This window comes from Lithobates pipiens, unplaced genomic scaffold (assembly GCF_037356315.1).
Source record: "Lithobates pipiens isolate NorthernLeopardFrog02 unplaced genomic scaffold, aLitPip1_a1.2 Scaffold_8, whole genome shotgun sequence".
NCBI classification, from domain to species: domain Eukaryota; kingdom Metazoa; phylum Chordata; class Amphibia; order Anura; family Ranidae; genus Lithobates; species Lithobates pipiens.
Genome location: NW_027507903.1, coordinates 41,032,108 through 41,320,465, shown reverse-complemented (window position 1 = coordinate 41,320,465; position 288,358 = coordinate 41,032,108). Strand labels below are relative to the sequence as shown.

The 288,358-nt window shown below is 43.9% G+C and overlaps 1 protein-coding gene across 1 annotated transcript; it reads right to left on the bottom strand.

The window, feature by feature from the left end:
* Positions 1-68,931: 68,931 nt before the first annotated feature.
* RHCG (Rh family C glycoprotein) lies at positions 68,932-236,268 on the bottom strand. Its single transcript, XM_077472834.1, has 10 exons — positions 235,979-236,268; positions 162,178-162,364; positions 113,998-114,148; positions 103,226-103,373; positions 99,284-99,450; positions 95,396-95,533; positions 91,580-91,716; positions 88,545-88,669; positions 86,321-86,394; positions 68,932-73,629 (listed from the first exon to the last, which is right to left on the bottom strand). Exons 1-10 carry the CDS (start codon positions 236,163-236,165, stop codon positions 73,534-73,536), a joined length of 1,410 nt encoding a protein of 469 aa, XP_077328960.1. The 5' UTR covers positions 236,166-236,268; the 3' UTR covers positions 68,932-73,533.
* Positions 236,269-288,358: the final 52,090 nt, after the last annotated feature.

Sequence of the window (288,358 nt, the reverse complement as noted above, 5' to 3'; positions counted from 1 at the left end):
ATGCATTCTACACGTTGGGGGAGGGGGACCCAAGAATAGGAGGATCTGGGCTACGCTGTGCAAAACTACTGAAGAAAGCAGGTAAATGTTTTTTTTTTTTTTAAATGTTCCCTTTAATATCAATTTAACTGTTCGTTTAGGTCTAGGGGTCGTGGAAGTAAATTTTTTCACCAGATTCATGTCCCCAATTGTAGACCGGTCCCAACAGTGTCTTCTCCCCTATGCTCTGGCATCTAGGGTCCTGACATCATCAAGACCAATGCAGGGTCAAAAGTTTTGCATTTGATGTGAGGGCACCGAGGGACTGTCCACCACTAGGGCATAGGGGAGCACCATCTGCCATGGGAGCAGAGGATCGGGTAAACTAAACAAGCATTGTGTGAAGCCCCACTACAAGGAAAAATTTTCAGATTTGCCAGAGTTGTGCTTTAAACTCCATATTTAACATTTATGTAAACCCATTAAAAAAAATCTCATATAGGCTTTAATATTTAATATTAGTAAATCTGCAGATTTCATCAAAATAATCCCTAGTGATTCTGCCATGAACATGCTTTTGCAGGCTCTTCCTCTCATAGGATGCCAGCTCTTTAGCTCTGTGTGTTCCTGCACTATTACCCCTTCACACTGACTTTCAAATTAATCTATAAACTTTGTTTTTTTTGTTCTTAAGCCCATGGTGGGTGCTCAAAACTAAACACCAAAAGTCACCAAAAAACGTGGATGTGAACACAAAAAAAGTGCACTTAGGACATGTCTCTGGTCCACCTCGGAAAAATATAGGACCCTTCCCTGACCCCCCCACCCCCCCCACCCCCGGGAGCTAGACTCCAGACAGGGGTAAGGCACACTCAGGTCCACCTAGCCAAAAGGCCTGTTGGCCCCCTCTCCTCATGATAAGCTGGAGCCAGCCACCGAATTCTAGGTGAGGAGTTCTCCCGAAGAGAGACACACCGAGAAAGGGGAGGCAGAAACCTGATGGTCACGCATCCTCCACCTAGACATCAGGGTAGGCCTGAGGATCCAGACCCTCCATCTTGAGTGAAAAGGGAACACAAGAATAAGTGCACACATCTGAAGAGCAAAAAATAAGAAAAATAAAAAAAGGTTCCAGTGCACTTGCATTGGCTAGGCCTTGCCCCTGGTAACACAAATTGCCCCAGTCTTGTCCAAAAGACAAAGCTCATGAGACATAGTACTGAAAAAGCAAGGGTTTTGTGGCATAGTGCTCATTCACACAGTGGGGATCCAAACCAATAGTAGGGGGGGGGGCTTTTGACACCACAGGCTCTGTGTCTTCCCAGCTCATGGCCAGACCAAGCAGCACCATTCAAATCAGGAGGCCCTGGACCCCTTGGAACCCTCCATGCCAGGGAAATACTCCTGACCCACACCTTACGTAGTGCTCACTCAATTCAGTTTCCTTGCTCATTGGAAAGGCCCTTTAGGACCTTCAGGACATACCAGCAGAGATACTATATAGCCAGCCAATCCTACCACAAGTAAAGAACAAAATCCCGCTCAGGTGTGGCATGTAATGGATTAATCACAGAAAACTGTCCGCACACTGCAGTTGTAACCCAATAAAACTTACTTTATTCTTTAACCCCTTCTGGACCACCCCACAGAGATATACTGCGGCAGGGCGGCCCTCCTGCACAAAATCACATACCTGTAGGTGATTTTGTACATTGGGTCTAGGGCGCACGCAGGCCACCAATGACAGCGGGAGCCAATTAACGAGTCCAGTGGACCCAATGTTCTCCAGCACTCTGCAATCGTTCTCAGAAGAGGGAGAACTGCGGTCTGTAAACAAGGCAGACCACTGTTCTGTGAGAGGTAAAAAAAGGAGATCTTGTCAATTAGTGTCAGATTTGTCCACTGTGATGTCGCAGTCCCACTAAAAAATGCTGATTGGCGCCATTACTTATAAAAACTGTTAAAAAAATCCATAAATATATCCCTTAATTTGTTGATGCTATAACTTCGCAAACCAATCAATGTACGCTTATTGGGATTTTATTTACCAAAAACATGTAGTAGAATACATATTGGCCTAAATTGATGAATAAATTCGATATTTGACATTTTATTATTGGGAATATTTTATAGCATAAAGTAAAAAATATTGTATTTTTTTTTTCAAAATTGACAGTCTTTTTTTTGTTTATAGCGCTGTCAGAAACCATGAATCGGACCGAGACAGAAGTACAATTAAATCACACTTGTTTATTAAATAAAAATAAAAAGGTAAATAGAAAAAGCGTAGTCAAAGCATAGCCAGAGTCCATTATTCGGATAGAGTAGTCAGCCAGGCCAGAGTTCAATAACCAGATCGGGTAATCAGTCAAGCCAGAAGTCAGGGATTCACGTAGAGTAACAGCAAGCAGGATAAGGCGCCAGAAGGGATGTCAGAAAGCCAGTCGTTAAACAGAACTGCAGGAGATGGTTTCTTGTGATGTGTCCAAGGCGAAGGCAGAGGTGAAGTGAGCTGGACAGCTTTAAGTAGGCAGGTCAGACGAGCATCATCAGGAACAGCTGGTAACTGTGGAGAGAGATGAGAGCTGGCAATTAGCTGAAAGCTGAGCAGCCAGCCCAGAGAAGGAAGGGCTAAGCCAGCCCTGACAAGCGCAAAAAATAAAAACCGCAGAGGTGATCAAATACCACCAAAGAAAGAAATTTGTGTGAAAAAAAGAACATCGATTTTATTTGGGTACAGAATCCCACAACCGTGCAATAATCAGTTAAAGTAACGCAGTGCCATATCGCAAAAAAAAAAATGGCCTGGTCATGAAGAGGGTAAACCTTCCAGGGCTGAAAGGGTTAAACATGGGATAATAGCACAGGATAGGGTACAGTTGACATGTTTCATACATAGGAATGCTTAGTCATAAGTTATGACTAAGCACTCCTACGTGTGAAACACGTCGGTTGTGCGACCAGTTTCCTCCTCATTTGCATTCCTACCAAAACGGCCAGAATGAGGGCAGAGCACCCCTACGGTACACTGATAAGAACATATACCACAATTGATCTGAGACAATTTACAAGTGGCCATTCCAATCAGAGTCAGTCTCAACATACTGTACTGTGGCCACTAGATGGTGTTGGTGATCATAGGAAATTCCCGTATCAGACACGTTACAGGGTTTATTCACAATGGCTGTGTGAATGATTCACACAGCACATTATTATATATTGATCCCAAATTATCATTCAGTTTGTTATAACATATACTTTGCATTATAATACAACAGTTACATTTTCTAGAATATCATTCCACTCTTGTAGGTGTATTTATAATTATGATATCTATTAATCCTGACTTGGTAGAGGGTGGATGTTTATTTGTGACACTGACATAGGGTGGATGTTTGTCGATGGTTGTTATGTCTGAATGGGCTCAGGCAAATTCAAATAAAAGGCAACAACTGCTTGTTTCCTGTTACTGTTGTTTATTGGACTAGAAAGTGACATGACAATGTAATAGAAGGACAGCGGTTACTGGGTGGGATGTTCCAAGCCCGCTTTAGGTGTCACTTAAGAGTATGTGATCATTATAAGAGATGATGGCAATTTGAAGAGAACGAGGCATGGGTGGGAATGGTACAATAGGAGCACAAAAATAAACAGGAAGAGTGCTTTATTTAGTCAATTACCTCCTACAACAGCCTGTTATTAGTATGGCTGAACCTGTCTCAGAATAACTGCTGAAAATAATGCTTCAACATTCCCACGTTCTTCCTACCGTCTCTGAGTACTCATGTATACCAAAGCCGCGGGGAAACAGAAATGGGCGGCTAATGAAAAACTTGAATAAAGTTTAAAAACAAATTTACTGCGGTTTGCTGGAACTATTTAAACATCTTTAAGACCCCTTTCACACCACACCGCACCTTGCGTCGGCGGTAAAACACCGCTATTTTTAGCAGCGTTTTACCGCCGGATTTGCGGCGCATTTCGGCCGCTAGCGGGGCGCTTTTACCCCCGCTAGCGGCCGCGAAAGGGTTAAAACCGCCGGCAATACGCCGCAATAGCGCCGTTTTGCCGGCGGCATTACAGCGCTGCCCCATTGATTTCAATGGGCAGCAGCGGTGGAGGAGCGCTCCAAAGAAGCTGCTGGCAGGACTTTTTTCTGACGTCCTGCCAGCGCACCGCTGTAGTGTGAAAGCCCTCGGGGCTTTCACACTACACACAATGGTGCAGCTTCTTTAGGGCGTTTTGCAAGCGCTATTTCTAACGCTATAGCGCCTGCAAAACGCCCTGGTGTGAAAGGGGTCTAAGTTTTCATTTTGAAGAAAGGCACACTGACATGATGTGGGGTTGTCAAGTTTCTCTTAGTATTTATTTGGAATGTATCCAACCAATCCACCCACACCGATTAAGAGTTCAATAGTATTACAATCTTACCTCCACTCAGGGGCAGATCCGGGGGGGGCAATGGGGCAATTTCCCCCCCATAAAAAATATTACCGACTCAGAGTCTAACATTCAGAATCAGCAGCAGCTGCGCGGAGACCCTCTTGTTGCACTGTCGCTGGCCTGGCCTCTACTGCCTGCCACACTGGTTGCTATCACCTGCCTCCTTGCGTCTAGCAACCAGTGACGTCATGTCCGCGGAGGAGAGTGAGGCCCCAGCATTCAGAGAAGAGGAAGATTTTAAGCATTTGTTACCCTTAAAAAAATGGGTCCTGTCCCTTTAAAGCATGTTATACAGCATAGTGCTTATGCTGTGTAATTTGGCCCTTTCTATCACATGAAATACCTGACTGATCCTGCCTGGCTATGCCTTCCCCTCTGTAAACTGACCACGGTATGTCATGGCTGCTGAGCCCTGACACCGTGGTCAGTTTATGTGCCTCCGTCATCCGCAGCCCTCCTGTCCTCCTCTCTCTGTCCTCTCTCACCCTCCCGTCCCTGCCTGTCAGCTAGTGACAGTGCCTGCCCCCCCCCCCCCCCCCCTCCGCTGCTAGAAAAAACATTTACATCTTTATATTATCTGCACTGTCACCTAATCCTATGTCCCCTTGTGTGTGAGTTATAAAATAAAAAAATGCAGTATATACAGGCATACCCCACTTTTAAGTACACAATGGGGTTTATTTACTAAAGCTGAAAAGTGCAAAATCAGGCTCACTTCTGCACAGAAACCAATGAGCTTCCATGTTTTATTGCAAAAGCTTAATTGAACAAGCTGGGGTTAGGAGCTCATTGGTTTCTATGCAGAAGTGAGCCTGATTTTGTACTTTTCAGCTTTAGAAAATAAACCCCAATGTGTACTGAAAAGTAGGGTATGCCTGTACCTCATTTCAGAGAGCTGCTCAGCGCTCACGTGATGGCCGGCTCTCTCCTCCTCCCCTCCGAACTGATGTCAGTGGGGAAATCTCAGCCCTGCCCACTGCAGCTGTCAGATGGGGAGATGAGAGAACCCGCTGGTCTCTGAAATGAGGTACATACTGCATTTTTTTATAAATCACACACACAGGGGGGAAAATGATTAGGAGACAGCGCGAATAGCATAAAGATGATAGAGTGGCTTAACAACCACTTTTTTATTATTATTATTATTCACGATTTATATAGCACCAACAGTTTATGCAGCGCTTTACAATGTATAGGGGGGGCAACACTATTACAGTACAATACAAAAGGTACAGGAGGGCCCTGCTCGTAGAGCTTACATTCTAAAGGGAGGGGGTGGTGGTACAAAAGGTAATAGCTGCAGAGAATGAACGTCTTCCTCCTCTGTGCCTGGTGAATGTTGGCTCCACCCACCTCCTCCCTCCATCTTCTCCAGCATGGTGTGAGGGAAGGGAACTGTGCCAGCCAGCCTGTCAGGATAAGAGCAGAGGACGTCTGAATAGCTGCTTGTTGACCTGCATGCTGCACCTGCCTGAGATGAGGGTGAGACGGATCGCGGATGAATTAAAACATATGAGCATTATCAGCATATTCTTTATTTAGCTTACTCTTATTATTTTGTGAAATGGCTCTAATCAAGCCCTCTCTGACCTCCTTAGCTTTGGGTACTGTGGATAAATCTACTATTAAAATATCACTGTCAAAGCACTGAAATCGAAGTTCATCATCCATTGATTCCCATGGCCTCAAGCAGTGGCGGCCACTCCATTAGGGGCTCAGGGGCACTGCCCCCCTAATATAGGCGCCCAGCCTCTAATCTACATGCAGGGTGCCAGACGCATGTATTTAAATTTTTTGGTGTTTTTTTTTAATCATGTGATTAGAGCCTGAGGCTCTAATTGGCTTTAAAAAAGGGAGGGCTCGGGGTGCAGAGCACTGCGCCCTGAGCCCACCCAGTTGTGTGACAATAGAAAATTAATATTTGCGCTTGTCTTTCTGCTTCTCCTCCCGGCCAATCAGAAAGCGGGTCCTGAGACCCGATTGGCCAGGGTGTGGCCTTAGGACTCCCAGCCAATCGAACAAGCCGGAGCCGGTGCAGAGAGTGGGGAGCCATTGTGGGGAGTAGTGTGAGTACCTACCGAGGCCAGCCTGTGCATGGGAGTGGGGGTGGGAGGTGATGTCAGTATGTGCGAGTGAGAGGGGCAGGTTTGTTTGCTGCCCCCCCAAAATATTGAGCACCAGCCGCCATTGGCCTCAAGGAATATGAGCGTGAATTACTTTATTGCACCTGATCTGCAGCTTCAGAGGTTAGTGAAGGCTCATTTTAAAGCTTATATACAGCCACTTAAAAATAAGCAAATTCTTGAGTAGCTGAAGCCTGCCCAAGTTCTAAGTCAAACTTTGATGCCCCATACACACGAGTGAATTTTCCGTCGGAAAATTTTTTTTTGGTTTGATGGTTTTTCTGATGGAAATCTGCTCAAGCTTGGCTTGCATACACACGGTCACACAAAAGTTCTCTGAACTTTCAACCGTCAAGAACGTGGTGATGTACAACACTACGACGAGCCAAGAAAATGAAGTTCAATGCTACTGAGCATGCTTCAAATTGTTTCCGAGCATGCGTAGGAGTTTTGCGCGTTGGAATTTGTACAGACGATTGGAATTTCCGAGCCATATGGTCCACACCTCCCATAGTGCAATTATAGTCTATGACGACTTGCGGCTTCAGCACATCTTTCCCACGTTTGGTGTGGACCATGGCAGTGGAGGTATTGTGCACGGTACTCATGAGACACACGTCCTTCTTGTCCCGCCATCGCATTGCCATCATCTTACCCTTCTGCCAGGCAACCATTTCTCCGGTTTTTAGATTTTTCCTGGAGAACAGAGATGGCATGTCACGTCGATTAGGCCTAACAGTACCATACGCATCGGTCTTGTTTTTTAGCAAAACATCAAAAAGTTCCGGAGACGTATAGAAGTTGTCCATGGTGACACAATATCCCTGGTTCAGCAATGGCTCCAGCAGTGTGAGGACTGATGATGTGGCCATCCCATAGCCGCTGTACCTGGGGTTGAACTTCGTGCCTTTACCGGTGTAAATGACCGAATTCCAGATGTACCCGGTGGATGACTCGCAGAGCATGTAGGACTTTATGCCAAATCTCGCTCTTTTGGATGCAATAAATTGTATCCAGCTCAGGCGTCCCTTGTAGGCCATCGAGCTTTCATCCACGTAGACGTCCCTTTCTGGCACGTAGGTCCGTTGGAAATTGCTCACAATAATTTGCGATACCTCGAGGATTTCTTTGAGTTTGGGTGCAGGATGCGTGGCCTCATCAAACTCTTCATTGTTCGTGAAATGGAAATATTTCATGATGAGGGAAAAATGGTATTCGGACATCACGGTGCCAAAAAACGGAGTGGCCAGTAATTTATTGGTGGTCCAGTACCATTTCTGGATCGGTTTCCCCACCACCCCCTGAAGAATAATGAGTCCCAGGAACTGCCAGATGTCCTCTTTGGTCACTGGTTCCCACTTTCTGCTTCGGGAAAACCTAGCATGCAGCGTAGCGGATTGCTGTACCTGGTAGCGGTTTGCTCGCAGAGAATGGAACCAGGAAGTCAGGATGGCATGACCTCACCGGCGATCGCGCCGGCGATCACAGGGGAGGACACGGAGGACAGCGGAGAACATCGCTGGAGCGCCGGGAGAAGGTAAGATCTCCGCTCGCCGCTCTGCAATGTTACCCCGAGCGTGACTCGGGGTTACCGATAATACAAGAAAAAAACAAACCCGAGTCACGCTCAGGGATACCGCCAGGGAGGTTAAATGTGAGTTTTAATAACATTGATGTGTCTTTTAAATAAATAAATAAATATGGTTTTAAAGTGGAGCTTCACCTTCTCAATCAGCGTTGACTATTTTTATGCTGCTAGCATTGCTTAATAGATGGGAAAGTACATCATAGTTACTTGTTTTATACATTTTTTTTTTTTTTATATTTCTTCAATTTCTTCCTGCTTTCATGCCAAAAATGATGTCATACACACCTCACCCCACCATACCCTACCTATTAATGCTTTAGTTATAGTTACACTTAACCCTTGTTTTATGTATTCTTATCTAAAAAAAGGACCTTTTTTTGCTCTCAGTTTTCTCCAAATTCCTGTTTTTGTTAATGCTGTGATCTGACTTCACCGTATGTAGGAACATAGCCACCCTTTCATGATTGTGCAGCGCTACTATCGCAAGGACCGCTGGATTTTGGGTGCCCCTGTTCCTGCACAGCCAGGCAACACACATTTTTAACTCTCATTCAGAGACAAGGAAACAGTCAAAGAACTTATTTTGTTGTTTTATTGGGGAAAACAACTTGGATAGGGTATGGGTTTTATAGCCTCCACAATATTTAAGGGCTGATCCAGCCACCTTGCCAGGCCTTCTGCCTGGGGATTGGCCAGATTCCCTCAAGTATGCAGGTCAGGACCTCCTGGCCTCCACCCACTGGCTTCTAGAAACTCCTCCAAGCTTCTAGAGCTAGGGAGAGGATACCAGAGGCCTGCCTTTAATGCCCTCCAGCCTGACCTATAGTAACCCCAACCAATGAACCAGGCTACTGTGAGTGAAAAAAAAATAATTATCTACACTACTTGCACACTAGAGGGTGATATACTCAATTCTGAGATGGACCATGGGATGCGTAGTGCATACAGAGCACTGCACATGACCATAACTAACATACTATCAGGTAAATATAAAAGTTTTACCCAACTCAATCTCTATATTTTATATCCAGGAGCTGGAGTCGGTGCTCTGGCTGGAGTGTTCAACTCCCAAGGTAGTAAATATTGATGTAGCCGGTGACTCGAAATAGTATTGCCAAGAAAATTCTCATTGGCTACATGTATAAAAGCATGATACAAAAGATGCTTTTATAAACGTAGCCAATAAAGAATTTTCTTTGCATGAGAACTCTGAGGCCGCGTACACACGCGGGGACTGTTCGCCCAACTTTGTCCGTCAAACAGTTTCGGCAAACAGTCCGCTCAAAATTAGCATGGACAGACATGGCCACACACGACGAACGAACAGTTTGCTGAAACCGTGCGCGATGACGTGAACGGCACGTACGACGGGACGAAAAATACGACGTCCTATACACTGCATTATAACTTTCGGCGTGTAAATCCTTTCTGAGCATGCGCGGAACTTAGTTTGACGAACAAGCCTACACACGAGGGGACTGTTCGCTGAAACAAAGTTTCAGCGGACAGTTTTTCGGAATTTCCGAAAAACCTTGTTCAGCGGACTGTTCGCTGAAACTGTCCGCTGAAAGCCCACACACGAGCGGACTGTCCGCCGAAACACTGTTCAGCGGACAAAGTTGGGCAAACAGTCCCCGCGTGTGTACGCGGCCTGAGTCGCCGGCTTTAATCTCATTGTAACATACTTTCAGGTACCTGGTGAAGACTGTAAAGTGGTGGAGGCCTCTCTTGCACCTCCTTCCCAACATTCCTGAAGATAGAGACAGGGAGAGTGAAAGCATAGAGTGGCAGGAGTGCCAAATTAGCTGGCTGGTGATGTCCACTCTTTAAGTAGGCAAAGCTGGTAGTCTCAGCCCTGGAACAACACATGAACAGGAGCATAGGTCCACACTGTTTTTCTGGTGCTGGCAATCCGGTTTTCCTTACGCATACACTACTCGTTACAAACAGAAGTGAACAGGAAAAAAAGAAGTTTAGGAGTTCATGGAGGATAGAAGCAGAAAAAACACAGTTATGCCGTGTACACACAACCGAACTTTTCGAGGGACTAGGTCCGACGGACTTTCGGCGGAGTTCTGACGGAATTTCCGAATGAATAGACTTGGCCACACACAATCACACCAAAGTCTGACGGATTTGAACGTGATGACGTACGACCGGACTAGAATAAGGAAGTTCATAGCCAGTAGCCAATAGCTGCCCTCGCATCGGTTTTTGTCCATCAGACTAGCATACACACGAGCGGATTTCTTGGTAAGAACTGGGTCCGCCGAAGTTCCGGTGGAAAAATTTAAAACATGTTCTATTTCTAAAGTCCGCCAGATTTTTGGCAAGCAAAGGTCCGATGGAGCCCACACTCGTTCCGTCGGACCTTTGCTGTCAAAAAGTCTGGTCGTGTGTACGTGGCATAAGAAACAATAAAAAATAAATTAAAGGGCCATGTGTATGGGGAATAAGGATATCATTTAGCGTCACTTCAAAAGTAAGATCGTACAATGTCAAAACTAAATTAGTATTTTCAAATTTGTGCAAGAAATCTGTGGGCCAGATTCACAATAAAAATTTCTTGTGCAATGTAAACAACATGTACTTCATAAATAAAATCTACTGCTCACAGATAGCACCCCCTACCAAGTACAATTTTAGCTACTGCTACTCCACTGTTGTAGCATAATAAATCATGAGCGGATATCCCCAAAATCACCTCTGTCAATATAAGCCTACTCACAAGTCATACAACTTGTAATGCAGTGGCCTTTGACCGCTTTGATATTGCGTGACAACAGGAAGGATGACTTGTATAATATAAAAATGATGTGTGTACAGGGCTCAGAGAAATTGCTATGAATGCACCACCAGCTTTGCTTGGAGACTGTGTTTGACAATTGGTACTATGCACTGTAACACACTATGTAGTTTTGAGAAGTTCACAGTATACTTATATAATCTAAACTCATCAAACATATTCAGGGTTTTAAGAAGTAATTGTATCTACAGAAAAACAGATTTAGTTTTTTTTCTAGAGAATAAGTATACATTATTGGGAAGAGCTGACATTCATGCTCAATTGTTCATGTGTACTTGAGGTAAGTTCGCTCCAATTAAGGACTACTTGGTGGGTACTGAATTTTAACAAGGGATTCAACAATTTTGTGAAACACTGCCCCAGAATATCTGTACTAAATCAATACATGGGACTGTGCAGTACTCCCCCACAAACAAAACCTTTTATTTATCTTTGGATGGAGTAGGGAAGTCTTAGAACCACCTCTAAATTTATTCTGCTATGTCCATGCTTGGGAGATTTGCCATCAAGGAGAAGTGTTCCAGTGGGGCAATGTGTTGTGGTTCCAGCTGTCTAATAGAGAGATTCCTTCATTAAGGAAAAAAATATGATTATTGTACTTACTGTACTCCAGGACACAGATCTGATGATAATAAGCAATGTAGGGTTATTCAGGTGAAATAGACACTAGGCAATGCAAACTATAGGCCTGCCTCTTTAAGCGTATAATCCCTTGCACCTCGTCACACCCCACGCACCAAAAGGATTTTATGGTGTGTACATAAATCCTATTTTCTCTACCATAGAGTAATAAAGCTCAGATAGAAGTAAGCAACACAGGGATGTTCAAAAAGATGGGCAGACAGACCTAAAAGCACAGCTGAAAAAGCCCAACTGGAAAACCAAATCAAATAATAAACAAGAGCATTAAACAGCCAGTTGCAGAACTTTATGGCCAAAATATCAAAGTCAAAAACATCAGTCTTAAAAAATAAAAAATAAGACCAGGATGGAGCCTTGCAAACCTGTGACACACAAGCCCAAGAAGTACTCACTGCCATAGTGGAGTGGGCTTGAATGACACACAAGCCCAAGAAGTACTCACTGCCATAGTGGAGTGGGCTTGAATGAAAAAGGGGGCACTTATTGTCATAAATCATAAGCCTGCAGACAGGCCTGGACTGGGACAGAAATTTGGCCCTGGACTTCATCCAGACCGGCCCACTTACATTTTGAGTGTCCCATCAGCACCCCCCTTACATCAGAGTGTCCCATCTGCACCCCCTTACATCAGAGTGTCCCATCTGCACCCCCTTACATCAGAGTGTCACATCAGCAGCCCCTTTGCATCAGAGTGTCCCATCAGCAGCCCCCTTGCATCAGAGTGTCCCATCAGCCCCCCCTTACATCAGAGTGTCCCATCAGCAGCCCCCTTACATCAGAGTGTCCCACCAGCAGCCCCCTTACATCAGAGTGTCCCATGAGCAGCCCCCTTGCATCAGAGTGTCCCATGAGCAGCCCCCTTGCATCAGAGTTTCCCATGGGCAGCCCCCTTGCATCAGAGTGTCCCATGAGCAGCCCCCTTACATCAGAGTGTCCCATCAGCAGCCCCCTTACATCAGAGTGTCCCATCAGCAGCCCCCTTACATCAGAGTGTCCCATGAGCAGCCCCCTTGCATCAGAGTGTCCCATGAGCAGCCCCCTTGCATCAGAGTTTCCCATGGGCAGCCCCCTTGCATCAGAGTGTCCCATGAGCAGCCCCCTTACATCAGAGTGTCCCATCAGCAGCCCCCTTACATCAGAGTGTCCCATCAGCAGTCCCCTTGCATCAGAGTGGCCCACTGAGCCATCGGCCCACCGGGAAACTCCCTGTAGTCCCGGTGGCCAGTACATGCCTGCCTGCAGAACAGTATGCAAATCCACTTTGGAATAGTGGAACTGGAAGGCGAAGAACCGTTTTTAGGACCATCTGGAATAATTAACATGGATTCATTTGTCTAAAAGAAGCAGTGGCTTAAAGGTAAAGCCTAATGCCGCGTACACATGACCCGTTTTTCCATCAAAATAAACTCTGACAGTCTTTCCAACGGAGTTCCGACAAAGTTTCGCTGAAACGGACTTGACTACACACCATCACACCAAAGTCCGTTTGTTTAGAACGCGATGATTTACGATTGATTTAGAACATGTTTTGCTTCTAGGTCCATCAGAATTTTTGGACAAAAACTCAGATAAAGCCCACACACAATTGGAATATCCGATGAAATTATTCCGTTTGACTTTTTCTGCTGGAAAGTCCGACCACGTGTATATAGCATTACAGCCCTCACAATATCCAAATAAGGAAGATAAATCTCTTTAGGATGAACCAGAGTTGGACAAAAAGAAGGCAAGCTATTTTTTCATTAAGATGAAAGGCAGGTGGCATCTTGGGCAAAAGGGAAGCCCTTGGTCTCAAAACAACGTTGTCTTTGTGTAAAATCAAAAAACAGCTCCTTACAGGATAATGCAGATCATTTGGAAACTCGCCTAGCTGAAGTAATAGCCACAAAAAAAGCAACCATACAGGATAACAAAGTTAAAGGAATGTCCAGAAGAGGTTCAAAGAGAGAATAATTTAGTAACATTGACAAAACTAGGTTTAGATATGTCTGGAATGAAACCTGAACACCTTGAACATTCCCTTTAATGAAGGTACAAATTAAAGAATTGGTAGCAAGAGGACACTGAAAGAGAACAGACAAGGCAGATACTGTGTTGGTACTAACGGCTAAATGTTGCTCTTTCCCCAAGTAAAGAAATGAAAGAATATGGCCCACAGGAAAGGCACATGGGGAAACCCCCTATAGTTTCCCACCACTCGAAATAAACCTTCCACATTTGATGATAAATCTTGTGGAAAGAAGATTTAGGAATCCACAATGCATTTGTTTTTTAAAACCTGGGTTTCAACTGCAAAACGGCCAAGTCAGAGACCAAGAAGCAGGGTGGACAATTGGTTCCTGTGACCATCAACTAACAGGTCAGTGTACCACATTCTGCAAGGCCAATCTGGAACTCTTGAAAAGCAGACAAGGAAGCAGCATCAATCAAGCAAAGGCATAGCTAAGGGCATACTGATCTCATGGTGCTACCAACGCATCCACTGTATCCACTATTGGATCCTTTGCCTTGGAGAAAAATCTGTCCAGATTTTTGATGAACCAAGATGCTAGCAGATCCACGTGTCCTCCAACACAGACAGATCTCCTGAAACACTTCCTGATAAAGCCCATTCTCTCAGATCCAGATTGTCTGCTGAGGAAATTTGCGTGGCAATTTTCAACCACTGGAATGTGCACCATGGTGATCACTGAGACATGTAGTTCTGCCCAGGATAGGCCAGATTTCACTTCCATCATTGCAACACACTCCTGGTGCCACCCATATGGTTTATGTAAGCCAACACTGTGGCATTGTCTGACTGAATCTAAACTGGATGACCTGTTACAAAGGGAGTCCAATGAAATAAAGAGAGACAAATCACTAACAATTGCAGGATGTTGATGGACAGTTTGGATTCCTTTGGATACCAACAATCCTAAACAAACAGATGGGTCAGAATGCTACCCCAACCCAAAAGGCTGGCATCTGACAAGACATTTTTTCAGTGTAAGGGCATAAAAAAAGCTTGCCATCCAGCAAAGCAGGGGCAAAGTCATCATGAAAGAAACATCATGGTTTGACCATGCAGTCTGACCATCTTGTTTAAAGAGGGATTCCACTGGAAAAAAAATTATTAAAAGCCAGCAGCTATAAATACTACAGTTGCTGACTTTTAATAAATGGACACTCACCTGTCCCAGGGTCCAGCGATATTGGCAGCCGAGACCGATAGATCACCCGGCTCTCAGCTACTGCCGCCGCCATTCTCGGTGAGGGAATCAGGAAGTGAAGCGTTGCGGCTTCACTTCCCGGTTCCCTACTGCGCATGTGCGAGTCGCGCAGAGCAATGGGAATGGTCCGCGCTGTCTCTGGGACCTGTGTGTGTCCCAGCAGACAGTGCGTCGGGACAGGAAACAGCATAGACTCCCGTGGGAGTCTATGCCCGGAAGTGGGTGCAAATACCTGTCTTAGACAGGTATCTGCACCCCCCTGAAAGGTGCCAACTGTGGCACCGGAGGGGGGGAGGGTTCCATTGAGCAGAAGTTCCACTTTAGGGTGGAACCCCGCTGTAAGGTTGAAAAGTTGGAACTGTCCCATGTAGAGTTGGTCGAACGGTTCAGCCCAAGCATGACTTCGGGCTGAACATTGGCTGCACGCCCGTTCGACCTACACCTGAATTATCTGGGCATTCAACTGTTTGTTCTGTCCACCGAATGACCACAATGCACTGCGCTGCTGCACAGTGCATTGGAAGCACTGATTGGGTGAAGCAATGAAAGCTTTGCCCAATCAAGGCGCAGAGCACCCTGAGCACATGATTGGAGACCCAGAGCACATGATTGGAGAAAGTAATGATGACTCAATCCAATCATGGATCATTGCTCTTAGTACCTCCCCACACTATAAAAATATTCTTCCCATAGCGGCCATTTGTAGTGTGATATTGGCATGGAGAGAGATAGAACAGGGCTCTGTTCAGTGCTACTAGCGGGTTAGTGTGCTATAATGTGCTACTTTGATTCTATTGTCAGTGTAGAATATCAGCTTAGTGTGTATCTACTCTAGTGATAGTTCAGTGTGAGTGTAGTGTGACCATTCATTTTTACTTTAGTGTCCGGTTTCATGAGTGTAGGGTGACCATTCATTTTTACTTTAGAGTCAGTTTTTGTGGGTGTAGTGTGACCATTCATTTTTACTTTAGTGTCAGTTTAAATTGTCAGGGCAGGTTTCCTGCAGAATATATCAGTGCGTTTAGTGTGTATATCTAAAAGCTTCTGCGCTCTATGGAAAAATGGGAAGTAACTAGTGGAAAAAAGCAGCAATCACTAAATGAGTTTTCTCTCACTACTGGAAAATAAAATAAAGAATGTGATGCGCTAATTTCAAACCATGAAATGATCGTAGTAAGCCACAAATATGCAATTATACAATACTACAAAGTGCAACTGTGCATAAATTAGTCAAATGATGCTTCTGTGCATATATAAAAGTGATAGCTAGTGCATAAACCATAAGGTGACTCTATGTGCAAACAAACGCAAATTTGTCATATAGACCAAAATACATATATGAAGTGTGTACACTTATTGCAAAATGTATATAGTGAAGCAAAGACAAGTTAGGGGTATACGTTGAAGTGATAGCTAGTGCAAGGACCATAAAGTGACTAAATGTGCAAAAAACGCAAATTTGTCATACAAAACCTAAAAAACGAAAACATATAAAGAGTGGATATACTTAAAAAGTGTATAAAATGAAGCAAAACCAGGTACTAAAATAACAGAAAAATATAAAATGTTCAATTCAAGTGACCAGCGTGATTGAAGATAAAATGTCCCATACACAGTCAGATCATGCAATTCGGTAAATGCACTAGGTAAAACGTGCAGCGTGCTGGGCAATCAATCCATCCGTGATGATCCGTGCAATAGAGTGCAAATATTATGCAATTACCTCACTGCTGTGAGTAAACAGCAATATAAATGATGAACACCAGGATGATTGCAGAAAACGGCTGGGTAACACAATCTTTAGGAGACTTCTCTAACTTCCTCGTGAATGGCAGGTAAACTCAAAGGAATAGATTAAAAGAGACCGCCATAGTGTAGTATTTAAAACATCTAATTTTTATTAAACAAGTTTTAAAACTACTCACAAACGAAGCTGATATAAACACATCAGACAGACAGCATTAGAGTAAAACCGGATATGGACGTCACTTCCGGGTTCCTACGCGTTACGTCTTGGAGACTTCAACTGGGATGATCATCCCAGTTGAAGTCTCCAAGACGTAACGCGTAGGAACCCGGAAGTGACGTCCATATCCGGTTTTACTCTAATGCTGTCTGTCTGATGTGTTTATATCAGCTTCGTTTGTGAGTAGTTTTAAAACTTGTTTAATAAAAATTAGATGTTTTAAATACTACACTATGGCGGTCTCTTTTAATCTATTCCTTTGAGTTTACCTGCCATTCACGAGGAAGTTAGAGAAGTCTCCTAAAGATTGTGTTACCCAGCCGTTTTCTGCAATCATCCTGGTGTTCATCATTTATATTGCTGTTTACTCACAGCAGTGAGGTAATTGCATAATATTTGCACTCTATTGCACGGATCATCACGGATGGATTGATTGCCCAGCACGCTGCACGTTTTACCTAGTGCATTTACCGAATTGCATGATCTGACTGTGTATGGGACATTTTATCTTCAATCACGCTGGTCACTTGAATTGAACATTTTATATTTTTCTGTTATTTTAGTACCTGGTTTTGCTTCATTTTATACACTTTTTAAGTATATCCACTCTTTATATGTTTTCGTTTTTTAAGTTTTGTATGACAAATTTGCGTTTTTTGCACATTTAGTCACTTTATGGTCCTTGCACTAGCTATCACTTCAACGTATACCCCTAACTTGTCTTTGCTTCACTATATACATTTTGCAATAAGTGTACACACTTCATATATGTATTTTGGTCTATATGACAAATTTGCGTTTGTTTGCACATAGAGTCACCTTATGGTTTATGCACTAGCTATCACTTTTATATATGCACAGAAGCATCATTTGACTAATTTATGCACAGTTGCACTTTGTAGTATTGTATTATTGCATATTTGTGGCTTACTACGATCATTTCATGGTTTGAAATTAGCGCATCACATTCTTTATTTTATTATATCAGTGCGTTACTGTACATTTAATGCAGGATATATCAGTGTGTTACTGATCGCTTAACGCAGCACATATTAGTGCGTTACTGCACGTTTAACACAGTATATATCAGTGTGTTACTGTATGTTTAACGCAGTATATATCAGTGCGCTACTGTACGTTTAATGCAGTATATTTGAGTGCGTTACTGCAAGTTTAAGGCAGTATATATCAGTGTGTTACTGTATGTTTCACACAGTATATTTTTTGTGTGTTACTGCACGTTTTACGCAGTATATTTCAGTGCGTTAGTGCACATTTCCCACAGTATATTGCAGTGCGTCAGTGCATTTTTACTGCAGTATATTGTAGTGTGTCAGTGGTGTGTGTCTGTGTAGTGAATATCCAAGTTAAAGTGCACCAAACACCACTTTCTGTTGATTAAAGGGCATCCACATACACATTTACACATCTTTGTTACATTTTGTTAATAAGTGCCCCCCTCCATCATGTCTTGAAGGCCAGCAAGGAGAGGCAGATGTTCCCATGGCACTGTGAGGGGGCAAGCAGCGTGTGTGTCCACAGGCAAAGGTGGACTTGGTCTGTCCTTAGGCAGGGCATAATTTCCTCTGTTTAATGAAGTTGCCCATGCCATCCAGCCACAGCATGCAGAGGAGGTGGTGGACTGGTTTACTAAACCACCCTCATCCTCCTCATCCTCTGTCACCCAATCAGAGACTAGTGTGCAGTCCACTGCAGCTGCCAGAGTGGCTTATTCTGCCTCCTTGTTCACAAGTACTCCTGCCATAGCTCCAGCATCAAGCATGGTTGAGTCAGCTGAGTTATTTGAACACAGGGTCAGCCACTAGCTCCTTGATGATGCACAGCCATTACTTTATTCAGACCTTGGTTCTGAGGTTGAGGAAGGTAGGAACATGAGCCTACAGAGAGGGCAGAACACTGGTAAACAACAAATTGGCAGTCATGTTCCCCCAGCCGCAGCGTATTGCCAAGTTGTCTCCAGTGATAATGAGGATGGAGGGGTTGATGATGATGAGGTCACTGACACAACTTGGGTGCTGGATAGAGCAGGGCAGGAAACTGAGGTTTGAGGCACATCCCCAAAGCAGCAGCCATCATGGAAGTGTAGAGTGCAGCCACCCTGTTCCACCAGATTGTGGAGCTGTTATCTCCCAGCCCACTTCCCACAGCTCAGCTGTTTGGGCCTTTTTTTAACACATGTGCAGCCAATTCCACTGTTGCAATTTGCAAACTTTGCCTCAAGCACATCAAGAATGGCAAAAACACTAGCCATTTGGGTATCACATGCTTGACAAGACATTTGACATCCCCATCCCACTACTCAGCCTGTTGGCTAGAGCACCGGAAAGCCACACAAAAGGGATGCAATTCTGCTCCTCCTCACTCTTCACCTTTCCGGTCTACCTTGGCTATATCTCATGACCTCTTAGCAGCCTCCACTGACAGGGATGATGGTATAGCACAGGGTGTCCCGGGCCCTTGCAGCACATCTGCCAGTAGCACACTAGCAGCTGTAGACTATAGCAGGCAAATTTCTCTGCCCCATCTGCTGCAGTGAAAAAAATACAGTCACTGCCACCCACATGCCCAGCATCTAAATTCAAGCTTGTCAAAGCTGCTGCCTTTCCATCTGGTGGATTCTGCCCCTTCCATTAATTAGTAGAATGTGCTGTACCACAATGGAAGGTTCCCATTTACTCTTTCTTTTCATGTAAGGCTTTTCTAGCTCTCTACCTTCATGTGGAAGGCAATGTGACATCGTTGGGCAAGGCTGTCAGTTGCAAGTTCCACGTTACTGCTAATGGTCAGCAAGCATGCATGCATGGTCAGGGACGATATATTTTGTTCACAACACACTGGGTAACTCTGCTTGCAACACGGAAGGATGCAGAATGGGGCCCAGCACTGCAGCTTATTGTGCTGCCAAGTCTCCATGCAGCTAGGGCTGATGACGAGAAATTTGTCAGCTCTACCCCCTTCTCCTCCTCCATCCCCTCCTCTGCTGAATTGTCCTATGAACCACAAGTACCCCCTAAGCGTTCAAGAGGCTGTTCAATGAGTCAAGCTAAAAGGTGCCATGCAATGCTTCAGCTGGTGTGTCTAGGGGAGAGGAACCACCCCAGAGCAGAGATTCTTGCAGCTCTGCATGGGAAGGCCCAGAGGTGGTTCACGCCATGCCATCTGGAGCAAGGAATGGTGGTGTGAGATAATGGCACAAAACTTCCTGTCCGCCCTTAGACAGGGAAAGTTGACACATATGCCATGCCTGGCACATGTCCTCAATTTGGTGGTGCAGAATTTTTAAATAGGTACCCAGGGTTGAAAGATCTGTTGAAGCAGGCCAGAAGAGTCTGTAGCCATTTCAGGTAGTCATGCACAGCCACCTGCCCATAAACCGCCTGAATTGTGACATGCCCACCAGGTGGAACTCGTTTTTGGCAATGCTGCAGTGGCTGCACATGCAGCAGAGTGCTGTCAATGAGTACCTATGTGAGTATGGCACAATGATAGGCTCAGGCTGGCCGGCTTTTTTTCCCAAAGCCAATGACTGCTGATAAAGGATGCATGCACTGTACTGTCACCATTTGAAGAGGCCAAAAGGATGGTGAGCCGTGACAATGCATGCATCAGTGACACAATCCCTGTTGTGTTCCTATTGGAGCATTATGGACAGGGCACTCGAGGCAGAGCAGCAGGGGAAGAGGAGGACTTCCTTTCCTCTCAAGGCCCACTTTATGCAGACGCTATTCTTCCTATGCCACAGAACCCACAACAGGAGAGGGAGGAGAAGGATTCTGGCAGCTTTGGAGGCACTGAAGCAGAGCAAGACATGGGTAAACGCTCAACAGATGGTTTTCCATCCCCAGAACCCTTGGTAGTAGTACGTGGCTGGGAGGACGCAGCTCCAGATACTGTAATCCTCAGTGACCCAGGGGAGTCTGCTTCTTATGCCTCCACAAACTTGCGATGCATAGGGTCCCTCATTCTTCAAAGCCTGCAAAAGGACCTGAGAATACATGACATCAAGGAGGAGGATCCCTATTGCTTGGCAACCCTCCTTGACCACTGTTACAAGGGTTAAAGGGATTGTAAAGCTAATTTTTTTAAAGCAATATCTGATCTATATGCAGCATAGATCAGTAATATAGCTGTTATTTCTGCAGAAATGTTCACATTTCCTGTTATATGAATATGCTTTTTCTGAACTTCCACCTTTAGTGTATCTATGATCTCCTCAGCTTACGGTTTTTAGTGCGCGCTCCGTGCAGCAACGTCATGTCTTCAAACAAACAACCCCGCCCCCGGCAGCACACACACCTGAGCTCTTCAAGGCATTATGGACAGGACACTCGAAGCAGAGCAGCAGGGGAAGAGGAGGACATCCTTTCCTCTCAAGACCCACTTTATGCAGACATTATTCTTTCTACGCCACAGAACACACAACAGGAGAGGGAGGAGAAGGATTCTGGCAGCTTTGGAGGTACTGAAGATCCCTATTGATTGGCAACCCTCCTTGACCACTGTTACAAGGATTAAAGGGGTTGTAAAGCTGAATTTTTTTTATCAATATTATCAATATCTGATCTATATGCAGCATAGATCAGTAATATAGCTGTTATTTCTGCAGAAATTTTCAAATTTCCTGTTATATGCATATGCTTTTTCTGAACTTCCTCCTTTAGTGTAGCTATGATCTCCTCAGCTTACAGTTTTTAGAGTGCGCTCCGTGCAGCAACGTCATGTCTTCAAACGAACTACAATTCCCTTGATGCTTAGCGGTATCGCGCATGCACAGTGCCGCTTTTTCACTGTGTCAAAGAACGAGAACGAGCCTTGTTCTCATTCTCACCGCCCAGCAGCCACGCCCATTCCCATCTCCCCAGCACACCCGTACACTGAATATAGATAGATATAAGATATTTGTGAAAATGTCCATGGCTGAAGGGAAGGACTACAAATTGATAGTGGTGTTCACCTAATCCAAGCAAAGCAAATGTCCTAGAAAGATAGTAGTGTAAATGTGCATCCTTTATGAAGAAAGACGCTAAGAAGTCTCTGCAATGAAGGGAGGCAATAACTGAACAAATAGATTCCATTCCAAATTTTTGAGGTCCCATGAGAGTGTTCAGTACCTTTAAATCCAGAATGAGATAAAGGCCTCATTCTGGATTGGGGATTGGGAAGCTTGGGAATTGACTAGAAGCATTTTTTAATTTAATTTAATTTTTAATTTTAAATTTTGCCTTTAATGAATTACTAGAATGACTGTGACCCCTTAACTTGAATTAAAAAAAAATGTTTTTCTTTAGTATACTTTAGTATACTGTATACTGTATGTTCCCCAGGGCAGTGCCCAGACCTAAAAATAGGAGTAAGAGAAAAAACTTTTTTAGTATGTTCAGACTAATGAAGCCCAAGTTTAGAGACAGTGGTAGGTAAAGTAACAGTGGAAAACTCCATCTTTTACACCATGTTACATATTACACCCATATTTAGGAAAATGTGTCAGTCACTTCAAACCAGTAAGTGCAGGAAAAGTGGCAGGTGTGTGTGTGTGGGGCCTCACACAACATTAAGATTGGACTCACGCATGTGGGAAAAGAAATTAACTGCGTCATCAAGCAAAACGAAGGTGGGAAACAACAACGATGGAGAGCCACAGGGAAAAGACCTCAGCTGTAATGCTAATGGCTGTGGACAAATAAAACGAGCTGCTGCTACAGAGAAAGATCCCCAGCCACATTGTTCCTTGTGATTGATGTGACACAAGAACTTGTCAAAGTGTGTCTGTGTGTTTTTTTGTGAATGAGTAGGGGTACTATGTACCTCTTAATCATCCACATAGGGTAGGGACTGGTATCTGGGAACCCTCATTTTTAAAGTTGGCTTCCATATTTTTTTGGGAAGTCTAGTATCAATTTAAGTGTCAGTCACCATCTCTGATTCTTTGTTTTATTTTGAATACCTGGTTGACAGCTGAAAGGGCGAGTGGTGATGTGTCACTGGTTGTTGGGAAACTGGCGACTTCAGACTCTTGAACAACCAGCCTGAGTAGGAAGCCGTTGCATTTAATAGTGGTAGTAATACCACTACTAAATGTTGCACTTCCCACTGCATGCAGCTAGAGGTTCAGCTCGGCCAAACGCCTAATTAAGTTTGGGCATTTGCAGAACTCAGAACATGCAAAATACAGATGAAACATGGGCTCTGTCCATATCCAAAATCCCTAGTCCCCGGGACCCACCCAGCAAGTACAGGAGCTGCATGACAGTTTTGTGACTACTAGAAAAAGCTATTTTAGCATTTTCTTTGATGGATATAAAGGGGAACAATTTCCTATTGTGTGCCTTAGCAATAAACAAAGAGAATATTTTAAGATTTACATATACTCTAACTGTTATTTCATTTTCAGAAGCCATTTCACTTTGCTTGCTTCAGTTAAGAATCAGAAAAATGCAACTTTGAGACACACCAGAAAAGGAGAGGGACAGTAGAATCAAGCAAGAATATAAGCTTGCTTCTATGCCAATCAGACAGGGAAAAAAATTGCCAAAACAAGATGTCTGCTGTGAATGAGTAGATTCCGTCACACTCCAGCACTGTGCCACTCTAAAGCCCTACATGCAATCAGGAGCATTAATACCTTGCTTAGCAACATGACAAGCCAAAGGACTGCCATGAAAAGGAGGCTTTATGCTTGTCTGTGAGCGATTAATTGCTTGAGGCTGCAAATGGCCCCTCCTTTCTTTTTAAGGCATGTCACAGAGAAGAATGAAGTAGGACAGTCTGCTGATAGGATCTTGCCGGTATTCTATTTAATACTTTACAACAACTTTACTAAGGGACTGAGTCTTAGTGGTGGTGTTGTCATCACTATTGATATGCTTCCATTTAACTAGAATAAAGCAATGTATATTTGGTGTGTTAAGATTGATCTCCAGCTCTAAACCCCACAAACTGTAGTTGTAAGTTATTTCTGCAAGCAGAATCGAAAGCAATGTTTTCTGTTTATTCTATGTACTTATTTTTCTCATGAATTTCATTATTCTATATATCGAGAATGGGAACAACAGCTTCTATGATGCTTTAGTGACCCAATGACAATGAAGAATTTAAATGCTGGACCTCTTGGCTCATTTTCCACCAAAAACATATTTCCCAAAATGAAGGTATGAAATTTTGGGGTTTAAAAAAATATAAGAGGCACTGGAGAGGTAGCAATAAGATCAGAACATTAAGCCAAAGGGAATCCTGGTGGGTGTACGAATTAGGATCATTAGCACCCAGGGGCCTTAAAAAGTCGTTTAATTTAAATTGTTTTGTGGCCAACTTTTATTTCACTTAGTGACTCACACAGTGTTTAATATAATTTTTCAATAATATTCAGATACCTTCTAAATGAAAATTTTAAAATAATATGATTTTTATAACTATTTTTTATAACTATATTAAGGCACTTTCTATGCAAAGACCAATTATGGTAGAGGATTTTAGTTATATGATACCCAGGTCAGGATTCGCGATTATATACTGCTATAAATATAAATTTGAATTTGTTTTTATTGATACAATAGCGATACGATTCAGACCATGATTAATAAGGGATTTTAATATGTAGGGGGTTTTATTTATTTATTTATTATAATAGATGTTTAGCACAAGATTATTAGTATATATTTTAGTGATAATCAAGCATTTTGCAGAGAGAATTATATACAAATGGCCGTAAAAATAAATATTGAGATGGGCTATAGAAATATGGTGAGGGAAACCTCCTTGTGAGTATATGGCAGACTACAAGAAAATGGCCAAGGGTTGTATTGATGAAGGCTATAGGAATATGGCGGCGATAACATCCATAGGTTTATATGGCGGACTACAAGAAAATGGCCAAACATAAAGATGTTTTAAATGTGAGTGCATTTATGTTGTGCTGTAAGGTTTAATACATTTTAAAAAGGATAAAACACTGTTGCAAGGTATGATTGTTTTACATGGCATTGCTCTGATTTGGATTTGGAAGCAATATCGCTAAGGAAAGAAAAAAATCATCAAGAGGGGAACTTCAGAGGAATTACCTTTTACAAGGAACAATTATATAGGAATTAAGGTACAGGCCCACCCGGTGGAGGGAGCACAGTAACATAAGAAAAAGCACTGTCATGGAAGTTTGTGAAGAGATCAATCGATCAATTAATTTTGTCATTTTATTTTTATTAGAAGTGGACTGGCACATTGGTTTATAACACAATTGCACAAGGACACTATATGGACAATTGTTTATGAAGAGATCAATTGATCAATTTATTTGTAATTTTTATTTGTATTATAAGTGGATTGGCACGTTGGTTTATAACACATTTTCACAACGATCATTTACGGACAATTGTGCCAAATTACCAGTTTGATTTAATATAAGCCATTGTTGGTATTGGCATTATATGCGCATTATCACATATAGGATGATTGTATATATACATTAAGCGCTGTACTTATTTTAATTTAATTTTACTGTTTTTTTTCACATGATATAAGGAAGTGTGGGAAATGCAGGCAGCTACGTTGATTTAATTTTAGGGCAGCTCACAAGGTTTTATTCACATTTTTCCAGACTATTCATCAGCTTCCCAGCCACCATCTGGGCACACCTCCCCAGGGATTGACTAGGCTCTGATCAATATTCAGGCTGGCTATTAGAATCTTCCTGCCCTAAGCTTTGGAAGCTTCTCCCAACCTGTGAAACCCTGAACAGACCAGAGCAAACAATCACTGCTCCCTTGACTACAGAAGGAGCCAAAAACTAAATTTACCTAGCAGCCTAACTAGGAGGGTGCTATACTAGTTTTTGACATTCCATAGTTTTGTCTTTTTGTAATACTTTCATAGCATCACATGACAGACATTGCAGTTTTCACTTCTTAAAGTGGGGTCCCCCTAAAAAATTTTTTTTTAAAGTCAGCAGCTACAAATACTGCAGCTCCTGACTTTTAATAATCGGACACTTGCTTGTCCCAGGGTCCAGCGATGTGGGGGAACGAAGCGCCCCCCCTCGTTCCCCACTCTGCTCGCAGTGCTGGCATTCTTACTGTGGGCACCCAGCTGTGGCTTCACAGTTGGGCACCCACTGCGCATGCGCGAGCGGCGCCGGGCACGGTGATACGCCGCACAGTCATCTGGGACACGTGACAGGCCCCAGATGACTGTGCGGCGCGAGGGGAAATGGTGTCACCAGGCCGGGCAAGGAAGAAGGCAGACTACGAGGGACCCCCTAGCAACAGGCATTTAGAGGTGAGTAAAAAAAAATTATTTTTCCAATAATTTTTTATTTTTTATTTTTTTATGAATTTTCAGCAATTTTTTTTTTTTTTTGGTGGCAACACCACTTTAAATACTGTAGCACTGGTGGAGGACATCTGATCTATGGTAGATACATGTAATCTTAGAGGAAACCTGTACAAAGTGAATATGGAAGCTGCCCTTATTGACTTCCAGAAAAGTTTAACTGCTGCTGTACCTTATGCTGATGCAAAGGATTTGGTACTATTATGTCTGTATGCTTGTTTCAGGTCAGTAACCAAAAAAGTAATGAAGCCAGAGAAAGCAGTGTTTTTAGAAGAAGGTCAGGGATATCAAAGTTCCTATCTGTTTCATTACAAATTTCCTTTATTAAATAGAATGAGGTATTTTGCAGTAAGAGATTTTGCAACTACTTAGCGTATGCAGGACCGAACACTTTTTTTCTAGTTTTGGATAAGGCAAAGAAGGATTAGAATTCTTATTGGGTTTTTACTGCTTTTCGGAGCTGTAGTGGCAAACCATATTGAAGTCTATGGAAGATGATTGTATTGTTTAGGATAAATTGCACAATTTTGATATAAAATTCATGGTTATAAAAAATACCATTCATCCATTTTCATGCAGCTTAAATAGCAACATTAAAAATACACAAATCCTCTAAATCACATGCTTGGATATGCTTTAAAGCCTTATATGAAGTTATGGAACAGTAACCCTCCACCCCACACACATGCACCATCCCAAAGGCCACACGCCTTTCAGCATTAGGATTAGATTTGGTCAATACAATCATCCAGGATCATCTGCTGGTTTGGGGATCCATCATCCTGGGGTGGCACATCCCGCATTTTCCCCCCAATTTTTATACAGTATAACAAACAGCATAGTTTTCCCCTTGAAATTTCAACCAGCCCCTTATCCAGACATGTAGCCTGGGTGGCCAGAAAGGGGAGAGCAGTGAGTGTGTAGACTACCCTTCCTAAACCACCAGGCTACAGGCTGTTTAGCATTGGGACAGTACCTTGTAAGGAAGGGGGGGTGGTTAAGAACAAGGGCCAAATTCACACATCCTGTTACCTAAGGGGGATGTGGGGGTTTGTAGGGAGAGACAGAATATGGAAGATATCCACTTCTCCAAGGGAATGAGTGCAGAATACTTTAATACCCCTTTTCACTCATTCCCCAAAAACTTTGAAAAACAAATGAAGACATCCACACCGTAGAAAACTTCATTATTCTTAAAAAAAATAAAACCAGCATCAATCATGAGGACTCGCTGCCTGGCGATGCTGCCCCGCCACCACAACAACCCACTGCATGCCGATGCCACCCTGCTGCTACTTCTGTCACAAATCACATATCCCAAACCGGCTGCTGTTTGTGAACAAATCAGCTGGGGATGCTGGGTGAGGTCATTGACTAAACATGGAGAGACTAAAGAAGGGGTAGCCTGATTTGCATTTAACTGAGGCACTAATGTCCCCCTGTGTATGAAGAGGAACAAACGTTTATATTACCTTTACTATCATGTACACTATTTATATTGCAGTTTCTTGAGAACCTAATTATGCTCCATATTATGCACAGCTCATCTTAGTGCAGCCTGTTTGCCCTTTTGTTGAGATGTTTTGATTTGTTGGAGACTCTGCACATTGTATGCACTGGACTGTGAGACGTAGGTATGTCCTTCAAACCTGTCTCTCTTTACTGTGAGATTTACCATCAGCATAATTCCTGATTATAGATACTCTGTGTCTATTTTTTACCCTGACCTAGATTTTGCCGGATAACCTGGATTCCCAACCTGCCTAGTCTTTGGAATTATTCTGTCTTCTACCTACCCTTTGACCATGATGTTGCCTTACCACGCATCCAGTCTTCTGTTTCAATTCTACCTTCCTATATTACCTAATGCTGCCTAATGCCTAAGAAAGCCTCAAAAAACACTGGGCGTTTAGCCATAGTGCATGGGAATCCCATAGGTGAGGATTGGTGCAGGCGGAAGGCACAGATGCACTGTCTAGACCTGCTGTTGGCAGCCTATTAAATTCTATGAGATTCTGAAAGCTACTGCACTATATGTGGCTGGACGGTGCGCTGAGCGATACTGTTTAGGGCAGTATACCCCCTGGTACAAATGCCTTGAATGCACGGAGTCTGTGTTCTAGGCATTTTTCCCTGGGTGCATTGTGCTCTGAACATAAGTACCACTAGTTGTATTGTCCAGCCCCTTCCAGACACAGTAGCTATCAGCTTCACCTAGACTTTGACAGGTTGCTGTTAGCCGGCCTGGACAGTGTACTTTTTATTATTACAGGTACTTATTTAGCGCAATCAATTTATGCAGCGCTTTACATATATATTGTACAATTTACATCAGCTCCTGCCCTCAAGGATCTTACAATCTAAGATTCCTAACTCACATTTATACATTAACCTACCAGCATGTCTGTGGAGTGTGGGAGAAAACCAGAGTACCCAGAGGAAACCCACACAGGCACAGGGAGAACATGCAAACTCCAGGCAGATAATGCAATGGTTGGGATTCGAGCTGATGACCCTAACTTCTACCAGCTCTGTGCTTACATCAGTTCATCCTGTATCAGCAGTCACCAGAGGAGCTTGTATCTTGGCATTGTTAAAGCAGCATCTGGCAGGATTGTGCCCTACATCTGCAGATGAGACAACCATCTCTCACTGGTGGCATGGACAGTCCACCTATTCCATCACAAAACACATCCGAAACATCAGTATACACTTGTGTACGAAATAATAGCAGTATTAAAAAAAGTGAGTAAAGCTCAAAATCCTTTTATTTCCATACATGCAAATGCACTGGGAACACTGCGCGGTCTAGACCAAATCAAAATATGATGACATTTTTTTCTAATTTTTTATTAGTTTACAGAAAGTGAAGAAAAAGGAATATTAGGCTTTTCCAAAAAAATAGCAGTGTCTGCATTTTTCTTTACAAACTCAAACATATACTGTATAAACTGAAAAATTCTTGAAGATTTAGCTTTCCTGTGAATCACTGAACTAATATTTAGTTGTATAAGTACTGTTTCTAAAAACTGCTTCACATCTGTGTTGCATGGAGTCAACCAACTTCTGGCACCTGTGAACAGATATTTCAGCCCAGGACTATTGCACTACATTCCACAATTCCTCTGCATTTTTTGGTTTTACCCCAGAAACAGATTTTTTATTTTATTTCACATCACATGTTTTCTATTCGATTAAGGTCTGGGCATTGGGCTGGCAACTCCATGATACTGCTTGCCTTTTTGGTGTGTTTGGGGTTTTTGTCTTGTTGAAACACCCATTTCAAGGGCATTTCCTCTTTGGCATAAGGCAACATGACCTCTTCAATTATTTTGATGTATTCAAACTGATCCATGATCCCAGGTATGCGATAAATAGGCCCAACACCATAGTATGAGAAACATCCCCATATCATGATGCTCGTGCCACCATGCTTCACTGTCTTCACAGTGCACTATGGTTTAAGTTTAGTGTTTGGGGATTGTTTTACAAACTGTCTGCAGCCCCTAGACCCAAAAAGAACAATATTGCTTTTATCAGTCCACAAAATGTTGCGCCATTTCTCTTTAGGCCAGTCAGTGTGCTCTGCGGCAAATTGTAACCTCTTTAACACACAGACTTTGCGGGGGCTTCTTGCCGATAGCTTGGCTTCATATAAGCATCTTCTAATTGTTACAGTACTCACAGGTAACTTTATACCTTCTTTGGAGTTGATCAGTGGCTGAGTGTTTGCCATTTTGGCTATTCTTCAATCTATTTGAATGGTAGTTTTCCATTTTCTTACACGTCTTTCTGGTTTTGGTTGCCATTTGAAAGCATTTTTAGCTGAGCAACCTACCAGTTTCTGCATTTCTTTATATGTTTTCTCCTCTCCAATAACTTTTTAATCAAAGTATGCTGTTCTTCTGAACAATGTCAGGATCAGGGATGGATCCAGAGTCTAATCTCGGGAGGAACACTGACAAAATTTTCGCAGACAATTTGTCGGGGCAATGGCTTGTGTTGGTGCTTCAATCATCACGGCACCATGGTTTTATGGTGTCAGGTTGATTGAAGCACATTATTTCTATTATTACATTGTAGTGTATAATGAAATAATCAACTAACCATAATGCAGAATCAGTGGTTGCCACCATCGCCTGCCATCAGATAGGGATTCTCACTTGCCAGTGGCCAGTGACAGTGTTCCTGTTGTCCCAGAGTGAGGGCGGGCAATGAGAGATGATGGCATCTCTCTGCTGCCTGTGCCTGCATAGTAATGGCAGTCTTCTTTTAGATGCAGAAATGTGGTGATGCAGGGGGGTGGTGAGAGACAGTGGCATCTCCAGCATTCATATTTAGGGGGGGGCACATTGGGGGACAGGGAGAAAAGTAGGGGTGGACAGGGTGGATGCAGCATGGTTTAGGGGAGGACAGAGTGGGAGCAGCCAGGTGGAGGGAAGGACAGGGTGGATGCAGCCAGGTGGAGGGGAGGACAGGGTGGGAGCAGCCAGGTGGATGGGAGGACAGGGTGGATGCAGCCAGGTGGAGGGGAGGACAGGGTGGATGAAGCCAGGTGGAGGGGAGGACATGGTGGGAGCAGCCAGGTGGAGGGGAGGAAAGGGTGGGAGGCAACACAAGAAACAGGCAATTTGGCTCATGTCCTATGGGTTCAGTTCACACAAACATGTGCTAATAGGAAAAAAAAGGGTGAATTTCCCTGCACCACATTCTGATGTACTAATATGTTGCTGCTTGCCATGCATTGTAGCATTCTACCCATTTATGACAGCCTAACTTGTATATGTGGTAGCATGGAAAGTGGGCATTAATGTCCATGTGCTGCTGTGTTGTTTTGGGAGTGTACTCAATCAGCATTTTCAGAACTGGGATTGAGCTGTCACCAATAGCTCACGTTCAACTACCATTGATTGGGAACCAGTAGGATGGACTCCCAATGGTGTCATTGCTGAAAGTACAATAGCATGTACTATGTACCCCGAACTATAGATGATGCTGTAGTGATATACTTGATTCTGTGTGTTTATATATGCTTGTACAGTATATTCTGCATATATTCTGTGGCCCAGTCTCTGAAGAGAGGGGATCATGCTGCGCTTCAGTATGTCACAGTACATGTTGGCATTCATGGTTCCCTCAATGAACTGTAGATCCCCAGTGCCGGCAGCACTCATGCAGACCCAGACCAAGACACTCCCACTACCATGCTTGACTGTAGGCAAGACACATTTTGTACTCCTCACCTGGTTGCCGCCACACATGCTTGACATCATCTGAACCAAATACGTTTATCTTGGTCTCATCAGACCACAGGACCTGGTTCCAGTAATCCATGTCCTTAGTCTGCTTGTCTTCAGCAAACTGTATGCACACTTTCTTGTGCATCATCTTTAGAAGAGACTTCCTTCTTGGACGATAGCCACGCAGACCAATTTGATGCAGTGTGTGGCATATGGTCTGAGCACTGACAGGCTGACCCCCCACCCCTTCTACCTCTGTAGCGATGCTGGCAGCACTCATACGTTTATTTCCCAAATACAACCTCTGGGTATGATGCTGAGCATGTGCACTGAACTTCTTTGGTTGACCATGGCCTGTTCTGAGTGGAGCCTGTCCTGTTAAACCACTGTATGGTCTTGGCCACTGTGCTGCAGCTCAGTTAAAAGGTCTTGCCAATCTTCTTATAGCCTAGGTCATCTTTATGTAGAGAAACAATTCTCAGATCCTCAGAGAGTTCTTTGCCATGAGGGGCCATGTTGAACTTCCAGCGACCAGTATGAGAGAGTGAGAGCGATAACACTAAATTTAACACACCTGCTCCCCATTCACACCTGAGACCTTTAACACTAACGAGTCATGTGACACTGGGAATGGAAATCAGCTAACTGAGCCCAATTTGGACATTTTCACTTAGGGGTGTACTCACTTTTTTTGCCAGCGGTTTAGACAATAACCACTAGCCGAGCGGCTCACGCCGATATACGTTGGCAGAATGGCATGCCTGGGCAAAACAACATATGGGTACATTGTTTCCTTTAAGAGCTGCTAGAGGCGCGTGCCCACAGTGATGCAATAGCAGGCACAAGAGCCTGCACAGGGATTTGTGTGTGTAAACACACAAATCCATGTTCTGTCAGGAGAGAGGAGACATATCGTTTGTACCTACTAAGTAGGAACAACAATATGTCTCCTCTCCAAGTCAGTCCTATCCCCATACAGTTAGAACACATCCAGTGAACAAACATTTAACCCCTTGATCACCCGTAATGTTAACCCCTTCCCTACAAGTGACATTTACACAGTAATCAGTGCATTATTTTAGCTCCCAAAAATGTGTCAAAAGTGTCCGATCTGTTTGCCAAAATGTCGCAGTACCACTAAAAAAATCACAGATCACTGCCGTTACTAGTAATATATATATATATATATATATATATATATATATATATATATATATATATATATATAAATGCCATAAAAATGCCATAAATCTTTCCCATAGTTTGTAGAAGCTATATAACTTTTGCGCAAACCAATCAATATATGTTTATTGCGATATTTTTTTAACAAAAACATGTAGAAAAATATATATTGGCCTAAACTGATGAAGAAATTTATTTTTTAAAAACATTTTTGTGGATATTTATTATAACAAAAAGTAAAAGATATTGTATTTTTTTTTTTCAAAATTCTCGCTCTTTTTTTGTTTGTAGCGCAAAAAATTATAATATAATAATTTGTGTACAGAATTGCATGACCGCGTAATTGTCAGTTAAAGCGACGCAGTGCTAAATTGTAAAACGCGTTCTGGTCAGGAAGGGGGTAAAATCTTCATGGGGCTGAAGTGGTTAATGGCTGTGTGTTGAGTTATTTTGAGGGGACAGAAAATTTACACTGTTATACAAGCTGTACACTCACTACTTTACATTGTAGCAAAGTGTCATTTCTTCAGTGTTGTCACATGAAAAGATATAATAAAATATTAAAATATTTATAAAAATGTGAGGGGTGTAATCACTTTTGTGAGATATTATATATATATATATATATATATATATATATATATATATATATATATATATATATATATATATATATATATATATATATATATATAATATATATATATATATTCAATTTTTAGACCAATTATATTCATATACCATGAATAATATTATAGTTAAAATGCCAACTTTTGATACCTTTCTTATATCAAATGAAAGGATACATTCTCTCTGATGAAACATTCTAAATGTGTTGTACTTACTTGTACAAATGCAATCAAAGCATAGAAACTCCAGAATGTTCCAGTATTTCTTTTTTTGACATGTTGAATTTTAAGGAATCATTGTCTTGTTTCCTGCTAACTGAGATTTTACAGCCTATATCACCCCCTGCTGGTAAAAACTGCCTATTACATCGCTACATATAGCCACAGTGGCTTATTGAACATGTAAGGTTATGTAAAGCATTTGTAATAACATACATTTAGCATCTTACCATTGTACTGAGACAGAATAAATTAAAGAAAACTGATTCCACTATTAAACTGGACCCTGAAACACTCTAAAGCAACATGTTACTTTATCTAATGGGCATGTACTGCATGGTTTCCTAGGGGCTTCAATATAAAATAATAATAGTACCATTTGGGAAACACTGTTGATAGTCATAGGAAATTTTGAATCTTTATATACATAAAAAATAAGGCATATGCTAAAACAATGATTTGTTATTGCACCATAATGTGATCATAACAAAGGAAAAGTGAGGATAGCAGACTTTTAGCAGACTTTTGGTACCCAAACACTGCAACCATTTTTAGGAAAAAATATGAACAATTTTACTGGTATCACTTTAAAAAAAATAATACATCACCCAATTCAAAAGAGTATATACTGCATATTTCGTGCTTTCTAGTACAATTGTTATATAGCTGAATCGAATGCATCCATTCCTGTACCTCCTAGCATCCCATATATTTAACTTTATATTCACCATATAACAAATTGTTACATATGCTGTTGACTAGTTAGGTGGTGGACAAGAAATCTGTAGCTCTTATGCTGCCTGCGCACAATCGGAACATTCCGGCAACAAAATCCCATGGGATTTTTTTTCCAACGGATATTGCCTCAAACTTGTCTTGCATACACAGGGTCATACAATGTTGTCGGAAATTCCGAACGTCAAGAACGCAGTGACGTAGAACATGTACGACAAGCCAAGAAAATTGAAGTTCAATAGCCAGTGCGGTTCTTCTGCTTGATTCCGAGCATGCGTAGAACTTTGTGCTTCGGAATTGTGTACACACGATCGGAATTTCTGACAACACATTTTGTTGTCAGAAAATTTCAGATCCAGATCTCAAAATTTGTGTGTCGGAAATTCCGATGGAAAATGTCAGATGGAGCTACACACGGTCAGAATTTCCGACAAAGAGCTCCCATTGAACATTTTCCGTCGGAAAATCCGACCGCGTGTATGCGGCATTAGAGCAGGCATGCCATAGAATCCCTGTCAATACTCTGGCAGACCCCCTGTGGGGTATCTGCTCATGCGCAACATCTTGCAAATGGCTTCTTGAATGGTATGTCCTATCCCAGGAGCCAGGTTTGTCACACATGCATGGACGCATCACAGAATCTCTGCCAGGACTCAAAGGCGTAAATGCGCATGCGTGACATCTCGCAGATGGATTCTTGGTGCTACATCACACATCCCTGTAGCCAGTTTGCAAGATGTTGCACATGCACAGACACACCATAGGGGTCCCTGCCAGAGACCTGCCAGGGACCTGCAGCATATCTGCGCATGAAGGGTGGGCCATGTCACCTCTGCCTAGGCCCGAATAGGTCATTAAAGGAGTTGTAAACCCTCACAGTTTCTCACCTTAATGCATTCTATGCAATTAAGGTGAAAAAGCTTCTGTGCTGCAGCACCCCGCTGTCTCAGCCGCGGTCCTCATTGGCTTCTGCTGCTGTCAATCAAATCCAGTGACACGCGAGCCAGGGGGTTGGTCGGAGTCTTGCTGCCTGGGTCAATGGACGCAGCAGCAGGACTCGGGAGCGTGCCCGCACGAGTGCCCCGAGGGAAGGCGGCTCTCCGTGGGGGAACTCGAGAAGAGGAGGAGCCAGGAGCGCTGCGGGGGGGGCCCAGAAAAGAGGATCGGGGGCCACTCTGTGCAAAACCTTTGCACAGAGGAGGTAAGTATGACATGTTTATTTATATATATATATTTTTTTTTTAAACAAAGATTTTTTTTTATCACAATTACCTCCCCTTGCACAGAGGAGGCAAGTATGACATGTTTATTTATTTATTTATTTATTTAGTTTTAAACAAAGCTTTTTTAATCACAATTACCTTCCCTTGCACAGAGGAGGCAAGTATGACATGTTTATTTATTTTTTTATTTTTTTAAACAAAGCTTTTTTAATCACAATTACCTTCCCTTGCACAGAGGAGGTAAGTATGATGTTTATTTTTTTACATTTTTTTTTAAACAAAGCTTTTTTTAATTACAATTACCGCCGCTTGCACAGAGGAGGTAAGTATGACATGTTTATTTTTAAATTTTTTTAAACAAAGCTTTTTTAATCACAATTACCTCCACTCGCACAGAGGGGGTAAGTATGACATGTTTATTTATTTCATTATTTTTTTTAAACAAAGCTTTTTTTAATCACAATTACCTTCCCTTGCACAGAGGAGGTAAGTATGACATGTTTATTTTTTATTTTTTAAACAAAGCGTTTTTAATCACAATTACCGCCCCTTGCACAGAGGAGGTAAGTATGACATGTGTATTATTTATTTATTTTTAAAACAAAGCTTTAAAATCATTTCAAAAACAAAAATATAAAGAAAAAAAAGTTATTTTTTTCAATATTTTTTTTTACTAATTTGTAAGCCCTTGTACACACGGTTGGAGATTCTGACGGAATGTGTCCGATCGGACCGTTTTGTCGGATAATCCGACTGTGTGTGGTCTCCATTGGACTGTTTCCATCGGGGTATCCGACGGACCAAGTTTTCCAACTTGTCCGTAAAACTTTCCGACAAAATGCTCCGATCGGACATACTCCGATCATGTGTAGCCTACTCTGACGGACAAAGTGCCACGCATGCTCAGATCAAATTCCTAGACCAAAGCTATTAGCTACTAGCCTGAACGTAGTCCCGTCATACGGAAATAACGTCATCACGTTATGTACAATCAGATTTTCCAACAATTTTGTCCGACCGTGTGTATGCAACAGTTTCGGACAAAATCCGTCGGACAAAATCCAACGGATTTGGTTGTCAGAATGTCCGACCGTGTGTACAAGGGCTTAGAGCAGGGGTGGCCAACCAGACAAAGACCAAGAGCCACATTTTTTACCAAGTTACCGCAAAGAGCCACATCATACGCATGGGCACACATGAACATCACCCCATCCCTTCCTCATACACACATTCTTTTGCTCAGCTAGATTTATTGTAAATGTCACACACTGTTTTAACACTACAAAGACCACAGGCCAGTCATTTTCATCAAGTCAGTAATCTTCCTTTGAAAGTACATCCATGTGACTGAAGACAGCAGCTCATCGAATTTCCAAAATACAAATTGTCTTACAAACAGTGAACTGGTCAGAATAGCAATAAACAGTTAATGGGTCTTATAGCCTGAACTAGCAGTAAATTCTTCCAAAAAACATCACAGAAAGCATGCAGCACACATAGAGCGTTGCGTTTTCAAGCAGAAAATCGCACGATTTTGCGGCGTTTTTTACCGCCATTCGCGGCGTTTTTTACCGCAATTTTGTGCAGGGCAAAAGGTCACCAATGTTAAAAGACGAAAAACGCCCAAATCTGCTCAATTCGAGCGACAAAAAAGGGTCCGGAATTTGTTTGAGCGTCAGGCGTTCGGCTTCAGGCGACATGGAGTGGAGATGTGAACCATCTCCATTGAGAATAATACATTTTTTCTCCTCCAGCGTTTTGTAGCTTCAGGCTTCAAGCTACAAAACGCTCAGGTGTGAAATGGGGTCTAAGAGCCGCATGGAACCGGGCAAAGAGCCGCATGCGGCTCGGGAGCCATGGGTTGGCCACCCCTGGCTTAGAGAGAGGGGGTACGAGGCAAGGGTCAGATACTTACAAAATCAGTAACTTTTTGCTTATTGAATAAAAGAAAGAAAATCTAGAATTTTAAATATTAAATAAAATATTTAAATGACATATTCAGACATAAGTCTGAAAAGAGAAAACAAATTCAGCCATCATATCCAAGGGCTGATAAATATATATAAAGCATTATTCGTTTGGGGTTTACCAGCCCCTGCATTTATTTTCAGTTTTTTTTTAATTTTTATTCTTTTGATAAAAAGATTTTTGTTATCTCAAACAATTAACCTGACCAGAGTTCCCGGTCTTATTCATGGTTAAACTTTTGTGTGAACAAGAGAAGGTGCTGGAATGAGTGGGATGGTTTTAAATGGTGCCTTGTGATGCTGGGAATGGCCTTTCTGTGCCTGTCACTCAGCTCAGAAAAAAAACTTCTCGTCTCAATCAATGGAAGCGCTATGTCCTCCTTTAATCTCGCCGTCTTTTTTGTTCTGCCTAAATAAAAGGTTGTCTGCCACATTTTCCCATCCCGCTCATCACTGGCATTTTCTCCACCCCGCCTTAACCTCTAATGACCCATCTGGTGGGATTGGCACCTTCTAGCCAGAAGAGTGAGACACACTCAGTAATTAAAGTGAATTTCTTACCCACGTTTCGCTTTATAGACTAGAGTATTTCTTTAACGTAAAGAAAACTGAAGGTGCGTCTTTCTGGACTTAGACCGGTCTCTACAATAGTATTGTAAATATATAAATGTGGAACTATTCAATGTTCAGCTATTATGTTATAAAGAGTGGATGTCTGATTGGTGTATGTTTCATGAACAGCTGCTTCGAGAAACAGTAAAATGAGAGATGAGTATACCTAAAGCGATATTAAACCCCAAAACCAAAATGTTATATATTACAGCTTAACAATAATTTTCCAGTTATTGTGAAAGAATATATATATATTTTTTTAAATAACAAACATGTTATATTTACTTGCTCTGTGCAATGGTTTTGCACAGAGCAGCCCTGATCCTCCTCTTCTTGGGTCTCCCACCAGCACTCTTAGCCATAGCTCCCAACTGTCCCTGATTTTGCGGGACTGTCCCTGATTTTGCGGGACTGTCCCTGATTTCGAGGGACTGTCCCTGATTTGCAGCAATGGCCCTCAGTCCCTCTTCCCTCCTCATTTGTCCCTCATTTTGGTCTGATCTATAAAGTTGTATATAAAATGGACTTTTTAATCTTTCAAAAAGTGTTTCCCAGTGCTAAACCTTTCATCTAAAGTCTAAATTGCTGCATTTGTAAACTTTAAAAGCCAATATAAAGGAATAGTAGTGGTAAAAAAAAAGTCACTTGGGAATTTGGGGCAGCACGGTGGTGTAGTGGTTAGCATTCTCACCTCACAGTAAGAAGGGTCGCTGGTTCAAATCCGACATCATGACACTACCTGCCTGGAGTTTGCATGTTCTCCCTGTGCCTGTGTGGGTTTCCTCCAGATACACTGATTTCCTCCCACAATCCAAAGACATGCAGGCAGGTTAATTGGCCTCTGTCCAAAATTGGTCCTAGTATATGAATGGGGACCTTGGATTGTGGGGACCGACATGAGTGTGCAACATACAGGGGTTGGGACAATTGTAGACACTCACTCAGGTTGGACTGGTGTCTCTATTCAACCTTACTAACTATGAAACTATGAATTTTACCACTTAAGCACCGGACCATTTGGCTGGCCAAAGACCAGAGCACTTTTTGCGATTCGGCACTGCCTCGCTTTAACTGACAATTGCGCGGTCGTGTGACGTGGCTCCCAAAGAAAATTGACGTCTTTTTTTTCCCTCACAAATAGAGCTTTATTTTGGTGGTATTTTGATGACCTTTGCGGTTTTTATTTTTTGCTCTATAAACAAAAAAATAGCGACAATTTGGAAAAAAACGCATTCATTTTTACTTTTTGCTATAATAAATATCCCCCAAAAAATATATATAAAATATTTTTTTTTTCCTCAGATTAGGCCGATACGTATTCTTCTACATATTTTTTTGGTAAAAAAGAATCCCAATAAGCGTTTATTGATTGGTTTGCACAAAAGTTATAGCATTTACATAATAGGGGATAGTTTTATGCCATTTTTATTAGCAATTCTTTTTTTATTAGTAATGGCAGTGATCATCGTTTTTTATCGTGACTGCGACATTATGGCGGACAGATCGGACACTTTTGGCGCAATTTTGGGACTATTCACATTTATACAGCGATCAGTGAAATAAAAAATGCATTGATTACTGTGTAAATGTGACTGGCAGTGAAAGGGTTAACCACTAGGGGTCACTGTAGGGGTTAAGTGTGTCCTAGGTAGTAATTCTAACTGTGAGGGGGAGGGACTGTATGTGACACGTCACTGATCACCGCTCCCGATTACAGGGAGCCATGATCAGAGACAGTGTCACTAGGCAGAACGGGGAAATTATTGTTTACATCAGCATTTCTCCGTTCTTCCTCACTGTGAGACCATCTCGGGTATCCCTGCAGACATCGAGTCCACGGGACCCACACTCATGCTCACAAAGCTCCCGGCAGTCGCATGTGCCCGCAACCCGCCTCTTAAAGGGCAACGTACAGGTACGTGATTCTGCCCATACGTGGCCTTCTGCCGCAGTATATGTGCATGAGGCGGTCGGGAAGCAGTTAATTAAACTTTTTTGGGGTTAATTCTCCTTTAAGGGGGTGTGGCAGGGGGGCGTGTCCTATGCTTACATATATTTGCTAGTAGGTGTCCCTCATTCCCATCTCATTCCCATAGTAGCTCTTGGCTACTACCCCCTGCCAAGCCACTTTCTATAGAGGCACTTGTTCATGCTAGCTCCCAATCCGGCTCTGTGTATTCACAGACACACAGAGCACGGCTTGCCCTTGCCCCTCCTCCTCCTCTGCTCCCTCCTCACTGGCTGTGATTAACAGCAGCAGGAGTCAATGGCTCCTACTGCTGTATCTGAGCCAATGAGGAGGGAGAGAGCCTCTGCTCTCATGCACACCGCTGGATCGAGAATAGGCTCAGGTAAGTATAAATGGGAGCTGGAGGGGGAGCTGCATCCCGAAGTTTTTTTTACCTTAATGCAAATAATAAAAAAACACCTTAGAACCACTTGAGAAATATTAAAATCTAATGGGGATTTATTCATTTTCCTGAGCTTTTTTTCTTCTTAATTTATCGATCCTTAGATATGATGGCGGCATTGGTTTTCTTTTTCTTCAAGTCTGTTATTGTCTTAACTTTGTTTATTTAAAAGGCTATGCTGTCCAGCAACAATGGCAGTCAGAGGCTTACAATGGTTAGCTTGTAGGCAGGGGTGGGTTTCCCTTTTTTTTAAGGCTCCTCCTCTTGGTACTTGGTGGGTGGGGTCACTACCCTTTTATGATGGTGGTGGGTTGAATTCTAATGAAGGAAAGAAACAACCCTGAGCTCCATGACTAAGCCCTGTTGGGAGGAAGAAACACTCCAGGGAGCATGGCCTGGACTGAGCCAAGCAGTACTGTTGGGTCCTGATGGTGTGCGGCACTCAGGGTCATTTCCTGCTGCTTGCCTGCTTGCTGAAGTCATCCTTCCCAGCACAGACACCTGACCTATTGTTAGCAAGTCCCAAAGGCACTTTTGCCACTCTGCACTCCTGTGCCTCCTGTTTACACTATCTGGGCCCCGAGTCAGAGGTGTAAGCCCCTGTACACATGGTCGCACATTCTGCCAACCAAATCCGTTGGATTTTGTCCGACGGATTTTGTCCCACGGATTGTGTCCGAAACTGTTGCATACACACGGTCGGACCAAGTTGTCGGAAAATCTGATCGTTCAGAACGTGATGACGTTATTTCGTTACGACGGGACTACGTTCATGCTAGTAGCCAATAGCTTTGATGTAGGAATTTGATCTGAGCATGCGTGGCACTTGGTCAGATCAAAATGCTCTACACATGATCGGATTAGGTCCGACCGGCCCAGTTGGTCAGGAAATATTTCCAACATGTTGGAAAATTGGGTCCGACGGAGATTCGGACAGAATCAGTCCGATGCATACCACACACAGTCGGAATATCCGACGACATGGTCCGATAGGACACATTCCGACGGATTCTTCGACCGTGTGTACAAGGCTTTAGAGAGGCCTTCCTCATCATATCAGGCTGTGTTACCAGGTACGTGATACAACCCTATTTTTTTTAGTGTGGGTTTGCATTAAGGTCTAGTGAGATTGGTGTATGGGAACAGGTCACCCCTGACTTAGGGCTGCTTCACACCAGAATATGGTGTAGCAAAAGACCATTCCATACATGTTTCCCACCACGCTCAAAATGCATTGTATTTGTAATCTGCTGGGGGTGCCAATGTAATGTTAATGGCACCTCAAATGTAGATTGAAAACACAGTGTGTTTGTGGGCACCAAATTGCATGGCATCACAGTACAATGTGATTTGGTGGGGCATGTTTTTTAAAAGTAGTGCATGCACTACTTTTCCGTGTTTCCGACATAAATTCAACCCATTCAAATCAATAGAATCAGCCCTTACATCATGTAGGTTTGTGACTTGGGCAGGAGAGAGGGCCCTTTGGGGCTGGACTGACAAGAGTCTAAAGATGAGGACCCAGGGGGACTCATAGCAGAGAGAGGGTGGGATAATTGGTTGAACTTTCTGAGTTCTGAGTTACCTGCACTGAGTTGAACCATACTGAAATCTGATGGCTGCATAGAAGTTCAGGGCTTTTTTTCTCAAACAATAGGTGCTGGAACTCAACCACGACCCCCCAAAACCCCTCCCCCCACACACACCCTCCAAATTACATCAAATGGTGGGTGTGGTCAGTCAAATTTCACAAACAGTAGGAGGGTCTTAAGGGGGCATTAAATACCAGGATTGCATTACATACAGAGTGCACAGTTCAAAGGGGTTACACACACCGTGCAGAGCTGTCAATTGTAAACACATAAACTGGACTTCTGTGTTTACAAGTGATTGTGGTGAGCAGCCCCCGCCCAAGGGTCTGAGCTAGAGGTGATGGAACTGAGTTCCACCAAGTTCCCCCTGAAAAAAAGCCCTGCAGAAGTTTATTCTATTACTTCACAGTAAACTATTGGACAGTCCTTATTCAAGGTCTCAGGCCTGGAGCATCTGTGACACAATATGGTGGAGCTTCTCCTAAAGACAGGTATGTGCGTACCCTATCAGAAGAAGACTTGGGGCAGAGTCCCTGACCAGCTTGGGCAATCAGCAGAAAATTTTGATGGCTTATATGCTTTTATTATTTTATGTAAAACCTATATTCCATAAAGGAAAAAAAAAGTAAAGTCCATGTAAATCTGCTAGTGCGTGTAACATTACCCTCTCCCCAGGTTGACAATGCTGTTGTCCAAAGTTGTCTCCATTGTCTCTTTGTCCAGAGTGGAGACACTCTAAGGCCGCGTACACACGCGGGGACTGTTCGCCCAACTTTGTCCGTCAAACAGTTTCAGCAAACAGTCCGCTCAAAATTAGCATGGACGGACATGGCCACACACGACGAACGAACAGTTTGCTGAAACCGTGCACGATGACGTGAACGGCACGTACGACGGGACGGAAAATACAACGTCCTATACACTGCATTATAACTTTCGGCGTGTAAATCCTTTCTGAGCATGCGCGGAACTTAGTTTGACGAACAAGCCTACACACGAGGGGACTGTTCGCTGAAACAAAGTTTCAGCGGACAGTTTTACGGAATTTCCGAAAAACCTTGTTCAGCGGACTGTTCGCTGAAACTGTCCGCTGAAAGCCCACACACGAGCGGACTGTCCGCCGAAACACTGTTCAGCGGACAAAGTTGGGCGAACAGTCCCCGCGTGTGTACGCGGCCTAAGACAAGAAGTGTGCTGCTGGTCAGATCGCTAGGAAAAAATGTAAAAAAAAGCCTATTAAAAGAAAATGCATGCAGCCACCACATTTAAAGAGGAAGTAAACCCTGATGGGTTTACTTCCTCTTTGATTCCCTGCAAAGCATAATGGACTACTATGCATCGCATAGTAGTCCATTATGTGTCACTTACCTGACACAGGAGCCAGCGAAGTCACCGCTGTCCCCTGTAGTTCCAAGCGTCCATCTTCTTGGTGGGTCTCCGTGGGTCTTGCTGCTCCGGCGCTGTGATTCGCCGGAGCAGCGATGACGTCACTCCCGCGCATGCGCATGGGAGCCGACACTCGTGGCATATCGCCGCGATCTGCGGCTTACCCATTCCGCCTGCGGACCGCTGTCTACGGCGCATGCGCCATAGACAGCAGAGGCTGTCTTCAGGTAAATATCTCCTAAACCGTATAGGTTTAGCAGATATTTCTTGGACCTACAGGTAAGCCTTAATCTAGGCTTACCTGTAGGTCAAAGTGGTTTGTAAGGGTTTACAACCACTTTAAGGGTTGCTAAACTGCAATATGTGTTTTTGTTTTGGGGTTTATTACCGCTTTAAAGTATGTTATAGCAGTATTAAGTTAAAATATAATATATTTTTCATTTTGGATATGGTTACTCTTTTAGCTTACCAAGTCCTGAATTCATTTTCTGATTATTATTATTTTTTAAATCTTTGATAAAAAATGTATTCTTCTTCCGATGCAGCAAATCCACAGCTTTGTTAGTGATTAGGGATGAGCCGAACACCCCCCGGTTCGGTTCGCACCAGAACTTGCGAACGACCCCCGCGTTCGGTACGAACGTTAGAACCCCATTGAAGTCTATGGGACTCGAACGTTCGAATTGGCAAGTGCTAATTTTAACGGCTAATATGCAAGATAGTGTCCTAAAAAGGGTTTGGGGACCTGCCTCCTGCCTCAGGGGACATGGGTCACTGCAAAAAAAAGTTTTAAAAACTGCCGTTTTGGCGGGAGCACTGATTTTAATGACGATTAAAGTGAAAAAAAGAAAGTGAAATATTCCTTTAAATATGGTGCCTGGGGGGTGTCTGTAGTATGCCTGTGAAGTGCCACGTGTTTCCCGTGTTTAGAACAGTCCCTGCACAAAATGACATTAAACGGAAATAACGCCATTTAAAACTGCTTGCGGTTTTAATGTTATATCTGGTTCCTGCAATATGGTTGAAAATCATTGAGAAAAATGGCATGGGTAGCCCTCCCTGCCCATTACCAGCCTATTTGGGTCTTGTACGCATATTAAGGGGAACCCTGTACCCATATTAAAAAAAGGAAATGCGTGTGGCCCCCAGGCCCTATATACTCAGAACAGCAGTATACAGGCGGTGCAAACAAGACAGGGACTGTGTAGGTTTGTTGTGTTAAGTTGAATCTGTTTGTCATTTTCAACCGGTACATTTTTAAAGTGTAGCTCCAGTCAAAAAAACTATCTTTAAGCTTTTTGGAAAACATAGGGAAGGGTTATCACCCCTGTATAATTTGTTTTGTCGTCCATCTTTTTTCATCTCACTTGCTGCTGTCTCCTTGCGTTTGCAAGTAGGAGATGTTTGTAAGATGGATGTTTGAAAGTAGGGGCCTGCCCTATATTATAGCGGTATGTACTGGGTACAGAGCACGCAGACAGCACGCACTATCTCCTAACACTACTGACTGCAAGCTCTATTATTAACCACTTGTTAGCCCAATGTTTGCATAAAGTGAAAGATGAAGTTATGCTGAGTAAATAGATATCAAACATGTCACTCTTCAAAATTGCACATGCCCGTGGAATGGCGCCAAACGTCGCTACTTAAAAAATCCCCATAGGCGACGCTTTAATTTTTTTTTTACTGGTTACATGTTTTGAGTTGCAGAGGAGGTCTAGGACTAGAATTATTGCTCTCGCTCTAACATTCTCGGCGATACCTCACATGTGTGGCACATGCGAGCACATGGGGACATGGGCGCTTTAATTTTTATTTTATTTTTTTATTGTTCATTTTACTTTATTTATGTTAGTTTGACATTTTTTTCCCCAAAAATATATTTTTGATCACTTTTATTCCTATTACAAGAAATGTAAACATCCCTTGTAATAGGAATATGGGGTGACAGGTCCTCTTTACAGTGAAATCTGGGGGGTCAATATGACCCCACATCTCACCTCTAGGCTGGGAAGCCTGAAATAAAAAAAAAAAAAAGATTCTGGCTTTGATCGTACTGGCGAGTTGGTAGAAGCACCGGAGGGCGGTGAGGGGTGGGGGGCGTCTATGGCTGGGTATTTCAGGGTATCACCGAGTATGGCTGGGTATCTCTGAGTATGGCTGGGTATGGCAATTTATGGCAGGGTATTACAGAGTATTGGCGGGGTATTGGCGGGGTACTACAGAGTAATAGCAGGGTACTGCAGAGTATTGGGGGGTACTACAGAGTAATGGCAGGGTACTGCAGAGTATTGGGGGTACTGCAGAGTAATGGCGGGTACTTCAGAGTAATGGCGGGTACTGCAGAGTATTGGGGGGTACTGCAGAGTAATGGGGGTTACTGCAGAGTAATGGGGGGTACTGCAGAGTAATGGCAGGGTACTGCAGAGTATTGGGGGTACTGCAGAGTAATGGCGGGTACTGCAGAGTAATGGCGGGTACTGCAGAGTATTGGGGGTACTGCAGGTTAATGGGGGTTACTGCAGAGTAATGGCGGGTACTGCAGAGTATTGGGGGGTACTGCAGAGTATTGGGGGTACTGCAGAGTAATGGCGGGTACTGCAGAGTATTGGGGGGTACTGCAGAGTAATGGGGGTTACTGCAGAGTAATGGGGGGTACTGCAGAGTAATGGCAGGGTACTGCACTGCAGAGTAATGGCAGGGTACTGCACTGCAGAGTAATGGGGGTTACTGCAGAGTAATGGGGGGTACTGCAGAGTAATGGCAGGGTACTGCACTGCAGAGTAATGGCGGGGTACTGCAGAGTAATGGCAGGGTACTGCAGAGTATGCACTGGTATTGCAGAGTATTGGCAGGGAATTGAGGGGTTAAATTCGGTGAGCAGCGATGTGGGCACTGCAGATGCAGCCCACATCGCTGCTGACACCGATCTCTTTCCCCTCCGCTGTACCGATCGGTACAGAGAGGGGAGGGAGGAACAGGCGTCATAACATGACGCCGGTTTGTTTCCAAGTGATCACTCCGTCATTTGACGGAGCAATCACGTGGTAAACGGTCGCTATGAGCGGCCGTTTACCGTGATCCGTGATGCGACCCGGCGGTCACGGATGCTCTCGAGTGCGCACACCTCGGGGCACGCGAGAGCAGAATTCTGGGAGGCCGTTAATTAACGGCCTCTCAGAGTTAAACAACCCCCCTGAAGCCGTTAATCGGCAATGGGCAGTTGTTAAGTGGTTAAAGCTAGATCACTAGCTATATAGGTGAGGTGAATATAGTGGTGTATACTGCGGTCAGGGCACAGACAACAACCACTACACAGCAGCAAGATAGGAAATCAGCCAAAAACGATTGGTGTGTACTGTGTTGAAGGTACACAGAACACCCACTGCTTCAGATGCTAAGTAACACACTACACGAAGCCGCCTCAAAGGCGGCCTTATATAGTGTGGGGCGTGCACTACACAGCCTGAGCTATGATTGGCCACAGGCAGGATGCCTGTGGCCAATCATGGCTCTCCTCGCTGCCGGCGCTGCGATTGGCCAAGCATGCGGGGTCACAGTGCATGCTTGGCCAATCATGGGGCAGCAATGCACTGCGCCACCGCAGTGCATTGTGGTCCGCGCGCGCGTCACTCGAATTTTGACGCGAACGACCCAAACGTTCGGAATTTGCCGAACGCCCGAACAGCCAATGTTCGAGTCGAACGTACGTTCGACTCGAACACGAAGCTCATCCCTATTAGTGATGGTGTTTGAAGGCCAATTGTAAAGACTTTCAGGGAAGTGTGGTAGAACAACAACATTACCAATTCTGCCTTTTGACCTATAGAGCAGTAAGTGTAAAAACACACCAATCCTTTTTTTTTTTAAATCTTAACTGTTTTTATGATTGGTAATGCAATTGTATAATAAAATATTACAACATTCATGATGTCTCTATGTAACTGTCTTTACAGTTTATAATAGTAGGGAAAATTTTCTGATCACAACTTCACAAGGCAGGTACAATTATCGTGGGGGTACCTACAGTGTTAAGTAAGGAAAAACAAAAGTAACCAAAATGACAATGGGTTAGACAATGACAATGGGATAGACCTTCACAGGTTAGCCATTACCCTTTACATGCCCTCCCATGATGGAAAAAGAGTGTGAAAAAGTTGTCTGAATCTATTAGGAAGGATATTATTTTTCTCTCTCTTATTTAACTAATTTGTCTAGGGGTCAAGAAGAAATATATGTATGTACCACAGGTATGTTTGGTATTGTATCTTAAAGGATCAGCTGCTGCTTTAAAAAGTAGGCAGGTAGACAGAACAAAAATCTGGATAGCCGCATACCGGAAAAAGACTTGAAATCCTTTGTTTTATTGAAAAATCGTAGGTCACATCACATCAAATAGTCCACAGCAAAGGAAAAGGGGTGCAATAATTCTGATGCGCTTCACACTGGAATCAGTGCTTACTCACTGCTATGAGTAAGCACTGATTCCAGTGTGAAACGCGTCAACATTATTGCACCACTTTTCCTTTGCTGTGGACTATTTGATGTGATGTGACCTACGATTTTTTAATAAAACACAGGATTTCAAGTCTTTTTCCGGTGTGCGGCTATCCAGAGTTTTGTTCTGCCTACCTGCCTATTGTGTGTGTATCAGCCAGCACCTGGGGCTCATTGATAGGAGGAAGAGCATTTGCCCTGGAGGGCTATCTTGGAGCAATGGTTTTTCTTTCCCTGCTTTAAAAGGTAGCTACCAAAACTCTTGTAAGTGATGATAAATGTGTAACAGAGCTATATCAAAAAAGATATATCACGTGCAGTCAAAATAATAAATCAGTGTAAAAAATATATGTATCCATTCCTGAAGATATCATTTTGACAAAACGCATAGGTCAGGGTCTATTGGATGGGACGCTATCCTGTTCAGCAGTGCTCTCTCGCAGCCAGAATATGTGGCTAAAGTCAGCACTGCTTAAAGGTGCCTGCAGTTTGCTCATTTAGTGTTGGGAAGGACACTTTATTCATGTGGGTGCAATGTATTGATTTTAAATATTTTTTAATAAAAAAATGTTTTTTGCTATGGAGGTTTTTGTTCTGTGTTTTCCACCTATACTTCCGGAAAATTAACTGGATTTGGAATGTGATAAGGGTGGAGACATTTGGTAAAGAGTCGATCCTACGAAGTGTTTTTTTTGACCAAGAAATGACTCAGGGGGTCAATGCTTCTGGTGAGTTATTAGAGTGGGTCACAGGGGTAATTTTGCACTTTGGAGTAACTTTACTCTTGCGAGTGAAGATTTGTTACATTTGTGAATTTAAAGCACTGGACTTTTTTTTTTTAAGCACTTTAGATGTACTGTATATGCAATATTTAAACATTGGACATTTTACATTATATGTTACCTGAATACTATATACATTTTGGGGGTTTAATGTATATATAGATACATTATATGGTTGGTCGCATGTCTTTTTAATTCATTTTTTTTCTATGGATTTTATATTATATACATTGCACATGATATATTTTTTTTAACTGGTTTAATATTTTGACTGCACATTATCTATTTTTTTTGGTGATAGCATTTCATTTCATACAGATGCCATTAGGTGTAATCTGCACCATTTCCCCTTATATATGAGCATAAATATTAAATAAGAAAAAGAGAAAAAAAAATTGCATTTTTTTCCGGTGGCAAGACTCTCAGGAATAACATTAGAAATACCAATACTGTTAAAATGTTTTACATTTTATTGAGTAAAAGCTGTTTATAACCGTGGAGTATACACTTGCTAATCTTCCAAAAGGGATCTCCCATCTCAGAGACTAATATCTCATTATATAAGGTTATTGTTTCCATATAATGAATCAGACCGATACAGAAGTAAAGTTAAATCGCACTTGTTTCATAATAATAATATGGTAAACAGAGTAAGCGTAGCCAAAACAAGTCAGAGTTCAGTAACCAGATGGGGTAGTCAGCCAAGCAAATGTCAGAGAGCCAGAGATCAACGTAGTAGTACCGCAAGCAGGATCAGGAGCCAGAAGGGACCTCAGCCGAGCAAGTCTTCAACAGGAACGCAGGAGAAAGTCACTCTGATGTTGACAAAGGGGAAGGCAGAGATCAAGTGAGCTTAAGGCTAGGTTCACACTATAGCGATGCGGGAACGCAGCGAATCCGCTGCGTTTTCCCGCATCACATGACTCCCGCCGGCAGTTCACACAGCCCTATGCGGACTGCTGGGAGTGTCAATGAAATCTTAATGACACCCCCAGATCCGTCCGCATATCGCAGTGCGATCTGCACACTCGCACAGGAATCGGATCGCATGATGTGAACACCCATGCGATCCGATTCTGCTGCGGACCAAAAAAAGGGTCCCGTGCGAGTTTGCTGCGGGAGCGATGCGAATTCAGCCATACTATCTGTATGGCTGAACTCGCATCGCTACAGAGATCCGATGTGATTTGCACTGCAGTGCGGTGCGAATCACATGCGGATCTCCCCCCCGCAGCAGTGTGAACCCAGCCTTAAGTAGGCAGGACTGACGAGCAGAATCAACAACAGCTGGGTAACTGTGGAGAGAGATGGGAGCTGGCAATTACCTGACAGCTGAGCAGCCAGCCCAGAGAAGGAAGGGCTGAGCCCAGCCTGGACACATACATATAGTACATCATAAATAATCATTCAAAAAAATAATAATATAATGTCTATGAGAGATAAGAAAAAAGATCCTATTGGTTCCAACACGTTTCGTGATATGTCGCTTTTTCAGGAGACCTTTTTTTTTATTAGATTGAGGGTAAAATATTAAAATCTTGTAAAAAAAATCTTGTTGCATCTTAATCCAGGCCAGGGATGGATACTCCGGAGACCACAATCCAAAGAAACAAAAATAATGAGGTGGAAAGCAAGGGAGCCCAGAGAGAAGAGCCACCGAAACAAGAGAGCATCATACAATTGAATGTGTTTAAAGTGGTTGTAAAGGTTGAAGGTTTTTTACCTTACTGCATTCTATGCAATAAGGTAAAAAAAGTCTGTGCTGCAGAGTCCCCCCAGCCCCGTTTACTTATACTTACCTGAGTCCAATCTCAATCAAGCTATGTGCACAAAAGCAGCGGCTCTCTTAGCTCTGTCCCTCCTCACTGGGCAAAGTGACAATCATACTCAATCATACTCTGTGTGTGGGGCAGTGCCAAGCCATCTTGTCTGTGTTAACAGATGCAGACAGGGTGGGTCGGGAGCAAACCTGCACGAGTGCTTCCTATTGGAGCTCTTCCTGAAGAGGAGGAGCCAGGATTACCGGCAGGGGAAACACAAGGAGCCATTACAAAGAGCAGGTAAGTATAACGTGTTTATTATTTTAATTTAAACATTTTTTTAAATCGAAGGTTTAATATCACTTTAACAGAGTGTGCTTGCATAAAGAGATGGATAATGAGGGAGCAGCTCAAAAAGAAAAGACCTTTCTTCCTTTTAACCGCTTAGCGACCGCCCTACGCAGATATACTGTGATACACTGTGATCTGACATTTACGGGTCTGGGGCGTGATATCCGCCGGGACCCGCCAATTATTCAGGAAGAAGGCAGAACGGCGCTCTCCCTATGTAAACAAGGCAGACTGCTGTTCTGTGAGAGGGGAATGTGCTGATCCTGTGTTCCTGATAAGCAAGAACACAAATCTTTACATTCCACCCTGTCAAAGCACAACCCCCATAGTTAGTAATCCCTCCTAGGGAAATTTAATAAAAAGTATTTGATTGAAAAAGTAATAATTTTTTGATTGAAAAAGTAATAGTTTTTTGATTGAAAAAGTAATAATTTTTTGATTGAAAAAGTAATCCAGGGAACACATTTAATGCTTTGATCGTCCCTGATGTTAACCCCTTCCCAGCCAGTGTCATTAGTACAGTGACAGTGCATATTTTTAGCACTGATCACTGAATTAGTGAAACTGGTCCCCAAAAAGTGTCAAAAGTGTCAGTTATGCCGCGTACACACGATCAAACAAGCGGGTGGAAAAGTCCGGCAAACTCAAGTCCGCCGGACAATCCCCCCGTGTGTAGCCTCCGGCATACTTTTTTGGCCCGAAAGTTAGACTTAGAAAGTAGTTTTGCACTCCAATCTTCCCGCCGGACTCGCATTTCGGCAGACAATCCAGCCGTGTGTGTGCCAGTCCGCCGTACTTTTGAAATGAACTGACTTTTCCCGCCCATTTGAGCGGGTCTCCAGGTAGGCGGGGCCAGCGAAGTGTCCTTCGGCGGCGGCAGCGACAGCGACAGAAGACCGGGCCACCGCCTGTAAAAGAGCTATAAGAAGGCGCGGTGGCCCGGCAGAAGAACCGAAGAGGGGGACAAGACCCCCGAAGTCAGAAGAAGAGGCCGGCGGCGAGGAAGAAAGTCGGGCTCCTCTGCTAGCAAAAGAGCTACAAGAAGATAGCGGAGGAGTCCGGCGAGAAGACCCCCGAAGACGGAAGACCCCCGGAGCTGTGCAATAAATTATTTTATCTTGTGTGTTGTGTTTTTTTTTTGTACTTTATTTTACAGGTGAATAGGTAGGGGTACATTGTACCCCATACTCATTCATATAGGGTGGGGGGCCGTTATCCGGGGGCCCCCTTATTGAAGGGGGCTCCCGGATTCCGATAAGCCCCTCGCCCGCAGACCCCGACAACCAACGGCCAGGGTTGTCGGGAAGAGGCCCTTGTCCTCATCAACATGGGGACAAGGTGCTTTGGGGTGGGGGGGCCGCGCGGCCCCCCCTTCCTCAAGGCACCCCCCCATGTTGAGGGCGCGTGGCCTGGTACGGCTCAGGAGGGGGGGCGCTCGCTCGCCCCCCTTTCCTGGCCGGTCGGTTAGCGTGCTCGGACAAGGGTCTGATGTGGACCTGGGGGGGACCCCCACGCCGATTTTTTTCAGCGTTGGGGTTCCCCTTTAAGTCCATACCAGGCGGCGGGACCAGCGACGTCTCCATCGCAGGCCCCGCCTACTTGGAGACGCGCTCGAAATGAGCGGACTTTCTTCCGCGTGTATGGGCGAGTCCGTTCATTTCAAAAGTAGGGCGGATAGTACGGCGCACTTAGTACGCCGTATTAGTCCGCTGAATAAGTGCCGTGTGTGGGCAAGTAGCGGCGGACAGTTTGGCGGGAAGTCCGCCAGACTAAGTCCGTCGGATAGACGGCTACGTGTGTACGCGGCATTAGTGTCTGATTTGTCCACCACAGTATCGCAGTCCCGCAATAAGTCGCTGATCGCTGCCATTACTAGTAAAATAAAGAAAAGCAAAAAACATTTCCCAGAGTTTGTAGACGCAATAACTATTGTGCATACCAATCAATATAGGCTTATTGGGATTTTTTTTTACATATTTTTTAAATATGTAGCAGAATACATATTGGCCTAAATTTAAAAAGAAATTCGATTTTTTCATTTCTTTCTTTGGGATTGTTTTATAGCAGAAAGTAAAAAATTGTGTTTTTTTTTTTTCAAAATTGGCAAAAAATTAAAAAACACAGAAGTGATCAAATACCACCAAAAGGAAGCTCTATTTGTGGGGAAAAAGGGATATCAATTTTATTTGGGTAAAACGTTGCTGTCAGTTAAAATAACACAGTGCTGTATCGCAAAAAATGGCCTGGTCCTGAAGGGGGGTTAACCTTCTGGAGCTGCAGTGGTTAAAGTTCACACTTATGGGTTCAAGATGGTCCCTTGTTCACTTATTCCATGAATGGCAGGTTGATTCTCTTTTTCTTAGCACGTTACACATTTATTATAATTTATCTTTGGGTACCTTGGAACCAGACCAAGTTAGAACGAATTATGGAGCAAGCGAGTTGGAAGGACACTGTAATAGATTATTCATTTTTTTACACGTATAACAGAATGGAATGCATTGCCACTGCCAATTACCTCATGCCTTGGCCCAGAGCATGCTTACATCACCTGTATCCGTACTACCGGACTATCTGCTCCAATGTTCATGCGTGGTTAACGATCACACAGACATGTACTGTGCCCAAATCTAACTGAATCGTGCCCCAGACCAACTCTTTGGAGCAGACCAGGGCATGGTTAGCTTAACCGTGCCCGGGCACAGTGCAGAGCGATCACATTAGTCAAACAAACTAGACTTTGAGGGTCAAACATGCTTGGACACAGTAAGTACACCCTAGTGTGAGTACATCCTAAAAACATTGTTGCTATCTGTAACCAATTTGTGACCATTTGGTTACTTTTTTTTCTTTTTGGCAGTGGTAAGGGCAATGAATAAAATAAGTGTGTAAAATAATTGGATTACGTTTTATAAAGTTATAGTGGGTGACCTTGTCAACCCTTACCTAGTACCTACTGTATCCTTGTGTACTGGAATATAGGCATTGCATGTTGGCTGTTAATAGGAAAGGTTAAAGTATAACGCTTTGTTTTAGTTTTTCATAGTGTGAAGAGGGATTATAATCCCTGTCAGGTTTTTATTGCTGTGCCCCCGTTAAGGAGATTCACCCTCTCTGTGGGTCCTGTTTGCCATTATCCCAGTGAAAGAAGTAAAGAAAATCCACACTTTTTGGTTGTCCCCAGGAAAGGAGTAGAAGTGAAATCACCCAATGGGGGGCATTTATTCTGGTGGCAACCAAGGATTTCCTCACTTTGAAGGTTTTGGCCTCACAATGTTTTGGCAACGGGCAAGAAGTGAAGGCAAATATCCCCAATGGGACCAGGGGCAGATCCAGAGTCTAGTCTCGGGAGGAGCACTGCCAGAAAATACTTTTTTTTGCAGGCAGTTTATCGGGGAAATGGCTGGTGTTGGCGCTTCAATCATCCTGGCACCATGGTTGTTATGGTGTCAGGATGATTAAAGCGCGTTATTTATATTATTACATTGAAACATAAAATGAAATGGTTCATCTCACCATAATGCAGAATCAGTGGGAGCCCTGAGTGTGTCACTTGCCACCGTTGCCTGCCACCAGATGCAGATTGTCACTTGCCATGTCCCCTGCCACACTTTGCGGATTGTTACTTGCCACGTCACCTGTCACATGTTGCAGATTGTCACTTGCCACTTCCCCTGCCACAAGTTGCGGATTGTCACTTGCCACTTCACCTGCTACACTTTGCGGATTGTCACTTGCCATGTCACTTGCCACACCTTGTGGATTGTCACTTGCCTTGTCACCTGCCATGCCTTGGGGATTGTCACTTGCCTGCTAAGGTGGGGTTTTGCTTGTCTCTTGCTTTGATGTAATCCCTCTGCTGCTCGGAAGTTACTGCAGGGATGCGGGGTGCAGGGCCGTGAGAGATGATGTCATCTCTCTGCACCCCCGCCCGCCAGCTCACTGATTGGCCAGCCGCCCGCTCACACACCGAGATGCTCAGCTGACCACCCACTCTCTCAGCCGCCACCGAGCCGCCCGCCTATTCACACACTGAGCCACCCAACAGCCCGGCCTGCCCGTTCACACACCGAGCTACCCGCCCGGCCCACCTGCCCGCTCACACACCAAGCCTCCCAGCAGCCTGGCATGCCTGTGGAGCTGTCCGCTCTTTCACCTGCCCAGCCGCCCACCCACAACTAATTTCTTTGGGGGGGGGCAATTGCCTTGTTGCCCCCCCTGGATCCGCCCCTGAATGGGACACAGGTAGCAAAAGAATGACAGTGGTTATATCCCTCTCCTATGCTCTACCCCAGTGTTTCTCAACCTTTTCCAAGTCAAGGCACCCTTTAAAATTCTGCGCAATCTCGAGGCACCCCATTCCAAAAATGTAAAAAACAAACGCAGCAACATCCACACATGTAGAGGTGATTTATTCTTCCATAGCAAATACACCTTTACACACCGGTGTTGACTAGTATTCTTATATTTCTCTTCTCCCCCAGTTTCTCTGCCTCACTCAGTTATTGTGAACCCAATGCTGACGGAGCGGGCAGAGGTAGGTCAAACAAGGATGCTGTACTGGTGCCTGACATCCTCCATGTCATTGGTTCTTAGGATGCTGGCCGCTAGAATGTTGCAAGGGTGCACAATGAAAACCTGTGGCTTTGTGTAACTAAAAGGCAGGCTTGATTCACCCACTGACTTGTATACCATTTTTTTTGGGGGGGGGGCAATTTCTAGGCCCTATGCTAAGGCACCCATGAGGAAACCCAAAGGCACCCTGGTTAAAAAAGGCTGCTCTACCCAAATGAAAAAGTGTTGCTTTTAGTTATACATTAATGAAAGGATAGGACCTTCATATTGCCATGCCTGGATCAGAGAAGGTTAAATGTCCCTTAGAGAAAAACATTGTATTCATTTGATATTAGTCAACCCCTACAGTGTATTCATAGTAGAAAGTGATAATAATGTTGTAGATATGTGTCTGGTTGAAGACAGGGAACCATTTCCTTTGTACAGCCACACAACCACGAGGACAGGACTTTGCTGCTCTAAGCTAGTCTACTCAAGCAAACAGTTTGGCTAGTAAATGAACATAACTGCTAGGTACTGAAAGGTGGTGGACCATGCCCTTCCTTCTCTTTCCTTAAAGGTCAAATTTGCCCACCATGTCCCAACCCCTGCCGAGTTAGTTAACTCCCTTTATGAACTTCAGTGCCAGATACCAGTAAGAGAATTTGTACCATTTTGTGATTGGCTTCTACTTTTTAATCTGATTAGAATATACAGAGGCTCATTTAGGGGCTTTCACACTTATACACGCTCATGTGCGCGTACTCACATACACATATGTCTACTTTGCTTTCTCTCACACTGTAAAGCTCTTGTTTTTAACCAAAGAGCAAGTGATCTGAGTAGGTCTTCTCAGTTTAAGTAGCTCTGTGGTAGGCCTTTCAATAGCCGGAGCATGATCTAAGCCCACCTGCCTACTTATTAAGCACAGGATTAAAGCCCCCCCCCCCCCCCCCCCCCCTGCCTTTTCATCCTCTTACAGCTCAGTATGGAAGATGTCCTTTACATGTGAATTTGTCAACCTTTTTTTCTGCCTCTTGCCCTGTACCATAAGGGATTAAAAATAAGGTCAAGCCCAATGTGCCTGCTTATACATGGACAGCTTGGGTTCCAGTGGTCAATTGTTGGGGCCACTCCCATCCAATTTGTCTGTCTTAATCCTTGGTGCTTGATCTCCCATTTTTCTCACACTTCCTCTCCAGCCTCCAAATGGCCAAATATCCCCTTGTATTCTATATGACGGCTATACCTACTTATCCTTTCTCTCCTTTCATTCTAATTCTACCATAAAACCAGATGAATTGCAGTGTTCAAGTGGTGCTGAGACTTGGATGGGTTTTCTTTTCACAAGGGTTTATAGAATTTTAAATGAAAACGTTGTATTTTCAGTAAGTTTACATATTAACTGTTTGCTGAAATTTTTACCCAAAAGCCTTTTTAGGTTTTTTACTTGCCTGTTGTTTTACATGTTTATTTGTATATACAGGTTTGTACTATATATTCTCTCTCTAATTGCTGCTATCTGTTGATCATCTTTGCAGAAAAACTGCTGAGATTACTGGGTAAACACCATAATGATATAAAATCAGTATGGCTAATTTGACACGGGTGACCAGGGGGTGGTAAAAACAGTTGATCCATGCTTTTCCATCTCCCCGATTGCCCTCCTACAAGACGACACGGTGCCGCTGCAATTTTGTTTGGCAACAGGATGCACTTAATGTGAGAGGTGGCACTGTGTAAATGAATGGGAGCGTGCCACAAACACAAGCCAAATGCTTAACTCAAAGTTGCCACGTGGCCTCTCAATGCAAAATCCCTTGGATTGCTTTTCTGGGGAGGGAGGGGGGCAGTAAACACTGTTTGGCAACACAACACGCTTAATGTGAGAGGTGGCACTGTGTAAATGAATGGGAGCGTGCCACAACCACAAGCCAAATGCTTAACTCAAAGTTGCCACGTGGCCTCTCAATGCAAAATCCCTTGGATTGCTTTTCTGGGGAGGGAGGGGGGCAGTAAACACTGTTGCTAGTAAGGAAGAAGCCTCATGCCGCGTACACAGGACCGGACTTTCTAGCAGAAAGGGTCAGACGGAATCATTTCATTGGATATTCTGATCGTGTGTGGGCTTCAGCTGACTTTTTTTTCAAAAAGTCTAACGGACCTAGAAATAGAACAGGTTTTAAATCTTTCCGACGGAATCAATTCCTATCCGGAAAACAGTTTGTATGCTAGTCCGACGGACCAAATACGGCGCAAGGGCAGCTATTGGCTACTGAACTTCCTTTTCTAGTCCTGTGGCACGTCATTGCATTCGAAACGAACGGGCTTTGTTGTGATCGTGTGTAGGTAAGTCTGTTTGGTCGGAAACTCAGTCGGAAAGACCATCAGAGTTTATTCTGACGGAAAGTCCGGTCGTGTCTATGCGGCATAAGTCAGAGTGTGAAACCTGATAAAGTTTCATTGAGAGATCAGATTCCCTGGGGCAGATTTTCTGAAGGCGTAGAGCATGTTCGCTTTGCAAGGGAATTTAAAATTCTGCACACAATCTCGAGGCACCCTAAGCCAAACATGTAAAACAACTACCGTATATACTCGAGTATAGGCCGACCCGAATATAAGCCGAGGCCCCCAATTTACCCCCAAAAAAACTGGCAAACTTATTGACTCGTGTATAAGCCGAGGGTGAGACATGCCTGTCCATCCCTGTGTGTCCGTCCATCCCTGTGTGTCCGTCCATCCCTGTGTGTCCGTCCATCCCTGTGTGTCCGTCCATCCATCCCTGTGTGTGTGTGTGTCCATCCATCCATCCATCCCTGTGTGTGTGTGTCTCCATCCATCCATCCATCCATCCCTGTGTGTGTGTGTCTCCATCCATCCATCCATCCCTGTGTGTGTGTGTATCCATCCATGTGTGTGTGTGTGTGTGTGTGTGTGTGTGTGTGTGTGTGTGTGTGTGTGTCCAGCCTACCTGTGTCCCGAGCCTTTGTCCCGAGCCTCCGTCCCGTGCCTTGCCTCCTTGCCTCCGTGCCTTGCCGCCGTGCCTTGCCGCCGTCCCGTCCCGTCCCGTGCCGTGCCTTGCCTTGCCTCCGTCCCGTGCCCTCTTCGTCGGCGCCTCGGCGGCCATTGTAAAATTCAAAAGCTGTGCCGCCGCCTTCGCCTGTGATAGGCGGAACACTGAATTTCCCAGCAGCCTGTGTTCCGCCTATCACGTACATCGTATCATCCTCGTCCGTAGTACGAGGATGATACGATGTCCGTGATAGGCGGAACACAGGCTGCTGGGAAATTCAGTGTTCCGCCTATCACAGGCGAAGGCGGAGCTTTTGAATTATAGAATGGCCGCTGTCTGTCTGCTCGACACGCTGATCGAGCGGGCAGACAGCGATGACTCGAGTATAAGCCGAGGGGGGCACTTTCAGCCTCAAAAAAGAGGCTGAAAATCTCGGCTTATACTCGAGTATATACGGTAAACTAATGCAGCAACATCCACACATGTAGAGGTGATTTATTCTTCCATAGCAAATACACCTTTACACACTGGTGTTGACTAGTATTCTTATGTTTCTCTTGTCCCTCAGTTTCTCTGCCTCACTCAGTTATTGTGACCCCAATGCTGACAGATAGGGGCAGGTGAAGGTCAAACAAGGATGTTGTACTGGCCAGAGTGTGAAACCTGATAAAGTTTCATTGAGAGATCAGATTCACTGAAGGCAAAGAGCATGTTCGCTTTGCAAGGGACACTCGTGGAATGGCGCCAAACTGCAGTACTTAAAAATCTCCATAGGCTACGCTTTAAAGAGGAAGTAAACTCTCCCACTCTGATGCTTCTTTTCATTTAGTCCATTATAATAAGTAATTATCAAACTATAGCCACTGTAATCCAGCCCAAATCGCATATTACTTACTGTTTAAAGATACTTTAAAAAAATTGTTTCCAGGGGTTAGGCAGCTCCATCTTAAGTGTTGTTTTCTGAGTCCATAGTGGAGTGTATTTCTGCCCTTACATTGAGCACTTCCTGTACTGTTAACCAAGCCTCCTTCTCAATCCAACGTTTCTATGGCAACCCTGCTTCCCTGTTCATAGCTGACTTGTTTTATTTCATAGTATTTACTTGTGCTGATTACCTAGTGTTTGCCTGTAAGAGTCCTATCAGCTTCAGCTGATAAGACTGCAGTACTGCTGTCTCATTCCACTGGTTTACACTGTATGTGATGTCACATGGTCACACGGGGTGTAGGAGGAAGCTCTGAGTGATTAGCAGACTCCCTGGAGTTCGGTGCTGTGCCATAGGAAGTCCTGATAACACATAGATAAGACATAGAGAGTGTGCCGTAAATAAGGGGAGATCTGGGCATGCTCAGTGACGTTTTTCTAAAGAACAAAAAGGATTACAACAATACTAAGCAAGTAAAGAGATATCTACAAGCAGTGCTCATTGGGGTTTTTTATGCTGATTTACATGGGACAAAGTTGTGGGGGAGGGTTTACAACCACTTTAAAATGTTTTACAGATTACATGTTTAGTTACAGAGGAGGTCTAGTGCTAGAATTATTTCTCTCGCTTTAACGATTGCGGCATATGTAACCTGTGTGTATCTGGCTCTGATACTAGCCAGTGCCTCACCAGCCACTGACCTCACCGCACGTCCCTGCTACAGACATATATGTGAAACGGTCGCAAGTCCTACCATTTGTCGCACTAACATGAGACAGATTTCTAAAGAGTGTCTACGTCACTCTTTATGAATTCTACAGACTAATGCCCCGTACACAAAATAGGATTTTCCTATGGAAAATGTGTGATAGGACCTTGTTGTCGGAAATTCCGACCACGTGTAGGCTCCATCACACATTTTCCATAGGAATTTCCTTCACACAAAATTTGAGATCTGGTTCTCAAATTTTCCGACAACAAAATCCGTTCTCGGAAATTCCAAACCTGTGTACACAATTCCAATGCACAAAGTTCACGCATGCGCGGAATCAAGCAGAAGAGCAAAGTGGTTGTATACTCAAATTTTTTACTTTTACCTACAGGAAAGCCTATAGTAAGGCTTACCTGTAGGTAAAAAAAATATCTCCTAAACCTGTACGGTTTATGAGATATTCCCCTCGGTATGCGCCACTGACTGCAGCGGCGCATGCGCACAAGGGGATTCTCGGCCTGAAAATCCGGCAGTGGCCGGCCGGCCGGAATGAAATCTCCCGCGCGCATGCGCGGGAGTGACGATATCGCGGCTCCGGCCACTCACAGCGCCGGAGCCGCGATACTCGGAAGAAACGCAGAGGGAGCATGTCAGCTCCCTCGGCGTGGATCGGGCCAGATGTCGGGGCCTCGTTCTAAGGTAAGTATTTCATAATGAGCTAGTATGCGGTGCATACTAGCTCATTATGCCTTTTGCTTTGCAGGTTTAAAAAAAAAAAATAAAAAATTGTGGGTTTACTACCGCTTGAACTTCATTTTTCTCGGCTCGTCGTACGTGTTGTACGTCACCGTGTTCTTGACATTCGGAATTTACAACTAACTTTGTGTTCGTTTTGTGTGACCGTGTGTATGCAAGACAAGTTTGAGCCAATATCCATCAGAACAAAACATGGGATTTTGTTGTCAGAATGTGCGATCGTGTGTACAGGGCATAAGCCTTCTGAAGGAAATCTTTGGGTCGTTTTCAGCTGATTATAATAGAAATTACACCTTGTTATTCCCCTTGGATAGTGATTCATGTAAACAATATCACACATAAAGCATAGTTGCAGTAATGAGCAAAAACTGAACTCATGATTTTGGTCCATAATTTCCACCCATTATGCCCTTTGGTAAAGATTTATCTGGACAGTATCACACATAAAACTGTTGCAGTAATGAGCACAAAGTGTATTAATGACTGTGACCCATACAGTATTATTGCTTCTATGGAAATTGAGGAAGCCACAAGAAGCAGCAGTACATGTGCATGAATGTAATCTGTAACCTGTTGTAGGACCACATCTTAAATTTTGTACACTGCCAAAATGTGATCTCTGCAACCGAGACCTTTATTAACATGCTGGATGTGAATATCGTGTTAACACAAAGGAGACACAGATGGAGCAGAGTTTTGCAGAGCAGAGTTGGGAATGGCCAGAGTGGGATTACTTTGATGAAGTTGGCCAACATGTATTGTAATGTATGTGAACTAATAATCCTTTTTTTTATATTGAAAGGTTTACTAGAAATGCTCTATGGCAACGTGCAGAGGATTCAACCAGAACTTTTAGCATTAAAGCAGAACTACACTGTATCTGAGCACCACAAACCAAAAGCGCTATTTAATTCATTTTTAATATTCAAAGCAAATTCCCCCATCCTTCAACGTCTCCATGCTTTATTTTGCTGAGAAAACACTTACAAAAACAACCCCTTCGTTTTCTGACCATGGCAATTTTGAGTACATTGAGTAAGGGTAGATGATGCATGTAGCTGTAGCATTTACTTCCTGTATTCCATCTGCCCTTAGCTCAGGCAGGAGAATGCACTTAGCGGAGAAAACCCCTCTTTCCCTCCTGAAGACTCCTGGGATGTAAGACATAATTTACCTAGGCTTGGAAACTAGGAAGTAACTAAATAAATGTAAACAAAATGTTTAAAACAAGTAAATATTATATAAATTCTATTTACGAATGCCAGTAGCAAAAGGATTCAAAATAGTCAATGTTGATTGAGAGAGTGAAGTTCCACTTTAACATGTCAGATGTGCATATTGTGTTAAAGCGGTTGTATAGTCTTTTTTTTTTTACTTTTACCTACAGGTAAGCCTATGTAGCACTTACCCCCGAAGGAGCAGCTGCATTTTTCTGGGTTTACCGATTACCTCCTCCAGCTCGTTCTTGTTGTCCTTGTCTAGGGGTTCCCAGGGTTCATAACCCAGTAACTGTAGAGACCGACACTTGAATTCCTTGTTAGGATTTTTATTTTGCATAAAACAGTTGAACAAAACCCCGTCTCTAAGTTGGCAATAGAGGGTATCAGGATAAAGTTTAGCTCAGGTGCTTGGAACTGCTGGCTTCAATAAAAGTCTTTCTCTGTACATAATCCAAGGAATAGCCACTCGCAACTGGATTCTTTAACTGCTGGATAAATCCTTGAGCTTGGATTTAGCAACCAACAGGTAATTGTAGCTTTGCAAAGTCTCTCACACAGACTTGGTTGAAAAACGTAGTTGTAACCGGAAGGTAAGAAGTAGGAAATTTTCTTACTGTACCAGAATCTTTCAGCCGGTCCGGCAATACCATAAGAATTGTGGATTCAATCAATGTCCATGGCAGCTCAGCTTTCAGGCTCTTACCGAGCAGCCAGCCTTGTGCGTGGCTCTCTTACCGAAGAGTCCTCCCCTGGTCGCAATGTAGAGTTGCTGGGCCTCTGCAAACCTGAGATGGCATCGGAACACCTTAGAATCCTCCTTCGAGTTACTGCACCTTGGACTAGCCAGTTCCGAGGCTCGTAAACGGATGGATCCGCACCCCAGGCCATGAGGGCCCCTGGGGGCTGGTCAGGAGGACCAGGACCACGGAGTCAGCAACAACTTCTGAACCGGAACCCAGAACCACGTGACTTCAGCACCTTAAGTACACTCTCCCGGAATACACAGCGAGACAAACTCCCACTGATTGGCTCCATGAGAGAGATTGGTACCTAATGTGTCCAACCAGACTGCGTTCTAAGGCCTCTCACAGGTGCCCTCCCCACCTATGACCAGGCAGAACCTTAATACAGCCCAGCCAAACTGCATAATTTAGCACAATTTACACCAAAACTCAACTATAGTTTTGGCCAAAAACTAAATTTACCAGCATAGTGCATACTCATTAGGCGTACCGGAGCAACACCTATAATAAGGCTTTACTGTAGGTAAAAAAAAATCTCCTAAACCTGTACGGTTTATGAGATATTCCCCTCGCAGTGAGCCGCTGACTGCAGTGGCGCATGCGCACAGGGGATTCTCGGCTGGAAGCCCAGCAGACGCCGGACCCTGCCGGAAAGAAATCTCCCGCGCGCATGCACTGCTCCGGCCACTCACAGCGCCGCAGCCGCGATATCTGGAAGACATGCTGAAGAAACATGTCAGCTCCCTCGGCGTGTATTGGGCGAGATGTCGGGGCCTTGTTCTAAGGTAAGTATTTCATAATGAGCTAGTATGCGGTCTGAACAGGTCTGAAAAAAAAATTCAGCGGATTTACTACCGCTTTAACAAAAGAAGACACAGCTGGAGCAGAGTTTTGCAGAGCAGAGTAGGGACTGGCCAGAGAGATTTTTTTGATGCAGTTAGCTAGCTTAAGCATGTATTGCTATGTATGTGAACTAAAAATCTCCTTTTTTTATAATATAAATTTTGTTAGAAAGGGTGTAAAGCAGAGTGCAGAAGATTCATCTGCCCAGAGTTTGCATGTTCTCCCTGTGCCTGCACAGGTTTCCTCCAGGCACTCCGGTTTCCTCCCACACTCCAAAGACCTGCTGGTAGGTTAATTAGATCCTGTCAGAAAACATTGCCCAAATATGTGTTTGTAAGCACATCAGGACCCCATGGGGCAAAGGACTGTGCTATACCACAGATGGACACCACCAGCAAAAAGCACCTTGAGGTGATTCAGGTCACATAGGTAGCACTATATAAGTCACTCATTCATTCAAATAATGTATAGAGTTGTATATTTGTGATTATCAAAAACAGCATATACTTTTCTGTACCTGTTGCACTCCCTTACCCCTAGGGGGTGGTTAAGGACCCTCAGGTGGTTGTGTAGGATATTATCCCAAACCTCTGGGCTGAATCCTTCACTCTTTGTGGGGCGTAAGAACTTGACATTCGTCACTATAGAACATTTAAGAGAGCCTATTAAAGCACATTAAACTTGAATAGCGAGGGCACAAGATACTGTAAAATGTCTCCAGATTTCTAAGTTTTTACAGAGCTTAGAGGTTTCTAAGACCTAAGTTCAGATTGTAAAATATGATCAGGCAGCAAAATTTTATGTAGAGTATCCATCTGAATCTCATGCCATGTCCACTGGCAGCAGCTGGTACACAGCTATACAGGACACTCTTCAGTGAGGTTTCCTACCATGATGCTCTAGCTGGGAAGACGATAACTGGCCATATGCTGTCTGGTCCTGTTCACACTGGCATTAAAAGCAGGAGTTGAGGGGTGTTTTTAATGCTCCTCAAATGCCTAGTAAAGTAGGCTGCCATTGATAATATGGACAGCGCACAGAGCTGTTCACATTATCAAAACATAAAGCGTTTGTGTCACATTGCTGCGCTTCAAAAATGAAGCTACATTTCGAATCTGAAAGGAGTTCAAGCAAGGCCATAGTTTTTTTCTTTTTCAGCCAAAATGGGGAAAAAATTTTAAAAAAATTGCTGTTTACCTGATTATATGCTCTATTCCAGTGATGGCGAACCTTGGCACACCAGATGTTTTGGAACTACATTTCCCATGATGCTCCACTACACTGCAGAGTTCATGAAAATCATGGGAAATGTAGTTCCAAAACATCTGGGGTGCCCAGGTTCGCCATCACTGCTATATTCCCTCCAGCAAAGAAAAATGTTATGTAGTCCTCTTTGTGAGGAGGCTGGGCAACTGTGTTTGCTATAATTAAACCTGTCTATACTGTGCAGACAGATCTTTGTTATGTATTATAACCAAATTTGAACACTGTTCTAACAGAGGGTTATGCCCTGTACACACCGTCGAAAATTCCGATGGAAAAGGTTTGATCGGATTATGTTGTCAGAAAATCTGATCGTGTGTGGGCTCCATCGGACTTTTTCCGTCGGAAATTCCGACGGAAAAAGTTTGAGAACTGGATCTAAAATTTTCCCAACAACAAAGTCTGATCGGACTTTTTCCAATAGTTTGTAGAGAATTCCGACGGACAAAGTGCCACGCATGCTCAGATTAAGTTAGGAGATCAAAGCTATTGGCTACTAGCCTCCACGTAGTCCTGTTGTACGCAACGTACGTCACCTCGTTCCGAACGATCGAACTTTGTCCGACCGTGTGTATGCAACACAAGTTTCGGGCAAAATCCGTCAGAAAAAAATCCGACAGATGCTGTGGTCGGAATGTCCGCCCGTGTATACGGGACATTAGAGGTTTAGGGGTTGGGGTTCTTGCATTGTCTTGTATTGTTGCCTCTAGCTCTAGTGATGAAAGCACAGAGCACGGTAGACATTTTCAAATCTCACTCCAAACCTCTTGAGAGTAGAAGACAGAAGCAGCAGTGTCCCAGATAAGCAACTATGAGTCTGTAGAAACACGAGTGCCTAGGCACATTCACATGCCAGGAAGTGCACTGTTATTTTTCAGGAAAAATTACAGACATAAAGGTACATTTTACAGGACAAGACAAATAAAAATTTCAGTTATTTGTCCTGGAATCACAGCATTAGGCATTTCCCAGTTATGTTCTCAGACAGGTGTAAATGAACCCTTAGGCCTTATGCATGTTGGGTATTAAGCGCTGGTGCATGAGGCTCCAGGGTTTAGATGCAGGTGGAAGGCACAGATGCACTATCCAGCCAGCTGGACAGTGCTGGATGTTGCACCTAGTGGTAATCACGTTTAGGGTAGTATGCAACCAGGGACAAATGAGCGAAACGCAGACTGCTTGCATTCCAATCGTTCGTTCCAGGACGCATAATGCTTTAAACATAAGTTCCACTAGGTGCATAATCCAGACCCATCCAGCTGCAGCAGCTTTCAGACTCTCATAGAGTTTGATTGGCTGCAGGAAGCGGGGCTGGACATTGCACGCATGCCCTCTGCCCCCACCTAAATGCCGGAGTTTCATGCTCAAAGACTGAAAATTCAATGTGGACCCTTATGCACTGTACACATGACCGGTTTTCCCGTCGGCATAAACTCTGAAGGTTTCTCTGACGGAATTCCGCTCATCTGTCTTGCATACACATGGTCACACCAAAGTCCAACCGTCAAGAACACGGTGGCGTACAACACGTATGACGGGACTAGAAAACGGAAGTTCAATAGCCAGTAGCCAATAGCTTCCGTCTCGTACTTGCTTCAGAGCATGCATCATTTTTGGTCTGTCGGAACAGCATACAGACGAGCGGTTTTCCCGATAGAAATTGGTTCCATCAGAAAAATATAGAACATGTTCTCTTTCTAGGTCCATCAGAATTTTCGACGTAAAAAGTCAGATGGGGCATACACACAGTCGGAATATATGATGAAAAGCTCCCGTCTGACTTTTTCTGTCGGAAATTCTGCTCATGTGTACGGTCATAAGTGTTTGGAGTTTGGCTGTGGGAGGCCAATCAGCATGTAGTGTGGGGTTTTAGGTGGCCAATAAGCTTGTAATGTGCAACAGTTTGTTTCCTGGATCCATCAGTTCGCTGTGTGCACAGCTTAGCTACAGGAAAAAGCCCTCTAGGGGTGGGACTATATGGGCACTAAAGAAAGGTCTATTGAATGAATAATATAAATTATTGGTGCAGAAGAATAAAATCTTAGAGGACATACAGAGCATCAAGCAAATATAATGTAGGTCCAGATATACATGAGGTGTCATTACCTTTTTTATATATATCTGGACCTACATTATATTTGCTTGATGCTCTGTATGTCCTCTTAGCCCTTGTACACACGGTCGGACATTCTGACGGAAAATGTCCGATCGGACAGTGTTGTCGGACAATCCGACCGTGTGTGGGCTCCATCGGACTGTTTTCGTCTGAATATCTGACGGACAAAGTTTTAGAGCTGGGCTATAAAACTTTCCGACAACATGATCCGATCGGACTTTGTCCGATTGTGTGTAGAGAATTCCGATCAGACAAAGTGCCACGCATGCTCAGATCAAATTCCTAGACCAAAGCTATTGGCTACTAGCCTGAACGTAGTCACATTGTAACGAAATAACGTCATCACGTTACGTACGATCGGATTTTCCGACAACTTTGCCCGACCGTGTGTATGCCACACTAGTTTTGGACAAAATCCGTCGGACAAAATCCGACGGATTTTGTTGTCGGAATGTCCGACCGTGTGTGCAAGGGCTAAGATGTTATTCTTCTGCACCAATAAATAATATTTTTTATTCAATAGACCTTTCTTTAGTGCCCATATAGTCCCACCCCTAGAGGGCTTTTTCCTGCTGTATAACATTAGGGATGATGGCACTCTATCCACTATAGCCAGAGTTATCTTCTACTTTGTGCACAGTTTAGGGCAGTGTTTATCAACCTTTTTTCAATCAAGGCACCCTTTAAAATTCTGGACAGTCTCAAGGCACCCCATCCAAAAATGTAAAAACTATTCTTATGGCTTTACATAATGCAGTAACATCAATACAGGTAAGACACCCCACATTGAAGGGGATTTATTCTCCCAAATCAAATACATTTTTGCAAAAATGTTTCTCTTCTCCCTTAGTTTTTCTCCATCACTTAGCTAATGAGACCCCAAAGCTAAAGAAGAGAGGCAAGGGAGAGTCAAACAAGGATGATATGCAAGCAACTGACATCCTCCTTATCAACTGATGATGCCATTGGTGATTAGGAGACTGGCAGCTAGAATGTTGTAATGGCGCACAATGAAAACCTGTGGCTTTGTGTAACTAAAAGGTAGGTTTCATCCACCCACCAGCTGGTATACAATTTTGGGGCAATTTTTAGGCATTTTGCCAAGGCACCCCTGAAGAAACCTCAAGGCACCCCATGGTGCCTGGGCACCCTGGTTGAAAAAGGCTGGTGTAGAGAATGGGTGATGCTCTCAGTGCTACTCATACTGCTATGTGGGGTCACTGTGTGGCCATTGAAAAGTGTCTGACTTACCCAAGACTGCATAGGATGCCGGGAATATAGAATATCATTCCGTCCCACCGTTTATCTCTGTACTCCAAGGGATGATAGTCCTGGGTGGACAGAAGTGGTGGGCACTGTGTGTGGGGGGGGGGGGTTATACATGGTGGGAGAAGGGAGGATAGTAGCTGCTGTGTAGTATACTGGTGAAAAACAAGAACTCTGGCCTGTTCTGTGTCTCCACCACCAAACTAGAGGACTGTTCTCAACTACCTACCTGCACTGAGCATGTAACATATTGCTGCCAGCAGTCCACCTTCTAGGAGCAAATAACTCACATGTGCCCCTTTACCTACCCCCGTCCCCCTCTTTGCCCCTATTTTTTACCCCAAACACCTTACATCTCCATCGTCAGTCCCTCTTTACTGTCATGTCCTCCTGCACCGCCCCCCCCCCCCCCCCCCCATCATCCCCTTCCTCATCTGGTTGCCATCTGCACCTATAATATATTCTAACCCATCAGGCGGCACAGTGTCGTAGTGGGTAGCACTCTCACCTAGCAGTAAAAAGGTTCGCAGGTTCGAATCCCAACCATGACACTACCTGCATGGAGTTTGCATGTTCTCCCTGTGCCTGCGTGGGTTTCCCCCAGGTACTCTGGTTTCCTACCACACTCCAAAGACATGATGTTAGGTTAATTGGCTTCTAAATAATAATATAATAGATGAACATCTTAATGAGACACAAGGCACAGAGATAGGGACAATTGTAGACACGCACCCACACTCACTCAGGATGGACTGGTGTATTCAACCTTACAAACTATGTAACTATCAGCCACAATAGATGTCACTGAACAGAACAGAAAGGCCAGTGTCAAATGAAGTTTCTAAATATTTTATTGTAAAATGTATCTATCACTGTATTGTCTGCAAGAATACCTGGGTTGCCGCACTTTAATCACATACTTAAATTTTTGGCTAGATAAACAAATACATAAAAAAAAAATCAAACGGTTCATACTTTTTTGTCTGTTTCTGTCTTTATTATTATAAATCTTTCCATATGTACAGTATTTTTTAAAATAAACTTGTACAATAGGTTAATACGTTTTATTTTGTAGAACGACACCCATCCTAAATGAATTCCCCATGCCTAAAGCCATTCTCAACCTACAAAGGCTTGCAGGACGCACAGCAAATAAAATGTCCCTAGAAATATTTTGGAAATGTTGGCAACTCTGGAGATGACAAAATTTTCTTGGGGAATGATTATAAGAAGAATAGCAGATATAATATCCAAGTTCCACGGATCCCCTTTTCTGTCTGTTACAATCGGTGTACTAAACTTCACACGTGTTTTCTTAGACTCAGACACTAATATTTCTTAAGTAGAACTAAACTCTCAAATAATAGCTGGAGGTAGAGCTTTATGGTAAAAGAGACTTCTACTGTGCACACTGTTGGTGGTGCTACTAGTGGTGCATGTGCAGCGCAGTGTATACTCCTAGTCTACTCTATCTATAAGATGTCAAGAATGGAACTGGCTGGACAATGAAAGTCCAACATGCATGCACAGGAGCTATATCTTCACTGTCTTCTTAAAGCCTAACTCCAGGCTTCATTTACCTTTAAATAGGTCATTTGGACCCAACTGGTCCAAACAAATCGAAACCTTTCCTTTATTTTGCACTGTATACGGTATCCATCTGAGGCTACATACAGATGTATAAACTGTATGTAGCCTCAGATGCATACAGTATACAGCGCCATGTTCCAGAAGCAGTGTGGGAATTTTCTGTCGTTTTCCTGGAACAAAATCAAATTGGGTTGAGTGCTGCTCAGCCATTCACAGGCAGCTTTGTATTTTGTGAATGAATACAAAGCTTCCTCTGACTGGCTGAGGTCGAGAACATGACATCCACCTCTCCACCTCAGCCAATTTAAAAGAAGTCTTTTATTCACTCAAAATATATATCTGGCTGTGAATGGCTGAGCAGCATTCAGCCCCACTTTATTTTGTTTCAGGAGTAGGATGAGAAGTTCCTCTACCACTGTCAAAACACAGCGCTATATACTGTTAGACCCCTTTGACACTGGGGTGTTTTTCAGGCGCTTTAGCGTTAAAAAAAACACCTGTAGAGCGCTTGAAAGAGGCTGCAACTGCAATCCCAATGGAAAAGCCTGAGCGCTTTCACACTGAGATCCCTTTCACACTGGGGCGTTTTTCAGGCGCTTTAGCTTTAAAAAAAGAGCCTGTAAAGCGCCTGAAAGAAGCCGCAACTGCAATCTCAATGTAAAAGCCCGAGTGCTTTCATACTGAGGCGCTGCACTGGCAGGGCGTCAAAAAAAGTCCTGCAAGCAGTTTCTTTGCAGTGCTTTTGGAGCGGTGAATACAACGCTCCTAAAGCGGCCCTTCCCATTGAAATCAATGGGAGGCGCCTGTAAAACGCCTGAAAAACGCTATTGGCAGCGTTTTGTGGGCACTTTTAACCCTTTATTTGGCCACTAGCAGGGGTTAAAAGCGCCCCAATAACGCTCGAAAAATGCTGGTAAAGCGCTGCTAGTTTAAGCGGCACTTTACGAGTGTTTTTTTCGGGCGCTGACATTTTGAAAGGGCTCTTAAAGCACTTGGGCTTTCACATTGGGACTGCAGATGAGGCTTCTTTCAAGCACTTTAAAGTCGCTTTTTTTAACGCTAAAGTGCCTGAAAAACGCCCCAGTGTGAAAGGGGTCTAAATACTGTATATAAATTTATGTATACATTTTCTGCAGCACTGACAGCGAGCACATCTCTTAGTGAAGGAAATAGTTTATTTTGACCAGCCTGGTCCAAACAAATTAAAGCAGTGGTAAAAGGTAAAGCGGTAGTAAACCTTTATAAGAAAAAAATTCCCCCTGCGAGGTAAGGGCATAATGTGCTTGTATGCATAGCATACAAGCACATTATGAAAGACTTTCCTTGAAATTAAGCCTTAAGCTCTTCCTTTTTCTTCCTTCTGGGTTTGCGGGCTGCTGCTACTTAAATGGATGAGCCACGATGACGTCACTCCCACGCATGCGCACCGGAGTCTTGGGCATTGTACGCAGCTATGAAGGAATGGCATGGGTATGCCGTTCCTTCAGTGCGCATGTCTCGGTGACTTCACCGGCTGCTGCTCACTAGAATATCTTTTAAACAGTGCATGTTTAGGAGATATTCATTTAACCTACAGGTAGGCTTTAATATAACCTGTAGGTAAAAATGCAAAAATAGAGTTTGCTACCACTTTAATGCCATAATGTGCTAGTATGTATCGCATAATAGCACATTATGAGAGACTTACATGTAAAATGAATCCCTCCAGCAACATGCCGTTACCGTTGACAGAGCTTCCATCTTTACCCAGTCTTCATTCCCGTTTTGTGCACTCCAGTCCTTTGCATGTCCAAGCCGCGATGATGTTACCCACATGCGCACAGGCGTCACAGTCGCAGCACAGCACTTTCAATAGACAGCACACTTGAGTATGACGTCCATTCAGGGCACAATGCGCGTGTAGCGGTGATGTCACCAGCGGCAAAACATGCAAATATCTCCTGAACGGTGCATGTTTAGTAGATTTTCATTTTACCTACAGGTATGCTTTATTGTGAGCTTACCTGTAGGTAAAAGTGACAAAGCAGCGTTTACTACCACTTCCAAGGCAAATTAAACCTGGAGTTAGGCTTTAACATTCAAAGAGGGAAGATGCCGAACCTGGGTGACGTGATGGAAAAGGTGGCATTGGCAACAGATGAAGCTGAGACCATAAGTGTGAATCTGGATGAGAGCAGACCAAAAGGCAAGCAAGTATGTTCTGTACAATTTACATTAGATCTGCCAACAGCTATGTAGTGCAAAGGCCTGCCTGATTGAGGAATTGGATTGGATTGTTTTGGTTGATTCTCATATTAGAGGACTTAAAGTACAGTCAGACTAAGATTGTAATTTACAGACATTTTCAGCAGCTTCCCTCAGGTTTATACCACAAAACAGTCAATGGCAACCTACCACCTACAGATTATATATTTATACCAACATGGCAGGAATGGTGGTAGATTGCACTGGTACTTTGATTGTGTTTGTGGGAGTTTTCTCTTTGTTGTACAGGCAGACATGTGCTGGATGCAATACAGAATGGAAGACAGGACATGGACGGGTGGATCAGCATTACTTTTCAGTAAATAGCAGTCTTTCTTCACTTTCTAATAAGACCATACCCTAGAGCATTGGTCTCCAAACTGTGGACTGGGGGAAGTTGCAGCCTTCTGCTTGCCTTTATCTGGCCCTTGGGGTATTATTCCTCCCACTGACACCAATGATGGAGCACTATTCCTCCCACTGATACCAATAATGATGTACTATTCCTCCCACTGACAACAATAATGAGGTTGTATTCCTCCCACTGATACCAACAATGATGCACTATTCCCCCCACTGATACCAATGATGAGGTACTATTCCCCTCCACTAATACCAACAATGATGTACTATTCCTCCCACTGACACCAATAATGAGGTTGAATTCTTCCCACTGATACCAACGATGATGCTCTATTCCCCCCACTGATACCAATGATAGGACACTATTCCTCCCACTGACACCAGCAATAAGGTACTATTCCTCCCACTGGCACCAATGATGGGGCACCCTTGCTCTCATTGATACCAACAATGGGACATTATTCCTCCCACTAAAACCAGTGATAAAGCATTATTCCTCTGATACCAATGATGGGACACTATTCCTCCCAATGACACCAGTTATGGGGCACAATTTCTCCCACTGACAGCAGTACTGGTGTACTATTCCTCCCACTGACAGTAGTGATGATTTACTATTCCTCCCACTGATACAACAATGGGGCACTATTCCTCCCAATGACACCAGTTATGGGGCACAATTTCTCCCACTGACAGCAGTGCTGGTGTACTATTCCTCCCACTGACAGTAGTGATGATTTACTATTCCTCCCACTGACAGTAGTAATGATTTACTATTCCTCCCACTGATACAACAATGGGGCACTATTCCTCCCACTGATACAACAATGGGGCACTATTCCTCCCGCTAAAACCAGTGATGGGGCATGGTTTACTCCCGGTGATGCCCAGGCCTGTTCTACTCCCATTAGCCACAGTCTGGCCCCCATAAAGTCTGAAGAACATTAAACTGATCCTCTGTTTAGAAAGTTTGGAGACCCCTGCCCTAGAGCAAACCTAACAACCATATCAGCTTTTTTTTTCTATTTACTAATATTTACAACAATCATTTTCATGGTGCACAGTATTTACATTTCATTTGATCTTAGCTGATCATCAAAGGCATCTATTTAATTTTCTAAGGAAAAGGCCAATCAAGATTGACATAGTACAAAAAAATTACAAAAAAGACATCAAACGCAATAGCACAACAATGAGCATGAGCTTTGTTCCCAGTACTCGGTGTTCTAGGCTTTGTTCTATTCTACGTTTTTATCAACTTGCTTCATAGGATGAGGTAGATGAGTGACGTAGTTTTTGGCAGGCTCTGCATACTCGGGGTCCTCTTCAGGAAGCTGGAAAGCAAGAGGAAGGAATGAATCGTCATGTAAAATAAACAATTATGGTGATAAACACGGATATTGCAATAATATGAAAAAAGTCCAAAAACATAAAATGAATGAATCCATATTGTGCAAAAAAAAATGAAAAAATTTAAAACAAAAAAACACAAAAACAAGCTTGTGTGATATGTTCAGACAACCTCCATGAACTGAGATCTCCCATCACCTCCTTTAAATGGCCCTGCAAGGGGTCAAACACGCCTTGCACCCTGTGAAAACATTCCCTCCCAGGGATCGTCGGAGAATCTTGGTGGCTCAAAGGATAAAAGTAATCAAAAGCAGGTAGGTACTCCTTCCACTGTGCTGCTTTAAACTTTAAATCCACAATGACTACCGGTAAAGTTCAGCAACACATGAAAAAAACAAGAGAAAGTGCCTCCTATAGTGCAGTATCCGAGGGGTTAAAAATGAAACCACTCCACCCCAGCTAGCATTGAACTCACATTTAATGAAATTTTAAAAGCATTAAAAATGACATGACAGTCTCACTCAGTAGTAGTAGTCTACTGCCAGGCTCCACCTCAAACATAGGTGGAGCCTGATGGTGGACTACTACTACTGAGTGAGACTGTTTTTTAATGTTATCCCAGTCTTAGTCTGTAAGGTTCAATATTGAGTTGGCCCACCCATTGCAGCTATAACAACTTCAACTCTCCCGGGAAGGCCCCTTCCTGTTCCAACATGACTGCGCACCAATGCACAAAGCAAGGTCCATAAAGACATGGTAGAGCAAGTTTGGGGCGGAGGAACTTGATTGGCCTGCACAGAGTCCTGAACTCAACCCAATAGAACACTTTTGGGATGAATTAGAGTGAAGACTGCAAGCCAGGCCTTCACGTCCACATCAGTGCCTGACCTCACAATTGTGCTACTGGAAGAATGGTTAAATATTCCCATAGATACACAAGTAAACCTTCTGGGCAGCCTTCCTAGAAGTTATTATAGCTGAAAAGGGTGGGCCAACTCAATGTTGAACCCTACGGACTAAGAGTGGGATGCCATTAAAGTTAGTGTGCGTGCAAAGGCAGGTATCCCAATACTTATGGTAATTTCGTGTATATTGATAAATGAGGTATGTAAACTAGAATGGGTCTGTTAGAAAGTTTCATATAAACATAGTGTAAAAAACACCAGAAATTCTCTGGTCCTAAAATTCAAGACTACTGTAGACTAGAAGCTAGCAACCAATTGATCACAGGTAGGTAACGAGTAGATTGCCACTGACCCCAGAGTTTTGCCTCTCATGTTTATCTACAATACTTCTGGACTCTGCGTTACTACTGAGCTTTGAACTCTGGGCTACTTAGTGATGACCCCTTTGCTCTGTAATACATACTAATGACCCCCTCACTCTGTGTAATATACTACTGACCTCTGAAATCTGTGCTACTTAGTATGGACCCCTTCACTCTGTGATACATACTACTGACCACTTCACTCTGTGTAACATACTACTGGCCTCTGAAATCTGTATTACTTACTACTGACCCTCAGCACTATTCCAGACCTCTGATTTCTGTGTTACTAACTCTTGCACTCTGTGTTACTTACTAGTGACCCCTTCACTCTATGTAACATACCACTGGCCTCTGAACTCTATGTTGCTTACTACAGACCCCTGATTTCTGCATTACTCCTGACCCATGAACTCTGTGTTACATACGACTGAGCCCTGCACATTTTGTTGCTTACTTAAGACCCTAGCGTTCGGCATTACTTACTACTGACCTCTGCATTATTTAGACTCCTGCACTCTGCATACAATACTACTGTTTTCTGCAATTTGTGTTAATTTCTCCTTATTTCTGCACTCCGCAATACATACTGCTGTGAACTGTGCATTGCATACATCTGACCCTTGAATTCTGTGTTACTTACTCTTGACCCACAAACTCTGCGCTACATATTTCGACTCATGCTACTGACCCCTGAATTCTGTGTTACATGCTACTGACCCCTGAATTCTGTGTTACTTACTTATGACCCTGTGGGGGTTATTTACTAAAGGAAAAGCCACTTTGCACTGAAAGTGCACTTGGAAGTAAAGTCGCTGTAGATCCGAGGGAGACATTCAAGGAAAATAAAAAACAGCATTGTACATGATTGGATGATAAAATCAGCAGAGCTTCCACTCATTTCAGATCTACCCCTTAGATTTAGAGCGACTGCACTTCCAAGTGCACTTGCACTGCAAAGTAGTTTTGACTTTCGTAAATAACCCCCTGTGTGCACTACTCCTGATCCAAAAACTCTGTTACATACTACTGACTCCTGCACTCTGCCTTGCTTACTCTTGACCCCAGCATTCTGTATTACTTACTACTAACCTCTGCATTATTTACTCCTGACCCCTGCTCTATGCAGTCAATGCACCTGACCTTTGTAATCTGTGTCACTTGCTCCTTACCTCTGAAATCTGCATTACCCACTAATGAGCCCTGAGCTCTGGGTTATTTACTAATGACCCCTAAAATCCTTCCTTTTGTAATGGGACCTTGCTAGGTTGTCACCTTAATGACTTTCCGCAAAATCGCATACCTGTATGTCATTTTGCTGAAGTGGTTGTACTGAGGTGATACCTGGCTGGTTGTTACTACAAGCAGTGGGAGGGGATGTTCCCCCCCACTGCCTTCCTTCGCTCGGGTCTCCCATCCCACTGGGAGACCTGAGCGACCAGCTGGCACATCCGCTGGCTGGCCGGAGCCCTGAACAAAGCCAGAATCAGCTTTGATCGGGTCTCCAATGTAGTACCCTGGAAGTAACATCACAACATCACATCATTTACTCAGCAGCCAACGGCGCCAGTTTAAAAAAATTCACAGTATTCGAAAACATAAATTTTGGTGTTTTAACCACTTCAATACCGGGCACTTAAACACCTTCCTGCCCAGACCAATTTTGAGCTTTCAGCGCTGTCGCACTTTGAATGACAATTGCGCGGTCATGCTACACTGTATCATTTTTTTCCCACAAATAGAGCTTTCTTTTGGTGGTATTTGATCACCTCTACGGTTTTTATTTTTTGCTAAACAAATAAAAAAATACAGAATATTTTGAAAAAATATGTTTTTTTTTGTTTCAGTTACAAAACTTGGTAAATAAGTAAGTTTTCTCCTTCACTGGTGGGCACTGATGGGGCTACACTGATAAGGTGGCACTAATGAAGTGGCACTGATGAGGTGGCATTGATGGACACTAATATGTGCACTGATAGGCGGCACTGATGGGCGACACGGATGTGCACTGATAGGTAGCACAAATTGGCATTGATAGGCGGTACAGATGGGCATGGATAGGTGGTACAGATGGGAATGGATAGGCGGCACGGATGGGCACTGATAGGCGGCACGGATGGGCACTGATAGGCGGCAATGTATTGTTTTATACTGTACTAATGGATGCCAATCAGTGCCAAACAATAATGCATGCCAATCAGTGATGCCCATTGTGGGCACTGATTGGCATCTATTGTGGGCACTGATTGGAATCCATTGTGGGCACTGACTGCAATCCCTGGTGGTCTAGGGTGGCATACCTTATGCTGGGCATCCCTGGTGGTCCAGTGTGGGCTTCCTTGGGGGGGCTGCGCTGATAATCGATCAGCACAGACCCCCAATGTCAGAGGAGCAGCCGATCGGCTCTCCTCTACTCGCGCCTGACAGACGCGAGTGAGGAAAAGCCGATCACCGGCTCTTCCTATTTACACTGTGATCAGCCGTGATTGGACACGGCTGATCACGTGGTAAAGAGTCTCCGTGGGAGATTCTTTACCGAGATCGTAGTTGACACCCCGCAACAACGATCATGTCACGTCATATGACGTCCGGTCAGGACTTTTAAACCACTATGCTGCCGTGCTTTTGTTATAGGACGGGCGGCAAGTGGTTAAATAAATTGAAGTGCAGAGGAGGAGTTTTAGACCCGCAATCCCTCCATAAAGAGCACCTGTCACTGACTATTATTGTCACAAAGAATGTTTACATTCCTTGTGACGGCAATAAAAGTGATCAGGAATTTATTTATTTTTTTTAAAGGACAGTGTAAAAATAAATAAGAAAAAATTGTAAAGCGCCACATCCCTCTGTGCTCACGTGCCAAAGAAAACGCATACGTAAGTCGCACCTGCAAATGTAAACAGTGTTCAAATCAGACATGTGAGGTATTGCCACGATCGTTAGAGTGAGAGCAATAATTCTAGAACTCCTCTGTAACTCTAAACCGGTAACCGTTAAAAAAATGTTAAAACATCGCCTATTGAGGTTTTAGATTACCGTAGCTTGTCGCCATTCCACAAGTGTAAATTTTATAAGCGAGACATGTCAGGTATCTATTTACTCGGCGTAACATCATCCTTCACATTATACAAAAAAATTGGGCTAACTTTACTGTTTTTTTTTTTTTTTTAAATCATTGAAGTGTATTTTTTCCCCAAAAAATGCGTTTAAAAGGCCGCTGCCAAATACAGTGTAACATAAAATATGGCAACCAACCGCCATTTTATTCTCTAGGGTCTCACATATATATATATATTTTATAAAATGTTTGGGGGCTCTACCTAATTTTCAAAATGATGATTTTAATTGATTTTAACAACAAATGTCAGAAATAGGCCTGGTCTTGAAATGGTTAAAAAAAAAAAAAGGATGCATGTCGCATTGTGGTAACCTTTGTTGTTCAGGTAGATTCGATTTCCACCTCTGTAGGGTTGCCTACCCCTGTATGTAGACTCTCAAGTAAATCCTAGGCACTTTTTTGTAATAGGAGGGTCTGGATTAGAGGCATTTTTTACAGTGATTAGCTAGGTGCAGGTGGTGAGAAATTAGATTTTTATTTTATTTTGCTTGCATGAAGATGGGCATTACAAGAGACATCTACTAAGAGGAACAAGAAGACCATTTCTGACCTCCTTCTGAAAATGGTAGTTGTCTTTGTTTCTTTGTCTATGTCACATGATACTGACCTAAAGCAGGTGTTTCGTCACATATGGTGACCCATCACATTTGGCTACCCACTGGACTGCCACGCGCATGCCATATGCGTTCCAACACTGTGGCAATTTTGTGCCCACCCCCCTGAGTCCAGGTTGAAGCTCCACCATCCAAATGGACATAGAGTTAGATCATAATTATGCCGAGCGAAGCGAGGCCATGCCCTGAAGCGTGGCGAGGGGCCCTGTGTTGCATGTTGCATGTGCACTCCAGCAGGTAGCAAAATGTGATGGGTAGCCGAATGTGACGTAACACAGGCATGAATGTGGAGTCAGGGCCTCTGATCTGTATATTTGTTGTGTGGTCTCAGAAACTACTGAAGCCACTGGATCCACATGACCTCCAGGGAACTAGTATTTTATAAGGGGGGGTCCGCAATGACAATCTCCATATTACAAGTTTCCTTTAACATCAGTTCTTTAAATTGGCCAGTGCAACAAGCATGTATTATTATAACAATAATTCAGCATATACAGGTTCAACTACAATTAATGTTTATTACATTTTTTGTCATGTTTGGCTTTTTTAGCGATGTATGAATTGATGAGTGATACTGCTCAGTTTGAATACATGGTTAGTTCATTGCATTGCATTGTATTTTATTTCTTAGTGGTATTGTATGTCAATTATGCTTTACTGCCATCTAGTGGCAAAGAGAAGATTTGTATTTTTGTTCTACTTGCAAGGAAGTTCAGTATTACCTTTGACTTATCAATAAATGAGGAGGCTTTTATAAAGGATTTAATGGCTGTGTACAGTATACCACTTTTCTGGTGATTTTCTTTTGTTCTGTTAGGGCTCATTCACACTAGCATTAATCTCTGAAGAGCGATCCATACATTGATTGCTTTTCAGAGATCAAAGTTAGTATGAACGAGCTCCAACAGAACAAAAAAAAAAGGAAAAAAAAACACAAAAAAAGCCATTAAATTGTGTATAAAAGCAGTGAGGAGGTACTGTATCACCTCCTCACTGCTTGCTTTAAACGCTTGAGTGCTGCACTAGCACGCAGCAACTACGTGCAGGGCCGGACTTACTATTGGGCTTGACTGGGCTCAAGCCCATGGGCCCCGCCAAGATGCATAGCCAAGTGTACTCGACTTGGCTCCACTCACAGTCACGCCCAGTCCCGCCCTATGATGGACATAACACAGGGACTAGGCGTGACTGTGAGCCGAGCCGAGTACTCTCGGCACTCTGCTCGGGACTGCGAGAGGACCCGAGAGCCGCCGAGAGGACCCGAGAGCCACCGAGAGGACCCGAGAGGCGCCGAGATACAGAGGACTTTTACATTTTTAAACTTCAAGACTGCAATGACAAGGCTGCAAATGACACTGGGGCATGGCAGCAAATGACAAGGCTACACTGACAAGGCTGCAAATTAATGGGCAAGGCTGCAGATGAATGGGCAAGGCTGTAGATGAACACTGATAAGGCTGCTTTGATGGGCATTTAAATGTACGTTTTTTTCCCTAAAATTCCCTCCTAAACTTGGGGTGCGTTTTATACGCCGATAAGTACGGTAATGTATAGAAGGTAGGGCCCAAAAGTGACTCAAGCCCAGGGGCCCCCACCACCCTAAGTCCTGCCCTGACTACGTGGGTTGCATGCGGTTGGTGCTTGGAGAGTGGCCCTATTCACTTGAATGGGTTGCATTTGGTGGGTGCTACACCAGGGGGTATAATTCCTACAGTGGTCGCGAAGCAAAGCATCATGGCTGCTGCAAGTGTACACACTTAGATGCCGTCACTGCAGTTAAAGGGGGTTGCGCTAGGGAGGCGGTAAAAGCACAGCTAAATAGGGGGTTTTACCCTCCCACCCCAACTGCTAGTGTGAATAAGCCCTTTTAGCTTAGTTTTTTGTTGTGCTGTCTATAAAAGCACATACAATAGTTTTGTTTACAACAGGGATTTTTCAGCTGTCCACTTTTTTGGTCTATCACTTTCTATTCATTTTCCAATAGGTCTTAGCCCCTGTACACACGGTCGGAGATTTCGACAACCAAATCCGTCGGATTTTGTCCGTCGGATTTCGCCCGTCGGATCTTGTCCGAAACTGTTGCATACACACGGTCGGACTAAGTTGTTGAAAAATCTGATCATTCAGAACGTGATTATGTAATTTCGTTACGATGGGACTACGTTCAGGCTAGTAGCCAATAGCTTTGATGTAGGAATTTGATCTGAGCATGCGTGGCACTTGGTCCGATCAAAATTCTCTACACATGATCGGAGTATGTCCGATCGAACCAGTTGGTCGGGAAATATTTCCAACATGTTGGAAAATTGGGTCCGACAGATATTCCGACGGAATCAGTCTGATGCATACCACACACAGTCGGATTATCCGACAACAAGGTCCGATAGGACACATTCCGACGGATTCTCCGACCGTGTGTACAAGGGCCAAGATAGATAGATAAATTTTCTTTCTTTATTACTCAGAACCCCCAAACTATATATATATATATACAGTGCCTTGCGAAAGTATTCGGCCCCCTTGAACTTTTCAACCTTTTGCCACATTTCAGGCTTCAAACATAAAGATATAAAATTTTTATTTTTGTGAAGAATCACCAACAAGTGGGACACAATTGTGAAGTGGAACGAAATCTATTGGATTTTTGAAACTTTTTTAACTAATAAAAAAATGAAAAGCGGGGCGTGCAAAATTATTCGGCCCCCTTGCGTTAATACTTTGTAGAGCCACCTTTTGCTGTGATTACAGCTGCAAGTCGCTTGGGGTATGTCTCTATCAGTTTTGCACATCGAGAGACTGAAATTCTTGCCCATTCTTCCTTGCAAAACAGCTCGAGCTCAGTGAGGTTGGATGGAGAGCGTTTGTGAACAGCAGTTTTCAGCTCTTTCCACAGATTCTCGATTGGATTCAGCTCTGGACTTTGACTTGGCCATTCTAACACCTGGATACGTTTATTTGTGAACCATTCCTTTGTAGATTTTGCTGTATGTTTGGGATCATTGTCTTGTTGGAAGATAAATCTCCATCCCAGTTTCAGGTCTTTTGCAGACTCCAACAGGTTTTCATCCAGAATGGTCCTGTATTTGGCTGCTTCCATCTTCCCCTCAATTTTAACCATCTTCCCTGTCCCTGCTGAAGAAAAGCAGGCCCAAACCATGATGCTGCCACCACCATGTTTGACAGTGGGGATGGTGTGTTGAGGGTGATGAGCTGTGTTGCTTTTACACCAAACATATCGTTTTGCATTGTGGGCAAAAAGTTTGATTTTGGTTTCATCTGACCAGAGCACCTTCTTCCACATGTTTGGTGTGTCTCCCAGGTGGCTTGTGGCAAACTTTAGACAAGACTTTTTATGGATATCTTTGAGAAATGGCTTTCTTCTTGCCATTCTTCCATAAAGGCCAGATTTGTGCAGTGTACGACTGATTGTTGTCCTATGGACAGACTCTCCCACCTCAGCTGTAGTTCTCTGCAGTTCATCATGGGCCTCTTGGCTGCATCTCTGATCAGTCTTCTCCTTGTCTGAGCTGAAAGTTTAGAGGGACGGCCAGGTTTTGGTAGATTTGCAGTGGTCTGATACTCCTTCCATTTCAAAATGATCGCTTGCACAGTGCTCCTTGGGATGTTTAACGCTTGGGAAATCTTTTTGTATCCAAATCCGGCTTTAAACTTCTCCACAACAGTATTATGGACCTGCCTGGTGTGTTCCTTGGTCTTCATGATGCTCTCTGCGCTTTCAACAGAACCCTGAGATTATCACAGAGCAGGTGCATTTATACAGAGACTTGATTACACACAGGTGGATTCTATTTATCACCATCAGTCGTTTAGGACAACATTGGATCATTCAGAGATCCTCGCTGAACTTCTGGAGTGAGTTTGCTGCACTGAAAGTAAAGGGGGTCGAATAATTTTGCACGCACCACTTTTCAGTTTTTTATTTGCTAAAAAAGTTTAAAATATCCAATAGATTTCGTTCCACTTCACAATTGTGTCCCACTTGTTGGTGATTCTTCACAAAAAATAAACATTTTATATCTTTATGTTTGAAGCCTGAAATGTGGCAAAAGGTTGAAAAGTTCAAGGGGGCCAAATACTTTTGCAAGCCACTGTATGTATGTATATATATATATATATATATATATATATATATATATATATATATATATTTTTTTTTTTTTTTTTTTATCAGAGACCCTGAGGAATAAAATGGCAGTTGCAATATTTTTATGTCCCATGGTATTTGCGCAGCAATTTTTCAAACATGAATTTTTTGGAAAGAAAACACTTTCATGAATTAAAAAAAATAAATAATAATACAAAAAAATACAAAAATAACCCCACAACAGTTGCCTCAATTTTTTTGTATAATGTCAAAGATGCATTATGCTAAGTTGATACCTAACATGTCAGAGTATAAAATTGCGCACACTCGTGGAATGTCACCAAACTTTGGTACTTATAAATCTCCATAGGCTACACTTTAAACATTTTTACAGGCTACAGGTTTAGAGTTACAGAGGTCTTGCATTAGAATTATTGCTCTCCCTCTAACGATTGCGGCGATACCTCACATGTGTAGTTTGTAATAGGAATATGGCATGGCAGGTCCTCTTTACGAATAGATTTGGGGTCTACAAGTCCTCACATCTCTTTTTAATTTTTAGAGCAAAAAAAAATAAAAATCGATCTCAGGCTTCCCAGCAAAAAAAACAAAAAAAACCCAGCAGTGTTTACATCTACCAGTGCCAGAAGTGATGTCATGGCCTCACTTCCGGCCTCCGAGGGTCAGAGCTGGAGGGGGACTATTCAGTCCCTGGCCAGCTCTATGGTAAACCGCCGCCGGCAGCAGATTCATTCTACGGCTCCTCCATCGCACGGGTGAGCCGGGAGAAGCACCGAAGGGCGCAGGAGGAGGGGGACATCCCCTCCCGTCTCCTGTAAAAGCAATCAAGCGGTTAAACAGCCACTATGATTGCTTTTACATTGCAGGGAATCGCCTGCTGAAAAAAAAAAAAAGAAGATATCTGGATGATACCTGCAGCTGCCCCCATCATTGAGATATTGCCACTTCAAATCCCCAAAATCATATGACGTCAACCCGGTGGAAGTGGGTAAATAAATCCACTGTATCCTCTCATCCTCCAATGACCAGCAAGGGCTATAGAAGCAAGTATCCACAAACCATCCTCTTATACACTCAGATGGTTTGCTGATACCCCCTGCTGGTCACTGGAGAATGAGGGGATACAGCAAATCCAAAGAGTCGGCCCACTACTTATTTATCAATATGAGATCAATATTATCCAGTGAGTGAGCATTTTAAAGGGGCACTTCAGAGCACATTCTTTGTTGGTATTTTCGATTAGTTGGCACATCTTGGTCAACGCAGTTGATGTAGCTTGGCACACAGTGAAAGCGGAGTTCCACCCAAAAGTGGAACTTGCGCTTTAAGTACTCCTCGCCCCCTAACATGGCACATTTGGCATGTAACTTTTTTTTTGGGGGGGGGGGGAGTGTGTACCTACTTTAGATTGGGACTTCCTGTCCCACTTCCTCCTTCTGCTCTTGGCCCGCTAAGTGGCACCTCCTCTCCCCCTAGACGACCCCTCCCTCTCTGCAATCTTCTGGGACACATCACAGCTCCCAGAAGATTGCCTGGCTACTAACGCATGCGCAGTGCGCGCCCGGCTGTGAAGCCGAAAGCTGTCACGGTCGGGCACCCACAGTTGCTATGACGGCGCCGGCAGAGAGCGGGGGGAGAGGAGCGAGGTTCTGGGCACCCGCATTGCTGGACCGTGGGACAGGTGAGCGTCTGTTTATTAAAAGTCAGCAGCTATGCTTTTTGTAGCTGCTGACTTTTAATTAACGAAAAAACGAGTGGAACCCTGCTTTACTTTGCCTCTTTATTTGTAATATATTAGCACCTAATGCTGATAAGTTTTAAAAGGTTCTAAAGGCTGAAGGTGTGTTACCTTCATGCATTCTATGCGTAAAGGAAAAGACCTTCACTATGTACCTCCCACATCCCAACCCCCCTTATACTTACCTGAGCCCGATTCAATGGGAATGGTCAATGTCAATCACAGCCAGTGAGGAGGGAGTTGGGGTCAGAGCCAATACCCACTCTGTGTTTCTTACAGACACACAAAGCAGGGCTCGGGAGCAAGCACACAAGTGCCCCCTGTAGCAAATGTCAGCGGGGGTGGCGGAGCCAGAAGTGCCAGTTGGGGACCCAAGAAGAGAAAGATTAGGGCTGCTCTGTGCAAAACTATTTTTATGTTATTATCACTTTAACTGCTTGCTGCCTGCCCACCATCAAATCACGGCAGAGTGGTGTAGCTCTCGTTCTGGGACGCCATCCCAGAACGTCCGGTCTGTGTTGCTAGGGCATGGCACGACCCCGATCTCCGTAAAGAGCCACGTCCTGTCAAATCACAGCCGGGCACGTTTTTTTAAATATATATTCTTTATTTTCATATTTTGTTCTGTTTTACACACATATTCTTTTGACCATTGAGCCTTTTACAATCATTATTGACAGCCGGTCACATGTAAACAAGGAAGTGCCGGTAATCGGCTCTCCTCACCTCACACTGACAGAGAGTGAGGAGAGGAGAGCCAATCAGTGGCATCTCCTCACAGGGGAATATGTAGAAATGAAATCAGGGCACTGATCATCAGTGCCCTAAATAAAATAAAGAAATAAAGTGTCACCAATCAGTGCCCACCAATGCCAGCTATCAGTGCCCCCCAGTGGCAGCAATTAGTGCCCCCCCAGTGGCAGCAATCAGTGCCCACCAGTGGCAGCAATCAGTGCCCACCAGTGGCAGCAATCAGTGCCACCAATCAGTGCCCATTAGCAATGCCAGTCAGTGCTGGTAATCAGTGCCACCTATCAGTGCTGCCCATCAATACCCATCACTGCTGTCAATCAATTTCCATCAGTGTCGCCCATCAGTGCCACCCATCAGTACCGCCTATCTGTACCGCCTATCAGTGCCCACCAGTGCCACCTACCAGTGCCCATCAGTGCCGCCTATCAGTGCTCATCAGTGCCACCAATTGTGCCTATAAGTGTGGCATATTAGTGTCTCCTCATCAGTGTCCATAAGTGCCACCTTATCAATGCCCTCCAGTTCAGCCTATTAGTGCCCATTAGTGCCGCCTCATCAGTGCATATCAATGAAGGTGAAAAATTACTTAGTTACAAAATTTACTGACAGAAAAAAAAAAAGTAAAAAACATTTGGTAAAAAAAAAAAAAAAACAGTGATTAAATACCACCAAAATAAAGCTCTATTTGTTTTCTATTTAAAGAAAATGATAAAACTGTGTTTGAGTACAGTGTAGCATGACCGCGCAATTGTCATTCAAAGTGCAACAGTGCTGAAAGCTGAAAAATGGCCTGGGCAGGAAGGGGTATTAGTGCCTGGTAGGCAAGTGGTTAAAATAACTTTTCGTGATTCTCTTGTTTTTTACCTTGTTCTGAATTAGCAATTTATTGTAGCACCTGTTGCAGTTTATTCATTGGAGATCACATTAACACACATCTTCTAATAATATTACTACATGAAGAGCACTTTACTCATCCATGGTTTGTAGTATATTAGCACTTTATCAACGGTTTGTATAGGTTTTGAATGTAGCACCATTACACAATGGTTGTTCTCTTACCTCCCAGTAGACGCCATCGAAAAAACAGTTCTCATCTGAAGGATCCCCCCAAAATGGCAATTTCAGTAACAATCCTAAAAAAAAAAATAAGGAACTGAGGTGCTGTGGCCATGAATACTTCACATGATATAGAGTCAACAGAACTGTAAGGGCTCCTTCACACGTGAGGTTTTGGGGTGCTGCAAAATCCAGCAGCTGACCTGTGCTTTTACTGTGCCCCCCCCCCAACCATTACCCCTCTTGGCTGCAGAGGCTGCAGTCAGGGGTGTACACATGCCGTGGCCATAATGCTTTGCTTCATGTCTACAGCAATAGTTATACATCCAGGCTCTTTCAGTGGATGCGACCCATTCATGTGAATGGGGCTGCTCTGCAAGCTTAATGAAACCATGTGCAATGCATGTGGCCAGGGCCGTAGATAAGGGGGTACTACAAGTCCTCATGCATGGGGCCCAGGTCAGCAAGGGAGCCCAGGCACCAGGGTGAATTGGATGTGGACAGGGAGGGTGATCAGTGTGTCAGGGGGGCAATTACTGGAACCAATCCCCTGCATGGCTCTCTCTGCAGCAGCTCAAAGATGGCTCTTCTTCTGTCCCTCATGTTGGCTTTCAGCTGCCACAGAGAGAGCAATACAAAAGATCAGTTTCAGTAATTCCCCCCCCCCCGCCATACTGATCACCCTCCCTGTGCACCATATGTTTCCCCCTGCTGCCCAGGCCCCCTGTGTGCTCCCCTCCCCACCCCCACAGTGCTCCCGACTTCCCTCCTCTCCTTCTCACTGGCAGCTGCAAGCACACAATACGATCCTTCAAGATAAGGTGTGGGGGAAAGGGGGAAAGGTCTGATAAATATGTCATATTTAGCAACCCCTTCCTCTTATGAATGAACACAATCAGTGATCGGTACTGACCACTCACTGTGTTCATTCATAACTGAAGCATTGGCTGTATGGAGCCCATGTCAGGTTGGGCGGTTGTCCGCACGGGGCCCCGTGTCCGGTTGTCCGCACGGGGCCCCCGTGTCCGGTTGTCCGCACGGGGCCCCCGTGTCCGGTTGTCCGCACGGGGCCCCCGTGTCCGGTTGTCCGCACGGGGCCCCCATGTCCGGTTGTCCGCACGGGGCCCCCGTGTCCGGTTGTCCGTGTCAGTGTCCTGTGGTTTCTAACAGCAGTCCTGCATGTGGCTGTGGCGAACTAGTGCAGTGATTAAGGAGTCAAAGCAGGTGGTGATACAACACCACCTCATCACCTGTCAAATGCCGTCTGAAGAACCATCCAAACACAGATGGCTCTTCAAAGAGCACCGGTAGTAAGAACAAGCCTTTACGGGATTGGTGGCGTTTTTAAGCTTACAGTGCACTAAGTTGGACCCTTTAGTCATTTGTGATTAACTACATTCTGCCATGTCACAACATACTGCACCAAGTTACCAGCGGCTCCTGCAGGGGTAGCGCTACAAATATATTATTACACAGCATAAATTTAGATATTTAGAAATGTAGATAGCAAAGATTTGACAGACATCAAATATGATAATGAATGGATGCTCGTTCTCCTTTAGGGGGAAAGTGTGTCTACCTTGTATCATAAGGGTATTTGGCTGTGACAGACCCAACCAGGACAGGGGCTTTCGGAGGGTTCTGCAGGGTGGCCTCTTGACTACTGACTATGGGCCTTGGCTTTTAAGGGAATACTACTCTTTGGGAGATAGGTTCCTGGGTGGTCTTGCTTCAGATTGAACGAAGACGATATTAGTTATATGAACTATAACTAAGCTGTGTTTAGGGGATTTCTCATCTGAGTCTTGGCTGTTATCCAGAACTCAGTTGATCAATAACCCTTTTTAATAACCATTTTTTGTACATATACCTTTATCCCTGTAAAACCTAAGATAATATCTATTTGACTTGTGTTGGAATGTCATTTAAAGGTGCCTGCAAGAAGATGTCTGAACCCAGAGTGTCAGATGGGTTGGAGTGTTCATAGCGTCAGGGTGGTGCAGTTGAACAGGTAAATCAAAGCCACCCTCAATGGGGCAGTGCCACAGCTAATTTAAGGGTCTCTGGTTATCGATGTTCTGCTTGCCAGATTTTGCCAAGTACTGCTCAAGATTACCAATAGAAGTTTACAAAGACCTATAACTAGACAGTGCAGACCTGTTAAGCCACATTTAAATACATTTAGTAACATTGAAAAATTGTAAATGTCAGTATTGAAAGTACCTACCTACTAGAGTTCCTCCCACAAATGCAAAGGCCAGTGACACAAATATGCCTGCAGCTTGATATCCACCTTGTATGCTGGGTGTTCTGGTTGCATATTCATCTTTAAATCTGAAAAATTCTGCAAGACTGAAAAGCAAAGAAAGCATTTAGTGCTACCGAATAATGACTAAGATCAAAGCAGGAATTTAGGAGCTTTTACTGATGACAAATCTGAATCATTGCTTTGTTACAGCTAAGTAGGTTTTGGTATAATTTGCCCCCAAGGCAGATTTGGATTGGTTGCATATTTCACTGCCTCTCTATGTGCTGTAAGTCTCCCGCCCATCACTCTGTTCTGTTCTCATATGTACGGTGCCTCCACCCTACCTGTAGCTATTTATTGATGTGTATGTTCTCCTCTTGTTTGAACATAGTCATCTGATTTATGTATAGCTTTTATTTTTTTGCATCCAGCTCCTGTATTGTTTCCTAAACCCAAAACTAAAAATGTAATCTACTGCAGTTTACCAAACATTAGATGTAGTGGCTGAATTTGTTTTCTTTTTTTTTCAGGCTTTTTTCCCTTCTGTTTTCACCTGATGATCTGGGCAGTAGCACACTTCCTGTAATGGAGTGCCCCCACTCTGGATGAATGAGAACAGGGGGCACAGGGATACTAGAATTGTTAGAGTGTTGCCTGAGGGTCAGGGTAGAATTAAATATACTAGCAGATTTACATGCACTCACAAAATGAAGGCAAACGCCAGCTCACACTTTATAAACAGTTTCAGCAAACAGTTTTTTTTTCCTTTTAGAAAAAAGGTTTAACATTAAAAAATAAAAGCTGATCATTGTAAGCTCCTCTATCAGCGTGATATGGTTTGTCTTTGTAAACTGATAATTCTGGAAGAGAGCTTGTGTCAGGACCTGGATCACCTGGCCCATGGCTCCCAGAGAGGAAGGTTGTAGTTCCAGTGTCAACCAGCGGGTGTCTTTGAGCAGCCAGCAAATCCCGTTACTCAGTCTCCACCTGATGCTGGCTGCTGTGAGAGTATTTAGTTCCTCCTCTACTGTTCCTTGGTGCTTCAGGGTTTTGCTTTGCTAGCCAGATACTTCTTGCCATTTAATCCTGAATCCGATTCCTGTCTTGTACCTGTACCTTGTACCCCGCTGCCTAATATCTGCTCCTCTAATTCCTGATCCCAGTCCTGCCCCCCCCCCCTTTTCATTACACCTTCAGTTTTACCCTATGATCCGTGTTCCCCATTTTGGATATATTGTATATAGTTAGTTGCTAGTCAGGTATTTTTGTCAGTTGGTTATGGTTCACTTGTATTTTCACATTGGCTGTGTATTTGGGATGCTGGTGTTTGGATGTGTTTTGTTTCACGGTTAATAAACTGGCTTACATCATATATAGTCTGGCTTCAGTTTCTTAAGTGTAGCTACACAGATCTGGAAATCCCTGGAATTGGTATCCCTGGCCCTGACAGCTTGTTCTTTTGAAAAAAATAAATAAAAAATTAATGCAACTATCACATTTAAGAATTTGTAAGATTACTCTGACCTTTCTGATGTCTATTAAGTAGTTTTTTTTTAAATGAACTTTTGTATGAATATTTGGCACAAATGTTCTTAAAGGAAAAAAAACATTTCAAAACAAATGTCTACTAGAGTATGGCCATCTTTAGCCCCATCTTGAGTGTCTATGTGAATTCCAGGCCACCTTCTTGTCCAGCACTAGCTGATGGGTTGTTTCCACATCTGTGTGTTTGCTTCTGGCAAACTTCTGACCTAATACCTATTTATCTTGAACCTGTCACCAGTCTGTCCCTGTTAGTCACCCGTTGGTTGGATTATTTAATTAGCAATAGTTAAAGCCTGGGAATTAGCCGCACAACTCTATCTCTACATCCAAAGCTCTGGCGAAGGCCAGGGATTCCATGGTCCTGCCCTCTTCTGGTAAGTCAGTCACCCAGTGATGACCCAACCTATAGTCTCTGTGTCCTCTGTCACTGTGTATCATAGTTGTCTAGTCTCAGATAGTTCACATGGTTCTGACCCCTGCTTCTGTCTGACTACATCCTTTGGCATTGGACTAGTGGCTACGCTTTACTTTACAATAATGTCTGTGCTTCTCCTTGAACCAATATTAGGAATGTCTAAACTCCTTAAATCCAACCAGCAATCTTCTATTGATCCTGGCGGTTGATACAAGAAAGAAGCTGTTAACCCAACACCCACAAAATAGGAGAACTTGAACCTCAAGGTCCATATTAATTAGCATTCAAATCCTTTACTGCCTAGATCAGGGGTCTCCAAACTAAACAAAGGGTCAGTTTACTGTCCTCAAACAATTTAGCAGGGACTGTGGGCCTTTGGGAATAGATAATCTCTCAGGCTTGGTGGTCAGTGGGAATAAAAAAAAATAACACAGTACCCCCTGGGGTTAGGTGGTGGAATAATGCCATCATTGGTATTAGTTGAATAAATAGTGCCTACAACGTTGGTGTCAGTGGGAGGAATTGTGCCCCATTGTTGGCTTCAGTGGGGAGAATAGTGTCACATCGTTGGTGTCAATAGAAGGAACAGTGCCCCATTATTGGTGTCAATGGAAAGAATAGTGCTCCATTGTTGGTGTCAGTGGGAGGAATAGTGACCCATCACTGGTGTCAGTGGGAGAAATAGTGACCCATCATTGGTGTCAGTGGGGAGAATAGCGCCCCGTCATTTGTCAGTGCAAGGAATAGCACCCCATCATTGATGTCAAAGGAAGAATTTATGTTCCGTTTTTGTCAATGGGAGGAATAATACCCCACTGTTGGTATCAGAAGAAGGAATAGTGCCTTGTAACAGGTGGTGGAATAGTGTCTCAAGGGCCGGATAAATGCAAGCAAAGAGACACATCCAGCCCACTGGCTGCAATTTGGAGACCACTGGCCTAGACGACTATAAAATATATAACCATCATACTATGGGCTGCTATCATCTGTTTAGTGCAACAAAAAGAATGAGAAGGCATTCTGAAAAATAGCATGCTTCTAGCAATGTCCTCACCCAGCTGATGTGTACACTGCTTCAGTGGCGCAGGCTGCCGTTACTGCTCCTACTATCCCTCCGATTATACCCGGCATTCCATGGAGATTATGAATTCCGCAAGTATCATGGAGATTTATTTTTGAGTACAATAAAGGCTGTAAAATAGGATTAAAAAGATTTTATTGTAGCAAACAAATATGATTTCAGGCATTTTACTTTGGTATAAATTGAGAGATAGTAAATAAATCCCCTTTAAAGATAACCATCAAGATAAAGAGGGGCTTGCTAACTGTGGTTGTAAAAAAATAAATTACAAATGAGTCAAGTAAATAACGCCTTGACTGATTTGCAGTTCTTGGACTCCGATATACATGTAGCACATTGGAGTTCTAGGACTTTCCCCAGCTTTTAGGCTTTGGAAGGGGTTTTACCATTTGTACATGTAGCGGCCATAACCCGTTGCAAGGCGGCCTTGACTTTATGGGCTTACCAGTTACCTTCTCTTGGCCTGCTCTTCCACTTCTAGGGGTTCCCAGGGTTGATACCCAACGATTTTTACACTAACACAGATGAAGTCCTTTTTCAAAAGGTTTATTTTGCAGTAAGAACTTTCAAATAACACAGTCTCTTAGGGAACAGAGGGCACGGGTGAAGAAATCAGGCACCTTGAACTGCAGGTCTAGCAAAGTCTCTATTTCCAACCAGAGAGTAGCCACTCGCAGCTGGGTACTTCAAGGCTGAACAGATCTCTGGCCAGAGATCATGGCAGTCAGCACGTTGACTCAAACTTGAACAATCAACTAAGGGTGAATAGGAACATTTTCCTCTGTACCTGGAACGTTTCCCGTCTCCTCAATGGTACTGGAAAAGTGTGAATTCGCCAATGTCCTTCTCAACTCAGTAACCAGACACTTCTCAGGATGCCACTTGCCGGCTCTCCTCCGAAGAGTCCTCCCCTGATCTCTTCCACAAGCTGTGGTGTCCCTCCAAGCAGAGATCACACCCAGACACTTTGAATCCTCCCTCAGTTACTGCGCCTTGGACCAGCCGGGTCCGAGACTCGGGAACAGACGGATCCCTTCCCCAGACCAGACAGTTCTATCAGGGGCCACTAACAGGAACATGTTGCGGGGTGTTGAACACCCTCGTGACCGGGACCCCTCACGGGGCTACCCCGGTCCTGGAACCAGAACAGGCCACACAGGTCTCACGAACAACTCCGGCACTCTCGAATACGTGACCCACACCCCCTTAAGTACCCCTTCCCAGACTCTTCAGCGGGCCCCGGCACTCCCACTGATTGGTTCCGAGAAGGCCGATACCTAAACATCCAACCAGACCTCACCGTTCACATGACCAGGCAGAACTTCCAAACACAGCCTGGCCAGACCGGTGTTAAGGCCTACCTACACAATTAACCCTCAGAACCTTTATTGTTCTGAGACCAAAAACTAAATTTACATGCGTATGACATTTGATCCCAAATGTCATCTGCTACATACACATTATAATATGGGTACTGCATGTTATTTTTCCCAGCCACCTCTCCTTCCCAATGAGAAAGGATACAAAGTCCACTTTATTGTAATGCTATGAATCAACTTCTCACTTTCTAGTTGTTGGATTCCCATTTGAAAAACATATGTCTCTTATAAACAATTCCGGCCAAAGGGAGCTGGGAACCTTTTTTACAGTCGACTCCCAGCTGTTTATTATAAAATCACTTTTATTGTAATGTTAAATGGCCAACCCCCCTCCCCCCTCCCTTCATGGTTCTTGGGGTACTTAAAATGGAGAGTAAAAGGAGCCCAGGGAACATCCATTCCTCGATCTCCTGTGCGATGAATGAACATGGAAACTACACTCATTTAGTTATTTCCCCTTTCCAGTTCATTTGTTCCTCAGACTTTTAGCTTGATTAGCTGAAGTACAGGGCAAAGGAGACCATTGGAGTTCCATAGACCCCCTAAGGGTTGATTTACTAAAAACTGGAGCAGCTCTACAGAGAAACCAATCAGCTTCCTGGTTTTAATGTCAAAGATTAAATGAATAGGCTGACGTTAGAAGCTGATTGGCTACCATGCAAAGCTGCACCAGATTCTGAATCCTACAGTTTTAGTAACCCCCCCCTCCAAAGGATTACATAAAGAGAGCCTGTCATCTGCCCATGCTATCACATAGGGGGCTTGTTTTATGTTATACATATAAAACATGTAAAAGCAATCCCACTGCTCAATGCACACACATAAATGCAAATATACACGTGTGGCATTGCTCCAAGCAAACATCAAAAGTGAGAGAAAAAAATCTGGGGCCATGACTCACTGTTAAATCTAAATTGATAAATGGGAAACACTTTTAAAGCTTTGCCTTTGGGCAATTCTGAATACAGTTTTTTTTTTGTTTTTTTTTGCATGCAATGCAATCTTAACCATTTGCAGACCGCCCACTGTAGATATAGTGTTGCAGGACAGCCATTCTGCGCATACCTAGTATGTGATCTGTCACTTCTAGGCCTGTGGAGCTAATGGCTGCTGGTTCCACTGTGATCACACACAGCAGGAGCCCAGCGGGTGATACCGCAGACTTCATGCCCGCCGGCACCCGCTGATTGTTCAGTACACAGGCAGAACAGTGATCTGCCTGTGTAAACAAGACAGATCGCCGGTCTGTCAGTCGGGAAGTCATGGATCCTGTTTTCCTGCAAAGTAGGGACACGGATATATGCCTTCCCTTAGTAAAACCATCTCTCCACAGTACACAAGCACAGGCTAGGAACACATTTAACTCTATGATAGTCCCTGATGTTAACCCCTTCCCAGCCAATGTCATTAGTACTCTGACAGTGCATATTTTTTAGCCCTGATCACTGTATTAGTGTCAAAAGTGTCCGAATTTTCCACCACAATGTCACAGTACAGCTATAAGTCACTGAACACTGCCATTACAAGTAAAAGAAATACATTAAAAAAATTAAAAATTAAAATATCCCATAGTTTAAGACGCTATAACTTTTGCACCAACCAATCAATATATACTTGTTGGGATTGTTTTACCAAAAATATGTAGCAGAATACATATTGGCCTACACTGATGAAGAAATCTGATTTCATTCCATTTTTATTGGATATGTTTTATAGCAGAAAGTAAAAATTATTTATTTATTTTTCAAAAATGTCAGTCTTTTATAGTTTATGGCGCAAAAAATAAAAACCGCAGAGGTGATCAAATACCACCAAAAGAAAGCTCTATTTGTAGGTATCAAAGGACATAAATTAAAATGTTTAAATATTTATCACACGACTGTGCAATTGTCAGTTAAAGTAACGCAATGCCATATCATAGCCTGGTTATGAATGGGGGTAAACCTTCCGGAGGGCAAGTGGTTAAGACTTGATGGGTTTGTTATCTATTTACTCAGTGCAACCCCATCTTTTATATTTTACCAAAAAATTGTGTATTTTATTTTGTGCGTGTACTAAAATTAATTTTTTACCGAAAATATTTGTGCAAATATTGTGCAACATAAAAAATTGCAACTGCCACTATTTATTCTACAAGGCCTCTTTCAAAAATATATAATTGTTTAGGGTTTTAAGTCTTTTTTTTCAACAATAAATGCAGACTTTAACGTGCGCAAAAATAAAAATAATTGCCCCAGGTGCGAATTGGTTAAATCACCAGTTCTATAAGGGTTGTATTAGTTGCATAAGTCACTACTGTATGATCTGCACAGAAATGTACACGCATTTTAGACATGTTCCTGAAACAAATAGATGATAGAGTCGCTGTTTAAAACAGGCTAAATAAAGACAAGGTCAGTATTTCACTTACTGTAAGGTAGACATATCCAAGTGTAGAAATAATTCCACATATAAATCCAACTATCAGAGATCCATAGGGAGTAAGCATCATTTCCGCAGCGGTCCCAACTGCCACTCCTCCAGCCAGAGTGGCATTCTGAATGTGAACCTGTAACACCAACATTCTATCAGCGCAGCAAAAATACAGTAACAAATTACAGAAACGCTAGGAGATATCTTAGTATGGTGAAGTCTACATCATAAAATACCCCTCTGATATTATCCAAATAAGATTTTTGCTATAGAGGTCTGAGTGTCAAGACTTTGAAAGTTTAGAACAGGTCCATACATGTATTTGCCCCAGTGTCAGTACAGAGCAGATGTGAAGCCACACATTAATAGTAAAGGCTCAACCAAAACGAATGCATAAGGGGTCATACGTTTTTATTAAGTTACAGTGGAACCTTGGTTAACGAGTAACATGGTTAACGAGTACCGTGGTTAACGAGCAATTTGAAAGACGAGCAACTTTAAAAAAAAAATCCTGACTCGGTTTGCAAGTATTGTCTCGCAAAATGAGCAGAATTCAAGCTAATGTGGTGTGCAGTACCACATTTGGCCACAGGTGCGGGGGGGCGCTGGTGACACTCGGAACAGTTCAGAGCTGTTCGAAAATACTCGGAATCACTCAGAAATACTTGGAAATACTCTCGCCTTTCCAAGGACTGCCAAGCTGTCCCCGAGTATTTCTGAGGCTCTCCAGAGCCCCCCCCCCCCCCCACCTCTGGCCACATTCAGTATTGCATGCAATAGAAGTCAAGGTGGAAAGAATTATCTTGGTTTCCATTGACTTCTTTGGGGAAACTCGCTTTGATATGCGAGTGCTTTGGATTACAAGCATTCTCCTGGAAGGGGTTATGCTCGTAATCCAAGGTTCCACTGTACATTGTTCAAATTGCACACATTGGTAGAGTAATTCTTCCTGTTTAGCAACTCTTCTTCATCTTCATTTTCATTGCAGGTAAATAATGGATTCAAATTGGAAGCAACGCGTCATCATTGGGTTCTTGATATAGGAGGGGTGCAGGATAACCGTGATCTACAGAAGTCTACAGAATGTTTACAGAGATGACACCATTTAAGCTTCTTCATCCGTCTCTGCAAATGGCTCTGGTCAACGATGCCTGCAATCCTTTATCAGGGATTCAATGATGGCATGTTGCTTCTGCTTCAAATTCATTATTTACCTGTAATGAAATAGAATAAGAATAATAATAATAATAATAATAATAGTTACTATATCAGGGGTGTCCAAACTTTGTTCAAAGAGGGCCAGATTTGATGAAGTGAACATGCTTGAGGGCCGACCATTTTGCCTGACATTCTTTAAACCATTAAAATTCGGTCTAAGTGTGTTCGTCCGAGCACTAATACACCGCCCAACAAGAATTCTCTTGCCTTTGTGCTGTGTGTGGTGAATAGATGAGCTCGGGTGTGTTATTTGGATATACAGTATTTAATCGGCTTATACCACGCACATTAAGTTTAAAAAGGAAGTCTCATCAAAAAAAATAAAAATCTTCAATTTTAAATACAGAACTATGAAGCAAAATAAGGGTCAGTACCCATCAATGCAGCCTAAACAGTACCCATCTCCAGCCCCCACTCCATTGCCATGAATGCAGCCCCCACCGTATTGCCATGAATGCAGCCCCCACCGTATTGCCATGAATGCAGCCCCCACCGTATTGCCATGAATGCAGCCCCCACTGTATTGCCATGAATGCAGCCCCCACACTGCCATGAATGCAGCCCCCACACTGACATGAATGCAGCCCCCACACTGACATGAATGCAGCCCCCACACTGACATGAATGCAGCCCCCACATTGACATAAATGCAGACTCACCATTGCCATCAGTGCAGCCTGATTCATGTCCTCTGCAGCCTTGGAGGAGACAGGGAGGGGGGCGGGACGAGTGCCGACAGACATACAGGAGAAACTCCTGTTTTTACCGACGGACTCTTTAATTGAAAGTCCCGCCTCCTATGATGGACAAAACAGTTGTCCAATGGCAGCGCAGAAGACGGGACTTCCTTTTACAAAGGATGCCGTGTAAACAGGAAATACTCCTTTATCCTGTATGCACGGCACTGGTCCCGCCCCATGCCTTCATGGCAGCCAGCATATCTATCTTTTGTGGTCCCTGGCGCTCAGGGTTTCGTTGGGGGCCACAAAAGATAGATATGTCAGCATTACCAGGCGGGTCGTCCAAAACCAGAACGCGGGCCGTGACTGGCCCGTGTACCGGACTTTGGACATGCCTGCCTACACACTATACAACTTTTGTCCGATTTCTTTTAGATTTACCAAAACCGTGTAGTGCCAAATTGAAACTTTTAAGGTTTGACCTCATATTATATGGTTTTGGTAAATCTGAAGAAAAAAATCTACATAAAAAATGTATAGTGTGTATCTAGCGTTACCTAATAGAAAAGTAAGGAGCTGTAAGCCAATAACGCTAAGCCCTTGTACACACGGTCAGAGAATCCATCGGAATGTGTCCTATCGGACCGTGTTGTCGGATAATCCAACTGTGTGTGGTATGCATCGGACTGATTCCGTCGGAATATCCGTCGGACCCAATTTTCCAACTTGTTGGAAATATTTTCCGACCAACTGGTTCAATCGGACATACTCCGATCATGTGTAGAGAATTTTGATCGGACCAAGTGCCACGCATGCTCAGATCAAATTCCTACATCAAAGCTATTGGCTACTAGCGTGAATGTAGTCCCATCGTAACAAAATTACGTCATCACGTTCTGAATGATCGGATTTTTTTTCGACAACTTAGTCCGACCGTGTGTATGCAACAGTTTCGGACAAGATCCGACGGGCAAAATCCAACGGACAAAATCCGACGGATTTGGTTGTCGAAATCTCCGACCGTGTGTACAAGGGCTAAGATAAACTGAATAGACAATTATATCCAAAAGGGGTGTACCAAAGAGGATTACCTTATCCAAGCAGCAGAGGTAAAATATTCTTTATTGATGCAAAAAAAAGTAATAAGCAGATCAATATCACCCAGACTTTGTTAATTAGTTTAAAAATTTGTGAACAAATGAGTTCACGACTACAAGACAGCATTTTCCAAGGTGTAATTGTGTACAGACCAATATAGAAATACAACTGCTTCACCAAGCCTGGCAAAATTTAATATATATAAGGCTAGCATAGTTTACATTTCAAAACTACTTTTTTCTAAACTCGCTAATCCACACTATATTGCCAAAAGTATGGGGCCACCATTCCAAGTCATTTGGTGGAGGGGGGATTATGGTGTGGGGTTGTTTTTCAGGGGTTGGGCTTGGCCCCTTAGTTCCAATGAAGGGAACCCCTAAGGCAACAGCATACCAAGACATTTTGGACAATTTCACGCTCCCAACGTTTTGGGAACAGTTTGGGGATGGCCCCTTCCTGTTCCAACATGACTGCACACCAGTGCACAAAGCAAGGTCCAGAAAGACATGGATGAGCGAGTTTGAGGTGGAGAAACTTGACTGGCCTGCACAGAGTCATGACTCCAACCCTATAGAACACCTTTGGGATGAATTAAAACAGAGCCTGCAAGCCAGGCCTTCTCGTCCAACATCAGTGCATGCTCTCATAAAAGCGCTTTTGGAAGTATGGTCAAACTTTCCCATAGACACACTCCTAAACCTTTTGGACAGCCTTCCCAGAAGAGTTGAAGTTGTTATAGCTGCAAAGGGTGGGCCCACTCAATATTGAACCCTGCGGACTAAGACTGGGATGCCATTAAAGTTCACGTGCGTGTAAAGGCAGGCATCCCAATACTTTTGGCAATATAGAGTATGTGTCATATGGACAGGATTCAGATTTTATACACTTACCATTTCTAATTTACCGGTTTTGCTGGTTACACTGGAGATAGCAACAGTTGTGAGAACACAGGAAGCCAGAGAGCAATATGTATTAATGGCAGCTCTGTGCTGGGCATCACCATGACTGGAGATAGCTGAATTAAAGCTGGGCCAATACATCCACAAATACAATGTCCCTGTATATACACAAAAGAGGAAATGGTTAAAAAAAAATACTCTTTAGTTTTACATTAAAAACGACTTTTTACTGCAAAAGGGTGGCAGCTGCAGGCTAAGTGACATACTAGTGCATTGCTCAGCATATGCATACTGGCATGCCCACGGGACACGCAGCAGTGTGATCTCATGACCACTGTGTCTGGTGGGCACAGCGGATAATGGCACTTTGCACCTGACTGCTGTGAGTGGCTGGGGTATCATGTGATCTCTATAACCAATCCTAGGCAAAACAGTCATGAATGACCTCCATCCACGATGGCTTGCTTACTATTGTTCTGCTGTGATTGGCATCACATTCTACCTGGGCCAATCACAGCACCATTTGCCATGTGATTAGCCAATCAAGGCATCACAATAGCAAGCAAGCTGTCAATGAAAGCCCCCCAGATTATTACAGTGTCACTATGGTCACACTGAGCTACTCTGTTGACAGTTTGTAAAAAAAAAAAAAAAGTGAAAAAAAATAAATAAATCATTATATTTAATTTCCTAATTTTTCAAGAAATAGTGACAAACCATTATAACTTAAAAAAAAAATCGCCATGCCTCTTACTAAATACCTCAGACTGTTAACTTTGAGATGGGCTATCAGTACATCAGGATTGATCAATATATATCAATGATCAATATTCAAATATACAGTATCTCTGAGTACACCCCTCACATTTTTGTAAATATTTTATTATATCTGTTCATGTGACAACACTGAAGAAATGACACTTTGCTACAATGTAAAGTAGTGAGTGTACAGCTTGTATAACAGTGTAAATTTGCTGTCCCCTCAAAATAACTCCTGAGTGAAAATGTCCAAATTGGGCACAAAGTTTCAATATTTTGTGTGGCCACCATTATTTTCCAGCACTGCCTTAACCCTCTTGGGCATGGAGTTCACCAGAGCTTCACAGGTTACCACTGGAGTCCTCTTCCCCTCCTCCATGATGACATCACGGAGCTGATGTTAGAGACTGTCAGGCTGGCACTTACCGAACCGATGAGTCCGCTTGGGCAGAGGGTGGTCTCCCGTACGTGTCCGACTTACAACCCCTGATAGAGCAGACAGGTGGCTGAGAGTGCGGAGTGGTAAGAGAGCCTGTGATATGGCTCCAGGAGCAGGAACTTGCAGGAAGCTTCTGGCAGCAGGTGTGTAGATAGGACACAGGCAACTGGGTACAGAACAGGAGCAGAGCAGGCAAGTCCGGGTGCAGGCAGGGTATGGCAACAGGCGGGCAGCAGAGGCACAGAAGGAGCAGGCAAAAGAGAGGTCAAACAGGCGGAGGTCAGATGGAGGCAGAGGTCAGCGGTGTCAAGGGAAAGCCGGGTCGTCAGGAGGTAAGCAAACAGGAACACAGGATACGAACAACGGGACAGGAACCGAGAAGCTGTTGATCAGGCAGCACCTGGGAGATGTCAGTGGCAGACCTAAATAGGCCGTTTGGCACCAAGCACCGCGCACGGGCGCGCGCCGATGCGCACGGGCGCGCGCGCCCCCGAACGCCGGCAGACACACCAGCGGTACCCGAAGTGCCCACCACAGCGCGCTGACGCGCACCAGCGCCAGCAGGGGCACGCGAGGGCACACACTGACGCGCACCAGCGCCCACAGGAGCGCGCAACACCGCACGCACAGGAACACGCACCCCAGCACGCACCGCAGGACATCGGCGCGCACCAACACGGGCAGCACCGCGACCATCCAGGTAACGACCCTGACAGAGACCTTGCCCTCCTCCACCTTCCCTTCAAGGATGCCCCACAGATGCTCAATAGGGTTTAGGTTTGGAGACATGTTTGGCCAGTCCATCATCTTTACCCTCAGCTTCTTTAACAAGACAGTGGTCATCTTGGAGGTGTGATTGGGCTCATATGTTGGAATACTGCCCTGCGGCCCAGTCTCTGAAGGGAGGGGATCATGCTTGGCTTCAGTATATCACAGTACATGTTGGCATTCATGGTTCCCTCAATGAACTGTAGATCCCCAGTACAGGCAGCACTCATGCAGCCCCAGACCATGACACTCCCACCACCATGCTTGACTGTAGGCAAGACACATATGTCTTTGTACTCCTCACCTGGTTGCCACCACACACACTTGACACCATCTGACCCAAATAAGTTTATCTTGATCACATCAGACCACATGACATGGTTCCAGTAATTCATGTCCTTAGTCTGCTTGTCTTCAGCAAACTGTTTGTGGGCTTTCTTGGCATCATCTTTAGAAGAGGCTTCCTTCTGGGATGATAACCATGCAGACCAATTTGATGCAGTGTGCGGCGTATGGTCTGAGCACTGACAAGTTGACCCCCCCCCCCCACCTCTTCAACCTCTGCAGCAATGCGAGCAGCACTAATAAGTCTGTTTCCTAAAGACAATGTCTGCATATGACACTGAGCATGTGCACTCAACTTCTTTGGTTGACCATGGCTAGGCCTGTTCTGAGTGGAACCTGTCCTGTTAAACTGCTGTATGGTCTTGGCCACTGTGCTGCAGCTCAGTTTCAGGGTTTGGCAATCTTTTTATAGCCCAAGCCATCTTTATGTAGATGCAACAGTTATTTTTTTCAGATCCTCAGAGAGTTCTTGGCCATGGGGTGCCATGTTGAACTCCCAGTGACCAGTAAGGATGAGCCCAATGTTTGAATCGAACATCGGATGTATGCCTGTTTGCCGAATAGCGAACAATTTTGGGTGGTCATGGCAAATTTTCGAAAGCCGCGGAACACCCTTTAAAAGTCTATGGGAGAAATCAAAAGTGCTAATTTTAAAGGCTTATATGGTTGGTATTAATCATAAAAAGTGTTTGGGGACCTGAGTCAATGCAGAAAAAAAGTTTTAAAAAAACTGACATTTTTTCGGGAGCAGTGATTTTAATAATGCTTAAAGTAAAAAAATAAAAGTGAAATATTCCTTTCAATTTTGTACCTGGGGGTGTCTATAGTATACCTGCATTGATACATGTCCCCTGAGGCAGGACCCAGGTCCCCAAACACTTTTTATGAAAATAACTTGCATATTAACCCTTAAAATTAGCACACACAATTGAATCATTCACCCCTTAGGGCGTTGCTACCATAACCCATTAGCAAATAGGAAAAAAGGGGGAGAGGTACATGCCGGCAGGCCCAGCCTGTAAAGAGGTTACTATTGACAAGCTTCCTGTGTGCCCTGCTGCCTGCTGGTCCCCGTCTCCTGCCGCCAAGGCCTGCTGATCCTGATACAGCTTCCTGAGAGCCGCCTGATCCATCCTTTGGCTGTTGATCCTGCCAGGCACTCGTGCTACCTTCGACTCTTGCGCCTCCTGTCTCCTCTACCAGGGGCCGCATGTCTGGGACACAAGAGAGGTCTCCTTCTGCAATCCGGACTCCCCACTAGTTATGTGACACATAGACTTTAATGGTGTTCGCGTGTTCAAACACATTTTTTGCCTTTTGCCTTAACATTCAAAATGAGACATCGACAGGGTTTTGAATAAAGTTCAGAATTTTTTGGACTTCATGGTGGTTCACTGAATGGCCTGTAAACCAAACCCAGGCCAATTTACTCCCTCCCCCTCCCTTCATAGTCACAATAAACCATAGTGTCAATTTTCAGAATGTACAATCTATTGTATATAATAAGAATAAAATCTGTCTGTCAAAAACTAGGAATTTACAAAAATTTACATTGCGGGCACACAATATAAAAGGTATTGAAGTTTTTTAATTGGATAAAGTTGTCTATCATGCAAACTCACCAATCATTGCAAAGAGATCAGACGTATAAACAGATCCTTCCCTGTTGTTATTTTGCTTTAAATTGGGACGCTGTAGGATCCAAGCCACTGTCAATCCAAAATACGCCCCAAATGTGTGGATAGTCATAGAGCCACCAGCATCGTTAACCTGAAGTAGAAATTGTGGCTTGTTAGTTACACAGTTGTAAAACATGTTAAAAGGTTGCATCGTCCTCTTATCTTCAGCTTTACCTTAATGAGACAATCACTCCCAGGAGTTTATCCTTATTAAAAATGTATTCATTCCTGCTATTGGTCCACAATATTTGTACCTTTTAAATTTTTACATCTCTGTTACACTTTTACACCTCTGTTATACTTTTATGTGGAAAAACGTACCGGCAATCAGCCCAGGACCCAAGTACAGACACTGAACCCAGAGTAGGTTATTAAGCGTGTTTTGACCAAGCTTAGCTGCAAGGTCACATGCTCTAAGGTGAGGGTACACACTGAAGGGGGAGCACAGGAGCCGACATTCCGTCATTACTAATATAGTCTGTGGATTTCATTTAATTGGAATGGACTTTATGTTTTCATCAGTGCGCGTTATTGCATGAAGGATTTTGCATGTTAGCACTTTTAGTGCACTGGAACACTTTTCTGTTTTATAATTGAAGCTCTTTATAAGGACTGTTTATATATAAGTGGATGCATTCTAATATATTATGCACATAATCACTTTATTGTAACTAGGTCAGTTTAACTACTAGATTATGTATATAAAAAATATTTCTGATTTTGCACTTTAATTTAATTGGTGTAAATAGTAGCACTATATCTAGTGTGGTTATTGGTGTAAATAGTAGCACTACATCTAGTGTGGTTATTTGTGTAAATAGTGGCACTATATCTAGTGTGGTTATTGGTAAAAATAGTAGCACTATATCTAGGTTGGTTATTGGTGTAAATAGTGGCACTATATCTAGTGTGGTTATTTGTGTAAATAGTAGCACTATATCTAGTGTGGTTATTTGTGTAAATAGTGGAACTATATCTACTGTGGTTATTGGTATAAATAGTAGCCCTATATCTAGTGTGGTTATTTGTGTAAATAGTGGCACTATATCTAGTGTGGTTATTGGTGTAAATAGTAGCACTACATCTAGTGTGGTTATTTGTGTAAATAGTGGCACTATATCTAGTGTGGTATTGGTATAAATAGTAGCACTATATCTAGTGTGGTTATTGGTAAGATAGTAGCACTATATCCAGTGTGGTTATTTGTGTAAATAGTGCTACTATATCTAGTGTGGTTATTGGTATAAATAGTAGCACTATATCTAGGTTGGTTATTGGTGTAAATAGTGGCACTATATCTAGTGTGGTTATTTGTGTAAATAGTGGCACTATATCTAGTGTGGTTATTGGTATAAATAGTAGCACTATATCTAGTGTGGTTATTTGTGTAAATAGTGGCACTATATCTAGTGTGGTTATTAGTATAAATAGTAGCACTATATCTAGTGTGGTTATTGGTGTAAATAGTAGCACTATATCTAGTGTGGTTATTTGTGTAAATAGTGGCACTATAACTAGTGTGGTTATAGTGCTACTATTTTTTTTACCAATAACCACACTAGATATAGTGCCACTATTTACACAAATAACCACACTAGATATAGTGCTACTATTTATACCAATAACCGCACTAGATATAGTGCCACTATTTACACAAATAACCACACTAGATATAGTGCCACTAGTTACACAAATAACCACACTAGATATAGTGCTACTATTTTACCAATAACCACACTAGATATAGTGCCAATATTTACAAAAATAACCACACTAGATATAGTGCTACTATTTTTTTTACCAATATCTAGTGTGGTTATGTGTGTAAATATTGGCACTATATCTAGTGTGGTTATTGGTGTAAATAGTAGCACTACATCTAGTGTGGTTATTTGTGTAAATAGTGGCACTATATCTAGTGTGGTTATTGGTATAAATAGTAGCACTATATCTAGTGTAGTTATTTGTGTAAATAGTGGCCCTATATCTAGTGTGGTTATTGGTATAAATAGTAGCACTATATCTAGTGTGGTTATTTGTGTAAATAGTGGCCCTATATCTAGTGTGGTTATTGGTATAAATAGTAGCACTATATCTTGTGTAGTTATTTGTGCAAATAGTAGCACTACATCTAGTGTGGTTATTTGTGTAAATAGTGGCACTATATCTAGTGTGGTTATTGGTATAAATAGTAGCACTATATCTTGTGTGGTTATTTGTGTAAATAGTAGCACTACATCTAGTGTGGTTATTTGTGTAAATAGTGGCACTATATCTAGTGTGGTTATTGGTAAAATAGTAGCACTATATCTAGTGTGGTTATTGGTGTAAATAGTAGCACTATATCTAGTGTGGTTATTTGTGTAAATAGTGGCACTATACCTAGTGTGGTTATTGGTAAAAAAAATAGTAGCACTATATCTAGTGTGGTTATTTGTGTAAATAGTGGCACTGGCACAGAATATTGGCATGCATTAAAAAGGGGATCAATTCCAGAGATAAAGCGATAATTCAGGGAGAGCTGACATTCCTCCTCAGGGTGCAGGTTACTAGGCATGGTGGGTGCAGTGCAAGGTGGAAAGATGGGCGCCAGTCACTTTTAAAAATGAACAAAGTTTTATTTCTCTTAGCAAGAACAGTGGGAAAGAGGGTTAGGGCACAGGACACGCTTAGACAAAAATAGAACTAGGCAGACAGAAATAAAGATAAAGGGCCTTTAAGCCGAATGCAGCAATCTGTATCTGTGGTGTCTCCTATAGCAACAACTTTACAGTACCCCACTGTAGATCATCAAGCTTAGCTCACAGCTACCTGCTGGACTCTTCTGGCTTAATTCACAGCTACCGGCTCTATTCTTCAAGCTTCACCCACAGCTTCCCACTGGGCTCCTCGGACTCCCAGCAATCCGCTGGATCCCTCAAGCTTATCTCACAGCTACCCGCGGTACTCTTTCAAGCTTTACTTACAGCTACCCATTGTACTTCGTGGATGAGTTCTCTCCTGAAGCTTTCCCAGCTACTTCACAGTCCCTGGTAAAGAGTCTCCTCTGGTATTCCTTCAGAACTCCATCCCTTCACGCCTACCTCTGACAACAAGAGTGGTTGACCTTCTGGCAACTTCTTCTCCCTTGCCTCCTGGCAGCGATCAGGCTCCCCTCAAGCCGAGCCCATTTACACATGGTTAGGCCCCATGCTTCAGGCCTACACCTCTGCTGTTGTTCCACCCACACCCACCCAGGCCGCAGCCCAGGTAGAAAGAACCCCGATTACCCGACTCTCTCTAAATAAATAGGATATCCCAGCAGCTTCTGCGGCCAAAGAAAGCATATTCACTCATAACCTGAATTCACTGTAATCTATCATACTAATGCCAAAGGTAACAGTGCCACTTATTAACAAAAGAAAGAAATCACAGTTAAACCCAAGCTTAGGAGAAACCCATTTGATTGAAGACTACAAATTCGCCAGGCTAGTTACCACCTAGCACAACTAAATTTACTAGCAGCCCTGTTTAGAACAAGGGTGCAACACAGGGATACGGACTTTCCCCTAAAAACCTCCCACACAGCACTAGCTAGGCTCACAGTTAACTCTTTGATCGCCCTGATGTTAACTCCTTCCTTGCCAGTGTCATTAGTATAGTGACAGTGCATATTTTTTAGCACTGATGTAATAATGTCACAGGTCCCCAAAAAAAGTGTCAGTGTCCGATTTGTCCACTGCAATATTGTAGTCCCGGTATAAGTGACTGATTGCTGCCATTACTAGTAAAAAAAAAAAAATTCCATAAAAATATCCCATAGTTTATAGACACTATAACTTTTGCGCAGACCAAACAATATAGCTTATTGGGATTTTTTTTACCAAAAATATGTAGCAAAATACATATTGGCCTAAATTGGATATGTTTTATAGCCGAAACAAAAAAATAAAAAATAAATAATAAATTATATATATATTTATTTCAAACTTGTCTGCCTTTTTTTGTTTATAGCGCAAAAAAATTAAACTGCACGGGTGATCAAATACCACCAAAAGAAAGCTCTGTTTGTGGGGGAAAAAATTATTTGGGTACAGCGTTGCGTTACCGCGCAATTGTCAGTTAACCAACTCGCGCCCGCCCTATAGCCGAATGGCTGTCCTGATGTTTACTTCCGCAATGTGCGCCGCCGCGGGCGCGCATCGCGGAAGTTCTGTGTTCGCCGTGTCCCCCGGGGACAGGCAAACACAGATCGTTGTAAACGGCCAATCACAGCGGCCGTTTACAGCGTGATCGGCGTGTCCAATGGGAGGTGATCTCATATGTAAACATATGAGATCATCTCTCAGCGCCGCTCTCCCTCCTCACACAGACAGTGTGAGAGGGGAGAGATGAACGGCTGCAGTGGCAGCCGTTCTGCCTCTAATAAAAAAAAAAAAAAGTACAAAAAAAAAAAAAAAGTAAAAAAAAAAAAAAAAAGTGCCATCCCCCCCAGCAGTGCCATCCTCCCCCTGCAGTGCCATCCTCCCCCAGCAGTGACATCCGCCCCAGTGCAATCCGCCCCAGTGCCATCCACCCCAGTGCCATCCACCCCAGTGCTACCTGCCCCCAGTGCCATCCACCCCAGTGCTACCTGCCCCCAGTGCTACCTGCCCCCAGTGCCACCTGTTGTCAGTGCCATTTGTCCCCAGTGCCATCTGTCATCAGTGCCACGTATAAGTGCCATCTGTCATCAGTGCCACGTGTCATCAGTGCCACATAGTGCCATCTGTCATCAGTGCCACGTATTAGTGCCATCTGTCATCAGTGCCACATATCAGTGGCATTTGTCATCAGTGCCACCTGTCAGTGTCACGTGCCATCTGTTGTCAGTGTCACGTGTCATCAATGCCACTTATCAGTGCCATCTGTCATCAGTGTCACGCGTCATCGGTGCCATGTATTAGTGCCATCTGTCATCGGTGGCACGTATTAGTGCCACGTATTAGTGCCATCTGTCATCAGTGCCACGTATTAGTGCCACGTGTCTTCAGTGCCACGTATTAGTGCCACGTGTCATCAGTGCTACATATAAGTGCCACGTGTCATCAGGGCCACATATTAGTGCCATCTGTCATCAGTGCCACATATTAGTGCCATCTGTCATCAGTGCCACGTGTCATCAGTGTCACGTATAAGTGTCATCATTGCCACGTATCAGTGCCATCTGTCATCAGTGTCACGTGTCATTGTCCTGGTGCTTCAAAAGTGTAATAAATAGTCAACAAGTTAGATGTGTAATTTATGTTCCTAGAACACATGATGGCGCTACCTGCATGTTGGGCCTCTCTATGTGGCCAGGCTGTGAAAAGGTCCCACACATGTGGTATTGTTATACTCAGGAGGAGTAGCAGAATTTTTTGGGGGTGTCATTTGTGGTATACACATGCCACGTGAGAGAAATAACCTATTACAATGACAATTTTGTGGAGAAAAAAAATGAAAAATCTTAATTTTGCAAAGAATTGTGGGAAAAAAATGACAACATCAAAAAGCTCACTATGCCTCTTACTAAATACCTTGGAATGTCTACTTTCCAAAAAGGGGTCATTTGGGGGGTATTTGTACTTTCCTGACTTGTTCGGGTCACAAGAAGCGAGATAGGCCACCAGTACATCAGATGTGATCAATTTTGTGCGATTCGCACCACAGCTTGTAGACTCTCTAACTTTCACAAAGACCAAATAATACCCACTAATTTGGGTTATTTTTACCAAAGATATGTAGCAGTATAAATTGTGGCCAAAATTTATGAAGAAAAATTAATAATTTGCATAAGTCTGTCACAGAAACAAAGAAAAATGCGGGTTTTTTTTCGAAATTTTCGGTTTTTTTTCATTTATAGCGCAAAAAATAAAAACCCCAGAGGTGATCAAATACCACCAAAAGAAAGCTCTATTTGTGGGAAAAAAAGGACAAAAAATTCATTTGGGTACAGTGTTGCATGACTGAGTAATTGTCATTCAAATTGTGAGAGCACCGAAAGCTGAAAATTGGTCTGGGCAGGAAGGGTGTTTAAGTGCCCAGTAAGCAAGTGGTTAAAGTAACACAGTGTTGTATCGCAAAAAATGACCTGGTCACAAAAGGGGGTAAATCCTCCAGAGTGGATACGCAAAAAAACACGGAAGGTTTAATATTTCTTTAAGCATTCATGCAGACACAACGTAAAACTGCTTTCAAGGGCATCTGGCTTCTTTTTCTACCTCCAAAAGCTCTTCCATGTTAGTCTATGGTTAAATCACACTTGTTTAATAATAATAAAAAAAGTAAACAGATTAAACGTAGTCAAAACATAGAGTTCAGGAAGCAGAACGGATAGTCAGACAAGCCAAAATGACAGGGAGCCAGAGAACAGCGTAGTAGGACAGCAAGCAGGATCTGGAGCCAGAAGGAATGTCAGCCAAGCAAGTCTTTAACTGGAACACAGGAGAACATCTCTAGAGATGTAACCAAGGCAAAGGCAGAGATCATCTGGACTGGACGGCTTAAGTAAGCAGGACTGACGAGCAGGATATCATCAACAGGTGAGTCACGGTGGAGAGATGGGAGCTGGCAATTAGCTGACAGCTGAGTGGCCAGCTCAAAGAAGGATGGGCTGAGCCCAGCCCTGACACCAACGCCACACCCTCCCCCCTGGAAGACAGATTGGAAGGCAGCCATCAAAGGCCTACTTACCTTAGTAGGGAGATGACAAGGATCCGGGGTAGGGCTGCTGCTCCTTGCTCCAGTTACTCTTCATTCCGGGGCTGTTGCTTCTCCTCCTGGCCAAACAGGAAGTGGGTACTGAGACCCCATTGACGGGACTCCTAAGACTCCCTGATTGGCCAGGAGGAGAATCAGGAAGACAATAGCGAACATTAATTTGCTATTGTCACAAAACTGGGTACGCTCAGGGTGCATTGCTCTGCGCCACAAGCCCAACCTTTTTTCAGCCAATTAGAGCCTCAGGCTCTAATCATGTGCTTTAAAAAAAAAACTCCAAATGCATCCTGCATGTAGATTAGGGGCCGGGCGCATGAATTAGGGGGCGGAGCCCCTGCGCCCCCGTATGGGCCGCCACTGAAATCAACCCCTATGTGTCCATGAGTTTAGAGGCAAAAAAATAAACAAATCCACTGCCAGTGCACCCAGGAGCAGCTGCCTCTTGTCAAAAAAAAAAAAAAAAGAAAAAAAGCTTAACATGTCTAAATGCGACTAAATGTACATTAATGCTAGGCATCAGAATTCTGGCCAACGAAATGATTTAAAGCCCAATTAAAGCGCAGCTGACAAGAGGAAAGGCTTCTAAGAGATCATTGTGATCCGACCAGAAAGTCTGTACGTTTTTACTTTCATTTAACAGACCAGGCTGTCCAACAATGTAGCAGTTAGACAGTTGAGGCAAACCATTTAACAGTAACAGGGGTGCTTACAATGGTCAGCTTTTATTAATTTATGTAATATACTGGAAGAGAAAAAGAAGAACGTTATTGAAAAGCAGTATAAATAGCCCACTTAATGAAATGCATCATACCAAATAGTGGGAATAATCCCCCCCAGTGTACCCACCATTAAAAAAAACTAAAAAACACATAAATTGACAAGGTTGTCACAAAAATGGTGCCAACATATGGGCCCCACACACCTACCCATGCATTCACAGATCGAAAGACTGGTGTTGTCCGAGGTCAATAATCCGGGGCTCAATGTATAAGACCCCTTTCACACTGAGGCACTTTACAGGTGCTACAGCGCTAAAAATAGCACCTGCATAGCAGCAGTAAAGAGCCGCTCCTGTCTCTCTAGTGTGAAAGCCCCGAGTGCTTTCACACTGGAGCGGTGCATTAGCAGGACGTAAAGACCCCTTCCACACTGAGCCACCCCAGGCATCAGTCCCGTCGTTTTTAGTGACGCTATTCAGCTGCTAGCGGCTGAAAAGAGGGTAAATCCGCCCGCAAAATGCCAGTGGAGCGGTGCGTTGCCGGCGGTATAGCAGCGCTGCCCCATTGTTTTCAATGGGCAGGGGCACTTTTGCAACAGTGAGTTCACCGGTCCTAATGTGCTCCAAAGAAGCTGCTGGCAGGACTTTTTCTGACGCCCTGCAGCGCACCACTCCAGTGTGAAAGCCCCCAGGCTTTCACACTGGAGTGAATGGAGCCGCTGTTTCAGGGCGATGTTTCAGATGCTATTTTTAACACTATAGTGCCTGCAAAGTGCCTCAGTGTGAAAGGGGTCTAAAAAAACTCCTGCAAGAAGCATCTTTGGAGCGGTGAAGGAGCGGTGTACAGACCGTTCCTTCACCACCCCTGCCCATTGAAATCAAAGGGGCAGCGCGGCTGCAGTGGTTTTAACCATTTCTCGGCCGCTAGCGGGAGGTAAAAGTGTCCCACTAGCGGCCGACTGGCGCCACAAAATTGACGGTAAAGCGCCGCTAAAAATAGCTTTACCGCCGATGCACCCACCGCCCCAGTGTGAAAGGGGCCTAAGAGCCTGAGCTTTAACCTAGCATGTCCAACAATAGACTTGTGCGGATGTAGTGTAAACACTATGATTCTATAGCGAGCAGATGAGCCTCACAGAGTCAAATACCCAGCTGATATAATGTTAATATGACTGGGTGTGCAGAGATGATGGTATTGAAATATCATGAGCTGAGAAGAAGTACAAAAATATCCATTTGTGTAGCCACTAGTTCGCTGAACGTGGATATGCAGGGCACCATAAAGAAGCTATGTTTAGCAGTAGTAGGTTATTGGACCCATATGGCAGAATGCCATGTAATATATGGGAGTACGTGCAGCACTATCGTGAATTGAACTGAAAAAAATCAAAAAAAAGAAGAAAAATCGAATAGATGTTTACAGTTCATGTACCGTCCAATATAAGAATATTTGGGATTAAACGTGCAATTCGTTTGGTTCCAAATTAGTTTAACAAATTTTGACAAATTTGTTAATTCCAAAATTTCAGAATTTCCCAAATTCTGAATTTGGAAATTCGAAATTTGTAATTTCCAAATTTACGGATTTCCGAATTTTTGGAATTTGAAAATTCAAAAATTTAGAAAATCCAAAAATTTGAAAATCTGAAAAAAAGAAAGAAAATCAGTAAAATTCAAAATAACTAACTATTAAAATTTATAGGTATTGGAATTTCCTTTCAAATTTGGCTGTTAGTGAACATAACAAGTACGAATTTATCTGAAGTTACGAATGATCTGAAATAACAAATGCCTTATCTAAACGAATGGAACATAATGATCTAATAATAAAACTTTTTTTTTATTATTATTTATTATTTTATTCCATTACATTTGATTAGATGTGGCATTCATTATTTCGGATAATTTGTAACTTCAGATAAATTTGTATTCGTTACATTCACTAACAGCCAAATTTGAAAGGAAATTCCTATACCTATATTTAATAGTTAGTTATTATTTAAAATTTTACTGATTTTATTTCTTTTTCTTTTTTTAGATTTTCGAATTTTTGAATTTCTGAATTTTCGATTTCTGAAAATCCAAAAATTCGTATTTCAAAAATTCATATTTCGGAAATTCGAAAATTCTGAAACTTGAAAATCCGAATGTCTACTTGGGATAGCCTGAGCACTGTCAGTGAGAGTGTCTAGTCAGCATTAAGAGGAGATTCCTCTCTTGGAGTCCTTGTCCCGTAATGGCAGATCAGCCACTGCAATGTGGAGGATAGCTGTCAGTATAGCGTGCAATATACACCTTAAGAACTTGACAGTCCTGTATTCCAAGAGTTAGCATAACACTGAGAATGACATTTGAATTGCCATGAAGCGTTGCCTGGAGGCTCTCACCGCTTTGTAGTATTAACTCGTGTTGTGGTGATGCATAGGAATCTCCCTTCATAGTTTATGAACGTTTATCAACGTGCTTCCGTATCCTCTGCTGTAGATGGACGGACCAACAAACATTGACCATATATCATTTTTGGGGGTTTTGTGTAATCTTTAGGCCAAAAATGATTTTTAAGCATGTGTGCAAAAGACGCAAAAACGGCTCTGGCAGCGTCCGTTCTGTTCACATGAGTTTGTCCCTTTGGAAATTTTCATTCGGGAAAATCTAAAATCGGAATGTCAAAAGTTGTGTACAGACTGTAGGAAAATCAAACAATCTTGTCTCGTATGGAGTTTTTCTTCCAATTCCAACTACTTTTTTACGAGAACCTACATTTTTCACTTGGAAAACCACAAAACATATTTTAGACAGCTATTTATACGTGTTAAAGTCAATTTAAATATCTTTTTACATATTATTTTTGGAAGGATGTCAAACATCCAGTGTGTTATTATGCAATAAAAAAACACCAATTTTCTTATAGAACTATTTAAGTGGAATGCCGTCATATGACTAGCAATTCAGACTTCACCTTTCATAATAGTTTGAACAAAGATTACCGCATCTGCCTCCCTCCCAAATCACACCCATTCCATTGGTAATTATTTTCAGGGAGAAGTTTATTTTGACAGCAAAATTGCATAAATTGCTGAGATAACTGTTCCCAACTTCTTCTCGTGTGAATATTAGGGGACACAGTGAGAAGCAATGCAGTAAAGATTGGCAAATGCATGATTAAGATTAAGTATATGAGTTCATCAGATGACCTCGAATTCCTCTTATTTTCTTTTTTTTCATAACAAAAATGTTCTGATAATAAATAGGAAGCCAAAGGAAATGTAAATCTTACATGGAGCAGGTTGAGAAGAATATATTCATTCACTGCAAAGAGCGTCACTTGGAACAAGGTCATCAGCATGACTTGTACAGGGCTGACTGTCCCCAGAACTCCACCAAAGGCAATGCACACAGATCCCACACAGAAATCAGCGTTGATGAGGCTGAAAAAAAATTCATGAAATTAGTATTTAAATGAAAACCAGAAGGAAAGATTAATGGCAAGTATAAAATAACTGGAAAACTAAATTTTAGCATTGTTTAGATACATTTTTATGGCATGATTGGATGATAAAATCAGCAGAGCTTCCCCTCATTTCAGATCTTCCCTTCAGATATAAAGCGACTGCACTTGCACTGCAAAATGAATTGGCCTTTAAAATCAACCCCTTATGCCGTGTACACATGGCTGGACTTTGACAGCAAAGGTCCGACGGAACAAATCCGTCGGACAATTCGATCGTGTGTGGGCTTCATCGGACCTTTGCTGTCGAAAAAAATCAGACAGACTTTAGATTTAGAACATGTTTCAAATCTTTCTGATGGACTCGAGTCCGGTTAAAAAATCCATTTGTCTGTATGCAAGTCCGACGCACGCAAATCTACGCTAGAGCAGCTATTGGCTACTGGCTATGAACTTCCTTATTCTAGTCCGGTCGTACGTCATCACGGTCGAATCCGTCGGACTTTGTTGTGATTGTGTGTGGCTAGTCCGTTCGTTCGAAAAGTCCATTGGAAGTCTGCCGAAAGTCCGTGGGGAAGACCATGGGACCTAGTCTGCGGGAAAGTCTGGTCGTGTGTACACGGCATAAGTGTGAGATTATATATATATATATATATATATACACACACAGTGCTGTGTGGGCCAGCTTAATATTGGACCCTACGGACTAAGGCTGGGAAGCCATTAAAGATCATGTGTGTGTAAAGGCAAGCGTCCCTATACTTTTGAAATATAGTGCATATGTATGAATATATACAGTTGTGTGAAAAAGTATTTGCCCCCTTCCTGATTTTTTTTTTTTTTTGGGATATTTCTCACAAATTTAAATGATTCAGATCATTAAACACATTTTAATATTATATAATAAATAAATAATAATTAATAAATAAAGAAAGCCTGTATGGGTGGAAGTGGCGACCAAGTGTCGGGGGGAGGGGGGGTGGTTGGTTGGCTGGCCGGGGGGGGGGGGGGGCTGGCTGGCTGGTAGGGCCGCCCCCCTAAGAAAATTGAGCACCAGCCGCCACTAGTCAGTAGGAGGAATGCAACCCATAAGGCCCGTACACACGGTCGGACTTTTTGACAACAAACATGCAAATTAGCTGTTTTGGAGCAACATCCGACTGTGTGTACGCTCCATCGGACAAACTTTTTCTGTTTTCATCGGACTTTTGTTGGCTGTGCGAACGTACAAACTTTCTGGCAACAAAAGTCCGATGGAGCAAAGTCCTACCGTGTGTACGCAAAAGCATCGGACTTTTGTACAAGGTACAAACACGCATGCTCAGAACCATTGCAAACGATCAGACTACAATACAGAAGTTGACCAAAGGTGGCGCTGGAGTCATTGAACGTCCTCTTTTGAAGCGGCGTCAGTACGTTGTGACGTCATTACGTTCGTGTTTGTTGTCAAAAAGTCAGACCGTGTGTATGCAATACAAACTTGTGGACAACACACTTTGTACAAAAGTCCACGGAAAAGTTTGTACAAGTCCGACCGTGTGTATGGGGCTTTACAGTGGTGGTCAGAATGCCATCCTTACAAACAGCTAAAAAAGATTAGAAATGAAAAGAATATAGGGATGGGATTTTTACGGTGCTTATGTATAATTTGTACAAAGAAGAAAGATTTTTTGTATAAAGAAATGTATTTAATAAAAACAATATAGTTTATTAATACAATTAAAATAGCACATATGGTGCATTATTAACAATTCACATATTGTTTAGGGGGTCCTGGATATATAAAGTTGAGTGTTGAGTATCACCCGCTGTTGTCTGCATCGAGCCGGTGACGTCAGACGCCGGCTCGATGGATGGGGGTATAAGAGTCTGGCTCTACCTAATGGATCTTAGACACGGAGGGACCCTGTGCGTAGCTAACGGTGGAGTTAGACGGAGTAAGTTCCTTAAATTCTTATACTGCCCCCCTGGAATATATTGTTATATTTGCAATTCTTATTCATACTTGGTTACATTTATATATTTTTTCCAAGCATATGCCGAATGTGTCTTTGAACACATAGGTGGAAACACTGATCCCTTGAGTAGTGCACTCACAGTGAGGTTGATAAAACGTTGTGCTTCAATTAATTGGATACAAAGTTATTTATAAGTAAGTAGTTGATACTTTGATAACTACTCATACATATGTTTAGTTTATAAAAATGCTGTTCATTGTAAACTAGCCATTCCACTAGATGAATTGAATCCGTGTAACTGCTCTTAATACTTATATAAATAATAACAAATATAAAATGTAGAGGCTTTTTTGCCTTCTCCTCATTATTGAGGATTTACATATTTTATTCTTATACGATTTATATTATTATTATGATCATAATTATAAATTAATATAATCTTAATAATCTTTTCTTCTATAACTCCATATTAATAAAACATATTTACATTACTGTCCAGACTCAGTGCCGTCTGTGCCCCCCTTTGCTGAGCGGCCCATACTGGTTGCAGGGCCACACACACCTCTAACAAACTGAGGCGGATGCTTCGTGCGTTTGAGGGTTGATCTGGCTAGGGGTAAGCGTTTTCTGGAACTTTTGGATGAAAAAGCTTGATGATATATTATGTATTTTGCAATGGACTGTGTGATATTAAAGGGGTTGTAAAGGTAAATGTTTTTTCACCTTAATGCATTCTATGCATTAAGGTGAAAAAACATCTGACAGTGCCGGCGCCCCCAGCCCCCCCCCCCCCCATTTTACTTACCTCACCCCTCGAAAATCCCGCGCTCGCCCCCGTCGTCCTTTCCACCGTTCAGCCTGGCCGCTGATTGGCTGGTGTGGATGGATGGAAAGCAGCACAGCCATTGGAAAGCAGCACAGCCATTGACTCGCGCTGCTGTCAATCACATCCACTGATGCGCAGCGCCGAGGGGCGGGGCCATGTGATATAGCGAGCGGCTATAGCCGCCGGCTGTATCACAGGAGCGCGCCCGCAGGTGCTTCTCACCATGCGAGGGAGCTCGCATGAACGTGAGAAGCACCTGCGGGAGGAAGCCGAGACAGTCGCCGAGGGACCCCAGAAGAGCAGGTTCAGGGCCACTCTGTGCAAAACGAGCTGCACAGTGGATTTAAGTATAACATGTTTGTTATTTTAAAAAAAATAAAAAAAATCACTTTACAATCCCTTTAATGAATACCACTTACTGTTACTCATTTTTCTTTTTTTGATATCATTGTAATTATTAGCTTGTACATCCCCTGAGGAAACTAATGCGAAACATGTCGGGATGAATTGTTGCAAGTACCTCAACTTGACTTGACATTTGATGTGGGGGGGGGGGGGGGAGTTGCTCTGGACATCTGCTTGGATCATCTGCAACAAGAGTGTGAGTGAGCTCCGGCCTGCACCCTTCACAGCCTAAGTATTAAGTTATTACTAAAACCAGTAGTAATCAAAGACAGGGGCAATTATTTAATATGATAAACAATAGACACATTTATATAGTCTTATTGATACAATCAGCACTTTGAGTGCACCCATAATGCTGATCAAATTTGAGTTTGACACCCCTGCTCTAGACCAGCCATTCTCAATCAGGGTTCCATTGGGCTGTGACTGATTGAGCTACAATTTGATGCTTCCTGCATAATTCTAGGGCAGAACTAGCAACAATCTTTTTTAGCTTTTATAAGTTTTGGTTCTGGCTATCAGAAAACACCCAAAAAACACCCACATTATAGTAGGCACCTCATCCCAATTACAAAATTAGAAATGAAAAGAATATAGGGATGGGATTTTTACGGTGCTTATGTATAATTTGTACAAAGAAGAAAGATTTTTTGTATAAAGAAATGTATTTAATAAAAACAATATAGTTTATTAATACAATTAAAATAGCACATATGGTGCATTATTAACAATTCACATATTTTTAATGCATTTTTTTTTTGGGTGGTCCTCCACTTTAACTGTGTCCAAGTTGACTTCAACTCCGACAAAAGAAGGACCGTATAGAGAAGAGAACATTAAGGCTATGGGGGTACCTCATCCTTATCCTTATTCAACTTTGCATAGAGAACCAACATGATGGATTATTGCGGTACCAAAGAAGAATTTTATACACAAGTTAATAAAGAATACATTTATTGTAACAAAATTTACACATAGAAAGCACACATGATAAAAACATCCAATTAATTGTAAGGTTCAATACAATAGTTCTAAAAAATATCACAGAGATTGTTGACGCGTTTCACTTAGTAGCTTCTTCAGAACCGATTACTCAGTGATTTGCAACAACAGAACCCCATATTAAAGTGGAAGTAAACACATGGATTTAAACAGTTAAAAAAAAAGGCATGCCGGAAATGCTAACTGCACATTGGCTGTTCTCTCAGCCAAACTATCAAACCATCCAATGGCTGGTGTCATAACGAATCACATGTGCAGCACCATAGCAGTTGAAGATTAAACAGAGGCAAAGATGGCAGCTTCCTTGGCTGAAAACGATAGGGGAGTTTACTTCCACTTTAAGAACACAAGATAGATTCACCTACTCCACCTAAAAAAGGAGAATTGATAGGCCCATGTCAAAAAAGGAGGAAAGATGGATGAGTAGATGCGGGGATAATATATATAGGACCCCTGGTTAGCTTAAAAGGATAACCGTAATCAAACCAAGTACAGATACAATTTAAAAAATTGCAACATCCCTGGGTGTAACAACTTTATAGATTTTAAAATATAAAATGTTAATGAGTTCACACATTTCAGCTAATAATTTAACAAGGGAGAGGTAAGGTGTCACCGAGCCAAATGATAATATTTAATTATACCTGTAACTGCCCTGCAGGCATCTACTAGATATCTGCGGTGCCGTGATGCATAAACTTTTAATAAAAGCAGTTTACTAAAATGTACTTGCACTATAAAGTATAATATCTGTCAATGCTATAGTGAGGTGCATGATGTTCTTGTACGGTGGGAACCTTTCCTTTTCTGAGACAATTAACGCTTTTCAGGTAAATAATAATCAAATAAAAAAAATGAACTGAATTTATGAACTTGGTAAGAATGCAAAAGAAAAACATGACCATATATTGCCATCAGTTATCAAAGATTACCGTATATCATCACTATTCTGTTTTCTGGCAATTAAAAAGCTTTAATAGTTACTGAGTTAGATATAATTATACTATAAGCTTAACAGTAGACATGTTATAGTATTTATTGCTATTTACTGGGTGAAAAGAATGGGTGTGTAAGGTGTAGCCTCTAAAAGTTTACACCCTTTCTGGCATTTTCAGATTTTTCTTCTGAAAAGTGAATCATTGTTTACAGGACAGTGTACAGTGAGCATATATTGACCGCCATGTTTTCAAAGCCACATGCATACTGTCCGGGTCGCACTGGTGAGCCTCTTCTCCAGCCAGGCAGTCAATCTACAAGGCCTCATTGTTAATATTTACTTTACTTTTAATGGCCTATGTTTACTTCTGAGCTCCCACCACTTAGGCTGGCCATACACTATACCATTTTCTTATTTGATTTACAGTATCTTCAACTATGAAGTGCAAGGGCCTGCCTGATTGCTTACAAATTGAAAGGGGTTAGATTTGACCTTATATTATATTGTTTTGGTAAATCTAAAGGAACGTTGAACAAGAAAATTGTATAGTGTATGGCCAGCCTTAGAATTCCTCTGATTTCTGGTTTCTACTGCTCTTTAAAGTGGTAATGCCGCCAACAAAAAAAATTGCTTAAAATTCATTAAACAATTAAAATAAAAAAAAGTCTACTCACCTCTAATGCCTGTTGTAAGGGGGGCCCTCATAGTCTGCCTCCTTCATTGCCCAGGCTGGTGACATCACTTCCCCTCGGCACCGCACAGTCATCTGGGACCTGTCACGTGTCCCAGATGACTGTACGGGTTATCACGGCGCGCGGCACTGCTCATGCATGCGCAATGGGTGCCCGGCTGTGAAGCCACAGCCGGGTGCACACAGTAAGAATGCCGGCGCTGCGAGCGGAGCAGGGAACGACGGGGGGCTACGTTCCCCCGCATCGCTGGACCCTGGGACAGGTAAGTGTCCGATTATTAAAAGTCAACAGCTGCAGTATATGTAGCTGCTGACTTTTAAAAAAAAAATTTGAGGGAGAACCCAACTTTAAAGGGGTTGTAAAGGTAAATGTTTTTTCACCTTAATGCATTCTATGGCCGCTGATTGGCTGGAGTGGATGGATGGAAAGCAGCGCAGCCATTGGCTCGCGCTGCTGTCAATCACATCCACTGAAGCGGAGCGCCGGGGGGCGGGGCCGTGTGATACAGCGAGCAGCTATAGCCGCCGGCTGTATCACGGGAGCGCGCCTGCAGATGCTTCTCACCATGCGAGGGAGCTCGCATGAACGTGAGAAGCATCTGAGGGAGGAAGCTGAGACAGCCGCCGAGGGACCCTAGAAGAGCAGGTTCGGGGCCACTCTGTGCAAAAACGAGCTGCACAGTGGAGTTAAGTATAACATGTTTGTTATTTAAAAAAAAAAAAATTCACTTTACAATCCCTTTAAGTCCTTCTGCAGACCTTGGGGTTCCACTCTTACATCTGCTGTTTTCTGACCACATGTTTATTCTTTGATCTCTTTTGATGGTCGGCTCTGGTTACCTCTGGCAATGATCTAAGGTTAAACCCCCCTGATTTAGCTTTTGTCTTGCTGTCTGGCACCTATGCCATTTCGCTTGCAAGAACCCATGACCTGACCAATACCATAAATTAGTCTAAAGACCGCTGCTTTGCTTTAGCCTATCTAGCCACCAGCAAGGCCATCACAAAGACAAGGATTGCTCCATGACGTGTCCACTGCATAAAGTTTTCAATCTCACCACGTGGTGAAAACCAGGTACTTCTAGAATCTTTTCCTTGGCAAAATCGTATCTCTATCATGCTGGTGACTCTAATTATCCTTTGTTTTCATTGATACGCTGCTCAAATTCAATCTAGGGTAGAAGTTGTAAGGATAGAAATATGGGAGCATTGCACACTTAATTTTCAAGGTAAAAAAACTACAAGGCTGTCAAATGGATCCTTCCTTAACTAAAATCTCACGCTCTAATTGGACAAGGTGAAGAGGCAGGCTGGTAACATCACAATCTCTACCTCCAATCTGTGGATACTTCAAATTAATTGAGAAAATGCAAAGTGCTCTTTGAATAGTGACCACCTCTGTTCTCTAAGCAGCAAGACAGCCACTCAACTTTGAACTTCAAAAGACCATGGTGATCACTGTAATAGCGATGCCTACTGCATTTGTAAGCAGGTTGTACAATAAGTTAGTGGCTGGCCCTGACCGGGGGGAAAGGGTTACGTCATGTGTGCTCAGTTCCTGGGCTGTTTGGTCCCAGCCAGCCCACCTGTGCTTTAAAAAGGGGGAAGGCTGAGGCCCTGGGCCCTTGTTTGGTTCGGTTCCCGCTCACAGTTTGTGGCATTAGTACGGCTACGTCTTGTAGTACTCTAAAGGCACTGGGATTTTTGGAAGACATCCAAGTCATAAGGAATACCAGCAGTGGCGTAACTAGAACCTTCAGGGCCCCGGTGCAAAAAATGATGGAGGGCCCCCCTGACCTCCGGGCCAGGGCCCTTCCCACTGATCTCAGGGGCAGCAGGACCTGGATAGAAGGGGGAACAAATCCCCTCCATTTTCCTCATGCAGCCACTGAATGCCTATCAGAGGGAGAGGAGGAGAAGCAGAAATTTAGTGGCTGCAGGAGAAAAATGGAGGGGGATTTGTTTCTCTAAATGCCCCCCCATCCAGGTGGTCAGGGGCAACATGTGTGCTATTGCAATTGTAACCCCTGTAGTTGCGCCCCTGGGATGAGTGGGTGGCAGCGGTGTTGGTGGGGGATGGGATCAGTGGCGGTTGGGGAGGGATAGGATCAGTGTCATCGGTGGTGGGGGGGTGGGATGCGTGGCAGCGGCGAGGGAGAGATGGGATGAGTGGCAGCGGTGGGGGGGATGGGATCAGTGGCAGCAGTGGTGGTTGGGTAGGGATGGGATCAGTGACAACGGTGGTGGTGGGGGGATGGGATAAGTGGCAGCGGTGAGGGGGATGGGATCCGTGGCAAGGGTTGTGGTGGGGAGGTGGGATCAGTGGTAGGGGGGATTGAATGGGATGAGTGGCAGAGGTGGTGGGGGAATGGGATCAGTGCCAAGGGTGATGGTTGGGGAGGGTGGGATGGGTGTTAGTGGAAGGGGGGGATTGGATGGGATGAGTGGCAGCGGTGGTGGGAGGATGGAATCCATGGCAAGGATGGTGGTTGGGGGCGGTGGGTGGGATTGAGATCAGCGGCAAGGATGGGGTCAGTGGCAGTAGTGGTCATGGTGGATCAGTGGCAGCAGTGGCAGTAGTGGTGGTGTGGGGGGTATCAGGGTATCAGTGGCAGTAGTGGTGGTGGTGTGGGGGATCAGTGGCAGTAGTGGTGGTGGTATCAGGGTATCAGTGGCAGTAGTGGTGGTGGTATCAGTGGCAGTAGTGGTGGTGGTATCAGTGGCAGTAGTGGTGGTGGTATCAGGGTATCAGTGGCAGTAGTGGTGGTGGTATCCGTGGCAGTAGTGGTGGTGGTGGTGCGGGGGGGATCAGTGGCAGTAGTGGTGGTGTGGGGGGATCAGTGGCAGTAGTGGTGGTGTGGGGGGATCAGTGGCAGTAGTGGTGGTGTGGGTATCAGTGCAGTAGTGGTGGTGTGGGGGGATCAGTACAGTAGTGGTGGTGTGGGTATCAGTGCAGTAGGGGTGTGGGGCGGGGGGATTAGTACAGTAGTGGTAGTGTGGGGATCAGTGGCAGTAATGGTGTGGGGATCAGTGCAGTAGTGGTGGTGGTGTGGGGGTATCAGTGCAGTAGTGGGGGTGGTGTGGGGGTATCAGTGCAGTAGTGGGGGTATCAGCGCAGTAGTGGGGGTGGTGTGGGGGTATCAGTGCAGTAGTGGGGGTGGTGTGGGGGTATCAGTGCAGTAGTGGGGGTGGTGTGGGGGTATCAGTGCAGTAGTGGGGGTGGTGTGGGGGTATCAGTGCAGTAGTGGGGGTGGTGTGGATTTATCAGTGCAGTAGTGGGGGTGGTGTGGGGGTATCAGTGCAGTAGTGGGGGTGGTGTGGGGGTATCAGCGCAGTAGTGGGGGTGGTGTGGGGGTATCAGCGCAGTAGTGGGGGTGGTGTGGGGGTATCAGCGCAGTAGTGGGGGTGGTGTGGGGGTATCAGCGCAGTATTGGGGGTGGTGTGGGGGTATCAGTGCAGTATTGGGGGTGGTGTGGGGGTATCAGTGCAGTAGTGGGGGTGGTGTGGGGGTATCAGTGCAGTAGTGGGGGTGGTGTGGGGGTATCAGTGCAGTAGTGGGGGTGGTGTGGATTTATCAGTGCAGTAGTGGGGGTGGTGTGGGGGTATCAGTGCAGTAGTGGTGGTGGTGTGGGGGTATCAGTGCAGTAGTGGGGGTGGTGTGGGGGTATCAGCGCAGTAGTGGGGGTGGTGTGGGGGTATCAGTGCAGTAGTGGGGGTGGTGTGGGGGTATCAGCGCAGTAGTGGGGGTGGTGTGGGGGTATCAGCGCAGTAGTGGGGGTGGTGTGGGGGTATCAGCGCAGTAGTGGGGGTGGTGTGGGGGTATCAGCGCAGTAGTGGGGGTGGTGTGGGGGTATCAGCGCAGTATTGGGGGTGGTGTGGGGGTATCAGCGCAGTAGTGGTGGTGGTGTGGGGGTATCAGCGCAGTAGTGGTGGTGGTGTGGGGGTATCAGCGCAGTAGTGGTGGTGGTGTGGGGGTATCAGCGCAGTAGTGGGGGTGGTGTGGGGGTATCAGCGCAGTAGTGGGGGTGGTGTGGGGGTATCAGCGCAGTAGTGGGGGTGGTGTGGGGGTATCAGCGCAGTATTGGGGGTGGTGTGGGGGTATCAGCGCAGTAGTGGTGGTGGTGTGGGGGTATCAGCGCAGTAGTGGTGGTGGTGTGGGGGTATCAGCGCAGTAGTGGTGGTGGTGTGGGGGTATCAGCGCAGTAGTGGGGGTGGTGTGGGGGTATCAGCGCAGTAGTGGGGGTGGTGTGGGGGTATCAGCGCAGTAGTGGGGGTGGTGTGGGGGTATCAGCGCAGTAGTGGTGGTGGTGTGGGGGTATCAGCGCAGTAGTGGGGGTGGTGTGGGGGTATCAGCGCAGTAGTGGTGGTGGTGTGGGGGTATCAGCGCAGTAGTGGGGGTGGTGTGGGGGTATCAGCGCAGTAGTGGGGGTGGTGTGGGGGTATCAGCGCAGTAGTGGGGGTGGTGTGGGGGTATCAGCGCAGTAGTGGGGGTGGTGTGGGGGTATCAGCGCAGTAGTGGTGGTGGTGTGGGGGTATCAGCGCAGTAGTGGTGGTGGTGTGGGGGTATCAGCGCAGTAGTGGGGGTGGTGTGGGGGTATCAGCGCAGTAGTGGTGGTGGTGTGGGGGTATCAGCGCAGTAGTGGGGGTGGTGTGGGGGTATCAGCGCAGTAGTGGGGGTGGTGTGGGGGTATCAGCGCAGTAGTGGGGGTGGTGTGGGGGTATCAGTGCAGTAGTGGTGGTGGTGTGGGGGTATCAGTGCAGTAGTGGTGGTGGTGTGGGGGTATCAGTGCATTAGTGATGGTGGTGTGGGGGTATCAGTGCAGTAGTGGGGGTGGTGTGGGGGTATCAGTGCAGTAGTGGTGGTGGTGTGGGGGTATCAGTGCAGTAGTGGTGGTGGTGTGGGGGTATCAGTGCAGTAGTGGGGGTGGTGTGGGGGTATCAGTGCAGTAGTGGGGGTGGTGTGGGGGTATCAGTGCATTAGTGGTGGTGTGGGGATCAGTGGCAGTGTTGATATTGAGGGATGGGTGCTACTCACTTGCAGATCACTCTGTTCTCCTTCCTTGCTGGGTCTTGCTTGGATGAGCAGTAGCACTGAGCAGAGGGGATGGGCGGGGCCTGTGAGTGCAGGCAGGGCCATAGAAGATGGGCGGAGTGGGCGGGGACTGTGCCCGTGAGTTCAGGCAGCGAGTATGGGTGGAGAGGATGGGCGAAGTGGGCGGGGACTGTGCCCCTAAGTGTGGGATGAGAGGATGGGTGGAGAGGATGGGCGGAGCCTTGCAGTGTGCCCGTGAATGCGATCAGTAAGGATGGGCGGATCGGCAGGAGAGGATGGGCGGAGCTCCCCGTGAATGCAGTGTCCCCGTGAATGACTGTACTTTCTCCCAGGCGGCGGCGGGCCCCCCTACAGTGGCGGAACCAGAGGGCCCAGTCGCCAATGCGACTGGTGCGACCCTGGTAATTCCGCCACTGAATACCAGCATTGACTATCACCTCATAGAGGTATGCCGGGCCAGTCACACAACTGTAGTTAGATTAGGGACAAGGACAGTTTTCATATTGAACTGTTACGCTGCAACTTGTTCAGTAAAGTTACATTAATTGTTCTAAGCCCGGTGTGAAGTTATTTTAAAGGGGTTCATTTTGGTTCTGGCATATCTAAAGAACATGGCTCTGTAAAGCACAAAGCTGTATGAAGCAGAATCACTACAAAATGGTTAGCTCAGCAGACAAGGGACAGGAGTGTAGCAGGGACATGCTGTCAGGGGGAGCACCTGCCATGGGATCAAGAGGGAGTTTGAGGGTAGGTAGCTAAAGTCCTACCGCAGCACTGGTCAAAATTTGGGGCTCCTAGGACCTATGGTTCCAGAGATACAGGGCTCCTTGCACAGCCTGTCAGAGGCCAGTTTAAATACAAGCTGGCACCCTCTGTTTGCAGCAGACTGAGAGGATGAGCTCACAGTGCCTCTCCTCACTTCTTGTCAGAGGCACTGAGCTCAATGGACAGCTTGGAGTCTTGGACCAATGGTAAAGTACCATTGGCCCAAGCCGTCCAATAATAATGCTGCAGCGGAGGCATGCCTCTTACTGCAGTATCATAGAAGGACGGATGTGTCTCAAAGACAAATACTTCCAGCCCAGCCCTCTTAACCAGAAGAAAACCAGAAGATAAAAAAGCATTGTGTACAAGAATTACCCACAATCCCATATTTTTCTCACACAGTTAAGAGGGAGAACGAGAATCTGCTGCTACTGAAACGGTACAAGCTACATTATATATTATTATGCTATATGTTATAAGATAATCATTTATTGTTTATTGTGAAATTACTGGTTTGAAGTTACAACTTCAAACTTCAGTAATTTGTATTAAGCCACCTACTTGAGTACAGTTTTTGAAAATATAGTAAATTACCTTAAAAGTAATATATATAATAATTATTTGTATATTACTTACTTATAGTAATTACCCCTTGCCACCCAGGCCAATCCTGATACTTCTCTCCTACAAAATTACTCAGAACCCCCAAACATTATATGTATTGTTTTAGCAGACACCCTAGGGCAACCCTGTCCTCATCACCCACTAACAGGCCAGGTTTGCAAGATAATTGAAATACATATCAGGTGATATCATTTGCTGCTTAGTGATTGCAGTATTCTAGTCTGCATCTCCCCCAAGGTAATACTTAAAACCTGGCCTTTTAGTGGGTCCTGAGGACAGGGTTGATGACCACTGCCCTAGGGAATAAAATGGCGGACGTCGCAACTTTTTATGTCACACAGTCATTTTTCAAACATGTTTTTTTTGGAAAGAAACTCTTTTATGAATTAAAAAAAACAAACAAACATTAAAATCAGCCCAATTTGTCTGTATAATGTGAAAGATGATGTTACGCCAAGTAAATAGATACCTAACATGTCACGCTTTAAAATTGCGCACACTTGTGGAATGGCACCAAACTTCAGTGATTAAAAATCTCCATAGGCAATGCTTTTAAATTTTTTTAGAGGTTACCTGTTTAGAGTTAGAGGAGGTCTAGTGCTAGAATTATTGCTCTCGCTCTATTGATTGTGGCGTATGTAACCTGTGTGTATCAGCCACTGACCTCAGCATGTCCCTGCAGTGTAATTGCTAAGAGTCATTGTTGTTGCTAAGCACAAGTTCAAGACACAAAGCAACCAGCCATTAGGCGTGGGACCTAGAAAGGCGAGAGGTCCTCCGGTAGCAAAGGGGTTATCTGGCTCCCTCCCTAGTGATCGGTATCCAATAGCAACCGGACCTGAAGCCCGGTTACAGAGATCTATGGCCTGGTCATGAGGTATGGGAAGAGAAGGAGGTAAGAGAGAGAGAGAGATCCCTAAATCTTTCCCCTATTTTGTAGACGCTATAGCTTTTGTGTAAATCAAAAAACATGATGAGGAATTTTTTTTTATTATTATTATTCTTTTTTTATAAAATACCACCAAAAGGAAGCTCTATTTGTGGGAAGAAAGGGACACTAATTTGTTTGTGCAACAGGTCACACGACCAAGCAATTGTCAGTTAAAGCGATACAGTGCCGTAACGCGAAAAAAATGGCCTGGTCAGTAAGGGGGTAAACCCTTCCGGGGTTGAAGTGGTTAAAGTGGTTGTAAAGGCTGAAGGTTTTGTATCCTCATGCATTCTATGGAGGCTCCCCCCCACAGCCTATGCTGCCCCCCCCCCCCCCCTGATCTCTCTCTTTTCATTGCTTGAGACACAGCAGTGGGAGTCATTGCCTCCAACTGCTGTCAATCACAGCCAGTAAGCCAATGATGAGAGAGTGGGGGCAGGGCCAAGCCACAGCTCTATGTGCGACTGTCCCTGATTTCGAGGGACTGTCCCTAATTTGGAACAAAGTCCCTCTTTCCTCCTCATTTGTCCCTCATTTTGGTCTGATCCATATAGTTGTATATAAAATGCACTATTTATCTTTCAAAAAGTGTTTCCCAGTGCTAAACTTTTCATCCAATTTCTAAATTGTTGCATTTGTAAATTTCATAAGCCAATATAAAGAAATAGTGGTGGTTTAACTAATAATTAGGCGTGGCAGGGGGTGTGCCCTACGCCTACATACTTTTGCTAATACCCCGTTTCCCCGAAAATAAGACCTAGTGTGATTGTCGGTGATGGCTGCAATACAAGCCCTACCCCCAAATAAGCCCTACCCTGTTTCCCCCGAAAATAAGCCCCACCCTGAAAATAAGACCTACGAGGACTTTAACTAGGGCTTATTTGGGGGGTAGGGCTTATATTGCAGCCATCACCGAAAATCACACTAGGTCTTATTTTCAGGGAAACAGGGTAGTTGTCCCTCATTCCCATCTCAAAAAGTTGGGAGTTATGTATGTGTCTCATGGACCATTACATAGAGGAGGTAAGTGTGATATGTTTTTTTTTTCCTTTTAAACTGAACCTTTAGAATCACTTTAATGTTAGATTGGTTACATGACCGCAGACCCTTCCTGGGTATTGATGAGCACGTTCTGCGCTAAAGGTGGCCCCCGTATGCAGGGCAAGGATGATCCGTCCCACAAGTTAATTTCCAGCTTCCACTGGGATCAGACAGGTATGGCAAGGTATGGCACAGGTATGTCACAGGCATGGCTCAGGCATGGCACAGGCATGGCTCAGGTATGGCACAGGCTGGACGAATGTAACCATGGAAAAGTATCTATAACTACACTTCAGATTTAAACCTAGCATTCCCTATGTCTATAGTACCAGTGTGACAAAAACCATAAATATTATCCATTTAAAATAGGACAGGTATTTTATACCACTCATATTAAATACTGAGAGTACCACCTGCCCAATTTTAAATTTGTTTTTACATTTTAAGTTTTGCTAAGCAGTATTTGTCATACACTTCACGCAGCAGGACTGGAGATTGTAAACTGTCCTTCTTGTCACATCAAAAAGGAACATGATTGCTTTTCCCTTTGGCTGTGCACCTGTCAAGCAAAAAAATGCAGACCCACCCTGTGAAGCAATACAAAAACCACCTCTGGTGCAATAGGATGAAGCAATGTGCACAGTTATTCAATCTCCATTGAGACAACAGACGTACAAAGGAAGACAAAGCAAAAATCTGATTGTTATCCTGCAAGCATGTTTTTGACAAGAAACACAGAAGAGTTTTGTGACCTGGGGAAATGACTATGCGTTATACTGCTCTGTTAGCACATGATATCAATTTTATGTCATTAAGATCATAATATTGTATAATAAGCAGGATGACATTCTGCTGCAAAATAGGAATCCCCATGACCTAAAAAAAAAATCTTATAAACTTAACTTTCATAACATAGCCGGCAACATCTGGGTGGGGTGTTGAGTATTTATGCAAAATGCCAAAGAAATGTTAAAGCAGTCTGAAGCTAAATGTTGTAAAAATACAGTTCATGTTCACATTTACTTTTAGGTGTTGCGTTTGTACATTTTATAGATGCCAATTTAAAGTGATACCAAAATGTATAATTTTTTTAACCACTTGCCTACCGGGCCAATTCTGGCATTTCTCTCATTTATGTAAAAATCTCAGTTTTTTTTTTTTAGAGAATTACTTAGAACACCCAAAAATTTTATTTGTATATATATATATATATATATATATATATATATATATATATATATTTTTTTTTTTGCAGAGACCTTAGGGAATAAAATGGTTGTTATTGCAAATTTTTTATGTCACACAGTATTTGTACAACAATTTTTATGGCAAAAAAACAAAACTTTCCTGAATTAAAAAAAACGATTTTTACCCCAATTTTGTATATCGTGAAAGATGATGTTACGCCAAGTAAATAGATAACAAACATGTCATGCTTTAAAATTGCACACACTTCCAATCTAGAGTGGTCAAGTTTATATGGGGCTCTAAGGGCTATAGGCTGTCCTGCACCACTCTATATACGCCACAAACCAAGGGCGGGCTTGGCGTTCCGGACCTTTGGGCATATTATAAGGTGGTGCAGCTTATGCAATTGTCCATTGTGTATTTATGACGGGAACATCTTGATTGAGTTAATATCAAACGACAAGCGATCCCCTCCTATACTACTGATTTTTTTGGGGCGTCCTGCTAAGGCCAGACCCGCTATTATGATGCCTGCCCTCTCTCATTTCTTTGTATTATGGGATCGGGTACGCACTAACCCGGCATTGGTTTCAGCCTATACCCCTTTAGATCATCTGTTTCATAACCCAGCTTTTCCTCCAGGCATGGAGATCAGAGACTTTAAATGGTCGACAGACCTTTACCATATAGGACATTTCTATACGCATAAAGGGCCCTTTACCTTGACACATTGCATTAATAATTTAGAGATGCCCCATACTGAACTGTTCCATTTTCTCCAAATTAAGTATTTCCTGTCAGGACTCCGCTCCCCCTGAGACCCTCCCTCATTAACATCTTATGAACAATGGTGTTCTAAAGGCCAGGGTACTAGAGGTGGCATTTCCAGGCCTCACCAATGAAAGATCCATACATGTTGGCATGGGAGAGGGACCTTGACACAGACTTTGCGCCCAAGTCCTGGTATTCCAGGCTTCGGGTCGCTTATAAGGGTATATTGAATGTCTCTTTACCCACTTCAGCCCTGGAAGGATTTGCCCCCTTAATAACCAGCCCATTTTTTGCCATACAGCACTGTATCGCTTTAACTGACCCAAACAAAATTGACGTTCATTTTTACCCACAAAAAAAACCCTTACTTTTGGTGGTATTCGATCAGCTCTGCGGTTTTTATTTTTTGCGCTATAAGCAAAAAACCCAGACATTCTACTTTATACTTTTTACTTTCTGCTATAATACATATACAAATGTATATATTGATTCCGCTGGACCCACAGGCATGCTCCCGCCGCACGCACGCCCCCTATCCTCCTTGCACAGACTGACATACACCTACGGTGGTTTGCTCAGGAGAGCCGACCTGCTGCAAAATAATGACAGCGCCTGGTCGGCAAGAGGTTAATAGAGGTGAGCGTTAAAGTTTTGACAAGGTGGCATCTGGTTCGCACTCACCTAGCTAAGATGTACCCATCATCATCAGCAGACTGCTTTAGAGGGTGTTCTCTATGAGATACTATGATCCATATATGGTGGGAATGTCCCAGGATTAGGGGTTATTGGAATAAGGTCTTTTCTATGATATGAAAAATAATAGGCCTTGAACTAGCACAACTACCCTCTACTGGTCTTCTGCTGAATGATGTGACAGACAATATGCCGCATCACACGAGACATTTAGTTTATGCTGCTGGCGGCCAAGATCACCATTGCTGGTGCTTGGAAATCTTCCTCTGTCTCTATCCGCAGCAGTGGCGGTGCGTCCTTAAGGGCGCACGGGCGCTGCCCCTCTCTCCTGCCCCCCCGTAGCATCAATAGATTGCATGAATCTATGGCTGCCGTTGACATTCCCTTTTGAGGTGCCTGGCCCCTTTTTCAGGGAGCCTGAATGACAGCAGCGTTTTTTTTAAGCACCTGATTAGAGCCATAGGCTCTAATAGGCGTCAAAAAAGGTGGCCTGCGAGCGCCATGCTGGGTGCTCGCAGGTCACTCAGCTGTGTTAGAAAAGCGAATGAATATTCGCTTTCCTAACACTAAACCGCCTCTCCGCCAATCAGGTGCTCGGATCTGTTACCCATCACCTGATTGACTGAAACGACAGGTGCTGTGATTGGATGGCTATCAGGCATCCAATCATAGCAGAGGATGGGAAGAGAGGACAGGAGAAGACATCGAGGAGCTGTCCCACCGAGACAAGGCAAGTGCAGACGGCGGGCAGAGGGCACACTGGCAGCATTTGATGGGGCAGAGTGTGAACATTTGATGGCACAGTGTGAACATTTGATAGGTACAGTGGCTGCGTTTGATGGGCACAGTGGCGGCGTTTGATGGGCACAGTGGCGGCGTTTGATGGGCACAGTGGCTGCGATTGATGGGGGAAGGGTTTCAGAATTTTTCAGTTTGTTTGCTCCCCCCCAAATAAATTTTGAGCACCATCCGCCACTGATCCGCAGCATGAAGCATAAGATATCCTGGATAATGTCACCTCACATGTGGGGTTTGAAAGCCGTTTACATATGCGGACACAACCTACGTATGCGCTCACTTCTCCATGCATGCAGGAAGGAATAGGGGTGCTTTAACCTCTTGCTTACTGGTGACCTAAACCCCCCTCCCACCCAGACCAATTTTCAGCTTTAAGCGCTTTCACTCTTTGAACGACAATTGCATGGTCATACAACACTGTAAGCAAATAGAAGATTTCTTTTGGTGGCATTTGATCACCTCATCTGAGTTTTACATTTTTTGCTTAAAAAAATATACAAAACCGTTTTACATTTTGTTAATAAATTTTGAAAACAGGTAATTTTTCTCCTTCATTGATGTATGCTGACGAGGCTGCACTGATGGGCACAAGTAGGCTGCACTGATGGGCACCGATAGGCTGTATTGGTGGGCACTAATAGGCAGCACTGATGAGGTGGCACTGGTGGGCACTGATGAGGTGGCACTGATGGGTGGCACTGATGTAAATATCCGAATTTTAGAATTTCTGAATATTCTGAAATTCGAAAATCTGAAATAATAACCAACTAATAATAACTTAAAGGGGAGTTCCACCCAAAAATGGAACTTCCGCTTTAAGCACTCCTCGCCCCCTTGCATGTCACATTTGGCATTGTAATTTTTTTGGGGGGGGGGGGGGGGGGGTGGGAGTGGGGGCTTCGTTTGGAGGTGGACTTCCTGTCCTACTTCCTCCTTCCACCCAGGGACCGCCAAGGCGACTCCTCCTTACGCCTTAGGTGGCCCCTCCCGTGACAGGTCCCAGAAAAACGACTGTCCACTCCGGGAGTGCATCACAACTCGCGCATGCGCTGTGCGTGGCCGGCCATGAAGCGAAATGCTATCACGGCCGGGTGCCCAGAGTGGCCGCATCGCTGGACCGTGGAACAGGTAAGTGTCTGTTTATTAAAAGTCAGCAACTACACTTTTTGTAGCTGCTAACTTTTAATAAACATAAAAAGCCTGGAACTCCACTTTAACCTTATGCCGAAAGACGGCTACAGCGCGGCTTATTCTGGGAGAGTGTCCATGGACGTCCTCACAGAATCTCACTCCCGCGCACCCCCCTGGGGCGTGCACCCGGGAATATCCGTGACCGCCGGGTCTTCTGGATCACGGTAAGTGACCACTGACAGCGGGCTATTAACACGTGATCGATCCAACAAATGACAGAGCGGTCACTCGTAAACGAACTGGCATCATGTCTGGTTCATCTTTCCCCTGCCTGTACCTATTGGTACAGTGCAAGAGGAGAGGAGAGAGATCAAGTGCTGCATCGCTGTGGGCTGGATGTGTACTGCCCATTCCAGCACTTATCCATCCATCCCATCCATGCTCAGAAATACTCATACATCCATCCCATCCATAATCAGAAATACTCATACATCCAACAATCCCATCCATGCTCAGAAATACTCATCCATCCATCCCTTCCATGCTCCGAAATACTCATCCATCCATCCCATCCATGCTCAGAAATACTCATTCATCCATCCTATCCATGCTCAGAAATATCCATTCATCCTGGAGCACTGTAGGAGCAGAACAGAGAGCCGGTGACTGATAGTCACCAGCAATCTGCAGGCTGAAGACAGGGAGTTGGGCTATCAATGGTATTTGATCACTCAGTTCTCGGTCTGGAGCCAGCGGGGGACTGATGCTGCACCCACCTAGGTGAGTGAAATTTTGTTTTTTTTACATAAATCCTATACTTCTCTTTTAAAGCAGTTATGGTGCCTGCATACTTATAACTGTATTAGAAAGTGTCTGTAACATTTTATGTTCACCACTATTTTAAAGTGGTGGTAAACTAGTTTTTTCTATTTTTACCTACATGTAAGCTTATAATAAAGCTTACCTGTAGGTAAAAGGAGTATCTCCTAAACATGCACCGTTTAGGAGATATTCCAACGAGCAGCAGCCGATGATGGCACCGGCGCATGCGCTCTGAAGGAACTGCATTCTCACGCTGTTCCTTCAGAGCTCTGTGCCATGTCCGTGACTCCCACACATATGCGCTAGAGTAATGTAATCATGTGCATCCCTGTGTTGGTAAAAGATGGTTTTGCATGGGGCACGGAGCTAATCTCCCCTTGTGAATGGGGCCTAATGCCATCTACACACGTTCGGACTTTCTGGCAGAAAAAGTCAGACGGAATAATTTCGGATATTCCGATCGTGTGAGGTTTAGTGGACTTTTTTTTCTAAAATTCTGATGGACCTAGAAATAGAACATGTTTTAAATCTTTGCAACGGAATTAATTTCTATCAGGAAAACCGTTCTTCTGTATGGTGTTCCGACAGACCAAAAACCTTGCAAGGGCAGCTATTGGCTATTGAACTTCCTTTATATAGTCATGTCGTACGTGTTGTACGTCACTGCGTTCTAAACAATCGGACTTTGGTGTGATCGTGTGTAGTCAAGTCTGTTTCAGCGGAAAAAACGTCAGTTTATTCTGACGGAAAAAAACGGTCGTGTGTACGCGGCATAAGGCTTTGTACAGCCGCGGCCAAAGTTTTGAGAATGACAGAAATATTAGTTTTCACAAAATCTGCTGCTTCTGTGTTTTTAGATCTTTTTGTCAGATGTTACTATGGTATACTGAAGTATGATTGCAAGCATTTCATAATTGTCTGAAGCTTTTATTGAAAATTACATGAAGTTTTTGCAGAGTCAATATTTGCAGTGTTGACCCTTCTTTTTCAAGACCTCTGCTATTCGCTCTGGCATGCCGTCAATCAACTTCTGGGCCACATCCTGACTGATAGCAGCCCATTCTTGCATAATCAATGCTTGGAGGCTGCCAGAATGTGGGTTTTTTTTTGGGGGTTTTTTTCACCCGCCTCTTGAAGATTGACCACAAGTTCTCAATAAGATTGGGGAGTTTCCTGGCCATGGACACATAGTGGCTTGGGGAACAAAACATCAAACTAAGTTATCTCTTTTGCCTTATGGCAAGGTGCTCCATCATGCTGGAAAAGGCATTGTTCGTCACCAAACTGTTCTTGGATGGTTGGGAGAAGTTACTCTTGAGAGGATGTTTTTGTACCATTCTTTATTCATGGCTGTGTTTTTAGGCAAAATTGTGACTGAGCCCACTCCCTTGGCTGAGAAGCAACCCCACACATGAATGGTCTCAGGATGCTTTACTGTTGGCACAGAACTGATGGTAGCGCTCACCTTTTCTTCTCCTAACAAGGTCTTTTGGGTATGCCCCAAACAATTGGAAAGGAGGTACATCAGAGAAAAGGACTTTACCCCAGTCCTCAGCAGTCCAATCCATGTACCTTTTGCAGAAGATCAATCTGTCCCAGATGTTTTTCCTGGAGAGAAATGGCTTCTTTGCTGCCCTTCTTGACACCAGGCCATCCTCCAAAAGTCTTCTCCTCACTGTGCATGCAGATGTACTCACACCTGCCTGCTGCCATTCCTGAGCAAGCTCTTCACTGGTGGTGCCCCAATCCCACAGCTGAATCAGCTGTAGGAGATGGTCCTGGCGCTTGCTGGACTTTCTTGGGCTCCCTAAAGCCCTCTTCCCAAATGCGATGGAAATGTTTTTTTTTATGGGATTAAGTTCATTTTCACAGCAAAGAGGGACTTTGCAATTAATCTGAGCACTCTTTATAACATTCTGGAGTATATGCAAATTTGCATCATAAAAACTGAGGCAACAGACTTTGCGAAAATTAGTATTTGAGTCATTCTCAAAACTTTTAGCCAGGGCTGTACACAGGGCCAGATTAAGAGCATCATGTGCTTGGTGCTGAGGATTTTGGTGGGCCTTTTACTGGGCACCCCTCTGCTTTCCAAGAGCCTGTGCTGGCATGCGCCCAAACTCAAAAGTAGCACAGCCGCACAGGCATAACACTGGTGAAGCCTGGCATTTAATTTGCCAATGTTTCTGTAAGGGCCGTGCATCGGCATGCACTCTGAGCTGAAAGAGTGCAGCTGCGCAGGCCTAACACTATGGAAGCCCCAGACTTCTGTAAGAGCCCTGCATCGGCGTGCCCCGGGCCAGGCTTCTGTTAGGACTGCTCATGCAGTGCCCGTTATCAATCCCACCACCCTGCCCCAGGTGCATGTGGAATGCAGGGCCCATCAGGGGAGATCTCCTCCCGTTGGCCCATTGCTTTCCATGTCCTTCTTGGGTGGCTGGGCCTATATTAAGGTAGGGGCCTGGAGCTGCAGCTCCAATAGCCCCTACATTAATCCAGCCCTGGCTGTACATGAAAACCTTCACCGCTATAACTGCAATGTGTACAGCAAGCTTTTATGAAGCACTTTTAAAAATCTCAAGCTTCTAGTGGTATTATTGAATACTATTACTGGCTATAGCTTTACGTTTTAATTTTTTCAACAAGTTTCATACTGAACCTTAAACAAAAAGTAGACAGTATACATGCTCAACCTCATCATAAGATGAACTTTAAAGAGGGGTGCAGGTGCAAAAAAGGATTTCAGTCTGTCCACATATCCGACAATAAAAGCATAAATCACACACACACGGCACTCATATTCAAAATACTTCACTCAAGATGAGGCACATGCATTATAAAATACATTGTCTGCTATGTTAGATGATGTCTTTAATGCATTAGCCTTATCTTCAATAATATACTGAACCTTGCTGAAACCTGCTAGAGCCTGTTGGAGCGTGTTCCAAGTGACAATCAGCACTTCCAGGCTACATACAAGGCCTTACAATCACAAAGTAGAATGTCCTAATGGAGTTTTATAATAATAAAAATGTTCAAATGGCCTTGAAAATAACAGGAGGAATATATTGGTGAGCTGGGAAAAATTTCTAACTGCAGAAAGCTTGCAGAATACAAGAAAAAAAATGTGCAAATAAGACCATTAGCTCTTTATAAGCAAGTATGAAAAACCTGCATTTTTTTGCTAGAAAATGCCATATATTTTCTTAAAGCAAAGGCCATGGAGAATAAAATTACGGTAGTTGCAAATTTTTATGTCACACTATATTTGCACAGTAATTAAACACATTTTTTTCAGGTAAAATTTTTTTTTTAATCAATTTAAGTGCGCACAAACATAATATAATACCCACATTTTTGGTAAAATATAAAATATGATGTTACACCAATTAAATATACATCTAACACACGGGTCTCAAACTGGCGGCCCTCCAGCTGTTGCGGAACTACAAGTCCCATCATGCCTCTGCCTATAGGAATCATGCTTTTAACCGTTGGCCTTGCAATGCCTCATGGGAATTGTAGTTCTACAACAGCTGGAGGGCCACCAGTTTGAGACCCCTGATCTAACATGTCATGCTTTAGAATTGCACATCAGTGGGATGATGGCCAACTACGGTACATGAAATAATCCATAGGTGACACTTTAAAAGCCTAATGGGTTTACTTCCTCTTTGATTCCCTGCAAAGGTAAAGCATAATGGACTACTATGCATCGCATAGTAGTCCATTATGTGTCACTTATCTGACACAGGAGCCAGCGAATTCACCGCTGTCCCCTGTAGTCCGGAGCGTCCATCTTCTTGGTGGGTCTCGCTGCTCCGCCGCTGACATTCGGCGAAGCCGTCACTCCCGCGCATGCGCACGGGAGCCGCCACCCGCGGCATATCGCCGTTGACAGTGGCGCGCTCAGTGCGCCTGCACGCCGCTGTCTACGGTGCAGTGCCTGTCTTTCAGCAAGTATCTCCTAAACCGTGTAGGTTTGGAGATATTTCTTGGACCTACAGGTAAGCCTTAATCTAGGCTTACCTGTAGGTCAAAGTTGGTTGTAAGGGTTTACAACCACTTTAACATTTTTATATTTTATTACTTATTATATTTTCCTTTTTTTATCTGTCTCTTTACATTATTTTTGGATCAACTTTATCCCTTGTGATAGTATGGGCAGCGACAGGTATTTTTTTAGTGAGAGAACTCTGGATCCCTCCTCTCCCCTCAAAGAAGCCAATTAAAATGAGATTTGATTGCTTGGCTGCTTTAATAACAGGCGAGCCATACCTCCCAACATTTGGAGATGGGAATGCGGGACACCTACTAGAATATATATGTAGGCATAGGACACACCCCCTACCACATCCCCTTAAAGGAGAATTAACAAAAAAAAGGTATTTTTTTTAACACTACTATTCCTTTAAATTGGCTTTTAAAGTTTACAAAAGCAGCAATTTAGAACTTGGATGAAAGGTTTAGTACCGGGAAACACTTTTTTATACTTTTATTGCATTTTAATATACAACTATATGGATCAGACCAAAATGAGGGACAAATGAGGGAGAAAGAGGGGCATTGCTCCAAATCAGGGACAGTCCCTCGAAATCAGGGACAGTTGGGAGCTATGGGTGAGCACTAGGAAACATGTAATCAGGTTGAGTTTAGCGTTGCCCCAGAAGGGAAGGGGAGTGAATATGCTTTCTGAGTTTTTCTTTGTGAGCTTTTTGGGTCCAAACCACTGGTCCTGTACTGTAAAAACTGGGATAGGGGTCCAATCCAGAGGTGCACAAAGTATGAGACATGGCGCTGTTACTGGAGTACATCCTTACAGCCTATTGCCGAAGCTGGAGCACCCATGGAAAAAGAGCCTTTTGCAGAGTATGGGACCACTGTGATCTATAAATTGCCCGAGACACCAGTTCTGGGGATCTGCTATAATAGATTCTTTTCAGTGCAGGTATGCTGGGGCAGCTACCAAGCCTGAGTTAGGGATTAGAAATGTTAGGAAGAGACTGTGTACTTTGTTCTGTATGCTGCAAATTTCCAGTAAACTTTTTGAAACTTTGTCCTTGCCTGGCTGAAGTTACTCGTGAGGTGTCATGCAAGTAACCAGCACTTATAGTCAATTAGATAAACTGGGGTAAGTAAGTAAAGTAAAGTAAATACACTGGAGTATGAAGACATCGGTACAAGAGTTCATACAGTGTGAAGACATAAGTGGTTACCAAGAGTAACATAGGTTTCAAATGCAGCCTGTCAGAAGTGTGTACATGTGACAGGTGGGATAGTCTCTTGCAGGAGGAGTTGTCATCACTCCCTATGAGGAATCTGTCTTCCATAGCAACAGAAGCAGATCAGCACTGCAGAGGTCCTCAGCCTGGACCCAGGTACAGAAGAGGAAGAGTTGAGTGAGTGTGCACAGGGAGTCTGCGATAGGTGAATGGTGGGACCCCATTCAATTACTGGGAGTGAGGTAGCGAAGTTATGCTGGACAGGTGGAGAGGGAATTGGCTCTGCATGTCCCTCCTAGATACTACAGTGACCGTAGTGGTGTATATTAACATCCAGAGAGTTCAGTTGTCTGTTCAAGTAAAGGTACCCCACGTGTAAGACTTGGCCGCTTGGACCCTATCCAAGGTGCCTAGAGTAGCCCAGAAGAACCCACCTCGGGGTAGGCCATCCATGTAACCCACCCTTCCATTGAGTAGGGGACCATGGAGGAAGTGTCACCCACCTACCCTTACAAACATGGAAATGACGAAATCCTTATTCCTTCCAGGTTAAAAAAAACAAAACAATCACCCTACGTAAGTTATTCCGGATTATCTGCAGTAGTCATTTCTCTACATTCGTTCAAAGTCCAGAATTTTAAAGCTTGTCTGAGATTACAGAAAAAAGGAGGTTACACTTGGTAGAGTTCAGCGAGGAGAGTTCTGATTGGAGGGAAGAGGGAACTGGAGCTCTCTCCCCTGTCACCATTTTTCTCTTGGTGTCAGGAAAACATGTTAGAAGCGCCTGAGGCTTACAACCACTTTAAACTAAAGTGCTATAATTAAAAAAAAGTGTCTGTGCTCTTTAGGCTTCTTAAAACATTAACATCCTATATACACACTACATTAAATATAATGTGCAAAAAATACAAAAGATTCCTTTGTGCAAAGGTATTTGGTGCAAAACTCTGCTGGAGGCTGTGCATGCATTAATTCCTAAAACATACAATAATGTGCAGTGTGACAGAGCGAGGCTCTGTCCTTATGAAATCGGAGAAAAAAGAGACAGAGTTTGCATATCTCCAGCCCTGTGTCCAGGTCTTGAGGATAACGAGCAGGGTGTGTGCCCAGCTGCACACAGGCCATATAACAAAGGGCTGTTGGGAATGGAGTGTGGAGGGATGGTGGAGTGGAGTAGCTTGCTGCTGTGCATGTCCAAAGAGCCCAAAGCTGTGTGCGTTGAAGGGTTGAAGCTGTGTGCATCCAAGGAGTACAAAGCTGTGTGTTGAAGGGCTTGAAGCTGTGTGCGTCCAAGGAGCCTAAGACTGTGTGTATCCAAGCAGCTTGTTTGAGGGGCAAGTACTTATAGCAGCACTACTGCTGAAGAGTAGCCAGGTGGGCTAGCATTTTCATTTGGATTGTGTGTATTGAATTTAAGATTGGACCCCTGCGTGGGATTCCTGGATGGACTATTATTTTGTTTTTCCTTTTAATAAACGTGGACTACCAGGCCCTTAACTATAAACGCCTGCCTGATGTGGACTGAAAAATGCCTCTAACCACTTGAGCTAAACATCCCAATGTTACAAGTGGTGTTCGAATGCGGGCACAGGACGGTGGAATCCGGGTCCTTGCTCTACAGTAAGTCGCATCAGGAACTACTGCTAGCTGTGGAAGTGCAGCCAGGCAAAAGGCATTGCGTGTTGCAGGTGGTGTACCTGTGAATGAAAAGTCAAATTTTTATTTTTTTACTATGAACTGTGTTTGTGTGCATGAGACAGTACAATCTGTGTGTGCAGCTGAGGAGAGCTTGCACGAAGAGAAAAGCAACTTGCTTTAAAGTGACAGCGTTAAATTTTTTTTGCTGGAAGGCGCAAAAGTCTGGTGGAGAGACTGCAAAGATGAAGCAAGGGTTTGAGCCTGCTGGAGAGTATTGCAGACTGTTTTTTGCTACACCAACCCCAGTTAAAGGGGACGTGCATATTGTTGCCCCTGACAACGCTGGTGCAAGCAGGCCAGCTATCAATGTGCAGAAGCCTAATTTTGAAAGAGGATGCAATTGGGGAAGCCCTGTTAAGGCTCTGAAACAAGAGCGCTGTTTGCGGTGCAGAGAGTGGGGTCATGTTGTCGCCACGTGCCCATTGTCTCTGTCTCCAATACAAAGCGACATGGCCAGACAAAAGTCTAAAATGTTTAGGAAACCTGATTTGGGTCCCAGGAGTGCCCAAAAGGCTGACCAGAAGTTCAATAAGTATGTGGTTGCCCGTAGCAACCGTGGTAATGTGAAGGCTGCAGACGACCACGTGAGAAAAGTATGGCCTGCAGAGGATTGTGGCAAGGTGAAAGCAACAATGCTTCAAGGAGAGTCAAAGTACAGCTGGAAGAGTGCCATCTCCCTTGGCAACAAGAGATGGGGTGTTAACCGGAAGGAGGAGCTACAGTGGAGATGTGGAGCGGCGTCCCCCTAAAGATATGTACAGAAATGTACCATGCCTGGAATGTGGTCAACGGGGGCATGGCATTTTTTCTTGTCCCAGGTTATGGAACATGCCTGGAGATGTGGTTACTGGGCAGAAGTCTTTGTCCGCAAGCCCAGATTTTTGTGCAAACATGTTATCAGTCACCTCTGGTAACAGTGAGGAAGTACCTGTTGTGCCTGCAGGGGGTGCTAAGGAGTCAGAAGTGGCTGCTGCAGTTTCGTTCCATGGCCACCAGGGAGAGTTGGCCAGTAAAAGCGGGATAAAGGAGAGACAACGTACTCAAATGAAGCCAGAGTTACCTGCTACAGATTATGGTAAGATTGTTGCAGTTTGTGGGACTGATTCCAGTGAAGTGGGAGTATATCCGGCTGGAAGATCAGCAGAAGGTGTAAAAATGGACTTGCTGCAGTGTGCTACCCTGAGTAGTGGGGAGACACAGGTTGAAGCTCAACCTGCAGCAGGGTTAAGAACTCAAAAAGACTGGACTCTGTATGTGCCTGGTGTAATCCACCAGAGTGCTGGAAGTGGTAACCTAGGGGTGACCAATACAGTTTGTATGCCATGTTCCCTAGTGACTGGTGCTACAGAGATGCCCAGGGAAACCTACCAGGAGCCCGCAGTGGTGAGGCACGTGGTTTCCCAGGACAACTGTGGAGCCGCCCTAATGGGCAAAATAATGCCTTTGGAGAGGAAGGGTGGTGTGCTGAGCAGTACACGGGGTGCTGAGTGTACTGACCAAGAACAGCCTGTTAAAGCTTATAACACTGCTATGTCTATGAATGCCGATGATAAATGTACTTATTCTGATTTGTTCAAAAGTAATGAGGAAAGAGGGATGTCTCCCTTGGCAACCAGACGCAGAGCCACAGGGTTGTCCATGGAAGTCTCAGGGGCCCTCCATGCGTTTGAGCCAGAGATTTTCCAGGACAGCACTGAATTTGCTCTGGTGGAACAGACTGGGTCTACACCATGCAGTGATAGTTTGGGTGAGCAGTCTGTTTACCATATGTGTAACCCAGTTGGTAAAGGGTTAAGTCCACTGGCCAAAGCTGAAGGTACACAGCTGAGTGTGCTTGCACCCCAGAAGCAAGGTGGTGATGGTGTATTGCAGCCTGCCTTGTTTGATGAAGCATTAGCAAAGAGTAAAAGCATGTCGTCAAAATGTGATTTATATAGAACTGACAAAGGTACTGATTGTGCTGCAGAATCCCAGGTGCCTCCTAAAGCAAATGAGGTACTGCTGAGCCCTCATTATGGAAGCACAATGGATTGGGACAGTTGGGCCAAACAATTACTAGCCATGTTAGACAAGGCTATGTTCAGTGACAGGGGTGTGAATACAACAACTGCTATGCCAGACAGGGAGATTGCAGAGCGACCGATGGTTGAGGGTGCATTGGTCACTGCAAGGGATGTTTGCCTCCAGTTGGAAGGACCAGATCAGGGTGCATGCATGGCAGATGTGGTGCTCACAACCCAGCCGCTAAATGTCAAGTGTCAAGGTGACACGGTAATACATTTTGACATGCAGAGGCTTATTGGTGAGTTGGAGGGGATGAATGGGAGACATGCATCTAACAGTGTTCCAGAGGAGCATCAGGCTGTGATGGATACCTCCAGTGAGGTGGAGGCCCCCTTAAATGTCATGGCCCCTCACGTGGCAATAAATGAGCCCCTCTATGTCTCTGATAAGGGAAAAGTCCCCAAAAATGTTTTGCATATTGATGTGGAGTGTGTAGAATTTACAGATATGCTAGTAGAACTACTTGAACTGATGAAAGCACATTCCTTGTACACCTGGGTGCCTCTGTTACAGTCAGATGTGGTAATGCTGCATGGTACCAAAGGGTGGAGCCAGGTAATGCAAGCTGTGCTGGGTAACATTAATCACCAGTGGAACTGGGTGGTATGGTGCTTAATAGTCTGGAAAGTGATCTCACCGTTCCCTGTGAGAGTGCTTCAGGATACGGTTCAGTACGGAAGGCGCTCTAGGGGGCTGCTGGAGACATCAGAGGTCTCTCCGCCTGGTGCAGTGATAGACATGTCTGCTGGTGCAGTCCGAGGTGTGGCTGGGCAGGGTTCAGTAAATGGTGTGGATACTGCGTCACCCGCTAGACCTCGTAAGAAGGAAGGGCCAGATATGGACACGGCAGAAGCAGAGATTCTGTCTATCACCTGCAGAGAGGTATAAGTTTGGGTACCCGGAAACACTCTCAAATATAGTATGGAGAGGAACAAAAATTGTGACATGGAAAAGTGTGAGCTGGCAAAGATTGGTACTGGTGAAAATAGGTCATGCGTTGTTCAATGTCAATTGTTAGGACAATTGCCCACAGAGATTTGGACAACAGGTGAAGTGAAGCCTTGTGAAGATACCATAGGGGATAGCTGCTCACCTGTGTGTTGTCCCTCCTTGGGCCTGGCCCTAACAAATCCCGAGCAAGAAAGAACTGATGGTATTGGTAATTGGAGAAATGGTGGTATATTACTGAAAGTTGGTGTAAATAATGGCCTTGATATGAACATAAATAATTTCTTGGAAAATGAGCGTGATACACAGATGTTAAGCTCTGGGGAGTTGGTGGTCAAGGGTAAAGGTAAAGGAGTTGGTAAACCCAAGAGACCTGTTGTGATGGGGAAAACCAGTACCAGTGAGGGAAAAGGTAGTTCCTCATCAGGTGTAGTGTCTGAAGCAGGTTCCCTACGGAATCTGGAAACTGAGTTGAAAGGAAGTAGCAGGAAAGGCGGTGGGCCACCAGAAAATAAATGGGAGCTCAGGAACCCCAAGGACAGAGGAAGTAGGCTGCGGATACAGAACTGAAGGACCCCGTTGCGATCCAGGGTAAGGCGTGCCTGGAAGCACACCCGGAAAAAAGGTTGGGCCTACGTGGCTGACAGGCAGCACAGAGGTGTCCCAACCATCATGATGGGTGCTGGTGATCCTCCCTCCGGATCGAAACAAAGGGGGGGGATATGTGACAGAGCGAGGCTCTGTCCTTATGAAATCGGAGGAAAAAGAGACAGAGTTTGCATATCTCCAGCCCTGTGTCCAGGTCTTGAGGATAACGAGCAGGGTGTGTGCCCAGCTGCACACAGGCCATATAACAAAGGGCTGTTGGGAATGGAGTGTGGAGGGATGGTGGAGTGGAGTAGCTTGCTGCTGTGCATGTCCAAAGAGCCCAAAGCTGTGTGCGTTGAAGGGTTGAAGCTGTGTGCATCCAAGGAGTCCAAAGCTGTGTGTTGAAGGGCTTGAAGCTGTGTGCGTCCAAGGAGCCTAAGACTGTGTGTATCCAAGCAGCTTGTTTGAGGGGCAAGTACTTATAGCAGCACTACTGCTGAAGAGTAGCCAGGTGGGCTAGCATTTTCATTTGGATTGTGTGTATTGAATTTAAGATTGGACCCCTGCGTGGGATTCCTGGATGGACTATTATTTTGTTTTTCCTTTTAATAAACGTGGGCTACCAGGCCCTTAACTATAAACGCCTGCCTGATGTGGACTGAAAAATGCCTCTAACCACTTGAGCTAAACACCCCAATGTTACAGCAGATATATAAAAAAAAAAAATCTTTCTGTGCTTGTATTTAGCACAGAATTGCATAAAAAAAAAGGTTTTGCCTTCAGTTATACTTTAACTACAGTGGCAGCTGGTGCTCAAAATTTTTGGGGGGAATCAAGTAAACTTATAAATGCCGCCCCCCCACCCCCATCAATTGCAGCCTCACTGTGCCCATAAAATTCAGCCATTGTGCCCATCATACGCAGGCACTGTGCCCATCATATACAGCCACTTGTGCCCATCATATGCAGCCACTTGTGCCCATCATATGCAGCCACTGTGACAGAGGAGACTTACTGACCTCTGCTCCAGCTCCTCTTCCTAAGCGCCAGGCATTCAATAGGGTGGTCTGGCGGTTTGACCAATCAGGAAACACGTCTGATGCCCTGCCTCCTGATTAGCGGGGAGGAAAGTTAGTGTGAAAATAGCGGAAATTCATTTGCTATCGTCACACAATTGGGTGGGATCAGGGCAGAATCTCCGTGCCCCGAGCCCACCCTATTTTGAAGCCTTTTAGAGCCTATGGCTCTAATCAGGTGCGTCAAAATGTACCACCCCCTCTCTCCCCGCCATAGGAATCCATGCGTCCGGCGTCCTGAAAGGGGCCGGGCACATGGATGGGGGCGCCCACAGTGCACGGGCCACCACTATTTAACTACTTCGATACTGGGCACTTTCATTTCCTTCCTGCCCAGGCCAGTTTTCAGCTTTCAGTGCTATCACACTTTGAATGACAATTGCACCGCCATGCAACATTGTACCCAAATGACATTTTTACAATTTTCTTCCCACAAATAGAGCTTTCTTTTGGCGGTATTTAATCACTGCTTGTTTTTTTTTATTTTAATGCTAAAAAAATGAAAACAAAACAAAAACAAATAAAAAGTTTGTCAGTAAATTTTGTAAAAAATGATTTTCTCCTTCACTAATGCGCATTGATGAGACTGCAATGATGGGCACTGATAGGCACTGATGAGGGGGCACTTATGGGCACCAATGAGCCGACACTGATGGCCACTGATAGGTGGCACAGATGGAGGGCACTGTTGGGCACTGAAAGGCAGCACTGACCGACATCACTGATGGGCATTGATTGGTGTCCCAGATGGGCACTGATTGGTGTCACAGATGGCACTGCTGGGGCCACATTGATAATCAGTGCCCTGATTACCTGTACGCTCTCTGTTGTGAGGAGATGCCACTGATTGGCACTTCCGAAAAATGGCACTTCCGTGTTTACGTGTAATCAGCTGTGATTGGACACAGCTGATCACATGGTTAAAGAGTGGCATCATCGGCTCTTTACCCAGATCGGGGTCACGTTGAGTCCTGTGTACACGGTGCAACCGCCACACTGCGTACCCCCCACAGGTGCACGAGAGTGGTGACACTGAGTGACATCATATGACGTTGCCCCAGAACAAGAAGGGATCCCGCCCACCGTCAGTTTACTAAATGGTGGGTGGGAGGTAATTAAGAGCTTGTTCACTCTAGCAGTTGAGGGACAGTAAAACCCAACAGTTGAGACACTTTTTTAGCTGTCTCCTATTAGCTACAGGGCCAGTGGCTGGGGATGTACAGGAATGACTGTATACTGCCTGTCGCTTTGCAACAGCCCGGAAAATGCATGCAATGCACATGGTTGCAGTGCAGAGTACAAGAGTTGAAAGCAGCGGTTAGAAAGTGATACAACGCCTCCTCTCTGCCTGTCAAATGCTCTCTGAAGAGTGACTGAATACAGATTGCTCTTTAGAGATCAATGCATGTGTGAACTAGCCCTAAAAAAAAGGTATTTGGACCACAGTTGATGATGATAAAAAGTAATAGGCACCTATATATTGGGATTATACATATATTTTGAACATGATCTTTACGTCTACTTGCTGAAAATCATTAACCGAACACGGTGAATCTCTCTCGTGTACGCTGGCAATCAAAGTCAAAATGTCATGTATTGTCAGAAATATTTACATTTCTGTAAAACGAGCTAGCTAACACTAGAAAACCTTGTTAAAGTTATTGAATAAACTAGACAAACACTGTGCAAATCCAGCAGCTCTGTTTTATAGCTGTGTACAGTATTTAGGAAGGAACGCGTGGGGGAAAGCATTGAAAGACTAATAAAAGACATAGGGAGTCATCTTTGGCATAGAAGTCATACTGCTATTGGTAAAGGAATTGGAAGCTATAACAGTAGTCAAATGGTCCAAGAAAAATATACAAATGATACCTTAGTAGCAATACAATTCAAAATGAATACAGAATAATGTGATACACTGTATTGTATTCCTTATTATATCATTTCTTTTAGTTTATATACTTAAAGGCTAAGTTCACTTTTTTTTTTCACTAAATTCCAGCTTCCCTACGCTGCACAACAAAATGTACACTGAGGTGGTTTTACTGGAAGGAACGCTGATCTGCTGGAGACACTCAGACATGATAAGTGGTGAGTGGTGAGTGAGCAGTCAGAGTAATCGGGGGAAAAATGCCACACAACCCGGGCGCATGGCAGATTGGACAATTAACTGGGCACGGTTTCAGTTTTCAGCGCTGTCACACTTTGAATTACAATTGCGCAGTCATGCAACACAGTACTCATATTAAAAAATGTTATCTTTTTTTCATACAAATACTTACATACTTTCATTTGGTGGCATTTAATCACCACAGTTTTTTTTGTTTGTTTGTTTGCTAAACAAATGAAAAAAGTCTGAGAATTAAAAAAAAAAAAAAAAAAAAAAATCAATCAATAAATTTCATTGTTATAAAACTTTTCAAACAGGTAATTTTTCTCCTTCACTTATGTGTGTTGATGAGGCAGCACTGATGGGCTTTGATGAGGTGGCACTGGTGTGGTGGCACTTATAGGCACGGATAGGTGGCACTGATGAGGTAGCACTGATGGGCATGGATAGGTGGCACTGATGAGGCTGCACTGATTGGCATTGCTAGACAGTACTAATAGGTGGCACTGATTGGCATTGATAGACGGCACTCATGAGCACTGATAGGCAGCACTGATAGGTGACACTGATGAGGAGGCACTGGTGGGTACTGATTGGCAGCACTCATGGGCACTGTTGGAACTGCACTGATCATCAGTGCCTTGATTATAAGTGCTGATGTCCCTTTAAAGCAAGCCAGTTATTGGCTCTGTTCTTCTCTCCTCATACTGTCAGCACGAGGAAAAAAAGGCCAATAACCAGCTTGTGTTTACATCCATGATCAGCTGTCATTGGGCACAGCTGATCACGCGTTAAATGGCTGCTGTGACTGGCCCTTTATCCTGATCTGTAATCAACAGATCACTGACTCAGCTATCACCGAGCGCCCCCACATCAATAGCAAACTAAGCCACGCTGTAACCGTTATTTGACTATAGCGTGGGTGGGAAGGGATTAAATGTGAGCATAATAGCATATGGATTTTATGGTTGTATATACTAATCACTTAAATAAAGGTTTTTACACTATAGGATCCTTTTTCCTCTGATTCTATGATAACCCGGATGGATTTGGGAGGAAGAATTGCGGTTACAGTACCTTGGATGATTAACCCCTTGGGGGAAAAGCGTTAATTGACCCCCTCTAACAGAGGGTCAATTCTGTCTGGTGAGGTTTCGTATGTGGTGATGGCCCATCGAGGTGAAGTTGAGCACGGGAGAAGTTTCTGAACAGCAGAGCCCATTATGGTTTAAGAATTTGGTTTGCACACTCTGTACTTTTGAACATTACTAGGGTACTTAGGGAACTCAGTCAAGTAATTGCCAGACCATTGTTCCTAATTTTTACTGACAGTCTACTGACTCGAATGGTACCAGCTGATTGTAGAAAAGCCAATGTAGCACCAATAGTTAAAAAGGCCCCAAAATACATCCTTGGGAATTACAGACCAGTTAGCCTAATATCTATAGTGAGTAAACGCTTGGAGGGGACGATAAGGGACTATATACAAGATTTTAGTAAGGAGAACGGTAAAATTAGCAGTAATCAGCATGGATTCATGAAGAATCATTCTTGCCAAACCAATCTATTAACCTTCTATGAGGAGGTGAGTTGCCATCTAGATAAAGGAAGCCCTGTAGACGTGGTGTATCTGGATTTTGCAAAAGCATTTGACACCATAAACAAAGTAGATTTCTGGAGAAGGTTTATGAACCTATTGAGCTAGATGCAGAGATCCAGAGGATATCACTCATGGATAGAAAGTCTTTATTAGAAATACGTCCTAACACTGCTATGGATAATAAATTCAGGTGGTCCTTTACTACATATTCATTTCAGTCCAGGCAAATTAAAAATACCATCAAAAAACATTGGGGGGTACTCCAGAATGACAGATTTTTGGATTATTTTTGATCAAACGAGTGTTATTTTTAGGGGGGCAAGGTCTATATAGGGGCAGACAGCTCCTAATGTTATAGACCCCCCTAGAAACATCTTCTTCCAACAGTAGTGATGGACGAACTTCCGACGGGACGTTTCGCGAACGCGAAACGCGAACGGACACAAACGTTCGCGAAAACGACCGTTCGCCGCGGGCTCCATTGACTTCAATGGGAGGCGAATTTCGCAAACCTTTAGGTCGAATTTGCGGCCACGGGGTAATTATTAGGGGGTAGCACGTAGTCCCACCACCTGGACAATAGCATAATACATGTATGAGGTGAATTTGGGATCGATAACTACAAGCATTTTTTTTTTATTTGGGAAATTGTTCTGACAATTCAGGACTATGGAGCTAATGAAGGCAATGGAGGAGAGGGAAGGTCAGGGACCAGGGTAGGCAAACAAGAGGGTGCAGGAGATACAGAGCACTGACAGCAGCACCGTAATACAGAGCACTGACATCAGCACCGTGACATACAGCGCTGACAGCAGCTCCGTGACATACAGCGCTGACAGCAGCTCCGTGACATACAGCGCTGACAGCATCTCCGTGACATACAGCGCTGACAGCAGCTCCGTGACATACAGCGCTGACAGCAGCTCCGTGACATACAGCGCTGACAGCAGCACCGTGACATACAGCGCTGACAGCAGCTCCGTGACATACAGCGCTGACAGCAGCTCCGTGACATACAGCGCTGACAGCAGCTCCGTGACATACAGCACTGACAGCAGCTCCGTGACATACAGCGCTGACAGCAGCTCCGTGACATACAGCGCTGACAGCAGCACCGTGACATACAGCGCTGACAGCAGCTCCGTGACATACAGCGCTGACAGCAGCTCCGTGACATACAGCACTGACAGCAGCTCCGTGACATACAGCGCTGACAGCAGCTCCGTGACATACAGCGCTGACAGCAGCACCGTGACATACAGCGCTGACAGCAGCTCCGTGACATACAGCGCTGACAGCAGCTCCGTGACATACAGCGCTGACAGCAGCTCCGTGACATACAGCGCTGACAGCAGCTCCGTGACATACAGCGCTGACAGCAGCTCCGTGACATACAGCGCTGACAGCAGCTCCGTGACATACAGCGCTGACAGCAGCTCCGTGACATACAGCGCTGACAGCAGCACCGTGACATACAGCGCTGACAGCAGCTCCGTGACATACAGCGCTGACAGCAGCTCCGTGACATACAGCGCTGACAGCAGCACCGTGACATACAGCGCTGACAGCAGCTCCGTGACATACAGCGCTGACAGCAGCTCCGTGACATACAGCGCTGACAGCAGCTCCGTGACATACAGCGCTGACAGCAGCTCCGTGACATACAGCGCTGACAGCAGCTCCGTGACATACAGCGCTGACAGCAGCTCCGTGACATACAGCGCTGACAGCAGCTCCGTGACATACAGCGCTGACAGCAGCTCCGTGACATACAGCGCTGACAGCAGCTCCGTGACATACAGCGCTGACAGCAGCTCCGTGACATACAGCGCTGACAGCAGCTCCGTGACATACAGCGCTGACAGCAGCTCCGTGACATACAGCGCTGACAGCAGCTCCGTGACATACAGCGCTGACAGCAGCTCCGTGACATACAGCGCTGACAGCAGCACCGTAAGCAGCCCCAGGAGGAAGTCAGCACAGCACAGGGATGGTGTGATCCCCTCATAATAAGAACCCCCAGGAGGAAGTCAGCACAGCACAGGGATGGTGGGAGCCCCTCATAATAAGAACACCCAGGAGGAAGTCAGCACAGCACAGGGATGGTGGGAACCCCTCATAATAAGCAGCCCCAGTAGAAATATGACACCGCTCAACCTCTTCAAAGAGGAGGGTAGGGGCATATAGTACGGTGTGCTTTTTTGGGTCAGGGAAGTGAGCCAAATGAATTAAGAAGGTCTGTGTGCTTGATTCCAAAAATTGTTTATAGACATATACATGGTCTACTGATCACATGTGTTGAATTCCTCCGAGATCCATGCCTCATTCATTTTTAGAAATGTGAGGTAGTTAACACTGTGGTGAGCTAGGCGAGTACGCTTATCGGTCACAATCCCCCCTGCTGCGCTGAACGTCCTTTCGGACAGGACACTGGATGAGGGGCAAGCCAACAGTTCGATTGCAAATTGGGCAAGCTCTGGCCAGAGGTCAAGCCTGCCCACCCAGTAGTCTAGGGGTTCATCACTCCTCAGAGCGTCCACATCGGCCGTTAACCCAATGTAGTCGGACACCTGACGGTCTAGGCGTTCCCTGATGCTGGATCCGGATGACACCTGTCGATGGGTCGGCTGAAAGAATGACCTCATATCCGAAGTCACCAACACATCTTCAAACCGGCCTCTTCTTGCAGGCGCTGTTGGATTGGTACCCGCAAATCCTTCTCTGGGAGTGGGAATTGCTCCTCTGCCAGCGCACGCAAAAGCAGAATGCAGCATTTCTCGAAGCAAGGCCTGGAAGTGCTGCATTCTGACAGCCCTCTGCGACGGCGGTAACATTTCCGCCATTTTGTGTTTGTACCGGGGGTCTAAGTACGTTGCCACCCAGTACTGGTCCTTGACCCTCATGCTTTTTATACGGGGGTCCCTATTAAAACACTGGAGCATGAAGGCCCCCATTTGCACTAAAGTGGAAGCGGTGTGGTGGCCTGGCTCCTGCTCATCATCCAGGATAATGTCGTCCTCTTCATTCTCCTCTCCCCATCCTCGCACAACAGGGATCCCAGAAAGGTTTAAAGCATGCTCTTCTTGCTCCTGCTCATCCGCCCCGGCACCATCCTCCTCTGACTCCTCATCAGACTCCTGTTGTTGACTTGTCTCAGATAGAGTAGCCCCCCCTGGGAATTCATCCAGCATTGCGACTTCCTCATCTTCCCGCTCCTGCTCCTCCACAGCCTGATCAATGACACGACGCAATGCACGCTCCAGAAAGAAGGCATAAGGTACCATGTCACTGATGGCGCCATGGCTGCGACTGACCAGTTTGGTGATCTCCTCAAATGGCCGCAGAAGTCTGCATGTGTCGCGCATGAGCAGCCACTGGCGCGGTGAAAAAAAACCCAGCTCCCCAGAACCGTTTCTTTCGCAGAGTTCATACAGGTAGACGTTAACTGCACGTTTCTGCTGGAGCAGCCTATCAAGCATATAGAAGGTTGAGTTCCATCGCGTCGGGCAATCGCAAATAAGACGTCTGACCGGCAGATGGTGTCGCCGCTGAATGTCAGCAAGGCGAGCCATGGCCGTGTAAGATCTTCTGAAATGGGCCGAGATTTTCCTTGCCTGCCGCAAGATGTCCTGGACCCCAGGGTATTTGACAAGGAATCGCTGCACGACCAAGTTTAAGACGTGTGCCATGCACGGCACGTGCGTGATTTTGCCCTGTTTCAATGCGCTAAGCAGATTGGCACCGTTGTCACACACCACTTTACCAACTGTCAAATTGAGCGGTGTTAGCCACTCATCTGCCTGTGAACGCAAAGCTGAAAGGAGTGCCGGGCCAGTGTGGCTCTTTGCTTCCAGGCACAACAGACGCAGCACGGCATGGCAACGTCTCACCTGGCATGTGGAATAGGTTCTGGGGAGCTTGGGCGGTGCAGTGGAAGAGACGCTAGCAGCGGAAAAGGAGGAGGCAGCTGAGGAGGAGAGGGAGGAGGATGGAGTAGGAGGAGGAGAAGAAGAGTCAGGCCTGCATGCAATCCGTGGCGGTAAAACCAAATCTACACGGGTGCCACGGGTTACATGCTTGACGGCCGTCAGAAGGTTCACCCAGTGGGCAGTAAAACTGATATACCTTCCCTGCCCGTGTTTGCTAGACCACGTGTCTGTGGTCAGATGTATCTTGGCACCGACACTGTGTGCCAGAGATACATTCACTTGCCGCTGAACATGGCCATATAGCTCTGGGATGCCCTTCTCTGAGAAATACTTCCTTCCTGGGACCTTCCATTGTGGTGTTCCAATGGCCACAAATTTGCGAAAGGCCTCCGAGTCCACCAGTTTATATGGCAGTAGTTGGCGGGCTATGAGTTCTGACAAGCCAGCCGCCAACCGTTGGGCAAGAGGGTTATCCGGCGTCATCATTTTTTTACGCTCAAACATTAGGCCCACGGAAGCCTGCCTTTTTGCAGAAAAATGTGAGCTTGGCGTGATGGAAGGTGGAGTGGAGGACAATTGTGAGGAGAGAGGAGAAGGAGAAGTAGAAGACGAGGCTGGACGGTGAGAGCCTGCAGTGTGGCTTTGTGTGTTCCGTTGCTCCCACTGGGCTCGGTGATGGCTGCTCATGTGCCTTCTTAAGGCGGTCGTCCCTAGGTGAGTATTGGGCTTACCGCGACTAACGCGTTGACTGCAAAGATTGCAGATGGCAACGCTATTGTCAGCAGCGGACACGTTAAAAAAAGCCCACACTGCGGAGCCATGTGCCGGTGTCCTGGGAGCGCCAGATGTGACCGTACATGGTCGATGACTCGCTCCTGATACATTTGCAGTCTGCTTTGTCCCTGCTGTGCAATGTAAGTCATTGCTGCTTCTCCTCCCTATCTGCTGGTCCATATCTCCCTCTGAACTCCCCTCCTCTTCCTCTCTTGTGGGCACCCACGTGACATCACTAGACACGTCATCATCAACGTCACCTTCCCCACCGCTATAAGTAGAGTAGGCAGCAACACCGGGGACCAACCTCCTCCTTGGGCTGATCTGGGTACTGGCGTCAGACTGCTGAGTAGCGCTTGTTGCTACCTCCTCTTCCTGATCCAATACCAAGAGTGGCTGCGCATCAGAAATGTCCTCTTGATATGGATCGGAAAATAATTCCAGTGACTCAAGCGGAAGGTATGTGGTGGTGGTGGTGGTGGTCGTGTTGTTGGTGGTAGTGTCTTTGGGGGTGCACATAGCAGAGAGTGAAGAAGAGGGTGCAGATCGAGAGGATGAGGAGGGTGCAGAAGAGTAAGGCTGAGCGAGCCACTCAACCAAGTCTGGTGCATCCTTTAAAGTAATTGAACGCACCTTCTGCAACTTCCCACTTTGGCTCAAGCCTGTTGCTCCTGCCCTACCCCTACCACCCCTGCGGAAGGGCCTGCCTCTTCCTCTGCATGTCATTTTTTAAATGACCCTGTGACAAAACTCTTAGTCCCTATACCGCTGAAGGACTGCTGCAGTATAGGTGAGCGGTCAGCAGTGGTGCACGTCAACCCTATCTATTGTGGACCGATAGCGGTCCTTACAGAACAGCAGACTGTACCGCACTCAAGCCTATGTACCGTAGCACCCTATACCAAGTTACCAGTCCTTATAAGAACTTTTGTGGACCAAGCAGGTTGTGTATTAGTGTTTAGCAGACTGTACGTCAGTCCCTATACCGCTGAAGGACTGCTGCAGTATAGGGCAGCGGTCAGCAGTGGTGCACGTCAACCCTATCTATTGTGGACCGATAGCGGTCCTTACAGAACAGCAGACTGTACCGCACTCAAGCCTATGTACCGTAGCACCCTATACCAAGTTACCAGTCCTTATAAGAACTTTTGTGGACCAAGCAGGTTGTGTATTAGTGTTTAGCAGACTGTACGTCAGTCCCTATACCGCTGAAGGACTGCTGCAGTATAGGGCAGCGGTCAGCAGTGGTGCACGTCAACCCTATCTATTGTGGACCGATAGCGGTCCTTACAGAACAGCAGACTGTACCGCACTCAAGCCTATGTACCGTAGCACCCTATACCAAGTTACCAGTCCTTATAAGAACTTTTGTGGAACAAGCAGGTTGTGTGTTAGTGATTAGCAGACTGTACGTCAGTCCCTATACCAATGAAGGACTGCTGCAGTATAGGGCAGCGGTCAGCAGTAGTGCACGGCAACCCTATGTATTGTGGACCGATAGCGGTCCTTACAGAACAGCAGACTGTACCGCACTCAAGCCTATGTACCGTAGCACCCTATACCAAGTTACCAGTCCTTATAAGAACTTTTGTGGACCAAGCAGGTTGTGTATTAGTGTTTAGCAGACTGTACGTCAGTCCCTATACCGCTGAAGGACTGCTGCAGTATAGGGCAGCGGTCAGCAGTGGTGCACGTCAACCCTATGTATTGTGGACCGATAGCGGTCCTTACAGAACAGCAGACTGTAACGCACTCAGGCCTATGTACCGTAGCACCCTATACCAAGTTACCAGTCCTTATAAGAACTTTTGTGGACCAAGCAGGTTGTGTGTTAGTGATTAGCAGACTGTACGTCAGTCCCTATACCAATGAAGGACTGCTGCAGTATAGGGCAGCGGTCAGCAGTAGTGCACGGCAACCCTATGTATTGTGGACCGATAGCGGTCCTTACAGAACAGCAGACTGTAACGCACTCAGGCCTATGTACCGTAGCACCCTATACCAAGTTACCAGTCCTTATAAAAACTTTTGTGGACCAAGCAGGTTGTGTGTTAGTGTTTAGCAGACTGTGCGTCAGTCCCTATACCGCTGAAGGACTGCTGCAGTATAGGGCAGCGGTCAGCAGTGGTGCACGTCAACCCTATCTATTGTGGACCGATAGCGGTCCTTACAGAACAGCAGACTGTACCGCACTCAAGCCTATGTACCGTAGCACCCTATACCAAGTTACCAGTCCTTATAAGAACTTTTGTGGAACAAGCAGGTTGTGTGTTAGTGATTAGCAGACTGTACGTCAGTCCCTATACCAATGAAGGACTGCTGCAGTATAGGGCAGCGGTCAGCAGTAGTGCACGGCAACCCTATGTATTGTGGACCGATAGCGGTCCTTACAGAACAGCAGACTGTACCGCACTCAAGCCTATGTACCGTAGCACCCTATACCAAGTTACCAGTCCTTATAAGAACTTTTGTGGACCAAGCAGGTTGTGTGTTAGTGATTAGCAGACTGTACGTCAGTCCCTATACCAATGAAGGACTGCTGCAGTATAGGGCAGCGGTCAGCAGTAGTGCACGGCAACCCTATGTATTGTGGACCGATAGCGGTCCTTACAGAACAGCAGACTGTACCGCACCCAAGCCTATGTACCGTAGCACCCTAGACAGACCAAGTTACCAGTCCTGATAAAGAGCTTTGTGGAACAAGTGAGTTGTGAATGATTAGCAGACTGCAGCAGAAGGGCAGCAGTCAAGTATAATATTCTTTCTATATTTGGAAGAAAGAATATTATACGTGTACAAGCCTATTACCGTACCACTGATACCAGTCCTGAAAAGAACCTTTGTGGAACTAATAGTAACAGCAAGTCTTTAAAATTATCCTCACTGCCTGACACACTGCTTCCTGCCTGTCCCTATACAAATTGGCAAAAAAGAGTAGGCTGGAACGATTAGCTGGAACAGCTCTTTTGTGGACCTGATAGTAACAGCTAATGATGATGATGATGATGATGATGAAGAAAGACTAATCTGGCTGAGCTGTCCCTAAAATAGCAGCATACAGCGCTCTGTCCCTTTATCTAAACTGACAAAAGAAACTCAGGCTGCTGACCTAACACCTATACCAGTCCTGAAAAGAACTTTTGTGTACCAAATAGCTAGCGTTTTCTCTGTCCCTACTCCACACAGGATCCTTTCCCTACAGTGACAGAAGAAAGAATGTAAAATGGCCACCGGATCGGGTGTATTTATAGGTTAGGGGGAATGTCCAAGTGTCCATGAGCTGTCATGTCTCAATTGGTTGTCCTGTAACACATGATAAACGTGTCACGAAAGGTTAAAGTTCTTGTATACATTAAACACGTAAGTCCGCCGGGGCGAACGACGGAAAAAGGCGTTCGAACCCGCGGACGGCGAAAGTCGGAAATTCGCCGCGAAACGACCGCCGGGCGAACCGTTCGGCCATCACTATCCAACAGTGCTAGGGCTATTTTCCATGCAGGATATGTAATGCATGTCTTCACAATACCAGCGGTAGACGGAAAACTGAGACATTTCAATCATCTGTCACACAACTGATGTACCCCATGAAACATTTCACTACCTGTGCCACTAAATTTTTAGTGTACCTCCTGACTTGTCCTTGCAAAAAGCAATACGTAGGGCGCACCATAACAACTTTTTCTATTAGAGTTAATGAACATCTAACCAATATTAAGGCAGGAAAAAACAATCATAGTGTTCCTAGACACTATTTGAAATACCATTACAAAGACCTTAACGGTACTCAATTTTTGATTATTGATTGCCAATTGGAGGGGAGAGTCCCGTTTATGTTGGGTTTCCAGACTTGAGACTTATTGGATTCATGAGCTTCGGGTCCTACTCGACATATGGCATGAATGTCGAGTGGGATATTAACTTTTGTATTAACCAAGACTAAATTTAAAAAAAAATCGCCCATTTCCTTCTTTTTTTTATGTTATCTTCAGAGATATAGTCATATTGGATATATTCCTTATATCATATTTCATTATTTATATTTTATGTTTGGATCATATATATTTTTCGTATTTTGGTTTTCAAAACACATCATCAATGAGGTGGTTTAGTCCCCTCACAATATAAGTATTATTTTATTGACCGTTCCTATCGAGGTTTGGAACTGAACAGCTGACCACTCCAGGAGGCCTTTCTAGCCTCATGTCTAATTGATCAATATTGATTGGATATTGTTGGTTATGATATTTATTTATGTATGTGCAATGGGGGGAGCAGTTAGATGCCCCTGTAGATGTCCTAGTAGGACGAAACGGGTTGGGAAAGGTTTATCGCTCCCCACATTGCTTTTTATCCATTTGTGATCTTTTTTTTATTCTCTGTATGTCGTTTTTTTTAAATGAACCTACTTTTTTGACCTGCATTATTGGAGCCCCTTCCAACAGAGTTTAACAAGACTCGTGGCCACTCATTAAAATTAGAAGGAAGGAGGTTTAACCTTAAACTATGTAGAGGGTTCTGTACTGTAAGCGTGGCAAGGATGTGGAATTCCCTTCCACAGGCGGTGGTCTCAGCGGGGAGCATTGATAGTTTCAAGAAACTATTAGATAAGCACCTGAACGGCCGTAACATACAGGGATATGCAATGTAATACTGACATATAATCACACACATAGGTTGGACTTGATGAACTTGTGTCTTTTTTCAACCTCCCCTACTATGTAACTATGTAACTGTGTGACTAGTCATTGCACAAGCAAGAGGAAAATTGGAAGAGCCACTTAATGAATATTGTTAATAGTGAACTTTTACACTAATGTTGCACTGCATGGGATATTCTAATTTAGAAATTGCTATAAATTATTTATTTCTTGGATAGAGCACTGTGATATAGACACAATTTAAAAAATTTTATATGGTCACAGCGTTGCATGACCGCGCAATTGTCTTTGTCAAAGTTTGACAGTGCTGAATGCTGAAAATGGGCTTGGGCAGGAAGGGGGTAAAATGTTCTGGTTTTGAAGTGGTTAAAGACAGAAGGGATGGAAAATAAAAAAAGTAAGGGAGAGTTGATTGTTTTTGTCTGGTCAGGGTTTCTTAGATGGGTGTTTGATTTCTCCCACCTGCTTCCAGAATATAGGACAGGGAGAGTCAAATGAACATTTATCATGCTCCAGTCAATCCCTAGAAGGAGGCAGCCAGAAGATGGCTGGGGGCTCTTTCCTCTGCCAGGAGAGTTTGAGTTCTCTTGGGGCTGCTGCCCCTGGAGGCAGCCTAACTGAGTCAAGGATTGTAGTCTGGGCCTCAGCAGGAGTTAAGCCGAGGGCCTGGAGAAAATTGCAAAGATGATTTTTGCTACAGTCTGGGCTTCATTAGGAGCTGGACTATGGGCCTAGGGAAGGCTGATAATGGATCAGTGCTGGAGGCACTGCCATATGCCCCGATCTGGAGAAGAATCCGTTATCTCCCTCACTCTCCCAGCTGTTGTGTACGGCGCCGCAGACACCGTAAGACCTGATTTGGGACTTTCATGTGTGACTGCAGTTATAAGGATTTAGTGTGAAGAATGTCCTCCTATTGCTTGCCATGATCATTTTGGAGTATCTCGTGGCCTTTAAACCTCTCTCCTGTTCATGTTATTCAGCAATACATTCTAAAAAGACATCCCCTTTGTCTTTGGCAGGCAGTCTCTGTACTATCAAGGCGTATTTTCAGTGGCCCCTTTGGGGGTGAGCCCCGCATATAAATGAAAAACAAACTCTGTAGCCATTTACTGAAAATGTATGCACAGCACTACTAAAGTTTTGTTATACAGGGATTGATGTACTAAAACTGGAGAGTGCAAAATCTGGTGCAGCTCTGCAGAGAAACCAATCGGCTTCCAGTTTTTTGTTTTTTTTTGCCACAGCTTAATTGAACAAGGTGAAGTCAAAAGCTGATTGGCTACCATGCACAGCTGCACCAGATTTTGCACTCTCTAGTTTTAGTAAATCAACCCCACTGTGTCATACAGTGTGGGAAGACTAATGAGGTTTTTGTAATTTTATGTATCCTTTAAGGAGGGTTGTGCTGAGAACTTGGAACAATAGGATTGCATTATAAACACAAGTTCAGGTCAAGGGTATCCATGACCAAAGGAATCCAACAAACACGAAAGCAACAGCTAGACTGTGGCCAGTTTGAACCAAACTTGCCAGGTAAACTAGGACTGTCATATTAAAGAAATAAGAAAGCTCTGGACCCAGTTACAGCCTTGATTCTTTAATTCCTAACCCTTTATACTGCCACAATACAAGTGCCATGTACTCAAGCAGTCTTTTATATAGGCTACAGGTGTTTGCTTTTTATTACACTAAATTGAAGTAAATTCACCTTTTTTTTCCCTTCTAAACTTCAGCGTCCATATGTGCCCATATACAATTAATGTACCTCTGCTGCAGAAAAGTAAAAAGCTTTCTATGATTTTTAAACCAAGTCCTTACCTCAGTCCGGGTGTGGTAAAACACTATATCTATAATCTGATTGTACAATCTCTGTACAATTTACTTTAGATTTACCAAAACAATGGAATAGGAGGACCCACCAGGGGGTAACTAGAACCTTCAGGACCCCATTGCAAGAAACCATGAAGAGTCTCTCTGAACCCCATCCGGGGGGCGCTTCCCTCCAAGCTCAGTGGCGCAGCCCGATAGTGACCTTTTTAACCCTGGTAGTTCCACCACTGGTGTCAGTAGTTTTTTATTTTAATTATTTTTACCATTTTGTTTATTTTTTTTTTTTACAATATTATTTTATTAATTATATTTACAATTTTTTTTTTTAGGAGCCCCATTGGGGGCTTTGGGGATATATCAGGGGTTTAAACAGACCTGATCTTTCACCTTTTGAAAGAGAAAGGAGATCAAGAACACAGCCCTCAATTTCCATCTCAGAATGAATGGACGGGAATAGCTCTGCAGAGAGCTTTCCGTTCATTCACAAGCTGAAGCATAGTAAACACAGTTTACCACGCCACAGTTATCAATGAACAGGATCGGTACAGACCACTAGACATGTGCACTGACAAAAAATTTGTTTATTTTCGTTACATTTCTTTGTGCTTTTTTCGGAAATTCAAAAAAAATTATAAAAATCGATAATTCGTAAATCCGAAAATCCGAAATTCGTAAATCTAAAAATTCGAAATTCGTAAATCTGGAAATCCGAAATTCAGAAATGTTTAAATTTCGGAAGTTTTGATATTCGGAAATTCTGAAGTTTCAGAAATTAAAAAATTTGGAAATTCAGAATGAACAAATTTGTCAAAATTTGTTAAAAAAACCGAATTCGGAACTAAACGAATTGCACATGTCTACAGACCACTGACTATTAATTCAGAGAAGAAAGGCTCTAGGAAAATGATGCATTTATCAGCTCCTTCCCTGCTCTCCATCCTAACAGCATCCCCTATAGCGTCAAGCGGGAAAGGGTGTAAGGTGATGGGGGGGGGGGGGTAAGGGGGGCCAGAACAGAGCACAGGGGGGCCAGGAGAAAGCATAGGGGCAGGAGAACACAAAGGCGGGGCAGAAGAAAGAAGCTGGATAGGCGGAGCGGCGGGAGGGGGGGGGGGGCTGCATACAGAGGAACCAATCTCTCCATTTTCCAGAATTGCCCATTCAGTGGCTGCAGGTAGGAAAATGGAGAGACCGATTCCTCTATATGCAGCCGTTCCACATCTCCTCCTATCCAAGTGTACAGGGCAATCGCACCGGCCCCATGGAGAATGAGGCTGGATTGCAATTGCAACCCCTATAGGTATGCCCCTAGGGCCCATCTTTCTATTCATTCATGCTGTATCCTATCAGGCAGGCCCTTGCACTACATCAGGGCTGTCCAACCCATGGCCCCCCAGAGTTTAGCATGCAACCCGGGCCCATCTGGAGCAACACAAGGGATGCCATGCAAACAGAACAGCCATGATAGTCTACATTGATAAGCCAGGCAAATGCATGCCTGGAGAGATGCTGGGGATCCCATGCAAACATAGCTGATGGATGCAGGGTGTGTGTGTGTTTATGAGGTCAGCTGGTGAATTCCTTTCTGTGTCAGTTTTCACGTCTCACATCTACATACCATAAAGATATGAACTTTTCTATGGGACCCACCAGGGCTGAGGCAAGGCCTTGTTCTAAAAATCATAGAAAGCTTTTATTTTTCTGCAACAGTAGTACATTAATGGTGTATTGGTATATTTAGAAAAATAAAAAGTGAACTTAGTCTTTAAGACCAAAATACATGTCTCTGTTGTTAATAAACTCTGCTGTGAATCTTTCTGCTAAATGATGTTCCTTTGCACAATGTGTTAAACAACACTTTATATCTGCTCACCTTGATACGCTGACATGGATCTTGCCTTCTGTAAAGCTATGAAACCAACCCTGCATTAGAATAGCCCATTGTATTCCAAAAGCAGCAAGCAAAAAGTTGAACGCAACACTGCCAAAACCATATAGCCTCAGAAAGGTCATCAGGAAGCCAAAGCCAACAAAGATCATGACATGGACATCTTGAAAACCTAAAGTGGATGAAAAAAAATCACGATTAGACTTTTTGGTTCCCTAGACACTAATCGATGTAACAACTGCGCGAACAAGAAACTTTCCGTAAATAACCAGCTTCATGTAAATAAATACGTCAGCATTATCTAAATTCCATACTTAAGCTGGCCATAGATAGGTTAGAATCTTGGCCTTTTCAGCAGGGACTGGCCAAGATTCGAACCATCTATGGGCAGGCTGATTGTACGCAATTCGATTGATTGACTTGCACACAGCCAGCATGTCAGATTTCTAGCATGAAATTATTGCCAGCAGCTATAGCTGCTAGCAATAGTCACTGTGTTCTCCTGGCTGGGACAGCTACCCATGCCCCACATAAGGAGCTCCAATCCCAGTTGATGCTTTCTGAGGGGAAATGCGTTGGGTAGAGACAGCCGTGACGTCAGCATGCACAGCCTGCACTGCAGATGGCCGTGCCACCACGAGATTCTGTGCTGTTACCCAAGAAAATAGTCTAAGTGCAATCTTTTTTCATAACAATTTGTTTTTAACTGATAATCAGTCCTCCTTCCATTTTCACATCGACCTGTGAGCCCCGGTGCCTTTGACCATCTGGCGTTCCATACAGGCGGTAACACAGATGGATGCCTTTCAGCTGAGAGAAGCATATCTGCCCATTGACCCTTGGGGTCTGGTAAGCAGCTACTTTATTACCTAACCACTTGCTTACTGGGCACTTAAACCCCCCTCCTGCCCAGACCAATTTTCAGCTTTCAGCGCTGATGCACTTTGAATGACAATTGCGCGGGCATACAACACTGTACCCAAATGAAATTTTTATCATTTTTTCCCCACAAATAGAGCTTTCTTTTGGTGGTATTTAATTACAGCTGGGAGTTTTATTTTTTGCTAAACAAACAAAAAAAGATGCAAAATAAAAAAAATAAAAAAATCATGCTTAATAGTTTGTTAATTAATTATGCAAACAGGTCATTTTTCTCCTTTCTTGTGCACTGATGAGGCGGCACTGTTGGGCACTGATAGGCTGCACTGGTGGGCACTGATGAGGCGGCACTGTTGAGCACTGATAGGCTGCACTGGTGGGCACTGATAGGCTGCACTGGTGGGCACTGGTAGGCATAGTTAAGGCGGCACTAATAGGCACAGATAAAGTGGCACCGATAGGCACAGATAAGGCAGTACTGATGGGCACAGATAAGATGGCACGGATGGGTCGCACTAAAAGGTACCACTGATAGATGGGACTGATGGGCACTGATAGGTGGCACTGATAGGTGGCTCTGATAGGTGGCACTGCTGGGCACTGATGGGCACTGGTAGATGACACTGATGGGCACGGATATGTGGCACTGGGGTGTAGCACCATTGTTGAGGCACTGATGTGTGGCACTGTGGGCACTGATGTGTGGCACTGTGGGCACTGCTGGGTGGCACTATGGGCACTGCTGGGTGGCACTGATGGGGGGCACTTTTTTATTACAGAGGTGGCACTGGCAGGGGGCAGGTGGGCACTGGTAAGCTGGCCGTGATCGGGACTGATGTCCCGATCACGGCCGCCGGTGATCGGCTCTTTTTTTTCTCCTCGCGCTGTCAACGCAAGGAGGAAAAATAGCCGATTGCCGGCTCCGTTGTATCACATGATCAGCTGTCATTGGCTGACAGCTGATCACGTGGTAAGGGGTCGGGATCGAGCCCTTGCTCGGATCCGTGATCAGGCAAGTCTCGTAGACTTGCCGATCACAGAGCATGCCGCGCGCTCCCCTCAGGGGGCGCGCAGGCCGCTCGTGCACGGGACGACGTCAATAGACATAGTCCCGGCAAAGGAGGTCCGCGCTGTAGCCGTCATTTGGCTATAGCGCGGATCTCTAGTGGTTAAACACCATTATTATCAGCTCTAAATCAACATTACTTGGGACTGTTTGATTGTTTTAAGTAAAAATCAACATAGTTTGTTTTTGTACTTTTTTTGATTTTGCTTTCACTCGCCCATTTCCAATGTTTTTCATTATTCATTTGCATATGTGGGAAGTATTTGCATATGCCTTTGCAACATGGTTTTGTTCACATTGTGATATTTTTGATTAGTGTTTATATGTATCACTTTTTGATATGTATCATTATCTGTAGTGCACATTATACGTGATAAAGTGATTGTAAAGCTTTGTTTTTTGTTTTTAAATAACAAACATGTTATACTTACCTGCCCTGTGCAAGGGTGTTGCACAGAGCAGCTCCAATCCTCCTTTTCTGCAGTCCCCTCCACGCGGCGCTCCTGGCAAGTTCTCTTCTCAAGTGCCCCCTTCAGAGAGCTGCTTTCCAAGGGGACACTCGTGCAGGCACGCTCCCAAGTCCTGCTGCTCCGTCCATTGACACAGATAGCAGGACTCGGCACTGCCCCCAAGCTCCCGTGTCAGTAGATTTGAGTGACAGCAGCGGGAGTCAATGGCTTCCGCTGCTATCAATCTATCCAATGAGGACCTGGGACAGTGGCTGGAGCTTTTGTGCTCACCCCCCTTACTGGAATGATTGGGTTCAGGTAAGAAAAAGGAGGGGGGGGGGGGGGTCTGTGGCGCTGCTGCAGGACAAAGTGTTTTTTACCTCAATGCATTCTATGCATTAAGGGGAAAAACCGTGAGGGTTTACAACTTCTGGGCGCAATATTTTGTATTTCTGAGCTCTGACTAGCTAATCAATTTATTAAAGGGGATGTAAACCCAATTCATGAAATTTGAGCTGGGCACATAAATATGTAGTGTTTTCTTATCTCTCTTCAAAGCACTATATCCTGTAGCTGTCTCTTGCTCAGTTCCTCCGATACGGTAGCCTGGACTGTGTGTCGGGGGAGGTTGCTATAAATAGATTAGCAGACAGCTTGACTTGTAAAAACAGAGCTGTGAAAGCATTTTCCTTCCTCTGCCTATGCGGAGGGGGGTGTGTGCCTTTCCTCCAATCAGCTGTCACACAGTCAAACAACTGTTGTTGTCAGAACAACACGCCTACTGCTGCATGAGGAAGTGAAAATTCTTATCCGATGTAAAAATTCTAAAGAATATAGCACGATGAAGACAGCAGATATACATGTAAAACTTATGTAGGGAGATTTGTTTTATCTTTGTGTATCATCTGCGGCTGTTCACTTCACTAGGTATATATGAGGGTTTACATCCACTTTAACCATTTGCCAACCAGCCGCTGTCATTATACTGCAGCAAGGTGGCACGATCCTGAAAATTGCCATAGGTGTACGTCGGCTTGGGAACTCACTTTGGCCAGCGAGGGGGAGCCAATCAGCGTTTCCGGCCACCCACGATCATTCAGTATAAACAAAGGCAGATCTCTGTTCTGACAGGGGAGATCACACAGATCCTGTCTTTCTGCTAAGCAGGAAGATGGATCTTTGTATTTCTCCAGTTGCACATACAGTTAGAAAACACACTGAAGGAACACATTTAACCCCTTGAACGCCAGAATGTTAACCCTTTCCCTGCCAGTGTCATTAATTCAGTAACAGCGCATATTTTTAGTATTGTTCACTGTATTAGTGTCACTGGTTCCCCAAAAAGTATCAAATATGTCAGTTAGGTGACCGATCTGTCTGCCGCAATGTCGCAGTCCTGCTAAAAATCACTGATCGCTGCCATTAATAGTAAAAAAGAAATAAGTAATAAAAATGCCATAAAACAATCCCCTATTTTGTAGATGCTATAACTTCTTGCGCAAACTAACCAATATACACCTAAAGCAATTTTTTTTTTTTTACCAAAAATCTATAGCAGAATACATATCGATCTAAACTGATGAATACATTTGCTTTTTTTACATTTTTTGGGGAAATGTTTTATAGCAGAAAGTTTTTTTTTTTTATTCAAAATTGTTTCCATTTTTTTGTTTATGCGCAAAAAAAAAAAAAGAGGTGATCAAATACCACCAAAAGAAAGCTCTATTTGTGGGGAAAAAAAGGACATCAATTTTGTTTGGGTGCAACGTCGCACGACCACACAATCGTCAGTTAAAGCGACGCAGTGCCGCTTTGCAAAAAATGGTCTGGTTAGGAAGGGAGAAAATCCTTCCGGGGCTCAAATGGTTAAATATTGAGACAGCACACTTTATTCCCTTTTAATAATGTCACCAGCATCCCACCCAGCTAGGCCTGTGGCCTTCTGTCATGTGACAGCTTTTTGTGGGTTTGGCCAGAACTTTAGCTGATCACTATGGAGCATATATGGCTGCTCCCACATATATACAGTAGATAATTACACAATATACATATTAATACACATATACAGCTAAAACATAAAAAAAAAGACCTCAATTACTCATTAAAAGTTAAATGTGTGTTTGAAATAATTCAAAATGTGTTTCTGTCTTTATTGCTGTGCCCTCTTCATCATTATAAAATTATATTTGGAAGGGTAAATCTCTCCCATGTCTCCCCTTGAGTTATAGAGTTTTATGGAGATTTATTAGAGTAACTGAAACTTTAGGATATTGTCATGTTCCTTTTCCCCAAAAGCTATTCTTATTTACTTTATCCATTCGGTAGGAAACAATGTAACAACAATGGCCCCGATTTGTCAAGCTGTAGCAGCATCTAAGGCATGTTAAGTTCAGTCTCAACCAAAATTATTTCATGTCCGTTTAGCATACTATAAACAATATTATAGCTTGATGAAATACGGCAAATGTGTATAGGCAGGTTGCCTACTGCAAGTCAGTTTTGGCTACCCCCGGGCTAAGTTTGCAGGCTTTTTCGAACTCCGGCCTCAGGAGTCCCATCCTTTGTAATTGAAAAAGGGAGAGGGGTCCAGACCCCAGAGGCCATAGAGTAGAGTTGCCACCTCATCCCTTTAAACCCGAACACATATGAATTACACAGGTTCTGAGGCTAATTAAATGCAGATAAGGCAACAAGTGAGTTTAATTACCACCTTAATCAGCCACAGAACCTGTGTAATTAATATGTGTTTGGGTTTAAATGGATGAGGTGGCAACTCTACCATAGAGTCTCCAGAGAGCAGCTGATGAATCTCCAGGAAGATATACAACGTATGCACATCACCATTATGTAGTAAGGCTACTGGGACTTGCTGTCCGCTCCAAGTAACACCGACTTCTCGAGACACCGTTGTTATGGACTACTGCCATTCTGGACTTACCATTTATGGACTCTTCCTGTGCAGGTATGCTAGGGCAGCCGCAGTTAGGGTTAGTTAGGCAAAAGCCTTTTGCCTGTTAAAAAGTCTGTTGAGTTTTTATTTAGTAAAGTTTTTGAATCGCTATAAGCCTTGTCTGCAGTTATTCAAAAAGGTGTGCATGTTGGGTTTTGGCATATCAAAAGAACTAGGGTTTGTAAAGCCCCATACACACTTCAGATTTATCAAAACCATATAATATGAGGTCAAACCTTAGGCGTTTCAATGTGTATGCAAGCAGGCAGGCCCTTGCACTACATGGTTTTGGTAAATCTGAAGACAAAAATCAGCAGAAAATCTGATAGTGTGTATGGGGCTTTAATGCACCAAGGTGGTATAAAATAACATCACTACTAAATATCAATTTGGCAAGACAAGGAAGAGAAGGTAGTTGTCATGGGTAACCAAAGGGAAGAACATGCTACAAGCAACCAGTTTTGAGGCACAGCACCTGGTAAGGTGACAGGTCATCCGGTAGCAAGGGAGTCGGTGTACTGGGTCCCTCCCTAGCAGTCCATAGTAATGGGGAGCAGATTAACGTTATGAAGATCTAAAGGCCTAGTCATGAGGTAGGAGAATTAAAGAAGGTATAGAGCACACATAAGGTCTTCACTCTGTGCTTGTCGAGACCCCATACTGTTACTAGAAGGTAACAGAGGTACACTGGACTGGTAGAGTGGGTGCAAGCTCAGTGTTCGTCTGTATGCTAGTCCAACGGATGAAAACCGACGCTAGGGAAGCTATTGGCTACTGGCTATGAACTTCCTTATTCTAGTCCGGTCGTATGTCATCGTGTTCAAATCCATCAGACTTTGGTGTGGCCAAGCATGTTCGTTCGGAAAGTCCACCAGAACTCCACCGAAAGTCCGTCGGGAAGACCGTCGGACCTAGTCCGTCAAAGTCTGGTCGTGTGTACGCAGCATTAGACATCTGGGAGGACATAGCCCACCCCAGCACCCCCCTAGATCCATGTGCACGGGCACAGATGACTCTGCCCACATGTGTCTAAATGCATCATTTTAAAGCCTAAAGAAATGTTCAGCTAAATACGATACATTACGGGTGCATCAAACCAACGTCTTCAGTTCTGCCTTCTGTTGATTATCTTATAATTCCTCTTCTTTCTAGAACAACCACAGCCCGAGTAGAAAAGCCTGTCAGGGTATCAATGGCAGGAGAAGGACTCTATGACCCAGCATCTGTCAGGACACCAATAGCAGGAGAAAGGCTAAAGGACCCAGCATCTCTACCAGCACTTCACATGGGCCTAAGGAAGTCTGTCAGTGGCTGAAGTGGCTAATGCTATCACATACCTGATGCTGGAGGCCGATGGAGAGAGGGCTTCCATTGCGGCTAACTTCCAGACTCCCCTGAAAGTGAGAACAGGAGGAGTGAGGCTCAAAGTAGCACAGGTTGCCTGTGATGTTGTTTACAGAGGAACTCAGAAGGGTTTCAGATTTAGCTGCAGACAGGTGGCGCCTGTGAGATGTGGCAGGTCTGTAGTAGCACTGAGACAATGAGAAGTCAGTTCAAGCCAGAGTTCAGAGTCAGGAGGATAACAGAGCAGGCAAGGTCAGAGGGGGAGCCAAGGTCAGACACAGGAGAACAGAAGAGAATATCTGTGCACAAACTGAGGTCAGGTGAGGAGACTGGCAGGAGACTAGTCAAGGACAAGCCAGGTTGGTAGCAGAGAACTTTCAGGAACAAGGTTCATGGTACAAGCTGAAGATCAATCAGCAACTTCACCACTGACAAACTTCCTTATAAAGGCCCATGTGAAATGCTGGTAGAGATGCTAGGTCCTAGAGCCCCTTTCCTTCCATTGGTGCCCTGACAAAGCCTGTCTCCTGAGAGTGTATTTCCTATTATTTTAATAAATAAAGCAATGGCACCGTAGACTTTTCCTCAGCACCATCATGTCCAATGCAGGGCCATGACTAAGCCCCGGGGCAGAGCGAAACATATTGGGGGGGGGGGGGGGCATGGCCTGGCTGGAGCCTGGGCTGAGGCTGTCATACACATACACACAGGGTCCTGCAGTGATATGTGGCTCATAGATCATTTATTTTTCCCACATGATCTTGTGATCTTAGACCTTAGGATGAGGTAAAGGTAATCTTCTTTTCTATGTCCCCTAGACATAACTGCAAGGGAGAATTTTTTGGGGATTTCCTGGAGTTTGGCATTAAGAAAGCTTCATTCCAATGGTTTGGATTGCCCAAAGTACTACATTATGCATAGTAACAGATTCAGTTATAAATTAGTAAACTGTGATTTAACTGTTGCAATTGGAATCACATTAGTTTCTGCTCCAGGCTTGATTTTAACTAGTCTCTTTACTATTAAAATCTGCAAGTCAGGCAACATTCAGATGCTGGACCTGCGTGCAGGTGTGCCGTTTTTCAAAAACGGTAATCAGACAATGTTTATACCTAAACTTTTCTTTATTGGTTTTGCTACAATAATTGTGGTCCTTGAACACATCATAAAATGATTCTAACCTCCACAGTTATGTCACCTAAGTTGGGCACTGCCTTCATTTGCGCAGTTTTTAGCATGCTGTTCGCAGTCAGGCCCCGTTCTCACATCAGCGTGTTGTAGCTTGAAGCTCCAAAACACTGGAGGACAAAAAAAATCAATTATTCTCTATGGAAATGGTTCACATCTCCACTCCAAGTTGCCTGAAGCTCAAAAAAGTTCTGGAGCTGTTTTTTTGTAGCTCAAATCGGTCAGATTGTTGTGTTTTTTTTAAAGCGCTTTCTGTGCCATATAAAATGTATGGCAAACGATTGATTCAAGCATTTTTGAGCGATTTAGTGTGTTTTGTCATGAGGTTGGAGCAATTTTTTGCTCAAATGCAATAATTGAATGAAAATAAATAATAATAAAATGAATAAATAAATAATTCATAAATAAATAATTAAAATAAATGAAAAAATAAAATCTATTAAAAAACAAACAACCGTTAAACCTAATATTAACCCCTATCCCTAACCTAACAAAACAAATACACAATAAGTGCATAAATAAATAGTAATAAATGAATTAATTAACTCCTAGCCTTTGAACACCAGCCCTTAAAGTATTACTAAACCCAGAGCCCTGCATTCATTTTATCTGGTCTCTCACAGTACACAGAACATGGAAATGCAATCATTTTAGTGAATATAAATTGCTAAATACCTTTTCTCAACAGCTTTATATAGCAGTCTTGTGTCTTTTATCAGTTTGAAGTCAAGCACTGGTTAAAGCTTGTAGGAGGAGTTTTCTGACTGTGCTATGAGACTGCAAGACCCCTGACTCTCTGTCTGGATAGTGCTGATTGGCCCTGTGCTCATCCCAAAAAAATAAAAAAACCTTTCTAGCAATACACACCAAACTGAGCATGTGCAGCCTGACTCCATAGAATCTGTGCTATCAGAAAATTATTAGGAGTCAGTGGAAGGAGGGGAAGATTAGAGTAGAAAGGATCAAACAGCCTTTTCACACAATGTGGGGGATTAACCCCTTTAGATTCCACAACGAGTATAACAAGCATGCTTTACTGCATATACAGACTGATTTTACTGTTGTGGGTTTAGTAACTATTTAACTGTTTACAAATAAAGTAAAAATAAATAAATAAAAATAAATAAATGCAGATTAAAAAGCTGAAAATCATAGCAACAAATGATGAAACAGATGATATTTTCTCTATTGGCTAATTAAAAAACAGCAAAGCTCAAAAATGCTTTAAAAACGCTGTACACAAACACGCATACAAAATCAAGAGATGTCTGCATCTCTTGCTTCTGTATGTGATTTTTTTTTTCTTTTTGCAGATTCTGTACTTTGTTTAAAATAAATAGGCTAGGCTGCAAAAAAGAAAAATGACCATGAACAACAAATTTACTTTAACCACTTGCCGACCAGCCGCCGTAGCTGTACTGCGGCAGAACGGCACGGCTGGATAGAATACATATAAACCGAGGAAAAAAATTGTTTTTTTAGATATATATTTTTGGGGGATATTTATAATAGCAAAAAGTAATAATATATTGTGGGGTTTTTTTTCAAAAATTTTCTTTGTTTATAGCGCAAAGAATAAAAACCACAGAGGTGATCAAATACTACCAAAAGAAAGCTCCATTTGTGGGGGAAAAAGGACGTCAATTTTGTTTGGGTGCAACGTCGCATGACCACGCAATAGTCAGTTAAATTGAGTTCAATTGAACCGAATTTGGAAAATTTGAATCGATTCAAACTCGAATAAACAAAACAAATTCCAAAAACAAGTAAATAAATTTAACTAATTGAATTTTTGTAAATAACAGATCAAAACGTTTTTTTTTCATTCTGCGCATGTCATTGTCTAGTGCCAAGCATTAACACTATACTTATTTAGCACTTGAACATTATAAAGAATAAATTATTATTATGGCCAATTAAATTAATTAACGCCAAAATGCTTGACGTGGCTATACGCGCCTAAACACGTTACACACATGTACAAGTGTCAAGCCCTTTTTCTGCTAAAATGATACTGCCAGAAGGAAAGGCACCCAGGAGAGACAGAAAAGCATCCAGTGTGAATGAGGCCTACAAATACTGCAAGAGAAAGCATATTGCTATAAATCCGTAAAAGTGTGCCCTATATGTCTATCATTTCAAGTACCTACTACGTGACTACCCAGGGCTACTGTTAGAAATCACTGGGCCCCATAATGCCTAACTGACCCCCCCGATATGGTGGTCCTCCTGCAGACTGGGATGGAGAGGGGACATGGTGGTCCTCCTGCAGACTGGGACCCACGGGGCCCCATAATGCTTAACTAATCCCCCTCAGTTGTCACCTCTTGTATCTCTTGACCTTTCCTCTAAGATTGTAAGTTCTAAAGAGCTAATTCCTCCTATATTAAATTGTATTGTAATTGTACTGTCCGCCCTCATGTTGTAAAGCATTGCATAAACTGTTGGCGCAATATAAATCCTGTATTATAATAATAATAATAATATCAAATGGTATGAATAAAATCCTTATTATAGGACATATTTACAGGCCCCCTTCCCCCGCTCTCCATCCTGAAACATCCCTTGTCTGCCTGCAGCAGCTTCTGGAGGGAGAAGAGAGAAGAAAAGGGAAGCCAGAAACGCTGCATGTAAAAGGAGCGCACATGGGGGCCCGGAAAACAGGGCACTGGGTAGGTGGATGCTAGCAGGGCCGGTGCTACCACTAGGAAAAATAAGGGGCACTGCTGCCTAGCACACCCGGCCACTGGTGTTCGTACCCTCTTCTCTCTGCAGCAAGCAACTAAGTCTCAGCATCAGCAGGCAGCCGCCGCTCCGTTCTCACATAATGTCAGAGGCACAGCGACGGTGGATGACTGTGTTTGTCTCTTGTCTCCCAAATGAATGGAATCAAGCAAACATTCATTGATGGGCGCTGGTGTGGCTGCATTGATGGGCGCTGGTGTGGCTGCATTTGATGGGCGCTGGTGTGGCTGCATTTGATGGGCGCTGGTGTGGCTGCATTTGATGGGCGCTGGCGAGGCTGCATTTGATGGGCGCTGGCGAGGCTGCATTTGATGGGTGCTGGTGAGGCTGCATTTGATGGGCGCTGGTGAGGCTGCATTTGATGGGCGCTGGTGTGGCTGCATTTGATGGGCGCTGGTAAAGGTTGCATTTGACGGGCACTGGTGGTCTGCATTTGATGGACACTTCTTTAAAAAGGTGGGGTATACATGGGCAGGGCCAATGGGGGGTACGGCAAAATGAGGTTTCGCCTAGGGTGTCAAATATCCTTGCACCAGCCCTGGATGCTAGAACTGATCGACCTACAGCATAGGGGGAGGGGGGAGGGGACAGAATAGGATCAATGTCTGCAGTAAGACAGTACAGCTGGCCCTCCTGCTCAGCAGGTGTCTGGGTCCCCCCTTTTGAACTGATGGGGCCCGGGCCCAGTACAGGAGTGCTGGCTGTACTGCCTTATCAGTGGCCCTGTGACTACCTATACATGACAGTAGGTCCACATACAATTGTAACATAGAACACAAGTACAAAGCATATCTTATATGTTTTAGTTTACTCATTGCTTGAATGCCCACCCAAACAGCACACCTTACTATACACACGTGACAATATGGGACATTCATGCTAAAATTACAATATCATACATATAGTAAACATGACCAATCACTTTTTCAGGAAGAGTTCTCAATTTTTGTAGTTTACTTCCACCTACAATGAATATCTAACAGCACATACAGACTTAATTTACTCAAGCAAGACACTGCATACAAGGTGAAAGGAAGGTGACCAAGGACCTTAGTGGTTTCTACCTCAAAGTTCTGATAATCATCTAGGATGGTTGTGTTAAGCACAGCAATCAGTAGTTAGATATTAAATCATTAAACACAATTCAATTACAAGGTAACCCTGTTTAAAAGGTAACAGGTCAGAAAAATTTACATGATCATGTGCTGCATATTATATATATATACATATATCCACATATACACACACACACACACACACACACACAGGATCTCACAAAAGTGAGTACACCCCTCACATTTTTTGTAAATATTTATAATATCTTTTCATGTGACCACAAGAAATGACACTTTGCTACAATGTAAAGTAGTGAGTGTACAGCTTGTATAACAGTATAGGTTTGCTGTCCTCTCAAAATAACTCAACACACAGCCATTAAGGTCTAAACCGCTGGCAACAAAAGTGAGTACACTTATTGGGCGCAATTAGCCATTTTCCCTCCCCGGGTGTCATGTGACACATTAGTGTTACAAGGTCTCAGGTGTGAATGGGGGGCAGGTGTGTTAAATTTGGTGTTATCACTCTCACTCTCTCATACTGGTCACTGGAAATTCAACATGGCACCTCATGGCAAAGAACTCTGAAGATCTGAAAAAAAGAATTGTTGCTCTACATAAAGATGACCTAGCCCTAGGGTATAAGAAATTTGCCAAGACCCTGAAACTGAGCTGCAGCATGGTGGCCAAGACCATACAGCAGTTTAACAGGACAGGTTCCACTCAGAACAGGCCTCGCCATGGTCAACCAAAGGAATTGAATGCACGTGCTCAGCGTCATATCCAGAGGCTGTCTTTGGGAAATAGACGTATGGGTGCTGCCAGCATTGCTGCAGATGGTTAAGGGGTGGGGGGTCAGCCTGTCAGTGCTCAGACCATATGTTTCACACTGCATCAAATTGGTCTGCATGGCTGTTGTCCCAGAAGGAAGCCTCTTCTAAAGATGATGCACAAAAAAGCCTGCAGTTTGCTGAAGACAAGAAGACTAAGGACATGGATTACTGGAACCATGTCCTGTGGTCTGATGAGATTTGGTTCAGGTGGTGTCAAGTGTATGTGGTGGCAACCAGGTGAGGAATACAAAGACAAGTGTTTCTTGCCTACAGTCAAGCATGGTGGTGGGAGTGTCATGGCCTGGGGCTGCATGAGTGCTGTCGGCACTGGGGAGCTACGGTTCATTGGTTCATTGAGGGAAACATGAATGCAAACATGTACTGTGACATACTGAAGCACAGTATGATCCCCTCCCTTCAGAGCCTGGGCTGCAGGGTAGTATTCCACCATAACGACCCCAAACACACCTCCGAGATGACTTGCTAAAGAAACTGAGGTAAAGGTGATGGACTGGCCAAGCATATCTCCAGACCTGAACCCTATTGAGCGTCTGTGGGGCATCCTCAAAACGGAAGGTGGAGGAGCACAAGATCTCTAATATCCATCAGCTCTGTGATGTCGGAGTAGTGGAGGATTGGAAGAGAACTCCAGTGTCAACCTGTGAAGCTCTGGTGAACTCCAGAGGGTTAAGGCAATGCTGGAAAATAATGGTGGCCACACAAAATATGGACACTATGGGCTCAATTTGGACATTTTCAGTTCGGGGTGTACTCACTTTTGTTGCCAGCGGTTTAGACATGAATTGCTGTGTTTTGAGTTACTTTCAGGGGACAGCGAATTTACACTGTAATACAAGCTGTACACTCACTACTTTACATTGTAGTAAAGTGTAATTTCTTCAGTGTTGTCACATAAAAAGATATAATAAAATATTTGCAAAAATGTGAGGGGTGTACTCACTTTTGTGAGATACTGTTGTAGTAGTGTTTTCCAGTCAACAGTAATCAGAACTTTGTTACAGGGCTTGTTGGACCACTTTTATTTAGAAATAAAGTTCCTTACATCAGAGATTTTAGCTTCATAAATCCTTAAATCCTTCAAAGCTTCACAGGTGAAGGACAAAACAATACCAAGACTCCTGGCTCCTTCACTTTGCATGCTCAGATCAAATTTCTACATCAAAGCTATTGGCTACTAGCCTGAACGTAGTCCCATCGTAACGAAATTACGTCATCACGTTCTGAAAGATCGGATTTTTCGCCAACTTTGTCCGACCGTGTGTATGCAACAGTTTCGGACAAGATCCGACGGACAAAATCCGACGGGCAAAATCCGATGGATTTGGTTGTGGAAATCTCCGACCGTGTGTACAGGGGCTAAGACTACATATCCCATCATTTCTATCACCATGCCTAGTACCATGATACCTTCCTACCATAGGACATTTCTATGACACTTAGCTCCATCTAGTTGTCTAGGGTCAATCACAAATAGGCTATTTCTTGGCTGGTCAAATGCTAACATTTGTTTTGTTTTTTTTCACTTTTACTGGGTGAATTGCTATGGAGACGTTTTCTTCTATTCACCCAAGTGAAATTTCCTTGAAAAAAAAGGACTTTGATTACATGGACATATAATATTTCTAGGTTACTTCCATTATTAATGAACTGAGTTTCAATATTCATAAATTCTTGATTTTCATACTATTCTGCTGCAATAGGTATACATTGTAGCTGATTGTATTGCTTGTCAAATTATATTGCTTCAATTATCACAACGTGAAAATGTAAAATAATATTTCAGCAATGAACATACTTACTTGGGTATCTATAGTAATAATCATTTTCAATATCACTGCTGATGTTATGAGTCTTCATGTATTTTTTCCAATGGGGATCAGCTTCTATATCATAGCGAACAAAAGCTCCAAAAAGGACAATCATGATAATCTCGAAAGTCATGCAGATAATCGGCAGCTTCCATCGCATATAGGTATTTCTTGCCATCTTCCAGCCAGTCTTCTAATAGGAAGACTAGATAGAGCTGCCAGTCACTTTTGCGTGTTAGAAATAAAGATATACTGTGCATTGATGAACCTAAGGGTGTGGTGGGTCAGGAAGATTCGTCATCATGAACCTGCACATCTCTTTATTAAAGAAGGGAGGCAGTCAGAGTACAGCATGTATACTTGCATTTCCATACATATGCACAATTTACAGATTACTGATGTTAAATAAGGGAGGTGACTCTGCCTAGGTGATGTTGGGTCAAAATAATTAACATATAGAACATAATTCATAATGCCACACATTTAAAAGTAAAACCCTGTACGGGTTATTCAAGGTATCAATTAGGCATAAATTCTAAGAATAAGGTACTAGTGCGCCCGACCCAAAATAAAGCAAACCTCAACTAAACTACCTAAAACCAAAAGACGCTGCTAACATAAATAATGATCTCCACACTATCCAGTAAAATGTAAAAAAAGGTTATGTAGCGCTGCCTCTTTTAAAATACCTACTAAATAACATGAATCAACATCTATACATATAAATAAATAAATGTGCAAATCTAAAAAACATGTGCAAAAATGCATGTGCAAATACAAGCGTGCAAAAAAATTTAACACAAGATCGCATGAAACGTGAATGGACAATTCAATATTGTAATAGTGCAAATATAGCAAGAAATGTGACCAAATCACAGTGCAGCAATGGCAAAAAATAAAAACAAAAGAAAGTCCATGTGCAATATAAAGTGTTCAGAAATATTCCTGTGAATATCCAGTGGTGACAGTTCAATAATAATGCAATGTTGTCACAAGTGTAAACATACTCCACAGATATAACGCTCCACCTTCAGTGCTCAAACAGTGCACCCCCCGTTTCCCCCAGCCTCTCACCTCAATATGAGACCCCTCAGGGTCAAACACACATATAAGGGGGAAATTTGCTGGTGTATCTTCTTTAAGATGGATCGTTCAGCAACACACTCAGATCGTATTACCACCGGTCATGGGGAAAGAAGAAGGGGGACTCGCATGTGTAGAATTGCAATTTTTTAATTGAAATAAACAAAATCCACACTTACATTTAAAAAGCACAGATCCACGCTAGTAAACAAAGGCACTTCCTGTCTCGGCCGTGACCGGAAGTGATGGACGTGACACCTGGCTCCTCTCTGACGCGTTGCGTCACAGACATGTGACTTTTTCAACGGACCCGAGACCGGCAGTGCCTTTGTTTACTAGCGCGGATCTGTGTTTTTTAAATGTAAGTGTAGATTTTGTTTATTTCAATTAAAAAATTGCAATTCTACACATGCGAGTCCCCCTTCTTCTTTCCCCATGACCGGTGGTAATACGATCTGAGTGTGTTGCTGAACGATCCATCTTAAAGAAGATACACCAGCAAATTTCCCCCTTATATGTGTGTTTGACCCTGAGGGGTCTCATATTGAGGTGAGAGGCTGGGGGAAACGGGGGGTGCACTGTTTGAGCACTGAAGGTGGAGCGTTATATCTGTGGAGTATGTTTACACTTGTGACAACATTGCATTATTATTGAACTGTCACCACTGGATATTCACAGGAATATTTCTGAACACTTTATATTGAAAATGGACTTTCTTTTGTTTTTCTTTTTTGCCATTGCTGCACTGTGATTTGGTCAAATTTTTTGCTATATTTGCACTATTACAATATTGAATTGTCCATTCACGTTTCATGCGATCTTGCACTTTAAGTAATGTGTTACGGTAAATTTTTTTGCACGCTTGTATTTGCACATGTATTTTTGCACACGTTTTTTGAGATTTGCACATTTATTTATTTATATGTATAGATGTTGATTCATTTTATTTAGTAGGTATTTTAAAAGAGGCAGCGCTACATAACCTTTTTTTACAATTAGGCATAAATAAATCTTAAAAGGTATTTACTGGCAGAAAAAAAAATGTTTTACTATCCAAAAGGTAAAACAACAAGGGAAGAAAATTTAACCTCCCTGGCGGTATGATTATTTCAGATTTTAGGTGCTGAAAGCAGTACAATTATTTTGCATGACAATTTGGCGTTTTATATTGTAGTCCTGTAATTCTTAGGAATAACTCACTTAAATCTGTCCAAGCCAGAGTCTAGCAGACATCCCGGGTATGATAAAGTTTGAAAAATGAAATCATAAATTATAATATAATAAATAACTATACATAATTATACCAAATAATAATATAACAATAATAAAAAAATATTCAATAATGTAATCAAATCAAAAACACTGAAATTTGTTCAGTTGCAGAATTGTCACTGTCATTACTTTTCAGTATTTGATGACGGATCTCCCCACAAATCGTTATCGCTTAATTCTGCAAGTGATTCCAATTTATTATCGCTGTTTTCTAGCTGGTCTAAAATCATTTTTTATGTAAAGGGACAGTTTTGGTTGCTATGGACAATCTCCAGTTTCCAGGCATAAAGAACATTTTTTATAATATAAATCTGCATGCAGGACACTGGGCAGACCACTAGGCACAAAGGGGATGTGAAATAATTACATACAGCAATGTAATCTGTAAGATTACATTATACTGTATGTATACTGTGTGTTTCACTTTTTGAATTTGGCGCCGTTCTCGGTCCCAGTGTCGGCTTGGCCCGGCTCAGTGATAGATCGAGCGGAGGACGAGCCGCTCGTACAGCGGGGGGGGGGGGACATCGCTGGATCCAGGAGACAAGGTAAGTAAACTCTCCCTGGATTCAGCGATGTGGTCCCGAGTCTGGCTCGGGGTTACCGCTTTTGGTATAAAATTTCCACCCTGAGCCAGACTCGGGAATACCGCCAGGGGGGTTAATAGATGCAAAGATGAAAAAAATTACGGAAGGTCCGCTTGAACCTCCCTGGCAGTCTGATTATGACTGATTTTTGAATGTCTAAGCTGTACATTGTTTTTCATAGAAATTTGTTGTTTTATATTGTAGGCCTTTAATTCTTACTAGACATGTGCGCCGCCAATAACATTTGTTTAGTTTCATTCCGCTTCGTATTAGAATTAATTCATATTTCGTGTCCGAAATTCAATTTGGATTTGTACAAAATACAAATTTTCTTTAGGTATGTTAACGTTTTGTAATAATTACGAATGTTCACTGTGATGCATTTATCATTATGAGGGGCTCCCACCATCCCTGTGCTGTGCCCATTATGAGGGGCTCCCTCCATTCCTGTGCTGTGCTGACTTCCTGGGTTTTTTAACTTTATCATAACGAATAATCGTAATTAACGAACATTCTTATTTTGTCCAATTCTGAATCTCCCATCGACTACCAGTACCAGTCTCTCACTCCCATATTATTATACAAGATTTGTTATTATACACGATTTACATAGCGCCAACAGTTTACACATCACTTTACAATGTATAGGGGGGACAACACAATTACAGTACAATACAAAAAGGTACAGGAGGGCCCTGCTCGTAGAGCTTACATTCTAAAGGGAGAGGGTGGTGGTACAAAAGGTAATAGCTCCCATTGGTCATTTTCCCAACCCTCAATCAGCAGCATAAGAAAACCTCTGATTGGAAAACACCAGTCACATTTCCATTGTAACGGAATTTGGATCCGAAATTCGTAAACGAAATTTCGTACAAAATTCGGAAGCATAGAAATTCGTATTTTGGATCCTCCCAAATGTATATAGATATAGATACAGCGGAGGATGCAGCGGGAGGACATCGCGGGTTCCTAGGGTGTAATCCTTGTGGCTCGGGGTTACAGCTTTTGGTACTGAAAATTAATGCCCGAGCCATACTCGGGATTACCGCCAGGGGAGGTTAAAGTGGTATTAACCACTTGCCGACCGACTCCTGTACATATACGTCGGCACTTTAAAGATGGATAATTCGGTAATGGCAGCAGCAGCTGCTGCCATAACCGAGATATCCATCTTTTCAGTGAGCTGTCCTGTTAACGATAATGGTGGTCTCTGGGGTGGCTTCGCGGCGGCGGGGGAGCGTAACATTATCATTCACAATATAAAAAAAATTGGGCTAACATTACTGTCTTATTTTTTTATTCAAAAAAGTAAATTTTTTCCAAAAAAGGTGTGCGTGTAAGACCACTGCGCAAATACGGTGTGACAAAAAGTATTGCAATGACCGCCATTTTATTCTCTAGGGTGTTAGAAAAAAAAAAGTATCATGTTTGGGGGTTCTAAATAATTTTCTAGCAAAAAAACTTGTTTTTAACTTGTAAACACCGAGTCTGGAAAAGAGGCTCGGTCTTTAAGTGGTAAACCACTTGCCACCTAAGCCAATTCTGACATTTCTCTCCTACCTGTAAACATTAGAAATTTTCTTTGCTAGAAAATTACCCAGAACCCTCAAACATATTATATAGATATTTATATTTAGTAGAGACCATAGGGAATAAAATGGCGGTCATTGCAATTTTTTCTATCACATGGTATTTGCGCAGCAATTTTCAAATGGGATAAAAGAAGTTAAGAATTGAAAAAAAAAACCCACAATATTTACCCTATTTTTTTTTGGATAATATGAAAGATGTTGTTACGCAGAGTAAATAGATACCAAACACCAAAATCCACAAGAGAACTGGGGAAGAAAACAACAGGATTTTGCGATACCAAAAGAATATATGGCACATATATTAGGCATGTGGAAAACAGTGCAGCGCTTAATGTGTAACACGTGACTGAATGTAGTGAAACAATAAATCAGGAAAAAAACTTTCAAAGATAATGTTTCCAAAAAGTAAAACATCAATGATAAACAATACACATGTGCATATTGTGCAATAAACAAAAAATGGGTTATTGAACCAAAAAAAAGGGGTCAAAAAAACACTTTTAGAAGGACAAAAAATAATTATTTAAACTACAGCTTAGTGCTGTGAAGCACAAACTTGTGATTAAGTGAAAAAAACAAACAACAAAATTGAAAAACAAATCAAAACAAATCCCATGCTTTGGATAAATGAAGTGATTTACAAGGCCCCATAAATGTGAAGATATAAGTTCATTAGATGGAACGTGAATGGAACTTTATAGTTGAACGTGAATGAAGCTTTAAAATTGGTCCCAGGTGTCACTGGTATAGGTGCTTGACCACGTAAATTCTTTCACTCTACAGTTTAAGTAAGTAGTAAAGGCTTACCAGAGCCACCTTTAGTGTGCGCAAATACGAACTCCCCAAGTGTTGGGATCGGACAAGATCGTTCCTCCGACACTGCTCGTGTGAATGGATGACTCGAATCACCTTTCCGGATAGGAAGGTAAAGATTGACCCACACCTTCGGGTGTTCCTTGAGCGTCGTCCGTTCCGGTCCGTTCGAAAAATGTTGGCGTGTCACCAAATGGATGAAAAAGGAAAAAAGCGCCCAATCGTGTGATAAAGTCTAAAACATATGTACTTTATTTTCCAACCAAATAGGCGTTGAAAGATACAAATGACTCAATGGAGTCGTATAAAATTGAACGAAAAAAATTGCTAGCAAAAATATAAAATAAAGCGGATAAAATTAGCACGAAGTGTAGACGTATCTACCCGACGATCGTTTCGTCACAGATTGACGTCATCAGGGGTACGCCCACACCCTCGTGCTTAAGGTTTAAATAGCCTATGGGTGAGGTAGGGAGCCCTGCCATAGGTGCAGACCAAAATGTCCGTGCTTAATGGGATTAACCCACAAATGACCAGTCCCTTCGGAATGGTTACCACACATTCCGTATATAGAAACATGGAAAGGAGGAAAAAAGGGGAAAAACGGTCAACGACCAGTTAATTCAAATAAAATTTGAGTACCATCATAACTAAATGGTGGGACTCAAATATACAATAGACTAGTAAAAGTGACCACTGAAAAAAGCAAACAATGAGTTCTATGATAAATCACCTTTGTTTGACAGATGGCCAAATACAATAATGGTGACTGTCTCACTGTGTGTATGTCCCAAAAAGGGTAACTTGGTTCAAAAAATATACGAAATGTATATGTATGCAATACATGCGTATAGATTACCATAATTGCATACATATACATTTCGTATATTTTTTGAACCAAGTTACCCTTTTTGGGACATACACACAGTGAGACAGTCACCATTATTGTATTTGGCCATCTGTCAAACAAAGGTGATTTATCATAGAACTCATTGTTTGCTTTTTTCAGTGGTCACTTTTACTAGTCTATTGTATATTTGAGTCCCACCATTTAGTTATGATGGTACTCAAATTTTATTTGAATTAACTGGTCGTTGACCGTTTTTCCCCTTTTTTCCTCCTTTCCATGTTTCTATATACGGAATGTGTGGTAACCATTCCGAAGGGACTGGTCATTTGTGGGTTAATCCCATTAAGCACGGACGTTTTGGTCTGCACCTATGGCAGGGCTCCCTACCTCACCCATAGGCTATTTAAACCTTAAGCACGAGGGTGTGGGCGTACCCCTGATGACGTCAATCTGTGACGAAACGATCGTCGGGTAGATACGTCTACACTTCGTGCTAATTTTATCCGCTTTATTTTATATTTTTGCTAGCAATTTTTTTCGTTCAATTTTATACGACTCCATTGAGTCATTTGTATCTTTCAACGCCTATTTGGTTGGAAAATAAAGTACATATGTTTTAGACTTTATCACACGATTGGGCGCTTTTTTCCTTTTTCATCCATTTGGTGACACGCCAACATTTTTCGAACGGACCGGAACGGACGACGCTCAAGGAACACCCGAAGGTGTGGGTCAATCTTTACCTTCCTATCCGGAAAGGTGATTCGAGTCATCCATTCACACGAGCAGTGTCGGAGGAACGATCTTGTCCGATCCCAACACTTGGGGAGTTCGTATTTGCGCACACTAAAGGTGGCTCTGGTAAGCCTTTACTACTTACTTAAACTGTAGAGTGAAAGAATTTACGTGGTCAAGCACCTATACCAGTGACACCTGGGACCAATTTTAAAGCTTCATTCACGTTCAACTATAAAGTTCCATTCACGTTCCATCTAATGAACTTATATCTTCACATTTATGGGGCCTTGTAAATCACTTCATTTATCCAAAGCATGGGATTTGTTTTGATTTGTTTTTCAATTTTGTTGTTTGTTTTTTTCACTTAATCACAAGTTTGTGCTTCACAGCACTAAGCTGTAGTTTAAATAATTATTTTTTGTCCTTCTAAAAGTGTTTTTTTGACCCCTTTTTTTTGGTTCAATAACCCATTTTTTGTTTATTGCACAATATGCACATGTGTATTGTTTATCATTGATGTTTTACTTTTTGGAAACATTATCTTTGAAAGTTTTTTTCCTGATTTATTGTTTCACTACATTCAGTCACGTGTTACACATTAAGCGCTGCACTGTTTTCCACATTTCTGTTAGTTGGACCTAGTATCTGGTTTTTTGTGCTCAGCTGCTATTTTCTTAATTGATTTTTCCCATATCAACTATTTTTTTACCAAGCGCAAGTTTCACTCCTTTTGTTTTTTACATATATTAGGCATAAAAAAAAACAAGTATTTATTAAAAATTGGTAAAAGTGACCCCTAAACAATACAAATAAAGGGAAATATATAAAAAATGTCAAAAGTTAGAATTTTACCAATTTTCTGTAAATATTGTTTTTTATGCTTAATATATTTGCCATATATTCTAACCAAACAACTGACATACAAATAGATACCAAACACGTCTCGCTTTAAAATTTTGCATACTCGTGGAATGGCGTCAAACTACAGTACTTAAAAATCTCCATAGGCGACGCTTTAAACATTTTTACAGGTTACCGGTTTAGAGTTGCAGAGGAGGTCAATAGCTAGAATTATTGCTACCACTATAACGATCGCATCGTTATCTCACATGTGTGGTTTGAATTTAATTTACATATGCAGGAGCAACATACATAAGTGTTCACTTCTGCGAGCACAAGGGGAAGGGGGCACTTTAATTGTTTTGTGTATGTATATATATATATATATATATATATATATATATATATATATATATATATATATATTTTTTTTTTTTTTTATTATAATTATATTTATCTATTTATTTTTTCTTACCCTTTCCCTTATTTTTTCATCGCTTTTATTTCTATTAGAAGGAATGAAAATATCTCCATATAGGTCCTCTTTATGGAGAGATCTGGGGTCTATAACTCCCCACATCTCTCCTCTATACGGGAATGCCCGAGATAAAAAAAAATAAAAAATAAAATCGATCTCAGGTTTTCCAGCAAACAAAAAAATGGTGTTTACATGTGCCGCACTGGAAAGGACATCATAACGTCGCTTCCGGCCTCCGAGGGTCATAGAGATGGCCAGGGGCCATCTGGTCTACAGTCAGCCCTATGGTAAACCCATGCCTTCAGCGGATTCATTCTCCAGCATCCCGATTGCACGAGAAGCAGCCGAGGGCTAAACATCTGCTATGATGGCTTTTACACTGTAGGGAATCACCTGCTGTAAAAAAATATATCTGGATGTTGCCTGTAGCTGCACCCATCATCCAGATATCGCCACTTCAAGTCCCCAACGTCATATGACGTCAATCAGGGAGGAAGTGGTTAAATCTAAAAACAAAAATGTAATATATTAAGTCTTAAATGTGGTTGCTGCTTTCGTTTTATTTTTTGGGCCTTTTTTTCCCCCTGATGATCCAGCCAGTAAGTTCTATTTTTCAACTTCCTTTTCCAGACCAAGCTGTCCAGCAAAAGTGTCAGTTAGAGTGTTGAGACACCTGGCGACCCTACCAGTAACATACTCTCTGTCTTAGGGTGTCTGCACTCTGGATGGAGGCAACACCTTTGGACAGTAGCATTGTCGGTCTGGGGAAATATTAGATGAATTAGCAGCTTTAGATGGGACTTGGCTATCAAATTAAAGCTGAACTCCAGCTAACACTTTTTAAGCCATTACAACAACAGTTTTTTTCTTCTTTTGGGATAAAGGTGTTACACAAATTAATAAAAACTGAACATTGTATGCACCCCTGTGAGTGTTAAATAGTTTATCTCAGCTCTCAAACTACCACTTTTGCTGGACAGCTTGGTCTGGTAAAGGAAGTTGAAAAATAACAGACTTACGGGCTGAATCACCAGGTGAAAATAAAAGAAAAACAGGCTGAAAAAAAAAAAATGAATGCAGCCACCACAACCAAGAATTGGTAAGCTACAATATATGATTTTTATTTATTCGATGTTTGATACCACTTTAATTTTTAATGTGTCTGAGGTAAAAATATCATTTCTAGGTGCTGCCCATAGCAATCAGATTCTTTTTTCACTCACTAAGGCCGTGATTAAATTTACTGATTATTAAAATCCAAATTATTTGTAAATTTTAGCTTTATATACAAAAGGAACATGTCAGACTATGACCACTAGATGGAGCTAACTATTGATAATCATCAGCTTCACTTAGGCACCATTCACACTTATGCGACTTGTCATGTGACTTTGGACCCCAAAGTTGCATGACAAGTCACACCACATTTTTCCCTACGAGTACTGTTTATATCTGTGACTTCATCTCAAAGTAGTGCCTGCACTACTTTCGTCCAACTTTCGTGCGACTTGAGGTCCATAGACCTCAATGTAACCCTTCAAAATCTCATGAAATTCCCATCTGCATCATATATATGCGAGTTTGGATGAGTGCAACTTGTGCAGAATGGAAAAATGTGTTTGGTTTCTTTATTTTCTACGGAATTCCAAATTTTCAGAACAATTGGAATTCTAATCGGTCGGAAAGACCAATTCAAATTCCGTGTGAAGAATAGGTGGTTGTTAAGGAGCGGGCTTTTACTTGTAAACAATTGGCAGAAAAAGGCCCTGTCTTAGGCCCCTTTTTACACTACCGTTCCGTTCAGGTGGACCTGAACGGATGCTCCATAGAGCTCTATGGAGCGTCGGATGTCAGCGGTGACATGTCCGCTGACATCCGACCCGCTATTTTTCCATCCGTGCGGTCCGTCGTCATCCGATCACCCATAGGGGAGAAAGGCGCTGTGACAGGTCCGTCCCTGCACAGTGTGCAGAGACGGACCGGTCATCTTTCTGCTCAGCGGAGATCGCTCCGGCGATCCCCACTGAGCAAGCGGATATCCACGGGGCGAATAATCACTGATCCGCCCCGTGTGAAAGGACCCTTAAAGTTGTTAACATCTTTCCCCACTGATAGCTGAATGTTAAAAAAAATAAAAAAAATAAAAATAAATAAAGAATGCCCAAAATGAAATAAAAAAACGGTGTGGGGTCCCCCCACCCCCCATGCAATGCATACCAGGCACTATGGGTCTGGTATGGATTTTAAGGGGAACCCCCTGCCAAAATTTAAGAATATAACCAATATCAATATTGATCCCCCCTAATATCCATACCAAACCCTTCTGAGCCTACAGCCCAGCAGGTCAGGAAAGGGGGAGACAAGTGAGCGCCACCCCCCCTTCTGAACCATACCAGCCAGGCCACATGTCATCAACATGGGGGGGCTCTGCCCCCCTCCACCCCAAAGTGGGCCTCTTCGCCACAACCTTGGGCAGTGGTTGTGGGGGCTTATCAAAATCTGGAAGCCCCCTTTAACAACAGGGGACCCCAGATCCCGCCCCCCCAAATGTGAATGAGTATGGGGTACATAGAACCCCTACCCATTCACCAAAAAAGTGAATAAAGACAATACACCAGTTTTTGACAATTTATTTAAAAAAAAAAAAGTCCTCCGAATTAGATCCATCGTCAATCACACTGCCAGCTGACACAAGTCGACCCAGAAAAAGAAAAAAAAAACTCTGGCCCCCGACAAATGCTCCTGCGGTCTGCCTGTTCCGCTGTGTGACAGCTCTTAAATACCTAAGGGGTGGGCCACCCGGTGACTTTGCCAGGTGGAACCTCCCCTTGTGACGTCACCGACCCAGCATGCCCTCTGTCGATGACGTCACAAGGGGGCAATGCCCCACCCTTTAGCTATTTAAGAGCTGTCACACGACAGAGCAAGCAGACAATGGGAGTCTTCGTCGGGGCCGAAGTTTTTTTTTTTTTTTTAATCTTTTGAGTCGGCGGGCAGCATGATTGACAATGGATTTACATCGTGGTACATTTTTTTAAATGTATTAATAAAGGAATTGTCAAAAAGTGAATGGGTAAGACTCATTCACATGGGGGGGGGGTTGGGATATGGGGGGCCCCCTTGTTTAAGGCGGCTTCCAGTTTCTGATAAGATTCATTTTAATCACTTCAGCTCTGGAAGATTTTACCCCCTTCATGACCAGGCCATTTTTTGCTATATTGGAACTGCGCTACTTTAACTGGTGGTCATGCACCGGAAGTAGGCAGCGACGTGGGTGGTCAACAGGGGCGTTGCTAGGTGGCAAAAAGACCAGGGGCTTCATCCCGAAGTCCAAGCCCTTTAAACGGGGGGGGGGGGGGTATTGGGGTGTACGTGACGCAGGCTTTTTTTTGGCTGGGCCGTGACTTACCTGATCTACATACACTGACGGTAGTGACCTACATACAGTGACCTACCTACACTGACTGACCTACCTACCCTACAAACACTGACATTTACATACACTGACCCACATACACTCACATTTACATACACTGTCTGACCTATCTCAGCTCAGCCGTGGTGTGCGGTGTCACAGCAGCCAGGCAGTCAGTCAGTCGTCAGAGGAGGAGGCGAGGAGGAGAGGAGAGCGGCCGGCCTGAGCGGCGAGCGGGGATGTGGTTCGGCGGCCGCATTGTAATTCCAGCCTTCTGGAGCCTGCAGCGCCTATGATGGACGTCACACATCCCGTGGTCCCGGCATTGGACCAGTGGGACATCCATCATAGGCGTTGCAGGCTCCAGAAGGCGGGACCTGCTATGGCACTCGGCCGCACCCGGCCACACTTGGTGGCACTCGGGATCAGATTGGTCCTGGTGCTTGCCGCTCAGACCTAACAATTGAGAGCTGCATGCCTGAGACTCTGGGCTTTTCGGGGTCACATTCGGGGCTTCAGCCCCCCCTAGCCACCCCCTCCTGATGCCCCTGGTGGTCAGTCACTAAAATATAAGTTGGAAGGCTGGCCGCAGGCTAGCCTGAATTTGTAGGAGTCGTCTGAGGGCTTTAAATCCCTCCTCCTCCACCAGAGCCTTCGTCGGCTCATTTCCGGTCGCAGCATTTTCTCTGTCGTAAAAAAAGTTTGTTTTGTTCGTAGCCTTTCTGTCATAGTTTTCCTGTCATATCAATTTCCATTTTGTGCCTTTTCTTTGGTAGCATTTCCCTGTCGTAGCATTTCTGGTAGCTAGGGCTCACATCCAGGATCTGTCACGTCTATGGATCCATACGGGCTGAGGTTTCGTTCCAATTGATTGTCGTCCCACAATCCTCTCCCCCGTATAACATACATCATAAGATGCACGCTCATTGCATTACACTCATACGTCTACCCACCACGGTCTGTGGGTACACTAGCAATGAGGGTTTGTTTGTTGCACGTGTCTGTTTTTTTTCTGTCTTAGCATTTCGTTCATAGCATTTCTGCTAGCTAGGGCTCAATCCAGGGTCACTGTCATGCTTTGGACCCATACGGGTGGAGGTTTTGTTTCAATTGGTGGTCGTCCCACAATCTTCTCGCCCGTATATCATATGTCATACGATGCACGCTCTTTTCATTACACTTGTATGTCTACCCACCATGGTCTGTGGGTAAACTAGCCCTGAGGGTTTGTTTTGCTACCTGTCTGTTGTTTCTGTTGTTGCATGTTGTTTGTAGCATTCCTGTCGTATCTTTTCTGTTAAGCCAGGGCTCACATCCAGGGTCTGTCACGTCTATGGACCCATACGGGCTGAGGTTTAGTTTTTAATTGATTGTCGTTCCACAATCTTCTCGCACGTATACCATACGTCATATGTGCACGTTCACCATTACACCTTTACTACTACCCACCACGGTCTGTGGGTATCTCAGCCCTGAGTGTTCATTTTTAATTACCTGTCTTGGCGCTGCAGGTTGCTCGGGCTCGCGCATTACATACACTAGGGTTGTGTCATCATTAGGTTCACATTCACACGCTGTTGGTCTTGTGATTTCTTCACCCACATCCTCATACTTGTCAGGTATGTAGGGGTATTGTTGTTTCATGTGTTGGTTGTCTGTTCTCATTCTCTAGTTTGTGTTTCCTTAAGGTCAGGGCATGTCGTGCATTTCCGAAGCTGCCTTTTCACATTCATTCCTCCACCACCGCATAGGGGTTCCGGTGCATGCTAGCACCCCATCATCAAGAGGTGGGACCATTCCACTCATAGCTTAGTTTTATCACTGGTGTACCCCTTTCCCGGCCTCAGCTTGGGGGGAGGGGCTGTACTTTTAGGTGGTTATCCCAACTTCATCCCAACTGCTTCCATCGGCCAGCACAGCACGTCTCTTTGCATGATTCTTCAACCCAGATTCATGCAGTACTTGATGCGCTCTCACGATATACGACAATTGCTAGACAAGATGGTGGGAATCTTAGCCCGCTCGGCTTGCGCAGATGTGTTTGTTGTGACTCCGGCTCTTCTCAGACGCCTGCAGGTGATGTTGGAATTTCTTTACAGTGGCATGTAGAACTGGGGGCAAGCTTGGTCTCAGGTAGTCGATCTGGCCAATGGTTCTTATCCAGTTTATTCCAAGGGCTTCTTTCAAGGAAAAGAAGGTTTCATAGGTTCATGTCTCTGGCTTTCGCTGCTTATTGCATTGGCAATTTGGCCTCATCTGCCAATTCCATGAAGTATCTATCAGGTGACCAGTTTTCAGGACCTACAAACTCCTGTCAGTCTGTCCATTTTTTTTTGCAGCTTACCCTCTCTAACCGTCAAGGGAGGGAAGTCAGGGATGTTCCCTTTGGCACGACTACCAGTTACCGGCCAGGTTTTCGTGGTGTTTCAGACTTCCTGTCTCCTTCCCTTGGCCCAGTTAGTGCTCTAGGCTGTTCTCTCTTACCAAACTTACAACTTCCCCTTCAGTTGAATAGATGGGTAAGCCAGGGGTTTGTGGTTATATTTCGGTACCACAGTCATGGTGTCGGGCCAAAGTAAGTTGGCCTTCTCTGCAACATTCCTTGGGTCTGCGCTTTCTCCATCCTCTCACTACAAAACAGTTTGTTCTCATGTCCAGGTTACTTGCCAAACCAGGCTTGTATCCTAACCCACTTTTCTGAATATTCATCTGGTTCCTGGGCAACTTTTGTAGGTCCCACACAGGGGGTCCCTTCTTTACATCATCAGGTTCATGGGGCGCTAGAGATCCTCCATGTTAGCAGCTACATACATAACCCCCCTTTTCTGTAGTCATCCTGGCATTCGCATTTTCTGGACTAACGGTTGTTGCTGGCCCTTCTTTGTAGCTTTCACATCACACCTACTTTGTGTTTCTTTTTGCCCTCTTTTAGGCATACTGACCAGCCAGGCCAAGGCACACCTCAGGCGTTGGTAGTTAGGGTCATCATATTTCCGAGTGAAGACTCTGACTACAAGCTGGAAGGCTGGCCGCAGGCTAGCCTGAATTTGTAGGAGGAGTCTGAGGGCTTTAAATCCCTCCTCCTCCATCAGAGCCTTCGTCGGCTCATTTCTGGGTTCCCACCCACCCGTTCCCCCATACTTTCATAATTTCATTTACATTTAATACATTCAGGGTATGCCCTCATTTAGGCATACTGACCAGCCAGGCCAAGGCATGCCTCAGGCCTTGGTAGTTTGGGTCATTATATTTCTGAGTGAAGACTCTGACTACAAATGTTATCAGTAGGCAAAAGAAAAGATGAGATCCTGGAACATTTCCAGGAAGGTAGTCCAGCTCTGCCCATCCCCGCTGCCATCAACCTGCAAAACTCTACTCTAGAGGCTGAAGTCTGAAGGCTGAATGTGGCTACACGAAAGTGCCAAGGCGTATGATACCTTAGACCCTTTTCACACTGAGGCAGTTTAGAGGCTTTTTTTTAGCACTAGAAATAGTGCCTGTAAAGCGCCTGAAAACTACCTCCCATTCACTTCAATGTGTGTTTTCACACTGGGGCGGTGCACGTGCAGGACAGTAAAAGAAAAAAGTCCTGCAAGCAGCATCTTTGGGGCAGGTTTGGGGGCGCTCCAAAAATGCCCCTGCCCATGGAAATGAATGGGCAGCGCTTCCAAAGCACCTTAAAAGCGATTTAAAAGCACAGCAAAATACTCAATTTGAGGTAGGTACCAGCATAAATACATTATCTAGCCAACTATGCACAATATGAATGCCAACAGTGCTTGATGAGAAGTGTGGTGGGATTAAGATTCACATGCACTACTCGTACTCTTATGCCCCATACACACGGTCGGACATTCCGATCACAAAATCCTTCTAAAGTTTTACGACGGATTTTGACTGAAACTTGTCTTGCATACACACAGTCACACAAAGTTGATGGAAAATCCGATCGTTCGGAACGAGGTGACGTACAAAACGTACGATGGGACTATGTAGAGGCCAGTAGCCAATAGCTTTTGTCTCAAAAAAATTTCTGAGCATATGTGCCACTTTGTGCGTCGGAATTCTCTACACACGATCGTAAAAAGTCTGATCGGATTTTGTTGTTGGAAAATTTTAGATCCAGCTCTCAAACTTTTTCCATCGGAAACTCTGCCAGAAAAAGTCTGATAGAGCCCACACACGATCGGATTTTCCGACAACATAATCCGATCGAATTTTTTCCGTCTGAATTTCCGACCATGTGTATGGGGCATTAAACTGGAACCTCTACAGGAAGAGCACCAAGAGAAAAATAGAATGATTATATAAAAAGGTATCTATTGCAATTTAGAACTACTAACCACACCTTGTAACACATACAGTATGTGCGGCGGCAAAGAGGGTGAGTTTTGATGCACATAAGCATCCATGGACTGTAGAGGTTTCTGTGCTGAGAGTGTGCTTGAGAGTGATTGAGCTGTCATGGACAATACTCGGTCTCTAGTAAAGATCGGGGGCAGCAAGACCAGCTCCCCATCATGTGACCACTGTGAGCAAGCAATCAGTCGTGCCCCCTAGGCATAATAGCCCAGCCAAAGGGATGTTGGGGCTGGGCAGGAAGAGGTTAGAACATATGTAATTGTGTATTAAGGTGCCAAGTGCTTGGATGAAAATTTCAGTGAGATCCTTTAGTGACTTTAAATTGGCGTTCTTTGCCTTTTTGTTTTTTACACCATGGGATTGTTCTGAGCCATTCTGGAACCTTCGCTGAGACATTTTCATCACAAGACATTTGGTGTGGATGGGCGCTGCTCTCCATGATGGCCGCCTTGTAGCCTGGATCGTCTGGCTCCGTCCTCCCTGTGTGCTAGTGGTTCTAGCACTTCAAGCCTGTATGATACATTGCCGTATGGTACTTGTATCCAACTTATCTGGTAAGAGTGTTTTATCTCTCTATCTGATTTCCACCTGTGAAGCTACCGAGATTGATTCAAGACTCACTCTGACTACAATTTTGGGCGATTGAGTTAGCCCTTGTACACACGGTCGGAGATTCCGACAACCAAATCCGTCGGATTTTGTCCGTCGGATTTTGTCCGTCGGATTTTGTCCGAAACTGTTGCATACACACGGTCGGACAAAGTTGTCAGAAAATCCGACGTGATGACGTTATTTCGTTACGATGGGACTACGTTCACGCTAGTAGCCAATAGCTTTGGTGTAGGAATTTAACCACTTGCCGACCGCCGCACGCCGATGTACGTCGGCAGAATGGCACGGGCAGGCATAAGCACGTACATGTACGTGATTTGCCTCCCGCGGGTCGGGGGCCCGATCGGGCCCCCGCCCGGTGCCTGCGGCGGTCGGTTTTCGTTCGGGAGCGATCCCGGACGAGGGGACGGCCATTCATTCATGGCCACCCCCTCGCGATCGCTCCCGACGAATGAAAATCCCCCGTGACATCACTTCCTCTCCTGTAATGTAAACACAGGAGAGGAAGTGATGTATTCTCTCCTCGTGTCGGTCTTTTTCGTTCCGGCACCGAGGAGAGAGGATCGGTGAGTTGCACCTAACACTACACTAACAGTAGAACACGCCAGGCACACTTTTCACCCCCCTGATCACCCCCCAATCACCCCCCAATCACCCCTGCCCCCCCCAGTCACAGTGACACCAAGTGCATTTTTTTTTATTTTTTTTTTTTTTATTTTTTTTTTGCATTGGTGTCATTTGTGACTGTAATAACTGTTAGGGCAGTTAGGGCTAGCCCCCTTTAGCTCTAGGGTGCCCCCCTAACCCCCCCAATAAAGGTTTAACCCCGTGATCACCCCCCGTCGCCAGTGTCACTAATAAGCGATTTTTTTCTGATCGCTGTATTAGTGTCACAGGTGACGCTAGATAGGCAGGTAAGTATTTGGGTTCGCCGCAGCTTTTTATAGCGTCAGGGACCCCCATATACTACCGCATAGCCCCCTGATTGCCCCCCAGTTAACCCTTTCACCAGTGATCACCATATAACTGTTACAGGTGACGCTGGTTGGTTAGTTATATTTTTTTGTTTCAGGGCACCCGCCATTTATTACCTAATAAAGGTTTAACCCCCTGATCACCCGGCGGGTGATATAAGTTTTTTAGGGTCAGATAAGGCCTGCGTCGCCCCAGCGTCAGGTTAGTGCCAGTACCGCTAACACCCACGCGCAAAGCATACACCTCCCTTAGTAATATAGTATCTGATCAGATATATATTAGCGTTGCCAGCATTTTAGGTTTCCCAAAACGCATTGTTAGCGGGATCAGCCCAGATACCCGCTAGCACCTGCGTTTAGCCCCTCCGCCAAGCCCAGCCCAGCCCACCCAAGTGCAGTATCGATCGATCACTGTCACTTACAAAACACAACACACATAACTGCAGCGTTCGCAGAGTCAGGCTTGATCCCTGCGATCGCTAACAGTTTTTTTTGTAGCGTTTTGAAACAGTCGCTGACAGGCTAGGTGCTTTTTTACCTGTGAGTCTCACTAGTGTACCCCTAAATTTAGAGCCCAAAATGGCAAAGCGAAGGTACACTAGTGATGAGGCCTACACGTTTCTGAGCATGACAGATAGTGAAGAGGACGTCACTCATCTGTCAGATTCAGGCTCAGAATACGATCCTGTAGAGGACAGCGGCTCCATGACAGATAGCTCTGACGACGGAGATGAGGCCGCTGTTAAGAACAGGTGTGCCCAATCCCGTATGTATTCTGTTGTTGAGGTGCAGGAACCGCAGGTCACTCGTATGGAGCAGAGACGTACTAGAGCCGCTCAACCTTCTGGTGAACTGGCAAGCACCAGCGGCCTAGTACACCCTGGACCTACATCCAGCACTGCAGTAACACGTGGTGACGTGGCGAGTCCCATAAGTGCAGTTCAAGCTGGCGAGGTGGCAAGCACAAGTAGTGTCCCGCTGCCACCAAGAAGAAGACAAAGACAGGCCCGTCGTACCCATAGTGCCCTTCCTGCAGAGTTCGCCAATCCTATTTGGGTGCCCACCACTTCTGCAGAACCCGTACTTCCCCCATTCACTGGCCAACCTGGCATTAACGTGGAAACAGTTGATTTTACGACACTTGACTTTTACTCACTGTTTTTCACCGAAGATCTCTTTAGATCTATTGTGGACCAAACCAATTTGTACGCTGCTCAACACATCGCCACTATTCCCCAGTCCGCCCTTGCCAGACAATGGAAACCAGTTACGGTTTCCGAATTTAAAATCTTTCTGGGCCTCTCCCTCAACATGGGCATAACCAAAAAGAGTGAGTTGCGGTCATATTGGTCCATTGACCCAATTCACCATATGCGCGTGTTCTCTGCTTCCATGTCCAGGGCACGATACGAGATGATTTTGCGGTTCATGCACTTCAGCGACAATGAACTCTGTCGTCCTCGTGGAGACCCTGAGTATGATCGGCTCTACAAAATTCGGCCCCTCATAAACCACTTCAACCAACGTTTTGCAGCCTTGTTTACTCCCGATCAAGTTGTCTGCGTTGATGAGTCCCTGATTAAATTTTCTGGTCGCTTGTCCTTCAAACAATACGTCCCCAACAAGCGTTCCAGATACGGGGTCAAGATGTATAAGCTCTGTGACAGGGCCACAGGCTATACACGTAGTTTCATGGTTTATGAGGGAAGAGATAGTCACGTAGAGCCGGAGAACTGCCCTGATTACATAGGAAGCGCTGGCAAGATAGTGTGGGACTTGGTGTCACCCTTATTCGGAAAGGGGTACCACTTGTACGTGGACAATTATTACACAAGCGTGCCACTCTTTAGTCACTTGTTTGATCAGCAGATTGGAGCATGTGGCACCGTGCGACCTAATCGCCGGGGCTTTCCCCAGCGGCTTGTAGAGTCCCGTCTTAGGCTGGGGGAGAGAGCCTGCTTGCGCAGTAATAATTTGCTCGCTATGAAGTGGAGGGATAATAAGAATGTTTTCGTTCTTACCTCCCTTCATGCAGACACGACGGTCCAAATTTCTACGGCGACTGGTGTTGTGGAGAAACCCCTCTGTGTCCACAAATATAACCTTAACATGGGAGGGGTGGACCTCAATGACCAGTTGTTGGCGCCGTATCTAGTTGCCCGTAAGTCCAGACGCTGGTACAAAAAAGTGTCTGTTTATTTATTCCAATTGGCTATACTGAATGCTTATGTACTACACAAAGCTTCAGGACGGACTGGATCCTTCCTCAAATTCCAGGAGGATATCGTCAGAGCCCTTCTGTATCCAGACGGTGCTCCACCTCACCTTCCCCTACCAGATGCAGTAAGCCGGCTGCATGAGAGGCATTATTCTTATGTCATCCCGAGTACCCCTACCCAACGAGCCCCCCAAAAAAGATGTCGTGTCTGTAGCAAGCGCGGATTTAGGCGTGACACCCGTTCTTATTGTCCCCGCTGTCCTGACAATCCTGGTCTTTGTCAGGGTGAGTGTTTTGAACGCTACCATGAACTAGTTGAGTATTAGCGCAGGGTACAGCATTGCACAAGCTAGGCACACGTTCACAGGGTCTCCCAAGATGCCATCACATTTTGAGAGACCCAAACCGCTGGAACCGTTACAACAGAAAAAGTGTTAAAGTTACAAAAAAAAGTGTTAAAAAAAAAAAAAAAAAAAAAAGTAAAAAAACCAAAAAAACCAAAAAAAATATAAAATAAAAAAACCAAAAATAGTTGTCGTTTTATTGTTCTCTCTCGCTCTCTATTCTCTCTCTATTGTTCTGCTCCTTTGTACTGTATTCTATTCTGCAATGTTTTATTGTTAACCATTTTTTGTTTTCAGGTACGCCATTCAGCTGTAGCGTGGATTTATTTATCTTGACAGCAACAGCGTTTGCTCCCACGATATGTAAAGCCACGACTCCAGCGCTGTCGGAGGTGATTTCACCACCACAGTTAAAAAAGAGCATATATGCCGAAGCATGGGGGCATAAGGGGTGGAGGATCGATTTTGCTCCTAATGCCGCGTACATACAGTCAAAATTCCGACGGAGGGCTTGCCCGTGGAAAAGTTTGAATGTATGTACGCGGCATAACTTTTTTGCGGGAGGATGCCCCCATGCTTCGGCATATATATATTTTAGGCACAGATTGTGTTAAATGTGTTATTTTTTGCGATTTTTTTTGTATTTGCTTTGCAGGTATGGTAAGTCCTACTGTTATACTGTAATGTTACTTTGTTTTATTGTTAACCATCATTTGCTTAGCAGGTACGCCATTCTGCTGCAGAGCGGATTTATTTATCTTGACAGCAACAGCGTTTGCTCCCACGATACATAAAGCCGCGACTCCAGCACTGTCGGGGGTGATTTCACCACCACAGTTAAAAAAGAGCATATATGCCGAAGCATGGGGGCATACGGGGTGGAGGAACGATCTGCTCCTACCTTTTGCGGGAGGATGCCCCCATGCTTCGGCATATATAAATGGTGCATGTATGCCCACCATTAGAAAGTGGGTGGATGAAGGGTGGTATCTAATGGTGGGCATGCCCACCGATCAATATTTTTTTTTCGTTCAGCCCACAGGCTGCATGAAAAAAAAAATACAATATATGCCCAACCAGTTCCAGCAACATACTGGTATGTTGCGGGACTTTGAGTGCTTATACCAGAATGATGCCTGCAGGTTTAGGTATCATCTTGGTATCATTCTTTTCAGCCAGCGGTCGGCTTTTATGTAAAAGCAATCCTAGTGGCTAATTAGCCTCTAGACTACTTTTACAAGCAGTGGGAGGGAATGTCCCCCCCCCCCGCACCATCTTCCATGGTTTTCTCAGGCTCTCCTGTCCCAACAGGGAACCTGAGAATGCAGCCGGTGGTTCCGCCAGCTGACCATAGAGCTGATCAGAGACCAGAATGGCTCCAATCATCTCTATGGCCTAAGACACCGGAAGCTACGAGCATTTCATGACTTAGATTTTGCGGGATGTAAACAGCGCCATTGGGAAATTGGGAAAGCATTTTATCACACCGATCTTGGTGTGGTCAGATGCTTTGAGGACAGAGGAGAGATCTAGGGTCTGATAGACCCTAATTTTTTTAAAAAAGAGTACCTGTCACTACCTATTGCAATCATAGGGGATATTTATATTCCCTGAGATAACAATAAAAATCATAAAAAAATATATATAAATGAAAGGAACAGTTTAAAAAAAAAATAAAAAAGCAAAATAAATAATAAAAAAAAAAAAAAAAAAAAAAACCACCCCTGTCCCCCCCTGCTAAGGCGCAACGCGGAACGCAAGCGTTGGTCTGGTGGCATATGTAAACAGCAATTGCACCATGCATGTGAGGTATCACCGCGAAGGTCAGATCGAGGGTACTAATTTTAGCAGTAGACCTCCTCCGTAAATCTAAAGTGGTCACCTGTAAAGGCATTTAAAGGCTTTTAAAAATGTACGTAGTTTGTCGCCGCTGCACGTTTCTGCGCAATTTTAAAGCATGTCGTGTTTGGTATCCATGTACTCGGCCTAAGATCATATTTTTTATTTCATCAAACATTTGGGCAATATAGTGATTTTTAGTGCATTAAAATAAAAAAAAGTGTGTTTTTTCCCCAAAAAATGCGTTTGAAAAATCGCCGCGCAAATACCGTGTGAAAAAAAAATATGAAACACCCACCATTTTAATCGGTAGGGCTTTTGCTTTAAAAAAACACTACATGTTTGGGGGTTCAAAGTAATTTTCTTGCAAAAAAAAATATTTTTTCATGTAAATAAAAAGTGTCAGAAAGGGCTTTTTCTTCAAGTGGTTAGAAGAGTGGGTGATGTGTGACATAAGCTTCTAAATGTTGTGCATAAAATGCCAGGACAGTTCAAAACCCCCCCAAATGACCCCATTTTAGAAAGTAGACACCCCAAGCTATTTGCTGAGAGGCAGGTCGAGTCCATGGAATATTTTATATTTTGACAAAAGTTGTGGAAAAAATACATTATTATTATTTTTTTTTTTTTTTTTGCACAAAGTTGTCATTAAATGATATATTGCTCAAACATGCCATGGTTATATGTAAAATTACACCCCAAAATACATTCTGTTGCTTCTCCTGAGTACGGGGATACCACAAGTGTGAGACCTTTTGGGAGCCTAACCGCGTACGGTACCCCAAAATCCAAGCACCACCTTCAGGATTTCTAAGGGTGTAAATTTTAGATTTCATTCCTCACTGCCTATCACAGTTTCGGAGGCCATGGAATGCCCAGATAGCACAAAATCCCCCCAAGTGACCCCATTTTGGAAAGGAGACACCCCAAGCTATTTGCCGAGAGGTATGGTTAGTATTTTGCAGACCTTCATTTTTGTCACAAAGTTTTGAAAATTGAAAAAAAGAAAAAAAATATACATTATTTTTTTTTTTCTTCATTTTCAAAAACAAATGAGAGCTGCAAAATACTCACCATGCCTCTCGGCAAATAGCTTGGGGTGTCTACTTTCCAAAATGGGGTCATTTTGGGGGGTTTTGTGCTATTTTGGCATTTTATGGCCTTCAAAACTGTGATAGGTAGTGAGGTGTAAAATCCAAAATTTACACCCTTAGAAATCCTGAAGGCGGTTCTTGGTTTTCGGGGCCCCGTACGCGACTAGGCTCCCAAAAAGTCCCACACATGTGGTATCCCCGTACTCAGGAGAAGCAGCAGAATTTATTTTGGGGTGTCATTTCACATATGTCCCTGGCATGTGTGAGCAATATATCATTTAGTGACAACTTTGTGAAAAAAAAATAAAAGTTTGTAATTTTCCCGCAACTTGTGGCAAAATATAAAATATTCCATGGACTCAACATGCCTCTCAGCAAATAGCTTGGGGTGTCTACTTTCTAAAATGGGGTCATTTGTGGGGGTTTTGTGCCATCTTGGCATTTTATGGCCTTCAAAACTGTAATAGGTAGTGAGGCATGAAATCAAAGATTTACGCCCTTAGAAAGCCTGAAGGCGGTTCTTGGCTTTCGGGGCCCCGTACGCACCTAGGCTCCCAAAAAATCCCACACATGTGGTATCCCCGTACTCAGGAGAAGCAGCAGAATTTATTTTGGGGTGTCATTTTACATATGCCCATGGCATGCATGAGCAATATATCATTTAGTGACAACTTTGTGAAAAAAAAAATAAAAAAAAAAAAGTTTGTAAATTTCCCGCAACTTGCGGCAAAATATAAAATATTCCATGGACTCAACATGCCTCTCAGCAAATAGCTTGGGGTGTCTACTTTCTAAAATGGGGTCATTTGTGGGTGTTTTGTGCCATCTTGGCATTTTATGGCCTTCAAAACTGTAATAGGTAGTGAGGCGTGAAATCAAAGATTTACGCCCTTAGAAAGCCTGAAGGCGGTTCTTGGCTTTTGGGGCCCCGTACGCAGCTAGGCTCCCAAAAAGTCCCACATATGTGGTATCCCCGTACTCAGGAGAAGCAGCAGAATTTATTTTGGGGTGTCATTTCACATATGCCCATGGCATGCGTGAGCAATATATCATTTAGTGACAACTTTGTGAAAAAAAAAAAAAAAAAAAAAAAGTTTGTAATTTTCCCGCAACTTGCGGCAAAATATAAAATATTCCATGGACTCAACATGCCTCTCAGCAAATAGCTTGGGGTGTCTACTTTCTAAAATGGGGTCATTTGTGGGGGTTTTGTGCCATCTTGGCATTTTATGGCCTTCAAAACTGTAATAGGTAGTGAGGCGTGAAATTAAAAATGTACGGCCTTAGAAAGCCTGAAGGCGGTGCTTGGTTTTCGGGGCCCCGTACGCGGCTAGGCTCCCAAAAAATCCCACACATGTGGTATCCCCGTACTCAGGAGAAGCAGCAGAATTTATTTTGGGGTGTAATTTCACATATGCCCATAGCATGTGTAAGCAATATATCATTTAGTGACAACTTTGTGAAAAATTTATAAAGTTTGTCATTTTCCCGCAACTTGTGGCAAAATATAAAATATTCCATGGACTCAACATGCCTCTCAGCAAATAGCTTGGGGTGTCTACTTTCTAAAATGGGGTCATTTGTGGGGGTTTTGTGCCATCTTGGCATTTTATGGCCTTCAAAACTGTGATAGGTAGTGAGGAGTAAAATGACATATGTATGCCCTTAGAAATCCTGAAGGCGGTGCTTGGCTTTCGGGGCCCCGTACGCGGCTAGGCTTCCAAAAAGTCGACCACATGTGGTATCCCCGTACTCAGGAGAAGCAGCAGAATGTATTTTGGGGTACAATTCCACATATAACCATGGCATGTGTGAGCAATATATCATTTAGTGACAACTTTGTGTAAAAAAAAAAAAAAATTTTTTTTTTTGTCATTATTCAATCGCTTGCGGCAAAAAAATAAAATATTCAATGGGCTCAACATGCCTCTTATCAATTTCCTTAGGGTGTCTACTTTCCAAAATGGGGTCATTTGGGGGGGTTTTGTACTGCCCTGCCATTTTAGCACCTCAAGAAATGAGATAGGCAGTCATAAACTAAAAGCTGCGTAAATTCCAGAAAATGTACCTTAGTTTGTAGATGTGACAACTTTTGCGCAAACCAATAAATATACAATTATTGACTTTTTTTTTACCAAAGACATGTGGCTGAATACATTTTGGCCTAAATGTATGACTAAAATTGAGTTTATTGGATTTTTCTAATAACAAAAAGTAGAAAATATCATTTTTTTTCAAAATTTGCGGTCTTTTTACGTTTATATCGCAAAAAATAAAAATCGCAGAGTCAGTCAAATACCTTTAAAAGAAAGCTCTATTTGTGGGAAGAAAAGGACGCAAATTTCGTTTGGGTACAACATTGCATGACCGCGCAATTACCAGTTAAAGCAGCGCAGTGCCAAAGTGTAAAAAGACCTCTGGTCATTTACCAGCAAAATGGTCCGGTCTGAAAGTGGTTAAACTGAGCATGCGTGGCACTTTGTCCGATCGGAAATTCTCTACACATGATCGGAGTATGTCTGATCGGAGCATTTTGTCGGAAAATTTTACCAACAAGTTGGAAAACTTGGTCCGTCGGATACTCCGACAAAACGGTCCGATTGGACACATTCCGTCGGAATCTCCAACCGTGTGTACAAGGGCTTACTGATCACTTGATTGGACTATTCACTGTGTGGGACTTTTTATTTTAATATCATCGTGGGCTATCCCCTAGTTTATGCATGTATATTTGTTTATATACACTGATTTCTGATCTGGGATAAGCATTGCATATACTGCTGTTATTTACACATTGTCACTGTCTGAGCACATTGACACTTCATTGTTATTATTATTATTATTTTTTTTGCAGTATTCACCATTTTATCATATCATCACTGTTTGAGTACTTTGATATATTGTTTGCAGCAATTAGCGCTACACTTTCTTTTTGCTCTTGAATTTTTGAACTTTGTTTGAGTGTGTGCTGCTTTTTTCTGATATATTTCTTTGGGTTTAGCGCAGTTTTTTCTATTTTAGTATTTGACTTTAATGGTGGCCCTGTTAACAGCTTATAATTATTTTCCATCCTTCAACATCAACTCTGTTCATCCTCTGGAAGCAAATAAAGCACCTGGTTCTTCTGGATTTGGGGGAAGCACATGATTCACCCCCCTTCCTTCCACATGATGGCAACGGCACTTGGCAATTGACCACTTAGTCACTCAGAATGGCCACATGGGGACGGCAGGAAAGTTCTCAGCCCTCCGTAAGCACCAACTTGCAGCTTAGAGCTTACACATTTCCGTCACTACTGGAAGCCCAATGGTGCTGTGTGAAAGAAAGTTAAGTATGTGCAGGAGCTATGGCCTGCCATTAAAGGGAACCTGTTGCTTTGTCTTGCATGGAAGTGCGCAGTGGGCGCAGTCTCAACAGAGAAACCTAGGCTGCCCATGGAAACCTATGTGTGGCCTTTGGATGTTAAAGCCCACCCTCTTTGCTGCTTCACAAGGATGTCACATGGGCAGCAAAAGGTTAACAATGCAAGAGCAATACTGCTCAGGCCCAATCCACTTTCCAATAACTGCTCTCAGATGAGGCCAAGGGAAAATGATAAAGGGTTAATTGAACTCTTAAATGCTTTATTTTTTTTTAATGTTTGCCAAAAGTCTGTATGATATGCTTAGATTTTCATGGCAGCACCATAAACTTTATGATTATGGCTAGTATATGTCTTGCTGTAATCTGCAATAAAAACTAAAGATTGCTGCGCTAACATAAATATATATAGTGAGTATATACAGTATGTCACAAAAGTGAGTACACCCCTCATATTTTTGAAAATATTTTACTATATCTTTTCATGTGACAACACTGAAGAAATGACACTTTGCTACAATGTAAAGTAGTGAGTGTACAGCTTGTATAGCAGTATAAATTTGCTTTCCCCTCAAAATAACTCCACACACAGCCATTAATGTCTAAACCACTGGCAACAAGAGTGAGTACACCTCTAAGTGAAAATGTCCAAATTGGGCCTAATTAGCCCATTTCCCTCCCCGGTGTCATGTGACTCCTAGTATTACAAGGTCTCAGGTGTGAATGAGGAGCAGGTGTTTTAAATCTGGTGTTATTGCGCTCACTCTCTCATACTGGTCACTAGAAGTTAAACATGGCACCTCATGGAAAAGAACTCTCTGAGGATCTAAAAAAAAAAAAAAAAAAGGAAGAACTGTTGCACTACATGAAGAAGGCCTAATCTATAAGAAGATTGCCAAGACCCTGCAACTGAGCTGCAGCAAGGTGGTCAAGACCACATACAGCGGTTTAAAAAGGACAGGTTCCACTCAGGCCTCGCCATGGTCAACCAAGGAAGTTGAGTACATGTGCTTAGCATTGGGTAATAAACATGAGTCCTGTCAGCATTGCTGCACATGTTAAAGGGGTGGGGGTTCAGTCTGTCAGTGCTCAGACCATATGCTGCAAGCTGAATCAAATTGACCTGCATAGCTGTTGTCCCAGAAGGAAGCCTCTTCTAAAGATGATGCACAAGAAAGCCTACAAACAGTTTGCTGAAGACAAGCAGACTAAGGACATGAATTACTGGAACCATGTCCTGTGATCTGATGAGACCATGATAAACATATTTGGTTCAGATGGTGTCAAGTGTGTGTGGCGGCAACAAGGTGAGGAGTACAAAGACAAGTGTGTCTTGTCTACAGTCAAGCATGGTGGTGGGAGTGTCATGGTCTGGGGCTGCATGAGTGCTGCCAGGACTGGGCAGCTACAGTACATTGAGGGAACCATGAATGCCAATATGTACTGTGACATACTGAAGCAGAGCATGATCCCCTCCCTTCGGAGACTGGGCTGCAGGTCAGTATTCCAACATGATAATGACCCCAAATATGCCTCCAAGACAACCACTGCCTTGCTAAAGAAGCTGAGGGTAAAGGTGATGGACTGGCCAAGCATTTCTCCAGACCTAAAACCTATTTAGCATCTGTGGGGCATCCTCAAATTGAAGGAGGAGCGCAAGGTCTCTAACATCCACCAACTCCATGATGTTGTCATGGAGGAGTGGAAGAGGACTCCAGTGGGAACGGGTTAAGCTCTGATGAACTCCATGCCCAAGAGGATTAAGGCAGTGCTGGAAAATAATGGTGGCCACACAAAATATTGACACTTTGGGCCCAATTTGGACATTTTCGCTTAGGGGTGTACTCACTTTTGTTATCAACCGTTTAGACATTAATGGCTGTGTGTTGAGTTATTTTGAGGGGACAGCAAATGTACACTTTTATACAAGCTGTACACTCACTACTTTACATTGTAGCAAAGTGTCATTTCTTCAGCGTTATCACATGAAAAGATATAATAAAACATTTACACAAATATGAGGGGTGTACTCACTTTTGTGCGATACTGTATATGTGTAATAATCAGTCCACAAAGGAATCCGAAATATCAATGATCAGTTCACTTAGAAATCCAAAATAAGTAAAAATATCCTAGATGTCCGTGTTTCAACAGTATTGTATAAAGACCCGGAGTGCACCTTCCACCGTGCCTTTACCAGATGACTAGACTCCACGTTATAGGAGCCCAGTAGAGCGTGATCTGCAATACCCATGACCCTTGGTCATATCAGTCTGTTTATTTTTTTTTCTTCATAAAAATAGTGGTATGTACTAGTGGAAAATGTACTGTACAGTAGAAACTGAAAACAAGGTCTTCTTTTTCTTTTTGTGTTTTCGAAAATGTAGTCTATAAATATAAAGTGGTAATAAAAAAAGTGCTAGGAAGTTTGTTTTATGAAAGAATTCTTTGTGGTTAAAGGGGGTTTCTATTTGCAGTGACAGAGGTAAATGTCAGCTTTCAGTTATTGAGTGTTAATTTTGTAGACTAAAACAATACTATTTTAGTCAACTAAAATAAGACTAAAACTAACACAGTTGAGATGACTAAAATATGACTAAGACTAAAAAGCCATTTTAGTCAAAAGACTATGACTAAAACTAAATTGAAATTTGACTTAAAAATGAATACTGGCCTGTATTGTATGTTCACACCTCAACACCATAAAAAATAACATTAAATGTTTCACTCCAGCAATATATAATGAGGTTAACGAATGCATTAAAATTTTATTACACCCATTAGATTTTAGACTACTAAAATTCATTTTAGTCGACTAAAATGTACTGGAGATTTAGTCAACTAAATAAAACTAAAACAATTGCAGAAGATTAAAATAGGACTAAAACTAAAATGCCATTTTAATCCTAAGACTAAAACTAAATGGAAATTTGCTGCCAAAATTAACACTGGTTGAGTGATCTGTTGAGTGATCTTATGGGTGAGATGTTGAGTGATCTGTTGGGTGAAGCACAGATACATGGAAGAGCGATGGCAGGAAAAAGACCAAGTGGTCCATTGAGTCTGCCCCAATTTTTTTAATTATATATACAGTGCTTTTTTTTTCTTTTCTTTTTTTACGTTTTTCTATCTTCCCAGGCAGCAGAACACTGATTATTGCTAGTGGCTATATTTTCTGGTAGTAATCACATGTAAAAAAATCTGACAGGCTGGTTGAACTGGATTGACTTGGGTACAACCAGCAAACCAAACCTCCGCCGATCCCTGCTGAACCAGCTGAGATTCGATCCATCTATGGCTGCCTTAAGAGATGGGTGAGATCCCAAGTGATCTTTTGAATGAAATGTTGAAGATGTTGAGTGATCCGATTGAGATGTTTTTAATGAGATTTTTATACTGCCATATATAAGCAAGGTACAAGGAACAATATACATATCACAAAACAGGATACATGTAGAACATATCACATTGTTTGAAATGTTGAACTATTAATTGAACCCCTTTCAGCTGCTGACAGGCATGTCTTGGCCAACAGGACTACCGGGAGTTTCCTAGTAGGCCGATGGCTCAGTGGGCCGGTTAAGCGCAGTCCTGGAGCCGCTCCTCACTGATAGCAATGATCGCGATTTCATTCCTGTCACCAAGGAGCAGCTTTCATCCATTTAAATGTTAATCTTCAGACTTTGGATGTTCACAGGTGTTTCCTTAATTGCTATCTTGTCATACACATATTTTATTCATTTGTCTAATTGCTTGTGTGTGTGTACATAGCTCTGTATGTATATTCTGCTCATTAGCTATGACTAAGCACCGTGTCCGGTGTGAAACATGTCAGCGGCTGTGCAGTTAGTCTGTTTACCAGCCTAGATGCTATGATTTTAATTACATTTTTGAAATAAAGTTGAATAATTCGGAGTGCGGCTATCCAGCTACATCTTTTCTACTTCAGTTCCTGTTGCAAACAGAGCCAGCACCCTGTGGGATTGTGGAGACAGCTGTTTTGGGAGAAGTCATTACCTTAGAGCGGTAATTCTTTGCACCAAGGAGCAGCTGCCGACACTCGCTGGAGTGAGGATTAGGCGTTCTACTCCCTCCAGCCTGCAGGGGGAGATCAGCAGAGGAAGAGAAGCTGCCTTCATTCTGGAGAGCTGTGAGTACACGTTGAAGGGGAAGGAGAAGAGTAACACCTGATGTAAGGGGGTACTGATGGGACTACTCTGATATAACGGGGTGCGGATGGGGCCACGCTGATGTGAAGGAGGTGCTGATGGGGACCACTCTGATGTAAGGGGGACGCTGTTGTGGACCACTCTGATGTATGGGGGTTCTGATGGGGACCATACTGATGAAAGGGGGTGCTGATGGGGACATTCTGATGTAAGGGCGGTGCTGTTGGGGACCACTCTGATTTAAGGGGGTGTTGATGGGGACACTCTGATGTAAGGGGGGTGCTGATGGGGACACTCAAAATTAAAGTCGGCCAGTCTGGATGAAGTCCAGGGCCAAATTTTTGTCCCAGTCCAGCCCTGGCTGCTGAGTTATTCTCCCTTTTCTCGAAGATCCCAAATAAGGCTGTCAGCTTTCTCTGCCAAGAAATAGGCGGTTTTCAATAATAAAAACAACAACAACGCACTTTGCTCCCACATTATTTTTTTTTTTTATACTTACTGCGGCAAAATATATTTAGAAAGATATTGACAGTAGTTTTACATTTCACTCTGGTAATGTAACCTATCAATAAGTACTAAGTAACAAATACAATTAGGTTAATTTTTGACAGTGACAACCTTCCTATTATGGCCCTGTACACCAACACAATGATTTTTAATTTACATTTCTAAATGATTTTAAAATAAGACGTTCAGCTTTAAATCAAAAGGGTTTAACATGGAACTTAACCCTTATTTAAAAAATCGTGAGCAGGAAGGATTTTTGTTGCTGAAGAGACATATACAGTTGTTCTCATAAGTTTATATACCCCGGCAGAATTTATGGTTTCATGGCTATTTTTCAGAGAATATGAATGATAAAACAAAAACATTAATGGTAAGGCCGCGTACACACGGGCGGACTGTTCGCCCAACTTTGTCCGCTGAACAGTGTTTGGGCGGACAGTCCGCTCGTGTGTGGGCTTTCAGCGGACAGTTTCAGCGGACAGTTTGACGGACAAGGTTTTTCGGAAATTCCGTAAAACTGTCCGCTGAAACCTTGTTTCAGCGAACAGTCCGCTCGTGTGTAGGCTTGTTCGTCAAACAAAGCTGCGCGCATGCTCAGAAAGGATTTTCACGCCGAAAGCTATAATGCAGTGTATAGGACGTCGTATTTTTCGTCCCGTCGTACGTGCCGTTCACGTCATCGCGCACGGTTTCAGCAAACTGTTCGTCCGTCGTGTGTGGCCATGTCCGTCCATGCTAAGTTTGAGCGGACTGTTTGCCGAAACTGTTGGACGGACAAAGTTGGGCGAACAGTCCGCGCGTGTGTACGCGGCCTTAGTGTTTGGCTGAAGCCATTTATTAATCAACTGTGTTTACTCTTTTTAAATCATATTGACAACAGAAACTATCCAAATGACCCTGCTCAAAAGTTTACATACCCCCCGTTCTTAATACCGTGTATGACCCCTTTAACATCAATGACAGATTGAAGTCTTTTGTGGTATTTGTGGATGAGGCTCTTTATCTTCTCAGATGGTAAAGCTGCCCATTCCTCTTGGCAAAAAGCCTCCAGTTCCTGTAAATTCTTTGGCTGTCTTGCATGAACTGCATGTTTGAGATCTCCCCAGAGTGGCTCAATGATTGAGGTCAGGAGACAGAGATGGCCACTCCAGAACCTTCACTCTTTTTTCTGCTGTAGCCAATGACAGGTAGACTTTGCCTTGTGTTTTGGATCATTGTCATGTTGAATTGTCCAAGTACATCCCTTGCACAGCTTCCTGGCTGATGAATGCAAATGTTCCTCCAGTATTTTTTGATAACATACTGCATTCATCTTGTCAATGTTGACCAAAACACATTCTGCTATTATTCCCGAGTATGGCGATACCATGTGTGAGACTTTTACACAGTGTGGCCACATACAGAGGCCCAATATGCAGGGAGCACCATCAGGCTTTCTAGAGCACCCAGGGCAATTCTGACATTTCTCTCCTACATGTAAAAAATCATAATTTTTTTTCTAGAAAATTACATAGAACCCCAAAACATTATATATGTTTTTTTCGAAAAGACCCTAGAGAATAAAATGGCAGTCGTTGCAACTATTTATCTCGCACGGTATTTGCGCAGCAATTTTTCGAACACTTTTTTTGGAAAAAAACAATTTTGTCCTTTAAAAAAAAAAAAAAAAAACAGTAAAGTTAGCCCAATGTGAAAGATGAAGTTACACCCAGTAAATAGATACCTAACATGTCACCCTTCAAAATTTCACACACTTTTTGGGACTCCGCAGCCTTTTCCTTAACGACATGCGATACTGCCGAATTAGCAGGCTGCACCAGCCCTGGGTCTCCACTATCTGTCACGGCTGCCGACTGTGTCACCGTTGGTGGCGCCATTGACAACAGGGTTGCTCCAGCAATGGCTGATCCCGATTATCCCGCCATCATCCAGGCAGAAACTGATGAAACAATCTGTGAGGACAACGCCCCTGCGACCCCTTGCGCCATCAACTCCCTGTATCCTGTCACAAGTGCCCTCAGGACATTGGACAGTATAGCATCCCTGGGTACATCTACCAGGCCCTCCGCCCCCCTGCTGCTCCCCACGAGTGACAGGCACAGACACACCATCATACTCACCAGGCTGTCTCGGGATTCCATCCGCACAGCCGTGTCTCTAGATCCATGGTGAGCCCTGGTGATGCCACATCCGCTGTCACGTCTTCCCCCACCTCTGAGTCGGTAAGCTCGCCCACAAGGAATAGACACAAGGTAAGAGGAGTCTGTCTTTTTGCTTTTAGGGGCCGAAGGGTCTCTGATGAGGCTCCCAGAGCGGCGGCTCACCCTAGGGGTCATCTCTGGGCTGAGACCTTCTTGCAAGTATGCGAGCTGGGGCAGGTGATGCTGGGACCTTCCCTGATCCCTGCAGCATGCTGGTTATTGGAGCATTCAGCCACTGAGGGCCATTCACCAGTGCTGCAGCATGCAATTGCACTAGCAGGTTCTCAACATCCTCCATCTTCAAAGTTCGGGGGGGAGACAGCAGCTTTTTGCAACAGCAAATGTCTTCTTATAGCTGCCAGGATTTGCACTAGCCCTAAACTGACTCCTCCCTTCCATTAGCCCACCACTGCCACACCCTGTCCCCCATAGTACCCAATAATGCAGGCCCTATCACCTTATTCAACAACCAACATCCTACCTTCCAGTTAGAGCCTGCCCAGCAACTCCTATAAGTTTTTGGTCAATGTCTGTCTGTATTGTGAAGTGCCATCCTATCAGTTTTTCAGAATTTGCATACATCTGAGCAGGTCTTATATCCCTATTTCAGAATTAATTCAGCTGCTTCCTTCAGTACTTATAGCAACAAGAAAAACACTTGTGATCAGTTCCATTTGCAACCATATATGCTCATGCCATAACACCGCTTCCAACAAGTTTCAAAAGATGATGTTGTATCATGAGCAGTTCCTTCCTTTCTCTAAACTCGACTCTTCCCATCATTAGGATACATGCTTAGCTTAAAGCATAACTCCATGAAAATGTTTTATTCTCCCATGCAGTGGGGCTTGCATGGGTTAACTGCTCGTTTTGTCTAGAGGCGCAAGGAAAAGCTATACGGTCTTTCGATCCTCTGGAAAACTGCATTCCCCCATGTCCAGCGATGGACTGTTCCTGGTATCTGCACGTCCTGAGCTGGTCTATGGGCATGATGATGTCAGGAACAGACCATTCACAAGACCACTAGCATGGATGGGGGGGGGGGGTGCAGGAGTGGCAGGAAATGGTCTTGTGCTTGGGGGATCAGTGGATTAGGTAAGTATATCTCTGCTCTTCAAAAACCAAAAATTAGCAGTCAACTTATGCAGTCTGGGCACAGCCCCACAGCATGAGAAAATAAAAATGTACGGTCGGATTTTTAGCATGCAGTCATTGCCAGCGGCTATAGCCACTAGCGATAATTATTGTGTTCTCCCGGCAGGGATGGTTCCCTGCACGGGATGCATTCCCCCATCAACACTGACTGTGTTGATTGGGGAATCGAGCAATCTTCTTTCCTAAAATTGGTGGTTGCATTAATTCTGTCAAGAAGTGCCCCCCATTAAATAGTCCACGCGCATGCACAGGACGGAGCCGCACGTCATCTGATTTGCCCATGAGTGACGTGACCAGGGCACAAGCGCACATCGTAGAAGGCATCTCTCGATGGGAGATACCATTTCACGGCCTTAATTGAAACCTATACAAACAGCAGGGGGAGTCCATAGTTCTCACATTGTGTCTCGCTGTTGCGGGGCAGCTTTACAGTGTGCTGATGGTCCAGGTTTGCTGTGTTGAACGGTTTTGCCTGTGTGATAGGTCGGGTTGCAACAAAGACAAAACCAGCTCTTCAACACAGCCACTAGCCACCCTCCAGCAGCAGCGATGCACAATCTGAGAACTACGATCTCCTCCGCTGTTTGTATAGGTTAAAATTGTGCCTGTGAAATGGTATCTCCCATCGAGATACCTCCTACGATGTGCGCATGCGCCTTGGTTACGTCAGCCCAGCTGATCGCCAAATCAGCTGTTGTGCTGTTCCGTACATCGCATGCGCAGTACATACCGGGCACTTCTCGACAGAACACAGGAAAGATAATCACATCATCTATTTGCCGCCTTAGTTATGTTTATGTAACACCTGAATTATATGAATGAGACACCTTCAAATTAACTATTTATATAAAACTAATAAATTCTGCACATTTGTGTATCAAATAGAAGGGAGCGGTGCTCAAAATACTTTGAAATATGTTTTAATCCATGCATCCAAAGGATGAAACTGGTTCATCAGGTCTGTCATGCTCTTTTCTGTTTATCTTCTATATGATTTTTGCATCTATAGTTTACTTGTGACATTTAACACCTGACAATCATTTGTCATTTACACTTGTACTGACATTCCACATTATGAACATAAATGAACCATTGAGAAACCCAGTGAAGGTTTACCATAATTCATATTTAAAATTTTTAACCACTTAAGGACAGGAAGATTTGCTCCCTTAATGACCAGGCCATTTTTTGCCGTACGGCACTGCGTCAGTTTAACTGACAATAGCGCCATCATGCAACACTGTACCCAAACAAATATGTTGTCCTTTTTTTCCCCCACAAATAGAGCTTTCTTTTGGTGGTATTTGATCACCTCTGCAGGTTTTTATTTTTTGCGCTATGAATAAAAAAAAAAAAAAAGACAGACAATTTTGAAAAAAAAAATGTATATTAATATTAAATTATTAATATTTTTTTTTCTTTTTGCTATAATAAATATCCCCCCAAAAAATGTAAAAAAACTAAATTTCTTCATCAGTTTAGGCCAACGTGTATTTTTCTACATATTTTTGTGGAAAATCGCAATAAGCGTATATTGATTGGTTTGCACAAAAGTTAATCGCATCTACAAAATAGGGACTAGATTTATGACATTTTTATTATTATTATTTTTACTAGCAATGGTGGTGATCAGCGATTTTTAGCGGGATTGCGCCATTGTGGCGGACAGATCGGACACTTTTAACACTTTTTTGGGACCATTGGCATTTATACAGCGATCAGCACTATAAAAATGCACCGATTACTGTATAAATGTCACTGACAGGGAAGGGGTTAACAATAGGGGGTGATCAAGGGGGTTAAATGTGTTCCCTGGGAGGTGTTTTTAACTGTGGGGGGGGGAACTAACTGGGAGTACAGAGAGATCGCTGTTCCTAATCACTAGGAACAGACGATCACTCTGAACTCCCCTGACAGAATGGGGATCTGTTTGTTTACATTGAGAGATTCTCATTCTGGCTCTCTGTGGAGCGATCGCTTCCCCACCGCGCCGTGCGCGGACCCGCTGTAGCTGTTAAATGGACTGTCATAGAGCTACGGCGATTTGCGGGAACAAGCTGACTTAACGCTTTTTATTATTGTCTTTTGGTATTGTACAAATAGTCTGATACTTACGGTATGCTCTTTCATTTGCACGTCAAAAATGTGTCACCATCCCATACTGAATAATGTAAACATGCATAGTACAAAATGTGACCTGTAAAGTGTCAGATCTGTATCATGTCTAGAAAAAATTCCAAAATGCCTCACTTAGGCGAACGCCTTCTCCAACACTCCTCTCTTGACCAACAGAAGACTCAAAACTACGTTTTCCACAACACTGTAAACTACTGGAGTCAGGAAAAATGTTCAATAAAATCCTCTTTAACGTGTTCTCAAGAGATTTTATCTTCTGCACTCTCTGTGGGGATGGGATGAGTTCTGAGACCTTCCCCTTATAACGGTGGTCAAGGAGGGTTGCCAACCAGTAATCGTCCTTCTCTTTTATGCCACGTATTCTTGGCTTCTTTTGCAGGCTTTGAAGCATGAGGTTGCCCATGCACCTCAAATTTGCAGAGGCTTGAGAAGCAGACTCCTCAGGGCCACGCAGGATGACAGCATCTGGAACTTCCTGTCAGGGCTGGCTTAGCCCTTCCTCCTCTGGGCTAATTGCCAGCTCTCTTCTCTCTCCAAAGTTACCAGCTGTTCCCAATGATGCTCGTCTGACCTGCCTATTTAAAGCCTTCCAGCTCATTTCTCCATTGCCTTCACGTTTGGTCACATCACAAGGAACCATCTCCTGCTGTTTCAAGACTGCTTGCTGACATCCCTCTTGGCTTCTATCATGCTTGCAGTTGCTCTCCTTGGATCCCCGATGTCAGGACTGGCTGATTACCCGATCTGGTTTATGAACTTTGGACTGGCTGACTACCCGATCTGGCTACTGGTCTCTGGCTATTCTTAACTACGCTTTTTCCCATTTACCTTTTTATTTTTATTAATAAACAAGTGTGATTTGATTATACTTCTGTCTCTGTCTGTTTCATGGTTCCTGACACTTCCACCTCCCAGCCACATTCTACTCCCAAGGTTCCTGGGGATGGAAAGCCATCGCTTACAGATTGACGCAGGTCTTCTTCTTCGAAGCCTATGATAGTGCCAGAATCCTCATCCTCCTCCCCTCACTTCTCCTGTGTGTTTTGTGACATAGAAATGATGGTGTCTGGATAAAGTGGGCCTTGAGAGGAAAGGAAGTCCTCCTGCTGCTTTGCCTCCATAATGCCACACGGAGTCTACTCCAGCAGGAATACAACAGGGATTGTGTCACCGATGCATGCACTGTCACTGCTCACCATCCTTGTGGTATCCTCAAATGTTGACAGTACAGTGCATGCATCCTTAACCAATTCAGCCCCAGAAGAATTTACCCCCTTCCTGACCAGAGCACTTTTTGAGATTCGGCACTGCGTCGGTTTAACTGACAATTGCGCGGTTGTGTGATATTGCACCCAAACAAAATTGACATCCTTTTTTTCCCAACAAATAGAGCTTTCTTTGATTATCCCTTTTTTATTTTTTGCGCATTAAACAAAAAAAGCGACAACAAAAAAAAACTATTTGTTTTCTCAGTTTAGGCCGATACGTATTCTTCTACATATTTTTGGTAAAAAAAATAAAAAAAAATAATCCCAATAAGCGATTATTGATTGGTTTGCGCAAAAGTTATAGGGGATAATTTTATGGCATTTTTTATTAATAATTATTATTATTTTTTTAAATGGCAGCAATCAGCGATTTTTATCATGACTGCAACATTATGGTGGACACAACGGACATTTTTGAGACATTTTTAGAAACATTGTCATTTATACAGCAATCAGTGCTATACAAATGCACTGATTCCTGTGTAAATGACACTGGCAGTGAATGGAGTTAACCACTAGGAGGCAGTGTAGGGGTTAAGTGTGTCCTAGGGGCGTGGCTGTGTATGACACGTCACTGATCTCTGCTCTGATCACAGGGTGTTGATGCCACAGTATTCAACCTAGTTTTTTTTATGTTGCTGTGACTCAAACAAGCTTGTGGACAAAAAATCCTCCTAGTGTTTTGGCAAGGCGGCTGGAAAACCTGCAAACCACCATAAGTATTGGTGCCAAATCTCCATCCATGGAAAGTATGGATATTTATGTATAATATTTTAGATTTTGTTAAACTCCAAGGAGAAGGTGGTGACAAAAGTGACTGAACTTGTTTTCCTGTCTTTAGAGCTCTTACTGTTACTAGTACCCTTCTTACGAGCAGCAGTGGAGCAGTTGTGTCTGGCCCTGGTGACCTCCCCATAGGAATGGATCATTAGGTGTTTGCAGGATGACAACTAGTAGCCAAAAGCAAGGAGTTGGCCACACATGCCTTACGATAGGTACAGGTTGTAACTAAGCCCTGAGCTGCACAGCCTGTTAAAGTAAGGTCTAGAAAATTGATGGTATCCTTGTGACTATCAAAGCTGAATTCCAAATTAAAGCGGAGGTCCACCCTAAAATGGACCTCCGCTCATCGGAATCCCCCCCCCCCCTCCGGTGCCACAATCGGCACCTTTCAGGGGGGAGGGGGGTGCAGTTACCTGGATAATCCAGGTAACTGCACCCACTTCCGGGCTAGCTCTCTGCGGAACGGGGCGTACGTTCCGCAAGCGCCCGCCCCCTTCAGCAAGTGCCCCGCTGCCTGCTGGGAAACACACAGCTCCCAGAGGCAGCGGGGACCGTCTGCATTGCGCCGCGCGGCTCGCGCATGCGCAGTAGGGAACCGGGAAATGAAGCCGAAAGGCTCCATTTTCTGATTCCCATACCCAAGATGGCGGCGGGACCCGGCAGCCGAGCGAGCGATCGGCTTCGGGTGCCGACATCGCGGGCGCGCTGGACAGGTAAGTGTCACTATTTAAAAGTCAGCAGCTGCAGTATTTGTAGCTGCTGGCTTTTAAAAAAAAAAAAAAAAACGCGGAGTCCCGGTGGACTCCCGCTTTAAGATGATTTTTATTTGCAGAGGATACAAAAAGGTACCACAGTCCATCAAGGAATTATCCCATACAATAACCAAGTCTATCAGGAACCATGAACTCAGACCGAGACAGATGTACAGTTAAATCACACTTGTTTAATAATAAAAAGTAAAAACAACAAACGTAGTCAAAACAGGCCAGAGCACAAAACAGCCAGAGTTCAGGAACCGGAACGCACCCCCCCCCCCTGTCATTTAACCAGCACCCCACGTCGCCCGTTGTCTGACTGGAACTTACCCCCTCTTGGTGGTGAGTCAGGCAGCGAGTGATGGCAGAGAGCTGTGGGACAGGCAGCAGCTCCTGTGTTCTCTATGCTTAGTTCATGCTTTTCCTCCTGCTAGAAATCCAATTTCAGCTAATCAGGTGACGGAGATCAGACCCACTCTTCCTGATTGGCAGAGAGGCGGTTCAGTGTCAGAAAAGCGAATATTTATTTGCTTTTCTAACACGCCTGGGTGGGCTCTGAGCACAATGCTCTGCGCTCCGAGTCCACCCTATTTTGAAGCCTATTAGATCCTATGGTCAAGCTGCCTGAGGTGAGGTTGGGAGAAGTGAATGAATTAGAACAAATGTGTGTCATGGGAACACGAGACGGCAGCAGAGGAGGAGATCACATCCTTAAATCTCAGCCAGGGTTCATGCTGGGACTTGTAGTCCTTTAATTTTTGGGATGTAACACCCCAAAAGTGAAGGACTAAAAGGTCCCAGCATAAACCTCTCAGAGCGCATGAACCTGTGGGATCTAAGGGGACACATACTTACATCCTTAGATCTCAGGGGTTAATGCTGGGACTTGTAGTTTGTCTAGTTGCGGGGGGGGGGGGGGGGGGAACAGGTCCTCAGCTCTGAGGGATTCATACAGGGACTTGCTTGTAGTTTAGTTCCTGGAGGCCATGGTAGTACAAGTCCCCCACAGGCCCTGGAGGGCCACATTGTCCTCCCACCCCGCCTCCACCTTTTTGATCATGAAAATCCTTAGAGACCGTTTTCCCGTTCCATCACTTTGCCACCACCGGTTCTATGGGCCACTTGAATGGACTTGCCCCTCCAGGCCTAAGGTTGCCAGCCCTCCCCTGCTGCCTGGACTCAGAGCCAACCTGAGTAAAGGTCACCAATCCAATTTAAAGTGTCATATTGTGCTTTATTTACCATTTAAGTGTGTCTCTGCTCTTGGGGACATTCTCAGGTTTGGATTTCCCTGAAAGCAGCTTGAATATAGGATTGAAAGCTATATTGCTCTTAAAGAGGAAGTACTTTGATGCTTCTTTTCATTTAGTCGATTATAATAAGTAATTATCAAACTATAGTCACTGTAATCCAGTCCAAATCACAAATTACTTATTGTTTAAAGAAACTTTGAAAACACTTGTTTCCAGGGGTTAGGCAGCGCCATCTTAAGTATTGTTTTCTGAGACCACAGTGGAGTGTATTTCTGCCCTTACATTGAGCACTTCCTCTATGGTTAACTAAGCCTTCTTCTCAATCCAAAGTTTCTATGGCAACCCTGCTTCCCTGCTGATAGCTGACTTGTTTTATTTCATAGTATTTACTTGTGCCGATTATCTAGTGTTTGCCTATGTCAGTCTTATCAGCTTCAGCTGACAAGACTGCAGTAATGCTGTCCGATGCCTATTTTTCCACACCATGTGATGTCACATGGTCACATGGGGTGTAGGAGTAAGCTCTGAGTGATTATGCAGTCTCGTGGGATTTCACTGTTGTGCCATAGATAGACAAGCATACAGAGTGTGCCGTAAATCATGGGAGATATGGGCATGCTCAGTGACATCATTCCAAAGAACAAAAAAGATTACAACAATACTATGCAGGTAAGGAGATATCTACAAGCAGTGTTCATTAGGGTTTTTTATGCCGATTCAGATGGGATAAAGTTGTGGGGGAGAAATTACAACCACTTTAAATATCAGTTATTGCTCTCTAGTTGATTACTTGCATATATACTGTTACTGTCTGTTATTCTTCCACAGAAATATTGCAGTAAACACAATTTCTATGTTTTATAACGTGTGTGTTTCTCATTGGTCCTTGCACTTACACTATTGCCAGGTGTGCCAGAGGGAGCTGAGGTTGTTATTATTAGGGTTGAGAGGCAGAGTAACGGACTGAACAAACAAAAGCAGCTCCTTCGGGGGGGTATAGCTATATATAGGGATTGCCTAATAGGATGGGTGAGAGGAGAATGGAAAGAAGTTTCAACCCTGAAATGGGCCATTAATACCCCAAACTGAGCATGAATGTTTCCATTCATCTACTTTGGTGGCCTGGGTGTTTAACCACTTGAATTCCCGGGAGGCCGTCATACAGGGCACGTGCTGAGCGCACTGTGATCACCGAGTCACTGAGACTCATAGTTGCCTCATAATTGCCACCTAAAAGTGCCCACAAGTGCCACCTATCAATGCCCACCAGTGGCGCCAATCAGTGCCACCTAGAAGGGCTGCCTATCAGTATAACTGATCAGTGCCCATCACTACCACCCATCAGTGTCCATCACTGCCACCTATTGGTGCCCGTCACTGCCGCCTCATCAGCGCACATCAATGACGGACAAAAATGACCCGTTTTAAAATTTTATAACAAAATTTTTATTTTTTATTCAGTCTTTTTTTTTTTTGTTAAAAAAATGTAAAATCGCACAGGTGATCAAATACCACCAAAAGAAAGCTTCATTTGGATACAGTGTTGTATGACCATGCAATTGTCATTCAAAGTGCGACAGCAATGAAAGCTGAAAATTTTAAGTGGCCAGTAAGCAAGTGGTTAAACTTGCTGGGTAATAGGATTGACAACAATAGCAGTCTGCAGTATTATACTAGATGTCAGAGCAATGATAACATTATGTCATCAGGATCAAAGCTTGTACTGCAGACTTGCACTGTGGATACATTTCACCAAGTAAGGTTTAGCATTACTGTTTTGACAGATATCAAAGTTAAGGAAATTATGTCTAAAAAGGCAAAACAAGAATCTTTTGCGCTGCACAGTCCAACGATGAGTATGACATTATAGTGGCATTTTGTGATAAATGCACCCATTCTTAGGCTGGCTGTACACCTGTGGGCTTAACAAAAACAATCAATCTAAAAGATTCCCTCATACAGCGTAGCTGGACGAGTCCCCCTATTGGGCTATTGTATTCTGAAAACAGGCAGAGGTACCCAGACAGGAACTGTATCTGATTGGATGTAGTCACTGGTCAGCTGACAATTTTCCACCAGGCAACTTTTTATTAGAATTTTGGTCAAATATTTTTTTTCAGTTACGGTAAATTCACACTTGTTCTGTTTTCATGCAGCTAAACCATAGTTGCCAACTGTCCCGATCTGTCCGGGACACTCACGGATTTTTAAAACCTCTCCCGACAGGACCTTGTCCCATGCTGCGTCCCAGAAATCAAGGCCAATCACAGACACTAACAAAGTTGCGCCACTGAATTTATGTGTCATGTTTTCATTGATAGTGCTGGAGGGGTGCCTGCATGGCTGCACACGTCACATCAGGGACACACAAGTGAACAGCTCAGGTGTGTGCTGCCAGATGGGGTACCCACAGAGAACATGGGGATCAATCCCTTCCACTACCTCCTCCCCAAGCAGCTGATGTTTGTTAGGAGCCCATGAGACACATGGGGGTAAGTTAGTTCTGGCAGCACGATTCTGCTCAAGACCGCTTCTACTGGCTGGGAATGTGAGCTATGCGTTTTGTGAAAACATGACAGGTGGCTTGGTGGAGGCTGCAGCACAGTGGCCAGCAGCACTAATTCTTTTGAAAATGGCAGCTAAAGTGCAGCAGAAGACATGAGCCCAGCACCATCAACCCCCTGCATGTTTGAAAAGAAAGCTGCCTCCTTTCTGATCCATTCACGCCCCAGCTTTGTTGTATAAGACACACTACAGAGCAGAGAGGTTATTGTCTCCACAGTCAGCAGCTGATGTTCGGGCAACACTGCATGGAGTTAGTTCTGGCAGCGGTATCCGCTCAATACCATTCACACTGCCCAAGCTGCTGCAGCTGGTGACTTACATTTTCCTAACCTGCCCCTATACAGCTCTAGCTTGCTCCTATAGAGCCCCTAGTCTGCCCGATACAGCTCTAGCTTGCTCCTATAGAGCCCCTAGTCTGCCCGACACAGCCCTAGCCTGACCCTATACAGCTTTAGCCTGCCCCTGTACTGCCCTACCCTGACCCTATAAAGCTTTAGCCTGCCCCTGTACTGCCCTACCCTGACCCTATACAGCTTTAGCCTGCCCCTGTACTGCCCTACCCTGACCCTATACAGCTTTAGCCTGCCCCTGTTCTGCCCTACCCTGACCCTATACAGCTTTAGCCTGCCCCTGTATTGCCCTACCATGACCCTATACAGCTTTAGCCTGCCCCTGTATTGCCCTACCCTGACCCTATACAGCTTTAGCCTGCCCCTGTATTGCCCTACCCTGACCCTATACAGCTTTAGCCTGCCCCTGTATTGCCCTACCTTGACCCTATACAGCTTTATCTTGAGCCTATACTGCCCTAAGCCTGTCCCTATAGAAAAAAATTGTGGGGTAAAGTCCACAAAAAAGCAAGTCACAAGAGGACCATGCAGCTTTAACATAGGTTTTTATTACAAAGTATGAAAATCAAGGACAAGGTAAAAAATCCACCACCATTACCCAACCTTAATTAAAAAGACAACGTTGGAGTGAAAACAGCTGCTAAGCACACGGCACATGCATACAATTGTCACATACACAACCAGGGGTTAACTAATTGACCACCAATGGGGATATCTTGTGGACCAATCTCTCCAATACAACAGAAATATGTGTTGTGCCCGTGTATCAGAGTATTCCTATACAGAAAGAACTGTAAAATAATGAGTCCCGTATAGGATGTGAAATGTGACCTAATGCCAATTAAGAACTCTGCTCAGTAAACAATTCCCGAACAGCAGAGTCACTGGTCTCCATAGTGCAATACAAAGCACATCAGTATAATCACAATGTGATGGTAATATGTCAAAGTTAGGCTGCATCATCTGTGACATCAAAGAGTCACTCACCTGGTGTCGAGACCGGCATGTTTCGCCCAATCAGCGCAAGCTTCTTCCGGGATGGAAGGGGCCAATAGTGATCATCTATTTATAGCTTTTGATACAAGTAAAGTCTCTGTTGGCCACTAGATGTCAGCCTCACAATCAACCCCCTTACATCAGTTGTTCCCATCAGAGTCCCCCTTACATCAATTGTTCCCATCAGAGTCCCCCTTACATCAATTGTTCCCATCAGAGTGCTCCTTGCATCAACTGACCCCATCAGAGTCATTCTTACATCAATTGTCCCTATCAGAGGGCCATTGACATCAACTGTCCTCGTCAGAGTCCCCCTTACATAAATTGTTCCCATCAGTAACCCCCTTACATCGTCAACTGTTACCATTAAAGTGCTCCTTACATCAACTGTCCCTGTCAGAGTACCCGTTACATACATTTTTCCCATCAGTGCCCCCCTTACATCAATTGTTCTCATCAGAGTGCCTCATGGATCAGTGGATACACTCTTAAAGATGGGAGGGGAGGGGGGCTAAAATCTGGAAGAGCATAGCCCACCCCAGCACCCCCCCTAAACCTGGGCCTGACATTGAAAAACATCCCCATAGAATTTAGGATATGTTACTATGTACATACTTTCTACAGCTTACAGCAAAGCAGGCTGTGTAGGTGTGTGCCTCAAGAGTGCTCCCATAGGGTTCAATGAGCTCTAAAAGTAGCAGATTGGGGGTATTCTAGCTTTTATTTGGACCGTGTCGAAAAAAGGGCAGTGTAGGTGGTGGCTGGGTGGTGATCAAATGTACAGAACACCCCCAGGTTACCTTATGCATTAATTTGTACAGAGAATGACAGTAAAGCACTGACCATTGAAAAAGGAAAACTAATTCTTAATAACATTAAAATACAGCATGGTTTATGTAGCAATAGTATATACACCATAACATTTCCACAATTTACCCCTTCTTAACAAAACAAATAATTCACGTCTGGTTATCTCCCACCTTGACTACTGCAACTCTCTTCTCATTGGCCTATCTCTATACAGGCTCCACCCCTCTAATCCTTGCACCCGGACCCCAATATACATGCAGGGCACCGGACGCATTGATTCCAATGGGGTTTCAATCCCCCCACCCCCTCCTCAGTCAAGTGATTAGAGCGCGAGGCTTTAATGGGCTTCAAAAAAAAAAAAGAGTGGGCTCGTGGAGCAGAGCAGTGCGCCCCGAGCCCACCCAGTTGTGTGACAATAGCAAATAATAATAATATTCGCTATTGTCTTCCTGATTCACATCCCAGCTCAGGATGCGGGTCCTGAGACCTGACTGACCGCGAGGAGAAGCGATCTTATTGGCTGCCGAACAGGGAGGAGACGCAGGGAAAACTGTGCCGCCATGAAGCCGAGGAAGGAGGAGAAGACACAGGGTGAGGCCGCCGCCCGGAGGAAGCCCGCGACCTAGATGGAGTAAGTGGGGGGACCGATCAACCTATCCTCTGGGGCGGGGAGCTTCGGGAGACCTGACCAACCACCGGCCACCCATCACTGCCCTGTATTATAATAATAATATATTTTTGATTTGCTATATCTTTTTCTACAAAAAGGTGGAGTTGCCCTTTAAGAATTGGTAAGCTGCAATATAATACATTTTTATTTTTAGGTTTAGATGCACTTTAAAATGCATTTACTGGGTAATTCACATGCAACTAGTGTGAAGAAAGGAGTGGAGAATGTTCTGTCCAGGCAGTCGGATTTCATTAGAGAAACATTCTAGGCCGTTGTATATAGCCAAAATGATGGCTTCTGCAGTTATTAAATGTCCTTTTCCCATACAAAGTGCCGGAGATGTTTCTTTTTACATTCTCCCCAGCTGACTTCCTCCACCTCTAGTTCAGGAATTGATAGCTTTACCCTTTATAGAGAGAACGCAAACATTAAAAGATGGGAATTTGCATTGCTGTCAATGGCTGAGAATGTGCTGTCACCTGATGGTAATCTGTGTATTTCTGCATGCGCGCTCACTAATGAAGGAGGCCGCTCTGACTGGAGGCCGCTGAGAACTCGGAGAACGTCTGCTATTTTACAAGAGACAAAGGGCGACGTGTCTACATCAGCTGCTGAGTGTGAAAGTGCATCGTGTTTGTCATGGAAGAAAATCCCTCCACTTGCAGCATTATTTTTGACATTTGTCTGGCCAGCAAGGATACAATTTTCTCTTTCTTTTTAGCGCCAGTAGAAAAAAAATAAAAATGATGAGCGCTGCCATTAAACTAATACAAGAACGGCGGAAAGTACTATGGAATTATCTAACATAAGCAGAAAACTTTAGCTGGAAGGTATTATGCATTAGAGTTGGGTTCATCTCTCTCAAACCTTTTATGCTAACCTCCATTCTAAGAGGATTCCAACCTTCCTATCTATTGTGCATATATGTATATCACTATATCTCTCTCTCTCATACACACACACACACATACACATACATACATATATACACACACACACACATACACATACATACATATATACACACACACACACACAGTATATCTATATACACACTATATTGTCAAACGTATTGGGACATCTGCCTTTATACACACACACAAACTTTGATGGCACCCCAGTCTTGGTCCATACCATTCACCATTGCTTTGGCTCACCCTTTTGGGTTTGGGTTTGAGTTCGGGGTGGAGGAACTTGACTGGCCTGCACAGAGTCCTGACCTCAACCCGATAGAACACTTTTGGGATGAATTAGACTGGAGACTGCGAGCCAGACCTTCTCATCCAACATCAGTGCCTGAACCTCACAAATGCACTTCTGGAAGAATGGGCAAACATTCCCATAGACACACTCCTAAACCTTGTGGACAGCCTTCCCAGAAGAATTGAAGCTGTTATAGCTGCAAAGAGTGGGCCAACTCAATATTGAACCCTATGGACTAAGACTGAAAGGCCATTAAAGTTCACGTGTGTAAAGGCAAGCGTCCCAATACTTTTGGTAATATAGTGTATAAAGATATATCTATATATAGATATAGATATAGATATATATAGATATATATATATATATATATATAGAGAGAGAGGGAGAGATATCTCGGTAGGGCAATGTACAGTGTCAGTAGAACAGTGAACAATGTCAGTAGGTCAGAGGTTGGTGTCAGTAGAGCTTTAGTTAAGCCTCATACACACACGATCAGACTTAAAACAAACTTTCCAGTGGATTTCTGTTCAGAGGGCGTTGGCCGTGAACTTGTTAAGCATACACACGATCTGACTTTTTCTCATCCACATATGTTCCTGACCTCACAAATGCACTCCTAGAAGAATGGTCAAATGCTTCCATAGACACACTCCTAAACCTTGTGGACAGCCTTCTCAGAAGAGTTTAAAAGTGGAGGGCCACCCTAAAATAAAAAAATTGCAGTTATGTTCTTTAAAAAAAATATATATATATTAATAATAATATTAATAATAATAATAATAATAAATGTTTAACTTACCTGAAGCCACTGTTGCTAGGCAGTCTTCCTAATCTGCCTCTTCCTATTCCGTGGTGCTTCCTCCTCTTTGGCAAGTGGCTCCGTTGCCTTCTAGGACATGTGTTTGTCCCAGAAAACAATGGGGCCATTCACAAAGCGCAGCGTGACTCGCGCATGCGTAGTAGAAACGGGCAGTCAAGACGCAAGGCTCCACTGCCTGTTTCCCTTTGTTAAGATGGAGGCAGCAGCAGCCGATCCGATGGACGGATCGGCCGACATTGCGGGCTCGCTGGACAGGTAAGTGTCCTTATTAAAAGTCAGCAGCTACAGTGTTTGTAGCTACTGACTTTAAAAATAAATAAATAAAAAATAAAAATTGCGCCCGGAACACCACAATAGCTGCAAAGGGTGGGCCAACTCAATATTGAACCCTACAGACTAAGACGTTGCCATTAAAGAGCGTGTGTGTGTAAAGGCAGGCCGTTTTCGTTTCTGAAACATACTAGTAATCCGAAGCACTCGTATATCAAAGCGAATTTCCCCATAAGAAATAATGGAAATTCAGATGATTCGTTCCACAACCATTTATTTATAAATCCTTCAGTTTAGATAATCCACAATGTGATTGGTTGAGTAACCATAACCACAAATGGAAGCCTCCACAAGGGGATTAGAAGTAAAATCCAGCAGGAGCTACAGAGTATTAAAGAGAAGAGAGGCGCCTCTAAGTGTAGCAATATGGTTACATTTAATGAAGGTACAACATTTAGCAACTCACATGGTTGATGAATAAAAGAGGCACATCTAAGTATGCAGACATCCGGGGTAAAGATGTCCACATAGACCATCCTCCGGCTCTCACCGTTGTCCGTCTGCAATCTTGACCGGGAAGTCTACTCTGCAGTAGAGCGTTCTGAAAGCGAGGCTTGGAGCGCAGCATGGAAGAGATGACATCAATGGTGGTGCGGAGGATGGTCTATGTGGACGGCTTTACCCCGGATGCCGGCATACTCAGATGTACCTGTTATTTAATCATAAACCATGCAAGTTGCTAAATGTTGTACCTTCATTAAATGTAACCATATTGCTACACTTAGAGGCGCCTCTCTTCTCTTTTATACTGAGTTGTGACATGACGCTACTTGTATATGAAGACATCGCTATATCAAGTCAAAACGTATAAAAAAAAGTTGCTTGTCTTACAAAACGCTCTTAAACCAAGTTACTCTCAAACCAAGGTTTTACTGTACTTTTGGCAATATAGTGTATAGTCTATATCGCTCTACATCTATGTTTCTCTTAAAGCAGTAATACACAGAAAACCAAAAATGTACAACTACAGCCTACCAATCATTAGATGTGGTGGCTGCATTAGTTTTCTTTGCCTTTTTTCCCTCTGGTGATTTCACCTGATGATCTGGCCAGTAACACACCTCTTGTACTCGAGTGCCCCCACTCTGGATGAATGAGCACAGCAGACAGGAGCATTGTTAATATGGGGGGGGGGGGTTGTGTTAGTGTTAGATGGACTAACAGATTTTGATACACTAACAAATTAAACCAAACTCCAGCTCACACTACAGTTAGATGTTACAGTAATATTTTTTTTTCTTTTGAGATAAAGGTTTAACGTGAATAATTAAAAGCTGATCTTTGTAAGCAGCTGTCAGTGGTAAATGTTTTTTTTTCTCAAACTGTGGGGATCTTGAGAGCTACCTGTTTTAAAAGTGACAAAATATATAGAAAACAAAATATAATGGACGAGTGATAATGATCGACAGCTGCTAGCACTGATCACGTCCCGAAAAGTCGTGTGAAAACAATATAGATAGAAAATGACTATGCTGCGCCATCTCCTAATATTAGTTCCAATAAATACTTTTAAAGTGCAAACTATGCAATAATAATAACCCCTTCCCGCCGAGCGTACGCAGATGTGCGTACTGGGCTTCCGGGGGTTATACCGGGATGATGCCCGCCTGCATTTTTCACAGCGGGCGATTGGCTATCCAGCCATAACAACCGATGCAGCTAAAAGCCGCTCGGCTGTTATGCCGGAGGAGCGGGATGGGGCCTCCCCCCTCCCACCGCCTCCCGCCGCTCTTACCGGAGCTCTCGTTCATTCGGGAGCACCGGTCTCACATCCATCGCTTCCAGCAGCTAGGGAGGAACTGGAATGAAGCCGTAAGCGGCTTCATTCCAGTCTCCTAATAGTAAACACGGAAGCGATGTCATGATGTCACTTCCCGTTTACTCGGCTGCCAATGGCGGCGGTTTTAAAAAAAAAATACAGTATTCAGAATCGCCGTTTTCGGTGATCTGAATACGTTGAAGTGTAAAGGAGGGATCGGGGGTCATTTAGACCCCCGATCCCGCCATAAAGAGTACCTGTCACCACCTATTACTGTCACAAGGGATGTTTACATTCCTTGTGACAGCAATAAAAGTGATCAAAATTTTATTTTATTTTTTAAAACAATTTATTAATTTTAAGATAAAAAAATAAAACAAAATAATTTTAAAGCGCCCGCAATTTTAAAACACATACGGTGGTCACGCCCGCATATTTAAACGGTGTTCAAATCACACATGTGAGGTATCGCCGCGATCGTCAGAGCAAGAGCAATAATTCTAGCACTAGACCTCCTCTGTAACTCTAACCTGGTAACTGTAAATTTTTTTAAAAATGTCGCCTATTGAGATTTTTAGGTACCGTAGTTTGTCATCATTCCACGAGTGCGTGCAATTATAAAGTGTGACATGTTTGGTATGTATTTACTCGGCGTAACATTATCTTTCACATTGTGTAAAAAAAATGGGGCTAATTTTACTGTTTTGTTTTTTTTTAATTCATGAAAGTGTCCCTTTTCCCAAAAAGTTGCGTTTAAAACACCGCTGCGCAAATACCATGTGACGTAAAATATTGCAACAATCGCCGTTTTATTCTCTAGAGTCTCTGCTAAAAAATATATATATATATATATATAATGTTTGGGGGTTCCAAGTAATTTTCGAGCAAAAAATATGGATTTTACCTTGTAAACACCAAATGCCAAAAATAGGCTTAGTCATGAAAGGGATAATAATAATAATAATAATAACTCAAGATAAACTGACAAAAAATATAATATATTCCAGAACTGTATATAGAATTTTATGATTGCTGTGATGATAAATTCTATGTTAAGTGTCACATTCCACAGACAAAATAACAAACTTATAAAAATTATATATATGGTGCCACAAACGTGAATCATAAAGTGTAATAGTGCATATAACAGTGACATTCTAATGAAATGCAGATCAGTCCAACATATTTGGTATATAGTCCTTATTAAAAAGGTATAATGGTGACTTCATAAAAAAGTGAAAACAACATGTCCACAATCAGGTGCTCCCCACCCTCAGGCAATGGTCACTCACCTTAGAGCATGTGACCTCGCAATTACGTTCGGTCAAACCTGAATGTGAATCACCTCAGGGCAGGGGCGGACTGACAACTCATGGGGCCCCCGGGCAATAGGAGATTATTGGGCCCCCAGGCAATCTGAGATTATGGGGCCACACAGTATACACACACACAGTATACACATACATGTTTCTATTGGCTGAGAAGGTACTGGAGAGGTGGGGCAGCTATAATCTCAGGATTTTTAGACCAAAAGGATGTCGGTAAGGGACATTTCAGAGACAGATGTAAAAAAAAAAAAAACAGATTTTTACATACTGTCCCTAGTTTTACTGAGGCTGGCAACCCTGATGGGGCCCCCTAGTGGCTCAGGGCCCTCGGGCAGTGCCCGAGTGGCCCAATGGTCAGCCTGCACCTGCTTGATTAGAATGTCACTGTTATATGCACTATAACACTTGATGATTCACATTTGTGGCACTATATATATGTGTGTATGTATATAGATATATAAATAATTTTTATAAGTTTGTTTATTATTTTTATTTTGTCTGTGGAATGTGACACTTAACACAGAATTTATCATCATCACAGCAATCAGAAAATTCTATATACAGTTTTGGAATATATTATAATTTTTGTCAGTTTATAATGAGTTTTTCTTATTATTGCATAGTTGGCACTTTAAAAGTATTTGTTGGAATGAATATTAGGAGATAGCTCAGCATAGTCATTTTCTATTTAAAAGTTTTTTCTCAACACTAATACCTTTGTAGTAAAGCTTGTTCTTTTGAGAAAAAAAAAAAAAAAACACAACAGCCTTTCTGGCCAGATCCACAGATGAAAATGGGCATGTTCTCTCCTGTTGTGCTCATCCAATATTAGGCTCAACCAAATTATTTTCTTTTTGTAGATACTAGGAGTAAAGCCGCGTACACACGAGCGGACTGTCTGGCCAACTTAGTCCGTCAGACAATCCGACGGACAGTCCATCCTACTTTCGAATGAACGGACTTGACCACACACGGATGCAAAACAGTCCGTCGAAAGCTTGCGTGATGATGTGTACAGCACGTACGACGGGACTAGAAATAGGAAGTCCAATACACTGCAATGCAACCTTTCGCCATGTAAATCCTTTCTGAGCATGCGCCATACTTAGTCCGTCAAACTAGCCTACTCACGAGCGGATTGTCCGCTGAAACCAAAGTCTGACGGACAATATTACGGAAATTCCGAAATACTTAGTCCGCCAGACTGCACGCTGAAAAAGTCCGCTGAAGCCCACACACGAGCGGACTGTCCGCTGAAATGTGTTTCGACGGACTAAGTTGGCCAGACAGTCCGACCGTGTGTACGCGGCTTAAGTGTTTTTACACTAAACGCATCGGGCCTTCAGGATGTAACTATGTGCTTTAACAGCAATTATCTAGAACTTCCACCTTTCATTTCTACCAACACAATCTACACTCAATTCATTCAATATTGCCATGTGCTGCCAAATTGATGTGTTTATACATGCATTTTTACAGTATTACTACTTCTGCATTATCATGTGCTGTTATATGTATGCTGCCCATGCCATCCATGCATAGTTTTTCATAGGACATTGACCTTATATATGACATGTACCATTGTAATGTATTTACATTTATATGTTACTGAACATGTCCACATATCTTTTAAACCATAACCAGCCAATAGCCTCATTCAATTCCCCTTTTTATTTTCTTGAGCAGGAGGCCCTCGCGGGTGCTGCAGGATTTCAGTCCTTCATGGTGTAGTGTGTTACCAATTGTTTTCTTGGTGACTATGGTCCCAGCTGCCTTGAGATCATTGACCAGAGTCTTCCGTGTATTCCTCACCATTCTCATGATCATTGAAACTCCGCGAGGTGAGATCCTGCATGGAGCCCCAGACCGAGGGAGATTGACAGTTATTTTGCGTTTCTTCCATTTGCAAATAAATCACACCAACTGTTTCCCTCTCACCAAGCTGCTTGGCGATGGTCTTGTGTAGATCTACAATCTTGTCCCCGACATCCTTGGACAGCTCTTTGGTCTTGGCCATGGTGGAGAGAATGGAATCTGATTGATTGCTTCTGTGGACAGGTGTCTTTTACACAGGCAACAAGCTGAGATTAGGAGAACTCCCTTTAAGACCCCTTTCACACTGATAAATCGGCGTTAGTTTTAGCGGCGTTTTTCTTTCTAATCGCTTTTCAGGTGATTCGGAAGCGCTGCCTATTCATTGAAATGGGCAGGGGCGGTTTAGGAACGCTGTATACAGCGCTCCCAAACCAACCCAAAGATGCTGCTTGCAGGACTTTTTGTAACGCCCCGCAAGCGCACTGCCCCAATGTGAAGGCACTCGGGCTTTCACACTGAGGAGGCATGGGAGGCGGTTTTCAGGCAATATTTCTAACGCTAAAATGCCTGAAAAACGCCTTCAGTGTGAAAGGGGGTCTAAGGCTTCGCACACACTGTACGATAATCATAAGGGAAAAGTCTGAAGACGAGCTGTCTGCGGATTTTCGGATCGTTAGCACGGTGCATTTGACAGACGATTTGACTTTTTCGTCAGACAAAAGCTGGATGTTCAGGCTATAAAAGTTCTGTCGGTTGTGAACTTAACGTCTGATTTTTGGATGGTCAGTACAGAAATCGTCACACAAAAGTCAAAAGTACGAACACGTATGATCAGAATCAAGGAACGCCTGGGAAGAGTTCAGTCTTGTAAACTACCGATCGTAATCTAGAATTAACATTCGTGACGTGGCAATTGATGAAATGTCAAAATTCTCATCTTCTTTAATGGGATAATAATGAAGTTGCTTTGCATGGAGTTATACGAAACGTATTTTAAAAGGCATTTGTTTTGTACGATCTGAAAATTGCGAATCAACGCTCAAACTACAAATATGAAATTATCAGAAGGGGCCCAAAGGGTGGGGCTTGAGAAATGAACTTGCTCTTTATACTCTCATAGTACGTCACTACGTTCGTGTTTGTCAAATGACAATTTGCGGATAGTTAGTATGCTAGACAAAATCCTGCACACACGCTTTTAACAAAAAACAGACCGTGTGTACGAGGCTTAAACTGGCCATACATCATGCAATTTTCTTATTCAAATTTTCTTTAGATTTACCTTCAACTATGTAGTACAAGATGTATACAATAATCCTTGTCTAAACAATAGAATAAGCATTACTAAATTCATGCTCACTGGAGTGGATCTATAGTATTTAATATTTTTAAATTCACTGGTGTGGATTTATATTATATTCAGCGCTGCTTATTCTATCGTTTAGATATTATTGTATAGATTTTGTTTTTATAAAGCTTAAAAGTTTGTGCTCAGCGCAGTGGTGATACACAGTAGATGGGGAAAGTGTGAGTGTATCTTTGTTTTACATATGTACTAGTTCAAGAGTCTGCCTGATTGCATACAAATTGAAAGTGTTTAGGTTTGACCTCATATTATATGGTTTTGGTAAATCTAAAAGGGAAAGTTGTATGAGAAAATTGTATAATGTATGGCCAGCCTTAAGAGAGTGCTCCTAAGCTCAGCTCGTTACCTGTATAGAAGACACCTGGGAGTCAAAAATCTTACTGATTGATAATCAAATACTTATTTCACTCATTAAAATGCATAACTTTTTTGGAACGTATTTTTCTGGATATTTTTGTGGTTGGTCTCTCACTGTTAAAATAAGCCGACCATCAAAATTAGACTGATCATTTCTTTGTCAGAGGGCAAACATACAAAATCAGCACGGGATCAAATACTTTTTTTGCCTCACTGTATAAATTCTGCTGCCACTCCAGAGTAAACAAAACCCGAGAATCAGCAATTTGGGCACCAACATAAATGGCCGTTTTTAGGAGTCTTAGTTTTAGGCGGTCCTGAATGGACGTTCCATAGACCTCTATGGAGCGTCGGATGTCAGCTGTGACATGTCCACTGACATCCGACCCTCTCCGATCTGAAAAAGCGTGATGGAGGAAAATCCTATTTTTCCATCCGTCTGCGGGTCAGATCGAATGAAAACGGACAGGCGGTCCATAATCATCCGATCCCCCCATAGGGTAACTCTCTGACAGGTCCGCCCCTGCACAGACGGACTTGTCATCTGCTGGCTCAGCAGGGATTAACGGAGCAAGCGGAGTACTAAAAAACGGACAGCCCTGTGTGAAAGGGGCCTAACGGCCCATAAACTCCCCTCTATGTTATCCTATGTGTCTGTAGCGGCCATAACATGTTGCAGGGCGGTCTTGACTTAATGGGCTTACCGGTTACCTTCTCTCGGCCTGCTCTTCCACGTCTAGGGGTTCCCAGGGTTGATATCCAACAACTTGTACACTGACACAGATAAAGTCCTTTCAAAAGGTTTTATTTTCACAAAACACAGTCTCTTAGAGAACAGAGGGCACGGGTTAAGAACTCAGGTACCTTGAACTGCAGGTTTAACAAAGTCTCTACTTCCACCCAGAGAGTAGCCACTCACAGCTGGGCACTTCAAAGCTGAACAGACCTCTAGCCAGAGATCATGGCAGTCAGACTCAAAACTTGAACAATCAACTGAAGATAAACAGGAACCGTTTTCCAACCGTACCTGGAACGTTTCCCGCTTCCTTTGAGGTACTGGAAAAGTGTGGACTCATCAATGTCCTTCCCAACTCAGTAACCAGGCACTTCTCAGGATGCCACTTGCTGGCCTCCTCCGAAGAGTCCTCCCCCCCCGGTCACTTCCACAAGCTGCCGTGTTCCTCGAAGCCGAGAGCACACCCGGACACTTTGAATCCTCCCTCAGTTACTGCGCCTCGGACCAGCCAGTTCCAAACCCCAGACCAGGTAGGTCTATCAGGGGCCACTGACAGGAACATGCTGCAGGATGTTAAACACTCCGTGACTGGGACCCCTCATGGGGCTACCCCGGTCCTGGAACCAGAACAGACCACACGGGTCTCTCGAACAACTCCGGAACACATGACCCACATCCCCTTAAATACCCTCTCCCAGACTCCTCAGTGGGTCCGGCACTCCCGCTGTTTGGCTCCTAGAGGGCCATACCCAAACATCCAACCAGACCTGGTTCTGGCCAGTCATGTGCACCTCACCGCTCACATGACCAGGCAGAACATCAATCATGGCCTGGCCAGACTGGTGTTCAGGCTTCCCTACACAATTAATCCTCAGTACTGTAAGGTCCTGAGGCAAAAACTAAAATGTACAAAGCGTGTGACATTTGATCCCAAATGTCATCCACTACATGCCCAGGCACACGTGGATGTTTATCAGCAGTGGATTGTATGGGCTGTTTTCTGAACGCCATAAAATCGCATTCGGGAGTCGTTTTTCTAACCACAATAAAAACGGAAAATGCTCATAAACACTCAAAAACGTGGCTCGCCAGCATTTATCATTTTTGATCCATTGAAAGAAAAAAAAAAAGTAGAAAATGCTAAAGCGGAAAAATTCTAATAAACGCTATTGCAAAAACACAAAAACATAAAAAAAAATAAAAAAAATGGAAAGACTGCAAAGCTACTGCCGTTTTTATAATGTTATTTTAACATCCAGTGTGCATGGTGCCTTGAAGAGTTGGGAACTCTTGGCGTAGTTACAGAACACAGGTAAAATAAATACAATTCATTTATTGCTTTATTGTAAGAGCTATCTGGACATTGAAGGACTTTGCTAAAACATCTTAAGCTGGCCATACACCATACAATTTTCTTATGCAGTTTTCTTTAGATTTACCTTCAATTATGTAGCACAAGGGCCGGCCTGATTGTATACAATTTGAAAGTGTTTAGGTTTGACCTCATATTATATGGTTTTGGTAAATGTAAAGGAAAGTTGTACAAAAAAAAAAAAAAAAATTGCATAATGGCCAGCCTTAGAATACTTAATGAGTGATCTACTGCATGTTCTAGGGTCCTTGCACATGGGTGTAATAAATGACTGATGTATTTACACAGGATCATGCTTCCAAAGGCAGGCAAGAAGATCCTGCTTAACCACTTCCCAACAACAATACCTATATCATCTATGACCCTGGTATTTTATTTAATTTTTTCTTAGCTGACTTACAGTTTTTACCGGTATGCCAGTAAAAAGAGTAATGTCAGCCATGTAATTGAAGTTTATTACTATATATTGTGGGTTCATTAAGCTCCAGACAACTGTTTTCTGCGTGTAAGAAGATATCTCCATTACATGATTTAAGCTATGTTTGGTTATAGTTAACATTTGAAACTTTTAGATATTTATTTTGCAAATGCTAGAAACTGTGTGTGTATATATATATATATATATATATATATATATATATATATATATATATATATATATATATATATATATACACACATACATATATATATATATACACATACATACATATATATATATATATATATATATATATATATATATATATATATATATACACACACACACAGTTATTTTTTTATATTATTATTTAATTTTTTTTCTCTGTAAGATTTTGTTTTCTAACAATCAGTTATCACATAATAATGTAATCACAACTTTATGCGCTGCATTAATGATTGATGACAAGAATAATTATCATCATTATTATTCATAAACTGGCAAACGTTGTATGCCCCTGCATGTGTACATTTCAATGGATTAAACAAAAATGAGTCTGTATTTTGCAGTTTCCTGGGTTAAACCCAAAATGTCATATATTGCAGCTTACCAAACATTAGGTGTGGTGGCTGCATTCGTTTTCTTTTTTGGGCCTCCCCCCCCCCCCCTCTGTTTTCACCGTGAGACCTGGCCAGTAACACACCTCCTGTATTAGAGTGCCTCCACTTTGGATGAAGGAGCACAGGGGGCACAGCAGAGTGGTCAATATGGGGGGGGGGGGGGGATTGTTAGATGCAATAGCAGAATTACATTACCAAATTGAAGCCAAATTCCAGCTGATGCTTTACAATCAGTTACAGCAAACAGTTATTTTTCCCTTTTGGAATAAAGGTTCTCCATAAATAAAAACCCTTACGCCCTGCATTACAGACCACCACTGCTTGTTATACTCACCGTGGAGCCTAAGGGGTTAATCGTCTACATTGTGTAAAAAGGTGGCTTGCTCTTGTTTTCTCTGCTTTCTCCCCTTCTTTTACTGTCCCCAGTCCTTCTCCTGATAGAACAGAGCCTTGGATGCACTCTGCACATGCTCAGTTGTGTGTATTGCAAGAGAGGTGTGTTTTTATTTTTATTTAATTTTTTTGTTTTTTTTTGGGAGTGTGGATGTGATCAGCAGAGGTCAGGGGTCCTGCAGTCTCATAGGACAGTTATAGGAGACTGAAAACTCCTATAAGCTTTAATTAGACACTGATAGAAGTCACAAGACTGCTATATACTTCTGATGAGAAAAAAGGTATTTAACAGTTTATATTTACTAACATAATTGCATTTCCATGTTCTGTGTACTGTGGGAGACCAAATATAGTGAATGCAGGATCCTGGGTTTAGTAACACTTTAAAGCTGATCATTGTAAGCACCCCTGTCAGTGGTAAATGGCTTGTCTCATCCATGTAACGCGCTGGCGGGGTTTTTTTTGGGGGGGGGGGAGAGGGGCACAAACAATACACCTGCTGGGTGGCCGTTCCTTCAGAGCGCATGCGCCGATGATGTCATAGGTTGCATATATAGTAAATATCTCCTATAGGTGCACGTTTAAGAGATATTTACAGTACCTATAGATAAGCATATATAAGACGTACCTATATAGGTACAAGTCAGAGATGGAAGTTTACTTCCACTTTAATCTAAATGTATCTGCAACTGATCTGACAACAGTTAAATAACATCTGATTGGCTGCATATTATACACAGTCAGTGTACTTTGCATTGCTTTAGTAAAATATTATCATCTGAATGCTGTTTCCATATGTGAACATACTGTATATACAACGGATTGTGAGCTGTACTTACTCGGATATCTGTAGTAAAAGTCATTCTCAATGTCACTGGTAATATTATTTAAAATTTTGTACTCTTTCCATTTAGGGTCGGCTGTGATATCGTAACGTACAAAAACTCCGAAGAGGATGATCATAGCGATTTCCCAAACAAAACAAATGATTGGTAGTTTCCATCGCATGAAGGTGTTCTTGGTCATCTTGAGAAGCTTGCTTGATGTGCTTACAGCAATGTCAAGTAGAGGGTTGGTAATGACATCTGTGAGTGCTGACAAAGTCCTGCAGCTCGCAATGAAATCTCAATAGGTTTCTGCATTCTATATAGCAGAATTTTAGGGGTGTGAAGCTTGTGCACCCTTCACAACCACACACACCTCTCCCGACATAAAGGTGGAGTCACAAGGACAGGTATCTGCCTTCATAGTAGTATCTCAGCTCAACATCTTGTTTATAGAGTGAGTGAGTTAGCTCATAGCTGCTTATGAACAGCAGAGTGACAGTACAGCTATTTCATCTCTTCTAAAGGTCTATTTAATGGCTGCGGAGCAAACTGCTCCTTTATAAAGACAATATTATATTTTCAAATAGACTTGTCAAACGATCGCACTTGAATAATGTTAAGGACAGGGCTGGTGCACAACATGTTCGATACCCTAGGCGTGGGTGAAACCTCATTTTGCCCCCCGCGACTCCACCTCCTTTGCCCTGCCCTTGTAACATGTGACCTACCTGACCATTACACTGACCTACCTGACACATACATTAACAAAAAATGTTTTTATATATATAAAAGACTAGTTAAACCTACGGCTTTTTTTTTTTGTTTGCTTGTTTTTTATTATTTATCCCTATTATTCCTTATTTTTTCCTGTTTTTTTTTTTTTTTTTTTTTTTTTATTTACAAATGCAGTAATTTAGAAATTGGATGAAAGGTTTAGCACTGGGAAAAACTTTTTTTTTAGCCCGGGTTCACACTATAACCCGCTGAGAAACGCACAGGAGCGCTGTGCGTCCCCGTTCCCCGTTTCAGGGACGAATCAGGGCCGATTCTGTGACTGAAATGGAGCCAAAGACGCACGTGTTTTTTCCGCAGCAGCCCCGGAGATATTTGATCCGGTTCCATAGGGAGCCAGTCACATTCTCCTACTATGCGAATTAGATGCGGAGAAACACACATCTAATTCGCATAGGTTTCTTTAGAAAGGGAAAAAAGGGCTAACAAGGGACTGGAGGGTAACCAACCCCCGGGATTTTTGTAATCATTCTAGTAGAACATTGCTGAAGGTTCGCTTCCCACTGACTTTTGAAAGTAGGATCTATTTTATAAAATGGTAGGAAAAATTTGTATTCTTAGACCCCAGGGGGACATCTCATCATCAATATATTTCAAAAAGTATTGTTTGTTCCAATAGATACGTGATTTTTTCTCCAACATCCGTTGGAACCGATCCATGGTTAGTCCCCCTGTTGCCAAGCCTTGGGAATGATGGAAAGTATCCATAAGGCCGTCGAACTCACTGCCACAATATTTAGCCATGACACTCAAAAAGGGAGGGGGAAAGAAGAAGAAAAAAAAAAAAAAACAATTTGTAAAATAAACACTAATTTCTATGAAATTTGCAAGAAACAAAAATTTGTTGCTAGAAATCACCTATATAGGAAATAGAGACCTACTATAGCCTTATCTATAAAAGCGGTGACTAGGCGAATAACACCCTTGTTAAAATTATAGACAAAAGATATATATAGAGAAGGCTATTGGTCAATGACATGAATGAATAACAAAGGTACCACATCCCAATTGAAAAATTTCTTTAGAAAGGGAAAAAAGGGCTAACAAGGGACTGGAGGGTAACCAACCCCCGGGATTTTTGTAACGGTACCCTATATATAAACACAATAATTAAAATCAATAAAGTTTTATTAAATGTACAAAATACATGTTTAAATAAGGAAAACTATTTTCTCCATATACATATAGTGTAATGAATATAGATATACAAACACTGGTGCAGATACTACAGGATTCCACAGATTACCACATTTGTATACTATTGAGCCTGCATTGTTTCTTTCCTACATGTTTCGCTCTTCTGAGCTTCCTCAGGACATTGCAGCAAACAGCGATATACAGAAAAAACTGAAAATATACAAGGAATAATTATATAAGCAGTTGTGTAAATATAAGGAGTCCTAGGGGGCACACAATGTGTCCCTCACAGACTCCAAATATAAACTTAGATAGTTGTAATAAATAATTCCACTCTGATCTATAGTTAGACCAGAGAAGTGATTAAATACGTCTAGAACTAGGGCATAATTATTAGTAAACAGAAAGATAAGATATTTGTGAGAAAAAAAAGAGAAAAAACTAAAGACATTCTATTATATGGATAAAATCCAAATCCATAGACACAATTGTGTGATAACAGAGTTCTCCAATTAGGAGATTACAAATTAGGTTATTAAAATTAAAATTAAAATAAAATTGAAACATCTTACCCCTTGAGAGTTATGAGTTTGTTTATCATTAGTCACTACTGTAGGTAATTATTATTGGTAAGTGAAGGAACTCACACCAAACAAATGGAGTGTGATGAGGACACCATTGGGGATCCCTGGTATCTCCCTAGAGTCTGCAGAGGCACGAGAAAAAGAGTATTTCTATATCTAAATTGTATTAAAATTACCAGTGAAGTAACACATGATAATTAGCTTGTAAACATACCTGGAAAAGTCCAGGAGAAAGCTGAATTTGAACCAGTTTTCAATGCCAGATAGTGAAGTAATCCGTGTATTGTCAGATATCAATTGTCAATATTATGCTTTACAGCAAAGGGCATTAGTCTATACAGATCTAAAACGCAAACAGGGAAAAAGAAAAAAGAAGGACAGATCCCAACGTCAATAGGTGTCCTTATTAAGTTTGTACTAAGGGTAAAAGTTCTATACCGGGGCACAGAGGACCATACTCTGTGTCCGATAAAAATTTCCAATTCATACCTGTTTGTTGTAGTAATGTTTAACCACTTGGGATCCGCGCTATTGCAAAATGACGGCAATAGCGCGGACCCCTGAGGGGACCCCTGAGGGGCGCGCGCGGCGCGCTCTGTGATCGGCGAGTCTGTGAGACTCGCCTGATCACCGATCCGTGTAAGGGGTCGATCCCGACCCCTTATCACGTGATCAGCTGTCAGCCAATGACAGCTGATCATGTGATAAAACGGAGCCGGTAATCGGCTAGTATTCCTCCTCGCGCTGACAGCGCGAGGAGAAAAAAAAAAAGCCGATCGCCGGCGGCCGTGTTCGGGACATCAGTCCCGATCACGGCCAGCAATTTAAACGGACACCTGCCCCCTGCCAGTGCCCACCTGCCACCCGCAGTGCCATCCTGAAATAAAGTAAGTGCCCCCCTGTCAGTGCCACCCAGCAGTGCCCATAGTGCCCACAGTGCCACCCAGCAGTGCCCACAGTGCCACCCAGCAGTGCCCACAGTGCCACCCACAGTGCCACCCAGCAGTGCCACCCACAGTGCCACCCAAAATCTGCCTCAAAGGTGCTGCACCCCAGTGCCGCCCATCAGTGCCCAGCAGTGCCGCCCATCAGTGCCCAGCAGTGCCGCCCATCAGTGCCCAGCAGTGCCACCTATCAGAGCCACCTATCAGTGCCACCTATCAGTGCCCATTAGTCCCATCTATCTGTGGTACCTATCAGTGCCCATCCGTGCCACCCATCCGTGCCACTTATCCGTGCCACCCATCCGTGCCATCTTATCTGTGCCCATCTTTGCCCATCAGTGCCGCCTTATCTGTGCCCATCGGTGCCGCCTTATCTGTGCCTATTAGTGCCGCCTTAACTATGCCTATCAGTGCCCACCAGTGCAGCCTATCAGTGCCCACCAATGCAGCCCATCAGTGCCCACCAATGCAGCCCATCAGTGCCCACCAATGCAGCCTATCAGTGCCGCCTAATCAGCGCACTTCAATGAAGGAGAAAAATGACCCGTTTGCAAAATTTTATAACAAACTATTAAAACATGATTTTTATTTTTATTTTTTTTGCATCTTTTTTTGTTTGTTTAGCAAAAAATAAAACTCCGAGCTGTAACTAAATACCACCAAAAGAAAGCTCTATTTGTGGGAAAAAAATGATAAAAATTTCATTTGGGTACAGTGTTGTATGACCGCGTAATTGTCACTCAAAGTGCATCAGCGCTGAAAGCTGAAAATTGGTCTGGGACTGAGGGGGGTTTAAGTGCCCAGTAAGCAAGTGGTTAAAGTCAATTGATTCAAATGCTTCTCCGCTAGCGAACGTCCTCGAGGTGTGTGCCCGTCAATTGCCTGAGCGGCACTGACGGGTCTGACGTTTTAACTCGTGGCTCCAGCCCGGCAACAGTATGGATCCTGATGCATATAGATATCTGCAAAAACCGCATTTGTGACAAGGAGCACAACCCGTTTGTCTCCGTCCCACTGTTGAAGGAGGAGAAAAATGGCATGGCATGCGCAATACGAGATATACGCGCAGCAAGGAAATCCTCCCTCAAGACGTGCCCGCAGACCGGTAGTGACGTCAGACGCCGCCGGGCTGGAGCCACGAGAAAAAAGCGTAGTCAAGCATAGCCAGAGTCCAGTAGCCAGATCGGGTAGTCAGCCAGTCCAAATTTCATAAACCAGATCGGGTAATCAGCCAGGCCAGAAGTCAGGGATCCAATGAGAGCAACTGCAAGCAGGATAAGAAACCAGGAGGGATGTCAGCAAGCCAGTCTTGAAACAAACAGCAGGAGATGGTTCCTTGTGATGTGACCAACGCGAAGGCAAATGAAAGAGTGAGCAGGAAGGCTTTAAAAAGGCAGGTAAGACGAGCATCATCTGGAACAGCTGGTAACTGTGGAAAGAGAAGAGAGCTGGCAATTAGCCGACAGCTGAGCGGCCAGACCAGAGGAGGAAGGGCTAAGCCAGCCCTGACACACAGTTTGGGCACAGGAACAGACCCTGCTGTGAAATATAAGATCAAAAATTGTAATTACATGCCCCTGTTAAACAGGGGCAGAAAAAATGGGCCTTTCGTGTTGGTGGTGGTGCCCTAAAACAAAAATATTGTTGATAGCTAGCATCTTCAAGATTGAGGAGGAATGGATAGTCACTCAGCATAGGCAATTTTCAAGGGATCCCACATCCATAGAAAAATCAATCAGTTACATAAGCATCAGGTGCTTGATAGCAGCTGCTGATCCAAGACTGATTCATTTTTATGAATGTGAGCCTATCAATGGAGTCTGTGGACAGGCACACTTTATGACCCGCTACAAACCCTCCAGCAGCACTGAATGTGCATTCAGAAAGAATGCTGGATGCAGGACAGGCCAGTAGCTCAATTGGATATTGAGCACGTTCTGGCCAGTGGTCCATCCTCAAGACCCAGTAACCCAGTGGATGGTCTGTTGGAAAGGCCTCCAAGTCTGCTCTTGCCCTTAGATATTCCTGTGCGATGTAATGCAGACGCTGGCGATGGTTGGTGCTGAGGACTGAAAAATTGTCTAAAGGCATCAGTCAGCTGGCCACCTTCTCCACCACTCTTCCTCTGATAGAACAAAGCCTCAGCAACATGTTCAGTACCAGGAAATTGTAACCTCCCAGGGTCTGGAAATGCATTGAACAAATGTTTCTTCGAGGCCTCCTGAAGATTTTTCATCCTTTGCTCCCTCTGCGAAGGCAGGATGAGTTCTGCAACCTTACCCTTGTAACATGGATCAAGAAGGGTTGCCAGCCAGTAATGATCTCTCTCCTTGATACCACAAATCCTAGGGTTCTTTCACAGGCTTTGCAGAATCAGGGGGGCCATGCAGCGTAAGTTTGCAGAGGCATTCGATTCTGAGTCCTCTGGGTCACATGATCCGTAACAACTTCCTCCCAGCCACGTACAACTCCTTGGGTTTCTGGGGACTGAAAATCATCCCTTGAAGACTGCTGCTGAGTGTTATCCTCCACGTCCATGCTGACACAATCCTTCTCTTCCTCCTCTTCTTGCTGTGTGTTTGGCGGGCCCGCAGGAATACTACCTGGAGAGGTAAGGAAGTCCTCCTCTTCCTCCCACTATTCTGCCTCAAGTGCCCTATCCATTATTCCACAAAGTGTGTGCTCCAACAGGAAGACAAGAGGGACAGATACTTTGTTGCTGCTCACCATCCTCATGACCTCCTCAAATGGTGACAGGACAGTGCATGCATCCTTGATCAGTAGCCACTGGCGTAGCAAAAAGAAGCCAAGCTCCCCTGACCCAGTGCCATACTCACACAGGTTCTCATTGATGGCCCTCTGCTGCATGTGCAGCCGATCCAGCATTGGCAACGTTGAGTTCCACCTGGTGGGCATGTCACAAGGCGGTTGGTGGGCAGGTTGCATTCCATTTGAATGTCAGCCAGCCAAGTACTGGCATTGTATGACTGTCGGAAATGACCACAGACTTTTCTGGCCTTCCTCAGAAGATCCTGTAAGCCTGGGTACCTCAAGAACCGCTGCACCACCAAATTAAGGATTTGTACCAAACATGGGACATGGGTCAAGTGTCCCTGTCAGGGGGCGAAGAGAAGGTTGGTGCCATTGTCACATACAACCATTCCTGGCTGAAGCTGGCATGGCGTCAACCACCTCTGAGCCTGCCCCTGCAGAGCTGACAGAATCTCTGCCCCAGTGTGGCTCCTGTCCCCTAAGCAGACCAACTCAAGCACCGCATGGCATGTTTTTGCCTAAGTGCTTGCGTAGGCCCTTGGATGCTTATGGAACATCACTGGTTCAGAGGACAAATCTGCAGAAGAGGCCATAGAGGAAGAAGAAGAGGAGGGGGTGGAGGAGAGAGCTGTGGCAGAATCACCACTAGCATTTTGGAGGCATGGCGGTGGAACAAGCTCCAACAATACTGAACCCTGTCCTGCATTCTTCCCAGCTGCCAGCAGAGTTACCCAGTGCGCCTTGAAGGAAAGGTAATGTCCCTGCACATGCCTGCTAGACCGTGAGTCAGCAGTAATATGCACCTTACTGCTGACTGTCCTGTCCAACGAGGCCAAAACATTGCCTTCCACATGCCAGTAGAGAGCCTTCCGTGAAAAGAAATGGTGTTTTGGAACCTGCCACTGAGGTACAGCACATTCCACAAATTCACGAAAGGGTGCAGTGTCTACCAGCTGAAAAGGCAGCAGTTGCAGTGCTCGCAATTTGGCCAAGCTAGCATTCAGACGTTGAGCATGTGGATGGTTGGGACCGAATTTCTTTTTACAGTTTAGCAACTGGGGTTGGGAAGTTTGCCTGCTAAAATCAGATGGAGGTGTACTGATAGCAGATTGGTTGCAAGTACTTGGGGCACCTATTGCTATACCTTCATTCTTCTCAGTGCAAGTTTTTGAGAGGACAAGGAGAAGTCCACCTTTTTCTTAGATGTGGGTCTTTCAAGTGCTGTTGCCAACAGACTGCATGGGAGGTCGTCATATGTCTGGTCAAGGATGTGGTGCCCAAGCGGCTGCTGTTTTGGCCATGCTTGATGTGCTTCAGATATAGGTTGCAAGCAGGGACAGTGTGATCTGCTGCACACGTGTCAAAAAAGGCCCACACCAAGGAACTTTTCAAAAGCAGCCCGGAAGTCAGCAGCACCTTGCACCTGTGGAGCTCTGCGGTGGCTGCCCTTAAGCTGCCCCCTAGAGGACATCCTGCATTGTTGGAGTTGTGCCGCCTCCTCCTCCTCCTCCTCCTCCTCTCTTCTATCAGGCACCCAAGTAGAGTCAGTGACCTCATCATCCCCTCCATCCTTGTCACTGGAGCAAATTTGGCAGTATGCTGCAGCTGGGGGAACATGACTGCCAGTTTCTTGTCCTTCTTGGGCACCCCCTCTCTCTAGGCTTAAGTTACTCACTTCCTCAATCTGGGAACCAACATCAGAGCCTTACAATCGCTGCACATTCTCCAGCAGCATGTATTCGACACTGTGGTCGAATAGTTTGGGGGACTCCTCCATGGATGATGGTGGGGCTACGGAAGGAGTGACTGTGGACAAGGAGCCAGTGGAATAGGCCGCTTTGGCAGCTGCATTGGAAGGCAAACTAATCTGAGCCTGGGTGACAGAGGTTGAGGAGGATGAGGACAGCTTTGTTATCCACTCCACCAACTCTTCTGCATGTTCAGTTTTAATAACAGGGCCAGCAGCAGAAAAAAAGGACAAACGTATCCCATGGCCACCTGCAGAGGACGCACCATGTCCACGATCACCACTGTTGACTGTAGACACAGAGGTTGCTTTCCCTCTTTTTAGTGGCCTGTGAGTGTCTGCCTCTCATTGGTGGCCTTCTGGACATGATGTATATTTTGTTTTGCAACACCACACTACACTGTATTGTGTACCGTGTACTGCACCAGAAAAGTAGTAGCAACTACACTAAGTCTGCACTGTATTGTGTACTGTGTACACCACCAGAAAAGTAGTAGCAACTGCACTACTGCTGCACTGTATTGTGTACTGTGTACACCACTAGAAAAGTAGTAGCACTGCACTACGGCTGCACAGTATTGTGTATTGTGCACACCACCAGAAAGGTAGTAGCAACTGCATTATGGCTGCACTGTATTGTGTACACGACCAGAAAGGTAGTAGCAACTGTAATATGGCTGCACTATATTGTGTATCGTGTACAACACTAGAATAGAAGTAGCAACTTCATTAGGGTTGCACTGTATTATGTACTGCACCAGAGAAGTAGTAGCAACTGCACTATGGCTGCACTGTGTTGTGTACTATGTACATCACCAGAAAAGTAGTAGCAGCTGCACTACAGTTGCACAGTATTGTGTACTGTGTACACCACCAGAAAGGTAGTAGCAACTGCACTATGGCTGCACAGTATTGTGTACTATATACACCACCAGAAAAGTAGTAGCAACTCCACTACGATTGCACTGTATTGTGTACTGTGTACACCACCAGAAAAGTAGTAGTAGCAACAGCACTACGGCTGCACTGTTTTGCGTATTGTGTACACCACCAGAAGTGTAGTAGAAACAGTAAACCGTGGAATGCACTGTAGATATAGGCTACACTGGATGCAGAATATATATATATATATATATATATATATATATATATATATATATATATATACACTAGACTGTGTGTGTGTGTGTGTGTGTGTGTGTATATATATCTAACACTACACAGGGCCGCAGTGTAGGCAGCCTTATATAGTGTGGGGCATGGACTTAGTCCCCCTGAGCCATGATTGTCTTTGGCCAATTATGGCTCTCTTAGCAGAGGGCGCTGAGATTGGCCAAAGCGTGCAGGTCAGGAGCATGCTTTAGCCAATCATCATACAGCAATGCACTGCCATCTCACAGTGCATTATGGGCCGTTCCGTGGGCGTTCAAATTTCCAGCGAATGCCCCATAATGTTCATTCTTCGGCGAACAGGCAAACACCCGATGTTCAAGTCAAACTTATGTTCGACCTGAACATCGAGCTCATCCCTAGTGGTGACTAGGGATGGGTGAATGGTTCATCCCAAGCATAAGTTCGGGCCGAACTTTGGTTGTTCAGATGTTCTGCAAACACTGAATAATATGTAGTGTTCAGGGTAAATTCGAAAGCCACTGGAACACCGTTAAAGTCTATGAGACACTAACATGAAAAATGCTCTTTTTAAAGGCTCATATGCAGGTTATTTTCATAAAAAGTGTTTGGGGACCTGGGTACTGCCCCAGGGGACATGTATCAAAAAATCTTTTCAACCGCTTGCCGACCGGCTCCTGTACTTATACGCCGGCAGAATGGCACGGCTGGAGAAAGTAACGTACCCATACGTTACTTTGAATTTCCCACCGTACACACGTGCGTCTGCCGCAAGCTCCGTGACCATGCCCGCAGGACCCGCAGACTCGATGTCCGCCGGGTGCCCGCGATCATGTCACGAGCTGAAGAACGCGGAAATGCCAATGCAAACACAGCATCTCCCCGTTCTCCCCGTCAACGGGAGCAGCGATCAGTGTCATGTCCCTGCTAGCCCATCCCCCCACAGTTAGAATCACTCCCCAGGACACACTTAACCCCTCCCCCACCCCCTAGTGTTTAACCCCTTCACTGCCAGTGACAGTGCCATTTTTACAGTAATCAATGCAATTTTATAGCATTGATCGCTGTATTAATGGCAATGGTCCCAAAAATGTGTCACAATTGTCCGATGTGTCCGCCATAATGTCGCGGTCCCACTAAAAATCACTGATCACCGCCATTACTAGTAAAAAAGAAAAATTCTTTATAAAAATGCCATAAATCTATCCCCTATTTTGTAGACACTATAACTTTTGCGCAAACCAATCAATAAATGCTTATTGCTAAAATATGTCAAAGAATACGTATCTGCCTAAACTGAGGAAAAAAAAAATTATATATTTTTGGGGGATATTTATTATAGCAAAAAGTAAAAAAATTCAAAATTGTCGCTCTTTTTTTGTTTATAGTGCAAAAAATAAAAATCGTAGAGGGGATCAAATACCACCAAAAGAAAGCTGTATTTGTGGGGAAAAATGGACATCAATTTTGCTTGGGAGCCACACCACATGACCACGCAATTGTCAGTTAAAGCGACGCAGTGCCGATTTACAAAAAGCGCTCTGGTTTTTGGCCAGCAAAATGGTCCAGGACTTGAGTGGTTAAAAATGGACGTTTTTTCAGGAGCAGTGATTTTTTTTAAATGCTTAAAGTGAAACAATAAAAATGAAATATTCCTTTAAATATTGTGCCTGGGGGGTGTTTATAGTATGCCTGTAAAGTGTTTAGAACAGTACCACAGCAAAATTACATTTCTAAAGGAAAAATTGTCATTTACAACTGATCGCGGCTGTAATGAATTGTTGGGTCTCGGCAATATCCCCCGCCCAGTCCATTACCAGGCACCTTTGGGTCTGGTATGAGTATTAAGGGGAACCCCGAACCAAAATTTTTAAAAAAATTGCGTGGGGATCCTCCTAAAATCCATACCAGGCCCTTCGAGTCTGATATGGAAATTAAGGGGAACCCTGTGCCAATTTTTTTTTTAAATGGCGTAAGAGTCCCCCTCAAAATCCATACCAGACCCTTATTCGAGCACGCAACCTGATAGGCCTCAGGAAAAGAGGGGGAACGAGAGAGCGCCCTCCCCTCCTGAACCATACCAGGCCACATGTCCTCAACATGGGGAGAGTGCTTTGGTGTAGCCCCCCAAATGACCTTGTCCCCATGTTGATGGGGACAAGGGCCTCATCCCCACAACCTTTGCCAGGTAGTTGTGAGGGTTTGCGGGTGGGGGGCTTATAGGAATCTGGAAGCCCCCTTTAACAAGATGACCCAAAAAAGTGCCAAAATGTTAAAAACGACAAGTCCCACGATGTCCATTCATCTTCTTATATCACTCCGCTGACAGACCAAAAAGAAACAAAAAAATCTGCCACCCTATGACGTACCCGGGTGACCCCGCCCTCAGTTATATAAGAACTGTCATCAGCGAAGAAGTATCACACGGCAGGAGCCTCCCATAGAGGAGGATCGTGGCGGATTTTATTTTTATTTTATGGTCCGTCGTGGCGTGAAGAAGATGAATGGACATCGTGGGACATTTTTATTTTTTAATAAAGGACTTGTCCCCAAGCTGTGTCTTGTCATTTTTAACATTTTGACACCTTTTTTGTGAAATGGTGGGGTACATTTGTACCCTGTTACCATTTCACACGGGGGTGGGATCTGGGGGTCCCCTTGTAAAAGGGGGCTTCCAGATTTCGATAAGCCCCCCGCCCGCAGACCCCCACAACCACTGGGCAAGAGTTGTGGGGATGGTGGTGTGGTGGTAGGGTCAGGTTGCACGGGTATTGCAAACATTTTGGTTGTGAATGTAAAAATTTATTTCCAGAAGGTTTGGGCTAATGGGCAGGACTACCATATATGCATGTGTGTATTGCACAACCGCGGAAACATAGAGCAGAGTAGGTAGGTATGTATTTAACTATTCTAGATGGTACAAGGTACCAACAGGTTATTCCTTTATAGTTAGTTTCAACCGCTATAATGTTAAGGGAGGATGATTTAGTTATCAACCAGATTTTTGACCAGTCTATAATATCCAGGGCGTATCCCAGATCCTCTTCATTTCTGAGTGTAGGTTGGTTTATCTGTGTCGGATTTAACTAAAAGTTAGAGGGAAGAAATTACCGTAGGCCTTTAGCATGCGGCTCATTCTTGCATATGGATTCAAAACTAGTGAAGTTGTTCAGGAGTATACCAGTATTTATATTGGGTGTGAATTTTTTTTTAATTTGGAGGTACCAGAACATTTCTGATTGAGGTAGTCCTAGAGTCAGAGAGATGGGAAGGGGATGAAGGATGAAGAGGTAAGGAATTTGTGCAATCTCAGTACATCCAAAGATGACCATACTTTGAAAGACAAGGGGTAAATCCATGCAGGGTAGAAAGCAGGATTTTTAAGGAAGGAGACAAGAGAGTTGTGTGGAGATTGTAAGTGATGGTTACATTTAAACCTGTCCCAAAGGGATAGAAAGTTTTTGGTTATAGGATTGCGTAAGCCAGGGTGGTCTTTGGGATGGAGCCATAATAAGTTAGAAACCGATAAAGGATCACATTCACTTGCTTCTATCGTTTCCCACAAAGGAGATTCCTGTGTGGCATGATATTTAGATAAGCTAGCAATGTGTGCTGCTCTGTAGTAAGGATTGGAGGAGCCCCATATGAATGTTGTTGCTCTTTTCTGTATAAGTCGTGTGTAGTGGATGGGGACTGGGATCGATAGGACTCTAAACAAATATAATAGTTTGGGCAGGATAGCCTTTTTTATAGCATTTATTTTTATGTTTTATATATTTATAAGTTTCAGTGTTGATGGGTAATTAGCTGAAAATAGGTCTGAGATAGAGGCAGTAATGTGAATACCTAATTGATTTATCAGCCCACATAAAGGGGAGTGCAATTTTTGCTGAATTTAGTTCTGTGTTAGAGAGGAATATGTTATGAGCTAAACATTTTTTAGGATTAATTGTTAGTCCGCAGATATTGGCAAACTTGTTCAGGGTTGGGGAAGAGGTTAGGGCCTGAAACTTGAGGGGATGATAAAAGCCACCTAGTTCTATTCCGGTTATGGTCGGATCCAATCTAATAAACTGAGCTAGTGGTTCTGTTAAAAGAGCAAATAATAAGGGGGAAAGTGGGCAGCCTTGACTTGCTCCCTTTTCTATGTTGAAAGAGTCGGATTTATAACCCGCGTACTTTATGTAGGCTTGAGGTTTATCGTAGAGTGCTGCTATCCAATTAGTGAAGTAGGGGCCAAAACCACATTTCTGGAGGGTGTGTTGTAAATAAGGTCAAGACACAGAATCCAAGGCCTTTCTGATATCAACAGAGAGGAAGCAAGAAGGAATGCTGCGGGTTTTGGCTATATGTGTCAAAAAGAATAGTCCGGCACACAATGTCACATGCTTGCCGTGTAGGCATAAAACCTACTTGATCATGATGTGTCAGGTTGGCGATGATTTTGTTAAGGCGAGTTGCTAAAATTTTTGCTAGAATTTTGCTAGAATTTTTATATCTTGATTCAGAAGGGAAATGGGGCGATAATTTGTGCAAGATATATTATTGGAGTGAGGCTTGGGGATCATACAGATAATAGACATTAACAATTCTTGTCTGAAGGAATATCCATATAGTATTGTATTAAATGCATCTGCTAGGACAGGAGAGAGGGTCTCCAAGAATGTTCGGTAATATAAGGCTGAGTAGCCATCAGGGCCAGGCCTTTTGTTCAATTTTAGCTCTTTGTTTTAGAAACATCCTCTGTTGTGATGGGTTCTTCAAGTAGGCTTCTTTGGCATGTGTTAATACAGGAAGGTTTAATCGAGAAAATCAGCTTCAGTATGGTTAAATTCATTTGATGTTGAGTATAACAAGGCTAAGTGGGTACGGAATTTGTGGACAATTTTAAGAGCATTGCTAGTGTAAATATTATTTTTATAATTTGAGTCGTATAGGTTTGATTTGTTTGTCTATGGACTTTAGTGCACATGCACTATGGACTTTAGTGCACGTGCCAGAAAAGTGTTTGGTTTGTTAGATTTCATATAGAAAGCGTGTCTTGATCTGCTCAGGGATTTGTCAGCAGATTCCTTAAAGTGGATGTAAACCCGAAATGTATTTATATTTTTGTCTGGCACAATCTAGAGTATGGGATTTCAGATCATCTGTAGCCCAGTCTTGCCACAACGAGTTACCCAAGCTCTGAGCAATCCTCATCTTTTTTCAGTGTAATAAAAAGGACAAACTGAGAAAACTTTGTCCGTTCTTCCTCCTTGCTGTGATTGATAGGTGATTTACATATCTCGTGCACTAGCCTAGGACATGCATTATTTTTTAATTCCCACCCCCACTCCTTTTCTCAGCAGCTCTGTAAGGATTGGCTATCCCACACCTCAGCATGATTTGGCATGCTGAAGTCATGTGATTACTTTCCTGTCTTTTCACTGGATGTTAGAGATATTGGGGTTGGATCAGGGACTGTGAGGGCATGATATTGGAGTTGGATCAGGGATTGTGCGGGCATGATATTGGAGTTGGATCAGGGACTGTGTGGGCATGATATTGGAGTTGGATCAGGGATTGTGCGGGCATGATATTGGAGTTGGATCAGGGATTGTGCGGGCATGATAATGGAGTTGGATCAGGGATTGTGCGGGCATGATAATGGAGTTGGATCAGGGATTGTGCGGGCATGATAATGGAGTTGGATCAGGGATTGTGCGGGCATGATATTGGAGTTGGATCAGGGATTGTGCAGGCATGATATTGGAGTTGGATCAGGGATTGTGCGGGCATGATATTGGAGTTGGATCAGGGATTGTGCGGGCATGATATTGGAGTTGGATCAGGGACTGTGCGGGCATGATATTGGAGTTGGATCAGGGACTGTGTGGGCATGATATTGGAGTTGGATCAGGGACTGTGCGGGCATGATATTGGAGTTGGATCAGGGACTGTGTGGGCATGATATTGGAGTTGGATCAGGGACTGTGCAGACATGATATTGGCGTTGTCAAAAAGAAGTACAGGCGATTGGTGATTTATAGACAGAATAACGGCAATTGTGAACAATGAAGATAACAAAATAAAATAAAATAAAACGTGAAAAAGAGCCTCACTATTATCTCTCAGTACAACAATTTACAATGGTTCTGCCTATATGCCTCTCTGCTTCTGTGCCTTTCTGCCTCTCTGTGTCTCAATAATCCTACTCTTGCTTCCTGTTCTGCACATGCGCAGGAGTGACATGAGCAAGCTCTGCTTCTTCACAGAACGTGCTTTGTCACTCCTGCGCATGCACGCCAGTCTCACCAGGCACGAGGCTCGTCCTAACAATGCTGGCTGGCCGTGGGAGTGCAGTGGTGGGCGGAGGAGTCCTCGGACGCCACGACTCCGCCCACCGAGCACCTGAAAAAAAAAACACCCACAGATTCGGGAATATTGCAGGGCACCTGGCAGGGGAGGGGGTGACTTTTAGAATATAAGGATGCATCTATAGCATTATTGATTTTAACTGTGTTAATGATTTAAATTTGATGACAGTGGGTTTAAATCCACTTTAAGGAATACATTTTATTCAAGGTGGGCCTTTTATAAATGTTTTTTTGCAATTGGAGTGGGGTTAGCTTGGAAGGATGCAAAAGCATTGTTAAATTTAGATTCTAATTTGCGAGCGAGAATTTTACGTTCGCTTTTAATCAATGCAGATTGTCGTGGAATTACTCCACAGAGCACAGGTTTGTGTGCTTCCCAAAAAGTTAGTGGGGAAATGTCCAGACTGGTATTATGTGTCAAATAATCTTTTAAGGCTTGTTTGATTATTGGGCAATGGGACGGGTTTTTGAGTATTATGTCAGGGAGGTACCATGTTGGGTCATGAGCTTTTGGGATAGTGAAGGTTATAGTGGTATAGACTGCATTATGATCTGACCAAAGGATGGGGCTTATGCTTGATGCAAGTAACTTGGGCAGGCATGTCCAAAGTCCGGCCCGTGGGGCATTTGTGGCCCGCGTTCCAGTTTGATGTGGCCCCCACTTGGAATTTACATATATATCCATCCGTGGCCCCCAAGTATATCCATCTGTGGCCCCCAAGCTCGAGCCTGTTATTTTTTTTTTGCTGTGAATATATCTATCTTATTTAGCTGAACAAATTCCTGAGCACCTCGCTCATTGTTAGGATGAGCTGGGGCATGTGGCTGGGCATGTTACTGGGGCATATTCAGAAGTCGATGTGCCAGAGCCACTATGAAGCTGACAGCGCGCAGAGCCAATCACAGGCACTGTGACTATTCCCGATTTCTGCATCTATTTAATTATTTTTTTTGAAACATGACACGCCTGAGCTCATCGTTACCCTGAGTGGAGAAGATATATATATTATATATCATCATTAGGGATGAGCCGAACACCCTCCGGTTCGGTTCGCACCAGAATTTGCAAACTGACCAATAGTTTGCACGAACTTTCGAAACCCGTTAAAGTCTATGGGACTTGAACGTGACAAATCAAAAGTGTGAATTTTAAAGGCTAATATGCAAGTTATTGTCCTAAAAATGGTTTGGGGTCCTGGGTCCTGCCCCAGGGTACATGTATTAATGCAAAAAAAGTTTTAAAAACTGACGTTTTTTCCGGAGCAGTGATTTTAATTTTTTATTTTTTTTTTCAAACTTCTTTTTATTGAAAAAGAAAGGGAAGGGTACAGTTACATCCATAACAAATAGGAGTGATACAATACAATTTTAGTCATACAGCTAGGTCGCATTCTACAAAATGTTAATACAATCCTTGGCGTTTGCATTAGGAGCGTTAGTATATTGTGTTTGGGATTTTTTAAATATTTATTAGTTAGGTGTTTTGTGTAGCGGGTGGAGTTATGGTTCAGTTGGATGATTTGTGACAGGTTGCAAAGTTTCATTGGTGTCACTGCCTCTTCTTTTTCCCCCCCTACTATGTTTGCTGTATGACACTTTTATGTAACGCATTTGTTTGCTCTTGGAAGTATGTGTGTGGCCTGCATACAGCTTTGTTCCGGTCTAAGTAATTAATAGAGGATGGGAGAGTGGGGATGGTCAGTGGGAGGTAGGGAGTTGTGGGGTCCGGGTATTGAGAAGGAGATCAGATGGTCTGATAACGTGCTGTATGTGTTACTTCTGTGGTGGCAGGACTGTTACTTTTTGTGTAATATTCCGTATGGGGAGTGCGACAGGTTTTTCCCTGGTGAGGTTAATGTGTTGCTTACTTCATCGCATGTTGCATGTTGGGGGAAAGGTGCTTTAAGAGCGTTTTTCTCAAACGTATTCCTCAGTTTTCTTAAAGTGGTTCCAGCATGCCCAAAGTGTAGAGAATTTGTGTGGGTGGTTTCTGGAAATTGCGATTAGTTCCTCAATTTCTGTGATTTTGTTTATTCTTTTAAACCAGTCAGACATGGATGGGGCTCTGGGTGAGCCCCATATAGGGGGTATGCACATTTTCGCTGCCTTGATTGGCATCATTGCTATTGATTTGTGATAAGATGTATTGTTTGATTTTTGGAGATGTAAGAGGAGTTGTGCAGGTGAGTATTCCAGCACATCTGTGGTAATTTTTTTTCAGTTAGTTTATGGACTTGTTTCCAAAAAGCTTGGATGATCGGACAGGACCACCAGATGTGTAGGAGGTCACCTGGTGTGTTTTGACGCCTCCAGCATTTGTTCGGGTGTGTTCGGGTGTGATGCGTCAAATCTTTGTAAGATGGAAGGGGTGCGGTACATTGTGAGATGACTTTGTAATTTGTTTCTTGAGTAGAGACGTTTATAGAGCTTTTGTGTGCATTCCGGTATATTTCCTCCCATACTCTGTCTGTCATTTTTATGTTTAGATCTCTTTCCCAGGCCTTACAAGCTATTCCCTTGCTGATCTGGGTGTTATCCCATAGCATGTTTTGGAGCTTGGAGATGACATGTCCCTGTGTAGTGTGACTTGGACATACCTTTTCAAAATCGGTTAGGGCCTCAGATAGGTCTGTTTTATTTTGAATACTCTTTACGTAGTGGCTGAGTTGCCATTGTTCCATCAAACTTAGGTCCGGTATGGCCTATGTCGTGTTTATGTGGTCTTGGGATAGCAGCCTGCCATCTTTCAGTATATGATGTAGGCGTAAGCCTGTTTCAGGTTGTCTTTTAGATAGAGGAAGATGCTTCATCCCCGGGGGGAACTGTTGGTTGAGCAGATTTGGCCAAAGTGGGCCTGGGACTTTGGAGAGTTTTAATTTGTGATTAGCTTGTGCAAAGCATTCCAGTGTGGGGCCTATAGTTGGATGTCTCGTGAGGGTTTCTGGTAAGAGATTTTTCCTAATCCATGGGGTCCCACTGATTGGATGAGGGGAGAAAGAGTTCTCTATGGTAACCCAGTCTTTTGTCTGTTGGTGCGTGTGCCAGTCTATTATAATTAGTTGTGTATGACAAGACCAATAGTAGCGTTGTATGACGGGTAGTCCTATTCCCCTTTGGTTTTGGGGTTTATTAGTTGTTTGTAACTGATTCTGGGGTGTTTTTGATTCCAGATATATGTTCTGTTTATTTTTCTGATGGATTGTAAGAATGAGTTGGGCAGTTTGATGGGGATTGTTTGGAGAAGGTAAAGTATGCGTGGTAGGATATTCATTTTGACTATGGCCGTTCTCCCAAACTATGTGAAGTGTGATTTATTCAATTTTTCAGGTCTTCTTTAATGGTTTTGAGGAGCGGGAGGTAATTTTTTTGAAAGAGATCAGATAATTTCGTGGGCAATTGGATCCCAAGATATGTTAGTGCATCTGATTTCCAGATAAATGGGAAGTTTTGTTTGCATTGTGAGACTTGTCTTTTTGTTAAGGTTATGTTCAGGGCATGTGATTTGGAGAAGTTTATTTTAAAATGTGCTATGTATTGGAATAGGCTAAAGTCCTTGAGAAGGTTTGGGAGAGTTATGAGGGGGTCAGACAGGAATAGGAGAATGTCGTCCGCGGATGCCTCGATCTTGTATTTTTTATTGGCTATGGTGATTCTGCGGATATCTGCGTTGTCACGTATTTTACATTGGAAGGGTTCAAGTCTGAGAATAAATAGGATAGGGGATAAAGGGCACCCCTGTCGTGTTCCTTTTTTGACAGGAGCCCGTTCGCCTGTACTTTCACTGTGGGGTTTGTGTACAAGGACATTATAGAGCAGTGGTCTCCAAACTGCGGCCCAACTGCCGGATGTGACCCTTTGCTTGCCTTTTTCCGGCCCCTGGGTCACTTTTCCTCCCACTGATACCAACAATGGGGCAGTATTCCTCCCTCTGACACCAATGATGGGGCACTATTCTTCCCACTGACGCCAATGATTGGGCAATATTCATCCCACCGACACCATTCATGGGGAACTATTTTTCCCACTGACACCAACGATGGGGGCACTGTTCCTCAAATTGACACCAACCATGGGGTACTGTTCCTCCCTGCAATGTTTACTCCCACTGGAAAGTTTCTATCCCCAATGACCACAGTCCGGTCCCCCTAAAGTCTGAAGGACAGTAAACTGGCCCTTTGTTTAGAATGTTTGAAGAATCTTGTTATAGAGCTTATTATGTGTTCGCCGAGACCAAGTTTCCGCAATACTGCTTCAAGCTAGTCCCAGGCTAGCCTGTCAAAGGCCTTTTCTGCGTCTAAAGAAAGGAAGAAGCCAGGGGTGTTTGAGGTCTTTAGCCAGTGATGAATGTTGATGGCTTTAAGTGTATTGTCCCTGGCTTCCCTGCCTAGGACAAACCCTACCTGATTTATAGATATAGATTTAGTGAGGATGGGGAGGATATGAATGGCCAAAATTTTTGCAAAATTTTTTAAGTCGGTGTTTAACAACAAGATGGTGTGATAATTTGAGGCTAATTCATTATCTTTGCCAGGCTTGGGAAAAATACAAATATGTGCTTCGAGTAGGGTGTTTGATGGTATGATGGGCTGGGATAGTAAATTGAAAGCTCTTAAAAAGGGTGCAGTTAGTAGGTATGTCAGTATGTTAGTATGTCATGCAGAATCTGTCTGGCCCAAGGTTTTGCCTGGTCTCATTTGTTTGATGGCTGTATTGAATTCTTTGACTGTTATAGGACCGTCAAGCAGTTTCCCTTGTTCTTGGGATATAGGGCTGGGGCCGTATCATGTGAGAAAGTCTTCGATGATGTCTTTGCGTGGTTTGTTGTCCATATGCGTTTTTTGTTCTGGAGGGAGATTGTATAGTTCCATATAGTATTGGGCTAAATGGTTTGCGATCTCGTCGCTTTTGGATAGAACTGTTGTTGGGGTAGATCTGATTTTCCGTATTGTGGTATTTTGCTATTTTAGATTGGAGGGCTTTGGCTAAGAGTTTTCCACTTTTATTACTATGTTCATAAAATAGCTTCTGGGATAGGATGTATTTTTTCCTAATCTTTTTCCCTAGTTCTTCTCTGAGTCAGGTTCTGGCTTGTTCCAGGTCTTTTAAGGTGGTGTGCGCTTTAATGAGTTTGTGTGTCTGTTCTAGTTTTTGTATTTGTTGCAGTAGGGTGTTGATGGTTTCCTGTTGGGTGCGTTTTCGTATCGCTGCAAGTTTGAGTGTTCCCCTCACCAGACATTTATGAGTTTCCCATTGGGTCAAATGAGATGTGTCAGGGGTATCTTTGATCTTGAAGAATTCCTTAATGTTCTCCGCAATTTGGGCTATGTGAGAGGGGTCTGTGAGTAATGATGCGTCTAGTCTCCAAATTTTGGTATGTTGGATGTGGTCTGGGAGTGTTAGAGTGGCTGTGATAGGGTTATGGTCGGACAGGAACATGGGTTCAATGGTTGATTCCGTCAGGAATGGGAAGTCTCTTTGTGTGATAAGGATATGATCTATTCTAGAGTGTCGGTCATGGGGTGTTGAGTATTATGTATAGTCTCTTTCTAGGGTGCAGGTGTGCCAGGAATCGTGTAGGAGAAGGTCTTGCAATTGGGATTTAATTTGTTTAAGAGCTTTAAAAGGAAGGGGGGGAAGTTCCAGAGGATGTATCTTTGAGAGGGTTTAGGGCTACATTAAAGTCCCCTCCGAGTATAAGTATTCCTGTTTGAAAGGAGATGAGAGCCATTGTAATTTCACGAAAGAAACTCACTTTCTTTGAGTTGGGGCTGTATATGTTGGCGATCGTAATGGGTTTTCCCCAAATTGAGCCTTTGATGAATGCATATCGAGTCCTCTATTTTTTGAGTCTGTTATTTCTAATGCCGCGTACACACGTAGCGGACTATCCGACGGACTTTGTCTGGCGGACTTCCCGCCAGACTGTCCGTCCGACTTTCCGAACGGGCTACTTGCCCACACACGGCACTTTTTCAGCGGACTAATACGGCGAACTAAGTCCGCCGTACTATCCGCCCTACTTGTGAAATGAACAGACTCGCCCACACACGCGGAGGAAAGTCTGCTCATTTCAAGCGGGTCTCCAGTGTAGGCGGGGCCCGCGAAGGAGACGTCGCTGGCCCTGCCACCTGGTATGGACTTAAAGGGGATCCCCAACGCTGAAAAAATTGGCGTGGGGGTTCCCCCCAGGTCCACATCAGACCCTTGTCCGAGCACGCTACCCGGCCGGCCACGAAAGGGGGGGACGAGCGAGCGCCCCCCCCCCCCTGAGCCGTACCAGGCCGCGTGCCCTCAACATGGGGGGTGCCTTGGGGAAGGGGGGGCCGTGCGGCCCCCCCCACCCCAAAGCACCTTGTCCCCATGTTGATGAGGACAAGGGCCTCTTCCCTGGCCGTCGGTTGTCGGGGTCTGCGGGCGGGGGCTTATCGGAATCCGGGAGCCCCCTTTAATAAGGGGGCCCCCGGATACCGGCCCCCCACCCTATGTGAATGAGCATGGGGTACAATGTACCCCTACCCATTCACCTGTGAAAAAAAGTACAAAAAAAAAACACAACACAGGGTAAAAATAGTTTATTGCACAGCTCCGGGGATCTTCCGTCTTCGGGGGTCTTCTCGCCGGACTCCTCCGCTATCTTCTGCTAGCTCTTTTACTAGCGGAGGAGCCCGGCTTTCTTCCTTGCCGTTGGCCTCTTCTTCCAAATTCGGGGGTCTTGCCCCCCTCTTCGGTTCTTCTGCCGGGCCACCGCGCCTTCTTATAGCTCTTTTACAGGCGGTGGCCTGGTCTTCTGTCGCCGCTGTCCTCGCCGCCGCCTTCTGGCCTTCTGTTCTTCTGTTCTTCTCTTCAGATGTTGACTCGTGGCATCCTTCGCTCACAATGGCTCCGACGCGATGCGTGGCGACTTATATAGGGACATCACCGGATGATGTCCCCGCCCATTATGGTGTCACAGTCCCAGAGGATGCTGGGACTGTGGCATCATAATAGGCGGGGACATCATCCGGTGATGTCCCTATATAAGTCGCTGCACGCCTTGTCCCCGTCATTGTGAGCGGAGGGACGACGAGTCAACATCTGAAGAGAAGAAGAAAAGAACAGAAGAACGGAAGGCGGCGACGACAGCAGCGACAGAAGCCCGGGCTACCGCCTGTAAAAGAGCTATAAGAAGGCGCGGTGGCCCGGCAGAAGAACCGAAGAGGGGGGCAAGACCCCCGAAGAGGGAGACAAGACCACCGAAGTCGGAAGAAGAGGCCGACGGCGAGGAAGAAAGGCGGGCTCCTCCTCTAGCCAAAGAGCTAGCAGAAGATAGAGGAGTCCGGCAAGAAGACCCCCGAAGACGGAAGACCCCCGGAGCTGTGCAATAAACTATTTTTACCCTGTGTTGTGTTTTTTTTGTACTTTTTTTTCACAGGTGAATGGGTAGGGGTACATTGTACCCCATACTCATTCACACAGGGTGGGGGGCCGGTATCCGGGGGCCCCCTTATTAAAGGGGGCTCCCGGATTCCGATAAGCCCCCCGCCCACAGACCCCGACAACCAACGGCCAGGGTTGTCGGGAAGAGGCCCTTGTCCTGATCAACATGGGGACAAGGTGCTTTGGGGTGGGGGAGCTTTGGTTATCTGGTGGGGGTGAGATGCGAGGAGAGAGTCTGTGTCTTCTGGTGTTGGAGGAGATGTCTCGGTGGTAAACTTCCATCGGATCCTCTTGGTGAGATGCTGCGCTGCGCGTTTCCAGTCTGGGATTTCGATTGGTGGAATACCCAAGTTTTCGCAGAAAGATGTAGGAGGGATATCCGTCCACTGGCTCCCGCTTGTAGACAAAAAGGGAATTTCCATCTGTATGGGATATTCCTTTCACGCAGAACGTCTAGCAGAGGGCATAGTGTTCTATGCTTTTGCAACATGATTTGTGACAAATCATGGTATAATTTGATTTCTGTGCCCCGGTAGAGAATGTGTGCTCTGAGTCTTGCTTGCCTCATAATTTCCTCTTTGATTCTGAAATTAGTAAGACACCCTATGACGTCTCTTGGGGGGTCTTTATCTCTGCCCCTCGGGTGAAGTGCGTTATGCAGTCTCTCCATATCAACTGTTGTGTCTGGCAGGCGGCCTAAGAGGTAGTTAAAGACATTTGTCTTCGCTTGGGCAAGGTGTTCTGCATCGATCGATTCAGGGACTCCCTTGATTCTGATGTTATGACGTCGGCCCCTGTTGTCTAAATCTTCTATGTGTCTTTGTAGTTCTTGTAGCTGTGTAGCGTGAGAGTTTATGGATCGCTGTGCTGCATTTACTGCTGCCTCATGGCGGTCTGTTGCTTCTTCCGCTTCTTCTAGGTGACCTGCCACAGCTTGTAAGTCAAGTCTTAGCTCTGCTATCGTTGCAGACAAGGTGTTTTTAATGTCTGCAGCTACTGCTCTAAGATCTTCTATGTTTAAGCTACTCATAGCTGCAGGCTGTGGCTCGTTTGTCTGTGTTCACTGCCGCCTCGTGGGGCTGTGACTCACCTCCCTGGAGGCTTGGGATGCAGCAGGAGGCTCTCTCATGCGGGGCCTGAATAGCTCTGGTATATTGCCAGTGAGCTGCGTGTCGGGGTTTCGCGGTGAGCGGGAGCGGGTGGCTGATGAGTCCCGATCCATTTTGCCCACGTTTTCGGCGGGTGGGCTCTCCTTGTGCTGAGTGAGAGACCATTGAGCAGCGGAGTGTGGAGACTAAGCTGCCATCTTCAGCCGCGTCCAGGCCAGGTCCCCCGATTTTAATGATGCTTAAAGTGAAAAAATAAAAGTGAAATATTCCTTTAACCACTTCAGGTCCAGAAGATTTTACCCCCTGACCAGAGCACTTTTTGCAATCGGCACTGCGTCACTTTAACTGACATTTGCTCTGTCGTGCGACGTGGCTCTCAAACAGAATTGATGTCCTTTTTTCCCACAAATAGAGCTTTCTTTTGGTGGTATTTGATCACTCCTGTGGTTTTTATTTTTTTGCGCTATAAACAAAAAACAGAGCGACAATTTTGACATTTCACAATTTTACATTTTGCTATAATAAATATCCCCCAAAAATGTATAAACATTTTTTTTCCCTCAGTTTAGGCTGATACATGTTCTTCTACATATTTTTGGTAACAAAAAAAATTCAATAAGCGTTTATTGATTGGTTTGCGCAAAAGTTATAGTGTTTATAAAATGGGGGATAGTTTTATGGCATTTTTATTAATATATATTTTTTTACTAGTAATGGCGGTGATCTGCAATTTTTATTGTGACTGCAACATTATGGCAGACACATCGGACATTTTTGACACATTTCTGGGACCATTGTCATTTATACAGCAATCAGTGCTATACACTATATGTACTGATTCCTGCGTAAATGACACTGGCAGTGAAGGGGTTAACCACTAGGGGGCAGGGTAAGGGTTAAGTGTGTCCTAGGGGCGTGTTTCTAACTGTGGGGGGGGGGCGTGGCTACATGTGACACGTCACTGATCTCTCTCCCAATCCCAATTGGTATTTCGGATCCTCCCGAATGTACAAATTTACGGAAATTCATACGAATTTTATGTGTAATGTACAGAGTACAGGGGTCAGGAGTGTGTAATGTACAGAATGCAGGGGTCAGGAGTGTGTAATGTATAGAGCACAGGGGTCAGGCGTGTGTAATGTACAGAGTACATTGGTCAGGAGTGTATAATGTACAAAATGCAGGGGTTAGGAGTGTGTAATGTACAGAGCACAGGGGACAGGAGTGTGTAATGTACAGAGTACCAGGGGTCAGGAGGGTGTAATGTACAGAGCGCAGGGGGCAGTAGCATGTGATGCACAGAATGCAGGGTCGGGAGTATATAATGCACAGAACGCAGGGGTCAGGAAGGTGTAATGCACAGAATGCAGGGGTCAGGAGGATTTCATGTATAGAGTACAAGGGTCAGAAGGGTGTAATGTAGTGTACAGGGGTCAGGAGGGTGTAATTTACATGCACTACGTACTGAGTGCAGGGTTGCAGGGTGTGCTACATTCTGAGTTCAGGGTTGCGGGGTGCACTATGTACTGAGCGCAGGGTTGTGGGGTGTACTATGTACTGAGCACAGAGTTGTGGGGTGCGCTACGTACTGAGTGCAGGGTTACGGGGTGTGCTATGTACTGAAAGCAGGGTTGCGGTGTGCGTGAAGGTGAGGGGGGAATGGGAAAGGGGGGATAAGAGGGGGAAGAGGGGAAGTAGAGGGGGGAGAGGAAGGGCAGAGGGAAGTGAGAGACCCCAGTCCTGTTTGCAATCCCTCCTGTGTCCCAGTCTGTAGTTGCTGTGTGTAACAAAAAGTACAGTACCTTCCATGCAGTGTAGCAGAGCCGTTCTAAAAGCTGGGTGGTCACAGGAGGTCACAGAGCTGCTCCATCCAGAGGATCTGTTTGGTGCTGTCCCTGGCTGCTTGCACCTCCTGGCCGTCTGTCCTCTGGTCAGCCTGTCCGCCCGTCCTCCGGTCAGCCTGTCCATGGGTCCTGGCAGGTCTTCGGAGCTCTGCTCCCTCCAGGCTAATCGTTCTTGGCCGTTCTCGCTGCTCTTTGTCCCCGCCGCCTCCTGGAGCCAGGTACTGTCCCACTCCCCACACCAGCTGTCACCTGACTTCATGTCTCCATGTTTGCTCAGGGCAGCATCTGTCAGTCTGCCCCTGGGCCACAGAGTGCCAGTAGGGGAAGGTGGAGTCACAGAGAAGTGTGGGAAAAAAAAGCAACACCAGTGTGCGCGCTCCTCTGCCAGGAATTTCAATGGAACCAAGTGACTGAACTTGTTCCAGCACTTGGCTCCTCTCCAGGACATTGCTGTGATTCGGCGGGACTTAGATCAAATTTCCGGGATGGTCCCGGCGAATCCGGGGCAGTTGGGAGGTATGAAAATGATGTCACACATCCTAGGAGTCTTCAGCGGGAAGTTAAGGGCAGAGGGATACCAGGAAGTAAATACTACATGAATGATCTGCCCTTACTCAAGACCAGACCAGAACTGCTAGAGTAAGGTGACCAGATTTTTAAAATGAAATCCGGGGACATATTTTTTTTTTATTGGCTAGTGGTAAGTTATTTTATAACAAATTTTCCTCAAATTATATATGCAGTGTATGTGGTATGTGTTTATGGAATGACTGTATGATATATACATTATTTTCACATTTCGTCCATAAATAAAGATAAACAAAAAAGATATTTGTTAGAATTTTTTTGAGATATGACTACCAAATTTTATGTAGATAAGATAGAGAAAAGCAGAGTTCAGGAGTGTGCTACATAAAGAATGCCGGGCTTAGGAGTGCACTATATAAAGAATGCAGGGCTTAGGAGTGTGCTACATAAAGAATGCCGAGCTCAGGAGTGTCCTACATAAAGAATGCTGGGCTCAGCAGTGTGCTACATAAAGAATGCCCCTCATTACCCCGCCTCTCTGATTCATTCACAGAATACAAAATCTAAAATTTGAGATAGGACCACAATTTACAGAGGGGTGTTGACGAGGCAGTGCAGCGCGTGTGTGTGTGTGTGTGTGTATATATATATATATATATATATATATATATATATATATATATATATACATATTTGCAAATATTAAAATATTACAACTAAAACCTCAGTTTTTGGGGGTTTTTTCCCCACCAAATTTTAGACAATTTAAAGCCTAAAGCAGGAACTGGCTGAATTTCACTCTGTGTGCACCCCTGTCTGTTCAAGAAAAGCTGGTCATTAGAACAGTCCAGCTGGGAACCCGGCATTCGATCAGCTGCTGCAGCCAATGGCTGGGGGGAGGGGAGCCCCGCCATCAGAATGCAATAGTTCTGCAGGAAAGATCCCTGCATCAACATTGCTTGTAAGCATGTGAGTATTTGGGAGTCTTTCTTTGTTAAAAAAAAAAACTCCCCCTGTATCCTCAACTTATACTTATGATAAAAAACGTAGAAAACACTTATAATAAAGCTTACCTGTAGATACAGCAAATATTTCCTAAACTTGCACCATTTCTGCAGCCGGTAACGTCACTGGCGTATGCACTCTGAAGGAACGCCATGCCATCCCTTCAGAGCTCTGTGCCACAAACTCCCACATACATGCGCAGAAGCGAAATCATCTTGGCTCGGCCATTCAAATGGCCAGAGCCCGCAAACCCGGTAGGAAGACTGGGTAAACATAGAAGCCCTGTCAGAGGTGACAGCGTGCCATTGCAGGCGTTCGTTGTAAGGTAAGTCTTTCATAATGTGCTAGTATGCAATGCATACTAGTACATTATGATATTACTTTGCAGGAGGAAATTTCTTTTGTTATTGTTGAAAGCTTACTACTACTTTAACTTTAGCCTAAATTAAAAACAGAAGAATCAGCACAAGGGGCATAGCTTTCTGTTAACATGATGTGTGCCTTGCACTGATTCTTAGTTTTCAGGAGAAATTTTTATCTTTTCTACCTCCACTGCCTCAGCCACCATAATCTTCTTGTGTGGCAGGGGTTAATACAGTTGAAGGGCTGTCAGAAGCTCTTATCAAGAGAGTACGCCTGCCCTTTCCTGCCAGATCCGCCACTCATAGAAGCCATACTATAGCGTTTATGAATGACACAGGATCTATGAGTGGAAGGGGCAGAGCTATCAATCATCTGTCTTCCATCAAGCAGGAAAGGCACACCTCCCAACTTTCTGAGATAGGAATGAGGGACACCTATTAGCAAGAGTATGTAGGCATAGGACACCCCCCCCCCCCCCATAAAGGAGAATTGTACAAAAAAAATATTGATTGAACCCACAAGTGCTTTTTTTTTTTTTTACTACTACCATTCCTTTATTTTGACTTTTGGAATTTCTATATGCAGTGATTTAGAAATTGGATGAAAGGTTTAGCTCTGTAAAACACTTTTAGATAGATAAGTAGTGCATTTTATATAGATCAGACCAAAATGAGGGACAAATGAGGAGGAAAGAGGAACCAAATGTCAGGGCTGGCTTAGCCATTCGTTCTCAGGGCTGGCTGCTCAGCTGTCGGCTAATTGGCCCTCTCATCTCTCTCCACAGTTACCAGCTGTTCCTGATCATGCTCGTCTGACCTGCCTACTTAAAGCTGTCCAGCTCACTTCACCTCTGCCTTCACCTTGGTCACACCACAAGAAACCATCTCCTGTGGTTCTGTTTAAAGACTGGCTTGTTGACATCCCTTCTGGCTCCTTATCCTGCTTGCTGTTGCTCTACTTGGATCCCTGACTTCTGGCCTGGCTGATTACCCGATCTGGTTATTGAACTCTGGCCTGGCTGACTACTCTCTCTGGTTAGTGGACTCTGGCTATGCTTTGACTACGCTTTTTCTATTTACCTTTTTATTTTTATTTAATAAATAAGTGTGATTTAATTGTACTTCTGTCTTGGTCTGATTCATGGCTTCTGACAGTAGGCGAAGGCCATGAATTCAGAAGATACAGTCAATCCACTTGTTGGTAATATTTTTTCCAGATTGAATGAGCAAGATCACCGCATGGATCAGTTTTCCATGGCGTTACAAGCGCTCCTGAGTCGCACGGCTCACCTGGAATCCTCCACGGTGGCTGCTCCAGTGCAACCTGAGTCGCAGGCCATCCCTGCCGCTGCGCCAGTCTCTGTGCAGGCATCCGCTTTGAGTATTACCTCTATAAGAGGTATGTCTGGTTCCGCTCCGCTTCCCCAGTAATTTGGGGCTGATCCAGTTCAATGCAGAGAGTTACTCAATCAGGTTGAGATATACTTTGAGACGTTGCCTTTTATCCTAGAAGTTGATGCTTCTGAGACTGGAGTTGGCGCCCTTCTGTCTCAACATCCTAACTCTGAGAGCGATATGCATTCGTGTGGCTACTTTTCCAAGAAATTGTGACTTGCAGAGTGCAATTATGAGATTGGTGACAGAGAGCTGTTGGCGATCATTTTAGCCCTGAAAGAATGGAGACATTTCCTTGAAGGTACCACTGTGCCTGTTCTTATTCTTACTGACCATAAGAATCTTACATTCTTTTCTGAAGCTAAGCGACTCTCTCCCAGAAGGTCAAGATAGGCTCTTTTCTTGTTGAGCTTTAATTACATTGTCTCATTCTTACCAGGTACTAAGAATGTAAGGGCTGATGCCTTGTCACGACAATTTTCCTCCACTTCCAAGTCAGAGTCGGTTCCGGTTCCTATGATTCCTCCTGATCGTATCTTGGCTATGATTCGCACCAGTCTTACTTCTCCTTTGGGTGACAAAATTCTTGCTGCTCAGGTCCATGCTCCTTTTGAGAAACCTTGCAACCGCTGCTTTGTCCCAGAGAGTCTCCATACTGCTGTGCTCCAGACTTACCATTCTCCCAAGGCAGCTGGCCATCCTGGGAAGAATCAACTCATTTGGGCCATTTCCCAACAATTCTGGTGGCCTAGTCTACAGCTGATGTCACTGCCTTCGTAGCTGGCTGTCTCATGTGTGCTCAGAGTAAGACTCCACGACACCTTTCAGTGGGCCTCCTACAACCCATACCCAATGGAAAGTGGCCCTGGACTCACCTGTCAATGGATTTCATTGTGGAGTTGCCCAACTCCCAAGGCAACACTGTTATCCTTATGGTGGTTGAACGGTTCTCAAAGATGTTTCATTGTATTTCACTTAAGAAGTTGCCTACCTCTAAGGACCTGGCTTACATTTTTGCTCGGGAGATCTTTTGCTTACATGGACTACCCAAGGTGATTGTCTCGGACAGGGGAGGTCAGTTTGTCTCCTGGTTCTGGCGAGCCTTTTGTGCACAGTTGGGAATCCAGCTTGCGTTCTCTTCTGCATATCACCCACAGTCTAATGGGGCCACAGAGCGACCCAATCAGTCCTTGGAGCAATTCCTACGTTACTATATTTCTGACCACCATAACAACTGGTCAGACCTATTACCATGGGCAGAGTTTGCTCACAACAGTGCCTTGAATTCTGCCTCCCGATTGTCTCCATTTATAGCGAATTATGGTTTCCAACCTTCCATGTTACCTGACTTGTTTGTTCCGCAGAGTATTCCTGCGTTAGAGGAGCATCTCCGTGGTCTTCGTTCCACTTGGGTACAAGTCCAGGAGGCTTTGCGTCATTCTAATGATAGGTACAGATTCCATGCTGACCGCAGACGCCTGCTTGCACTTTCCTACCAGGTTGGGGACAGGGTCTGGCTGTCATCTCACAACCTCCGGCTTCGTGTTCCCTCACTGAAGTTTGCACCTCGGTTTATTGGGCCTTTCCATATCCTTTGCAGGATTAACCCAGTGGCTTACGTGTTGGATCTTCCTCCTAGTATGTGCATCTCAAATGTGTTTCATGTCTCCTTATTGAAACCGTTGGTCTGTGTCAGGTACTCACCAGGGGCCAAAGTGCTGAGAGAAGCTTCCCTTGCAACTGGGTGCACAGTAACCCTGAGGGTGGAACAGCGGGTACAGGGCATAAAGGGGCACGGGTTGCCAGCAGGTGACTGGTATGCAGGAAGTCTTCTGAGGGAAGAGATGCCCGTGCAGATGGCCTTGGGATGTACTTGAAGAGAACGCCCGGCAGGGGTTCTAACACCTGACTTGTGTGAAGGTCTGGAAGAGGGCTTGTGCAGGAACAGGCCGAGGGTCAAACACAAGTAATCAGTCCGGGAGCCAGCAAGGCTGAATGTAGAGGATAATCCAGAGGCAGGCTGAGGGTCAAACACATGTAATCAGTCCGGGAGCTAGCAAGGCTAAATGCGGAAGACAGAGGGTATTCCAGAGGCAGGCCGAGGGTCAAACACATGTAATCAGTCAGGGAGCCAGCAAGGCTAAGAGCAGGAAGTCCGTTAAACAAGCCAGGGATCAGGTCAGGAGAGAATCAGAGTAGTCTTCAGGCAATCCGGGTCCCAACAGGAAGTGGCAAACAGGAACAGGAAGCAGAGGAACACAGGTGAGCTGAGGAGACAAACCAGCAAAGACACAGAGCAAATGGTTGCCTTTTATAGGCCTGCCAGAGTGATCAGGTGATGTGCAAACCCGCCGTATCGTGCACCCGTGTGCGCCTCTGCGCTGGTCTACCACGCAGACGCACAGGGAAGCACCAACGTTGAAGTCTGTTGATCCTCTGACAGTCTGTAACCCATTTACCACCTCAATGCCACGCCCTCACCCTATTCAGGTTGAGAACCATGAGGAGTATGAGGTACAATCCATTGTTGACTCCCGTAGGTTCCGTGGACGCATACAGTACCTGGTGCATTGGAAGGGGTACGGTCCGGAGGAACGCTCCTGGGTTTCATCTTCGAACGTACATGCCCCTGTCCTCCTCCGCAAGTTCCATAGACGGTTTCCCCTCAAGCCTAGTGGCCCTCCGAGGGAGAGGGGTCAATGAGGAGGGGGTGCTGTCAGGGCTGGCTTAGCCCTTCCTTCTCTGGGCTGGCTGCTCAGCCAATTTTTCATAGGATGGTGATGATCAGATGATGCCTAATGAGGCGAAACGTGCCAGAATGCCAAGCTGATTCCACTGTTACTGTCTTACAAGCACTGTTTATCTTGGAAAAAGTGAGTGCAATTCTCTTATTTTGCTTATTACATTTTTACCCATTCCATACGGAATTATGCTATGTGCCTTCCTTCTTTTTATATCTAATGGTTGGGCTGCCTACCCTTTATTATGCTACCTGCTGACATCCACCGTTCTGAACACCCCCTGGAGATTGCGTTTATACTGTGAGCCTAAATTATCCCAGGTACCTCACAAAAGCCTGATTGACTCATTAGGTGCATACCTATCTAAGTTCAATCCTTCCGGTAAGCGATTGGCGACTTTGTTGGTGAACTTTCTATCAATTTTCATTATCTATGTGACACTTATATTTTGATACACCTCTTTGATTTATTGGACTGTTATTCATATCACTGGACTTTATTTTGGTTTTTCATTATAGGACCTGTGTGGTCCCCGTATTTCACTTATGGACAATTATCTCTGTACATTGTATTCAAATTAATTGTACACCTAATTTAGTCATACAGTGGTGTGAAAAAGTGTTTGCCCCCTTCCTCATTTCCTGTTCCTTTGCATGTTTGTCACACTTAAGTGTTTCGGAACATCAAACCAATTTAAACAATAGTCAAGGACAACACAAGTAAACACAAAATGCAATTTGTAAATGAAGGTGTTTATTATTAAAGGTGAAAAAAAATCCAAACCATCATGGCCCTGTGTGAAAAAGTGATTGCCCCCTAAACCTAATAACTGGTTGGGCCACCCTTAGCAGCAACAACTGCAACCAGGCGTTTGCGATAACGTGCAATGAGGCTTTTACAGCGTCCTGGAGGAATTTTGGCCCACTCATCTTTGCAGAATTGTCCTAATTCAGTTACATTAGAGGGTTTTCAAGCATGAACGGCCTTTTTAAGGTCATACCACAACATCTCAATAGGATTCAGGTCAGGACTTTGGCTAGGCCACTCCAAAGTCTTCATTTTGTTTTTCTTCAGCCATTCGGTGGTGGACTTGCTGGTGTGTTTAGGATCATTGTCCTGCTGCAGAACCCAAGTTCGTTTCAGCTTGAGTACACGACCAGATGGTCGGACATTCTCCTTCAGGATCTCTTGGTAGACAGCAGAATTCATAGTTCCTTTTATCACGGCAAGTCTTCCAGGTCCGGAAGCAGCAAAACAGCCCCAGACCATCACACTACCACCACCATATTTTACTGTTGGTATAATGTTCTTTTTATGAAATGCAGTGTTCCTTCTACGCCAGATATACTTGGACACACACCTTCCAAAGAGTTCCACTTTTGTCTCATCGGTCCACAGAATGTTGTCCCAAAAGTCTTGGGGATCATCAAGATGTGTTGTGGAGAAATTGAGACGAGCTTTGATGTTCTTTTTGCTCAGCAGTGGTTTTCTCCTTGGAACTCTGCCATGCAGGCCATTTTTGCCCAGTCTTTTCCTGATGGTGGAGGCATGAACGCTGACCTTAACTGAGGCAAGTGAGGCCTGCAGTTCCTTGGACGTTGTTGTGGGGTCTTTTGTGACCTCTTGGATGAGTCGTCGCTGCGCTCTTGGGGTAATTTTGGGCGGCCGGCCACTCCTGGGAAGGTTCACCACTGTTCCATGTCTTCGCCATTTGTGGATAATGGCTCTCACTGTGGTTCGCTGGATTCCCAAAGCTTTGGAAATGGCTTTATAACCCTTTCCAGACTGATAGATCTCAATTACTTTCTTTCTCAATTGTTCCTGAATTTCTTTGGGTCTCGGCATGATGTGTAGCTTTTAAGGATCTTTTGGTGGACCTTACTGTGTCAAGCAGCTCCTATTTAAGTGATGCCTTGATTGTGAACAGGTGTGGCAATAATCAGGCCTGGGTGTGGCTAGAGAAATTGAACTCAGGTGTGGACAACCACAGTTATAGTATGTTTTAACAAGGAGGGCAATCACTTTTTCACACAGGGCCATGATGGTTTGGATTTTTTTTCACCTTTAATAATAAACACCTTCATTTACAAATTGCATTTTGTGTTTACTTGTGTTGTCCTTGACTATTTTTTAAATTGGTTTGATGTTCCGAAACACTTAAGTGTGACAAACATGCAAAGGAACAGGAAATGAGGAAGGGGGCAAACACTTTTTCACACCACTGTATGTTCTATTTAGCGCTGCACTTTAAGACTCCTTTGGTCTTGCTTTCCATGGCAGGACACAGACATCTTGGGACCGCACAACCCAATGACGGAAGGTTACCCATGAACAGGTGATCCCGGACGAGCCCCCAAATGTAGCGGTAAGTGATGTGGCCCACCTGTCACCCTGCCGGCATTTACTTCTCAGACACTCCAAGACAATGGACAGTCCCTTGGCTTTGTTTTGTTCTTTTATTGAGGGAATTTAACTTAGATGGGGTATGTAAAAATGGGATGCCCAGTAGAATAATAGCAAAGTTGCTAGGGACAACCATGTACACTCTTTGTACACTTCTCCAGACTCCTCCAGTACAACTCATATTTGCAGAATATTGATCTCTCTCTCTTGCACAACTCTTCACTCCAGGAGCAGCTAGCACATGGTTAGGCCTGACCCTGACTCAGCCAGGCTCAAGTAACTTACCCTTTGCAGGAAGGGACTACAGGGCCCTATAGTGTAGCAGAAAATATGAAAAGTCTCAATAGTGCTAGCTGTCCTACAGGTGGACTACTTCTCCCAGTCAGTCCAATTCAGGCCTCGCCAGTCCTCCAGCTGAAGCTGCCCGACCTCACTGCCCATGACATGACAATCCTCCCTACTTGCTCCACACCCAGCTCTAAATGTTTACTCTCAGTCCTCTCTGGCATGCCTCTCCAGTCCTCCCGATTGCACTATTGCACGATGTCACTCACCAACCCTCCTGGCTTCGACTGGTGGTTCCCTCCTGAAGATTTTTCCAGCAGTGCTAGCTCCTGCTGTCCTCTCCTGCTCCTGCTGTGCCTCCTGTTGAGAGCCTCCATGCTTTCTTGGGCGGCTCCGTCCTGCACCCGAGCCAAGGTCCAAGGTTACACCCCCCCCAGACTGGGGAGCTCCCTCAAAGGCCCTGACAGCCTAGTATTCCATGCTTAGTTCTTCCACCTGACAACTCTTCCCCAGCTGGGCTGACCCTGGGTATTTCAAGGAGACCTGCCCCCTGCCAATCCTAGTTGGGGATTGGTCAGGGCTCCCTGAGACACCCCAGACAGCTCCACCTCTCTTCCCCTCTTTTTTTAGAATCCTCTAGAAGAAAGAGGGAGGTGACAGTGAGGCGATGCTGCATGTGAGTCATAGTTTCTACTCTGAGCCTCTCCCAGCCCACAAAAACCAAATCAAACAGACCTAGCTTTCAGCTTGGCCTGCCATAATTTGCCTATACTCACAAAAAAATCCTAACCCCTAGCACCCACCTATGTAAAGGGTGCTACACATGCACTGCAAAACATATTCCACGTAAGTGGATTTTAACCACTTGCTGACCGCCACACTCAGATTTACGTTAGCAGAATGGCATAGGCAGACAAAAGGGCGTACCCGTACGTCTCTTTGGATTTGCACTGCGGGAGCGTGCCTGCAAGTCCCATAAACTCAATGTTTGCCGGCAGCCCGCTATTGCAGTGAGGAGAGGCAGAACGGGGGGGGGGGGGTGATGCCTATGTAAACAAGGCATTTCCCTGTTCTGCCTAGCAACATGACAGGGATCTACTGCTCTCTGTCATCAGGAGCAGTGATCTCAGTCATGTTGTAGTGAGCTCATCCACCCTACAGTACACATCCAGGAAAAATTGTCGGTCTTTTTTGGTTTATAGCGCAAAAAATAAAAAATGCAGAGGTGATCAAATACCACCAAAAGAAAGCTCTTGATTGGGTGCAACATCACACAACCGTGCAATTGTCAGCTAAAGCGACGCAGTGCCGAATCGCAAAAAATCCTTTGGTCAGAAAGGGGGTAAATCCTTCCAGGGCTCAAGTGATTAATCTGTTTAATAAAGCTGGTTGTATGGTTTTATCTCCCCTTGCTCGTGCGAAACATTGGAATTCCTATTGATGGAGCTGTGACCTGTCTGGGAGTCTTTCTTTTTGTTCATGAAGAATGCTGAATTACCTGTGAGAATTGTGATCTATAGGAACCTGGGAAACTACCTAAGCCCATTGTGACCTGTCACTATATATTTTGTTTGCCCTGGGTGTGAGTAGCTTAGTGTTTGCTTTCTAAGAGCAAAAGGTTCTTCTTGTCAGTTTATTTATTTATTATTTATTTATTTATGACAATAGTTTTAGATATTGGTAATATAATGGCCAAACGGTTGTTTGATGATACAAGACAGACCATCAAACTTTCTTCTAAGGTATGCTAAAAGGTATGCTATAGAACTGTCCAAGAGAATTGCTTACATCAGTAGGGAGGGGTCCACTGACAACATATAAGCCCCGGGCCCAGGAAGACCTAAAAATGGTCCTAAAGTAAGCAGTAAGATAATAAATGACATAGGAGAGTATTTAGCTGGAAACAAACTTGACTTTCCACTAGAGGCATGTGATAAATTTGAGGTCTCAAACACAAATTGACCTTTTAGGTAGTTGACAGGTGTCATGTTGTTGTTTGCATTTATGTTCTTATTGAAATATACACTATTACTTGTGTATTTAGTAATCCAAATGCTATTTATAGAGACAAACAAGAATAATTGTTTGAAATATGAATGGATGTCTATGGCCACAGAATACACTTTCATTTTATAACATCAGCATTGTAATATCAGTACAAATAATATTTATTTTTGACAATCCAATATAATCTTACTTGAGAAATCTCCTTTCATGTTGTGAGTGAGTTCTGCCTGTCTGCTGGCCATCTCTTTCCACAACTTCCTAAATTCTCTGCATGCTTTCAGTGTTTACTGTTTACTTTACATTTCCAAGAACTACATAGTTAGGTTGAAAAAAGACACAAGTCCATCTAGCTCAAGAAAAAAAAAACATACAATACCATATGCACGAACCTTCACCCACAGTTGACCCAAAGGAAGGCGAAAAACCCCAGAAACTCATGCTCAGATTTTCTACAGCAGGGGAAAAAATTCCTTCCTGATCTCCCGAGAAGCAATCGGATTTTCCCCGGATCAACTTTACCTATAACTGTTAGTACCCAGTTATATTGTGTATATTTAGGAAAGAATCCAGGCCTTTTTTAACGCAATCTACTGAGCTGGGCAGAACCACCTCCGGAGGGAGTCTATTCCACATTTTCACAGCTCTTACTGTGAATAACCTGTATGAAATCTTTTTTCCTCTAGACGTAAAGAGTGCCCCCCTTGCCCTCTATGTTGACTGTAAAGTGAATAACTCAACACCAAGTTCACTATATGGACCACTTATTTATTTGTACATGTTGATCATACCCCCCAATCTCCTCTTCTCAAGAGAGAAAAAATTCAGTTCCTCTAATCTTTCCTCATAGCTGATTTGATTGTATTATTTTGTAAATGTCTTACATGCTCAGATCTTACCTTTTTACTATTAATATATTTGAATAATTTTTGGGGGTTTGTCCTACTATCTTTTGCAATCTACCATTCGTTTTTAATGTTTGTGTCCTTGATTTACTTTATACATATTCTGCAAGCAATGATGCCTGTACTGACTCCGCCTCCTGTATCCCCTCCTCTCAGCACCTCTGAAGTTCAGAAGGTGGGCTCTGTGAAATGTGAGACACAGTAGTGTCTACCCACAGGGCATAGTAAATATGTGTCACATGTTCCAAAGAAGAAAATGTGTGGGGATTTTCATAAAGTAAGGTGCCAACAGATTGAGTTAGTCTGCGGGCTGGACTTTTCAACAATTTTTTTTCTATTGCTATGATGCAATGGTGACAGCATGTTTGCATGTGCACAACCACCATGGCATCATTGCATGCGTGTGCTGTGACATCATTGCACAAGTGCGTCGTGACATTGTCTTGCATGCATGCCATGACGTCATTGATGAATCTGGTCTGGCTTCTTCTCTTTGGACAAGCTCCTGTGGGGTGCAGACCAGACCAGACTGGATCAGACTGGATCAGAATTATAAAGTACAATGCCTTGCAAAAGTATTCACACCCCTTGAAATTTTCCACATTTTGTCATGTTACAACCATAAAACCAAAATGTATTTTAATGGGATTTTATGTGATAGACAACCCAAAATGGCACATAATTGGAAGTGAAAGGAAAATGATAAAAGATTTTCAATTTGTTTTTACAAATAAATATCTGAAAAGTGTGGTGTACATTTGTATTCAGCCCCCTTTACTCTGATACCCATAACTAAAATCTAGTGGATCCAATTGCCTTCAGAAGTCACCTAACTAGTAAATAGAGTCCACCTGTGTGCAATTTAATCTCAATATAAATACAGCTGTTCTGTGAAGCCTTCAGATGTTTGTTAGAAAACCTTTAGTGAACACACAGCATCATGAAGGCCAAGGAACACATCAGACAGGTCAGGGATAAAGTTGTGGAGAAGTTTGAGCCCGGATTCACACATGTGCGTTGCGAATTGAAGCTCCGATTTCACTGCAAAGATAAAAATCAGTTGTTCAGAGGTTCCTCTGCGTTTTAACTGCGGATCAGTGAGCAGGGAGAGGAGGGGGGGGGGGAGGTGTAGTGAGGAGAAGGAGAGAATTTGTGTTCAGAACGGAATGCATCTGTGAATCAGATGCGTTACCATAGAAGATAATGGGCTTGTAAATCACACCGCAATGCCCAGAAAACGCACATGTTTTTTGTGCAATGCGTAGTGCGAATACAACGCACATATGTGAACCAGATGCATTCAAATGAATGTATTTTAAAATGTCCTGCGAATTGGATGTGGTGTAAGCCGCATCTAATTCACATAGGTGTGAACGGGGGCTAAAGCAGGGTTAGGTTATTAAAAAATATCCCAAGCTTTGAACATCTCACAGAGCACTGTTCAATCCATCTTTCGAAAATGGAGAGAGTATGGCACAACTGCAAACCTACCAAGACATGGCCGTCCACCTAAACTGATAGGCTGGGCAAGGAGAGCATTCATCAGAGAAACAGCCAAGATGCCCATGGTAACTCTGGAGGAGCTGCAGAGATCCACAGCTCAGGTGGGAGAATCTATCCACAGGACAACTATTATTCGTGCACTCCTCAAATCTGGCCTTTATGGAAGAGTGGAGAGAAGAAAGCTGTTGTTGAAAGAAAGCCATAAGAAGTGCTGTTTGAAGTTTGTGAGAAGCCATGTGGGAGACTGTGTTGCATTTGATATAAAATATGATTTTTCTAAAAGACTGCCATAGTATTTTGGTTTCACAGACACAGAACTTCTCAAACAAATTCTGTTGGATACAATGGGAACATAGATACCATTGTTGTATTCAATTGAAAGTTTGAATAGGTTATTGTCTCTATAGCTACAGTAAACAGGTAAGAGAGTGCCTTTCAAACTTTCAAATTGAAACTACCGAGATGTAGGTTAGTTGGTTGTTAAGGTAATTGAGTTTGTAACCATGATCAACAAATTGGGACATATAAAAAGGATTGTCAGGTATAAGCCGAAAGTCACTCACCGTGCTTTAACACCAAGAGACTCTCATCTGTAATCAGCCAAGAAGAAGGTACCTGATCTCTTGAAGCAGAAGCCTGAGTCCTAGTTATCAACGGAGATCACGCATACAGTGACTGGAGTTAAAGCGGGATTCCGCTCTTTTTTTATTTTTTTCTTACCTGTCTTACTGGTGGGCGAGTGCTACCTTCGATTGGCATCCACGTCCGGCGTTTATTTGACCCCCGGCGCGACAAATCTTTTCCTCAGGATGACTTATAAAAACCTGCTCTGGCGTTTTCCATTTTAACTGTGGGCGTCTGAAGCCCACAGGCATTTACTTCCTGGTATATGATGACATCTGGCTCCCAGCATGCTCCGCTCCATCTTGCACATGCTCAGTGAGAGCAGTGACAAAGAAAGAAAAACTTTCATTGTCCCCCATGGATTCTTGGGAAATTTCCCAGGGACCATTGCGAGGACGATAGCCACGCCTACTCCCACGGGAGGACAACCCGGAAGTCAGCTGAAACATCAGAAATAAAAGGTAAGTAAATAATATTTTTTTTTTTCAGGGTTCGTTTAGGTAAGTATGCTATCTGTTGATTTTAATAACATGAACTTTCATTTTTAGGTACCAAACCACTTTAAGTGTATTTCTACTGTTACAGACCATCATTTCTGCTTATTTGCTAGGCATCTTATATATCTTAGATATCTGTCAGTCTTGATTTGTATAACTAATATTGTAATAGATTTGTATGTACAGCATTTTTGTATAGTAAAAGCACATTTACACACTGCACAGGTCTCAGTTTCCTTGCTTATACCACAAAGTAACCTTGCTAGATAGACGCAAGCGAAACAGAGAGACAGCAAACATGTGGAAGAAGGTGCTCTGGTCAGATGAGATCAACATTTTACTTTTTGGCCTAAGAGCAAAACGCTATGTGTGGTGGAAAACTAACACTGCACATCACCCTGAACACACTGTCCCCACTGTTAAACTTGGTGGTGGCAATATCATGTTGTGGGGATGATTTTCTTCAGTAGGGACAGGGCAGACTTAGAAGAAAACTTGTTAGAGTCTGCAAAAGACTTGAGACTGGGGCGGAGGCAGTGGCGGAATTATAGGGGTCGCCAAGATCGCCATGGCGACCGGGCCCCTTGCTGCAGGGGGCCCGAGGGCCCCCTGTACTCTTCGATAGAAGGCTGAGAGGAGCTCCCCGATCATCAGCCGAACTGAAACTGTGTGGGAGCTCCTCACATTAGGCTTAGTGAAAGCAGTGTGTGCTCTTTGTCTCCCCCTAGACTGCAGTACCCGGCAGGAAGAGCAAAGGTAAATGTCTGCTGTTTTTTTTTTATTAAGACTATCTACTGTATTTGTGTTTGTATGTGTGTGTGTGAGCATGCTTGTATGAGTGAACATGCTTGTATGTGCGTGTGTGTGAGCATGCTTGTATGTGCATGTGTGTGAGCATGCTTGTATGTGCATGTGTGTGAGCATGCTTGTATGTGAGCATGCTTGTGTGTGCGTGTGAGCATGCGTGTGTGTGCGTGTGAGCATGCTTGTATGTGCATGTGAGCATGCTTGTATGTTCATGTGTGTGAGCATGCTTGTATGTGCATGTGTGTGAGCATGCTTGTATGTGTGTGTGAGCATGCTTGTATAGGCATGTGTGTGAGCATGCTTGTATGTGTATGTGAGCATGCTTGTGTGTGCGTGTGAGCATGCTTGTATGTGCATGTGAGCATGCTTGTATGTGCGTGTGTGTGAGCATGCTTGTATGTGTGTGTGTGTGTGTGAGCATGCTTGTATGTGTGTGTGTGTGTGTGAGCATGCTTGTATGTGTGTGTGTGTGTGAGCATGCTTGTATGTGCGTGTGTGTGAGCATGCTTGTATGTGCATGTGTACGAGCATGCTTGTATGTGTGTGTGAACATGCTTGTATGTTAGCATGTTTGTATGTGCGTATGCTTGTGTGTGTGCGTATGCTTGTGTGTGCGTGTGAGCATGCTTGTGTGTGCGTGTGTGAGCATGCTTGTGTGTGCGTGTGTGAGCATGCTTGTGTGTGCGTGAGCATGCTTGTATGTGTGTGTTTGTGAGTATGCTTGTATGTGCGTGTGTGTGAGCATGCTTGTATGTGTGTGCGTGTGTGCATGCTTGTATGCATGTGTGTGAGCATGCTTGTATGTGCGTATGCTTGTGTGTGAGCATGCTTGTGTGTATGTGCGTGAGCATGCTTGTATGTGTGTGCGTGAGCATGCTTGTATGTGTGTGTGTGAGCATGCTTGTATGTGTGTGCGTGAGCATGCTTGTATGTGTGTGCGTGAGCATGCTTGTATGTGTGTGAGCATGCATGTATGTGAGCATTAATGTATGTGTGTGTGTGTGAGCATGCTTGTGTGTGTGTGTGAGCATTAATGTATGTGTGTGTGTGAGTGTGTGAGCATGCTTGTATGTATGTGTGTGTGTGTGTGTGTGTGTGAGCATGCTTGTGTGAGCATGCTTGTATGTGTGTGTGTGAGAGCATGTATGTATGTGTGTGTGTGTTCATATATGTATGTGTATGTATGCATGTGTGTGTGCGCATGTGTTTATCAGTGGCGGTGCATCCAAAAGGGTGCACAGGTTCCACCCCCTCTATGACCAATGGATAGATTCATGCATAGCATAGATCTATCCATGGCCACCGCTGCAACCCCCATATTTAGGTGTCTGGTCCCTTTTGGGGCGCCGGGTGCCTGAATTACAGCGGCGGGGGGTGTTTTTGCAGCACCTGATTAGAGCCATGGGCTATAATAGGCTTCAAAATAAGTGAACTGCGAGCGCCATGCTTGACGCTCACAGTCTACCCGGGTGTGTTAGAAAAGTGAATTAATATTCACTTTCCTAACACTGAACCGCCTCTCCACCAATCAGGTGTGCGGGTCTTTTACCCATCACTCGATTGGCTGAAACGATAGACACAGCTATTGGACGCCCATCAGGAGGAGAGGACGGGAGATGAGGATGGCAGTAGCTGCATGGAGGACCCCACTCATGGCTGTTACCCGCTGCCCCACCAAGACAGGGTAAGTGGCGACACAGACAGTGAGCGGGCGGTGGGGATTTACATTGGCAGCATTTGATGGGCACAGCAACAGCATTTGATGTGCACCGTAGCAGCATTTAATAGGCACAGCGGTGGCATTTGATGGGCACAGCGGCAGAGTTTGATGGGCACAGTAGTGACATTTGATGGTACAGTGGTGGCATTAGATGGTACAGTGGTGGCGTTTGATGGGCACAGTGGCTGTAATTGATGTTTTTTAAATCGGTTCCTTTATATGCAGCCACCCACTTGGGACTGGGCCCTGGTGTTCCACCATCGGGCTCGGAGAAAAGAGCCCTATCCAGAGGTGGGGGGGGGGGGGGGGCGCCATGGTTTCCTGCATCGGGGCCCTGAATGTTCTAGTTACGCCACTGGGTGGAGGTTCAATTCCAGTAGGACAACGACCCTAAACATACAGCCAGAGCTACAAAGTAATGGTGTAGATCAAAGTGTATTCATGTGATAGAATGGCCCAGTCAAAGTCCAGACCTAAATCCAATTGTGAATCTGTGGCAAGACTGTTCACAGATGCTCTCCATCCAATCTGACAGAGCTTGCATTATTGTTGCATTTCTGTCATCACAAACCAGTCGGCCCATTCTTCTCTGACCTCTGACATCAACAAGGCATTTTCATCCACACAACTGCCACTCACTGGATTTTTCTCTTTTTTTGGACCATTCTCTGTAAACCTTAGAGATGGTTGTGTGTGAAAATCCCAGTCGATCAGCAGTTTTTGAAATACTCAGACCAGCCTATCTGGCACCAACAACCATGCCACGTTCAAAGTCACTTAAATCCCCTTTATTCCCCATTCTGATACTCTGTTTGAACGTCAAAAAGTTGTCCTCACCACAGCTAGATGCCTACATGCATTGAGTTGATGCAATGTGATTGGCTGATTATCAATTTGTGTTCCCAAGAAATTGAACAGGTGAACCTAATAAAGTGGCTGGTGAGTGTATATTGAACAGCAACTATATAAAGCACTTATGTCATTTGCATCCTTACACAAACACGAAATCAGTCCGAGGTTGTCTGGTTTATTGACAAGACTTTTCATTACTCTTCCTTTGGACAATGCCTACTGGATGTTGGTGAATATACAGTGGTGTGAAAAAGTGTTTGCCCCTTCCTCATTTCCTGTTCCTTTGCATGTTTGTCACACTTAAGTGTTTCGGAACATCAAACCAATTTAAACAATAGTCAAGGACAACACAAGTAAACACAAAATGCAATTTGTAAATGAAGGTGTTTATTATTAAAGGTGAAAAAAAATCCAAACCATCATGGCCCTGTGTGAAAAAGTGATTGCCCCCTAAACCTAATAACTGGTTGGGCCACCCTTAGCAGCAACAACTGCTACCAAGCGTTTGCGATAACGTGCAATGAGGCTTTTACAGCGTCCTGGAGGAATTTTGGCCCACTCATCTTTGCAGAATTGTCCTAATTCAGTTACATTAGAGGGTTTTCGAGCATGAACGGCCTTTTTAAGGTCATACCACAACATTTCAATAGGATTCAGGTCAGGACTTTGGCTAGGCCACTCCAAAGTCTTCATTTTGTTTTTCTTCAGCCATTCGGTGGTGGACTTGCTGGTGTGTTTAGGATCATTGTCCTGCTGCAGAACCCAAGTTCGTTTCAGCTTGAGTACACGAACAGATGGTCGGACATTCTCCTTCAGGATCTCTTGGTAGACAGCAGAATTCATAGTTCCTTTTATCACGGCAAGTCTTCCAGGTCCTGAAGCAGCAAAACAGCCCCAGACCATCACACTACCACCACCATATTTTACTGTTGGTATAATGTTCTTTTTATGAAATGCAGTGTTCCTTCTACGCCAGATATACTTGGACACACACCTTCCAAAGAGTTCCACTTTTGTCTCATCGGTCCACAGAATGTTGTCCCAAAAGTCTTGGGGATCATCAAGATGTGTTGTGGAGAAATTGAGATGAGCTTTGATGTTCTTTTTGCTCAGCAGTGGTTTTCTCCTTGGAACTCTGCCATGCAGGCCATTTTTGCCCAGTCTTTTCCTGATGGTGGAGGCATGAATGCTGACCTTAACTGAGGCAAGTGAGGCCTGCAGTTCCTTGGACGTTGTTGTGGGGTCTTTTGTGACCTCTTGGATGAGTCGTCGCTGCGCTCTTGGGGTAATTTTGGGCGGCCGGCCACTCCTGGGAAGGTTCACCACTGTTCCATGTCTTCGCCATTTGTGGATAATGGCTCTCACTGTGGTTCGCTGGATTCCCAAAGCTTTGGAAATGGCTTTATAACCCTTTCCAGACTGATAGATCTCAATTACTTTCTTTCTCAATTGTTCCTGAATTTCTTTGGGTCTCGGCATGATGTGTAGCTTTTATGGATCTTCTGGTGGACCTTACTGTGTCAAGCAGCTCCTATTTAAGTGATGCCTTGATTGTGAACAGGTGTGGCAATAATCAGGCCTGGGTGTGGCTAGAGAAATTGAACTCAGGTGTGGACAACCACAGTTATAGTATGTTTTAACAAGGGGGGCAATCACTTTTTCACACAGGGCCATGATGGTTTGGATTTTTTTTCACCTTTAATAATAAACACCTTCATTTACAAATTGCATTTTGTGTTTACTTGTGTTGTCTTTGACTATTGTTTAAATTGGTTTGATGTTCCGAAACACTTAAGTGTGACAAACATGCAAAGGAACAGGAAATGGCAAACACTTTTTCACACCACTGTATATCCATATATCCTACATCAAAGGGTCAATAAAAATTGTTTTGTCCAAAGGATGCTGGGACTTGTGACAGACTCACCCGGGACAGGGGCTTTTGGAGGGGACTGAATGCTAGCCTCTTCTCTACCGATTATGGGCCCTGGCATTTGGGGGAATGGTGCTCTTTGTGAGCTGTATGCCTGGGGACCCTTGAGGTGGTGTTACTTTAGATTCAGGTCCATGTCCCCCAAGACACACAGACTCTGGGGACTCTGTATATTATAAATAGTGACTGATTCATAATGTTGGGGCTCATAGAAGATGCTGATGTCATCAACTCCAGCCACCTATCTGTTGTCTGCTATAATGTGTTTATTGTAAATCAGGCTAAGAGTCTTTCGCCCATTGTTGTTTGTATTAATTAACTCTGCTATTGTGAGAAGGTTTTCTTGGATTTGTCCAAAGACTATTCTTGTTTGTTCATTCTGAACAATAAATGATCATTGAAAGAGCTGATCTCATTGACCTCCGGTCACCTAGGCTGTCTTAAGTGCTGTGTTAACATGTTAATTATATAATTGTCTTTTAAGTTGTTGCTAGAGGGGAGGGGGGAGTATCCATGAGCCAGCCCTACCTCGTTATCTAACCCCTTTTTTTAAAAGGGGTTAAAAAGGCTATATTCTGTAAAATAAATCATTCAAGATTCTACAAGCCATTTTCGACTAGATTTGTATTTAATGCAGCTACAATAATATATCTCTCTGATGATCAGACTGGAGGAAGTGGTATTACTGATGGAAGCACTCCGCAGAGTGTGGGATAGGATCCGTTGCCGGACTTATTAAGTAATATATATAAAAAATGTGGGATATTACCACGGATGTTTGGGTTCCCAGTTTTATTATATTAAACCCAATTCTCTATGGGGCGATGGCTTTGTCCAGTTGCTTTTAACTATTTGCCATTATATGTATGTTTTATATATTTTAATGTGTTTATGATTATAAATAAAGTAAGCAATATGTTTGAGTATTACAGGTTGTCACTGGAGTGTTCCCAATCACATCTCTTTTGATGTTTACACAGTATATGCAAACATTTTTATGGAGTTGAGTCTAAGCCAGGTTTTTATTGTTTTTTTTTATTTTGCATGCTAGTGATAGCACCGGTGCCTCCTCCATGATTAATAATGATCTTACTTCTTTGTTCTTGTTGGAATATACACTATTATTTGTTGTGTATTCGGAATTTGAAATGCTCTATATTGAGAAAGGTGTCTATAAACCAACAAGAATGATTGTTAATGGACATCTATGGTCACAGCATACACTTTAATTTAATAACATCAGCATTGTAATAACAAAACAAACAGTTATTTTTGACAATTCGCATACCTCCCAACATTTTGAGATGGTGTTGAGGGACACCTACTAGCAAACGTAGGCATAGGACACACCCCCTGCCATACCCTCTTAAAGGAGAATTAACTAAAAAAAAGGTTAATAAAATCCACAAGAGCTTTTTTTTTTACCACTACTATTCCTTTATATTGGCTTTAAAAATTTCCAAATGCAGAAATTTTCAATTTGGATGAAATGTTTAGCACTGGGAATCACTTTTTGAAAGATACAAAGTGCATTTTATATACAACTATATTGATCAGACTAAAATGAGGGACAAATGAGGGGGGAAGAGGGACAGAGGGACATTGCTCCAAATCAGGGACAGCCCCTCAAAATCGGGGACAGTTGGGAGCTATGAATTCAATATATGCTTACTTGAAAAATCTCTTCATGTTCTTTCCACAACTTCTTGGATTCCCTGCATGCTTTGCTCCTCTGCTCTTTACTTTCCATTTCTAAGGATTACATATCCCATGGTACCTTTCTGCCTGCAAGCCATGATTACTGTGCAGACTGCGCCTCCTGAAACTCCTCCTCTCAGCACCTCTGAAGTTCAGAAGGCAGGCTCTGTGAAATGTGTGACATAGCAATGCCTACTCACAGGACATAGTGAATTCATGTTACAGAATAGACGAAAGATCTGCTTGTTTACCCGTTGTCATCATCAGATTCCTGGTGGCTTGGTGGGCTGCTTTGATATAAGAACATTGTAACCCTGTAACCATTTTCGGCTGCATTGCCATCTTGGCGTGTTGAATCACTGGCAGATTTGCTGCAATTCTGCCCATGATTTCAAAGCACGGAGGTAAGAATGGCAAATCGCAGAAAGCACATTCCTGATGCCATTCATTTGAACGCCACCTAAAATTGGGCTGCAGTTCTGCCACCATTGTCGCACGATAAATCACGCTGCAATCGTGGCAACCCACATTGGATGAAGCTTATTATCCCAAAAAAGTTCAGGAGGTACTTCTGGGCAACATACTTCACACGATGCGGGTTGCGATTGCAGTATGATTTATCGTGCAACAATCGTGGAAGAACGGCACCATGATCTTAGGTGCCTTTCAAATGAATGGCATTTCAAATGTGCTATCTGCGATTTGTCATTCACGCTTTTGAAATCAAAGGCAGAATCGTGACAAATCTGCCCGCAATTCAAAATGCTAAGATGTGAATGTATGAGGGCCCATGTACACTACAGCTTCTAAACTTGAGTTTGGGAGCTTTTGGCATTTTTTTTGCCAAAGCTCCTAAACCCAACTCCATTCAAACCTGTGTGTCCATGCACACATATACTTTTAGAGTTTAGCAGCTGCTATGGTTTGGGGAAGGTTCAACTTTCCTCCACCTCCCTCTCCTGAACTCAAAACAGGAAAATTGTATACTCAATTTTCCTTTCCTGATGGATTCCATGGCAGCACACACTCTGGGTTGTGGATCCGCCCCCACAACCTGATAGGACTGGTTAGCTATAAGTTTTGAAGAGGAGCCCCCCACTGCATTCTCAGTATCTATCACTTTAGACGGGTGGGTATCTGTGCCATCTGGAAAGGAAAATTACAGAAAGGTGAGTATACAATTTTCTGTTTTCCAGACGCATTATGGCAGCACACACATTGGGAAATAACTCACTACATGGGTGGGTGCTTTGCAAGAAGATTTATTCGTATTTACAGGATATGGAAGAATTAGCTTTAATGATTGATCTCCCAAATTCAAACCAAGCCGGACCTATTCTGTAATGAGACATGAACGTGGTTCTAGAAGACCAAGTTGCTGCTTTGCAAATCGTTTCCCGGAGACACTATACAATATGCTGCCCAAGATGTCGCCACTGCCCTGGTCGAATGAGCCTTTAGGTCGTTAGGTACTGAAAGAAGCTGGATTACATATGCCCTCTTAATGACCTTTATTAGCCAAGAGGCTATTGTCCTGGAAGAAGCTGCCTGACCTTTCTTAGGGTTATTGCCACTAAAAAGGTTAATTTGAGGGTTAAGTCTCATACGGATATTGACTCCAAGAATAGTTCTAGCTTCTAGAACTATTGATAAGTCCCATGTTGGAAAGGTCAGCTTCCTGGGTGTTCTTATTTTCAAACATGCTTTTTGAAATTTAATTATGAGGGGATTGAAGGCCCATTTGATTCCCATCATGGCTGATAAGGCAGATATTTGGACCTTTAAGGTGCTTGAACTTAGACCTCTCACCAGGCCTAGTTGTAAAAATTCAAGAATTTGTGACACTGTTCCTCAGTCTGGCCAGGAACCTGGCTATAAAGGGGATTGGAGGAAATATGTAACATAGACGGAACCTCCACTGGGGATAGAGACAGTTGAACCCTAGTGCTATTGGATAGGCGACCCTCGTCAAGAACTTGGCACACTTGTTGTTCATTGGGGCTGCTGCCAAGTCGATATCGGGGATGCCCACTTGTGAGTTAGAAGGCAAAAGGCTTGGCGACTTAGTGACCATTCTTTGTTTGAGATGAACATTCGGCTTAGATCGTCCACAAGTTGGTTCTGCACTGCTGGGACGTACACCACTTTTGGGTCTTCCAAATGGATTTGGGCCCAGTCAAGGATAGGATGCACTTCCTGCATGAGGGCGCTGCACCGGGTGCCCCTGCCTCTGGATGTAATTCACTGCCACCGTATTGTCCATGCGTACTAATACACTCTTCCCTGTGAGGGATGGCCTGAACACTAGAAGGACCTGAAAGGCGGCCCTGAGCTCCAGAATGTTCGATACAATGCCCTGGAGGTGAAAAAACCAACGGCCTTGCTGCCTGATCCTGGTAATGTGCTCCCCAACCTTGGACATGATTATTTCCGGGCTGAGGGGGCACAATGTGTCAATGATGTTTTAGGTTGCTGACTCGCGCTCACCACCGTGCAGATTGTTTTACTGATTGGTTGATGAAGATTCGTTGATTCATTGATGTTCCATTCCATTGTTTCAGGAACAAGATCTGGAATGTCCTCATATGCCACTGGGACCACTGGACCATCTGGAAGGTGGCAGACATGGATCCTAATATGCTGAGGCACGTACTGGCAGATAAGTGTGTTGCTTCCATTAATCTTCTTCTTATTTTCTGGACCAATGGTCCTATTTTTTCCTGAGGAAGACCCACCATGTTGGCATTGGTGTTGAGTTCTGCTCCCAAAAAGATCATTGATTGGGTTGGCTCCAGACTGCTTTTGTTCCAATTTATTATCCACCGAATTGATGTAATATGGAGATTAGTATTCCTCGATGTTGGAGGAGTAACTGTTGGCCAAGAGTAGAATATCATCGAGATAGTGGTGGACCCTTAGTCCCTTCTCTCTCAGATATGCTACCATTGGAAGCAGGATTTTTGTGAACTTTCTGGGAGCCGTAGATATCCCAAACGGGAGACTCTGGAATTGAAAATGTCGTTGTCCTATTGCAAACCAAAGGTATTTTTGAAAACCTGAGTGTATAGAAATGTGGAGATAGGCGTCGGATAAATCTATTGATAACATCCAGTCTTTTGTCTTTATTGTCAGTAGTATAGACTGGAGATTCTCCATTTTGAAAGATTCTACTAGGATTGTCCTGTTGAGGTTCTTCAGGTCTAGAAGCGTTCGCAGGTTCCCTGTTTTTTTCTTCACGAGAAAGAAGGGGGAGTAAAAGCCTTTGCCTTTCTGGTGCTGAGGAACTTATACAACCGCCTGTTTTTGTAGTAACTCTAGTACGTATTTGATCAGGAGTTTTAGCTTTTGAAGAGGTGATGGAAGTCAGGTGTTTAGGAAGAGATCTATGGGGTTTCTGTATTTGAAACTCCATTTGTGGCCCTCGCAGATTGTGGCTATTGTCCATGGATCCTTTATATGTTCTGCCCACACCTGTGTAAATAGCCTGAGCCTGGCTCCCACTAACACGGGCTGGGCGGGCGTGCCATAAGAAAAGACTTCTGCTGATCCCCTGTATTAGGAGCTTTGGGTTTTTGTGTCCTTGGGAAAGACGTTTGGGTATTGCGCCAGTTTAGTTTGAACTTTTTGCCTGGTTTGTATGATCTCACTTCTCGGTAGCATTCAGGAAGATTGCATCTGAAGGGGAGAACATTTTTGCTGCTTCGGTCTTCGGTCAGAGGGAATAAGGCCCGATTTCCCACCTGTGACCTTCAAGATAGACAGGTCTAACTTGGGGCCAAACAGGTTGGTTCCTGCGTAGGGGATCTTGCACCAATTAGATTTGGAAGCTGTATCTGCAACCCACGGTTTTAACCATAAGGCTCTTCTGGACATAATTGAAGATGCTTTGGCTACTGTCTCCTGCTAGGCTTAGTTCCTGTAGAGCAGATACGATTCTTTCCTGGTCAGCTGCTTCTGACAGTAGTTTTTCAATGTTGGAGGTCCAGCTGTTAATTGCTCTGCCAACTGCCACTAGGGTGATAGCTGGTCTGCATGCTCCTCCTGCTGCTGAATAGGCTTTCTTGAGGTCAATGTTAATTTTTTCGGTCCAAGACATCTCTGAAAGTCACCACGTCCTCTATTGGCAATGTCACATGTCTAGCCAGACGCATTAGTGAAGCATCTACTATAGGTTCCACGATGAGAGGGTTTATGGCTGGTTCTTTTAAAGGATATAGCTTTGCTATCCTATTGTTTAGGCTGAACTTTTTGTCAGGGTTTTTCCACTCACCTTTATTTAACTCCTCGAGTTCATCGATAAAAGGGAAGGTCTCTGGGTCCCTTTTTAAGTTAGGGAAGTATTTTCTGAGCTTGTGGGGCATTTCCTTTGGTTTCTCCCAACCAATTGCCTCTTTTACTGACCTTGAAAAGGGGTCTATTAAAGCAAAATCGAAACCGACCAACACTGGAGAATCTTCTTCAGCTGATGAGTCGTCTGATTCTTGCGGTACGCAGGAGATTGTTGCTGATGTGCTTTGAACTGGTCTAACTGGTTCTGTGGCTGACACCTGCAGAATTTATTCTTTTACACATTCTTTGATTATATTCGATACTTCGAATGCATCCGATTCCTTTTCCCCAGTTGCTTCTTCAGCGCATGTCTGGCAAGCTAACTTGTTAGGAAGGACTTGCACTCTGCATATCCAGCAGGCATTAGCTCGGGTTGGGTACGTTGGTCCTGCTGTGTTTGGTGGGAGGATGACGATTTACTGTGATGGTAGGAGGAGGTTCTTGACCGGCTTCTTCTATAGTGTGAATGCCTTGAGGGGTATCGTTCTCTACGTTTGGAGTGAGATGATTTTGACTACCTGCTAGGGCTATCAGGATAAAGTGATATTAGTGTTATGGCTCTCTTTTACTCCTCTTCACTACTTACCAAAACATGATGCCTCTTACCTTACTGGCTGTGGATGGTCTGCTGGGGCAATGGCCTCCATGAGCAACAGACAGAGTGTATCTGGGAAGGGAAGGGTTAACCCCGTGAAGCTCAGTACAGTGCAGGCACATATGCAAAAGAGCAACTGAAAAAGTAAAGTCTTACCAGGTCAGAAGGCTAGATCAAAGGCGGTGGCAGCAGTAGCAGATGAAGAAAAATGCAGAGTGCGAGCTGTACAGCATAAGAGTCGTTTCTAAATAGACTGCTGTATCGGCGCAAGTGACACAAGCACCGAGCATGTGCTGTAGCAATCCGCGGCACCCGACACCATCTTTAAATCTAGCGAAAGGAGTAGATGCTTGCGTCACCTCCGGTTGTGCCGC

Bases quoted from the DNA above. Each gene is read 5' to 3' on its own strand.
- RHCG (XM_077472834.1), bottom strand. From the start codon at position 236,165: ATGACCAAGAACACCTTCATGCGATGGAAACTACCAATCATTTGTTTT. The intron at 86,395-88,544 runs GTAGGTACTTTC...TTTTTTTTTTAG, and splicing joins TGTGGGAGGAACTCTAGTAG to GATTGTTACTGAAATTGCCA. The intron at 73,630-86,320 runs GTAAGAGAACAA...CTTGCTTTCCAG, and splicing joins TCGATGGCGTCTACTGGGAG to CTTCCTGAAGAGGACCCCGA.